This window comes from Rutilus rutilus (genome assembly GCF_951802725.1).
Source record: "Rutilus rutilus genome assembly, chromosome: 3".
Taxonomy (NCBI): Eukaryota; Metazoa; Chordata; class Actinopteri; order Cypriniformes; family Leuciscidae; genus Rutilus; species Rutilus rutilus.
Genome location: NC_140211.1, coordinates 23860039 through 24109269, shown reverse-complemented (window position 1 = coordinate 24109269; position 249231 = coordinate 23860039). Strand labels below are relative to the sequence as shown.

The following is a 249231-nucleotide window of genomic DNA, read 5'->3' as shown; positions in this document are numbered from 1 at the left end:
GTTGGTTTACGGATATTTACAATGGACCTACTTTGCCCAAATTATTAGCTGAAGTTTCGCTACTGTGACCGCACAAATTTTGTCCGGTACACAGCAGATTAAGAAACATCAAACATTGTACACACTAACACAACAAAAATGATTTACTCTTTTTGTGACTCATACACCTATATTTAAATCTCTAGAATGCACGAACAGTCTTCAACACAGTGGTTGCACAGTAATGAAATCAGACACTTTTGAAAGAAGAAAACAAACACATTCTCAACATAGTTTTGGTGCATGAGATCTGGCTGATTACAACCTGACCGCCATAAAATACTTAACTAACATCAAACTAAACGTGTATAACAAGCATTTTTGGTCTGTTGTGTTAGACTTCAGATGTTAACTAACAGTGTGAAGTTCAGCTTGAAACATTCTGAAGGACATATGAGGGCTTATGACAGACACACACCCAGTGGACAGAACCCTTATTTACAGCCATATTCTACAATCACACGTTATGTGCCTGAGCTTTCAAAAGAGCATAAAAAAAACCCAACAATTAACATTCACATTAACTCTATTTTACAGTGACAACCAACCTGTTTCCAAACATCCGCCAATCGCTTTCAGTTCAAAATGTGTATTTATATGCCAATTGCCAAAACAACAAATCTTAACTCACCACATCATCAGCCCAAATGTATGAAATGTAACACACAGTTCCTTCTCCTTCTCGACTGACAATCTACTTTTGATCTAATCCAATGTTCTTGTGGAAATGCTAGATTCTGTTATTCATCTGATTCAATTGAAAATAAGAAAACAACATTTTCCACAGAACCCATTTAACCGCACACACACATAACTGCTATACAATCTACTGAGAATCTGTTGCTAAGTAAATATTCAGACAGACAGACAGACAGACAGATAGATAGATAGATAGATAGACAAACAGATAGGTCCTGTTGAGAGTCATTTCTACTTGACATTTGTGAGCAGAGAGATCCCATCAAGGGCTCTGCATTAGCGTAAGTTTTGGTTTAACGCGACTCTCTTTGACCAGGGCACTTTCAAATGTTATAGTATGTCTCTTTTGAATCAAAAGTGCTCCATCTCATTCTCCACCTCTTCTTTGAAAGGGTTGGGGGATGAGCAGACAGTTGTGCAATCTACAAAATGCTCCTATCCAGCAAGTACACACATGCTGGAAAATTGAGTGATTATGTCGTGTCAAAAATGGCCAGAGGCTGTCCCTTTTTAAAATCACGGAACATATTTTATAATAGCTCTACTTTGTTTTGAGAATCATTTTCTTTTCACACATTTGTACAAGGCTGACATATCGAGTAATTGTGAATGTTTTGGCACAGACACCCATGAATGTTTCATCAATGGAAAAGACAGGGTGGCAAAACCTCATCTGATGTAATTTGCTTTGGTATATTAGCCATTAATAAAAAGTATGTACGTGATATGACACACTATTCAGGAAATTACCCAGAAGGGGCCCATTCACAGAACTCGTGGAGCTCTAATCAGCCAGTGCTCCAGCCTGACATGGAAAATTCCTGTTCTCAGTTTGGAGGTCCCACTGACAGATCAGCCAGATATCGGATGATCTGCTGCACAGTGACAATGCAAAGTGTCTTTTAAGAATGTGAGCAGGTTTTCCACCCGGGGGAACAATTTTCACCCAGCCAATAAGGAGAGAGCAGTATGAACACTGCCTTCTAATCTACCCCGGACAGCCCCACAATTAAGCCCTGAAAGAATAGCGTCGTTCTTGGACTTCTCCACAAGGGATGGCAGCTACTGTGATCTCCACACATCACTGCAGCTTTTATCACTTTAATGTGCACCAGGAACACAGCATCTACCGATGGAAGTGCTCTGAAAGTTTTGGGATTCATTGCTTGATTTAGCGACAATTTTTTTTGTTATTCCTAGTACTGAGTCTGTGATGCAATACATTTATCAACCACAAACCGCCATTCTGGAAAAAAATTTAAATGATGTATAAATGGTGTTGATATATAATCTGCATAAAACGTTGCATCAAAATAACTCTGGGAATGTCATTTACACATTTCTGTACTTTCTTTCTGCACTTTACACACATATGAAAGTGCATATGTTCACACCCTTTAATTAGTGAGTGATTTATACAGGTACCTGCCAACTGCAATTAACCTGCCAGGCAGGTTAATTACATCAGTTAAACCATGAAGTACAAGGTAATAGGAAAATTGGTACACCCTCCAGTCCTTACAATTTTTTTTTTGAAATGTGAAAAACAAGAGGCGGGATTTATTGCACTAACCAATCACATTCTATTCAATCATAACCAATCCAATCATAATGCTATGGACGCATTGCTTCCTCTCACATGACTTACCCCCATTCATTCTCAACTACTTTGTAGTATGTACTTCTGATGTTATTTCAAGCGAGAAATTACTATTGTAATAATTAGCCTAAATATTTCCTTAGTTATCTCCAAAGCTTGCTCTATTTTGCTGTAGATCATTAAACCGCTACGCTGCCTCAGAAGTCTGTCCGAAATCAGTTTTGTGAGGTACCTTCGTGCGCAAACGCTGCCTACGAAGTCATTGCCGGATAAGTCAGTGAGGCAACAAGTCAGCTACCTAAGTTTTCGGACACAGCCTTGGTCTGTTAAAACTCTGTCAATGGGCCTAGGGGAGGCAAGAGAGACGCTGCAACTTTACCTGCTGGTGTCGCTGTTGGACAGTGTTTCTTTAGAAACATTTGTGATTTATACACTTTTTAATGTCAAATATGGTAATATTTGCATTGTTTTGTTTTGTAATATGATTATTTTCTCATCCAATTTTTTGTGGAGGCACTACCTCCCTTGCCTCCTCGGAAGACACACCCCTGAAATTGCACTGCAAGTCATATTTGTGCTGTCTATGACTGTATTATAAAAGAACATGTTCACTAAGGCAAAAACAGTTGATATAGCCTAGCTATTGTTGCATATCTTATAACAAGACAAACCTGGTGTGCAGCAAGCAACTGTCATTACACAGGGGTGGAGGACAATGTACTGCCAGCAAATGGAAATTATTTTGTACAAATGTACAAGTTAATCCACCTCTAACAGGCCTCTGTGGTCTAAGAAAAAAGGCTCCTGATTGAGCCGGTGTCTTTTGTTCTAAATGTCCTCCATTTACATTCTTCTAAATCACATATTAGGCATATTTCAAGCAGTTTCAAATAATGACCTTAATGGGGCTCTTTTGTCTGGTTCTCCTGGCACAGATAGCCTACATCCCTAGTCCCAACATTTTCTGTGGGCCTTTTCCACACCTTTACAAGAGTTAAAGGGTTAGTTCAACCAAAAATGAAAATTCTGTCAGTAATTACTCACCCTCATGTTGTTCCAACCCCGTAAGACCTTCGTTCATCTTCGGAACACAAATTAAGATATTTTTTGATTAAATCTGAGAGCTGGCTCACTCCTCCATAGGCTTCTAAGACACTATAACTTGCTGGCCCAGAAAATGCATTAAAGACATCGTTAATATAGTCCAAGTGACTCCAGTGGCTCAATCTTAAGTTTATAAAGCGACGAGAATACTTTTTGTGCGCAAAAACAAACAAAAATAACTACTTTATTCCACTATTCATTTCCTTCTCTCTGGGCCTCGAGTTTTTTCACGTAGTGTAACTGCGTAGCGCTTCTGTGTTGCACGTCACCACGCATCACACACATGACCAGCGTCGGCCAATAGTGAGCCTACGTGTGACATACAACACAGAAGCGCTGCGCTAAAACACTACGTGAACTAACTCGAGGCCCAGAGAGAAGGAAATGAATAGTGGAATAAAGTCGTTATTTTTGTGTACAAAAAGTATTCTCGTCGCTTTATAAACTTAAGATTGAGCCACTGTAGTCACTTGGACTATATTAACGATGTCTTTAATGCATTTTCTGGGCCAGCAAGTTATAGTGTCTTAGAAGCCTATGGAGGAGTGAGCCAGCTCTCAGATTTAATCAAAAATATCTTAATTTGTGTTCCGAAGATGAACGAAGGTCTTACGGGGTTGGAACAACATGAGGGTGAGTAATTACTGACAGAATTTTCATTTTTGGGTGAACTAACCCTTTAAGTCCCAAGGAGGTTGTGGCATCAAACACATTTCCAGTTAGTTACCAGAGCTAATGCAACCTGATTTTCAGATTTCACAATTTTTACTGGTAAACAACTTCCCTTTCAGACCAGCGACCAGTTGTAAAACATACGTTCACCATTTAAATTTAATGAGTTTAGCTTACAGACTTTGCAGGTTGGATATGCCTGCTTATTCACTTGCACTATCATGAACTATCGTAAAACATTTTTTGTGTGGATTTGACAGCGTGACAAAGCGATAATTGATATGTTACCTGAGGCGATCTGCGGTAAAATTGAAGTTTACAAGTTGACAGAAATCCAAAACAAGTGCACCTTCTGTATTCCTAAATATCTACATTGCTAGTTAATGCCTAAGACATTGTAGGTTGTTGTTTAATACGTTACGTTACATGTTTATCTTTAATCGGAAAGTTCGGACTATACATTTCGATGATCCTCCTCATCCTCCTCGAAACTAGTCTGAAGCCGTTGCAATATTAATGCGCGATGTAGCTGTGAAACACTAAACAGCGACCTATATTACTTGGCGGAAGAATTTATATGCGGATCATTAACAGTAAATGCAGAGTTTTTTACAAGTCCGATAGGACTGTAAAAAATAAAATGTTGTTTTAAAATGTAATAAATAGGCTACAAACAAAATGTAACAAAAAATGTAAGCTAAATTGAGAAATTTGCCATTTCCCCCTCCCCCAATAATGTGTTATTAGTTGCCTACATACATCCTCATTGTTAGTAAAGAGCATATTGAGATGAAATATGACACATTATATGTGAATAAAATAATGAAAGATCATGGTGAATATTTTGTGAACAAAATATATTTATTGTGTGTTATTTCCAAAATAAACCCGAAGGTTTGCCAAATTTAACAAAAATGATACTGTTGGACGCTAAATTACATTTGTATTAAATTTCAAGTTGAATTTTGAAAGTCCTGCCAAAAGTGCCTATAAAAACGGTTCTTTATGAACATGGCCTGTGAAATCTCAAGATTACTAAAGAGCAACAACAACAACAAACCCTGATATTTAGTCAGGTGGGAAAATCACTTGGTGGAATCAGTTTAAAGTCTCCACATTCAAATCCAACTTTTGTTCTCTCGCCAATGACTTCATTGCTGGTTGGGATCTGTTTCAGGGCTTGAGGAAGGGAAAATGGCACATTAGCACATAAATGCGCTGTAGTCTTTGGAGGGCAGTCTAGGGAAGCCCTGCCTAAACCACAGGGACTCCTGGGTTGAAGGGGGAATATAACTTCATTATTCACCAAAGGTTTCCTTCACCGAGCCCCCTGAGGATCTACCTATGGATGAAATACAATACCAGCTGAGACCGGCTAAATATGACAGAATAAAACATATAAAGAATTTGCTTTCATCTAACATTAAAAAGTTAAATTAACATGCAATGATGAGACAAACACTGCCATTCAAAAGCTCTGTCCTCTCTTTTGTTAACCTTATTTCTGCAGTTGTTCAAATTCACTATTTGGCACATAAACACCACATAAAGTTACCTATAAAAAAAACACATGGGAGAAAAGATCTGAAAATTCCATTTTAATTTAATAGGTGGATCATTTAATTCCAATTCGAATTCAGTGGGGCCAAATGATTGGGGCAACATTTTTTTTCTAACACGACAAGTTCAAGTAAGACAATGCTGACCCACTCCATACTGTTCACAGGCACAATAGAGATCAACAAGGCCTCTTTCTCAACATCTTCCTTAACACCGTCCCTCTCAAGGCACAACAATCCTCAGGACATATACAGAATTGCACAGCAATACAAAACAATGGGCCGGCAGCTTCAAGAACACCACAGGTACGGTGGCCTAAATGGCTTTTAATTTTAAGTGCAAAACCCAAATTCTGTATACGATACCCTTTTATGGTATAGTAAGAACTTTAAAGGATGAAGACATCTGAAGACTTGGAGTAGACATGAGATGTACAGTAAGCTATATGTTTGTCATTGTCAGACAAATTAAAAGCAATTTTAGAAATTGCATTAGAAAGTGCATTAGATTACATTGATGAGTCTGTGGCCTACAGTATTATTACGAATAAGATTTACACTGTGACAGTTCCAGCCCCCTACTACTGATAAAGCACATCAAATTCTAATGATCCATAATTAATTATTCATGATTATAAATATAGTGTCATAAAATTAAGTAAAGATGGACAAAAAAAATTTATATTAAACATTAACATTAAACACTTTGGTTATTAAAACAGCTGTAGCTTTGTAGATTAAAATACAGATTCACAAAACCCTGTTATTTGGAAAGCAAAAGAATAAAAGGCATGAAGTTAAAACATAAATAGAAAATAAATTAACAGACTTTGCTTTTTTGCCAAACACAACAGAGAACAGGTAATGTGCAGTATAGAAGCTTATGTATCCTGTACACATCATAAATGCTCCTGACAATCATCATGGATTATTTGTCATCCAATGTAGTGTTTGTGGATTTGTTATGCATATTTCAAGCCCATTGAGAGATAATGGCTGTGATTGAAGATGTGCGGCCCTAACCTCATGCGCTTTCTGTGATGTACTGTAAGAAAAAGTGTTACTTTGTCATCCCAGTCTGAAAAGGGAAGACCTCAGTACTACATTATTCATTCTTGGTTTAAGATGGATTGAGTCATTCAAAGATTAAAACTGTGAGAGTAACAACGTGTGAGTGAGGGAGGAAAGGTGAATAAAAACACTGTTTAACAGACATACCCAGTGGCTCCTTGGAATGTAGATTAGCCTAATATATGTTCAGTAGTTGTACATTTTGACAATCACATATACAGGGGTACATAATACTGGGCAGATCACTTCAAACTAAACAAAAAGAAAACATGGAAAGTGGACCGGTTTTCCTGTGTGAAAGGAACTGCTCTGTACACAAAAAGAGCTGGATCCTCAGCAAACTACCAACCTTTTCTAAACCCATGTAGCCTATTAGCGCTAAAAAAGAAAACCAAATTAATAGTCTCTTAGAAAGGAATTTACTGACTTAAAAATAAACTCTGGCCCGAGGAAGTAAATGCCAGCAGTAAGATGATTAAAGGAAGCGATTCTACAGTTGGGTTGGCTTCCTGCTTTGTGGCTCCCCACCAGAAGACGGCACTGTCACCAGACTCCTAAGATATACACAAGGATTCCTTCTCTTTCCGGCGGATTGCGCAGCAGGTGGCGGAGGAGGTGGTGGCGGTGGCCTCAAAGACGACATTAGCGGCTGCATTTCTTGCTGTTGCTGAGAGAGGGTGCCTTCCTCCTCTTCCTCCTTCCCTGCAGGGAACTTGAATGGCCCTGAACTTGGGGAACCTGTATTACTTCCTGATCCTGCACCAGCACCACTTTTTCCCTTTGCAGGGGTCCGCAGGGGTCCTCCCAGCCTCGAGAGGGCGCTAATACGTGGATGCAGAGGCTCTGGAGGAGAAGCCAGGCTCTCCAGAGAGGAGATGCTCTGGTTCCAAGCCTGCTGCAGGTCTATTGGGATAATTTTAGTGGCCTCCACAGACACACAGGGAGGGAGAGAACCCACACCATTTTTCCATGGCAGGGTTTTCTCTCCACATGTCAGTGAGGGAGGGGCGGCAACCGGGCTCTGACAAACATCCAGGGCAGCTGGTACTGAGAGGACAAAAAGAAACACAAGAAGATATAGAAATGTTGGAGATGGGTAGCAATCAGTTCTCACTTTTTCTTACCACAATCGTGTTCATTTCTCACCTGATTTTGGTCTCTCCTTTGGTGTTTCTGGAGCTTTGCGAGCCACAAAAGTAATGCCCACATCATCATCTTTATCTGGTTCAGAAGGATCATGTATATCCTCCTCATGTGCCATTGGAACCACAACTGGGTCTACAGACATATGTGCAAAAACATGTTACACAATGCACTGGGAACTTTAAGTATCAGAAAATAGTTTCATTAAAAGATAATCATCACCAAGCAGATCCAATGACCAACCTTTGTCCTGCCAGCTGACATTTCGTCTGGGTTTTTCATTGGCGTCTTGCTCTTTTGCATCTGACCCTTTCCGCTATAATACGATATTATCAATATTTCAAAATTTTGGGAAAACAAAGTGAATGTATCAGAGGAACAAGTTAAATACATACACAAACAGTATCTCTGTAAGATTTTGTTTTTAATGATGTCTCTTTTGCTCACCAAGGCTGCATTTATTTGAAAAAAAACTGTAATATTGTGAAATATTATTTCAATATCAAATCAAATATATTCCAATTCTATTTTAACATATTTTAATATTATAAAATGTAATGTATTCTTGTGATGGCAAAGCTGAACTTTCAGCATCATTACTCCAGTTTTCAGTGTCACATGATCCTTCAGAAATCTTTCTAATATGCTGATTTGCTGCTCAAGAAACATTATTATCTGCTCAAGAATCTGCTCTCACACACACACAGTGTCACAGCCATCACTCATGAGTCATGATATCAGTAACTACAAACATTAACCGTGTCTCTACATTGACCTTACATACATGGATACTTGTCAGTCATAGACTACCATGGCCTTTTACCAATTAACTCAATTAAAGTGTTGTTTTCTGCAGTTTTGAGCCCTTGCCTTTTTCTGACTGCGGTCTTTCTTGTGACGCTTGTAGCGAGTGGATTTAAAGGACTCCAGACGGTTGCGCATATTCCTCTGGAACACCTCCCTGTCCTGTCTCTCTTTTTCACCCACTGTCATGAAGTGGCGACTGTAGTGGGACTGGTACTGCAGGTACAGAGAAAGGGATGTCAACTGAAGCAAACACATCATACAAAGTATCACCCATTTTACTGATGCAATATCATGCTTCAGAGCACTTTATAGTGAGAGGGTGTGAGTGTGGCACGTTCTGTACCCGTCTCCTGGGTTTGTAGAGGTTTCCAGCAAGCACATGATGTGTCTCTAGCTCTTCCTCTATCTTGGCTCCTGGCACTGTGTCAATCACCTGGAGGTCTAGACACACCCCACTGCCGTTCTCTCTCCTGAGAGATCACATACAGAGACACAGGGAGTTACAAGAACCAACATGCATGGAAACATATGTACACTTACGCCACAGATGTACACAAAAACATGTCTGCACACACATTCAAAAAATGTCCTATGAAAATAAAAAATGCTAAACATAGTTTATATTTTAAAGTATTTTATATTGCTTTGTCTAAACATTCTTAAAAAAAAAAATATATCCTTGGTATTCTGTATTAAGTTTATATAACATAAGTGTATATACGTTTCAAATTGTTTTGAGCACAAATCTCTATTAATTTATTTAGCACTTAAAACAAGATAAAAATAAAAAAAAAACTAATTTGCCAAAGGGGTCATGATACCATTCAAAATGTTGGGGTCAGTATTTTTTTAAGAAATGAATACTTCTGTTCAGCGAGGATGCATTAAATTGATCAAAAGTGACTAAATACATTTATAATGTTACAAAAGATTTCTATTTCAAATAAATGTTGTTCTTTTGAACTTTCTATTCATCATAATTCAGCTTTACCTTCACATGAATAAAATACAACAATAGTTATTTTAAATTGTACACACAAAATGACTTTTTTTACTGTATTTCTGATTAAATAAATGCAGCCTTGGTGAGCACAAAAACATTTAAAAAAAATCTTAGACACTACCTTTGAATGGTAGTCTATATTTGGTGGTTTATATTTATCTTTTTTAATGACATTTTTAAGGAGTTTTTACTGGGCAACAAGATAAAATTGCTGATTAAGATTTTTTTTTTTTTTTTTTTTACGTGATGTTCACAATCACAAAATACTCACAGGTAGTTGGTAACATTTGTGACCTCTGGGAAAGAGGTTCTGCTGGCCATGGAAGGCAGAGAGAGTCTAGCAGAAGTCAACACATTCCCACCCTGAGAGAGAGAGAGAGAGAGAGAGAGAGAGAGAGAGAGACAGAGAAATAGCATCAAATATTAAACTTGATTCTGATTGGCTAATACATAAAGTATCAAGCTATTGATTGATGTTCCTTAAATGCCCAGCTATGTAAGTAGCTACAGTTTAGTATCACCTATCATCTCCAAACCCTTCCATTACTGTAAATTAATGCTCAGGTGGTATTACAGACACAATGCAAAGTGCACATTTATATTCAATAATTCAGCAGTCCCAGTGTGAATGTAACCCAGCTCTCCGCTCTTCATTCTCCATATAGATGGTTTCTCTTACTACAAATATCTCTGGCATATGGCTAATGACTAATCTTTCTTGATATACATAAGAAATTAAGCATAATGGTTTAAACAGTCTGTTTTGCCCTATTTCACAGGGCATTGACAATATATACAAAGTACAAAACCATGAGAAAGACATGCAGAAATGTGAGTAATATAGAGAAAAAACTATTTTTTAATCATTATAGCTGATAAATGAGTTTTTTCCCTTCTCAAATGAAATGAATAATCCTGTGCCTCTTTCACTGGGTGGTCTGAAAGAGAACAGAGGTTTCTCTATCTCTCAATCTTGTGCTAATATTAGCTTGATAACTACTCTCAGGAAGCCGAGCTCTATGAAACTCAAGGGTACAGGAAATGAACTTGCTGGAAGACAAAAGTCATGCATGACTAAAATTCCAGGTGTTATAAACATTTTCAGATCAAGCACATTGTTTCTTTGGAGACGTGAAGAGGACAGAAATTATTTGAAAGACGAATCTAACATGAGAAAAAAATAATTATTACTATTAACAAACAAACTAACTAAAAAAAGAACCAAGTGGGCGGTGTCTAACAATTATGATGTGCATGTCTATACATTCGTATTAAAATATCTACTGGAGGCCCTTCTTTCTCTTTCCTCTTTAACTCTCTCTGTATGATGCCAACTCCAGCCAGTATTTTTGTAGATATGTTTGATGTTGCAGCTGACAGGTATCAGATGCCTACAAAGGACCAGTACTGGCAGAGACACCGTGGCGTCAGGGTAACTAACAAAGGGAGGAATTATACTCTGCTCTTCTCAAACGACTCTCTTGAGCCTCAGAAAAGATCTCAATGCTTCCTCTGCTCAATGCTATAATCCAGGGGCTTTCACTCTTTAAAGGCCCAGGGACCCCCAACCAGACTCTCAGTCAACCCACAGTATTAAAAAAAAAAAAAAAACTGTAGTATAACTTTTATTAAGAAAATTAACTAACATTACTACAATGATTTATGTTCATTCAAAAGTTTAGAAATGAAAATTCATTGAAAACCTTGGCTAAAATCCATAGGTGTGAGTGAGTCTGAATAATGAAACACTTTAGAAAGTAGAAGCAGCTGAAAATAAAAGTAGTTTTAATAGGGGGGTTAAAGCAGAATGATTGTTGTATTGCACAGCAGTGCTGATTTTACCTATATTACTAATTTTTTTTTTTTTTTTTTTTTGAGTGTGGGCACCATCTAGTGGTCAATAATTTTAATACAACAATAATACTGATGGAACCCCTTACAAAAATGGTAGATGGCATCACACCAGTATGGTATACACCATGGTGCACCAAGTATGATGGTACATTACATTCCAAAAAAATACCATGGTACTACCATGGCACAATGTCTAAAAAATGTGTATTAACATTGTTAATGACAGGAAAAGCAAATCCTAGGAAAATCCAAACTTTCCACCAACCTTCCTTATAAAAATAATCCTAAACTGTGTACCTGATACACGGCAGCATTAGCCTTTTACCTGATCAATGACACTGATGGCATCTCTGATGTTGATTTTCTGATAGGCCTCCCACAGTTCACTCTTATGGTACACAGACTTTCTCAACAGCAACTTACTCAAATAGTTCTTGTCAAATTGCTCCCACCTAAAAAACAATGAGACTTAATAACACACTATTGCATTCGTTTAGCTCTTGTATATTGACGAGTACATCGCTCATCATGAGAATAGACAGCTAAGTGCCACTCACTTGTCCCTCCAGTGATGGTAGCCATTCAGACCAGCAATGTCCTCCACAGCTGTCAGAATGTGGTCAAAGGCCTGAAAACAGAAAGACAGACAAGTTCAGTGCTTCTGTAAATTATTTATGGCTATTTTATTTGAATTATTTATCCGCATTTATTTTATTAGCATCCATGGCTATTTTTAAGTGCACTTGAGATCAAATCCTACATCTTTTGCAGACATAAAAAAAAAAAAATCCATGGGTGTTTTTCAAAATATTTCTTTGTAAATAAACTAGACATCAGCAATTGGTGAGCAGTTCAGTCTGAAGTATGCAACACTATTCTATCTTAAATTGTGTGGTGTTAAAATCAGTTTGGTCTACACAACTTTGGGAAACTGCTGCTTTCCAAGAGAATATCTCTTCTATCCTCCTTTATTTTCTCAGAATCTCTCCTATATTATTTCAAATCTATTCTGTCAGCTCAGCTACATTACAGCCTATCTTTAGCCCAGGTTTTCGAGAGCTCAGCAGGTAGCCCTGAGTCCCCAAGTGTGCATAGAGCAGCAGGGTATGTAAGGCCTTCAGAAAGAGGATGAGGTAAATGACAAGGCGCTGTGTGACCTCTGCCTATGTGTGCACATCTATTTGTGGAAAGGTAAAAAAAAAAAGGAGCTCTGATGATTAATTCATTGGAGGGAAGAGTCTAACGTCAGTCTGTCAGTGGCAATACTGCTGTTTCAGTCATCAGATCACAAGCACAGCACAGATAGCAAGGTCAACATCATCACTCACACATTTCACCACAGGCAGTCAGGCAGGGATAGAGGGAGACAGGTGATAAGAAACAGACACAGAAGAGAAGTGAGAGTGTTGGAAGCGATATTGACTCACACGCTCATGGATCTCTTCGTTGATGGTAGGTTTTCTGTTTGTGCTGCGTGGCACTTTCAACCATTTCACTAAAGGCTTGATGGTTAAACCCTGGGAGGGAAGATTTGGGAAATGTCAACAAAACAGAGAGAGGGCACCATCCAAATCTTTCAACTAAATATCACAGCTCACTTTTCTAGTAGCAGCACTAAAATTGGTCTTTTAAATAAACTTTTACCTAATTAAGCAATATCACACTAGAAAATCAAAATGCTGTTTTACAAATATCAGCACAGCTGTAATTGTTTACACCAGCATTTAGACCAACAGCGTGATCGTGAGTGTGATACTGAGAATTAATATTGTATATTTGTGATATTGAGTTTTAATATTGAGTGTGATATTTGCAACAAAACAAGTTAATCCTGAGAAACTTACATTTAAGACACAATATTGCCAGATATTTTGTGTATTTTTGCTCCACCAGTGAAAGAAGTTTTAAATGAAGCACAAGCATAATCAAATTGTTACGCATCGCAGCGACACATTAGGGGTGTTTCGTACCTGAATAAATCACTGTTTTTGAGCAAATCGTTTTAGTGAATGATTCAAAGACTCACTCAAGTTCAAGTTCAAGTTCATTCAAGTGTTGTTTTCCGAAATAACAAGTGTGTAAAACATACTGAGAAACATACTGTAGGTAAAATACAAAAAATATGTCAAAATATTTACTCAATTAAAAATCGTAAGTAACCTAGCTTAAAAAAAATCAAAATCAAAATACTAGTGAAAGTTTAAAAAAAAAAAGCATCCACATTTAATTGTACTTAAGTACTACTCTTACCTTTTTTTTTACCATATTGTTCTATGGTAGAAAAAGTAATAGTAGTATGCGGTTCCAAATTCAGCAACTGTTTTCAAACAAATCGGTCGAGGGAATGATTCAAATGACTCACTCATAAAGACAGTGGCTAAATTCTGAATCGCATAAATGTATATGGTAGAAACAGTATGAGTAGTATGCATACAATTCAGAATTCAGCCAGTCGCTTCTTTCCTTCCATAATGAATCAGTGTTTTTAAACGAATCAGCTAAATGAATGGTTCAGTGACTCACTCGTAAAGACAGTCACTTGTTGCCACCTACTGGCGTATCAATGTAAGCTGTAGAAAGATTCTCTGAAAAATCCCCACCACTAACACAGACTGACAGTGTCAAAAAGTATATTATTTATATAGTTTTTTATGTCTATGTATTTAATGTTTTAAATGTTTTAAAAGCTATACTCAATTTAAAAAACTCAATACAGTTTATCCACAGCTACCTGTTACAGAAAAAACAACAATGCATACTTGTCTAACAAGCGTGCATATTTGTAGGATCTGTGGAAAGATAAGTTCCTAACCAAAGCTTGGCAGTATATACTGATGATTTCAGCAGTCAGATATTCTGTGACATGTTGGATACACTAATATGACATTGACAACACACGCATAGACACTCTATAGAGATTCTGTGGCCATGAATAATAGATGAAATTGGAATAGGGTAAAAAGGCTGGCACTGGCCAGATGGGCACATAGACACACACACACACACACACACACACACACACACACACACACACACACACACACACACACACACACACACACACACACACACACACTTACACATAGGCAGTACCATCAAAATCACTCTATTCATCATAATTAGTATCTCTGTTTCAGAATAGCTTTGGAAATAACAGCAATTTAACACAGCGGAGGGGAAATGTCATCCCTGCAAGGCTATTAGCTGTACGCTACCAACACACATACAAGTAATGATAATAATCACAGCCTGAGGAAAGATGAAACAGAAAGAAAGGAAAGAACACTTCTATCAAAACAAAATTATTCTATAAACATGAAGGGGAGGGAAAACACAAATAGGAAGGAATACAGAAATTTCTAAAAGAGTTACCTGAAACATGACCGTGAAGAAAACCACAACTATGGTTGTTGCCACAAAGTAGTCTTTAGCCTTCACATGTTTTTTGTCTAAAAGAACCACCAGAGCAAAGGCCACAGCTCCTCTGAGACCGCCATATGACATCACCACTTGATCAATCTTGTCAAGCGGAACCAGTCTAAACCAGTTCAGGAACCAAGTCTGCCCTACTACACCTGCAAATAACATGTTGAGCAAATACATATGCTAAGTGTTAGAGCCGAGGCTATTAAACACAGTAAATGTTTGCAAGTCTGCATCTAAACCCATTATAAATGACAAAAGTAATCAAATGAATATCAGATCAAAATACATGGTACATTTTCAGCTCACACGGTTAAGGAAACTATTTGATGTATGTAACCAAAGTGAAAGTTAATTGTGAAGCTGTGAGTGAAGAAATTTTAGTGAGAGTTCTCTTTTCATTTTTAACTTCGGTAACCAAAAAGTACCAAAAAATACAATGTAACTACCATGTTTTCTGAATAGAATAGAACAGAACTCTCTCTTACCTATGGCCCTGAAGACTAAGATAAATATGAGTGTGCTGACAACAAGGCCAGTGTCCCAGGCCCATTTGGACTTGTCCACAGCTGAGATACCCAAAAAGATGAAGATAATCGTCTCTGCAATGCTGGCCAGGGTTTTCATGGTGTACTTCACGGTGGTCCGGGACTTCTGGGATATATTGGCTTCCACATATTTCTTGCAGCCAATGCCACAGAAAGTCATCCTGCCATGAATCAACAATAACATATATAATGATGATAGAATAATAGCTAATACCCTAGCTTAATTTTTTTTTTTTTTAAATACTAGAGAAAGTTAAACAAAAAGCATCCACATTTAATTGTACTTAAGTACTACTCTTACCTTTTTTTACCATATTGTTCTATGGTAGAAAAAGTAATAGTAGTATGCGGTTCCAAATTCAGCAACTGTTTTCAAACAAATCGGTCGAGGGAATGATTCAAATGACTCACTCATAAAGAATCAACAATAACCTATATAATGATGATAGAATAATAGAATGCAATAGGTGTATTTTATACATAAAAAATTCTAAATCATAAATATTTAGAGTTTAATAGATAGGTTGTTATTGTTTCTGACCTTTGTACCTTTGGATTGATGTCTATATTTAGACAGAGATATGAGATATCCCTATATTTACATTCCATATACATAAGTTAGCTTTAGACAGGAATTACGCTTTGCTCATTGTGTTATATATGAGTCACTTTGCAGTACTCATTGAACAGACCAGAAAAAATGAAAAGAGCAGAATTATATTGATGAGATTGTATTCATATAATCCAGTCTCTAGTGACCTTTTCTCCTTATCTTTAAATCCTATTGTGGCTTATTTCATTTCTAACTCCATACCACCTTGTGCAGTAAGTGTGATGAAGAGCCATGAGGGGGCGCTCCAAGTACTGCATTTAGTATATGCTTACATATCAGCAGAAAACATGCATTTTTACTTTAATTCATATGCGAGTTCATTCCTTTATATCTAGTAGTACTGATTCCTGTCCTTAAAGCGTCTTGTATCCAATCATGACTCTGCATCTTGAAATCTGTTCTATTGCTTTGCTAAGCAATACTAAAACGGGTTAATAATCTAATTCCTCTGCTCATAATCTCATTATGTGATTTATGACCGCCACAAAAACTACTGAGATTTACAGCTCTGCACACGTTTTGAAAACAATCTGAAAAATTCTTCAAATTGGCCACGGAAATATTCATGAACAACATGTTTTCAGCGTCATGTGCACAGATGCACAGCTCACACAAACACACTCACCAGTTCTCATTCACTGAATCATTTATCCCTGACCCTGATGTGTCCATTCTTCTTTCTCTATTATACTCAAATGTTTCTCTCCATTTTTCACTGTAGTGCTCTTAAGGCATGAATCATTTCCCCTCTCAGCATTAATCCTGTCATTTAACTTCTCATCGTTTTAAATGTCAGCCACCACAGTGTTTGTCACAGAGCTGCACAGACACACACGTCTTTTTTTATCATGATGAGGACATTGATTTCTGATTTTATATATTAAGGTAATGATATTTCTATTTCTTTTACTGACACAAATCTTTCTGCATTTCACAATTCCGCTCATATTTTTGAATTCATTTCGAGTTTGTGTACAAATATGCAGAGACTCAGTTTCAAATAAGTTCAAATTATTAAGATGAGTATGCTGGCAGTGGCAAAACTCACGAAAGAATGGCGGAGAGAGAGAAGAGTTCTGCCGTCAGGTAGGCCAGGTAAACCAACAGGAAGATGAACAGCGGCTCTATGATGCGCACCTTCTTTGTAAAACGAGTGACAAAGGCCAGAATAACAGCAAAGATGAGACCAACCAAAGTCCCTCCAATGCTGACAATGAGGAAGGAGACTGGAATGATTGCAGGAATGAAAAAAGTATATGTTTCATGTAAATATTAACTCATTTAAATATTATACTCAACAATATGGTGTTAAAGAAACAACTGACACATTTTGTACTTACCAATTCCTTTAAAATAGTCTGCGGTGTAAACGTTCCCCGGTCCCACTTCCACAAAGGATATGTACACTTTATATAAGACCTGTTGAGACAATTATTAATGCATCTCTCCAATACTAAAAATCTGAAAGATAAAAATACAATAAATAAAATTTTGTGGTCGGCAAGATTTTTTACAAGTTTTTGAAAGAATGATCACCACGGCTTCATTCATATTCATATTTCATTGTGAAATATTGCAATTAAAAATAACTGTTTTGTATTTTAATACTTTTTAAAATTCAATTCATTCCTGTGATGGCAAAGCTGAATTTTTAGCAGCCATTTCTCCAATCTTCAGTGTCACATGATCTAATTTGGTGCTCAAAAAACATTTCTTATTTCTTTTTATTATCACTGATGAAAACAGTTGTGCTGGTTAATGATTTTGTGGAAACTGTGATACATTTTTCTTCAGGATTCTTTGATGAATAGAAAGTTCAAAGTACTTTTGATCAGTTTAATGCATCCTAAGAAGTATTAATGTATTCAAAGTGAGCTAAAATTACATTTAAAGCTATGGCGAAAGAGCTTGGACAGACTGAAAGTGCATCTCCAATTGTTCCCCATCATATCAATAGTAGATTTCCTATTGTGTACATCAGATGAATTAATATGCAGCTCAGCAGCAAAACTGAAGATGTGCAATTTTGTGAAGAGCATTGTCCATCTGAAGGCTCTCGTGATTGGCTTGAATAATGAACCTGTCTTACGATATGGCCATTAGACCAGTGGCACAAAAGACTGAGCCTTACATTTCACTCCTCTATGAACATAACTAAATGAACAATGTTATCCAGTAGCTTTGAGAATAAATGCAAAAAGAAGAGGCTTCCCCCTGTTCACACATTTATCGGTATATATTCAGAGAGTGATCACAGTCTTACTCTGAATAACCCGACCTCAAGTGCTAGCTGACCTTCCAGTAAACACACACACACACACACACACAATCACACTATAATCTGCAGCCACTTCTACACTGAAGCCTGGTGGGAACCTGCTCAAGAGTTCAGAATCCCTAGAATGTGACTGTGGTAACTTTACACCTAATCTGATGCATAAAAAAGGAGATTTAAGCAAAAAATCTTGTAATAACCTGGCTCAAAAAGCTTGTAACATAAAGAGAACAAAAGACAATGATTGAGCTTAATAAAAGGTTATTTACTGAAACATGCCTAGGGCAAATCGAATTAAAAATAAAATGTACACATGCCGAATGTAAACATACTTTTTAGACCAGGGGACGGGGCCCACTAGGGAGACTCAGCAAACTTCCAGAGGGCACCAATGTCAATTTATTTTTAAGTAGGTATATTAACAATCGTAATTAAAATGCAAAAAAAGCTTTTGTAATGTTTGTTTATTTATATTACAACAGATGTACACACACATCCGCTTAGATAGGAGGATCTTTGAATATTGTCTTAGAAAAATTGGGGCTTAGAGTCAAAAAGGTTGAGAACCACTGTACAGTTCACCCAAAAATAAAAATACAGACATAATCTGCTTAGCCTCATGTCGTTCCAACCCTATATGACTTTCTTTCCTCTGTGAGACACAAAAGAAGACATATTGAAGAGTGTTTTTTAACCAAACAGTTTTGGCTACCAACGACTTCCAGTGAACAAAAACACTGTCCCTCAGAAGAAAGTGGCCTATCCCTTTAAAAGGCCTATCCCTGTGGGTTTTTTTTTTTTTTTTTTTGTAATGCATTACAATAACTTATATGCTAAAGCCTCAAAATCAAAAGTGAATTTGAGCATAAACCTGAGGAATAATCTGATGAATGACATTATGGCAGAGATGGCTATGTCCATGCTTTCACAGATGTATGTTGAATGATGTTGTAGGGTGGGAGAATGTGTAGAAGTAGGTGGGGAATGTGTTAGTGATGGTTGGTCATTGGGCGTAATCTTCTACACATGGGTCAACAAGTGACACATCCACAAATAAATCGGCCTGACCTGCTATACCAGTGAACATACAGTCAAGTCAACACAATCCAAACTTTGCTCAAGCACGAAATTGATATTTCTGAGGATTAGATCTAATCCCAACAACATTATGTAGTATAAACAAGTAACACTAAATCAGCCTGTCTCTAACCAGAAGCTACTGTTTGACCCTAGAGTATAGTAGTTATATAAAAATACGAGGGGAAAAAGGGAAATGGATTGGATAATTCATTGGCAATGCCTTAGCCTAAGTCATTTACTATTGATTTGCTTCTCCAGAGCAGGTACTGTAAATGACTTTTGGGTATGTCTTATAACATAATCATGTCAGCACTACAGCAGAGAGTTCTGGTGTAAGGTTACAATAACAACAGATATGCGATTGAACATATTAGACAGTAAAGGCTTTTGCATTTTTACAAAAGATTATTATTTCAAGATGATTATTTTCTATTTCATTTTTAAATTTCTATTCATGTAAATGTATCATGATTTCCACAAACACGTTAAACAGCACAACTGCTTTCAACATGTCTAATAATAATAAATGTTTCTTGAGTAGTAAATCAGCAAATTAGACTGATTTCTGAAGGATCATATTTCATATAAAAAATATTACAACAGAAAACATTACATTGATTTAAAATGTAATAATATTTCACAAAATGACTATTTTTACTGTGTTTTTAATCAAATAATTTTTTTTACTTATCGACCTGAAACTTTTGAAGGGTAGTGCATTTCCTCACTCACAGAACTGACCATTACACTCTGCTAGTAGCGTGTTAGCCATGTAGACAAGCTTAAAGGGTTAGTTCACCCAAAAATGAAAATTCTGTCAGTAATTACTCACCCTCATGTTGTTCCAACCCCGTAAGACTTTTGTTCATATTCGGAACACAAATTAAGATATTGCATTAAGAGATTGCATCTGCCGGCCCAGAAAAGTTAGTAAAGACATCGTTAAAATAGTCCAAGCGACTACAGTGGCTCAGTTCTCGCGTGCTCTCGTGAACTCACGTCAGAGGCCCACACAGAAGAAAAGGAATAGTTGAATAAAGTCGTCATTTTTGTTTGTTTTTTGCGCACAAAAAGTATTCTCGTCGCTTGATAAACTTATGGTTGAGCCACTGTAGTCACTTGGACTATTTTAACGATGTCTTTACTAACTTTTCTGGGCCGGCAGATGCAATTACCTAGCAGCCTATGAAGGAGTGAGACAGCTCTCAGATTTCATTAAAAATATCTTGAATATCTGAATATGAACGAAAGTCTTACGGGGTTGGAACAACATGAGGGTGAGTAATTACTGACAGAATTTTCATTTTTGGGTGAACTATCCCTTTAAATAGTAAAAACAATGATTTTTGATGATTAACAAAGTCCGGACTCACCACAGTGACAGCATCATTGACCAGTGACTCGCCAAAGACAATGATGAAGAGTGTCTCATTCACATGGACTTCTTCAAAAACAGCGATCACTGCTACCGGATCCACAGCCGAGATCAGAGCTCCAAACAACAAGAACTCCATCAAACCTGCATCTACTTTTTCATCTGCACACAGACACGCAAACAAGCTGCAGTCAATAATTACAACCAAATTGATCATATCACATGCAGCCCTAGTGGTGTGGTACAGACAGTGGTTAAAGATCTGGAACGGTAATTCAAATCTTGCAATGGTCGATTCATAAGCTGCCTTGTGCACTTGGGCCAGGCTCTTTAACCAGGATGCTCCAGTGGGATTTTCCCTGTGATAGGTGTACTGCATGTTGCCTTGGATGAAAGTGCCCTACCCTTTCTTGGGTCTAAAACAAAATTTACACCACATCTAAGTCCTACGCAATACTAAAAAATGTTAGGCAGTGGTGACTCCCCCTAAATAAAAATTCTCATAAAATAAATTTGTGATTAGACAAGTCATGTTAGTAGCAGTGTCAAATCGATTAATCGCATCTATAAAATGTGTGTATATACGCATATAAATATATCAACACATTTTTTTTATGTAAGATGCAATTAATTATAATATACATAAATTATAATAGATATAAATATTAATAAATTATATAAACACTATGCATAAACAATATACAAATTAATAATTGAGTCAATGCAATATTTATACAGCATAACCTGTATTTATTAGGCTTACAGAATGAACTAAATAACTTGGCAAAAAAGTTTTTAGTGATAAAAATACATGTAATTGTTTATTGAATATTCCTGTCTTTTATAATATTGCAGTTATCAATATATTATATGAAAGCATTAAGGAATGAAAATGAAAATCACAGTAACACAAGGGCCTCAAATGGCTTATTGCTTTACTAAAAGCAGTGGTTCTCAACCAGGGGTCAGGACCCACTAGGGGGCATCAGTGAACTTCCGAGGATGGTTTAAGAATCTTAATTAAGAAGCTAAAAGCATTTTAAAAATGCATAAACTCACATAATATTTCATATTTTAATTTGTCTCCTCAACAGTGCTTGTTTTATTGAAGGATTATCAAGTTTATTGTTTTAATAGACTGACACACTCCTAATTTATATTAATAAAAAGTTTGAAAACAAGCAGCTTTGTCATCAGTACATCAGACGTACCAGAGGAAATATTCCACCTACATGGCTGAAGAAGCACTGTATGATCTATGATCATTTAAGAATTCATTTTTGGTTTCATTTGTTTGAACTGACACCCCATAATAACTCACCTATGGCCCCTGCCATCTTGACTCCGTATAGACAGAATCCAGTGCAGAAGGCATTCCACAATGTGCCTACTACAGCGTACATCAAAATGGCACCCAGGTTGTCGAAGAAGAGCCGTGCTGGCATGAAATACCCAGCATCCCCCACTATAGTTGGCAGAAGAAAGAGGAAAAATAGCCCTGGGTCCAGTTGGTACGGCTGCTTTTTGCTGGCGATAAGAACCACTCCACCCAGAACCAGACCCAGCAGAATCAGCATACAGCTCTCTGGGACCGCTGTGGTAAAACGCTGAGAGAAGTGGAATACTGAAGATTGCAGAGCAGAGAAAAGAGACAACAGAGAAAAAAAGGTTAACATGGATTGAGCATGAGATGAGAGATATTATCTAGCCATGCACTATCATAAAAAAGTGTGAATGCAAACATAGCAAATGTTCTTCATTGTAATTTCACTATAGCTTTATGAAATGTAACTTTTTATTGAGTTAATTGCAGTAAGATGCACGTGCCAGAGACAACCAAATGCATAAAATAAAATAAACTAAACAATGCATATAAGGAGCATATGTAGCTTCATGGCCCACGGCAGCCAACCAACCTCATTTAAAGAGTTACAGGTGCAGGTGCTGTAATTCCATACCATGGTTTCAGATAAAATGTTACACAACACCATTCTAACGTTCAATGACTCCCAGTGACAAATACTGAGTCACAGTAAAACATAATCTTATACTGCAGCTTTAAGAAAGGACTATTAAATACACAAATGCACAAATGGCCAATAGCTGAACAAGGTGACTGCATACTAAATTCACCAATACAATGCAGGACTTTACAGTGGTTTAATGGAGCATCTGCTAGAATTCATCACAATATTTCCACTGGGAAATGCAGTATGACCAGTGTCCATTCACAAGTCAGACATATCAAATGACTGTACAAAGCATTAGAAGACGAGGAACAATCATGCTCAGGTTCCTGCACTGGATCAGGACACTGAAGCATGAGGTGCAGAAACCACATTAGTGTTTATATGGGAAAAGGGGGATTTGATAGATCATAAGATGTTTCAATGGGGATATATTAGTGAAAATGATGTTGATTAATAAGGCTAATTAAAATAGCTAATCAAGGCACAGACTGGCCTCCATTTATAAAAGCATTCCTCATGAAATGTGTGCAAGCACAACACATTATGGCCTAATGAGAGATTCTAATGGCATGATCTGGTTTCCATGATCAGAGTAATTTTGTGGAGGAGGGAAAATCAAGAAGCATAACAATCACCGCTCACCATGAGTCATTCACACAAGGACAGAAAAACACTGACATACACCCAAAAAGCGTACTCGACATCTGCACAAACACATGCATGTGTACACACACACAAACACTAAATAACAAAAAAGAAGAAAAAAAAATCTGAGGCATATGCCTAGATACATACACATAAAAATACACACAGGCAAATATGTTTTAATGAGTGCTAGAGATTAATTCCATTCATTTATGCATACTGATACCTGTGTGCCACTCCAACCTCACAATAGAGAAGACCTTCATATGTGTGATTCATTTCTATCACAAGATCTCCTGCTTTTAAATCATTACTTGCCCTAAGCTTTCCAACAACAGTCCACATATAATTACAGCCATAATGAAAGATTATTAAATCCAATTAATCCAACACCCTTCATTTTCAGGGACAGACAGAGACAGAACTTGGAGCAGTTAATTAAGAACATAGAGTGGATTGCCATCCCATTATGATAATCTTTTTTAAATCAGGTTGATCATTAAAGGTATAGCGGAGGATTTTCCCGAATTTTAGAAAAGAACCGCCCTCTCCACTTTTTGAAAAAATGCACTCTACCTGCTCCCGAGAGGGAACGCCTATTAAACGTGTGCACGAGAGAGCATGCACGAGCTAATCATAGCTTACATTAACTTTTACTAGCAGTGATTTTAAATGGATTTCTCCAAACTTTACCTGTCAAGTAGAAACTTCGCGACTGAGGCATCAGTGGGAAGCCCAACCTGTGTTTTGAGCGCACGCCATCGTGTGAATCGTGTGCACGAGCACGTACGACGGCCTTACGTAAACAGATCACCAGAATGATTGACACTTAGGAGGACCAATAGTCTTGATGATCCACCCGGAAAAAGAAAATCCTCCGCTATACCTTTAAGTTAAACTGTGTGTAGTATAGAATGGGATGTTGCTTTGTATCACTCCCATGACTCAAACTCAGTGAGTTTAGATGTTTGAGAAGAGTGTATTCTGAATGCAATCCTCTGGTAAATGAGAGTGTTTATGTGACAGGGCAGGTCATAATCATCGCTATATAAGTATATTAATTTATTTATTTTGTCAGTAACTGAACTAATGGGCAGTGTCATTTTTTTTCATATTAACACAACTGTCAGTTAGTACTCCTATCTCTATCTACACTATATTGACAAAAGTTTTGGGACATCTGCCTTTACCTGCACATGAAGTTTAATGACATCCCATTCCTGATCCGGAGGGTTTAATATGGAGTTGGCCCACCCTTTGCAGCTATAACAGCTTCAATTCTTTTGGGAAGTCTTTCCACAAGGTTTAGGAGTGTGTTTATGGGAATTTTTTACCATTCTTCTAGAAACACATTTGTGAGGTCAGGCACTGATGTTGGATGAGAAGGCCTGGCTCGCAGTCTCCGCTCTGATTCATCCCAAAGGTGTTCTACTGGGTTGAGGTCAGGACTCAGTCGAGTTCCTCCACAGTCCACACCAAACTCGCTCATCCGTATCTTTATGAACCTTGCTTTGAGCACTGGTGCGCAGTCATGTTGGAACAGGAAGGGGCCATCCCCAAACTGTTCCCACAAAATTGGCAGCATGAAATTGTCCAAAATTTCTTGGTATGCTGAAGTATTAAGAGTTCCTTTCACTGGAACTAAGGGACTAAGCTCAACCCCTGAAAAACAACCCCACACCATAATCCCCCCTCCACCAAACTTTACACTTGGCACAATGCAGTCAGGCAAGTACCGTTCTCCCGGCACCCGATAAACCCAGACTCGTCCATCGGATTGACACAGAGAAGTGCGATTCGTCACTCCAGAGAACACATCTCCACTGCTCTAGAGTCCAGTGGCGGCGTGCTTTACATCACTACATCCGACGCTTTGCATTGCACTTGGTGATGCAGCTGCTCGGCCATGGAAACCCATTCCATGAAGCTCTCCACGCTTGAATTCACTGAGCTCCTGAGAGCGACCCATTCTTTCACATATGTTTGTAGAAGCAGTCTGCATGCCTAGGTGCTTGATTTTATACAACTGTGGCCATGGAACACCTGAATTCAATGATTTGGAGGAGTGTCCCAATACTTTTGGCAATATAGTGTATCTATCTGTCTATCTATCTATCTATCTATCTATCTATCTATTGTACGGATGCAATGCTATGGCAGTACTATAATGATGCTATAGGTTAAGGATAATATTTACTTTATACACTTGACCTGTAACACAACAAAATGTTGTATTGCCTTCACCTGTTCCGGCTGCGTGTACTCAGCACTTCAAGTCAGCTGAAAACTGTGCGCAGGTGCTTCAGATAATGCTACTTTCTCCGGATGCAAGACAAATATTCAAAATGAAATTTTATGGCGTTACCGTGGCAATTGAATCATGGAGAAACAGATGATTGAGCTGAATGATCTGATGTAACTGCATGTCTTGGCCAAAAATACAAGCTGGAGGGACGCCTGAGGGACACCCACACATGCAAATATAGGAGGTAGTGCATTTTGTGTTTGTACTGTATGTATTTTTGTGAACTACACCACAAAACATACAACCAGTTTCTCTGTTAAACATTTTGCTCTCAAACCCTAATTTTTCAATAATCAATCTGAGTTGATTATTGCACAACATCATGCCATGTTTTTCATTTCCAACTGATAATGCACTCGTGTCCTCCTGAAGATATCTTTATAATGTACAGTCGTGCTCAAAAGGTTACATACCCCTTTGCAGAATCTGAACATTTTTAATTATTTTAACCATATAAGAGGAATCACACAAAATGCATGTTATTTTAGTACTGTCCTGAATAAGATATTTTACAAAATGTTTTTACATATAGTCCACAAGACAAAAAATAGCTGAATTTATAAAAATGACCCAATTCAAAAGTTTTCCAGCATGTGATTTTGAGATCCATCTTTTCACACTGAGGACAATTGAGGGACTCAAACACAACTATTAAAAAAGGTTTGAACATTCACTGATACTCCAGAAGGAAACATTATGCATTAAGAGCCTGGGGTGAAAACTTTTGAACATATATATTTTTTTTTCATTTAGTACTGCCCTTCGGAAGCAACAGAAGATACTTACATGTTTCCCTGAAGACAAATTAAGAACAATTTACCTTGATCTTCAAACTCAAAAAGAACGGGGTAATTTTTAAAAATAAATTCAGTTATTGTTTTTTTTGTCTTGTGGACTTTATGTACACATCTTTTATGTAAAATATCTTTTTCAGGACAGTACTAACTAAAAAATAACATGTATTTTGTATGACCCCTCTTATTTTGTTAAAATAATTAACATTTTACAGATTCTGCAAGGGGTATGTAAACTTTGGAGCACGATTGTACGTATGGCACTATCACTGTGAGCTTTTGCTTTGCTACAGTGAAGAAGAACAAAATATAGACCTCTCACGTGAAGAAATCATTCTCATGATTCGGATCTTTCAGTGAATCAAAATAGCCTACGTTAAAAATCGTTCACGAATAGGACAAATCGAGCGTTTCTCGAGTGAACTCTTAAACTCACGAACCGATAATCTTTTAATTCGTAACGAGCAGAGAATAGATGCTGTAGCAGAAACCTATTTGGAGTGAACCGAGAATTTGACTGATGCATTTGACAAAAAGTTACTTAACAGACACAGAAACGTTAATAATAAATTAAAGTAGCCCAGACAGCAACATAGTGTTGGCCCAGATCCGGGCCACATGTGGCCGTATCTGGGCGACACTGTTGCTGTTTGGGAGCCTACTGGAAACTGTTACAACTTGATGTTATTTGAGTTTTATTCATGCACGTTTTATTAAATCAAAATTAAAAATCGTTTAAGCCAATAAATATAAATTAATTTTAGCATTGTAAATGCTGACTTCGCAGGCATTCGGTTTATAAAAAAAACAAAGCCTGCAACAAGCTGAAATTTGGAAAACATTAAGCATATTTAAACAGCATTATTATCAGCATATAAACAGCATTATTAATCAAACCACATGATAGCAGGTGACGTAGCTACAAGAATAACCGAATAGCTTTCTGAACCTGTTCTTTGTAATAAACTATTCGAAAGAACCGATTCGCGGACATGAATCGAACTTCCCACCACCACAGCCAAAGCGTGAGAAAGAATGATGATGGAAAGATGATGAGTCATCATAGCCAATCATAGCTCGCCGCTACTCCGCGGAGACTCCGGATCGGCGGGAACACGGTGAGCTCACAGTCCATAGATATATCTCGCGGAGTCGCGGGGCGTTATAAGTTACAGCACGGATTGCAAAAAGTCACGGAAATTACAGGTACAAAAAGATAACCGTACGTTAACGTACACTGCTGTCTTTTTAAACGCTGTTCGCTTATCTGCAGTAAAGCTAAAAGCCCATTTTATTATTGTGTGAAAATGTCCCAGAGGAAATGTATGGGCTTTATTGCCATGGCAACCACCCGCGTCTGTCACTTAATGACAGTGGATGTGGAAGGGAAGCGCAGGTGGCTCGCGCTTTTTACGCACCGTTTTTACAACCATCTGACCAACGCACACAGCACCGAAGGCCCACTTTAATAAAACGCACTACACATTCACGTCCTCAACATAATCCTTCCAACACTTTACGCGTAACAGTCCGGGAGCCAGAGTGAGCTCGGAAGCTTATTTTAAACACTACTATATATTACATCCAAAACAAAGCTCGTTGAGTAAGCGAAAACGTATCTTGCATTACAGAACTTACGTATTTTCGCCACACTGGCCACCAAAAGCCAGCTGGCTATAATGTAAGGTGTCTGCACGTAGCTCCATTCCCACTGCACTATCTTGTACCCTCCTCCGTGGTGGTGAGACGACTCTTCGTCCTCCGTGCTCGGCGCCGACGGCTCCTCCGCAGACCGGGCGAGCGCAATCCCGGGATGCCCGTACTCTTCCCGGGCTGAAGTATAGCGGGAGGCGACGGGGGATGTGACGGCAGGTGCGGCGCTTACCCCCGGCTCTGGCGAGAGCGACGCTCCTGTCACGTAAAGGTCAGTCGCTGCATCACTAGCCACCTTTATGAACAGAAGCAAACTCAAGCACCGCATCTTTTCGGCGTGTTCAACGGCGTGTCATCTTCATTTCTTTTATACACTCCAGTTGCGATGGTAAGCCCTCCACGGGACGCCCCGTTACCGGTTTACAACATCAACACACACTCCACTCGCCGGTAACTCGCGAAGGTGCAGCTGGCGTATAGGGAGGGACACGTGATTCGTTCGTGCACGAGGAGGTTCTTATTAAAGAGCCGTAACTCATCATCCTCATCAAACCAGACAGTGTGCACCCAAAACTCGTGTTATCAGCCTATTTTTATGTGCCATGCAATGAAAAAGGACATAAATGAGAAATATATAGCTAGTTATATATCAGAATAATCAACAAGTCGATGCAGTTATTTAAGCTGTATATTCAAATTAATAGATCACTAAAAGAAGCCGTCAAATAAATTGACAGATGCGCCCACAGGAGGTCAAAACATCTGTCCTAGATGGTTTGACTGTGGCACTAAGCAAATAAAGAATAAAAACAAAAGGTCTAATAAAACATTTATTTTTAATTTTAAACAGAGAACTGTAGGCCAACATGTCTTTGTAAAACAATTCTGAATCAGAATACAATATCTAACTTTAGAAGTACTGTACTTAACATTTCTTTGCAAACAAACTTTATTTGTGCAGGTGTCGAGAGTAGTGACGGGGACACGCTAATAGTGATACATTCAGAGTGAAGAACACATGCACTCATGCAGACAGGTAATAAGGTCATACATAAAACAACAGAGTGACTCATAGTGACTCTAAATTCTTACAGCATAAACCCCTGTGCAAAAACAGCAATACCAAGAAAATCCTTAAAATATGTGCTTGTAACAGTAATAAAGGGCAAGATAAAATGTTTTGCTTTTTAACGCAACATTTCTCTTTAACAAAAGAGAGTGGTCCATGCACATATTTTATAACACCATAACAATGGAATAACTAAAAGGGTGAGACTAACACGTCGAAAACTTAAAGTGTGAAATAATGGTTGAAAACATAATCTCCCACCTTTCTCTCGACTAGGAGCACGTTAATAAATATCAGGACAGAAATGTGATACAGCAGAGAATACACGACTGTGTTGTAGAATCCACAAACCTATCAAGAAAGCGCTGTGATAAATAAAAGATAAACAAACATGTGACCTAGTTTATGTCCTCTCTAATCAAGATCTCCTTGGTAGTCAGGATATTCAGTTGAACACTATCCAGGTGCACATGGTTCAGCTTTCCAGACACAAATTAAACCTTGTCCAAGACTAAGGAGTTTTTTAATGGCGAATCATTACTAACAGTGCAGTTTAATCCAGGATCCGGCTTCATTAATGGGCCCAGGAAACCAGTGTGTTTGAGTTACCCTATTGCACTGATCTCAGTTACTGGCTTCCACAATCCTAACCTTGAGCTGAGCCATCACAACAGATATGACAAAAGTATAAGAATTGTCTTTAAAAATGCAGTTTTAACTTAAAATCTTTCAAACCCTTAAATACATGTCTTTGACTGTTAAATTGTTCTCCAATCTATGCAAAAGTCTCTATACAAAATAATATATGTCCATCTGCTAAAAATATTTCGCACTTTACATTTACATTTATTCTTCATCAGTAAACGTAGGCTGGTGTTTAATACTATGCAAATAAAGTTTGTACCAATCAAATCATATTGTGTCTAATGGATATCATGCACACATTTCAGGTATTTGTACAGTAACGCAGCTGTTTGTTTCAACTGGAAGCACATGATTCATCCACTGAATTGTTCAGATTGGCAGACAGAATTAGATGCAGGCATCCCACAAACTGTCTTCAGTGAAGATCCCTTTGTTATCGCAGTTCTTCCCATCACGAATACAGCTCTCCTCATGGCCTTGCAAGAGTTTTCCACAGCCAGAAACCTACAGCTTCAGACCTTCCCGTTAGGACTGCCGAGGCCAAGGGCCTGCACCACATCCACACTTAGCCCACTCTTTAGAGTCCTCCGCACTGCAACACACAATGCACATTACGTTATACTGTAAAATAAAACACGCAACTCAATGTCAGACAATCCATATAATGCCACTTGCACACGTATAAAGACTGGAAACAATGATCTGGAACTGTGAAGGTGTGAACACGTTAGCGAATTTGCCAAAAATGGTCCACTGTCTATTGTCAATAATGTAGCAATGTATGAAGCACCGCTCACACAGAAGTGACTTTCAAACCAAGCAGCTTTCTTTTGGTCAACATAGCAAATTCACTTGAAACCGTTGTGAAGTTAGGCGTGCAAAAATCTTTCGCCCTTGCCTTTATGTAAAATGACCACATGGATTTTTACTCAAATTACTGGATTTTACATGTGAAAATCCGCTGAACAGCTATAAATGTGACTGCACATTAAGACATACTGTAAAGCACTTCAGAGTAATATAAATAAACCTAAAAGGCTTTTCAGGTTTGGAGGTTTGTGTGCTTTCGCTCTCCTTTTTTAAAAGCACAGTTGCAAGAATGTGCCCTACAAAAGGCTCTTTGTGGTGTACAAATTCTGAGATGTCTAGCAGTTCAATCCGGTACAAGCAGAAGTAAAGAGGTGGCACGATATGGATCTGACTGGGAGATTTAGGGGCTTTTGAAAGCCAAGCAATGGTAGAAGCCAGATTACATTGTGTTTTGGATACAGATAGTGTTGAATGCAAACAGTGACTAAATCCTTAATCTCATCCCCCAGGTTTAGGGCTAAAACAACTTTCAGAACTGGTTATGAAGTTCAGTGGTCAAAAAAACAAATAAAAAACGCGTTGACAGTTAAAATGTACTCACATGACTTTCTGTTAAGCCGCGAACGTTTCCGTGTTTTTGGACTAGACGCCCTCTCTGTGGGATTCTGGGTGACAGACTTAAACAGACGATCCATGATCTCATCTGTGGCATCATCCTGTGAGCTGGCGCTGTCCTCTTTGGCTACAGACATGGGTGCGCTAACCCTGCCTAAACCTGTGTAGAAATAGTACAACAGATCAATCAAATCTTTGCTTAATTACAATAGAAACAGGTCCAAGATCCTTCAAGGGAAGCGTTAAAATGAGTGAGGCAGTGGTACTACATCTTGGCAAGCTGATGAAAATCAATCATTTGTAAAAAGTTAATAGATTCAGGCAAATACAGTGTTGGGTGTGAAGTTGGAATCCTCATGTCTGTCTTGACAGTTAGCCCTCTACAATCACTTCAAAAATACATAATTATTTAGGCTACTATTTAGTCCATAATAAATCTGTTAGTTGAGCTAACCCACTCCATGCAGCCTGTGCAGTAGCTCTACCTTCATCATCATCATCATCCTGTGCTGATTGGCTCTCTACTGGTGAAGTAGGAGAGCAGTCAGAGTCACAAGGCCCCTCTGTGAGATCAAATGAGCCAACCTTAATGCTTTCATTAATTACAAAAGCTTTATCATACATTGAAAGCTGCACAAGTGCTTTATCTTTGCACACATCCATGCTCCAAACTCTATACCTTCATCACTCCACTGAAGGGTTGGTGAAATTGGAGGAGTGTCACCACCAGTGGTAAGAAGCTCTATAAAGGACCCCCCAAAAAATTAATTAATGAATTAATAAATAAATAAGAATTATAACAACAAATTAATTAATTAAATCAAATTGTCCTTTAGTCTGGGCTGGACTTCACAAATCATTGCCGTGGTAATACTTTTTTTTTTTTAAATGAGTTTTTATTTCAATAAAAAAAAAAAAAAATGTTAAGACACCGAGCATCATCGGTGTTGGGCAACTAAACTTATTGTGATTGAAACTCAGTGAGTCCTCAGTTCTGCTTCTGAAGATCAGCTAATGAACGTTTCTAAAGCAGGTGTGTTAGAGGAGGGATGTAACTAAATTCCACAGGAAGGTTGGGCAACAGCAGGACTGTCACTGGTCTAAACAGCTAACTCTAGCTTATTCCCTGGATATGCAGCGTTGTGTTCTCTTACTTCGTACACCACGGCTCCTGCGCAGCATGCTGTTGTCGTTGTTGGTGATTAGCAGGTTTTTCATGTTCTCATGCTCCTCTTGGGCTGGCTCTGATTCTATTGTTGAAGAAACCGGGGATAGGCTGTCCTCCAGAGACGGCTGTGGAACTGCTCCAGAAAACTTCTCTGTCTGTGAAAAGATTCAGAGAGTATAATTAGTTACTGGTAATGGTTTGTCTCAATCTACTTGACGGCTGAGGGTGATACAGTGGGGTTGTGGACGGGGCCATGAAATAGCCATGATCTGGGTTCAATAACAGTTAAGCTCTATTGATAACATTTGTGGCATAATGTCGATAAGGGCCGTCGTAAGAGGGAGGACAACTGAGAAAAGTGTCCATGGCCCTGTGTCGAGATGGGCTGGCTAAATGCTTTATAGTGTTTGGAGGTGAACCACCATCTGGGTCTTGGGAATTCTAGCAATGAAAGAAAAAAAATAATAATAATTTCCACCCACAGAAAGGATGGAATGTTTGGATCATATATTTTCATTTAATACTGCCATTTAAAAGCTATATAAAAGGTATTTATTTTGTCTTCTGGGAAACATGTAAGTACAATTTACCCTGATCATTGTATTTTTTTTTTTTAAACACACCGTTTGCACCTTTTGTAATAGTTATGTACAGTCCCTCAACTGTCCTCATTATGAAAAGATGGATCTTGAAATCATAATCACTACTGGAAAGGGTTCAACTATGCAGAAGATGCTGGAAAACCAAAGAATGTGCAGGACGGGGAATATTTTTCTGAAGAACAATGGGGAATCTCAGGGGGAATCATGAACAACTATCCCGTAAAAACACGACACGCAGAATAAGGAATATGTAAACATCCGATATATAAAATGGCTAAGTCAGGGCAGTACTAAATAAAATAAAAAAACAATATGCAATTTTTATGATCCTAGCTAAAATTTTACAGATTCTGCAAGGTATGTTTAAACATATGACTGCACAGTTTAAACTATACATGATCTGTAGGCAAAGTATGCTTTAAATGCATGATACTTCTCAAGAGCTTTCATTCCACACCTCTGTGATCATCTTGCCCCGGGTTTTGGTGCGCTCCCGGTGGACAGCACGTTTGCGTTTCTGGGTGAGGACTCTCTCTCGAGTGGTGCGGTACTCCAGGGCAAACTCACTGATGATCTTACAGAACTGAGTTACTTTAGTGTCCCGCACTGAGTATGAGGGCTGGCCCAAGTATAGCAGAAAGGAATGAAACCTGCAAAGTGGAGAAAGTAGAACTTAATATATTGTATGCTCAAATGAGGCACAGTCATCATTCAAGCTTGTCAACTTACAGGGCGGCATTCAAATGAATTTGGAATCTTTTTATTTAATTAATGGATTACAGTGGGTTTTTGTGTGTGTGTGTGTGTGTGTGTGTGTGTTACCTGTTAATAATGCGTCTGTGCACTACTTTTAGGATGATGATCCTTTCAGTACAGTCTTTCAGGAATTCTGTCATTTTGTTTTTCAAGTTAGGTTTCGTTTCATGTTTGGCCACTACTTTTAGGTTGTCCCAGGAGGCTTTGCATTTTCTCTCCAACTGAATCAGGTTTTCAGACAACTGCTCAAACTCTACCTGTGGGAAAGGAAAGGAGGGAGTGATAAATGATGACAATGAATCTTAAAGGGTTATTTGGATAGTCACCATCAATGGGAGAAAAAGAATAGAAAAGAAACTCATGTGCACTGAAATAAAACCTTTACAAGAAAAAAAAACTACTATAAAAGCTTAAAAGGGGGATAGCATTGAACATTTCTGTACAAATTAATAATATAATGTATAATAATTTAATGAAGATGGAAAACAAACACGACAAAGAAATCACATAAAAAATGCATATAAAGAATTGTCTGAGGCACATACTTTAGCAGAGCGTGTAATAGCAGGGATCTCTGAGTAAAGGTCTGTCGTATCTGGGTAATTTTCCACCACAAAATTGCAAGTATGATGAAGCAGAGACTGCCTGTGTACTGTGTCCTTTACCTCAGTTACCTTCTCCAAATAACTGAGCTCAAAGCCCTTAGCCTGCAAGAGAGATGAGAAGTGCTAATTAAAGTCATGTGATGTTCAGTGAACGACTACATTGGCTTTGTTGGCAATTTGTGAGGAAAAGCATATTAAGATGGCTACTCATTAAATTGAGTGGCACAAATGAAAGTACATCATGTTCTGAACAGTTATTAACTACTAACTGTCCAGATTTGTTTTGAACATGGCACCGTAAGATAAAGAAGTGGTAGTGCTGTAAAGACCCCATTAAAACCGATGACATATTTTATGAATGATTCACGAAAGAAAAGTGTTCCCAAATATTAAATTATGTGAGATGTTCAGAAAGCCTTTTATTCTTAGTGTAGCATAAAAAATAAGTATTTTCTTCTATACTGGGATGTATATCCAAGTGAAACAGCTCACTGAATAAAAAAAAAAAAAAAAATGCAAGGCTGGACTTGATTTTGTCCATCGGGAATTGATTGGATCGTTGTGGTTTGCTGTGATCTCATGTGAGTGACAGGTTGTCCCGCTCTCACAGTAAGCATCATCAAAAAACAAATGTTGCTGCAAATGGGAGGGGGAAGTTATTTTTTATTAAAGATTATGAGGGTACATGAATTAAAAAATATATAAAAATAATGATGTGATCATTTAAAATATATACTGCAATATTCCATTAAAAAATAAGATTTGTCCATTTTGATTTCATGGTACATTTAAAAGGAGTCTGAATTGATGAAAGAAGTTTCAAATTTGAGGGTAACCTATTCCGTAAAGTTGAAAATATATTTTGACTTTGTTCTACGCATAGTAGTATAGCCTAAATACAATATACACATATGTTTGTAGAGTTCAAGAGGTCGTCATATACTACAGCATAGAAAATGTGTCATGCAGGGTCTTAATCGTATCTGATCTCCCACAGGCAACAGCAAAGGATTAAGGCATCATCACAGGGCTGCTCTGACTAATCACATGTGACCATCAAGCTTCAGACCAGTGCACCTGCCCTTAGTACAGGTGCTTTAAATGTAACACTGCTCCTAGGACTGCGGAGGAGATGGAACACTTACATTGGAGCTATTGAGGAAGTTGCCAATGGCCAGTAGTGTTGCGAGGATATGCTTGAAGGTTTTGTTCTTGGAAAGTTGTTCCATACCCAGTTTGAGGTCAAAAAGAGGCTCTGCAATCTCCTGCAACATTCATATGTGAGGGATAGAAAAAGAGACAGACTGAGAAAGAATGTTTGGAAATGAATGTCTCATTGGTAACGCACTACATTCATTACCAATCAGGTCAACATAACTGAATTTAAAAAGCCTAAATTACAAAATTCCATTAATGTTTCTTTCAACGACCAGTCAGAATGCAATACTGAAACAGGACTGTGAATAAGTCTGAAATTGGATAAAGAAAGTCAAAACAATAAATAGAATCTCAACATGGTCATACCAGCAATATGACAAAAGACACGTGTTCTATAGATAGTTACATTTATTAATCATAAAAATAGATCTTAACTGTAGATCTTTAAGTTTACCAAGCAACGCAGCATCAAATGTGTTTATCAGCATTTTACAACTGCTTCAAATGCAGCTTGTCCAATCAGACTTTAAAGTACGAACTATACACACTCACCTAAAGGGAACACCATACTAATACTGTGTTTGACCCCCTTTCGCCTTCAGAACTGCCTTAATTCTGGCATTGATTCAACAAGGTGCTGAAAGCATTCTTTAGAAATGTTGGCCCATATTGATAGGATAGCATCTTGCAGTTGATGGAGATTTGTGGGATGCACATCCAGGGCACGAAGCTCCCGTTCCACCACATCCCAAAGATGCTCTATTGGGTTGAGATCTGGTGACTGTGGGGGCCATTTTAGTACAGTGAACTCATTGTCATGTTCAAGAAACCAATTTGAAATGATTCGAGCTTTGTGACATGGTGCATTATCCTGCTGGAAGTAGCCATCAGAGGATGGGTACATGGTGGTCATAAAGGGATGGACATGGTCAGAAACAATGCTCAGGTAGGCCGTGGCATTTAAACGATGCCCAATTGGCACTAAGGGGCCTAAAGTGTGCCAAGAAAACATCCCCCACACCATCACCACCAGCCTGCACAGTGGTAACAAGGCATGATGGATCCATGTTCTCATTCTGTTTACGCCAAATTCTGACTCTACCATCTGAATGTCTCAACAGAAACCGAGACTCATCAGACCAGGCAACATTTTTCCAGTCTTCAACTGTCCAATTTTGGTGAGCTCGTACAAATTGTAGCCTCTTTTTCCTATTTGTAGTGGAGATGAGTGGTACCCGGTGGGGTCTTCTGCTGTTGTAGCCCATCCGCCTCAAGGTTGTGCGTGTTGTGGCTTCACAAATGCTTTGCTGCATACCTCGGTTGTAACGAGTGGTTATTTCAGTCAAAGTTGCTCTTCTATCAGCTTGAATCAGTCGGCCCATTCTCCTCTGACCTCTAGCATCAACAAGGCATTTTCGCCCACAGGACTGCCGCATACTGGATGTTTTTCCCTTTTCACACCATTCTTTGTAAACCCTAGAAATGGTTGTGCGTGAAAATCCCAGTAACTGAGCAGATTGTGAAATACTCAGACCGACCCGTCTGGCACCAACAACCATGCCACGCTCAAAATTGCTTAAATCACCTTTCTTTCCCATTCTGACATTCAGTTTGGAGTTCAGGAGATTGTCTTGACCAGGACCACACCCCTAAATGCATTGAAGCAACTGCCATGTGATTGGTTGATTAGATAATTGCATTAATGAGAAATTGAACAGGTGTTCCTAATAATCCTTTAGGTGAGTGTATATGCATTCATTTGATTAAAAAAGTGATAGTTTAATAATGTTACAAAAGATTTCCATGTCAAATAAATGCTGCTCTTTTGAACTTTATATTCAACAAAGAATCCTGCAGATTTACACAATTATTAAGCTGTTTTCAACACTGATAATAATAATAATAATAATAATAATAATGTTTCTGGAGCAAATCAGCATATTAGAATGATTTCTGAAGGATCATGTGACACTGAAGACTGGAGTAATGTTGCTGAAAATTCAGCTTTGCATCACAATGAATTACATTTTAAAATATGAAAATAGAAAATGGTTTTCACATATTTCACAGCATTACTGTTTGTACTTATTTTTGTTCAAATAAATATAGTCTTGGTGAGTATGAGACTTAAAAAAAAAAAAAAAAATGTTTTACCACATGATCACATATGCATGGTGTGATATAACCTAGATTAATACTAGTCTAGGATACAGTAGTTACTGCTTAGCTGAATAATAATTTTATTATGATCAAGCTATTGGAGCAAACCGGATTTCCATTCTTAATAAAAATTGAGTATAACATTAGGAAAAAGTTCTGACCTTCTCCAGGGTCTCATAGTTCAGTTTAAAGGCCCAAAGCTGTAATCTGGCTGAAAGGCCACTGATGGAGGACAGAGTGAGCAGGAACTGCTCTGCTGTACCCAGCGGTACGTCAGGGTTGGCCAGCTGTGCCTCCTGAATCTTCTGTTTCTCTTCATCTGTCGGAGTCATGGTCAGGATTTTCTACAGGCAGAGGGGAAGAATAAAAATGGACAAAAATATTTATTCTCAATATAGAAAAAAATGAATGCTAAATGCGTGAGCTACTACTGCCCCCTGTTGGATACTAGTGCTACATTACCTCAATTCCCTCTTTACTGATGGCGAACTCATCAAAGGTGAGGATGGCACTCTTGATGACATGTACAGCAGGCAAAACAGTCATGCCGATGTTGATGGCATTGCTTCTCTTAGGATCAAGCACTGAAATTGCTGCTTTCTTGGCCTCAGCACATTTCTGTATGAAAAGGAGAAATAAATGCAATTTACAGAAACAAACCTAAATAATTTATAGCATGCACTCACACTTACTGTAAAAAAAGACTAAAGCTGTAGCTTTAACATGAACTCATCTATACATTCAATGGCAACCATTGATCTCTGGGTAATACAACAGCTTTAATAATTAATTTAAAAGAGTTAAAATAGTTTTTAATACATTAAGAAATTGCTATTTTTGTGTAAAACCGAAATGTTTGCCATAAACAGGTTTGCCAGTTTGGGTTGTTTGGCATAATTTTTGTTTTTCATGTTACATATGCTCTATTTGTATTTCTTGACCTGTATGTGTAAGATCCATAAGACTGTATACAGTACCTTTGCTGTATAAGATTACAATCTGTATACAAATTTATAAAAATAAAAAATAAAAAAAGGGGGAAATAAATGAATAAAATAAATGAATAAAACAATGATCACTAAAAAATAAACAGGTTCGCCAATCGCACCTTTGCTACTGGAAGTTCCTTGCCCTTGGACTCAAACAGGTGCTCCAGCTTAGCTGTATCAACTGCAACCTTATCAAGCGAAGCCCACACTGTGCCCCGCCCAAACTTGCACTTCCTGGGGCTGTCGGGCTGCTTAAGCTCCTTCCAAAACAGCTTGACCGTTTTCCGTTTCTTTAGAAAAGCCGGATCAATCCCCTGAGACGGGGATGGAGGAAGGAGTCCTGGAGGAGGAGGGGGCACACTCAAACCTCCAGGAGGAGGAGGAGGAGGAGGGGGTGGGGGTGGAGCCAGAGAAGCACATCCAGGAGGAGGAGGTGGAGGAGGTGGTGGTGGTGGGGGGGCAGAACCCTGTCCTGGCACTGGAGGAGGGGGTGACAGTACTCCATTAGGCAAAGCGGTGTCAAAAGTGTCTATATCCAGCACATCGATATCCTCCTCCTCCATCAGATCAGAGAAGTCAAGATCTTTAATCCGCAGAGGTCTGGAACTGGGCTGCAGCTTCTCCCAGGCATCCTGATTACCCCTGGACAATGGTGTCATCATCGTCTTCTCCAAACTCTGTGAATGAGTCTCTGCTTCGATACTGTACTGTGGACGCAGCTTCTTGAGCATTTGTTCCTCTGCCAGCCTGGCGCGGGCGGCCTGAGCAGTACCTCCGAGGCTCTCCAGCTCTGCCTGTCTGGACGTGTCCTCTGTGGGCTGAGAAGAGCACGACTGCAGTCTGGAGAGTCGTCCGGCCATACTGGTGATCCCATGATCTTCTAGTGCACTTTCTAGACTTGGACTTTTTAGATCTCCAGAGGAGATGTTGTTTTTGGAGTAGAGCATGTCCAACATGAACTTCCTGTCATTAGAGAGGGTGCTGTGCTGTTCCGCTGTACTGCCCTGACGCTGCAAACCACCCTCTAGAGGAACATGAACAAATCATTCAGTGCTGAAGGGAAAATATTAGCAATGCACAATATATCAGTACCATATAGCTTACTGGCCAATATATAAAAAAAAGAAATGTATGATTATTATATATCAGTATCGGTTGAGATGCTCAGATTGATCGGGCGCAGATCGTTATCGGCCGATAATAGCTTTATATAGTTGGATCTGTGGCCTCTATAAAGGCCGATAGAAAATTGTCTCGCAAGTTTTGCCAAATAAATGCATCGTTTTGGGGGGGGAGATTGGGAATGTTTCCTGATAATATATATCTAAAAAAATTTCACATTAGAATTTAGGATTTATAATCAAGCAGTAATCTTCATTCCAGATCCATATACAGGATGAAGTATAATAGCAGCATGCTAAAGAGACATCCTACCTTCAAAATGCCCAGTGCAAGCACAGATCATGTTGTTCCCACACGCTACCATCCTCTGCTTCAGTAACCCAGTGCATACTAACAGCAGTTACTCTTTTTAGCTCTAACAGCACTGTAACCATCAGAGCTAACTGCCTAAATCCTCAGTAAGCAATACGGAAACGGGTCATGGGAGATTCCCATCTCGAAATCTAAATAGTTTATATCTGCCCTCTGCTTCAGCTAATTTACTCTCTCTGGACGAAAGGCCCGTTAGTGGCGGTCTCATTTGGATCACGGCCACTAGAGGAAGAGATGAAATCGCTCTCAAATATTTCCACTTTGGAGATTTTTGTTTGAAATGAAGCTCTTGACTTCTCAAAGAAGCCCTCACACAGAAGTAATAGTGTGAGAATTTTATTGAGCAGGAAGCTAGTTAAAGAAATCAACAGGTCAATAAATGTCAAGTGGAGGAAAAATGTTAAATTAATTGTACACAATGTGTCTCAAAAAGCTATGTCTGCTGTAGTTCGTTGCTTGAAAATACAACTGAGCTCATGTTTAAGAGTGACTCCTGGGATGTTGTTGATTAACTGCATGTTCATGAATCTGAATAAATGAATAAATCTCTTGCCTGCTTCATTGTGGGCTGTCGTTGTGTCCTCTTGCTGCTCCAGGGTGTGCCTGGTCAAGTTTACCCCCTGAGACTCCTGACCACTAATAGATCCTGCAAGACACACACACATACACATTAAAAAAATAAAATAAAAAAACAATCTCACAAAGAAACCAAACCTGTATGACTTACTTTCTTCTGAGGAACACAAAAGAACAGATTTAGAGAAATGTGTCAGTGGTGTTGTCCAACAAATGGAAGCCAATGACCACCAAAACATTCTTCAGAACATATTTTGTGTTCCACGGAAGAAAGGAAGTCATACATGTTTGAAACAACATGAGGGTGAGTACATGATGATGATTTTCATTTTTGGGTGAACCATCCCTTTAAATCTCACAAGATATTTGCCTGCATACAACAATTTATTAAAATATATATATATATATTTTTTTTTTACTGTTGATGAAAGACAGCAGTGATGTGGCCTAGTGGTTACATACGTGTTGTCCAACTATAATTTCTGCTTCCATAACAAAAAAAAAAAAAAAAATCACCTCACACTAAATTAGAAACTGTCAACCCTGCAAGACCTATGATTCCAGAGGAAGAACAAAAAAAAAATAACACATCTCAACCATACAGCATCAATCAAGTTGAGCAACTTCCTATCTATGCTTGACACAAACCAGATGACAAAAGCAGTAATTAAAAGTGTGCAGTTTCAATAAGCAGTCAAACCATCACAGTTGGAATGCTGCTAAAAGGGTATGCATCTCAGCAGGACACATTACATAATCATGGCAAACTTGCTCTAGACCAATCAGAGCACATTCCAGACTTGGCAATTAACAGTATGTGCAAAAACCTCGAGGAGATGACATACAAAGTGTAGACAAGCACTAATAAATGACCACAAATAGTCTCACACACTCTTATGCATTCTGCTTTAGTAAAGCTTCATTGATCAGGGGGAAAGCAGAGAGATTAAGACGTTGAATTATGACTGGAACCATGACGATTTAAAGAAAGACAAGCCGAGGAAGAGAAGGAGCGTAACAACAGGACAAATAGAGAAGTGGAGGGATAGAACGCAGCAGGTTCAAAAGAAAGAAACCAGGATACATATTTGAAAAGGAGAACATTATAATATGACAGTGTAAGGAATCAGCACCTGCGGTGTCTGAGCTGGAGACCGGCTGCTCGGCTTCAGTAGACGTCTCTGCTTCTGTAGACTCCACGCTCTCCCTTAGAGAAGGTTTCTCATGTGCGCCAAATGACTTCTTTTTCTTCTCCCACTGGGACGCAGCCAGAGAACGCAAGAACGTGTCTCTATAAAGCCATCGGAGAAGAAGCACTCATTTACTGAGCTGTAAATGGAGGGTTGGGTGCAATAAATGTTCTGATTCTGAGAATAAGTTGTATAGTAGACCTGCTCTGAAATGAGTGGTTGCAGAATACAGTGAAATGGTAAACTAGTTCAAATTATAAAGGCATACACTAAATTTAAGCCTTATGGACCCTTTTGGTTTGTCCACACTTTTCTTCCTTTTAGTACAATAAACAACAAAAAAGAGATTATTTCAAAGGTTAATACACACTTTCCTGATAATGTGCAGTTATATTTCAGAGAGACAATAGATCAGACATATTAAATTACACAAAAACAAAAGACACTGAAAGGCAGTGTTGCATCATAAATACATACATTTTACAAATCTATTGCATCCCACCACAGAAATACTGCCCAGTGTCTGACAAAGACCACCACCACCACTAAAGCCGCTTGTCCCTTACAACCCCAAAACCACAACAACAAGCCACCACTATATTTCCCTGTAGATAATGTAGAAAACACTGCATGATTCGTTCTTGTTTCAATTACCACAAAGCTGATCAGGTTTGATTAACTTAGAGTCGAGCATTAACTCTCCCCACAGTGATCCATCAGAAGAGTTGTGGTAAAAGCTCAGTTACACCGAGGCTTGTGTAAAAGAATGAAACGCTTCACATGAATGACATACTCATCATGAAATCTTTTTGTTTGTCTTAAAACTTGCTGACAAAGGCAGCAAATTATACAAGAATATAATTTATAAACCCAATTCCACCTCATTGAAACTTGTTCATTTAAGTTTGTCACCATAATAGAATCATTAATATTACACTATATGTAGCTAAATTAAAGGTTAACATTCACATACAGCACACAAACCCACACAGCCTCAGTTTCTAAGCATAGCAGCTGAATTAGTCCCCAAACACCTGGCCACATGCTGATATAGAGAGCCTGTAAACGCGGTATACTTACTCTAAATTCCTCAGAACCGGCAAGTCTCTATTCACACTCTCTGGACTGAAGAGAAACACTTCAGTTTACACACAATGTCCATATCAATTCCTGTTAGCTTCACTGCACAAGTCTCATTCAATATTTAGAAAATGCCTTAAGAAGAAACTGTGCACATTCCACCACATCTGGTTTAGAAATGGAAGTGTTTTTCCTTTAAGAAATATATGTTTTTGACCCTTTACAAACTTTTAACTACTTTTTAATCATTTGAGCTTTTAAAGCTTTGAAAAGAAAAAAGATTTTTTTGGCAATTTCAATAGCAAATTTTTCCATGAATATGGAGATATGATTGCAGCCCACAAAAACAAGAGATAGTCATCTTTGAGTAACAACTTTAGATGAAAGAAGAACTTTACTTTTCCCATGATAAGACAGAGAATAAAGAATGACGATGAGGGGGGGAGAGAATCAGACAGGAAAGAATTATTGTCCATTCACGACAATAAAAAGGTTTTTTTTTTTTTTTCTGCACCAATGTTCTGTCTGAAATCTAAAAAATAATAAACATCTGAAGAGAATAATAAACTTAAAAATAATTGTATTCAAACTTCTTTCTTTTTTTTTTTGTGGATTAGTCTTATCACGTTAGCGGATTTAACAAATCGATCCAATTTATTCTCAAATTTCCAGCCAGTAGTTGTTTCCTCCAACCCTCCCTCCTTATGACTTTGTCTCCCCAAAATGACTAAGCATCACAATGATTTAAAGTGCTAGCACCTCCAAAAGCCACATTCTTTGGCCACACTGCAGCTACTCACCAAAAACTGTCTGCCTGGTGCTGTCTGTAAAAGGAGAGAGAGAAGCAAAGCACAGGAATGTTGGGCGCCACAGAAGTAGAGAGAGAGAGATTAGGAGATGTGCCAAATATTATGAGGGAAAAGAGAAGAGGAGTGAGAGATGCAGGAGGAGAGAGAGAGAGGGGGGGGGGGGTATACACGCAAAGAGAGACAGAGAGAAAACAATCAGGTAATTGGCAAAAACAGAAAGAAAAGTAGAACAAAAACAGGCAAAGAATATACTGAAGAAAGCAAATCTGTTCTGAAAAAGTACAAATACAAGCAAAGAATATTTGAGTAAAAGAAGAAAGATCAAAGCAAGAAATGCACCTGATCTTATTCAAACAAGAAGACTAATCCTCAGTTTCGACGTTTTTACAAGTTAACAGCATTTAACTAAAAGGCTGAAGACTAAAACACCAATTTCAATATTATTTGAGACATCAAAAAGTGAAAACTTACCTATAACTGCAGTTATTGCAGCAGGTTCCTCATATGAAATGTTTATCACAGCTCACATTGTTCACTATCCTTCAACTCATTCAAGACCTTCAAGTTGTTCCCAAAATATTCCCACGCCCTGCCTCCTCTAGTACCTAACAGCTCCTTCACATCTCTTTCCTCTGCCTTTCCCCCTCATTCTTCCTATAAGAGCATCAGTTGTTTACTTACTTGAAGGCTCTCTTTCCCTCTGTCCGGCTGGGTTGCTCTGCGGCTGACTGGTTAGGGAGCTCCTGAGGAGAGTCCGTTTCTGTGAAAGACGGTCTGCGGAGAGACAGTCAGTCAGAGCAAGCTCAAGGCTATAGCACTGTACGGGCAGTTTCATGTGAATCAGGTCCACACATACACAAACACAAAAGAATGTGCATGCCAGAAAACGTCTCTCTCTCCACTCACTCCTAAATACACATTTGAAGGGACATTGTTTTATTCTATAAAACAGATAACACTCATATTTTGCATTTATCTGATAAAAAATACAGTAAAAACAGTAACATTGTGAAATATCATCATCATCATTTCAGATGACTTCTATTTTAATATATTTTAATAAAAAAATAATTCTGAATGCTCAGCATCATTACTCCAGTCTTCAGTGTCACATGATCCGTCAGAAATCATTCTAATATGCTGATATGACGCTCAAAAACATTGCTTAATATTATCGAAAACTGCATAATAATTTTCGGTAAAGCGTGCTAATTTGTTTTACAGGATTCTCTGATGAATAGAAAGTTCAGAAGAGCAGCATTTTTTTAACAATGTAAAAGTCTTTATGATCCCTTTTGATCAATTTAATGCATACTTGCTGAAGAAATATTAATTTCCTTCCAAAAAACAACAACTTTTGAATGCTAGTGTATGGTAACAGTACATTTATAAATTAACATTAACCTAGTAAAAAATATATTTTTTTTAATAGATGACATCAATGAATAAACTAAGTAACAACAACCTTGCTGTACTGTAAAAAAATAAAAATTATTTATTATTATTATTAGTATTATTAAAGTTGACAAAGGCTTTTAATTCATATAATTATATATTATATCAGTATCACTTCATAAACTGATAAATGACGATCAGCACTGGGCAGCTGTAACACCAGTATGCTAATCTAACATGTGATGTTTCTTCAGATGGATCACATTGAACCCTGTTGCTTCATTAGAGTAAGCACTTTTATTTATCATTTCGCAGACGAGCTGACAACATTGCTGCAGTGAGCAGAAAACTGTGAGAGGCTTCTTCTGCGGTTCTGCTCAAGAGAGCAGCTTTCAGGACTTCTTTAGTGTGCTACAATAATCCACTTCTGCCACTGCCAAAACCCTCCCCGTCTCCATTTGTTCAGAGTACTATTATGTAATATTCATACTCCGTTTCTGTATTATTTTTATATGTAGCGACTTGATCACCTTTTATGTTTGTGATGTACCTTGTCTAATGTCAAATATTAATGCTAGTGAGACAAAAACTGTCAAAAAAAAAAAAAAAAAAAAAGTGTAAAATGTAATTGTTAGTTGAGAAAAGTTTGAAATGAGATGATTTTGTTGAAGTTACCTTGGCCCGCTGACCGAACACCTGGATCTATAATCAAAAATCCAGATTATTTCATGTATAACATGAACTCTAAACTGGCATCAGATCCGTAGCCAGGACAAGTTCAACAAACACCAAATAATTAGTCAAAGGCTCAAAAGCAGAAGAGATGTAAAATGTGATACAGACCTGTTGGAGATGCTTGAGGTTTCCTCAGTTATTGACCTCTCCTTTTTTAACCTCCGTCTAGAAATCCCCATGTGAGCTATGTACTGACTCATAAAAGAGCGCCCCCTAGTGAATGACCAAGGATTTGTGGGAGGGAAGAAAAAGAAATAGAGAAAAAGAGGTGGAACAGTGATGGTGGTTACATGGACAAACAGAGGGTTAATATGTTGACAGGACCAAAACATCAGCAAGAATCAGAAAAACAGTCCCAGTCACCACCCAGAGTCACAGAGAAATAACGCAGCACTGAATTAGAAGAGGAGGAAAACGGCATATGAATAGAAATGGTTCAAATTAAGGATACCAAAAGTGCTCGGTCACCAGTGTTAAACAAACATTTCAAACACTTACTCTAAAGGATTATTTATGACACATGGATGTTTCAGAAATAATGCAAACTTTACGTATTGTATATAATCATTTATACATTATGCAGTTTAGTTATCTATGCATATACAAATATGCATACGTCATTAAAATGATCTAAGAAATTAAAATTTAATTTTGTTATTGGATTTAATAACTGTGCTTGTGACTGGCCATGTTCCTTAGTGACAACACATCAAACTGGCAAAACATTTTGAGGAAAACAAGCTCAGATCAAGAGAGCCGATAGGCAGTCAACAATTGTGCCCAGTTCAGGACCTTAAAGACCAAACACATCCTGTCCAACCTTACAAAACATTCCTGTAGCCCTACGCAGAGAAGAAAGCTTCCCAAATAAAACATTCACTTTCCACATATATGTGCAAGGAAGGACTGTTGACTCAATGTGCTATTTCAAGTGTTGCATTTGGCCAAAGTGAAACGTCTTATTGTGACATGGGTAAACTGGAAGAAAAGAAAAAAAGCAGCCAACCAAAACTTCTCACATACCCCATCTATAAAACCCTGCATGGAACACCTGACAATATGAAAATGTTCAATTAAATGTACAAGTTCTTAAGCAAAAGTAATGCCGTTCACTCATGTATGATGCAGGTCTGTGTTACCAATCAAATGGACATACTTTTTTATTTTTTGCTCCAATAAGTCTGGATAAGCAAAATTTCTATGCACAAATAATTGTGTTTATATAAATGGCTTATAAAGAATGAGAATGGTGGATTGTTTGAGTGGCTGTACTTAATTTGTGCTGCATCTTGGGTGCACATGGTAATTAAATAAGACTGACCAATCACTGACCAACCACTGACCAATCTATGTTTAAAATATTTTTAGACTCTGATAATGCCTGTGCAGTAAAACTGCAAACAGTAGATGAAGTAAGGTAGGTATTACTCATGAAGTGTTCCATCATGTGTGACACCCATTACATAAAAAAAAACTGTGCAAGTATTACCATTAGAGTGTGATTAATAGCTTTATGTCTGCATAAAGAAGAGAGCAGAAGAGTGCAGGAATGTGTGTTTATCTCTCTATCACACAGCCATCCACACAGGACAAATCACAAACACGCATACAGCCAAAGAATAAACAAATATGGAAGGAATGTTTGGTTTGGTCAGTAAAATTCCCTACTGTCGGTCAAATAACAAGGTATGTGAGTGTTTATTTCCTGTGGGTCGGGTTTTACTAAAAATAAAATAGAAAATATAAAAATAGCCAATTCAAAATATTAATAAATACTATGATATACTAAGTATATAATACTAAAATAACACTGCTGTGGGTATGTGTGGAAATCATTTTTTGTCAATTATACAAAATAGTAAAGCTGTTACTGATTGATTTACTAGTCGATACACAAGCTACTTTTTTCCTGCAGTATGAACATGAATTTAATCAATTTGATGAACCCATGCAAAAAAAAGAAAGAAAAGAAAGAAAAGAAAAAAAGACATGCTTTTGTTTGTTTTTGAATTATTGGCATTATAGGGTGAGAACATGGAAGACACACCTTTGCCTTCTTTGGACAATCCTTCTCAGACTGGATTCACATCTGAGACAATAGCGTAACTAAAAATCTAACCTTATTATCATCCTTCATTAAACCTTTTCTTTCCTAAAGTGCCAGAGATTAAATAAAGTCTGCTTAGCTTATACTACCCCAAAGTGGACAAACATTATAATGCATTGGGGGGCATATTTACTGTTGTTTTTCTCTTTTGGTTACTGAAAGGTGTTGTATAACAAAACATATTATGATTTGTTTATGAATGTGTAATGATGCATAAACAGACATCACACTGTTAATACTCACAAGTTATTTTCCTGCTCAGAGGCGGCAACAGTCTCGGCTCCGTTAGTCACCCGAGCGAGGGGTGGAGTTGGGGAGCCAGATGTTGTAGAAGAGGGGCTGGTCAACACAGGACTGCCAGGAACAGGAGAATTAGAGGAATCTGACTGCTGAGGGGAGGCTGTGCGCATCACCTCTGAAACACAGATAACGCAAGTGAAGTGTTAATGCTCTAATCTGTTAATATAGGATCCAAAACAGTGATGTACAGACACTGGATGTGTGAAACAAGCCAAACACCTTCAGTGGACAGCAGAAGGTACAAGAACGGGGATGGAGAGAGACTGAATTGAAGATACCTAGTGTAGGGCTATTAGAAGAAACGGATACGGTTGGGGAAGCGGGTCGAAAGGAATTATCTGGAAGACTGTGAGAAGATGACCGCCGGCTCCTCCTGCCCTCCTGCTCGCTGGGGGTCAGTTTCCTTCTGTCTCTACGGATGTTAGATGCTGCATCATCCATCTCGTCATCTTCATTCCTGAGGGCATTCTACAAAATATACAAAACACAGAAAACATTCAGTAATCTCCATCAAAAGTTTGGGTGGGATTTTTTTACGTTTTTGAAAGAAGTCTCTTATGCTCACCAAGTCAGCATTGATGATCAAAAATGATCAAAATACAGTAATAACAGAAATATTGTGCAATAGAATTACAATTTAAAATAACTGTTTTTTATTTTAATAACTTTTAAAATGTTATTTATTCCTGTGATGCCAAAGCTGAATTTACAGCATCATTATGATTTCAGTCTTCAGTGTCACATGATCCTTCAGAAATCATTCTAATATGATGATTTGCAGCTCAAGAAACATTTCTTATTAATATCACTGTTGAAAACAGTTGTGCTGGTAACCATAATAGTTTGTTTTTTGTGGAATTTTTGATGAATAGAAAGTTCAAAAGAACAACATTCATTTGAAATGGAATTATTTTGTAACATTATACTTACTGTCACTTTTGATCATTTTAATGTCTCCTTGCTGAATAAAAAATATTTTCTCTTAAAAAAAAAAAAAAGAACAGTAGTGTATATGTCTGAGAAAGGTTGACAGACTCCATATGAAGCGTATGAGGTGCATTGAGAGTTTACTTCATAAATGGTGAACTGCTGTTTAAGGTCACCCTCTGTGCCACTGCTAGTCATGTGTTTCTGGATGATGCCTTCCATTCCTAGCTGCTCCAAACAGTCGGTCACATCATAAAATGAGTCCTGATCTGGAAGCGCTACCAGAGTCTGAGAGGACAGATTAATACATTCACATCAAGAGCATTGAGGTGCAGCATTGGTAACTGCTGATGTAGATTGATATATATGAGTATATCCATGTTGTAGTACTTTGTTGATGAGGGTCATGGTGTAGATGAGCAGCTCTGTGTCGGATCCATTCTTCGCAGACAGGATATCTGTTAGGTACGTCCAAGGCTTCACACCTGAAAGAGACAAATTATGCCCTAAGCCCTCTCAAAAATGAACACATACCCACTGTAGTTTATATCAAAATAGTAGCAATGGCTCAGCAATAAGGATGACCCAGGGACAATGTGAGAGCATTTCAGCAAGCTGACAGAATCAAACAGGCCAGTATTGTGGTCTTCCTATCTTACTTTTTGTCTCACAAACAAAAACATCTGTATTTTTCTGATACATTGAAAAAATTGTGTGGACCAAAATATGTTGAATTATCTAACTGGTAACACAGATGAGGACTTTGCAAAAAAAATGCCTTGAGATAGTCTTGAAAGTTTAAGTTGAAATTGGCTACAAATAACACATCTGAAAATGGTTTTGTACTATGTGACTTTGGTTTCCCACGAAAGTATGTATATGAAATCATAGTTGTTATGAAGTGAATTATTAATTAGTTGTTATTATTGTTAATTATTAAAGGTTTTTTTTTCTAAAGAAACTTAATGTCTAATGACTTTTTTCAGTCACCTACTGAAATACAAAGCCAGTGAAAATGTTAGCCGGGCAGGGTAAAATCTGCTACTGCAAGTTTGGCCAGCAGCAAAAGAAAAAGAAAGAAAAAAAAGTCTATGATAACACACACGAAAAAGGATTTAATGGCCCATGATGGATTCAGAGAATCAGTATTATGACAGAAGATTTAAATGTTTAACCTCTCTTTTCATCCACAATGTTGACAGCTTGAATGAGGAGTGGACTGTTGGACTCAGTGTATTCCACAAACACTATCAGCAACTTCAGAGCAGTCTTCACAACCAGCCGAGACTAAAGAGACAGAGAGGCTATAAACAGGCAGCACTTACAGTCCTCATACAGAAGATGGCAGTATCAAACATCAATCTGTTTAATGCAACCAAGTACTGCACACAATAGTGAGTAAGGATGAAATAAATCTGCATCTCCAACATTAATCGAGTTATTTATCTCTAGTGTTTGTTATAATAAAAAAAAGTCTGTTTCAGGCTTTATTTCTGATAGTTACAAGATTACAAGATGAGTCGTTCTCATCTCATTTTTCACTTCCTCTTTGATATCACGTGGAAGGACATAACCTCAAACTGATGCTCAAGATGACTGAATCTATTACGGTACACAAAAGTGTACAAATTTCATGTCAACAGATTCACACTAACTTTACTTTAAGAAACTAACTTTAATGATGGAAACTCTAAACATGCCTAAACATGAAATGGTTGCACAACAGCACCAGCCAGTTTATTGTGCACCATTTCAATATCAAGTAAGCTGTAATAATCATTTATGTGGTGGATTTGGCAAACTATTCTCCCACAATAGTAATATTTAACTTTAATAATAAGAGGTTAAGGTTGAAAGTAAAGACTGAATAACTTCATTTTGGTCCAGATTCACACCTACATCTCTGCACTAACTTGTATGTTTTTGGCCAACCTTATATTTGTTTGCTATTATTACATTGCCTTAGGATGAATTGACTGTTGTGCATTCCTTTTTTGTTTACACATTTGGAAGACTCTTTAATACAAAGCAACTAGGAAACAAACCCATGAGCTTGTTGTACTGCTGCACTGTTTGAGCTATAGAAATGTATTTGTAATTTGTGTTGGATCATGCTCAATAAGGTATCCAGTGGTCAGGAATCAAATGATTATCATATACTATCAACATCTGCACATTAATCTACTGATTATAAATTGACTGACATGTTGTGGTATTAAAGAGTCAAGCTGCATTTATATGCATAACAAAGCCCTAATGTAACTAATACGGTACTGTGGTCAGTATCTATTTACAGATGCTGTGGTGTGCATGTTTGTGTTGCCATCACTCACCAGGCTGCCACTCAACGTGTACAGCCACTGTACCGTCTCGTTGTGGTTTACAACACCGTTCATTCCATCCACAAACAGCATGATCTGACTGAGAGCTGGGAACAGGACAGCAGATTTTAGCATACAGCACCAGCATACCCTTAAGGATCTAGTGATTTGTCCTAAAGCTTTCCTGTTTGCTGGTCTAATTCCAGCCAGTATAAACTTCCTGTAACAGATGGCCTATTTAGCCAAAAAGTCCTTTGTGCTATTTGAAGTCTTCACGCAAGATGCGTGGTGTACAAGCATAATAAATACAATACATCATATTCTACAATAGGCTGCTTCTTTTCGAAACTCTGGACCGTAATACATACACACATCTAGTGGCAGAACCATCAATAACCCTGCTAACATTTTTAATCAGACATGCATGAAGTATTTTGTAGCAATGGTAATATGAGAACAAACCTCTGAGGATGTAGTTCTGGTAGTTATGATCTGCCTCAGCACCCACTTTAATGAAACATGTCAGACCCTCGGAGAGCACAAACTCTGGAACCAAGTCCTTATCATCCTGTGCAATATAAAACAGAATTAAATCTGCTTCTGTGTACAACTATGATATACACTACCATTCAAAAAGTGTGGGGTCAGTAAGATTTTTGCATTGAGTAAGCAAGGATTCATTAATGTGATAATGTTTACATAATAATATTTCACCATGTTAATGTTTTACTGTATTTTCGATCAAATAAAATGTAACCTTGGTGATGAAAAGAGATGTATTTATGTTTTCATAAACATGCTTTGACAATGGTATGTTTGACTGTTTACAACCATGATCATGTGTTTAAAGGTTATAAACTGCATAACTAATAATAAAGAGGACAGAATGCTCTCAAATTACATAAAATCATTAGATGCCCTTTATAAGTACTTTGTGGTATTGTTAAAGGGGTCATCACATGAGAAATCAAATTTGCCTTGATCTTTTGACTTATAAAAATGTATTTGTACCCTTAAGAAATTTCATTTCTTAAAACATTGCCCTAATTATAAACAAAGACTTTATTTAACAAAGCTCCAAAAATGGCTCGTTTGGATATGGGGGGACTTGTGACGTCACACGGGCAAATGTGTTTAAATGAGACTGCCTCCAAAGTAAACATATCATTTAGTATATTACATAAAAAATACACTAAATGTGTTTAAAGCTTCTGTAACCTATTAAACGTTAAGGTTACTGCGTCGTCCTGTTATGGGATACTTCCTCAGGATTATATTTTCAGCTCAGTTTTCTCACACCTTCAGCTAAATGCGGAAGTGATCACGCATAAAGTCCACTTTAATACATATATGTGGATGAGATCAAGTTACTCAGTTCACTCTTTTAGTCTGTCCAAGCCTAATCCAACTCATTCACATATCACTTTTTCTCTCGTTGTGTGTATGTTTCATGATCTCACCTGGAAGAGTTGCTTTAAAGAAAACAAGGACCGCCGGAGCTCAGGGCCATGGGAGTTATACAACTTCTCTGAGAGAGAGAGAGAGAGAGAGAGAGAGAGAGAGAGAGAGAGAGAGAGAGAGAGAGAGAGAGAGAGAGAGAGAGAGAGAGAGAGAGAGAGAGAGAGAGAGAGAGAGAGAGAGAGAGAGAGAGAGAGAGAGAGAGAGAGAGAGAGAGAGAGAGAGAGAGAGAGAGAGAGAGAGAGAGAGAGAGAGAGAGATTTTTGATTTTTACAATCAATTTATTAAAATATGTTAACATTTATACAAATTTACACACAAAAAATAAATAAATAAAAAAATAATAAAAAAAAAAAAAAAAAAAAAAAAAAAAAAAAAAAAAAATAATAATAATAATAATAATAATAATAAAAAAATAATAATAATTACTTTAAACCTCTTACAAAAACAATTTCTTCATCATCAACTGAACACAGAGCATTATTGCAACACCACTGCATTTCAAAAGCTTTTTCCGTGTTCATCAATTTATGAAAATTAAAATCAATAAGAATTCTTGATTTTACCATATTACGAAAAACTAATACAACATCTTGTCCTGGCTTATCCTCTATCTTATTTCTCCTAGTGATATAAACAGCATATTTTGCTTGTCCAACAATAAAATTAATGACATGACATTTGTACTTTTGTTTTGAACTGTAAAAGAAACCCAAAATATAGTTTTGCTTTGAAAAACAAATATTAAAAGAATCCAAAAAAACACTTAATAAATCAAAAAGTGGGTTAAGTCGATTACATTCCATAAAACAATGAAAAATGGTTTCTCGTTCTAAACAAAAAGGACATTTATCACTTACAGTGGGGTTTAAAATAGACACAAAGGCATTTACAGCAATAGCTCCATGTAAAATCCTCCATTGCAAATCACCAAGTTTTTTTTTTAATGGTGGTTTGTAAAGTGCTCGCCAAACAGGTTTAGTTTCAGAGTTGATTCCTAATTTCTCTCTCCATACTGTATCTGTTTTAATACTTAAATTATGCTGATTAATAGCTTTCACAATCCATTTATATAACACTTTCCCTTCAACTGTACAAAAATCAATATACTCATTAATTCCACTTTTTAACAAGGGGCTATTAAGACAAGACTCCTCCATTACAGGGCAAATTTCAAGATCTGGAAAAAGATCGTTACTATCAGGGATTAAAGTCCCTGCACCAAACTCTTCTAAAAGCAACTTCTCTTCAACAGTTAAAATTTTAGTTAGTTTGTCAAGAAACTTCTTTGCATAACGTATTGATCTGACTCCTAGAAGGATAGCAACTTTTTCAGCTCTCAATAAATTATATCCTGATTCATTAATAATGTTTTTTAACTTAAAAAGCTTTTTATTACATAGTATATCAGTTAGACCAGGAACATCTTCTCCTGAAGCATCAAATCTAGCTCCAAATACAACTGGTTCTTCCAGCAACCAATAAAGAGAAGTTGCTGGTTCCATCCACCGCTGCTTAAAGAGACCCCACACTTTAAACAAGTTTTGATAAAAAAGGGGGATTCCAGTAAAATTCAGTCTTTTATGATCCATTAAACATAAAGTTAAATCCACTTCCATATTGTCCACTCTTCTCAAGATGCTTAAAGCCAATGGTCTCCACACAAGAGAATAAGGTCCCATTAAAAGTTTCTGTACATATTGGAGACGGAAGGTGGCTCTTCTGCTTGCGAGATTAACCAGACCTTGACCTCCTTCCTCTTTGGGCAAAAACAGAATGCTTTGAGGAGTCCAATGATACTTGTCCCAGAAAAAGTTCACCAGTTCTCTTTGAATATTTACAAGAAGTCCATTTGGAGGGTCCACACAAGCAAGTTTATGCCATAATGAAGATGCCACAAGATTATTAATTATAAGAATACGTCCTCTATAAGATATCTGAGGGAGCAACCATTTCCATTTTTTCAGTCGACCTTTTATTTTCTCAAATAGACCTTCCCAATTTTTCCTAATGAAATTTTCATTCCCTAGATAGACACCAAGGTATTTTAAACCTCCTCTTTTCCAAATCAATCCTCCAGGTAAATCAGGAAGATCTCCACTCCAATTTCCCACTAGTAGAGCTTCACTTTTTCTCCAATTGACTTTGGCAGAGGAAGCACATTTAAAATCATTAACTATTTTTTCTAACTTAATAATATCCTCTTTTCCATTTACAAAAACAATAACATCATCAGCATAGGCGGAAAGATGTAAAGAATTATTACAACCAGGGAAATTCAGACCTGTTAAATGATCTCGTAACTTTCGAAGTAAAGGTTCGATGGCAAGGGAATACAACATACCAGACATAGCACATCCCTGCCTAACTCCCCTCTCAACTTTAAATGGAGCACACAAACCACCATTAATCTTAAGGACACTCTCAATGTTAGAGTACACAGCCTTAATCATAGATATAAAAGAATGGCTAAAACCAAAAGCCTCCAAAGTGTTCCATAAAAACAAATGTTCAACTCTGTCAAAGGCTTTCTCCTGATCAAGAGAAATTAGACCAGAGTTAATTCCCAGGAGTTTAGAAGCATCCAAAACATCTCTAATTAAAGCAACATTATCAAAAATAGACCTGTTGGGAATACAATAAGACTGGTCTAAATGTATCAATTTACTTAGAACTTTACTAAGTCTTGTAGCCAAACTTTTAGATAAAATTTTGTATTCTGAACATAAGAGCGAAACAGGGCGCCAGTTTCCGATACACTGAAGATCACCTTTTTTAGGTAACAGTGTGATGACTGCTCTTCTGCAGCTTAGAGGCAATAGCCCTCTTTCCAGACTGTCATTAAGAACTGTCAGCAGATCTTCTCCTATGACGGGCCATAGAGCCTTGTAAAACTCAACAGGTAACCCGTCAATCCCTGGAGATTTACCATTTTCCATGCTCATCATGGCAGCATAAAGCTCTTGTACTGACAAAGTCTGTCGTAGTTCATTGTTGGACTCTTCGTCCACCTTTGGCAGTCCTTCAAGGAAACTCTCAGCATCTGCACCCCATTCCCTCAGTTCAGATTTATAAAGGTCTGAGAAAAACTCTACAGCACAGCTACGTATGTCAGCAGGCTCCGTTAGCTCTTGTCCTGTAGCTGAGCGTAAAGTATGCATCATTTTACTTTGACCTTTTTTCATTTCCAAATTAAAAAAGAATTTTGAGGGAATGTCCATTTGTGTCACAGTTTGAAACCGTGAACGGACTAAAGCTCCCTGTGCCTTAACTCCCAACAGGTCTACCAGAATTGCTTTTTTTTCCTTTAAATTATCAATATGTTTTTTATTTTTCTTAGATGCTAATAAATCCTGCAAAACAATAATTTCTGTTTCCAAAGTCTTCATTGATTGGGCTATGTCTCGAGTAACATTCACAGTGTACTTTTGACAAAAATCCTTAATAAGAACTTTTCCGCAGTCCCACCATTGCAGTAAAGAAGCATACAAATGTTTTTGCTGCATGAAAGTTTCCCAAAAAAAATTAAAACTGTCCATAAAATTTTTATCATTTAACAATGAAGTATTAAATACCCAGTATGCACTCTTATACTTCACACACTTCATTGAAACACAGCACAGAACTAAACTGTGATCAGAAAACCCCACTGGAATAATTTTACAAAATTTAAAAAGATTACTTTGATGCTGAACACTATAAATTCTATCAAGTCGTGCCAAGGAGATAGTATGTTCAGTACTATGAGCCCAAGTGTACTGTCTAACATCTTGATTCATGTTTCTCCATATGTCACATAAATCATGAGTTTCAATTAATTGTATAAGTGTTTTCTGAGAAGCAGCATGTGGCTCTATATGATTCCTATCTAGCTTATCATTAGCAGTACAATTAAAATCTCCACCTAAAAATAACATATCTTCTGGATTTAAATCTTTCAAGACAGCATCCACCTTATCAAAGAAAATAACTCTTTCTAATCCCTTTGTAGGAGCATATAAATTCAAAAGCACCATAGTGACTTTCTCAAATTTCACTTTAACCTTTAAAAAACGACCACTTATTACTTCCTCAACTTCACAAGACAGAGGTAAAAAATGTTTTGAAAACAAAACAGCAACACCTCCACTAATAGAGGATTTATGACTCAGGACAATCTGTCCGTCCCATTCTCTTCTCCAATCGGTCTCATTTGTAAAATCACTGTGTGTCTCTTGTAAAAACAGAATATCTGTTTGTTTTTGCCTAACAAACTCAAATAACATCATTCTTTTAAGACCATCTCTGGCACCATTTAAGTTTAAAGATCCGATTTTAAAATTTGTCATTTTTGTTTTAGAGACCAGAACAAAAAAAATGAGAAGAGCAGCCAAAAAAACAATTTTTGGCAGACTTTTAGAAGTTGACAGCCTCATCATCTTTAGAATTTTTTTTTTTTTTAAGTTTGTTCACAAGTTTCCTGAGACGGTAAATCTCCACATCCTGAAATGCTCCCTCCTTCATTAAATACCTTACATCATTGATGAATTGTTTACAATCAGGGAAAAAGTTTTCAACTTGCACTCCTTTCAATCCCTTTGTTTCTTGCAGAAATTTACTAATGTCATCAGCTTTATACAAACAAACCAAGTTTTCACTTTGAGACAGATTTGAACCCTGAGACACATTTGAATCAGAGGAATCCCTATCACTGTCTGACCCCACATTCTCATTACCAACCTCATCTTTCTTTACTTGTTTAAAAGCTTTTCCACAGCTTTTTTTCTTTCTTTTAACTGGGATCTTAAAAACAGAAACAGAAGCTTCCTTTTCAAAATCAACATCGTCTTCCACATCAATTTCGTCAACCTCTGTTACACAACTGTTTTCAAAATGTTCAGCCTGCTCATCGGACATCGAGGGAACATCACTTTTACTAGGCTCGTTAACAGTCACAAGTGTATCAGGGTTATTCTCGACAGCCACAACTGTGATCGGCTCGGGCTCAATCTCACCGGCTTCGACTACAACCATACCAGCAGTGTCGGTGTCACTCGCGATCTCAACCGGAGGAGCAACAGAAAGCCCCAATCCCGTGCTTGTGCTCGCACCTGCACTGTCCTTTTTGTTAGGACAATCACGAACTAGATGTCCGATCCTACCACAACTAAAACATTTGATTGTAGTGTCAGATGTTGCAAACACTGTGTAATCGAACCCATCAATTTTGAACTTATAAACCAGATCGATCTCATCAACTCCATTTTTCAGAACCATGAAAACTTGTCTTCTGAATGAGACTAGATGCTTCACTAAAGGTGACTTGCAACCAAGAGGAATTTTCTTTATAGGGGAAACCAGTTTTCCATATCGAGATAACTCTTGCGCCAGTATTTCATCTTTAATAAACGGAGGTACGTTGGACAATATGATCTTTTTTGACGGGGTACTCAAAGGTAAAACAGTCACGAGTGCACCATTCAACACAACGCCACTTTGAACAACGTCATTTGCCTTTTCAACTGTCTTAAAAAAAATAACAATTGCACTGTTCATTCGCGATGCCGAGACAATTTGATCATGTCCCACAAGCTCTCCCACCGCTAAACAACACTGCTCTACATTAATTCTAGACTCAACCTTCACTCCATGGCGGCGGGTTAAGTCTTTAAAACTCATTGTGTTTTGACTCGTCATGCCTCCCAGCACAACGCTGGTTGCAGACGTAAACACCTTCAAATTTTAATTTGCACGAACAAGTTCAACACATAAAAACAAACATACAAAAAAAAAAGATAGAAGATAGAAAAGTTTTTAGCACACGGCCACAACACGCACTCACCCTCACCACGCTCCGTTCACTCCCAGCATGCACTCCGAGAGAGAGAGAGAGAGAGAGAGAGAGAGAGAGAGAGAGAGAGAGAGAGAGAATATAAGTCAATCAAGGCAACAACCTGTACCTAAGAGGCAAAGATTGTTATTGCAGTGACACATTCATTTTGCCTACCTACTGACATAAAGATTAAAGTCTACAGGATGACTGAGGCATTAGTGTCAACAGCTGGCACTTACCTCACTCCTCTAGTCTGTCATTATATCTAGTCATTATTAAGCATCAGATCTTAGGAATTCTCTCACTAGCTTATCATTTTGAGGAATTTAGGAGGAAATGAGAGGTGGTGTCCCTGACTGCCAGTCATTCCAGTCATATAAATGCCCTTCACAACAATATCACTGGATTGACAGGTTAGTCATGACACAAAAATAGACATTCAACTAAAACAATTAAACACTCTGAACGTTTGCCTTCTTGATAAGCATTTAAAATGGTTGTCCACTCCCTGACACACCAACTCATTATTTATTATTACTATTTTACACATTTTTAAGCAAAAGTATAGTAATCAAAATGGTGAAATATCACAAATAGAAGGGAATGTAAAGTAAATCAAAAACAATTTTTTAATTCATTTTCTTTAAAAGCTGTCATCTTTTGCCTTCTACATTTTTCCAGCCAGCTTCATAAGCAAATCGTTATGTGGGTTAACTTGTCCATCAAAAAGGTGGAATTAATTTTTTTGAGTTTTTATATCCAGCTGGTTATCATGTGAGAACTGAAAGAAATTGGCACAGCAGACATGATCTTCCTCAATAGCAAACGCAAGCTGATGCACAAACAACGCATGCTACAAACAGCCTTTCATAAATTGACCTGCTGATTCACCAATTAATCATTTGGAAAATTTGCAGACACGCTTTATAAACAGTCATTCCTCAATGCCTGGGAATAGCATCATTTGTAAACAAGTGTTTGTGATGTTTTCTAAAGCAGCACAACTTTTGAAACTCACAGTTCAAAAAGGGTCCAAGACTCAGCAAGCAAACAGTGTCTTGCGGCTATATTTTGTGTAAAGCAGCTTTAAATTCATATTAAACGTATAAAACTCTCAACTTGGCAGATGTCTGGTATAGCCATGAAAAGTGGTTTCAAGAGAACATTGATACCATCTTGAATCACAGACTGGTCATGAACAGTGAATATTTGTACATTTTGTGCCCAAGTTAATATCCCACGAGAATAAAATATTACTGGCCACTTGAACCTTTGATGTAATGTCATGAAGCACGTCAGATGAAGAGCTTCTGGCTTTTAGCAAAAGCATGGGTTTCGAATAATGTTTTGAGGATCTGTTTTGACAACGAAAAGACCAAAAGTCTGTCACTATGATGTGTTCTGTTGTAGTTACTATCCCTCCTGTGTGTGTGTCTCTGTGTGTGTGTCTCTCTGTGTGTGTGTGTGTGTGTGTGTGTGTGTGTGTGTGTGTGTGTGTGTGTGTGTGTGTGTGTGTGTGTGGCATCTGAGCTCAGTGGTAAAGTCCATGACAGCATGGAGAATGATGCAGTCCATCGCTGACAACTGTTTGCTACTGATAACGTCACACACACACACACACACACAGTTCAGTGTCAAAAGAACACACACATTACTGATGGTCCCCAAACACACATCTGCTCACACAACACCAATTGTTCACTTATATATGGCATTTATGAACAACACAATGTGATGCTGCTGCTTGGATGGATGTCACAACAAGCAGCCAGGAAGTCATATGCCACACACACAAAAAAGAGAAGAAAGCATGGTTTTACGGAGAAATTGTGGCACACATATTCTCTCAACATCTCACTAAGAAAAATATATACTTTGCACATTCTTCACATGCAAGCATATATCCTTTCAATAAACTATTTTCAACCTCTTATTATACAGGGTAATAGATCTGCCAAAAATTTCACTGTCAGCAAATGTGGTACCATAAACTTCCCAGTCTAAAACTGTACATCAATGAGGCTGAATATCACAGTAGATTCCCACAGTTGTGTTCATGAGAAAGATGAAGAATGACACAAGAAAAGAAGTGAGGGTAGATGGGCAAAATATTAAGAAATATATAAAACAAGGATATTCTGAAAATAAAATGACACAAACATACCACCAAAGGATCTGTGTGTTCCTCTGATGCTCTTACATGCAGGGTAAACCAACAGAGACTAAAGCAAACAGCTACTGTTAAACCTATTAGATCACATCATGAAACATCACTGAGGGGAAGTCCAAAACACATGGAGAGTTCAGATGCAAAAGCCTCTAAGAGCCATCTGAAAATTTCTCTCAAATTTTTATCAAGCTCGTATATTTAAGTTCAGCAATCGGACGGATCATTCTACAGTGCGTGCAGAATTATTAGGCACATTGATTTTCTGATCATAATTTTTTTCCAGGCACATTTTACCAATTCCAAACCACATTAATCGTAATAACTACAATTCATTTTGTATTTAATCATTTATAAGTAATATATAATTGTTCATGAAGGCTGGAAATGAAAAACATCTTATTTTCAGGTGTGCATAATAATTATTAGGCACGTTTTCTTTTACAGATAAAATAAGCCAAAAAAGAGATTTAACTCAAACTGAAAAGTCAAAAATTATTAAATCCCCATGAGAAGAATGCAATACTAATGCAATACTAGAAATTGCAGTTAAGGCATGACCATTGGAAAGTGAAATACTCATTAGGTCAGCAGGGTCAGACAAAAACAGGTGGAGAAGAAAAGACACATGTTAACTGCAAAAGAATGAAGAATTAAGGTGAAGAATTAAGTGTGAAACCATCAGGAACCCTTTAGTCTCCAGCGCCACCATTTTCCAGAACTCCAACCTACCTAGAGTCTCCAGAAGTGCAAGGTGTCAGGATCTCAGAGACTTAGGTTAGGTAAAGAATCCTAAAAATGAACCCCCTCTTAATAAGAATCACAAGCTGAAGTGTAGTAAAATACATGAAGACTGTTTTTTTTATAGGCTTTATACACTATTTGACGAATTCATCTTCCAGAATCTGACAGTAAGTTTTGGGAGTTAATTTTTAGTCCATCTCTGCAAAATGGACTTCAGGGTAGGAGATGGACTAAAAAATAAACTCCCAAAACTTATTAAAACGTATTCTGGAAGATGAATTCTTCAAACAGTGGTAGAAGAGGATCTGGTGCTGGTCCTTCAAGAGTCACTCTCAGTCTGTCTGTCTACAAAGCCTATAAAAAAATAAATAAAAAAAATAAACAGTCTTCATGTATTTTACTACACTTCAGCTTGTGATTCTTATATGATCAGATAAATATGATCAGAACATCAACGTGCCTAATAATTCTGCACGCACTGTAGGTTCGTCTGAGGATAAGCGAGTGACAAAACCAAATATGACAGAGAACACAGAATCCCTGAGAGAAACTGTGACATGGCACATTCTTCATGTCACACTAAATGAGATTATTCTCTCAAGGCCTCTCCCTCTTTTTCTGCATTAACAGGACTGCCCCAACTCAAGATATTTGCAATGTCTCTAACGTTAAACTTTAAGACAAAAATGTAGTGATTTAGTATAACTGATCTTCACACAGCAGAATCAGTTCAAGAACACCATTTAGACAGGACCTTTGGGATAAAGATATTACAGTGATAACCCATACAGCCCAACATATCAAGACAATAAAGGTGATGATACACAGGGCAACTTTTTGAGCAATGTTGCTGGGCAATCTAGCCGAGCGATTGTTGCTTGGGCACTTTCCCATTGAAAATGGGCAATAAAGTTCTATCTGGATAATTTAGATCGGTTGTGGGCCCTGTGTCTCATCTGGTTGCCCGTTGACGGCAACATTGCCCAGCATCATTGCCCAAAAAGTTGCCCTGTGTATCATCTGTGTAACTGTTAAAGGCCATCCTGTCAGTTTACCCTGAGTCAAAGATATGAGATCAGCATTATGGGAAGAATTCCTCCAGACATGTTGTATTAGTCAGGCAGTCCTGCAGCACTGTGACAAAGGGTGCTCCAGGAGTCAAGCCCATTGTATGAGGGTTTTTTAGCACAGGAAGCCATTATGGGCCGGAAACGGAAACGTGGAAAGAGTGACAAGGGAAGACAACAGACATCACAACAGCCTGAAAACACAGAGCACTACTAATTTAGGCCAGTGGGATCAGACATTTACAAAGACAATGACATAAACTGATCATCATTCACAGTGGCAATGTCCCAAATGGCACCCTAAACACTCGCGGCCTTTTTACAAGTCCGCACTTTCATGACATAACGCCACTTTGACTGTCGGCAGACTCTGCACCCTGGGAAACCCTACGGTCTCATGGACTTAACGGACACGCGCCCGCAGCAGCCATTGTAAGTCCACAAGACTGAAAACGCATAAGTGTGCCATTTGGGACAGGGCCAGTGTCTACACTGAAAGCACTAATGCTGCACGTCACCTCAATATTAGATCCTCAATAATGATCCAATCAGCTGGAAATCAAGGCTAGATAAAAGCAAAAGAGGTTTTTCATTTTTTCCTACAATATTTTACAATGAAAATTCCTTGTACAAATTGCCTTAGTATTTTAGAAGAGCAAGAAACCATTTTCAGCACGTTTTTCCTAACAAATAAAGTTCAACAAAATAGAACATTTGCAAATAAAATGTGTACCGTTCAAAAGTTAGAGGTCAGTATGATTTAAGAAATTAATACTTGAGCAAGGACACATTGATTGATCAAATGTAAACAGTAAAGACATTTATAAATGTAACAAAACATTTACATTTCAAATAAATTCTGTTCTTTTGAACTTTATATTCATAAAAAATTAACAACTGTTTTCAACACTAAGATTTTTTTTTTTGCACCAATTCAACTTATTAGAATGATTTCTGAAGGATCATGTGACACTGAAGACTGGTTTTGCCATCACAGGAATATATTCTTTTTTTTTTTTTAAAGAAATTAGTTATTTGTAAATATGACTGTTTTTACTGTATTTTGATCAACATAAATGCAGCCTTGGTGAGCATAAGAGACTTATTTTTCCAAAAATAAAAACCACCATATTACATAAACACTACTAAACAAGCATGCACGTTTTGGTTCCCTCGATTGGGCAATCAGAGGAAAACAATCAGATAGAGAGTGCTTCATGTAAATACATCATATGAACCATTGTCTTCCACAAAAGCGCCTTCTTCAGCATTCTAGTTTTGCTATACTAATTATCTTTTCAAATCAGGCTAAGCACTTGTTAAACACGAAGATCAACCTCAATAATATGAATGTAGCATAACAAAATGTTCCCAACAGGTTACTGAAGGCTTGACATTTGAATGAAGACCAACCACTGCAGCATTTCTTGCCAAACACACCATTGCTATTCTCAGTGGCAGTCTTGCAAGACTATGGAAATAATCTTCTACCTCAGTTAACCCCCATTCATATGTTTTCTCAGGGCCTGCTCCTCTGACAGTTGATATGCTGTGAGCGGTGGTTCCTTATACTGCTCTATTCCAGAATAGAAAGTGATGTAGGCATCCAAACAGGATGTTTTTAAAGCAGCAGACACAAAGATGCTACATATTCAGTCTTAGTTGCCGTGAAGATTATGTTTTATAACATCAGTGGGAGTGTAAACTAAACCTGAACATCTGAAAAGGCTTCCATCCCAGGGCAGGTCAAAGGTTAACACTGCAGGTCAAAACAATGGCAGTACAGAAACTCTCTGTTTGACCGGTTTACACATGCCATCCTGACTGCAGTTAACCAAATAAACTTCTGCTGCATGCCCATATGGACAAAAGAAATGCACATTGACAAAAATTACAGGGGTGAAGGTTTCCAATGAAGACCAGTTAAGAGTCTCTTTTAGCAGTGCCACAACAAAAGGTCGTAGGTTAGACATTTAGGGGATGTGTACATGATGCTGTTTTCAACTAAAAAAAGTCGTTAATTTACTCGACTACAGCGTTTTGGTGGCCTGAAAACGCTAACTTTTGGACATACGGACATCACAATACGGACATCACAAGTGATTATAAGAATTACACAAAATCAACACGATATAACATTCTGTCTTCATGAAAAATTAAAGGTTCCTTACAAAAGATTCAAGAATGATGTGTTTTTGAAGACTTTGTGTTCAAAGAATTTGACATTTTCTTAAAAGGAATTAAGAAGGGACTTTATATCAAAGGAGAACTTTCTAAAGTTGGGATTACAGTGTTCTGGCTTTGTGAAGATGAAATTTACCCAGAAGACAAAAGTCTGCAATAAAAGAATGCGTATGTGCGCGTAGTCTTACAGTACTTTCCAAAGTGACAGCGCCAACTACTTGTCTGACATGCATAACGCAGCGTTTTTAGTCGTTTTCACAGATCCGTGTGAACGGGGATCGTTTTGATAACGTTGTCATCTGTACAAAGAAAAAACGTTTCAGTTTTTAGCACATCCTTGTGTAAACGTACCCTTAATAGCTTTTGGTTACCTGATCGCAGTCCATTTAAAAAACAGAACCTGTACAGCCTTATAAGGGCAAACTAGAAAAACACTTTCTCTTTTCTGATCTGCATCAGTAGAAAACATGCATATACAGAGCACATTGCCAAAAAGAGTAATCTAAATTATTCCCAGAATCTACGACCATGTTCAAGACATCATCACCAGTAAATGAGACCACAAAAGCAAATTATGCTTAGTTTAATAAGAGACATCTGCTACAGTACAACCTAAATTCATCAAACTTTAAAATTTAGTGCTTAATAGTTACTGATCCCTGACTATTACAATGATTCCTAAACTGGGAAAGTTTACTATTATTAAAATGTGACTGGCATGCTAAATTATAGACTTTTACCCAGCTGATTCAACCGTCACATTATCAACATCATGTGTTAAGCTTAGAGCTCTGTAAATAAGTATTTTGTGCATTGCCCTCTTTGTCCACCAGCCAAAGAACTGTGCTGTTGTTGGGTATCTGTGTCCACTTAAGTTCACATGAACAGATCTTTATCACTCACTGCCTTCTGTGACTTCAAACCCCACTTATTGCAGTAGGGATCTTGGCCTCTGTTATAAGAGCAACAACGTGCATGCCCTAAATCTAGTGGATGAAACGCTAATGACTTAAAACTGACGCCAGGTGTGATCAGACATAAAAACACACAAGAAAGGTCATGAGTGTAACCACTAACTAGTATATATATAGAGAGAGAGAGAAAGAGGGATAGTCTGGGGACTAAATATTTCGTTGTGTCCATAATGTTCTCATCTCTTTAAAATAACACAGCACATGTTCTACTAATAAAAAGCCCTATTTACAGAACTTATTTGGGCAAAGGGCTGCTGTGAATGTTGAGCCAAGAGCACCACAGCATGAAATAATTCTGTCACTGCTGCCAATACATTAAGTTGGTGATAAGGATTGACCCCATTAATGAACTTGTGCCAACAGCCAAGTGTGCCTGGCACCTTGCACAAAGCGAGAGGGTGGAAAGAAAAGGCACAAATATCCTTATAGTGACTGATGATAAGCTTAAATACTGTTAAATGTTTTTCAGTTTGACATGATTTGCTTAATGGTTCCATGTTTGCAGGCTTTACTTAGCATGCAAACATAATAGTTTACATTTACATTCATTTATGCATTTGGCAGACATTTTATCCAAAGCGACTTGCTTCAGCTTTGGGCAGTTTCCCTGGCAATCCATTTATCTTGGTGTTTTGCTACCTACATCTACAATTCATTTTTCACAAACAAAGATAAATATTAATTGAAATATCCACAAAACTGTGAATTATACATACTTGCTGAGTATCCATACTGTCTAAATGGAAATGCATGATATGCACATAAACTCTCTACACCTGCATAAACATGTGCTAGCCTGAGGTGGATGTTCTGAAGTTTCAATTCAAGTCAAAATCTGCATATAACTGCATATATTTGTCTCCTCACATCAAAGACGTGATGGAGGAAAATTGTAGCTCCATGACAATTTAGGAGATCTCCCTCAAGTGCATATTAACAGTTGTAAATTCACATCAGTTCACGTTATCTTAAAGGGTTAGTTCACCCAAAAATTAAAATTATGTCATTAATGACTCACCCTCATGTCGTTCCAAGCCCGTAAGACCTCCGTTCATCTTCGGAACACTTTTAGACTAAATCTAAAATATCTTAAACTGTGTTCCGAAGATGAACGGAGGTCTTACGGGCTTGGAACGACATGAGGGTGAGTCATTAATGACATAATTTTAATTTTTGGGTGAACTAACCCTTTAAGTCAATCATTCAAACCAACCAACCAACCAACCAATAAACAAATCAAACAAAGAAACAAATAAATATTGTAAAATATTCAATATTCATAGATCAGGGATTCCAAAAACTTGGGTTTGTGACTTGATAAAAAGCTAGTAATTACATCATAAAAATTTACAATTTAAATGAATAAATCATTTTTAAATAAAAACAAAATTAAAAAGATTAAATATTTTACTTGCATGTCATATGACCATGAACCAACAATAGAAAACTAAACATGTGAATGTGATATTAAATTAAACATTAACAAAATCTCATGGGGTAAATATTTTAGGTCAAAGAGCACTGACAAAAAGTTTGGTACCATTGGACAAATACATGTAAACTCTGACATACACAGAAGCAGGATTTCCTGGGCTAATGACTCATAGTACATCCACCGGACTCCTGCCAAATCCTGATCCAGATTTGACACCAGCACTGGCTCGCAAAAAAATATCATGACACCAGTATTATGGAAGAATTTCACTAGGTATGAAGCTTGTGATCTAAATGAGTCACCAAGGGTATGAGGAGTCCCCAGAGAGATGCCAACACAGTAATGTGAAATGCTTCAGGGGTGAGTGTGAAGCTTTAGATAGAGTCTATCAATAGGATGAGGAACACAAGGCAAGAAAATATATCACAGAGAGAGATCAAGCTTTAATGGTCATAAACAGAGGGGGGGGGGGGAGAGATGGGGAGCTAAAATTGGATTTGCAGTATCATGGAAAAATGTTCCAGAGTTTTGCAGACTTAGGTAACCCACAGTACATGTATTGGCACATTAGCTTCTGATTAGCCTGAAAGAAAGAAAAAAATGAATCTGGAACATGGAGTACTTGCAGGCATACAGCATTGTATCTCTACACAGAAACATTTTATAAACAGACTCCAAAAGGATGCCTGCGGGTCCGGCTAAACCACATTCATATCCCGGTGGACCAAACAATTGCCAGCCATGCTTAGAAAACCAGTTCAGAGCAATGGAGGAGGTGGGGGTGTAAGAGTCTGGGGTGAATAACATTTCAATTTAACCCCCCCCAAAAAAGATTATTTTTCTCATCTAATTGTAACTACATACATTAGTCTTGAAAAAAGTAAATATATCCATTTATGAACCGATACAGTGAAGTCAGTTCAATGGAAAGGACATTTGGAATAGATGTCAATGAAACTTATAAGAGCTCCAGATTATAACCTTTTCTTTCAGAGCACACAATATGAGAGCCAACAAGTCTGAACAAGAAGAGCTTACATGCAGAAATCAGAGACAGGCTTACAGTTTGCCTTTGATATCAGGGTTCCCACACCTTTTGACAAAAATCATTTATTCGTCCTCATTCTTTAAAATATATTTTAAAGAATGTTTCAACCATTTTTAATCCATTTAATATCCATTGCGTCCAGCACAAAAATGGACCCCACTGACTTTTTTGGGTTCACTACTCCTTTTAAGTGCACTAAAAAGATGATTCGATAAAGATTTAACTAATTTCCATGACCTTTCCAGGCCTGGGATGTGCCTGATAATTCTAGGTTTCCCATGACTGTGGGAAGCCTGCAGTATGGAGACACAGGGATTTGAAGCAGATCAGCCAACAACAGTTTAGTTAGATCTATAAGTCACTGTGCTTCTTCCATCTACAGCTTAAATATTTAACTCTCTCCAGATTTTATAGGTATTTAAGTGGGTTAAGACTGAGTGTGCAGGGTGGCATCAAATTAAAAGTGTTTTGGCACAATGTAGTACATGTCAAGGTTTGAAACAGAACTTGAAGTGATTAAATAAAATGTTTACTTGAATATGAACATGACCTGTGGGTCATGTTCACGTGTCTGTGCAAGGGAGAGGGACCTGTAGAGGTGTTAGAGAATGAATGCTAATGACGGACGTATGGTTGGCTTTGCTAAAATTTGAACGGTATGTGCTGCTGACCAGCCTCACATAAACAGAGTAAGAAATAGAAGCCTGAGGCCTTAGGGATGACCTATCTGCAGCATGGCATTTCCTGTTGCCCAATTTAAATGACACTGTTCCTCCTACAGATGATTACTTGGGAAACACTTAAAAAACACCACAGCCCTTTTCTGAGCTTACGGCTATACAGGAGCTTTATCAAAAGAGATTATTCTGAACGATTTGAATTAAATTAAAAGTAAAGCACATGAAACATGATTGTTGTTTTTATTTGGATGGACATCACAATCTATTATTTGGCAATGTATTGTTGCTTCAATATTACACATACAGTTTATCAAGCACTAAACAAACTGCATGTATTACATATATCTGCATATTTTGTCTGAAACCAGAAATCCAAAAAAGGCTATTTAAAGCAGTACCAACTTTTTTTTTTTTTTTTTTACCCCCATTATCCACAGCAATATAATAAGGCCCTATGACTTTTCCATTTTCTTTTTCCATGATTGATAAGGATTAAGAATACATTTATAATATGTTTTTTTTTTTAAATACTATTTACTCACAACTTCTACTTGATAAAATATTTTAAAGATGGCATAATTGAAAAAAATATATAATCAATATAAAATGCCCATTGAGGTATAAGACTTAATTTACATGACTTTCCGATATCACACTTAAATATCCAGGTATTTCAATACAGTGAGAATCCCCCCCCCAAAAAAAACCCCAAAAAAGTTGTAATGATGAATTAACATGAGAAATATATCGACTTTTTAGTTGTTTTGGCTCAATTTTAATGCTCATTTAGTCCCATTTTAAATCATTGTATTAATCTTTAGGCCACCTTAAAAGGTTGTCCCGTTTTTTGTCTTTTTCTTTTTTCTTTTTTTTTTACAAGTTGAGAACCACTGACCCCAAAGCTAATGCAAAAAAAAAAAAAAAAAAAAAAAAAAATGTGTTATACAATTTGTACAAAAGTGCACAAACTGTGATCATTACAGTACTCTCCAGCTCAAACCTGAATCCCTTCCGTCTTTAAAAATTACAAAACTTGATGTGTGGCATACAATAATATGATATTTTAATTTATCCAGCTGCAGAAAGTTTAAATATGGCAAGAACCTGAAAGCTGAGGGTTCTGAGAAAAGCTTTGAACTTTTACTAGCAGACAGCCAAAAAAAAAAAAAAAAAAAAAACCTTGATTGAGTACAGGATATGATGAATTATATTCTTTTGTGAGAACCTGTGCAAACTGCTATTTCTTTCTTTCCACTTACAACATTTGAATTCCTCTTTAGAGGGAAGTATTTCATGATTCAAACATGACTATTATATGCAGGATGCAGGATGCAGCATCAGCTTATTTCTAAACCAACAGGAAAACAGAGGGAGATAAAGGCTGTCTTTGCCCCCCACCCCCACAATCTTTGTGTCTGTTTAATAAAGGAGCAGAAGCACTTATTTGAGCCACAATGAGCACATTAGATATTGATGAGCCTCTGTGGAGTTATAAATCTGAATGAATATTTAACACACTCCTTCAGATACCCGGGAAGTAACTCAACAGATTATTTTGTTTCCATAAATTTTGTCTGCACCAGAGAGCAACAGAGGACACATCTGATACTGAATGGAAAGGAACACAGTGTTCTGACACAGAAAAAGAGAGAACTTGCTGGAGATCAGGAGGAGTATGAAAAACATACGGTGATAAAAAATCCAAATTCACACTTAAAAGTGAATTATGTAAAAGTGGAAAAGCAAGCCGTGATTCAGCGAATCATCATTCAAAAACATCACTGGAGGAGGAGCAGCACATGCAACCTAAAGACCCATTCATATGCATAGTTTTGTTAAAGTTCAAGCATTAAGTCAAGTCAAGTCAAGTCATCTTCATTTATATAGCGCTTTTAACAATGTAGATTGTTTCAAAGCAGCTTTACAGAGATAAGCGTATCATTTAAGGTAACAGAGATTGTTTTGGCTTTATAGCGGTTCTTTAATAAAGTTATTTTCCAGCTAATGTTAGTTTTGATTGATTCGCTTCCGTCGCAACGATCATTTGTTATTAAATTATGCGCCGCTAAGACGACACCATTCTCTCTACACAGACTTTAAACGCGAACCTGTGATAAACTCTGATGGCGTTCACATGCGCATTAAGAATCGGTTCTATAGTTATGTGCGTTTGAATATACGTGCGCAGGTTTGTAATTCCCTACAAACCAAGCCTAAACAAAGTACTGGTCTTTCCTTATAAATTTTGATACAGAATTTTATTTTGTCATTTCGGGGTAGGTACGTGAAATGTATTTTCCCGACAACGCTTTCTCTGGAGTGGTAAAGGGATCCTCCATAGGGAGAGACTAGATGGCACTTCAGCACTGCTTTGATACGGCCTGGATACGGCAGGCTGCGGGAAAACCTCGAGATAAACAAAGACACTAAAATTAGCGTAGATGCCATTCTTCTTATGATGTAACGAGTACATCAGGATTTATGGGAAGTGTTCCCGGTTCTGGCTGACCTGATCTATGCAGCCTAATATTGAATTATAGAAGTCTATAATGTATTATGTGAATGCTAGGTCAAAGAGATGTGTCTTTAATCTAGCTTTGAACTGACAAAGTGTGTCTGCTTCCCGGACAATGGTAGGAAGACTGTTCCAAAGTTTTGGTGCTAAATAGGAAAAGGATCTACCCCCAGCGGTCGATTTAGATATTCTAGGTATTATCAACTGGACGGAATTTTGAGATCGCAATAGACGTGAAGGACTATAATGCGTTAAGAGCTCGCTCAAGTACTGCGGAGCTAAACCATTTAGTGATTTGTAAGTAATCAGCAATATTTTAAAATTTATGCAATGTTTAATAGGGAGCCAATGCAGTGTTGACAGAACCGGGCTAATATGGTCATACTTCCTGGTTCTGGTAAGAACTCGAGCTGCTGCGTTTTGAACTAGCTGTAGTTTGTTTATTAAGCGTGCAGGGCAACCACCCAGTAGAGCATTACAATAATCTAGCCTTGAGGTCATGAACGCATTAGCTAATTGTTCCGCATTTGTCAATGAGAGCATATGGCGTAATTTAGATATATTTTTAAGATGGAAAAATGCGGTTTTACAGATACTAGACACGTGACTTTCAAATGAAAGATTGGTATCAAAGAGCACACCCAGGTTCCTAACCAACGACGAAGACTTAACAGAGCAGCCATCAAGTGTTAGACAGTATTCTAGGTTATTACATGAGGACGTTTTTTCTCCAATAATTAGAATCTCTGTTTTTTCAGAATTTAGAAGTAGGAAATTACTAGTCATCCAATTTTTTATATCAGCTATGCATTCCGTTCATTTTGTGAATTGGTAAGTTTCGTTATATATATATATATATATATATATATATTTCGAAATATACAGCTGAGTATCGTCAGCATAACAGTGGAAGCTAATGCTAATGTAAATAATGATATTTACATTACTTTGAAGACAAAGTAACATTTCTCTAGACATTACTAGAAAAGTGACAAGCCATTTCCAGTTCCAACAGAAAAAATTTAAAACAGCCATGACTAATAATAATAATAATAATAATAATAGCTTCATTAAAATGCTGGATCTCAGTAAAATCAGCCACTATTTTTACTCTTACCTGATTGGCTGTGCCAGCTGGCACTGAAAGCATCAATAGAGCAAATCAAGAGCCAAAGTCATGTGACCATGCAGTCACAGCGAGCACTGGAACGAAGCCTGGCCATTTGTTTGTAACAAATGAGTGAAAGTGCGAGCACAGTTTGACTCAATTAATCAAACTGAAAGTATGCCAGACACTACAACTGCTCTGTGGTGGTTGGACTGAGTGGAATGAAGTTCTCATTGATTTAAAACCGATCCAAATATTATTATAACTTTCCCAGTTTAAAAGGTTGTTTAAAAAAAAAAAAAAAACTGAACATTTCAAAGAATTTCTGAATTTTTATATTTAAGCAGTCAATATAACATGGAACGGAAAAACAGATCTGGAAAGAAAAACACTTCATGCAGAGACACTATCAAAACAATCAGGCAATGTGACTAAATTCCTAAACATTCCACATGACATTCCTGACAACACAATTAAGCTGCAAGGACTCAGCATTACCTCAATTATTACAACACAGTTGTATATTAGAAATAGAAATCTATCATGTAGAACTGCTAAATATATATATTGTGCATGAGCACAAAAACAATTCCACAGATTAAAGGATAACACACAGCACACCATCAGAGCCAGTTGAGAGTGTTGTGTAGCATACAGTGACCCAAAAACCCCAGGGCTTGACCGGTCTGTCCTGTCTTGAGGTATGTTACTCTCTTTGAGTCACACACACACACACACACACACACACACGCAGGGGTGTGACTATATGCCATGGCTACTGGCCTAAAGCCTCAAATGCTTTTTTAAAAGCCTCAAAAAAACAAAAACAAACAAAAAACAATCACTTACATAAATAAGAAAAAAAAAAATTTAACAAATGAAAGTTGACACCGTCATATGAAACTTGCAGTGCAGATAGCTATGTTGATTATAACTGGAGTGTTCTGGTTTGGTCACACTGATTGGCTGTCATTCATTAGGCAATTTCTAAGCATCTCTGGAGAGGGAACACTTACAATGGTATTTATTTAACTACATCCTGGACATCAGAATTTAGATTTCAACTTATCAGTTCACACCTGGGGCTGTACTGAAACTGAAACGGTCTATTTCAGGTTGTATTACTGTCTATTTCCTCATTGAAATTACCATGGTTACTAAACAGATAGGATAGAATTCTGAGGGTGTTTTTTGTAACACAGTCTCTGATGTTAACAGAATTTAGTCAAGCTCCTGTTAGTCTTTAATGAGAGCAGATATGCTATGTTTTGTCCCTAAGCTCTTTACTAAACCAAAAACGACATGAAAGTGCGAAGAATATCAGGACTGCCTTTGCTGTTATCATAAACCATTGTACCCCATGAACAAATTAACACATAAAATAAAATTGATGTCCATTGTATTTACTATTTAATGGTCAGAGTAGATGCACAAGTGCTGTTTAACATATGCTATGGTAATGTTAGCTGGAATACAAGTACACGACTTTTAAAATCTGAACACTAGGCATCATACACTTGCCAACTTTGTCATACACTTAATGAGAATCACACACTACCAGACTCAAGACATTCCGAACACACAGACAAAAAAAAAACCCCAAAAAAACAACTAATGCAGAGACATGCAGCATGTTTCTAGGAGATGCATGACAAATGAAAACAATGCATTCTAGTCTGAAGCAAAAATTTCACAACATTTCGTCTCCCAGACTGGCTCTGATATTTGGCATCTAGTGTTTAGTGTTGCTTTCGTCAACGAAAATTATGACGAAATATTGTCGTCAACGAACCGTTATCGCCTGACGAAAACGAGACGAGACGTAAATGCTGGTCATGTGACGATGACTAAAATACATGTATAATGCAATATCGTTGACGAATAAAAACGAGACTAAATGTGATTTACAAAATAAAAACTATGCTAAAATGTTTCTTCATTTTCGTTGACCAAAACGAGACGAGACGAAATGTTATAACGTCACGACGAATGAGAGAGTTGTGCGTGAACCCATAGCTTTGTGGGGTTTAAATTCTGGTTTGCGATCTGGTCACCCGATTATCAGCGAATTTAACAATATTACTCCATTAGTTATTCCATTAAAATGTCTCATTGATATATTTGACACATTCATAATCATTACTTTTGCCGGTTCTTTGTCACAGCTGTTATGTGCGTTATTGGCAGCAGGCGCGTAGCCAGTAATGGGCCAGGGCGGCACTGGCCCACCCACATAACTCACTGGCCCGCCCAGGCAAGTTTGATCAAAATACATTTTTAGTTTATTTTTATTATTCAAATGTATTTAAGAAAATATATTAATATAAACCTGATTTATTGTTGACTGGTGTGTGTGTTTAATTCTGTTTCCGAATAAAATGCGTGAAAGCCTCCCTCCGGAACGTAATTGGTTGCTATGGTTGCTAGGGGTTCCGAGTCCGACAGGCAGACTCTCTAGGCGGCGGGCTCTGGCGGCCTTTAGTTCTTTGAAAAATAACTCTGTGACTCTTTGGACTATGATGAGATCATTTCTGTTTTTAATACTAAACCCAGGCACTTGCATCTTGTTTTGTAGAATGAAAACAACAAAGGTAGGCCAGTTGTTTAACTAATTTCCTTAATTTTTGACCGTGAAGTGATTTAAGGCGAGACACGGCAAAAACATCGGGGTTTTTTTTTCACTGGTCAATTTTAAGATTTTGGGCTATTTGTCTTCTTCAATGCCTTATTTCAGACTTGTGGTGAAAAAAAAATCCAAAATACACATTTAGGTCTTTATTTTACTACATTTTGTCTATTTGCGTCTGTATATTTCTCCTAAATTCAACAAAAGTTGGCGTTGTTAATCAATATGCTGCACCGCGATCGCTGTCTGCACCTGTCATAACACAAACACCGTTGAAAAGCTCTCTACTTTCTCCTGTACACAATGCTGTCGGATCCAAATATGGTAATTTGCTTTAATCAGCAACCAATCGTGAAAGTACAATGGGGCATTTAACTCTAAAAGCGAAATCTCATTGGCTGATGTCAATTTCTGGCAATGTGATTCGTTCAGATGCATCACGTGACGTGCTCTGACATTTTGATGTGTGTTTTTGACACTTTTTGACTGGGGTTCTGTTCAGTTGTTGGCCATAAATGCTGTGTTATAAGTTTTGATGTGTTTTAGGTGGTTTGTATTGTTGCTGATGATTTGATAAGATATTGTGTCTGTAAATAGTTGTTTCTGCTAAAAAGTATGATTTTTTACATTACAAATCTTTAAATGCTGTTTTCTCAAAATTAGTTGTTTGTCATTCTCCAGAATAACTGAGGAAGTTTTATGGTAATATCTATTATTTTAAAATGTTACCCTATTCACCTGTCTCGCCTTAAGTTACTGGTGTGTTGTGTACTGTATTGTATAGCTGAATGCCTTATAGGCTAGCCTACTGTACATTGTTTAGTTTAAATTAGTTGCAATTTTTTTGGCACAAAAGCTTAATTTCCACCAGGCTGCATTGTATATGGTTGATTTAACAGAAATTGGGGAGTGCGTTGTTATTCATTTCAAACCGTGCTTATTAATATATTATTATTATTTACTTATTAATTATTATTTAAGTAATTTTTTTTCTAGGAAAAACTATTGGCCCACTCACTTTTTCACTGGCCCGCCCAAAATAGAATTTCTGCCTACGCCACTGATTGGCAGTGTCTCTGGTTACATGAACGCGTCACCGCATCAGCACCAGAACATGGAGATTTTATTTTAGAGAATAATCGCACAACCTATTCGATATTCTAGAATTAAATAAACTAATCGAATATCCAAAAATCGTGACTCATCCCTGCATGGAATCTCTTATTGTTTCTTTTCCCAAATCTTCACTCACGTCTCACCCATTTTCTAAAGGGATTATAGCCTAAACGTGTCTTCATTGGTTTGCTTTTAATTAGGCCTATTATATTCGTATTCTTTACTGTGGTAATTAGAAAAACACTGTAGGACAGATAGCCTACATTTGTACTTGCATGTCAAATTCTTTTTAACACAGTTTGTGCTTGTTATATTAGACATAGGGCGCGTCAAGTTTAGTTGTAAAGCGCGTTTCACACGCGCGGGTGATTTTTAGTTTCACTTTCTCTGGCAGCGCAATCTCAAACATAGCCTAAATATTTCGCCCTTGTGGAGAATAAAATTCGCTCTTCAGACCAATTTACATCAAGCAGAAAACACGAAGATATCATAAAGAGATCGATGGTCTCTTTCCTGCTCGTGTCCCACATCCCTCTCAGAGCGCAGAGTGGTAGGCTATATCACGCGTCTTTGTGTGGAAATATAAAACGAGTTTTTATTTTTTTAAATAACCCCCCCAACCACCGCCGGTAGTTGGTCCATTACCGCGGTGGTAAAAAAAACTGCCACCGTCACAGCCCTATACTAAATATAATAAGATAACCTTGTTTGAAATTCTATATTGACTGTGTTAAATAGAATTACATTACTAAAAAGAAACTAAAATACAATTTTCATTGACTAAAACTAGACTATAATGTCATCAGTTTTCGTCGACTAAAACTAGACTAAAATGTCATCAGTTTTCGTTGACTAAAACTAGACTAAAATGTCATGAGTTTTCGTCGACTAAAACTTGACTAGACTAAAAAGAGTATGAACGTGACTAAAACTAATAAAAACTAAAACGAAAGCTTGACACAAAGACTAGACTAAAACTAAAATTAAAACAGGCCGCCAAAAACAACACTACTAGTGTTGACTCGTCCAAACTGAAAATTGGGACAAAAATCTGGGCAAAAGTCATGCAGTGTGCTCCAAATTTTCTGAAGAGACTTGATCACTTTATATGATGAACAGATATAATTTAGGCTTTTATTTGCATATTGATCAGTGAACAAACAGAAGCTCAATCAAACTTGCTTGACGCGTGAGAACAAACCTCTTACTGAAGCTCAAACGTGCTGCGTAACGCGAGAATGAACCTCATTGGTTCTCGAATGTGAACATGCTTGAGCTTCTGTTTACCACAACCGATATGTGTAGATGAATGTTTATATATGTGAATAAAAGCCTAAACCGCTAACTTCATATGGATTTTAGGATCTCTTTACGAACTTTTTGCAGCATCAAAGTGGTAGTTATGTAAACTGTCAATTAACGGATCGAAATCTCAGATTTCATTAAAATACCTTAATTTTTGTTTCGAAGATGAACTAAAGTTGGACAGATTTGGAACAACATAAGGGTGAATAAATGATGACAATTATAATTTTTGGGTGAACAAACCCTTTAAGTGTGGCACTCTTATGTTCATTACTTTAATAGATCCATGTTACAATGAGAAGAGAAGCTATAGCTCGCTGAAGGTGTCATTGAAGAATTTGAGGATATAGTTGGAATGATCCCAACTGAGGGGATAACCGAACAGGGATAATATCATTTCAGCATTTCTGGAGAACGTAGCCCATTTTTTCCTTCTGCAAGACAAACTAAACCAACAGCCAGAGTGGAAAGCAGGGATGACGTACTTGCCACCTCAGCAAAACACATACAAACGCTGAAATGAGCGCGCAAATAATCTGTCACGTTCATCAAGGCGTATTATTGTGCACATACTCTTACCTAGGATGGAATGAACCCGCACTGACAGCTGCGTACGGAGAATCAAGATGGGCTTTTTGCCTTTTCTGTAGAAAGAAGAAAAATTAAGCAAACTCAATCACTTTCATTCACATAAACAAACAGTTTATACTTCTCATCAGCATTCTAGGCAAGTTCTATTCACCTGAATTATTTCACTACTTGATTAATAATGCAGATGGAGCAAAGCACATTTAAAACATATTCTGAATTGGTCATTATTCCAGTTGCAGACACATACACTTTACTGAAGGTTGACTGGAGACAGAGTCAGAAAGAGAATATGGGTCAGAAGGGATTAAGGTATGGAAAGAGAGAGTAAACAGGCATGGAAACTATGCATCAAGGGTGTTCGTGGCTAAAAATGGACTGCTCCAAGTCTTACGTTTTCTGCACTAATGTTCTGTGTGGTTCATACGCCCAGTCACAAAGACATTTAAACATGAACACACACTCCAGTTTTGTCTTCTGTTTTCCAAGTGCTGCTGCTTCAAATGACGTGTTTCCTGTTGTCAGTTTCAGTGAACCTGAAGGAGCTCTGGCTACAATTTTGCCGGCTTACAAATACATACACACCGTGTATGCTTTAAACACATGCAACCACAAATGCAAACACTGTGCAATTTATGGCAATATTTTGCATCACAATACCGAATTAATATTGTTATGCAAAAAATAAATATATATATAATTACATTAGTGACATTGTGTTGATAATAATGCTACAATACATTTGGCCTTCTCTGAAAAGTGTACAGTAGGTACCATTATATCAATGCATACTCTAATTCTACATGACCAAAATATAGAAATAAAAAGTCCATGGCAGAAGAAAGAAAGGCAATGAGTAAAAGTAAAAAAAATACTGTATCATTATCCCGACAATTGTATCCCTTAGACTTAAGAGGTGTAGGTGAGTGACATATACACTGGCTACATCTCTTGAGTTTGAGTGCATGACAGAGCTGAACATGATTTTAACAGATTTAGCAGTGGTCTCAAGCTTAAAGCTACACTGTGTAAGATTTTCTCCCATCTAGCAGTGAAATTGTATATGACTACCAGCTGAATATTACTTTCTAGCGCCTCCCATTCCAAGGGCGTTTTAACTCCTACGGTGGCCGTATTATTCCCAGTCGCGAGTAATCTCCCCCTCGTATTCGTCACAGTGCCACTGAGTGTAAAAGCGCGAAAGGCCAAGCTTGAATTTCCAGGAATGTCCCTCTTTGGCTAATGCATTTTCAAGATGGAGGCGCAACATGGTTTCCGCCATTCAAGCGACTCGCTCGTATGTATTCTGAATGGCAGAATCTGCGCTTACGAGAATACTTGATTAGTTGGTGGAAGTAATTACACATTAATGAGCACATATCATTTTGAAAGAATAAAGTGTTTTTTACTAAGAATCAACTTTAAAAAAATGACACAGTGTAGCTTAACTCATGCTGAATCAGTTCTTGATAAAATACAATAATGTTCAAAAGTTTGAGTTCAGTAAGATAAATATTACAAAATATTTTTCCACTTAAAATGTTTCTATTAATATTTCCTATGATGTCAAAGCTGATTTTTTTTTGCCATCATTACTCCAGTTTTCAGTGTCACATGATCCTTCAGAAATCATTCTAATAGGATAATTTGCTGCTCAAGACACATTCATTATTATTATGAATATTGAAAACAGTTGTGCTGCTTAATACATTTGTGGAAACCATAAAACATTTGGTAACACTTAGTCTTACAGTGTCATTACATGTTACATGTAATTACTGTAATAAAAACAGTAAATTATGCATAATTACATGCAATAGTAAATACATGTTGTTGACACTAATATTACTAACTACTTAAAATGTATAACTACACTGTAACAAGGACACATTTAAATAAAGTGTAACCAAAGATTTATTTTTCAGGATTTTTTGAGGAATAGAAACATTTATTTATTTTTATTTATATATATATTTTTTTAACATTATAAATGTCTTTACGGTCACTTTTGATCAATTTAATGCATCTTTGCTGAATAAAAGTACTAAATAAAATAATGTCTTTAATGACTGAATAAAAATGTCTTTCCAAAAAAACTAACCCCAAGCTTTTACAAGAGTGTACATGCTTTTACATTTACTTCACATTACTCTTTAGAAATCCAACACTCTGGTTTTAAACTGGTTCTCCATAGCAAGATTGAACAAATCTGGAAAAAAATCTGCAATAAGTATTACAGTGGCAAAGTTATGCAATACTTCAGTTTGAGCTGACTCAGAGTTCTAGATCTGCGGTTTAGTGTTTTTGCTCTATTCAGTGTATTCTGAGACGGCCAGTCTAAGCTGTGGTCAGCACACTCACTGCAATGCTGGCTCTGCCTGTGTGAAATCACTCATGCCTTTGGTGTGTCACATGACTGTGTGTTACCAAGCAACGCTAGTAAATGATTTAGTGAAACTGATACCTGTCATAATTAGGTAAGGCCGAACATTCAAGGGGGGACTTTCTACATAAGAGCTTGGCACGGTTTAAACAGTATAAATGATCAAATAAGCATTAATATCAAATTAGTGCTTTTAGTCCAGCCATTGTTTGTGGTTTAGCCAATACACACATTTATTCAAGCTTGTCCAAACAAAGTCAAACATCTTTATAAATTAGCCTGTTATTTATATATTAAATGACTTCAAATCAGTCTTCTTAAACATCAACGTGTAAACCACGCTAGAGAGTTAAATACGGCCATTTTCGTCACAGTACCAGTAGTACCATCCCTCTTAAGTGTCATGGTACATCCCAAAAACTGTTACACGGTGTACACCTGTGTAGAGTTTATTTCATCAGCATTTTGAGCATGATTGAGCGTTTAACAATGTCAGAAAAGCGTATCCTTAATGAGACATCAAATACTTATTCAAAAGTTATGATCTTATGGACATCAAACAGACATTTATCTGCTATCAGATGAAAATTCATGGTAAAATTTGTCATTGTTACAAAACAAACAACACAAAATGGGGGAATTCCTCAGATATACTATCAAAGACTAAACACAAACACAGAGAGAATAGTTATCGGTGCATTTCCTGACTACAACAGAATCAGCAGCGAGGTTTCAATTCTGTTCCATCCGGTCAGAGGAACAAATGGATGGATGTGTAGAGACTGAGACCAACAAACATCATAGAAATGTTCTTGATTTTACTTTGTTCTGCCAGACGCCAGACATCCTTAACAATGGCAGGCTAAAACAATGTTTTACGTCTAATACTGAAATAAGGTTGGATTAAAAATATACAAAAACAAACTACAAACTGAACAAGCTGTCCTTTAGCTGAGGAAAGTTGAGCATTTCACCTACACTAGAGACAAAGACCGAGCCGGAGGTAGAAAGGGAGCAAGAGAAGAAAATGAATCAGTGTGTCTCTGTTACTCACAACTTACAGCAGTGCACACTGCTTATTTATATAAAAACAACCTCTAATTCACCTCAGAAGAATTAAAGATTAAGTGAATTGGATACAGTTGTATGAACTAAAAACTGAATTTCAATCAATCTCCTGAATCAGCTGAAGGAAAATGTAAATTAATCTTGGGAGCTAAACAATAGTCTAATTAGTATGAAACAAAATAAACTGAACGCCCCTTTCTCACGCACAGACTAAATTAGATCTGGACTAAAAGTACACTTTTGTGCTGTAAGTATTTTACGAGGTGGTGATTTTGTATAGCAAATATGTACAATGTGATTTTTGAAAGAAAGTAAGCATGAAGGTCCACCACTAAACCTAACCATCATTGGGGCGCAAACAGAATGTACAAAAACTGGCAAATGAGACTGTACAAATTAGCCACAAATTCGCCAAAACATAAAATAGTTACGAACAGCCATGAATGTGTTGGCTGAAACCCATTCTCTTTCTTAAGTCATGTATCCCAAAGGGTGTGAATTTTAGCAGCTGTACTTTCACAAACAGACAAGTTTCTAACTTATTCTATGGACCATGTTATTAAGAATTCAATTATAATCTCAAACATTAAAGCTTTAATATCAGATCTACAAAGCCAGCATACAAATGTTCTACAGGACATGACCATCAAGATACTTGAGAATGCAATGTCATGATTATAGTCTAATGACACCACCACGTAATAAAAAGACGACTAAATATAGCATTAGAGAGGGCTGTGCTGAAAACATCACTTGATGATAAACGTATCAATGATATAAAGTCCTCAGAGGTCAAAATTGGATTAACATTTACATTGTTGCACATCCCAAAAAAATAGGTAAATCAGTGGAGTGTTGCAAGCTTTTCTTATCCACTCTCTCTTCTGAACGCTCTATCATTATGTAGCCACGTTCCCAGCGTCTCTGACTAATGTTGTCCCTCTGGCCTCACTAAGAATATCTGTGTGTGAGTAAGTAACATTCACGTTATGAACAATTCTCCCAAATTTGGTTCTTGAATGTGACTAAAAACTCTGACTGACCCAAGAATGGAAATATTCCTTCACTTTTACGGAATTTTATGCTGTATTTCCTATTCATTAAAGGGGTGGTAAAATGCCCTTTTCACAAGATGTAAAATAAGTCTCTGATGTCCTCAGAGTGTGTATGTGAAGTTTTAGCTCAAAATACCCAACAGATATTTTTAAATAGCATGTTAAAAATGTCACTTTTTGAGGCCGAGCAAAAACGCACCGTTTTTGTGTCTGTTCCTTTAAATGCAAATGAGCTGCTGCTCCTGGCACAGGGGGCGGAGCTACAATGGCTTGTGTCTTGAAAATTACAAAAACGTTTAGTCTTTTATGTTCAAACTGGAGTCAGACAAAGATGGAGAGACTCAAGAAGAAGTGACAACATGTAGGCAACCATATTCTGTCATGATAATCTATAAATCGCGTTCCCAGGGGCGGGGTTTATGTAAATTTTAGGGTTAGTGATGTCACTAACCCAAGAGGAATGTGTAGGTTGTGTAGTCCCTACCAGCCGTTTGTTGTAGTCCTTAAAAAGCAATTTCTTTAAAAGAAAATATCTCCCTTTGCTTTGAACTTTGAGTGTCGTGACTACAGATGTTGTTTATGCTCAAACAGCAACATTACACACTAACTAAAGTTAAAAAAGTGAAATCACAATCAACCACCCTTTAAAACTAAGAAGGGTGAAAAGGAGGCAAACATGTTTAAGTCTTTGACGTAGAGTATAAGCCATGTCTAAAGTCTTTCAAGTCTAGGCTTAGATTTGTGACAAAAGACTAAGATTTGAGACAGAGTCAAGACTCATATACCTTTCCTTATTTTTTTAATAGGTTGCTAGTTAGTTTTATAAACTCTGTTCTTGAACAATACTTTGTTTCCAAGTATTTCCTTGATTATAATTAATTCTTCCCTGAACCAACGTATAGGAGTTTTTTTCATTATTATTTTTCAAATGAACAGTTTATTCATAAGTCAGCAAGGGAGGGAATTTAGAAAAAAAAAAGAGTCAACTTTTTTTCTTTCTGTAAATGCCACTATTGACCATTTATTTTTGTTTTCATGACAGAGTGAATGACAGGCTCCCTTTTATCTAAACAATTTTTTGAGAAAATGTTTTTGTAGACAAAAAGACTGCTTCATAAGTCTCTATTTTGAAGTTGAAGGCCAATCAGGCAAGTTAAGTCTCAGGTTATTTTTATTTTTTTATTACATTTTTTTGTTTTATATGCAAGTTTCCATCTCTGGGAAAAGTCAAAGTAAGAGAGAAACAAAGTAAGAAAGAAAAGTTAAGAGAGGAAGATGATTGGATGGCAAAATGTAAAGTCATTCTTACTCCACATCTTCATAGAGCTGCTCCAGATCATCTCTCTGTTCAGCAAGTGATGAATCCAGATCCAGATAGTTGCTATTATAAGCCAGTTGCAGTGCACACTCCTCTAACTGAGAAAGAGACAGATGAACATCACTGCCTAACATGGTTTCATGACACACAACACGAACAGATGGCTGCTTCATATTAGACTCATGCTTTTTGAATGTGCAACTGGAAGATGATGAGTATTTTGATCTGACAAGATGCAAACTACACCACAAGTACAAAATAAAAGTGAAAATCCAATCTCAAGCATGTAACCCTGGAAACACATACACATTATAAGCTTATGAAAATGCACTCATTCACAACAATCAGCCATCATTATCAGTCAGCTACTGCAAAAGAGAGGTTATTGTTCTCATATGGCAGTGTTTGATGCAAAGTCACATCTGAAGCTGTGCGGTAATAATGGGTTGATTGAGGAGCTGAGCTTATCTTCTGTTTACAGATCCCACCCTTTCCGCAAGCATCAACTCACTTTCTAGCTGCAGGCATTTCTGGAGCTCAAGCATTGGAGACTCTCTCGAAGAGTTGCTTGCTTACATTCACTAATATATAATCATCATGTGTTCTGGCCATTTCTATCTAATATCTAAGTGGCTGAATTGTTTACTTATGTTTTTTTTAATAAGTCTTCCCATTAATGCCATCATCATCTTCCTTCAGGCCGATTTGTGAATGAGCACAAATACAAGATGCGGGATTTACCAATCATAACCGATCATATCCAATCACAGCACGATGGAGGCATTGCCTCCTCTTACGTCACTTTCCCCCATTCATTCTCAATTACCCCCCACTAAACCCACCACACGCTTTAGGGGGGGTCTGTTAAAACTCAATGGACTCAGGGGAGGCAAGAGATACGTGGTGTCCCGCTGTAACTTTACCTGCGGGTGTCGCTGTTGGACAGTGTTGCTTCAGAAAAACGAGTGACTTTTACACTTTTTAATGTCACATTCTGTAATATTTGTGCTGCTTTATTTGTAATAGGCAACCGATTCTTCCCTCATCCAGTTTTTTTTAGGTGAGACTGCCTCCCTTGCCTCCTTGGAGGAAACTCCTGATACAAACACACTTGGAAACACAGATCTCTGTGAAGTGGTTTAATGTGCATTGGATCAGCATGGATCTATTTTGTACACTAATTTAACGGTACACATTGTCACTGTTCTACTTTCCTAGCAATGGTTAAAAAGTTGATCCAGTATCCATGAATAAAGGCAGGTGAATGAGGACTCACCTAGCCTAGAGAGTAGAGACGTCCTTAAATGAGGACATTGACAATTTAATGACCATTGAAACATTACTACAATATGGGCATATTCCACGCATGAATACAGAACACTTTGGTGTTCCACGACTTTTTCCTTCTTCTTTTTTCAAGTATCAGAGGCACAAATACCACGTTTTTTGTTGTGCTGATTATAATTATTAGATATATTTAATAAACTTAAGTGACAAATTTAACTAACTTCAATTAACAAAAACCCAGTATTTAACAGTCACATTTTGCGCGCAACCCTGATACCAGGAAAACATCTTAACTTATGGTAACAGGAAAAGAAGCAAACCTCCATGTAAATTAAAAGTAAAAATCATATTTAGTTTGACCTTAATGTTGACGAACAGCATTCTTTCCTCAAAGCACTCAGATGTGTGCACTCCGACCCTCCTCCCACTATTACACCATAAACTCTCACACAGTACCAGGAGGTTGATCTATGGACTATTCATTCGCACAATGAACCGATCCCTTTCCAAATGATTATGAATACAAACATTAGTCACATTACATTAGTTTGGCGTTACACAGAGCTTTAATGCCTAAAATAGTCAACTTACACGCTGACACTTATCAGGCATTCGGCGCAGGTAAGCAGCAGCACCCCTTTATTAGGCAAATGAGGTTCACTGACCTTCAAAGGCGCTTCGAGCAGTTTGTGAACACCGGCGATCTGTTCGTTCAACGGCAAATGCTCGTTCAAGTCATACTGCGGAGGTCTGCGGGGCTCGGGGAAATTTGTGCACACAAATGGGTCTGAATCCTCCAGATATTGCACTCGACACGTTATTGTAGCCATTGTTCATCCGTGGTCACAAAGTATAAAAGTTAAACTCGCTTTCCACCGCAGATTTCTGTTTGTTGTACCAAGTCATATAAAGGAGAAAAGCGACTGGACCCACCACGCGCCACTGTCAACACTGAAGTGAAACTCGGGCTGTAGTCAAATTAAAGAGCAGAGCAATGACGTCATCAGGAAACAGGCCGAATGAACTTCAATGCTGAGTTCGGAAACACATTCTAGTACTCTACTTTTATGTCATAGAAAGATATGGTAAAAGTATTACGAGTAGTATACTTGCTAAATAGTATGCAGTTCTTAATAAAAATACAAGGACTGATATGAGCTCAGCAGCTCACATGTATGATGTCACTCCACACAATTACAGAAGCAATAATAAAACATTTTAAAATGAGACTCCATAGCACGTTATAGGGTATGTTTCTTGACAACCTTACATGTTAATTTATGGCAAAAGTATTCAATGTGAGCAGGTACAGCGTACTGAACTGTAAAAAACGTGTTATGGCTCCATCTGCTGGTCAGATACAATTCTATTTGTGATGAGTCTCTTTGTATGTTGAGTTCAAATTTCATGCAAAGCAAATGACTCATCACCAGCCAAAGGATAATCTCTCAATTACTTCCTTTGAAACACACAGCACACTATAAGCACTATTAAACAAATATTATAAAGCACTATAAAACACTATTTCCCCGTATATCCATGTATGTAGGCCTATGTGTTAAATAATAATTCTCATGAATTTCAATGGATAGGTTTTACATGGCCAAGGTCAACCTGGGCTATGTTTCTCAGTCAACTATAGCCTGCAAGTCCCGAGGTTACAACACAATTCAGCGGCACTTGCGACCATAGTTAAGTAACGATGCTTTTGGGAAAATCACCCCTGGTTAGGGTTCATAGACCACCTGGTTAAGCTGGTGAAGACCTAGCTGATCTGATTCACCATGCTCAAAATTCAGCTTGATCTGGTTGGCTGTGTTATACAAATAAGGTTGTCAGGACGTTTGTTTGTTTTTGACCTATGACCAGGACAACTGTTGGTATTCTTTACATAGAATAATTTAATCTTTAATCTTTTTTTTTTTTTTTACACAAGCCAACCAGGGGCCAGTTGCATAAACATAGCCATTATGTTAAGACTGTGTCTTAAAGGGATAGTTCACCCAAAAATGAAAATTCCGTCATTATTATCTCACCCTCAAGTTGTTTCAAGTCCTTCTTTTTTCTGCTGAACACAAAAGAAGATATTTTGAAAAATGTCTGTAACCAAACAGTTGATGGACCCCATTGACTTCCATAGTAGGAAAAAAATAAATACTATGGAAGTCAATGGGGTCCATCAACTGTTTGATTACAGACATTTTTCAAAATATCTTCTTTTGTGTTCAGCAGAAAAAAGAAATTCTTACAGGTTTGAAACAACTTGAGGGCTGTTCAACCTCATTTTTGGGGGAACTATCCCTTTAAGAACTAGTATGATCAACTAGAAGTTAGTCAGGGGTAATCAGTCTTACTGTTCGGTGTCAAATTAGACCAATCTACGTTTTTATGTTACTGACTTAAAAAAGTTATTAACAGTTTTAAAGAATAAAATTGGATGACTAACTTGTAAGACTAGTCTTAACAGTTTATGCAACTGGCCACAGGCCTTTCAGATTGCCTGGAACAGTTTTAGATATAAGTAACTTAATCTACAGACAGAACAGAATATTTGCAATACTTTACAAAATGTTTATTGGTTTTTAAAACCACTTTTAAAAAAAAATCTCAACATCAGTCAGCACTTATAATACAAAAGAATGAGAATCTTGCAGAAATGTCTTAAATTGATCAAACTACCATAAAGAGTCTGTACATAAACAATAACAACATAGGGAATAGCAAAGGTAAGAAAGAAAGACACGGGGAACGGTAAGTTTTACCAGGTCAGTGAATAATACAGTCACAATTCTGGCCTGCCTCTTCATTAAAGTAGAAATAGTAGTGCTTGTTCAAAAACAAATGTTCACATACATACTTTAAGCAGAAGGAAATAGTACATGAAGACTTCAAATAAAATTTAAAAAAAAATTAAAAAATGAACACCAGACATTATCTGAGTTATTTCAAAACAAGTCAACGAGTGAACTTTCTTCTGTTGAACAGAAATACTTGTTACTATAAAGAGTCATGACATTTATGTACAGTGATTGTGAACAAATGCATATTTACGATTTTGATAATGTAATGAACGTTCGATTATTAAACGTTCAAATTATTTAATTAAACATTTTAATTGCTTTCACTTATTTACATGCAAGTACTTCTCACCAAGATCCTCATAGGACTCTTTTTTTTACTTGAATCTTTTTCCAAAAAGTAGTTCTTCAAACCAGTCTACTGAGGCTTCATGTACTGCACTGAAATTCTCAAAGCTCATTGAAGAAATTAGTGCAATAAAAGGAACCACTAGAACTTTGCGAATTTCCAGTTGTTACACTTCCAGTGTTAACTGCTAGATCCCTGTTTATCAAAAAAAAAAAAAAAAACAGAGAGAAAAAGATATGCAATCTTGTAATATAAAACCACAATACATACTTTAAAATCCATGCTATATTCCCACACAAAAGCACTCTTCTGCAAAAAAGAAAAGAAAAAAAGAAATGCAAAATGCAATAAAAAAAAAAAACTGGAAACCAATTAATAATAAATAGAAAACAATGCTTGAAAATTAAAACTCACACATCTATATCTATACAAGAGATGACTAGTTGTGTAAACTATTAATTGTAACAATTAAAAACAAAACAAAAAAACTGTCAAGGGACCATTGATGACTATTATCATGGTCATATTGTCAATATGAATGTTAGTCAAACTGGTAATACATTGTCATTTTTTTCCCTTTTATAAATGGAGCTTATTTACAGCACGTCACAAACAGAAGTTCAATAGTCCACTTTTTCATCCCATAAGAATCGTCCTGCTACAAATACCAGAAGTACGAAGTCTGACATGATCAGTAAATAAAATTCAAGTGATACAGTGGTCTTATGCAAATGCCACTATGTATTCACAAAACAAATTCCCTTTTCAACCCCACAATCTTGGCCCCATTTCAACCTGGGTGATATTTCCACAAATTCATTTTAAAACATGCACCTTAAAAGCTGGGGTAATAATTAAATTTGAAAGTGGTGATACTAAAAAGGTAGAATTACTTCAACATTTTTCTCAGTAACTCCAAAACTTGTCTTTGGTATGGAAGTAAGGCTAAGATGGACTTTAATAACTACCACACTCAGAAACAAAGTGTATGCTCTGATATTCTGAAAGCATGGTACAGTAATGGCCATTTGAATGAAATGTCTTCATTCCAGCTTTGAAATTAGCACTGAGTTTGTTTATTAGTAATGTGATCTGGGTTTTTACAGCTGGTACGATCTTTTGATTAAGGGGTAAAGGCTCTTTAATAGTGCATGTTATAAATAAGTTCCTGAATGAATCGCTCAAGTAGAAAACAGTCATTGAAAATGCCAAAACGAGGCATGTGCATGAGAGCATATATACGTCAATGAATATCATTTATGCAAACTGCTAAATGACAAGCATCAATTGGGGGGAAATTCATATGAAGTCAAAATGTGGCTAATCAACTTTTTCTTAGCCTCATTAATGCATAGTTGACAATAAAACAAACATTGGAGACAACTTTGACAACTGTCCTATAATCTTTTTTCCACAACTATAATCCACTTTGGCATTTTTGTTTCACCAGTTACTATTAATCCTTCCCCATTTTCCCATTTCCAATTCTTCCATTTAAAATGTGACCTTTTCTCAGCCATATTCAAATTGCAAATGCAATATAAAGGTGCCAGCTAGTGCAATAACCAGTGCCATTATTATGTAATGATTGTGTATATATAAAAAAAAAAAAATTCCCACCCTGTTCTGTGGGATAAAATCTGAATGATCTCTTTAAATCTAGAGACTTGGGGAAACCTGAGATGCAGCTCAGGACAGCATATTGCAAAAAAAAAAAGACAAAGAAAAAGAGTCTCTCATAGATTTCAATTTAGTTAAATATTAGCATATACCTGTATAACATTAAATAGCAAAAGTGCACTCATTTATTCACTTTGAACATAATCACCATCCATCTAACGTAAAAAAAAAAACTTTTGTGCTGCATACATCCCAATTGACAGTGGCAATAAGAATGAATCTGCAAATATCACTTATCTTATTGCACACAAATAGAATTTGTAATATGAGTCAGCAAGTTATTACTTTTTGAACAGCTGCTGCTGGTATAAGTTGAAATATTTCAATATTAAGCATAACCTGAAAGCTTAACAAAGCTGATGCGATCTTCCCTTATTCTTTGTTTACTGAAGACAATCCAGATGTTACAGTAATATGTTCAAAGTTGTCACTTATTATGGTTTACTGCAAATGGAAGCACCGATTTTCTTAACAGAGTGAAAAAAAAGCTAATTAGATGAGGTAAAGTACCCCATACAGCTGGTGTTAACCTCAAAATACAAATATCTTTCTTTAAGATAAAGGGTTAAAAGGAAATTCTTATTTTCCAATTTTCAATACAATGCCCTTTGACTGCAAAATGTTCAAAGGATTATAAAAAAGTTGCGTAAATTAATGCATGAAACAGCGTTGAGGCATAAAAAAAGCTTTCTGATGACTCCTTATGTAAAGCTCTGACGTGGGTTTTCTTTACAAAACTGGTGGGAAAGAGGAGGCAAAATGTGACAGCACTCCCCGGTTAGACTGTGTTGCACTAACCATTGAGACAAAAACCCAACAATTTTGAAAGCGCAATAATTTCTGTTCAGCCTGGCACTTCAATATGGACCTGTATCACGATGTCCAGGGGCTTACTATAGTAGGTGGTGCACAACAATGAGGTGAATACATACATCAATGAGATTTCAAAAATGCATACATAGAAACCTATACAAATATAAAAACAACACAAAAGCACAAATTAACCCAACATTTCCACTGTTGCCTGGTCTTTACTCTCCAACCAGTCAAAGCCAGCAGAATTCACAGTCTCGCTGCAAATCTGTTGAAAAAGTGGGTCATTCTTCAGTTCCTCCAGTGTTGAGTCTTCATATTGTCCTGGCTGTTGACAAGGGTCAAAAAGAAGGTTGGTGTCCAATGTATTTAAGTCATTTATGCCACCGGTGAGCTCAGAGGTTAGTCGCATATCGCTGGTAAACTCTGAACCCCCAGCACTGAGCTTTGATCCTTGACCCACAAGCTGTGAGCTAGCATTCAAGCTTTCCTCATTTAAAAGATCTTTAACAGTTCGGTCTAAATCCAATGGTTGCTGGTGCTGATGTTGTTGGAGGTTTTGCTGTAGAGGCAACAGCATGGCCTGACTCTGCTGTTCCTGCCCAAGGAGCTGCCGTCTGCCTAAGTGCTGTTGCTGTTGTGACGGCTGGTGCTCCCCTGAGGCTGATTGTGCTTGGCTTTCGTCTACAGAGAAACTCGTCGGCTCCTCCCTGGCATTTTTCATGAGGTAACCAGGCTTTTGGGACTCAAAGGCTGATGAACAAGGTGAGATCAGAGCTTGGTGGCTGGCACTACCAGGGAAGCTGGGCACTGTGGTGGTCTCCAGAATCTGGGTGAGATTCATGCGGGCAGTGTAGTTGGACGGCATGTTGTTGATTCCGAGGCCACGTACAGAGTCATCTCCATCGACATCCATTTTGCTGATGAGGACATTGGTGATATTTTTGGTATTAATCTGCTGGCCTGCTTGCATGGGTAGAACCTCAGACTGCATCATCACGGTCACTGGAACGGACTGACTCCTCTGTGCCATGCTGCTGACACTTACATCAGGGTCAAAGTTAGAAAAGATGTTTAGCACTTCAGGTGTTACAGGTGAGTTGAAAGGAGAGACCACAGAGTGGGGAACATTGGGAGCTTGAGTTCCACTCAAGTTGCGCTGCCTGACTGCCGGGCTAACGCTGCGGCAACGAAATGTTCCAGACCCTGAGGTGGTGCTGGCTTTGTTGTCAAGGGGTGCTGGGACAGCAAAACCCTCTTTCTTGTTTAGGCTAGCCATGCTTGCCACTTGCTGCTGGACAGGTGAAATGGGTGTCAAGCGGCTGATATGAGTGTCATGATGTCTGCTTTGCGGTTGACAGGTCTGGCCCGGGATGGCAAAGGCGTGAGGCTTTCGAAAGTGGTCATCTACCAGGTCTTGGTAGCTGGGCAGAATGCTAATGCAATTGTTAGAGTTCCCACCACTGTTATTGTACCCACTGTTCATCCACTCCAGTTTAGTCTTATCTGGATGCGTTGCCATTGGTCTTTGCATGGGCTTGACAGGGCTCGAGGAGACCGTACTTCCGTCGTGGTATCCAGTGATGCTGGAGTTAATTGGAGTAAATGCAAAAGGGTTCCTGCACTCCACTGGGCTGGGTGGGACACTACTGCTGCAGTTGGAGTGTGGCGTGCCAATAGGAGTTTGTCGACTACTTCCAAGAGCACTGTCGACTGGAGTGGTGGGGACTAGGCGCAAACAGGGGCTTTCGTGCATCAATCCCTGGCCGTTTCCCATTATCTCCGAAGTGGGAGTAGGTGTCGGAGTGGGTGTTTGGATTGGGGTCCTGCTGCTATGAGCAGAGCTGTAGTACAGGCTGTTAGTCTGGAAGGTAGACATTATGGTAGTCTGCATGGTTTGATGCTGGCCTTGCAGTGAAATATCCACACAGTTGCTGAAACTTTGTATGCTATTGTTAATTTTCATCTGCTCTTCCATTTGTACAAGTTCCTCGACGATGCTATCCTGGGTCATGTCATCATCATTAAAGGGGTAGTAGCCAACGTTGGCCTGAGTTCCATAGTCAATCATCTGAGCCTGTTGGTTGGCAGGAGAGGGTTGAGCAATTGCAGGAAGATGCTCCATCACTGGGGTGGACATTTGCTTTGGCTCAGACACCATTTGCGGACCATAGACTTCTTGATGTGATTGAGTGCCATCTTGTGGCTCACTATCCCAAAACACACTCTTCAGTTCATATACTGAGGAGTCGTCGGATTGATCTATAAGCAAATTCTGTGAGTTTTTTGTTACTTGTTGTAGCAGTGCTTGACCTGGAGCACTAACAGTACGAGTGACCTCAGCTCTACCTTCAATTCCTGTTGAAGATCCTTCCCATCTCCCTTGGGAGATACTTCGCGGCCTGCTAACAGTCTGAAACATGGTGTTCCCTACTGATGTATCCTGACTTGATGTAGAGGGGACAGGAACTCTATAATCCACAACTGATGAAGCTCCTTCCCATCTTCCTTGGGAGGTGCTTTGTGGCCTGCGAATTGTCTGGAAACCAGTATTCCTGACCGGAGCTGCAGTAGCTTTGCCTATGGCTGTGGGTGCACTTTCTGGCCTGATTGGAGTACATGATCTTGGAAATTGCTTTGTCATTATTTCAGACTTCTGTTCATCGGATCCACTGGCTGATAGTACAGAGATGTGGGCTTTTTTAACAGGTGTTGGGCTCAAATCAGTGCATAAGCCAGGTCTCTTGTGAGGGCTCTTGGATGCCAACACAACATCTTTGGGTGACATCACAACTGCATTACTGCTGATTGACTGAGTGCTGCTTGTGTTCTGGTACAAAGTGCTTTCATTAGTGTTAAATGTATTATTACTGCCAGCAGCCAGAGTATTGGCACTAAGGAGTGTCCTCCCATTGCATTTGGTCCCTATGTACAATCCCAGAGAGCCCTTGTCAAGAGGAGTAGGTACACTAGTCGCTCTGGGTTTAAGAATTCCTGACCGTTGTACACCACCAACGGAGTCTGAAGTGGTTGCCAGCCTACTAGTGCCACCCTGCTCTTGACCACCTCCAATTATGGCTTCGATATTTGTTTTAGTGTTGATGACAGGCATTGTGGTTGAACGTCCGGATCTTGCCAAAACAGACGACATTGCAGCTATAGACCCACTGCGAACACGCGTAACTGGCTGTGGATCATCACTGAGGCTGGCAACTCCAGCAGATGAAGGTCTGACTTTGTTGCTGGTAGGGGTATCTGCTGGTGTGTTGGTACCATTGCCATTAGAGCCCAGAGATATGGTTGTCATTTTGACAACATTGACCGAACTGACGTGCGGAGTTGACATTACTGTCTTGATGGGGCTGTTGGTGATGAGTAGGGTTGGCGAACGCAGGGTGATGCCACTTGAGGCAGATGGTTTGGGCAGGATTTGGGCATACCGTTGTCGGGCTGACCGGTCGCTTACCGGACTAGCTGGGATGTTATGAGGTGTCTTGGGGCACTGCTTAACAGGCTGCACTGACTGGGTAACCACTTGAAAGTTTACAGGAAGAACTTTGCTGTCTGCAGCTGCCATGGGGAGAGGGCTAGGAGACGTTAACTGCTTACTCCTCTGAACCTGCATGAAATACAAAAAGGAAAAAAAAGAGAAACATTAGTTTAATAAATATTAGATAAATAATTTTATATTAATATTAGTGGTGCACGATATATCGGCCGCCGATATAATATCGGCCGATATGGTCATTTTTTTACACATCGGTATCGTTCCGATGTCAAAATATGGCCGATGTGAACAGGCCGATATTTAACGTGTGAAGCTGAAGAGGTTGATGTGAGAGAAATACACATTTCATACAGATGACATAAGCAGAGAACAGTCTGTTTTCTTTCATTTTGAATTGTTCTGTTTAAAAATAGAAGTTTCAAGCTTTCTATATATGTCTCAGGTCAGGTCTGTGAGGCAGGTAGGTTTCGGTTCATTTATGAGACGCGCTCCAGGTTCACGCCGTAGCCTCTGTCCTGATTAAATATTTTCTAGTATATTTACTTTTTATTTATTAAATCCAATTCAATTCGTTGATGAAACATTGATCAAAATTAAGATACAATTAGGTTTCGGTTCATTTATGAGACGCGCTCCAGGTTCACGCGCCGTCGCCTCTGTCCTGATTAAATATTTTCTAGTATATATACTTTTTATTTATTAAATCCAATGCAATTCGTTGATGAAACATTGATCAAAATTAAGATACAATTAATACAAAACGAAATTAAATTTAAAGACAGGCTTTGTGCTTTCTGCTTGAGGTCTCTGTGAAAGTTTTAAAGCAGTTTTTAAGTGCCGAGAGCGCTCACGTCCGTAACATTGTTAATGCAGTCCAGTGCGACTTATGTTTTTTTCCTCCTCATGACACATTTTTGACTGATCGTTTTTTGACTCGTAGATATTTGAATATATTGCTTGATATATGATACCCATTCGAATTTGATTTTTCTCAAAAGTGACAGCGCGTGTGATTTGTGGATTCTGATAAGCGCGAGTGGAGAAACAGGCGTTTATTTATTCATTCTCAGTGTTGAGAAACGTAGCCTTCATGTGTTATTGTGTTAATAATAACTAAAGTAGCCTACCTAATTATGTTACATATTTAGTTTGTATGAAAACTATCGCGTTCGTTACTTATGGATTAAAAAAGTAGGCAACCGGTGCTGCGCGAGCTCTCTCTCACAAACACGGACGCGCGCACATAGAGAGAGAAGATAATTGTAAAATGAAAACGGGCTAAGTTTAAATTTTGTTCTTGCTTGTTTGTTTTTTTCTGTCAAAATGTCAGAAAGCATTTTGTATTATCCATCCGTGTTTTTAAAATTCGTTAAATGACGGACGTTTTACTGTTAACACAGCCCATATGTCGGATTCGTCTTATAGCCTACTTGTTATTATTTTTAGAATAAGTGATTCGTTATGCTATTATTGGACTCCTGTCTATTCATTGTCAACTGTTTTCTATAAATATGTTTGTATTGGCTAACATTTATTCAGCTGCGTGTCCTGTTTAAAATGTGCAATGTTCAAACGCAAAGACAGTCACAAGAAGCCCTTTTCCCTGTGGTATTTTTTAGAATAATATTTGGATATTGGAATAATAAATGAAGTAGCCTATCTTAATTGTACACATGTTCCTGTTTTTTTTTTTTTTTTTTTTTACTGTTTTCTAAGGGTTTCTTAATTTTATACAAGTTGACCAGCACACATTATATGCAATGCAATGTGTGTATGTGTGACATATTTTGCACACAGGTAAAGGTGCCCAATATCAGTCATTTCTAAAGTAAAAAAAATGTGTTTTGGAAAATAGCTCTTCATTTGATAATCATTAAAATTTGTTTTCTATACAGAGATATCGACATCGGTAAATATCGGTATCGGCCATAACAGCAATATTAATATCGGTTATCGGTATCGGCCACAATTTTCACATCGGTGCATCCCTAATTAATATTAAATTATTTATAAAACTACTATAAAATAAAATCAAATGTGACATTTTTTGATATTTTTGAGATTTGTGTAAAAATCGTAGTTTACCGTGATGGGGCTGGAAACAGCTGCAACCACAATCCCAATAGGTTGAGGCGAAAGAAGAGCAGGACTTCCACAAGGTATGCCTGTCCCTGCTCCGGGAGTTATGCCCCCATCTACCCTCCTGGCCTGAGCTTCACCAGGGAGTGGAGAATGTAGTTTCTGTTCCTGCTGCTTCTTCTGTATCTTCCTTTGTAGTTGCTGTTTGGCATCTACTGAGGGTGAGACCAGGGTTTTAACCTGAGGCTGGAATGAGTGTGCATCGGCTGTGGGAGCGAATGCAGACGACTGAATGGACATCTTTGCTCCTGTGGGAAAAAAGAGAATCAGTTGTAGAATTATGACGACATTAAAAAATAAATTAAATACATTTTTCCAAGAAACATAATGCACTTATTTTTAGGTTTGTCTTGTGTTTGCTAGCCACAAGGTGGAGACATTTCCAAGTGTAGGTACATGGAATGAAGTCGCTGGGCTGTTACAAGTTTACTGTACCTGAGGGGGAACCGGTCATCACAGTAAGAGCAGCCACAGACTTAGTTCCAATGTAGTGGCTGTTCAAAAGAAACCGAGCCAGGTCGTCAACGCTGTCAAACTGCCGACTCAGCACTTTCTGTGCCCACTCGCACACCAACCCACATGCGGCAATGCGCACCTCATCTTCTGCACTTGACAGTTGACCAGTAGCTTCAAACACTTCACACTGACAATGAAAAATCAGCACAAATTTTTTTAGGCTTTCACACATGCAATTTTTTGTTATTTGAGAGATGTTTAATATTATTATAATGGTAAGAGTGATAAAATTGCAGCGAATCAGAGATAAGACAAGAAAAGATGAGTAAAGAAAAAAAAAAAAGAAAAAAAAAAAAGAGTAGTAACTCACCCCATCACCTGATTTGTGAAGATCTAGGTTGGGAAGAGATGGCATGTGTACACAAGCCTTCTTCCTAAGTCCACTATAGCAATATGTTCACAGAAGTCAAGGAAATACATCTGTCCATTATATAAAGAAAAGGTGCTTGGATTTCCACATATCAAAAAAAGGTATTAAATCACTTTGGTGTGAAGCAAATAACATACTGAAGATAAATGATTTGTCAATTGATAAATGTTTGTCAACACTGGAATTAAAACTAAATTCATTTTGTTTGATCTATGTCAATATATATATATATATATATAAAAAAAAAAAAAAAAATCACTAGTGAGGCTAACAGCCCATGCGGGGCAAAGATGTTGGTCACAAATAAAGACTAATCGTAGAGCTTTCACACCAAACAAAATATGCATCTACACTCTTCTGTATGAAAAGTTTGGGTAAGAAAAGAGACAGTATGTAGGTCTACAGTGGGTTTTCGATCTCATGAACTCTAATTGTACCTTTAAAGAACATGTCACACAGCTTAGAATGAAAGCTGATATATTTTCCAGTTTTTGTTCCTAGATGTACACACTTCACAGTAGATGTTATTACATCAAACATGACCTTCAAAAACCTTAAAGTATGGCAACTACATTATTGTTTGGGAAAATCAATCACCAAAAAGCTTAGATTCAATTCTCGTGCATAAGAAAATACAAGATGTCCTTTACTGGAATGAAAGCGTTGCTTTCTTGGGCTTTAGAGTTGGTGAGGATTGGATTTCCGTTGCAGTAGCAACCGTCAACAACAAGCATGGTTTATTTCAGTGACGCACCACTCTGAAATTAAAAATAATATTCAGGCTCACGAATGCACTTTCAATCCTGCCTTACTTAACACCAAAATAACAATGACCACAGTTACACAACATAATAATTTCTGAGATCTGACATAACAGCTAAAGACATGTTGTTGTTGTTATGTCGCTTACTATTATGGTATCTTTTAACAAAACACTAAAATAAAAAGATTAATTTAGATTCATATCACCTATTAAAAACCTCAAAATAAAAGTCAAATTTGACTTTTTCTATTAATTTTTCTTTTTCCATTTCAAAATTAAGTTATAAAGTAGTAATACTATAGCCTGTACTTCCTAACAGAGCACAAAAGAGAAATGATCTCCACTGTAAAACAAGGCTGTAAAGAAATTAATGGACACTTTGGCTGAATGTCTTTTGAAGATCAGCATTTGGCAGCCGATAGTAAACAGGTTTCCTATACAACAAAACTGTTCAAGGACTCGAAGTTTATTTTGATTCGATTTTTGATCTATATTTAGCAGCTACATGAATTACAGCAACAGATGCTTTAGTACACAGAGTTCAGGGACAGGAACGTGTATGTGTGTCTGCTTTGGGGGACTGGGAAAAGGGAGGATGGGATTGTTACAAAAAGTTCCATTGAAGGATATTTGGATTTGCCTCGCATGCCAAGCCGCCTCGCTTTCATGGTGGGAAAGACGTTCTTCATGATCTTTCCAAAGTCTGCAGCACTGAGAGCGTGATAGCCCAGGCTATCACAGTAACTCCTGAGAAGCACACATGTAAAAGAAATCAATTACACTTTGCACAGAGACCACTCACAGAAAACAAAACAAAAGCATATCAAGCTCTGTGCAAAAAATACTTGCTGAAATACATTCTCCATAAACTTAAACCTCAACCAACTAGGAACCAACTGAGCTGAAATGTTTATGTATAAAGCAAGATGGCCCAGGATTCCTGGCTTACTTGTACTCATCATAGACTTCTTGTTTAGGCAGTGATGTTTCAGGGTGCTCCTCAAGATGGTTCCGAATCCAGCTAAATGCGTGCATCTGCTGGGAACGACTTGATGACATGGCACTCTGCTCACTGAGAGAAAAGAATTAAACACCACACGATTAGAACAAATTTGCTATACTATTTTGCTGGTGTTTTTCTCCTACCATTAGCAAAACATAATATGGAAAAAGATGATAAAAGCATTAGTGAAAAGTTCCATTGCCCTCATTTTGCATTCGATTCGGATGTAGTTTAGTAGAACCCATAAGATCACTCACTTTTTCTCAATGCCACTGCTTGGTCCAGAAGGCAACTTGAGATAGAGGTAGAGTTTTTCAATGTCTGTAAGCTTCTCCACATCTTGCTGCAAAGCAACAGAAACACAGACGATGTGTGCTCAATATGAAGCCGTGTTTCAAGAGTTTGAAATGTCAAGTACAGAAGACTTAGCATCAAGTACAGAAGAAGCCTAAGAAAATTAGATAATCATGAAATAAAAGTATAGTGACATGACAGCATTTTACTTCCTGGTCACACTGAAAACAAGCTTTTGAATATAGGGAAAAGGTATCTTTAGAATCACACAGAAAATTGTCTGGTTGGACTCAAAATTAAATTAAACAAAAGTACAAGTTTGATCAGCTGGACCAAATAATGGACCAAAAACCTTTCTTTTACAGAATATACACAACTCAGAAATACAATTTTTTTTATGGTTTCAAAGAAGTCTCCTATGCTCACCAAAGTAAAACCAGTAATATTGTGAAACATTACAATTTAAAATAACTTTTCTATTTTAACATATTTTAAAACGTATCCTATGATGGCAAAGCTGAATTTTCAGCATCATTAGGCTTCTTCCAGTCTTTAGTGTCACATGATCCTTCAGACCTCTATTTATAATTCTAATAATGCTGATTTGATGATCAAGAAACATTTCTTATTATTATCAATGTTGTAGACAGTTGCTGTTGAATGTGTGTAAACCTTTTTACACGATTCTTTGATGAATAGAATAGATAGTTTGAATTTATTTTATTTGAAATAAAATGTTTTGTAACATTCCCAAATTCATTTACTGTCACTTTTGATCGGGTTTATGCATTATTCCCGAATAAAATGATATTTAAAGAATAAATAATGATAAAAAAGAAAATCTTACTGACACCAAACTTTTGAGCAGTAGTATATACGGGGGGTCATAATAACTGGACAGCCTGGGATCAAGTGATTCTTTACTGTCTAGCGCAGAGGAGAAGTGCTGAATGAAGGGGGAACCACAGATGTCTGAAAGGCATCAGGGACCCATCCTATCCAATCAAAATGATCCGCTGACTATTTAACAATAAAGTAGTAAATAAATGCAAATTTACTCTCTTTTTACAACATAATCATACAGACAGATGTGTGCATTAAAAAAGATCTTATTCTGATCTTCAGGTCTCTGTATTTCTCTTACAGCTGAGCTGCTCCTAAATGTTAGTGTAGCACGCAGGCACTGAACAGCTCTTCAAAGAGAATGTGTAAGATGTTAGGGTGGGGCCGAGCTGATTTAAATTCTGCCCGAGTAGAGAGCAGCAGACACAAGTCTCTCCCTCCAGGCGCTGCTACCCATTTTCACTTGCCGGCTCTTTCTCACTCGCAAACATACGCTTAAACCCACAAACAATCTATAAACATTGGATAGAGATATTATAGTGGTTTTTGAAATTTAGTGCCTTTACTCAACAAGATGGGCTGAGACCTGCAGAGCTGTGAGCAGCGAGTTAAATTAAACAGACTTCAATAGGATTGTAAGGCATAACCTCAAACAGGAAGTCATCCAAGGTAAAAATAATCCCGAAGAATACCTAATCCCTCAGCGATCAGAGCAGTCAGTTAAGCCTGTATAAACAAGCCTTTGTTTTCATGGTGTCTGCCTGTGGGAGAAATGGAAGTGGGGATCTTCAAAAGTCCCACAACACCACACCACTACATCAACTATGTGTCCAAATTACCAAAGGCCATGTGAAAATAAACAATACCAACAACGCACAGCTTATGAAACTTGGGAAATGCACCTGTCACTTAAACATCTCTTCATCAGTGATGGCATCATCACACTGCTGATTCTCTCGCCCTCCCCTTTCCATTGAATTCTAAGAATAGTTGTGTCTCTCTCTGTCTTTTCCATTCGTCTCTTCGTTGCTAAGGGTTGATGGCTAGTAAATAGCTAAAGTTATCAACCACTGAGCGCCGTTAGCGTTAACATTGGAGAGGGGTAAGAAAAGTAAGTAAAAATGGCACGAGAATGCAGACATCTCGGAGCCAAGTGGACAACCCTATTTAAGAGAGGACTTGGCATGACTTTTTAAGGGTGGACAAACATAACATAAGCATGTGGAAAACAAAAACAGCACACATACGCTACCGGTTAAAGGTTTGGCGTCTGAAGATTGTTCTAAAGTTTTTGAAAGTCTCTTATGCTCACCAAATCGGGATTTATTTGATCAAAAATACATTTGATAAAATACATACAAAACTAATACTGTTAAATATTATTGCTATTTAAAATAACGGTTTTCTATTTGGTGATGGTAAAGCCAAATTTTCAGCGTCATTACTCCAGCCTTCAGTGTCACATGATCCTTCAGAAATCATTCTTATATGATGATTTGCTATAAATGTGGTATAAATGTGAAACCGGTTTCATATTTTTGTGGAAACCATGATACATTTTTTTTTTTTTTATTCTTTGATGGATAGAAAGTTAAAAGAACAGCATTTATTTGAAATAGAAATATTTTATTATAAATGGTTTTACTGCCACTGTTAATAAATTTAGTGCATCCTTGCTGAATCAAAGTATTCATTTCTTGTTTTTATAAATCATAATGAAACTTTTGATCAGTATTTTACTCAAACTTTAAGTAAGCCAAACTGAAAGACAGTGTACTTATGCTGATTTTTACAATAGCTTTGTCGAAAGTGTTTTCAATCTTATCATTCATTCATCAGCCTCTCAACACTGAGATGGAACAGAAATTGGCAAACAGGTCATGACAATATTAGGGAGATCCTGTAACTCATCATCACTATAGCTCATTCATGCAGGTCTAATGTCCCCTGGGGAGTGTGAAGGCCCCTTACTCAGCAATACTGAGCCTGCTAGACATGCATGAATAACTCATGCATTTTTCAGAAGGACTGAACCCACGTCACCCGGTTCTTTCTGACAAGCCTACAGAAGTTTATCACAAGCAAATTCTTCCAGGCCGGATGCCAGAACAATTCAATACTGGGACAAAGTGATGATTCAGTAACAGTGAGTGAACATAATGAATTGAATTATTGTACAATATCCAGCATGTTTTACATTAAACGCTTAAAGGGATAGTTCACCCAAAATATATTCTGCATCATTAACTCACCATTGTCATTCCAAACCTGTATGACTTTGTATCTAATGTGGAATACAAAAGAAGATATTTAGAAGAACATCTCAGGGTTTTTTTTTTTTGTCAATTATATTAAAGAACAAAGTTGTTTTGGACCCCACTGACTTACACTGTAAGAACAAAAGCGGTTCCAAATATCTTCCTCTATGTTCCATGCACCAGTTAGGAACATTAACAATTTAAACAAATCAAACCTGTAAACCTGTTTGTTATAAAGAAACCTTAAACACAAAGTGTGATGATCCTTCAATAACAGAGTTGAAGTTTTTTTGCTCTGAATTTCTAATTTACAAATATTGTCCGAAAAACTTAAATATTATGAACAATTTTAAATATTATTATTTTGATTGACACTGTTAGTAACATGTAAATATGAGATAATAAGTTAAACAGCAGGGCTTTGTGGCATACTACTATGGAACGAAAGTTTCACGAGAGGAGGCTGATGCAAGACTCAGCGAGGGCTGGCAACATCCTACAGAGGTCAACAGTGGCAGACTAGAGGAGGAGGGGGCGGATAAGGACAGAGGAGGCGAGCAGCGAACACAGGAAATGCTGTCTAATATCTGGAGAGGATTTCATGTTACTTTTACCTTGAGGGGCCACACAGACCGCTGTCAATTTGTCTTTCCCTCATACGTCACACACACAACTCAAAACATTTAATGGTTGCAACTTGCAGCCCTACTTCAACTGATGTGAACCGTCTTCAATTTCTCAGCCATGCAGAAACATCCCCATATTACAAACATTAGCACAAATTACACTGTCGCACTCAATGAGTTTGTGCTGAACTAATTGACAGCTCAGAGATTATTAAAGGAGGCACACTTTACTCATTGTCTTTGTACTTTCATTTACAATTTTGAAGAAAAGTTTGTTTTCATGAGGCTTTGTGACTTTTCCAACAATTATATACTACAAAAATAGATTTATTAAATGTTATAATAGTGATTTGACAATGTATAAAAAATAAATTCAAAAGCAAAATGTCTGAAAAAACTATAATAGGGAGTGGAAATGGCTGAGCTAATAAGAGCTCCTCTGCAGCCATCTACTGGTTTTAGTGGTTATTTAATGTCTTATTATAATTTTAAAGTATAAAGTTTTTCAGCAAGTTTTGTTTTCCTACATCATGAAACTTAGTTTTACAAATGGGGACAATCTTTGAAGGATGAACAACAAATGTTTTTGGCCATCACATTAAAAATAACATTTAAATTGGAAAATATTCAGACTTTTGAGCTTTGAAGAGCTGGAAAAAGTTGTGTGAAATACTTGAAAAGGACTCATTCTTATAACAGTAGTCTATAACAGTCTAATTCACAGGGTTATGATCAAAGCTATTTGTGATTCATATCAGCATTGTCCCATTTCAATTTCAGTGTATCACTCACCTAGAGCTGCAAGATTCCAGATTAATTAAGAATCATGATTTTTTTTTGTTTCAAACAGATCACGATTCTCCCACAATTCTGAGCAGACAACTAAACAAAATACCATGTAATTTACTAGAGGTTCTGACAAAATGTTAATTGCTGCCGTATATTTCAGTTGCTTAATTAATCTGAATGAATTATATTAAAAAATATTTAGAAATATTTGGTTTAAAAAATATCGATTTGAATGAATGATTCAATGACTCTAAATACTTGTTTCACTACTGGATGAATCAGCGTTTTTTTGAACAAATCTCTTGAGCGAATGATTCAATAGCTATGACGTTTCCATCCAAAGTTGCGAATTTAACTTATGCGCAAAATTGGAACATCGCTTAAAACATTTGCGAATAAAGCACCGTTTCCATCCAGTGAGCAGAAGAGAACAAAATCGTCACTTCCTGATAAACTGGCGCTGTTAAATTATATCACTAAGAAAAAAAGGAAGTTGCTGCAGTATGAGAAGCCATTGTGTAAAATAATTTTGTATACAACAAATTATTATTAGAGCGTGCAGACGAAACGCAATGAATTTATGTTGCTTACAGAGGCGGATGCCTGCTGTTTGGGAACGCAGTCATGTAAGACAGTTCTGGGAGGTAATTATACTGAACCAGTCTGACGACAGACTTTGCTTAGGCATTACAGAATGACCAAAACAGCATTTCAGATGCTGTGCAACGAGATCTGTCCGCTGGTTAGTCCAGTTATGCCCTCTCATCGCAAAGTCAGATGTCTTTTTTGGTGTGCATCGAGGAATTTATTCAGTAAATGTGTTTTCATCTGGCAAAAAAAAAGTTTATCTGGCATTCAACCTCACTGCAAATAGGCTTTCCAACTAATGCAAATCAATATTTACATAATCTAACATTATTAAATGAATGTATCTTCAATGTGTCCCACATTGTGTTTCTACTTTGGATAAGCTTACCCCATAATAGATGGTGTTAATATCATCAACTTTGTCATTGTTTTCACCACAATAGAGTAAGTGCTAAAAGACTGAACTGAAATCTACTGATGACAGTGCTGGACCGGCCAAACCCTTCCTGAACGGTAAACACCACCATGAGGAAGTCAAAGCAAAGTCAGTCAGTATTAAAGGTGACATATTATGCCCCTTTTCACAAGATGTAATATAAATCTATGGTGTTCCCAGAATGTGTCTGTGAAATTTCAGCTTATTTATTATAGCTTGTCAAAGTTGCCCCTTTTTGGGTGTGAGCAAAAACACGCTGTTTTTGTGTGTGTCCCTTTAAAAGCAAATGAGCTGCTGCTCCCCGCCTCCGTTCAGAAGACGGCCTATCCTTTACATCAGCTTCGGATACAATAACACAACGCGAAATTTCAGAAATAAGTAGTGGAGTGCACCGGTGCAGCCTTACAGAGAGACTCAGGAAGAGGTTGCAACTTTTAGACTGCACCTGGACGTTTCTGAATGGTTAGTGGATACATTTATGTAGTTGCTGTGGAGTTACATTGATTCATTTCATCGACTTGCATGTACTGTCATGTTTAACTTTTACACAAGTTGACACAGTTCACTGAGGTCTTTATAAGACAGCTGTGGCATTTTTTTGGTCAAATAGTGTTCCGTGCTCATCTGTGCACCCAACGACAGAACCGTTTACATGCTTTGCTCGAACTTTTGCCATTGCGTTAGAACTGGTTACTCTGCTGTCGCTTGCGAAAACCAAATTGCGTCGCCATGGGTGGAAACGTGCAGATTAAGGGGCGGTAATATTATAATAAGATCCCCTTCCTACGTCAGAAGGGGAGCGAAATCTGATCGGCTTATTTTTTGACATGCTTGCAGAGAAAGGCTTACCAAAACAAAGTTACTGGGTTGTCACTTTTCATGTTTTCTGGGTTGGTTATAACATGTTTGGGGACCCGATTATAACACTCAAAAACGGAAAAAGTCAGATTTTCATAATAAGCCCCCTTTAATGACCTCTCTCTAGGCATTCCCAAGATGGCACAAACGCACTGTATAACCATACACTTTATTAGGATTGTCTCTCATTCCATTTCAATATGCTGCCACAAGTAATTTAGGAGTTAAAAAAATAAATTTTTAACTTTAACTTAAACTTTTTAAGAGAAGGCACAGTCACTGATCTTTAGTAAACCATTTGGATATCTTCTTCACCATACATGAGAGGATATATTTAGAATTTGTTACAAGCATTTTAGTATTGTTATATTTGATAGCAAAAGCAGTACATGACTCCATCATCCTCCATCTATCACTCAATGGCCAGTCCTGTTGTAACTTACAAAAATAATAGCACCATAACAAATCCAAGTCCCAAAGAGAATCAACTTTTCTGTTTTCTCCAGAGGAGGGAGGGACTGCCTTAACTTTCAGTTTGTGTTTATCACACCTTATGTAATATTTGCAGCAGTCTACTTTATTAACAAACAATAAAAAAATACTTCTTACTTATTCGATTCACCATGTCAATATCTTAAAATTAACCAAATAATTCAATTTGTTATGGTTTAACATTTTTGCAAGCTTTATATAATTTTTTACCATGATGTTAGATAAAGCTCTTGTTACAATGTTACAAATGTCAAGTACAGTATTCTTATTTAACTCCTATTCATTTATGTAAAATGTATTTCCAGTGAAACAAAATTTTTCAGTGATATCAAATACTCACCAAAATGCAATCCACCTTTGATTGTACAGTTTTGCTGCAAAAAAAGACAAGAGAAATAATCAGCATGACACAAGGGTAACTTGAGAAACATTCATAAAGCTGGCTTTATTAATAAATCAGTGGCATTCAAAACATCTTTCCATCCTCTAACCCGTCTGCCCCGTCCGGCTCAGACCAATATATCCTCAGGAACACGTGCTTATGCACAAAAAAAAAAAAAAAAAAAAAAGTATCTTGCTTTAATGTTCCATCAACCTGGAGGGCTATAAATATTCCTGCCAATCTGAATGTTTTAACCATCAGGAACCGGAATGAACCAGTATGGAATCTATTTACAGGTATGGAACAGTAGAGAGGATCAAATTTGCATTCAGAGAAAATGTAAAGATACTTTCCTTGTGATGGCTATAGAATAAATTGAACATTCAAAGGATACTATATTCTGGCTACAGTCACAGGTCAATCTGCATTAAAGGTGAGAATTAAAAAAATGACCCCTTGCAAAATGCACACACACATTTCTCAACTAACCAGAAACATGTTCTCTTCCATTTCCTTCAACTTCACAAGAAATCTCACGTCAGGCCACACAGTGGCTGTACAACAAGACGGTGCAAGGACAAGACAGAACAGGGCACTTTGAATTCAGAATCAGAATTGTAAAATATAAACTCAAAATTACTAAGTCTACTCTGGAACGACGCGTCGAAGTAATCGATTATGTAAATTAGTCGATTTGCATGGAATGTGTTGATTCGTCACGCTGGCACAGGCCTACCACAGCAGCACAACTTCTATGCAGGAGCATCTGAAAAGAAAACATCCCGGGGCTCTCCTACCTCAAACCAACGAGACGGCAGCGCAAGTGTTTGGACTATTATAGTAAATTTTGCACAGCATTACAATAGGGTTGTCTGTCCCATATTTTGTGTTTAATACGGCTGCGTTCACACAGCATTCAGTTTTGTATGAGCTGCCATTGGTGGGAGACGTGCGGCTCAAACGTAGCCCACCGGTTGCGAAGCATTTAACACTGTTGTTTGTAATTTAAAATATCTAATGGATTAACTCGTGCCTCGATTGGACTCAAATTATTTAATTACGCGCTGTCAATCATGGTAAAACTTGACAGTTTTATGGACACAACCATGTTTGACACTGTTGCTATGGTTACTGTTTTAGTTAGTTAGAATGCGGTTGTTACTTCAGCTGTGTGATCATACAGTAGGGGTGGGCGATACTGCAAAATTCGGTAAATACAGGGCCAGTATCGCCGATATCGATACCGATACTTTTTTATTTTAAAAGCATGCACTTGAACTTACATGCACTTTCCTGTGCTAGAGCAGTGTGTCATGCTTTATGAGGTGAATGCATCATTAATATGCTAAATATGAATACGTTTTCATGACCACTAAATATTTTGTGATTTGTGCTCAACTCGCCTGTAATTAGTCAGTGACTTTTACCAAACTACCCTAATTATAGTAAATGTACTATTGTACACTAGCCTACTGTTCAAAAGTTTGGGGTCTGTAAGATTTTTTATTCTCTTCTGCATTTCTTTGATCAAAAATACAGTAAAAACTGTAATATTATTACAATTTAACATAGGCTATCTGTTTTCTATGTTATAGTAAACTGTAATTTATGATCAAAGCTGAATTTTCAGCATCATTACTCCAGTCTTCATGATGAGAATTAATTTTAATATGCTGATTTGCTGCTCAAGAAACATTTCTTATTATTATCATCAATGTTAAAAACAGTTTCATCTTTTTGTGGAAACCATGATACATTTTATGCAGAATTATTTGAAGAACAAAGTTGAAAGAACAGCATTTTTATGAAATATATTTATTTTTAACAGTGTAAAACCCTTGACTGTCACTTTTGATAAATTTAATGCATCGATCCTTGTTGAATAAAAATATTAATTTTAGTTTGTTCATTGCAAAATAACTCCCGATTGTTTCTCTGTCATCTAAGCAAGGCTTTGTTTCCCAAACGCACTGTGGGCCTGTGAGCTCAGTTTAGTCTTGTATCCAGATGACTAGGAGAAATAGTTCTATCCTACACAATTCTTCGCTAACATTCGCTTATTTTTCCACTTAGAAGCTTATTTTACACACTGAATTGCATGATAAATTAATAAATTACTGGTAAAAAAACAAACAAAAAAACATTTGGATCGATATTTTTATGTGAGGATCAATCCTTTTCGATACCACGTCAAAAGTATCATGAACATATTCAAGCAGCTACTTTAATCTCCTGAATGAACAAAACATCTCAAGATTCAGACTTGTAAGCAATTGCTGCTAAATAATCGTTAGATTATTCGATTAATCAAAAAAAATATTGATAGATTAATCAATTGAAAAAATATTTGTTATTTTCAGCCCTAGAAATCACCTTTTTTATACTTTTATTCCATGGCTTCCATAGACTACTACTGCAGAACTGTTACTTTCTGCCACCAGATCGGCTCCGGCTTTTGCTGGCGGGAACGAGACAAAACGTGCAAGTTAACGGGCGGGAGCCGAATAAAATCGAACATATTTTTGCCGGAACGGTAAATAATCTTGCGGGAGTGGGATTTAAAAATCCATCCCACGCAGACCCAAATTTACGGCCCAAATTTCTCTGGCACTGGCCCTGAGCCATCAGGCCATCCTTACTGTCAAGCTCTGATTTGCTAATCACCAAAGCTACACCACACACAAAGGCTTTAAATTACAGGACATCCAATCAGGCAGCGTGTTTCAACATTCTGACTTTTTAATCCCATATAAAACCTTTCAGGCTTATGCCACAGGCCAAGGCCAAATAGCATGTGTGTTCTTAGAGAGTCAGTCATATGACTGTCCCTATGAGCGAGGGAGAGGTCAGGGAACTAATGAACTGTTACTAGGCGAGTTGTCGTTTGTTCTCATGTGGCTTCAGGCCAGGTAAAACTCATTAAACTGTTTCTAGGTAGTCTTGAAGCAGGTAAAGGTTCGCACCACCTGTTGTCAAGGCAGCCAGTATAAACAGTAGTTCCCGTTAATGTCATTTCCTGTGGCAACATGTTATTATCAGACTGTTTCAAGCAGACATCTGATTGAGACTTACTTAATGAGCTAAACATGCAATCATCAACAGCAAAGTTTAACACTATTAGCCCGGTGTTCACATGATACACAGATAATGGGCCCTAATTTAGAGAGCAGTGCGTCTTAAATGCTTTATGTGAAACGTGGCCCATTCATAAGAAGTTGGTAGTGTAAATGAACTGCAAAACATTAGAAGACAAAATAAATATACTATTTGTGTCCTGCTTTATGCTTTTTATATTTAGGGTCCTAGTTTACACAATGCGGGAAAAGGGGGACGGAATTGCTATTCCAGTCATTATAACGGAATTTACTGTATAAATTGGATTATCACAGAATTTTGCAAATTCTGGATTAATAAATCTAGTTTAGGTACAACTAATTTCGTGAATGGACTAGGTTCTGTGACTATTAAACCGCAAAAGACTGAGAGCCAAAACATTAAGGCCACCTGCCTAATATTCTGTTGGTCATCCGGCGTGGACTCTATACAAGACCCCCGAAGGTGTCCTGTGGATTGGATTGTTTGTCAAGCACATCCCACAGATGATCAGCTGGATTGAGATCTGGGGAATTTGGAGGCCAGAGCAACACCTTGAACTCTTCATTATGTTTCTCTAACCATTTCTGAACAATGTGTGCAGTGCGGCAGGGTGCATTATCCTGCTGAAAGAGGTCACTGCCATCTGGGATTACCATTGCAATGAAGGGGAATCGTTGTCCCACGTTGCATCCTGGTGTCATCACTTCCCCAGGTAAATGGCGTACATCCACATAACATCAAGGAAAACGGGATTCATTGGACCAGACAACCTTCTTCCACTGATCCAATGTCCAGTTCTGATGCTTCAGAAGAACTGATGCTTTGAAAACGCAACGGTGGACAGGGGTTATCATGGGCCACATAAGCAGCAGGGTGTAATGTTGTTACATATTCCTCTCAGAACTATCATTAACATTTTCTGTGACTTGTGCCACAATAGACCTTCTATCGGTTCGGACCAGACAGGATAACCTTCGCTGCCCAAAGCCGTCACCGATTTGTTAGGTATTCACCACTGCTGACCAGGAGCATCCCACAAGCCTTGCCATTTCAGAGATACTCTGACCCAGTCGCTTGAGCAGAACAGTTTTGTCTACTACTCAAGCATGCATCTCACTATATGAGGACACTCAACATGAGAGGTCACTACACTACATTTCATTTGGTAAAAATTATTGCCAAATATGAACAGAAACTCAAAGATCTTCACAACAAACCATCAAAATATAAGTATGGTTTAACTTGAAGAAATTGACAGAAATATATTAATACTGTAAAGCAAAATGTACATCTCAAAGTAATAATAATAGTAATAAATAACGATAATAATAATAATAATAATAGAAATAGTAATAATAATTTATTAAAACTTCTGTTGTGCACGATTTATTTGATGAAAATGCAATGTTTTGTTGTAAACCTCAGTGGGAGCGGTGTGGAGAACCCCCAAAGAGGCTTAACACCAGGACTGTGAAGCACAAGGGTGGATAAGTCATGGTTTGGGCTGCAATATCATGGCATTCCCTACTGTGCTTGATGGGCGTCAGTGCCAAGGACTACCAAACCATTCTGGAGGACCATGTGCAGTGTGCACCTAATAGTTAAAAAAATTGTACCCTGAAGGGTGTGCCGTGTAGAAGCATGATAACGCACCAAACACACAGCAAGACTTGTGACAGAATGGTTTGATGAACATGAAAGTGAAGTTGAACATTTCCCACAAGCCAGCACAGTCACCAGATCTATATATTTTTTAGCCACTTTGGGGTATTTTGGAGGAGCAAGTCAGAAAATATTTTCCCCCACCAGCATCACATAGAGACCCGGCCAGTGTTCAGGAAGAGGAATGGCTCAAAATCCCTCTGGACACAATGACTTGTATATGTAATTTCCAAAATAAACGTATGCTGTATTGGCCGCAAAAGGAGGCCCTACACCACTTCCCAAGTAAACGGCATAAAAGTACACCGCTGTCCACATGATATAAAGGAAAATGGGATTTGTTGGACCAGACAATAAATTATTAAGATAAATTATTGTGGTCTAAAACCAGGTGTTTTGGTTTCATTGTCCAACTCTTGTATGAATGTATGTATGTATGTATGTATGTGTGAATATATATATATATATATATATATATATATATATAATTAATTATATCATTACAATAGACATTCAAGGTTTGTTTTTTCCTGTAAACAGTGGCCTGATTTAAGCCACAGACTTTTATCCTGTCGGTCACCGCCCCTCCCCCTAAGATCCCCTCCTCCAGCTGGCCGCATGTGCTCTGATCATAACAGGAACGTAAACAACCGCCTGAGAGAGAGAGACAGATAGACAGAGCGAGGGAGGGAGAGAGAGAGCCGGGTGGTGGGGGGAGGGGAGAGGTGAAGGGTCACTGTGTCACTGGTTAGAATGGATAGCATGAACATCTCTATCTTTTACTCTCAAAAAGGTTGTCCTGGGAAGAGGGCAGAGGTCTGTGAGCTTCACGGCTAATTCCACATGAACAGAGTGCTGACTGAGAGCAGCCAGACATCACAACAGAGAATAACACTACTGCTAGTCAGCATGACCTACATGTGTGATATTTGTGAGTCAGTAGCCCCTTTCACACAGCGCGTTGATCCCGGGAAATTGCCGTAAAATTGCTAGAGTGCCTTCTGTGTGAAGACAAACACCTCCCGGGATTGATGCCGGGATCGATGCCGGGATGGGGACCTAGTAACCCGGAACGCACCCTGTGTGAACAAAAGCCATGACCAATGCCGTAAGGGGTATGTTGTAGTGATGACGCACGTGCCATCGCACGGGCCTTTCATATGGGGAACGAGCCACTTGGCAAACCCAGTGATGCTACTGGGGAGTATGAACTCGTCTTCGTGTAGAAATGACGAAAAGGAGTTTTCAGCAGAACTGACTTCTGACAGGAGTTATCACGTCCTGACGTCACGTGTGTGAACTCGCTCACAGATTCCGGAAAATCACTGGCAGTGTGAATGAACCAAAATCAAATGATCCCGGGACACATTATCCGTGTATTTTCCGGAATCTCTGTGTGAAAGGGGCTAGTGTGTGTGCAAGAGAGATTAGGGATGAGAAAGCTCTCTCTCACCGACAGACAGAAAACACCACTGAACCTGATGAACTCAGCTACTACTGTGCTGCATCTCATAACCTCTTGTGTGCACTAAAGGCCTGGCTGATATACTTCACACCAGTTCGTTCTTACATTTACATTTACATTTAGTCATTTAGCAGACGCTTTTATCCAAAGCGACTTACAAATTAGACACAAATTAGTTCTTTGATTTCAATTGATGTAATTTGAACAAAATCAAGCCAAAACGAAGTTCGTTTAGAGTTTGTTGATTTAGAGTGAGTGTCCAGAACTTTCTGGAAAAGTTCTCACTGGTTGGTAAACACCTTTGAACTATTGGTCTGTGGTGGTTGTGTAATGGACCAAGGTTTGGCTCTGGGGCTCCGCCTTCTTTTGACAAGGAAATCTTCTCTGGTTAATTTCTTCATTCAGTCCGTTGAAGTCAGACACGATAAAAAAACATTGAAGTTGCACTTTTATTTGAGAGCAACACTGCCACTTTTTTCATGTTTAATACTGTAAAGCTGCTTGATTTAAAGCAATCTATTGCATAAAGTGCTATACGATAAATGTGACATGACTTGACTAGAGTGCCAAATTGCAGGGCTTGTGAAAACATATGCTATGATCAGATGCTTTCTTAACTGCTATATTCTCATCACTGTCATTTTTGTTGTGTGTTTATTTTGTTTTTGAGAGGAAAACCTAAAAAATTACTGATCTAAACGTGCTCTCAGCAGCCTGGGCAGAGTAGGGATGTTTACTAACAGCATACTGCCGCGAAGGTATTTCTAAATATTTATTTTTTACCCCAAAGCAAAGAACCTAAGTATATCAGGGCCTTAACATACACACACACACTGTATTCAACTGCTATTACATACAGCAAAGCTACAATTAATTTTTTTTTTTCACAGCATGACTTCATTTTAAACACATACAGATATCGTAAGCACAAATGAGCATCATAGCATGCTAAAGCTATTAGCACAAAAAAAAAAGTATGGCCGGCTTCAGTCCAGCTGCTCATCTAAGAGGAACTGTCAGCTTCCCAGACTGCTGTGAGCAGCGGGGCGATCTAAGGTCTGGTACACATGTCTGGTAAACCACTGATATCTTAGGGTGTGTTCACAATTGCAGTTTGGTTCTCTTCATTCCTTTGGTTCAGACCAAAAAAGAAAATGAATAATTTTGTCCTGGTTCGCTTAGCATTCACACTGTCATTTTTAACACCAAAGATGTAAGATATTCAACAGAAAAAACTAGGTATTGCTTGAGCATTCTGTACTTTTTAGTCGCATCTTGTGACGTCATGCCCTGTTTTTGGTAGGGATGCACTGATCCGATACCGGCTCGGCTCCGATACTGCCATTTTTGCCGGATCGGGTATCGGTCAGACGAGGCCGATCCAAATCCGATATTGTGCGTATACTAATGTGTTATTGTCAAGCCCCACAAAAGGCACACAAACATTATAAAGCACCATAAGTTTTCGTGCACAATATTATAAGTGTTCTGAAGCCATTATATAGTATAATGTGACTGTGAGATAGAAATTAATATTTAAAGATCACGTAAACTTTTTTTTTTCACAAAATGTTCCGATTTTATACAATTATTGTGCACTCGTGATTTTTCTAGACTAAATTTTACTGCTGAATTATCCACTAATCTAGTTTTTAATAGCATTGATGTCAGATTTATGATCATATATTTTTTGTTATTGTTTTTCTTTATAATGAAGTTGTCTGTATTAAGTAGATTGTGTTTAACACACAAAAGAGTGATTATCAGTTCAACACAGAGTTATAGAAATTCTACTTGATTTAAAAAATAATAATAAAAAAATGCACTGGTATCGGATCGGTATCGGTCGATACTCTGAATTTTTGGTATCGGATCGGATCGATTCTGAAAAAATGGTATCGGTGCATCCCTAGTTTTTGGATTGTTTAGATGTATTTAGTCCGTGTTGATTTGGTGCCCAAGAAACATTTAGTATTATTACTGAAAACAGTTATCTTTATTATGAAAACCGCAATAGAATATAATGTTCAAAAGAACAGCATTTATTTGAACTTGACATATTTTGTGACACTAGAAATGTCTTTACTGTCACTTTTGATCGATTAAGAGCATCCAAGATGAAAAAAAACTATGAATTGCTTTTAAAAAAACAGTAGTGTATTTGTGTATGACACTACTGTTTGTGTACACGTGTTTTGGGAGACAAGAAATATTATCAAAGTGCATGCAATATTCATCTGTGTGCAAATATAAAAGTACATGCAAACCAAAATCTCACACCTTCTAAGTAAATCGCAGAAAGACAGAGAGGAAATGCTATGATACACAACTAGACTTCTCAGACAGGAAAACTGTAACTTTCATTGGGACTGAGAGTATTTTGCAGACCTAATAGAATGTTTATGCAGCAAAACCACAGACATAGATCCTTCCATTGTTTGAGCAAACCAAAACAGAATAATCTAACAGCACCAAAGCAGCAGTTGCGAGCCATTCTGAGAGACTGCAGCTTGGCAAAAACAGCTGGGCTTTTTGCCAGCGGTGCTATAGCTCATTTTCATTTCTCTTTGAAGGTGATTACCACCATTGTGTTTGGATCTCTTCCCCTCCTCCCAATTCCATCTTATTTCCCTTCATATGTAGATGAAGAAAGATTCACACACACTGATGTGGATGTACATACACATGAACACAGCCATGTAAAAACAAGGGACCAAATTCACCCCTTTCAAACTCAGCTTTGTGTGTAACTTAAAGCCAGCGGTTAATCTAAAATTACCTGCCAGATTTGGTGTAAACCAAGTGACAACATCTGTAAAATAAGCTTGAAGAGCTAAATCACAGAATTACACACAAAGTAAAGCTCATTCTTAAACAACCCCCTCTGCTGGTCTGATGGCAAAAATAAATTGTTTTTTTTTTCCTTACCAGGTGAGATTCTAGAGATTTGTCTGCTAATTATTTTCAGTTTACAGGCAGTAGGCCTATTTATGTATCAATAATCTCCATCATCAATGTATAAATTACAAGATATTCCCATTAGTGACAAACTAGTTGCAATAGGCAAATCACAATCTCTTTTCCACAAGGCTCGCCAGCACCAATGCCAAATACCCTGTTCTTTTCCACAGAGACAGTGCCATGTGCCAACCAGCATGCCAAATGCAGCTCAGGGGTATCAGCTATCACATCGACACGACAGGCCTAACCTTTAGAGCTCTGCTCAGAGTGAAGGGCAAGGAGCACAGACTGAGACGGTCCACTCATCATATGGATGTCTGCGTAAACAGTCAATCCATTTAATAGTACTTAGAGCTATAATGAACAGCAGAATTCGAGTGTGAACGACAAACAGCTTCAAGTTAAAATTAAGTTAAATTTACACAAAAAAAAATACATCTGTGGATCATCTGTGCAATGCTCGGTCCTGGAAACTAAACTAATATTGAGAAGTATTTTGTGTGTGTATTCCGTTGTTATTATTTGGTTAAGATTAAACGAATTGGTAAAATAACTGTCAGTTATGTCCAAAATAACTGCATTAATCTATTCCGAATCCACTGATAACAACAGCTGAGCCCACCAAGTGCAACTATATCCAAACAAAACTGCATTCAAAGAGAAAAGTACTAAACACTGATTGGATTAATAGCGATTTGTCCTCCTAAACTAGTCTCAGATTCCAAGGAAAAGACAATAAAGGTCATAATATCAACATGGTTTCACTCCACTATTAGTTGTATGAACTGATTAAAGGATAATACAGTAAACAACGGAGCAACAAGGAATAGGCCTATGCTACATTGAGGGTTCCCACCCCTTTTTACAAATTAATTTTCTTTTTTTTATTATAGTTGCTTATGAGTACTGTATAAAAACTTGAAAGATAAAGAATTATATACATAGTAGCAAACACAACATTACAGAGGTAAAAAATAAATAAATAAAAAAGTATATTTGCTATAGAAATGTCCATGACTCTCTAATCTCACGCCAAAATACTCAGAAACACAAATAATATATATATTATTGCACGTAAAGGTAAACAAATCTACGTCCCACACTGGACGTACAGTAGCCGCTGCAGCAGATGCATCTCGTTGAGAGCATGTCTCAACATGCAAAAAACAAGGGTGGTGGTGAGGGGGATGGAGACTGCAAAATAATCGTGTCAGCGGTTTTTTATTTTCGCTGCCACTAGCAATGTGCACCAACAATGATCAATTCTAGGTAAAACTACTGACCTAAGAAAGGACTGGGTTGAGTGACTATGCACACATAAGCTATATATTTTCCTCACAATTATATACTGAGTAATACAAATGCATGTAGAACGCATGCGCTGCTACGCTATAAACACCTTAAGCCGTGGCCGCATGTTTCACGATGTCTTCATCTTTAATAACAGTAACTAAGCGCGTACCCGATGAATTAATACACATTTTGGATCACCGCGACACAACTATAACGTGAAGAGCACAATAGGTCTATATCGGATGCAGTGGTGACTGCAAGGAAAGCGTGTCTACGCACACTGGCCGTTTAAATGCGCGCGGCTGTACCCGGCTGCTGCTGCTGCACGCGAGTTGTTTACCATCACTAGCGCGCCCACTAAATCCGCTAAGAGCGCGTGGTCGCGGGAAATCTTTCGCCCATTCCAAGACACAGACATTTCTATTTCTTCACACTTTCACGAGAAGACAAAAAAGCTCTTTGCCGATAAATAACTTATACACTGTCCACAACAGCCAAGGCGAGTAACCAACCTCAGATTTTAACATCGATCTGCTCAGTCCAAAACAAACAACTTTGATAAGTTATCTTATCGTTATCATCACAATAAGGAAAGCAACGGCGAGATTAGTTAAATACACACACATAGTTCCTGTAGCCATGACTCACTGTCAAGTGGAAACGAGGGAGCATCTAGAATAGAGCTAATTAGGATGGAGAGCCTTCGATCCCATTAACCCCCACGTATCCAGCAGCACTCACTTACTGGCCATTATATCAGACAGACTTACCAGATTGAGTTCTTTATTTTTAGCTGCAACGCATTCGCCTCAGGCCCTTGCAATCCTTGAACCGCGGAAGGTAAAGGTCCGACCCCAGGACCAGACTGCTGCTGGTCATCGGCCATCACGATGCGACTCTGTTGAGATGATGGGGATCTAACAAGTAGGCCTTAACCTGAACCTGGAGAACGCAACTTTCCTCCGTAAATAGTACATCACGATCACTGCCTGTTGATTTCACTGACAAATCGGACTCGGCTCTAATACATCACGTTGGTAATTCATGGTTTGTGGTTGCAGCTGAGGTCACTATCCCTGCGCGTGCATCAGGAGCAAGGAAGCACTTCGAGCTGCAGCAGGTTCAAAGTCAGACACTACCTACCTAGTAGCTCACTGGCGACCACTGGGGAAGCTGCTGCTGCTGGGACCGCGCATGCGCACTGCGCCACCAGCGGAAACCCACACGAGGGTGCTGCAGCGAGTTCATCTAGTTCAGTAGTGTCTAATCATGTTCGGAAGCATAACTGGCTGTCAGTAAGGATTGATAATATCCCTCTCATTGTTTTACAAGATTCCCGTCATAATCTATTGTTTGTCTTTTTATCAGTCACATAAAGAATTCACCCTGGCCTGGAGGTTGTGTTGAAATTTCCTGTCATGTATTGCCATAAATAAATACAATATCAAATTATTTGAAATACACATTCAACTTATTTTATCTTGCCACGTAAATTACGTAGGCATTGAACGATGACCTTTTTTTTTTTTTTTTTTAAGAAATAGGGGTTGAAAGAAGCATGTATACATAAAAAATGAAATGAAAGGGATAGTTCACCCAAAAATTCGGTCAGCATTTACTCACCCTAATGTTGTTCCAAACCTGTATTAAATGATTTTTTTCTGTTGAACACAAAAGAAGATAGTTTGAAGATTGTCGGTAATTAAACAGCTGATTAACGTTTAATGTATTTGTCCTACAATGGAAGTAAATGGAGCTCATCAACTGTTAAATTACTAACATTCTTCACTCCATCTTCTTTTGTGTTCAACAGAAAAAAGAAACTCAAACAGGTTTGGAACAACATGAGGGTGAGTAAGTGATCACAGAATTATTATTATTTATTTTTTGGGGGTGAACTATCCCTTTAAATGCCTCGGATGAAAAGCTAAGGAAGACACTGTTGCTTAGCAATGGCGTCTCGCCACTAACAAAAATGGCAGACCGCACACACAGACCCCACACACTACCTCCTGTAAGTCTAACGAAATACAACTCTTTAATTCTCTTTTCGAGTTATGCCGTATTAATTACAGTTTTGCCTAAAATACGCTGTTGTGTATTAAATAATACGTTTTACATTTTAAATTAAGAAAAGCCGTAAGAAGTAAGAAAAAAAGTGGTATTTTGAGGGCGGACCCGGCGGAGAAAGATTAATAATCGCAAATCTCAATAATGTTGATACTTTCTGTCTACTCAGTTAAAAAAGCCTCAAACGTCTTACTCAGAAAGGCCTTCCAGACCCAGACCTCAGAGCAGGTCTTCATCTGCTCCTTCAAAGAAACCACCACAAATGGACCTCTTAGCCAAAGAGGAGGAATACAAGTAGGCAATTTATGGGTTTATTACTTAAATGCACATTAGTTTACATAATACGCTGTTTTGTATGTAGTTTATACCCATTGACTGCATAACCCGTGCCATAAAGAATTTAGATGAGAACATAGTATTGTTAATATCTAACTGCTTGCAACTCATACTCTCCAGGCGTCTCAATGCAGAGCTAGAGGCAAAAACAGCAGAACTTGTTCGAGAAGCAGAGAAAGTTATGGTAAGAGTAGATAAAAGTGTGAATGTGAAAAATAGCAAATGATTTTGAAAGATCTGAGAGAATATGGTCTGTACTTTTAATGTGTAGGCTATAGCTTATTATAGTAGCCTATGTCATATGTATGATGTTGCAACAAACCCAGACATTGACACTGTATGTTTGTGATTGTGGTTTACAGAGGGATCAGAATGAAGTACTCTCTAAACCAATCACCTCCCACCTCTCCATTGATACTGACTGTCATTTTGAGGTTTCTGGGTAATGGCTCTCACAATATGACATGATCATAATAAGCAACATCATTAGCTGTTTGCGAGCATAACATTTTGTTTGCTTATTAGGACTATAACAAAAGAAGCAACGTCTAAGCAGCCGACTACGGTACAACACAAATATCAAATGAATCAGTGCAAATGTGGATTACATACAAGACCCCATTACTGACAAGAACCCATTTCTGTTGTGTTATGTAGATCATGAAAAACAAGAACTTCTCTGTAAAATCTTCAAAGCCAAACAAGCCAGGTTCAGGAAATAGAAAAAATCCTCTGTAAGTGTTTTCTCAAAGTTTTTATTATTATAAAATAATTGTATATCATGAAATGCTATGAATCCAAATGATTTTGGGTCTTTGTGGTAGTGTCAACAGAAAAGCACCACACACTGTAGTTGATGATGTTGCTATTCCTGAAGACTTTGGGGATTTCTCACTCGCTAAGACGATCAGCATAATCGAGAACAGGGTTAGTGATGATCTCACTGAGGAACACTTGCAGGATGACATCATGCCCAGTGTTGGAGATGAGATGGGCGCAGGTTGGTCAAAAAGACCAAATATGTTCAAATATTGAATTTGTTGTGCTGTTATACTATTTGCATTTTGACTTATACATTCATTTCATTTTTACAGAAGCTCAGATCAGATTTTTGAAGGCTAAACTTCGAGTAATGCAGGAAGAATTAATCAGGCTCTCATATGAATGCAACAAGAAGGTAAGCAGTTTTGAGATGTGTTCAAGGTTGGTTAATCTATTCAGTCAGGTCAACTTACTCTTTCTCAAAATCCCTTTTGCGAAGGATGATGAAAACAGCACTTTATGCAGCAAACTGAAGGACGTGGAGGAGGAAAGGGCAAGATTGCAGAGGACTACAAATGTCCAACAGACTCAGGTTGAGAAGCAAAGAGCTTTAGCTGAAGAATCCAGTCGGAAGTGTGAAGGTCTGCAACAGCAAGTGGCAGCACTGCAAAAGGTACTTGAATTGTTGGCAAAATATTATTCACAATTCTACTGAAACTTATTGAAGTTACTTTCTGACAGAACAAGTGTTTCTGACAAAAATTCAAAAATGTTTAACCTCACTTCAACTCAATTCCTAAAGGAAAGTATAACATATCTGTCATAATTCCTGTAAATCAAAGATGTGCCAGGATCCAGAGCCGTGGAATCCTTGGCACGGACCCTTTAACCTGATTAGTCCTCTGTGTGTAAAGTGAGACTGTGCCACAGCTGCTCAGAGTGCAGAGCACACTGCACTTGGGCTTCTGGGACAGATATCTTTGGAACTCACCCTTTCCCTTATGATAGGGTCATGGAAACTTAATGATGATAGAGAATAACTGTATAACCAGATAGAAATTCCTATCAGAATGGGCCATATTGCTTAAAAAAAACATCCATTCACTGTCATCTTACTTTAGACTTATCGCAGGTGGATGATGTTTGGGGTTAAAAGCTTTCCTTAGCCCTTACAAAGATCCAAAGCCCAAAAATGAAAATTCCGTCATTTACTCATCTTCACGTCATTCCAAATCCGTAAGACTTTCGTTCATATTCGAAACCCAAATGAAGATATTTTTAATGAAATCTGAGAGCTTTCTGTCCCTGCGTTGACAGCTACACAACTACCACTTTGATTCTTCAAAAAGTTCATAAAGAGATTGTAAAACTAATCCATACGTAACCCTTTAATATGCATATCATTGGGACATCTGCATCTGCAAACACAATCTGCACAGTATGCTTTCTTCGGTTATATGTAAATGCCTGTGTCTGTACAATCTAGGAGTTGGAAAGCATGAAGAGAACCCATAAGCAGGCAGCCAATGCACACAGTGCAACAGAGGTGCGGTTGAATAGAGCTCTAGAGGAGGTTGAGAAGACTAAAACTCAGCTCAACAAACTCAAACAGAGCAGTAAGGTAATGTGAACTCAGGTAAACCAGCATGAAATAAGTATTTCAAATTTAGATGGCATTTTTGTTCATTTCACTTCTTCTCCTACCGAAGGATTCAACCAGTCAGGAGCACCAGAAGATTGAAACCTTACAAGCTGAGAACAGAAAGCTGGAGAGACAAAATGCTGAGCTGATCATGGGGTTTAAAAAGCAACTTAAGCTAATAGATATTTTAAAAAGACAGAAGGTAAGAAATCAGTGTCTTTTCAATTACTTGAAACTGTCATTTCCAAAATACAGTCATATCATATCACACTAGAAAACATAAAAAGCATTTTATATTTATGCTGTATTTTTTGAAAGATGCATTTTGAAGCGGCCAAGCTGTTGTCCTTCACTGAAGAGGAGTTCATGAAAGCTTTGGATTGGGGAAAGGATGGAGTCTCATAGGTTTCTATTTTGTACTTTGCAAATAGATTTAAAAATAGATGACTGCAAACAGTTTGAATTTCAAGAGCTCATTCACTGTTTAACAATCTTCAATAAATAATAATATGCTGAATATCATGACAGTCAGTGTTTATCAACCCTGCCACAATAATTGAATTACATCATTGCCATCTAGTGGTAAATACTGAAATCACAACATATATCCAAATTTGACTTTTCATTTGAACTTTTAATCATTTGTTGTTGTTGTTATTATTATATACAATGTATACACAGAACAAAAATATTGTATTCCTGCTAGTGAATAACTGCTTTATTCAGGGTATCAGCCAAACACACTCTTCTTCATTAGTAGTCCACTGAAGGAAGTGTGACCATTCTGGTGAACTCCTCATAATGAACGAGTCCATCACGTCCAACATTAGCCTCTTTGAAAAGCTCATCCACTGAAAAACAATGCACAGTTAACAGTTAAACAACACATTCATTCTCTCTAATAGTGCTAACATACTGGGATCTGACTGGGCCAAATGTTTTTCTAAAATCCTCAAACAAGATACATCTCTAAAAATGGGGTTTCATATTGCAATATAATTTAATGGGGTTAATATTTAAATCAGTCCAGACCCTGACATTTATTAAAAAAAAAAATGATTAGCTCTGATCTTTGAATAAATCAACATAAAACCAGAAGGATCTGAGATGATTTATACCTTCTTTTTCAGTGAGCTTTTCTCCCAAGCCAGTGAGTTTAGCCCTTAACTCAGATGCCAGAATGTAGCCCTTCTTGTGTTTGTCTGTCATGCGCATAGCCTCCAGAATTTCATTCTTAGGATCCTCCTGTTGCATCTGTCTGTGCATCATGGTTAGAAATGTAGAAAAGTCCAGCTCCCCTGTCTTATCTGTGGTGGGGATACAGCAGAAAAGATTTATGAACTACTAACATTAAACAAAGCAAAGAATTCATTCAAACACAATTAAATAATGGATGTTTTACTTTAGCTTTAGTTTGATTCCAGTGCCTCAACATGCTCTTACACTGGCTATAAAATCAAATATGGCATAACTAAATATCTGATGTTAATTAAAGTTGTGTGTGTGTGACATTAGCCACAGGTAACACAAGGAAGCTGAGAGTAGACAAGGAAGACATTCACAATTCAATGGAATGTTAATCATCATGAGGTCTAACAAAATGTTACCTATTTTGTGGACTTGCAGATGTCTATCCACTTCATTAAATGTGGGACTTGTACCCAAACAGCGCATGACAGTAATAAGGTCTTTGGCTTCAATCTTCCCCTTTCGCTTCTTGTCATAAAGCGAGAAACATTCTTTGAACTCTACATGAGAACATGCAAAGCCACAGTGAAAAACAATTCCACTAAAAAAATTATCATTGCTCATAAATGTAATGTACTTGTCGGTTTTAAAAAATAACTATTTTGATTATTTTACTATATTCATGAATTTACATTGCACACTTTCTTTCTGTGTAACACAGCTTACCATCAATCTGAGTTTGTGTTAAGAATTTTGCCTGTAAAAGGTTTAAAAAAGATGTTGAAAAATCAACAGTAATTGAATGAAAATAACATTAAAGAGAACAACAGCATCAAACTCACCATGTTTCGTCTGTTCAGGGAAAGAGTCACTCCCTCTGGATTACCTGTAGGAACTAAAGTCCACTGCAGTTTTGACGTAACTGATAGCCTCGTTGTCATAGGAACATTGATATAGGATCCAACTATCATGTTATACTGTCTGTTACAGTAGGTGCAGCTCATGATCTCACTCACTGACTCATAAAAAGGTATATTTAGGGAGAACAACCTTTATTTTTTATAAAACAAGGACAAAGTAAAAAAAATTTACAGTAAGCCACAATGATGAAATGTCTTTATCATTGAATATGCCAAAATGACAAACATAACATTGTATAGTTTGCCTTGAGCAGACACAAGGAAAAACACTGGAACTTAAAGGGGTCATGAACTGCTTTTTTTTTTTTTTATAATGTTCTCTGAGGTCCACTTATAATGTCATCAAGATTTTTACATCAAAAGACATCCTAATTTAGAAGTAATAGGCATTTTTTTCTCCTGTTTGTGACCCTCTCTTTCGATCACTCAGTTTTGATAGGCGTGCCGCATTCAAGACTTGGTAGCAAAGGCCCACTGCTATGATTGGGTAACAGTTTTACATATTAAAATAATTTTCAACGTCCCCGCCATTACACATGTGGAATTGTTTTGAAAACTTCTGATGTTGAAATATATTTCGTTACATAGTTGAAACATTTGCCAACAATGTTGAACATTTATGCGTATTACATATGCTTTATAAGACTTGGTTGTATCAAGTTAAAGTTTAAGTAAGGTAGGTAGGTAAGGTAAGATACTTTATTGTCCCAGAGGGAAATTTGTCTTGGCCTCAAAAGTACAGCCACTGCATCACATAAAACATATAAAAAAATAAAAACACAATAGCACACATTAGAGAGAGAGAGAGAAAAAGTGTTACTTGGTGTTATTTTATAACTTAGTTGCAGAAGGAATGAACAAATTTTTAAACCGGTTAAATCTACACCTTGGCATTCTTAATCTCCTTCCCGATGGCAACATTTCAAACTCACAGTTCAGGGTGTTTGAAATGTACTTGGAGTTACCACAGTTATAGTTGACAAATTATAACCTTTTGTGTGTATCGTGTAAACAGAATTATGATTCATGAATGAATGTACCATCGTTTGTTGCACTGTTGTGCTATAGGCTATTCATCATTCATCCTTTTCAATAAAGTGAAAAATGTATACTAATATGAAACGTGTTATGTCTTTCTGATGATAAAACAGACGATGTCGCTCACTGAAGCTTTTATTCAGGATTACAGTGAATGGTTTAGATCAAAACAACAACAAAATCAGCGTTCTCTAGGAATCTCCCACGTTAATCCTCAGAGGCATCGCTATCGTTTTGTTGCTGGAGTAACCCAGTGTTTGCTCTCTCTCATATTTACGTTGATTTTCTTCTGCAGAGGCGGTCTTTCATCGCATTATACCTAATACTGTGCCAAAAGTCATTTTGGCAACTTGGTTTCAAATAAAAACTGTTTTTGAACTAAAGAGGAAGTTTTGAGTTCTGAAACTTACAGGATATTTTTATAGTACAACGACCTCTTGTATGTCAAAATATTGATTTCTCAATTCATGACCCCTTTAAATACATCCCTAACTGGTATTCAAGAGCAACTATTTTCAGTTTCACTCAAAGTGTCGTTAAACCCGTCTTTTTATTGAAGAAATATCAGTGAAATGTAGTTCGGATTTGCTGTTAGTATTTAACTGCCTTTGATGTGTAAGGTATAAAAGGACCAAGGCTCGGGGACATAGATGATACCGGGATACTTTTTGCGCAAAACTTTGTCATTCCACAGATATGCGACCCAAACCAGAACTAATCCCAGAGTAATGATGAAGTTATAGAAGAGGAAACGGCCATTGCTGTCAAGCATGAAGCCCATCCGCCTCTGGCGCATAACAGTGGCAACCATGGCAAAAAAGGTGAAGACATAGAGAACAAAGATCTGGCCCTCAGTAATCAGATACCTGAAGAAACAGACCACATTATGTTTGAACAACATTAACATGCTGATGTATAGTTAAATCATTTGGAAATGATCTTTCACTTGGAAATGTGTTACATTACAGAAATAAAGTGGCTTGAGAGTGTTGCTTCAACTTGATTCTACAAATTGACTTGAATCATTTACTTACCAATAGTACACTGCGCTAGGGCCAAGTAGCAGCCAACCTGAGTAAGGCATCTTCTCATCTTTAACTTGTGTAAAGCAGCCAGTGAAATACAAGAAGAGGATGAGGAAGAACGGGACATACCTATGATGATAACGGTGGAGGAGGGGATGTTTTAAACTCTATATGTAAACTTGCAGATTACAAATTACAGATTAAATGTGAGAATGGAAAATATACTTACCACATGCAATGCCCTAAGTGCTCATCATAGTAATACAAAAGCTCAAAGGAATCAATCTGAAAACCACATAAAGCATTAATTACCATTACCATCAAAAACAAACCCAACTTATTCCGAAAAAGTTTCTTCAGAGCACATCATTTGTTTGATCTGTAAATCGAACTACTGTACCAGTGAGGTGGGCTTCAGATCCTTGATAATGGGGTTTTCTCTGACAGAAAGATGAAGCTGGTATCCACTGAGGATGAGGCGATGGTTGATGGAGTCTCCCACTAGGTGTATGCTGGCTCCCATGACAAAGGTGATGATGCTGAGATAAACAGCTGAGCGAGGAAGGGTTGTGGGACTCCGCTCAATCAGCTAAAAAAGGTTACAGACAGACCAAACCAACACTTTACTTTTACTGATGCTTCTCAAACAAAAGCATGTTCAAAACATAAGGGTTAGAAATGGGGAACACCCTATAAAAACACATCCTTTTGCTTTTACTTTAAGTCGTAGAAGAAATTGTGTACCTTCAGTAATAAGAATGGTGTAATGACATTATATGCCATGTGAAAATAATCTCCAACACTTGGCTTATTTAGAGGAAACCATTCTAGAGGCATTACGATCTAGAAGAAGAACATACAAAATTGTTATTGATATTGAAGAAGAGAAAAGGACATCTTAATGCACAGATCACACCTTGTTTTAACTTGTACCATAGCAATTGGCCTCCCAAAGTCTAGTATCCAGTTCTGCACAGTGAAACAGAGCCAGAGATCTGTGTGAAACTGGGACTGTGCTGCTGCAGAAACAGTTTTCTCAGTCCTAGCCCTGGGTTTTAAACAAAGTACAGCATTTTCATTATAAATGCTAATCGAATATGCTTGTTGAATATACGGTCTGTGCATTAGGAAAAAGTTCATTTTAATCGCATGCCATGCTTTTGAGCTGCCAGACAAAATACAATTTTGAAAATTAGACGGTTAAACAATTAAATGGCAATTAAATGGTGATATTAGATATCATTTAGCTTTAAAATCTGACCTCAAATATGCCGGAGCCAAAGCTGCAGACTGTGGTCTTCTCCGCATGGTTAATCGATTTGTTTTGTTACGTTATAGTAATGTCAAGGTTACTTTGTATTCTTTGCAACTCTACTATGGTTTTGTAGCCAGGTGTTGATGATTCATTCAACAATCACATTCCAGGTCATACATCGAAACTGTAAAAGTCTGAATCCATCATTACTTTCGTAATCTATCGTAAAATACGCCTTATTTCAACAACTTATATCTAACACAGTTTCAGTTCACGGATACAGTCAAATATATACTTATTTCTTAAGATGTTGATATTTGTGTGTGTTTGAATCACGTGAGGTTTAAGTTCTTCTTCAGTTAGCAGTACGGCTTCAAAACAACATATAGCACACTTACTGCCATCTGCCGGACTTTATTAATATTGTCTATCCAGCCTACAAGATCCTCCAGCTTTTTATATCTTAATATGGCGGAAGTAGTATAATATTGCGAATTCGGCCCCCAGCATTGACAATAATCATTTAATTAAAGTAACGAGTATTGAAAGAAAGTAACTAAGGCTACAAGTTCAAGGCTGTCTTCTCAGTACATTCATGTTTACAATGTTTTTGACTGGTTATTTGTTATTCTTTTTAATGATCAATTTTCAACAATTATCTATTTAAAAAACGGATAAATAGAAATGTTTATAACACCACTTCCTCAACTATTGGAGAGATGCCGTTGTCACTAAGGCACTTTTATTTTGAAGGCACAATACAAAAACAGTCCTGTGATTGTATGTAGCCATCTTAGAGCTCTCTCTCTCTCTCTCCACGGCCTACCTAGGCGTTTCTCTCTTCACATCGCCAGTGTAAAGTTCACCGTGTAGGATTAAAGATCTCGTCATCAGCAGCAAAGCGAGGTATTACTAGAAAATGAGCGTTATTCTCATATGACCACGCCATCTCTTGAGGGAGTTGCATGAGTGTTGAGGTATAAATGTGGTATAAATGTTAGCTCCTGTAGCTGTCATGATGGGAGACATGTCTGTCAGTGCTTCATGTAACGCTTGTAAACATCCCGGATCAAACGACAGTTGTCTAACTCACTTACCTTAAGGTTGTCAGTTTTAATCTGTCAGTGTTTAGATGGTAGGTTAGTTGCTGGGATTGTTGAATTTATTACACCGTGGTTGTTTTAAGGTGCAAAGGCTAACAGGGTGTTTTGGCTAGCTGATGAGTGCTGCTACCACTAACACTGCTGTTCAATATAGTTTTATAATCCGTGATCTGCCTTGTTGATCATGTCCTGAGTTAATTAACGTTAGAGGCTAATCCTCAGAGTTACAGTGTTTGGGGTGAAGTAAGTTACAGACTAAAGCAGTTAAAGTACTCCGAACTGAATCCTTCACAGAAATGTGTGTGAAAGAGCAGCTATGAAGTTATCTTGAGCTGTTTATACAATTCCAATTTGACAGGTCGAGTGAGCTGATAATTATTAGTATGACAGCCATGTGACTTTTTTTTTTTTTTTTTTTTTTTTTTTAATGTATTTGTTCTCACTCGCGAATCGCTGCAGCGATGAGAGGTTATGAAATTCAGAAGAAGGTCTGTGTTTCCACGATCGCTCTCATCGGGTTTCTCTCTTTAGTTGAGGAGTAGGGAGCGAGAAATGGAAAACACGGAGTGGGGTCTCGGAATGGGATTGCAGAAGCTTTGAGGCGAGGAGTGGCTTCAGCTCCAGACAGGCTTTTGGTTTTTGTTAGTTAGTTATTCCAATTAGCTCGATGATTGATTCTTTTAGAACAATTTTCCTTGTTGCAACATAACTGTTATAAAATCAATAATCACGTTTGCAGTTGTGTTGGTAATCTTGAAATCGGCATAAAATGAAAATTCATCCCATCTATTTTCTAAGTGCATGTTTTTTTTTTTTTTTTTTTTTTTTTTTTTTTTAAGTGCATGTTATAGATCTTATTGTGAACGATTCATCCATGTCGATGACGACGTCTCTTTTCTTTTCTTTTTTCACCTCGTAATTTTTAATTATTAAAAATGTCGTAACTAGACCTTCTGGTGGAAATGACAGACTTCTCTCTGGTGATGTATGCCGGATTTCTCCAATCATTAGTATATATATTTCTCTAATCATTAGTCCGCTTAAACACCACCGCCCCTGCAAGCTTGTTCAGTTTTTTCCCACTTTCGAGAGCAACATTCACATCTCAAAATCTAATAAACAATTAATGCATAGAAGCAAGTCCCCACCTTACATTTTTTTTCTTTTCGAAAATCCATTACACTCAAATGTACATCACAATACAGAGGAAAATATCTGTTATTTCTGTTGTGTTATTAAAATCAGTGTATGATTACATGCAACCTAATGTACCCTACCTTCAACATGTCACTCACTGTAAATAAGCACACTTAGCAGCTACGAGTGCTGTATATTTAGTCAATTCAGTGACATTTTAGCAGTCGTTCTTTTTTATTTAAGCCATTTTTCAAATATGTTGAGACATTAAAAGTTGGTGTACAGTCAATGCCATCTGTATGCTTGTGAAAGAGCCGTTTTTAGCTGTCGTAGTATGATACACAGTTCATGCTTAATCTACCTCGCTCCCACCATTGAGTACTTTGCATGAGAAGGTGGGTGAAGTGGTAGGCTACATAGTTTTGTGGGCATTTTCTATGAAAGACCACTTTTTAATTTGGCAATAGGCGTTGTCTGTTTCAGGGTGGAAACCAGCCTACGCATCTTCTCCGTTTTAGTATCGCTTTTTTCAGCAATTTGGAATTTAAGAAGTAGTTCTGTGTTGAGAGTCTAACCCAACAGTACTTTTAGACTAAATCGAATGCTACCATTTCGCATTATGAATCTGCATCCTATGAATAGCAGGGGTTTCTTCCTCTTAATTCTCATGAAACATTTAGAGGAAGCTTGAACAGAATTGGAAAACACCACTTCCTGAAATAAGCTGAATACAAACTTCAACATATTTTCGGCCTTGAAACTTTTAAATTAAATATTTCTACTGAAATGAAGTGGTCTGAATGATGGCCTCTTATTCTTATTTCAGTGTTTCATTGTCACTGTTATCCAGCTATCATATCTGCCAGCAGATGATCTGACTCTTGATCTGGCAGATGTAGAGCACACTGGTTTACAGGACAAAGGTTACAGCACACTGATAAGCACAGAACATTGGACGTTGAAAGAAGCCTTCCATTGGTTTACATCGGGTCATGACTCGTGTTCAATGTGATTTTAATGTTTAATTCAAATTAGAGCTACACAATTCATTGAGCCCTTGAACAAAGGGGATTTAAGACAATGACAGGATTCTTTCTCCATTTTACAACGGATCCATTGTCTTTTCTTACAGCTGATATAATGTGTGCTGATTATCATGCAATTTATGAACAAAATGTGTTTCTTTAGAAGTACATCTTACTTTCCAGCTTGTATATTAGAAAGGGTTGTGCAGAAAGTGTATTATTGTTCATCATTTTGGGCTGCTAAGAGTTTCTAACCTGTTATGGTTTTACAGTTGCAGTTGCCATTTTATTTGTTTTAAATTCTAAGTTTTGTACGACTGGTGACATAACCTGGACTTTGGTCTGTTCCTGGTTTAAGTGTAACAGTGGAATGACACGACACCAGGGTCGGTATCCCGGTTGACATTATTCTGACTGTTAAAGCACAAACATTTTATGACGTCTAGTGGCGGGACTCCTATTACTGCTTATTTTTAATTCAATAAACCCATAACTCATATGTTCTGAGATGTTCTTTGTGCATCTGTTCAGTGACTCCATATCTTTCTGCATTAAATTCCAAGATGTGCTTTGGGAGACACTTACAAAAGGTGGAAGTTTGAGCTCAGGCCTCTGTGGGGATTTCACAGCCATGTGAATGACCGCTAGTAACCTCTCATGTGCCCTCTTGCTCTCTTTTTCTCCCTCCTTTTTCCTTCTCTCACTATCTTTTACTCACTCATTCACCTTCTCTTCTGTCATTCTATCCATTGGCTTGTTTTCGCTCATGCTTTCTTGTTTTTATATAATCCTTTCGAACAGCTCCGCTTTGGAGCTATACAACCTCCAAAACAGAAGTCACTCTAGTTTTTCCTCTTTGTTTTTCTGTCAAGTCAGAAAGCTGTGACACTGAAGTGAAGAGTCTATTATAGGAGAGAAGTTTCCTCTGATGGCATCCTTACTATTGGAGAGAAAAAATGTGATGTGCTGTTAGTGACGCAGAGAACAACATGGATGGACAATAACAAATCATCATTCTAGGGGTAAGTGGGGCTCTCACTCACATTAACATGCTTATACACACTCTACATATATCAATACATTTGGAGTGTTTTTATTGGATGCTGAAAAGATTTGACCTTTTTTTTGTTCACTTCACCTTAATGTTCAAATCTACTTCTTGTATTCATAGTTAGATGTGTTCCAGATGTTTGCATGTGTAAACCTTTTTGTGTAACAGCCTTATTCTTGAATTATTTAACTAATCTTATTGGTATATCAGCGTAAAAATTCACCAGAATAAAATTCTTGGTGATTTTCATGTTATGGCCAGTATTATAAATCTATTAAAATTTAAGCTCAATTAAAACATACTAAAAACTCAAATAAATAGTTTGTATGCTACAACTGAATTTAGGAATACTGTTTGATTTAGAAAAAAAGTGATCATAATGATAGAGTATGGGTGTAATGAGACCCTCATGTCATGATTCGATACAAATCGCAATACGATACTTTCTTGATACCTTAAAGGTATAGCGGAGGATTTTCCCGAATTTTAGAAAAGAACCGCCCTCTCCACTTTTTGAAAAAATGCACTCTACCTGCTCCCGAGAGGGAACGCCTATTAAACGTGTGCACGAGAGAGCATGCACGAGCTAATCATAGCTTACATTAACTTTTACTAGCAGTGATTTTAAATGGATTTCTCCAAACTTTTCCTGTCAAGTAGAAACTTCGCGACTGAGGCATCAGTGGGAAGCCCAACCTGTGTTTTGAGCGCACGCCATCGTGTGAATCGTGTGCACGAGCACGAACGGCGGCCTTACGTAAACACATCACCAGAATGATTGACACTTAGGAGGACCAATAGTCTTGATGATCCACCCGGAAAAAGAAAATCCTCCGCTATACCTTTAAGCCAAAATAAAGAAGAGAGGTTTTTATTATTAATATTATTTTATTATTATCAGAACCCACAAATATCCCCACATTGCATTTATTATACATTATATTCAACATTATATATAGTAGTTTAATGTAGTAATGTCACTGAAACTTCCTAAACTTTCATTTTTCTCATGCAGCACTCGTGCTTCCTGCTTTCGATGCAGGAATTCGTTGGATCTCCTACACAGACAAGCTGCACGCACACACACACACAGACTCTTTCGGCACTCGCTATGTCCCGCCTCTCCCTCTATTAATGCACTATATAAGAATAAACCATCTAAAATGCATTGAATAATCGTACTATTAAAACTAAATGTGATATAGTGACCTATATGCGCTCCGGCGCATCCACTTTAGATGATAAATGCAATAAATCACAGTTCTAATCACAAGAAAGCATGTCAAAATGATACCCTAGACTCTAGTCAGACAGTTATAACTAATGGACTTTAATGAATAGTTGGGTATTTTATGAAAAGTTGTTTGTGTTTGGTCCGCAACGCTGTTTACTGCATATCTTTTTCAATATAATTTTAGGAGGGCCTGGAATACATTTGGCCTGTCAGTTTACAACATTGTCATTTAAAGAAGTTCCCCTTAGAATGCCTCGTTTTTTTCCCCTCCTTTTTTTCTAGTAGTATTTTATTTTTGTGAGTCATGGTTTTTTTCTTTTGTAGCTGATAAGGTCATTTTGTAGAATTGAATCAGCATTTTTTTTTTCTGCATTCTTAAGGCATGGTCACATTTACTCTTGCACAACAAAGTTTCACTGGCAAAGTAGGCACGGGTCGTGTGTGGTTGTGAACTGCCCATACAGAGGTCACTGCCAGAACAAGTAACTTGCTATTTGGTTAGTGCTGTGGTTTTTGCATCACCACACTTTAACTGATGCGAAATTCGCTTTGTGAAATGTATCCACCATTGGAAGTCCATCAGGAAAATTCCTTTAGGTAAATTGTATGTCATGTCAGGGTTAATGTGATCGAGCCTTTACCCAGAGCATTCGTCCCCAAATCAGATGTCCATCTCATTTCCTAAAACTCTCAAAACAACACCCATGTTTTTTTTTGCACTTTCAATTCCCATTCTCAAGTAGGCTGTTCAAACAGCGTGCTTAGTTGGCAAAAACATGCACTCAATTCAATGAATATTTCTCAATTTTTCTTCTTTTTTGCTTTGCACAGTTTAGCTTAAGAAAAAATTCCCATGATGTGAAAGGGTGACTGTGTAGTTTTTGTGAGCTTTCCATACAGAAGTGTGACTACTTAAGGAACTGTACTGAGAGTCATTAGTATAGATCAGCATTGCATGCGTTTATTGTCAGTGAGAGTGGCAGACCTCTACTGCCCATACTATGTGACTGGCTTGTGTGTGTGTGTGTGTGTCATTGTTGCTTTGATTCTCCTTTTGATTTGAACACACTCTGCTGCTTCCTGTCATACTCTGTAGGTGGTTTTGATTTAGTATCGAACTGTATATTCAAAGTTAGTGTTAGTTTGAGGCAGTTCCTGTGACTGAATATTAAAAACAGAATCGCTGACACAAACAGGCAGTTTTTCAAGACTTCAACTTTGCCTTTCATTGTGCTCTGCAGGTGCAGTGCTGGTTCGTTATGACAAGTGGCTGTGTGGAAGATGTCCACCCTTTCTACGACTGATATCACTGATGTTGGTCATGGTAAGACTCTTTGTTTTTCTTTCACTAGAATGTGAAAATGTTCACAAAGGGTAGATACAAATCAGAAGCTGCCAGAACATAGTTGAAAACTTTAGTCACACCTATAAATGTATGAATGTCATTGCGTTTGATAATAAAATATCAAACCAAGTGGCGTTTATTTCTAAGAAAAATAACAAGTTTATTTTAAGCAAAACATTTTACCAAAGGTTTTGTGAACTTAAAAAGTGACTCCATATATCCACTAAAATCACCTTGACACCAGTCATTTAAAAGTAATTGTGTTATGAGTAATGCATGTTTTCTTATTGTGTTAATAACAAAATATCAAACCAAGTGATGCTAGACATTGTGTTAGTGCCATCATTTACTCACTTATCTTATTCCAAAACTCTATGACTTTATTCTGTAGAAACTAAAAGAGGATATTTTAGTAAATATCTGGGAAAATTAATAGTAATTAATTAATAATTAATAATAAATAATTTTTTCTTTGTCAGTAGTACAGCGGAAGTCAGTGGTAACCAAAACTGTTTGCCCAAACTGGGAGTTTACAGTTGAATTGAAGTGTTTTTTTTTTGCATGATTAATATGCTAATAGAGGTGTGGGTAACTAATATAAAACTTTTTTTTTTATTCAATTTTTTTACTCATGGGCATTCTTAGCTTTTTCATTATTTGCTAAACTTAAATTTCAACAAAAAATACAACATTAGAAAAAGAAAAAGTGGGGGAATGCAGAGGGAAAAATACAATTTATTTGATCATTTTTCTATAATGCGAAATGTTTTTTTTTTTTATTGGTGGAACTTTTTTAGGTGATGATAATAGTAAACGTAAATCTGAAACAAATACTTTTTGGATTTAAATTTAAGGTATCTTGCCTTGTGAATGTGGTATTTACCCATCATGCAAATGAAGTTTAAGACATCATCTAGCTCCTCATTGCCATAAACATCACAGTGAACAATAACCTTAATGACAGAAATATTACATATATGTAAAAACACAAGAAATAAGAATGCTAAAATTTGCAGCCAAAAACGTTTTACCCAGTGGTAAAACGCTTAAGATAAATTTACCTAAATCTTTAATGCACGGCTAATAATGATGAATGATTTTTAAACTGGCTTCTTTCATTTTATTATTTAAAAATGTTGGCCACTGTCCATACTTTCTGAAAATTAACATATGGGTAGAGTGCTAACCATCTGCCATAAGCTTTAATGTGATGGGATTTCCCATAAATTGATGCATTCTTGACCTAGGTGTGTTAATGTTTGTAATACATAAAAATAGGTTATATCAGTGTGTTATATTAAAGGGATAGTTCACACGAAAAAGAAATTTCTCAAGTTGTTCCAAACCTGTATGAGTTTCTTTCTTCTGTTGAACACAAAAGTAGATATTTTGAGGAATATGGATAACCAAACAGTTGTAGGGCACCATTGACTGAAAAAATATATATACTATGGAAGTCAATGGCTACCGTCAACTGTCTGGTTACCAACATTTTTCCAAAATGTCTTCCTTTGTGTTCAGCAGAAATGTCTTTGTTATGCGGGTTTGTAACAAATTAAGCGTGAGTAAATGATGACAGAATACAATTTTTGGGTGAACTAACCCCTTAATGCATGTTGTTGGTTGTGTGGTGTGTTATAGTCACAGTGATTTGTCATCCATTAGAACTAGAGAAGCATAAAACAATACATTTTCATATCTAGTTGGATTCTTGCTTCAATGACTAGTCTTAAGAACTCCCTGTAAAATAAAATCAGTGTGAAAAACACAGCATGTTACATGACCAAAAGTCATCCGTATGCATGTGTATGCAGCGCCATATTAAAAAATATCTAAAGAAAGAAAATCAAGTTGTTCTTACTAATTGGACACCTGGTTGATCATCAGACCCAGCCCTAAAAGAAAGGAATGTGTTGTCGGTATGTATACAGGGGACTCACTGTGCTGTGCCAGTGAAGAGGGCCCTTCAGCACTGACAGCAGAAGTGAAACAGGAGACTCTCAGTCAAACGGCCCCATACAGCACCTCGCACAATGAGCTCATGGAGCCCAGCGACATCAAGATGTACCCCTCAGACGACACCCCTGCACCAGGTGAGCTTGAACAACTGGAGGATACATCTGGACTCATGTCATAGATCATATACTTCACATTGGTTATAGTGCTTACAATGATTCAGATAATGCAGAGTTGAACTTTACCTGTTACATAATGTGGGACATGCATGTCAGTATGTGTATACAGTATGTGTGGATGAACTGGCTTAATTGAAGTAAATAATAATGCATTAGTTAGTTAATTTATTTGTGTATGTTGCTTTGGATTTGCAAAGCTCATAGGTTAGTGTCTCTGTCCTGTGTGTGTTTGTGCAGGGGGTCAGCCAGCGAAGAGAAAGAAGGGCCCTGCTCCCAAGATGATGGGGAATGAGGTGTGTAGCGTATGTGGAGACAAAGCATCTGGCTTTCATTATAATGTGCTGAGCTGTGAGGGCTGTAAAGGTTTCTTCAGACGCAGCGTGATCAAAGGAGCTCAGTACAACTGCAAGAACTCCGGCCGTTGCGAGATGGACATGTACATGCGCCGCAAGTGTCAGCAGTGCCGTCTGCGCAAGTGCAGGGAGGCGGGCATGCTTGAGCAATGTGAGTGACGCTCTTTAACCATCAACATCTACACAGCCATTCAAACCATTTTCAAATGTTTTTGAAAAGAAAAAGAAGTCTCATGCTCATCAAGGCTTCATTTATTTGATCAAACATACTGTAAAAACAGTAATATTGTGAAATATTATTACAGTTTAAAATAACTATTTCTATGTGTATATATATATATATTATTTTTATTTTTATTTTTTTATTCCTGTGATGGCAAAGCTGAATTTTCAGCATCATTACTCCAGTCTTCAGTGTCACATGATCCTTCAGAAATCATTATAATAGGCTATGCTGATTTGATGCTCAAGAAACATTTCTTATTAGTATCAATGTTAAAAACAGTTGTGCTGCTTAATATTTTTGTGGAAGCTGATTTTCAGGATTCTTTGATGAATAGAAAGTTCAAAGAACAGCATTTGTTTTAAATAGAAATGTTTTGTAACTTTATAAATGTCTTTACTGTCACTTTTGATCAATTTAATGCATCCTTACTGAATAAAAATATTAATTTATATTTATTAAACGATTACATTTTTGAATGGCAGTAGCCTATATCTTTCTTTTTCACCCATGTCTGGCTTTTTTCATTAAGCATGGATGTCTCAGGTAGTCCATGCAGCTGTCGTCAAATCTCTTATCTATTATGATATGTCCATATGACATTGTGATCGTGTGCTGCTTGTTTGCTTATCATTCTGTTAGCAGCTTTATCTCTATGTCTCTTATAGGTGTGCTGTCAGAAGAGCAGATCCGACTGAAGAAGATGAAAAAACAGGAAGAAGAGACGGCACGAACCTCTACAGTGGCAACACCCAGCCCTGCCCCTGAGATGCCACCTCTGGCTCCTGAACAGCAGGAGATGATCGAAAAGCTGGTGTCCATGCAGAAGCAGTGCAACAAACGCTCTTTTCTTGATCGGCCCAAAGTCACTGTAAGTGCATTTATGTGCGCTGTAAGAGTTTTTTCAAGCAGACTAAAACAGTAATTCATCATTTTAAAATGTAATTGTATTACTGAAATCGGACCATCTGTTTTTTGTGAAATCGGACTAACAGACCTAGATAATACGACTGTAGCTTTGCTTTGTCACATGTTTATCAAACTACAATTCATAGTTTTCACATGATGTCACACCCTTATAGAAACGCCCACCTGGAGGGCAAAACAAGTCTAAAGCCCCTTTCACACAGAGATTCCGGAAAATACACGGATAAAGTGACCCGGGATTTGACCCGGGTTCGTTTGATTTTGGTTCATTCACACTGCCAGTGATTTTCCGGAATCAGAGAGCGAGTTCACACACAACCCGTGTATGTCCCGGAAAGACACGTGACATCGATGTGACTTGTAATGTCTCAGCAGTGTCTTCAGTTTGCTTATGAGCTGCGATTTCTCTCTCGGGAAACCACGCTTGTGCATTTATTTCTCTGATTCGATCATAAACTTGCGCATTACGTACCGTTTCACAGCTGGCGAACGATCCCGGCTTCAGCGTCATCACTACGACACGGCATTATTACGGCTTTTGTTCACACAGCGCGCGTTCCGGGACTGAACACGGCAATGTTACTAGGTCCCCAACCCGGCATCGATGCCGGCATCAATCCCGGGTCGTGTTTGCGTTCACACAGAAGGCGTTCCGGCAATTTGCCGGCAATTTCCCGGGTTCAATGCGCTGTGTGAAAGGGGCTAAAGCCAGTTATTTTGACCAGGTTTGTACTAAGTACTAATGTACAAAGACAGTGATATTAAAACATCAAATTCAGTATACAACTTACTGATGATGCATTCTATATACAGGTGAACACAAGTGGCCAGAATATGAACGCAACATGCTAAATTGCATGTTTAGGGCCAGATTTACTAACAGCTTGCAGCAGCACAAACCCTCTTTTGGCATTAAAAAACTACTGTCAGGATTTAAAGGGATAGTTCACTTTGAAAATAAATTTTGGTATGTTTTAGCTTACCTCAAGGGCATCCAAGATGTAGGTGTCTTTTTTTCCGCAGTAGTTTCAATTTTGATATTTTTAGGTCAAACCGTTCTTGTCTGTCAGTCATTTCATGCAGGTATATGGTCACTGTCTCAAAGAGCATGCACAAAGTCCAAATTAAAACAATTCCCCATCGTCCAAATTAAACAATTCCCCATCGTAAGTACACATTGATGGCCTAAGACACGAAACGAGCGGTTTGTGTGAGAAAACGACCAGTATTTATATAGTTTTTACCTCTTGAACACAGCACACGTCCAAATGGTCTGACGGCGCGGGCGAGTATAGATATATACATAGATGTCGCCTTGGCTGCGGTTTCGTTCCAATGAACTGCAGTAGCGAAGGCGACATCTAGTGTATACATCTATACCCGCCCGCGAAACCGTACGAAACCGTAGCCAAGGCGACATCTATGTATATATCTATACCCGCCCGCGCCCTCAGATCATTTGGACGCGGCTGTGTTCAAGAGGTAAAAACTATATAAATACTGGTCGTTTTCTCACACAAACCGCTCGTTAGAATTAGCGCTGAAAAGGTGTGGACAGGGTTATTTTGCGGCTGAGCTTATGCATTTGTGGGAGTTTCCCTTTCAGAGGCAACATTTATGGGAGGGGAGAGTATTTAAAGGCCCACTGAAGTGACTTGGAACGTGCACCTTTGTATGATGCGTTGACGTAATTTCCACTGAAACAGGAAGCTAAGGCGGGACATATTGTATGGCTCCTCCCTCTTTTCAAATAGCCAATAGCGTTTAGTTTACCTTACAGACTGCAAGTCGTACTTGACAGCACCATGGAAGTGAATCCGAGAGCTGATAAGTTGGATTCAATAGTAGAGGTGTGAATAAATTTTAGCCATTTCATTCTTAACCAACGTACATTTGGAAAATAGAATAAAACTAGAGCGTTTGAGCAACCGAACACACATCTCCAACCCATATTGCTCTGTGACGTGTCAACGTTCGCTTTGGCCAGGTTGTATAGGGGGCAGAAGTCGCGGTACGCTTTAGATTCTAGAGAGCATTTGATTGGACAGAAGATGTGATGAGAAGCTAAAGTCTGCGGTGATGTCATAAAAATCTGTGATCCATTTTAGCGGAAGTGAGAGACTACGTTTTGAATGCTTATACTTTAAAAACACTGTTCTTTCAAAATTATACATTCTCATTAATGTGTAATCACTTCAACCAACTAATTAAGTATTCTCGTAAGTGTATAATCTGCCATTTAGAATACATACGAGCAAGTCGCTTGAATGGCGGAAGCCATGTTGCGCATCCATCTTGAAAATATATTAGACAAAGAAGGACATACCTGGAAATTCAAGCTTCGCCTTTCGCGTTTTTACACTCAGTGGCACCGAGACGAATGCGAGAGGGAGATTACTCGCGACTGCCGGCAGATTTGAAATAATACGGCCACCGTAGGAGTTAAAACGCCCTCGGAATGGGAGGGGCTAGAAAGTAATATTCAGTTGGTAGTCATATACAATTTCACCGCTAGATGGGAGAAAATCCTACACAGTGTAGCTTTAATTTGCGTGTGATCTAGAACTTTCCTAGCCTGACGTCGTCATACTCAGATTCTAGTCAGAATGTGAGTCTGATACTGCTCCATTGGGCTGTGATTATGGGGCGTGTTTCAACTGAACCAGGAAGGAAAATGCCTCTGCACTTAATTGGATAGACCTACAACCAATCAGAGCAACGGAGTAAGTGACGTATGTTCTTCATTCATCTTTTCCGATCGACAAATGCCTTGATCGCGGTTCTCTGTTCCTCTTTTAAAATGAATGCGCTGTCGATATCTTCTATAACAGACACGATGGCGGAATCTTCACATGATGTTTTATAAACAAAGTTCGGGAGGAGCACGTTCAAATAATCAATCCAATCAACTTGTCATCAAACAATTACCATGTCTACCCTATCAGCATGAGAGGAAGCATATATTTATTCACTCTGTCAACTCACCTAACATTCCTTGACAGTTTTCAGCATCCCTCCACTCACTCTCGGCTTGTTCTTCCACAGCCAGGAATACGGGGGGAGTACTTTGGGTTTGGGCCGAATACCGAGCCCGGAGCCTCTCCTCAGACAGTACGCCAAATATGCATTTATTCTATCTGACTTATTTGTAAGTGTGAAATCTCAATTCTCCAGCGGCAGTCATCTTTGGTGTAAAGGAACTCAACCCAAGCGCTTGTTGGTGACGTGGATGATTACGTTGCTGTTGATCATCTGTCCATCATCGTATAAAGCCCGCCCTGACAATTTGATTGGTCCGAACAGCTTTTGTTCGGGCATAATAGCTCCACAACGGATCAAGTCCAGACCGAACTTCCCGACCTAAAAATGTTGTGGGCGGGGCTAAGTTCGGCTGGCATCCAGGCTAGAACTTTCCACTCCCATCGGCGCTATTTTGGAATTGCGCTCGCATGCTAATTTGCCCTGTTTAGTAAATCTGAATCTAACCACTATAAAGAAAATGCTTAATGTTGCTTAATGCATTAAGACAGTGATATGCGAGGACCAAATTCACCATACCCCCTATTAATTAAATATTATCTATAGGCAAGCAGATGAAGCCAGAAAAAAAGTGAAAAATAACTACTTTTTTTAAAGGCTTAACGTGCAGTTTAGGGTGTTGCATTAATTTTCACATCTGCTTGCGTGTATATAGTATGCATCATCAATAATGTGTATATTGATTTTGATCTTTTAATATCAATGTCTTGATACATTAGAGTACTGCCTGTACTTCAGTTCTATCAGTGTTTTGCCTTCCAGGTCTCCGTACCAGTCATGTGACTGAAAACTATGAATTGGCGTCTCCATTGTGCCCTTGCTTCGAAAGACGTGTGTTTAATCCTTCAAATATCCAGTTACGCATTGTGCCATCTTTCTGAATCTCTGATACATTGATCCTAAATGTTTACATCAAGATTTGTTGTTTTTCAGCCATGGCCACAGAATCAGGACCCATTAAACCGAGAGGTTCGACAACAGCGGTTTGCTCATTTCACTGAGCTGGCCATCATGTCTGTGCAGGAGATTGTAGACTTTGCTAAACAGCTGCCTGGCTTCCTGGAGCTCACCCGTGAGGACCAGATCGCCTTGCTGAAGACCTCAACTATTGAGGTCAGCCTGACTGACCCTTAACACACATTGTTTTCTGTCATGTTCTGTTACTGTTTTTGTGTGCACAGATGGAACACTCTTGTTTGGCAGACTTGTTTCTGCTGTTGTTTTGTAACGGGAAGTGCTTTAGAAAAAAATGCCACCCGGTGTCAAATTTTGTTTCTCGTGAAAAACCAAGCGTAGCCGATACTGCTTGTTTTACATACCTGCTAAACTTTCTTTTCTCCTGTAGATCATGCTGCTAGAGACTTCCAGACGTTATAACCCAGCAATAGACAGCATCACCTTCCTCAAAGACTTCAGCTACAATAAGGAGGATTTCGCCAAAGCAGGTACTGTTTGAAATGTTGTTGCATGGGTGCTCGATTTAAACTTGCCTGATGGATAAAACAAAGAAGAATATTATTTGTTAACATTAGGCAACTACAACTAATGATGAAAACTACTCCTAAAGCATTTAATACTTTTAGTTTAATGTTAATTTCACCTAAATTCAATAATAATTTAGTAATAGATGAAAGTGTAGTGAAAATTAAGTTAAGTTTTAAAATTGTTAGTGTTTATATGTTGTCAAACCATGTGCAAATTCATTAGTCAACACCATTGCTGAGTATTTTCTCCTTAAAACTGCAGTGAACCAAAGGCAGTCTCAAAAACGCGGTTTGAAATCGCCCGTTTCCTACCGTCACATATATGTAACCAATCCTGTCAAAGTGTGGGGCGGAGCTTTTCTGCAGTGAGCACAAGAAAGACAGGAAAAATCGGGTACATTTAGCAATATAGCGAGTGAATTGTAATGTATATTACGATGTTATGATGAACTATATGCCTTTCTCCACTGACGTTCTATGATGTTCAAAGCGTTTGTAAGGATACTGATTGTTAGAAGCCAGCTGTTTGTCTCTGAGATGGCGAACAGGAACATGGTTTGTATAACATTGGCAACACATTATTAGCTGTTTGATAACGTAGTCAAGCCAATGGCTAATCATATCAATTGCCATTATGTGTCAGACGTTGTAGAGAGCAATACATAAAACTCATTACCATTATGATGCATCGATTTCTAGACAACCTTATATAATTCGTTAGCCTAGAAATCTAGACGCACCCTAGCGGCAGCAATATTATTTTGCAGCCAGGGTGGGTCTAGCAACTCTCAATAGACCTTTTTGCTGCAAAAACCTAAATTGGGTCAGGCCAATCACGTCGTGTATAGAGTAGGCAGGAGCGGGCTTAACATATGACGACAGAGTTGCGACGGCTCCCTGACACTTGAAAACAAAGAATGGCTGCTGCGGACGGAGAACAACGGTCTTTCGAATCTGCTTTGGCTGCGACTCTGGAGGAGTTGGAGTTAAGTTTTTCTTTGAGAAAAGAACAAAGAACGGCACTTAAGTCATTCTTAAAAAAAGGAAGATGTGTTCGTAGTTTTGTCGGCCAGATTTAAAAGTTGAATCTATCAACTAAGCTCCGCTGTTGGGAAAACGCTCTGGTTGGTTGAAGCGCTGTCCTATTGTGTGCAGAGGGAATTTGAAAGACAGCCGTTTATCCCGCCCATCAGATTGACCGTGTCTATGGTCTATGGTGAGTTGCCAGACTAAACATCTTGATGTACGTCTGGCTTGCCAGGCTAATAATTCGTGCTTCCTTTTCTTCTTCTGAATCAGTTTCTGGTTCAAACATATATGTAAGGGATAATATACATCCAGCCGGTTGTTCTATCAAATTATTACATGGCTTGGTTGAATTCTAATGTAGAATGCGGTCTGTTATTTCATGATAACAGACCGCTGCTGCTAAGTATAACACACCGTTGCCATGAAAAACAGAGCGTTGCTATGGACGCAGGATTCTAACCGTAGAGACGGAACGGTCTATTTTCTTTAGCGGAAGCAATCGTTTTTAAATCAATAAACTCCTTTTTAAATCAATATTTTGTTTCAAATTATTGATTTATTTGGTAGGTAGCCATGTAATAAGCTGGAAAATGTAGAGCGAGGCTGTTGTTATAGCGAATACAACTGATTCAAGATCAGCCTGTCTGGGTTGTATTCGATATAACAACCGCCTCGCTCTACATTACGGTGTACCTCACATAACCCCCTACAGGGTGAACAGGTCTTGATCTTATTTTGAGAGATCAACCGCCTGGATGTACATTATCCCTTATTACACGGCTACTTGCCACATAAGTAAATAATTAAACACGAAATATTGATCGGAGTTGAAATATTTTATTAGGTGTTTAAACGCAAAGCTTCCACGGAGATAGCAGTTACTAGCGCGGCAAGTTCAGACTAGACGGACATTTAAGAGATACGGTTTATGGTCATACCACTTTTTACATAGCATTTCACCTCATAAATAATTATGGAGATAAGAGATATTGATTTCCGATTAAACTGTTTTAAAATCGTAACGTTACCTGTTTGTATTTTATAATCCAACAGTGGGCAAAACAATCGTCAGAAAATGGCAGCAGCTGCGTTTGTATGAAACAAGAGAGAGTGAGTCCACGATACTGGTTAAATAGTTAAAATGATACAGTTAAATAACTGTACACAAAATATTGATTCGACTGAGTTTTAATACTTTATTAGCTCACCAAATGCAAAACTTCCACAAAGAAAAAACGTTCCTAGCGCTTCTGACTTCAGTGACCCGGATGAGCCTGCGTTAACTGTTTTGAGCGGTTGTTATCTGGGAATAACATACCGCTGGATGGGGCTATTGACCAATCAGAATCAAGTATTCCACAGTAGCCGTGTGATAAGGCTGAATTAAACCACATTGTGTAGTGTTTCCAGCCTGCTCCATTGTTGTTGACTCATAAAAGGAGGATCAGACGTCATTCACTAGAGAACTCTTCTACCGGATTGCTACGTGCTGTGAGACTGAAGCATGGATCCACTGTTTAGATACTTTATTGCTCCGTTTAATTTGTTTGTTTTAATCTTCCTGGGAATCTGAACTTGTAAGACTACACTGCTCAATAAAGGATCATTTTAACGATTCTTAGTTTGAGACATCACTGTTCTAACCGGACAAAGCTGCAAGCTGTTTAACCCACCCGAACCTAAACTTCACAAGTTTTTTTTTCTAGTGTGGTTTAATTTTAGACCTATTTTTGTTGTTCATGCCCTGAAATGATCTCTGTCCTCTCTGACTCACCTGTAGGGCTGCAGGTTGAGTTCATCAACCCCATCTTTGAGTTTTCAAAAGGCATGAACGACCTCAACCTGGATGAGGCAGAGTACGCTTTGCTCATCGCGATCAACATTTTCTCAGCAGGTCAGTTTGACACACAAAACCAACATTATATTGTTTGTCTTCTGGTGAGTCTTATCAGGCAATTTCTCACAAAACGAATGAAATGCAGCATTTTGCATTTGCGTCAATCACACTGTGTTTGTGTGTGTGTGGGGGGGGTCAGACCGACCGAACGTGCAGGATCATGAGTTAGTGGAAAGACTACAGCAGCCATATGTGGACGCCCTGCACTCCTACATCAGAATAAAACGACCCAACGTGAGTATGATTTACCTCTTTTAAAATACCTGTTATTTTAAAATGTAATTTGTTCCTGTAATGCAAAGCTGAATTTTTTGCAGTCATTACTCCAGGCTTCAGTGTCACATGATCCTTCAGAAATCATTGTAAAATGCTGATTTGCTGCTCAAGAAATATTTTTTTTATTATTATCAATGATACAAACCAACGAAGTGCTGCGTATTATTTTTGTGGAAACCCGTAATACGTTTTTTCAAGATTATTTAACGAATAAAATGTTCAAAAGAACAGCATGTATTTGAAATAGAAATCTTTTGTAACATTGTAAATGTTTTTACTGTCACTTTTGATCAATTTAATGCAACCTCCCTGAATAAAATTAATGATTTCTTTAAAACAGAAAATTTTTACTGACCCCAACAGAGCAGTAATGTATGGAGATTAGTTTGTCAGAGGACCACTGTCTGTTGTGTCCTTTTGTCCAGTAGGTGGCACTGGTGATTCCACACTTGCATCAATAACAATTGTCTATAACCAATGTTATTTTAGTATTATTTAAATACTATTATAGTATTTGTTAATATTTTTAATTAGCTTTTATTTTATGGTTTCAGTTTTTAATTTATTTTGCATTGTTCTTGTAATTTTTATTCCTTTTTAAATATTTCTATTCAGCTTTGATTTTATTTTTATTTCAGTTTTAGTCATTTTAATGCTTCAACTTCAACTTGTTTTATTTAGTTTTTCATCTAATATTAGTTGTATTTTATTTTAGCTTCATTTGAATTAACGGAAATATTTTTTATATTTTTGCCAATAAAAACACTGTATAACGGATGAGGTTTTGCTATTACTATGTATTCCTAATCATCCACTACTCTTTCATTTCAACCAAAGGATCATCTGATGTTTCCCCGAATGCTGATGAAGCTGGTCAGCCTCCGCACACTGAGCAGCGTCCACTCAGAGCAAGTCTTTGCTCTGCGCCTCCAAGACAAGAAGCTCCCGCCTCTACTTTCTGAAATTTGGGACGTGCATGAGTGAGCCAGACCTCCGCCTTCAGGACAGAATGAGCCATTGTCAGGGAAACCTGGGTGGGCAAGAGTCGTCTACAGACCGAACACATGGTCCTCAAGGGCTGAAATGTCTCCCGGAGTAACAAGGAGCCTGATTTTATCATTCTCTTCCTTGACTTCTATATTTTGGACCCAGTGGTCAGTGAGCTGCTTCCTTTGAATGTGCTTTTGATAGACTGTATGGCCAGAAGTAGCTCAGGGACTGATCAAAACAGGTAGTGGTTTTTTGTCCGTCTTTTGAGCTTGGGGTTCCGGATGAGTTTGGATTCAGAGACTTGCTTGCTAGAGTGAGCGACCACAAACAATGTGGTCATGTTTTTTTTCTTTTTTTTTTCATGTTGTACTAAATGTTTCCAGTACCAAAAGCTTTGAGCAGGTTTTTGGCAATGGTTTCTACTCTCTAATTCACAGAAGAGGTTGTCTCTAAGGTTGTTCATTACAGAAATGTTTATTTACAGTGTTTTGTGGTTCCACTCTGGCTGATTGTTTGGCTATTTTGAATTTTCATAGATCACGCACAGAATTGAGGAAGTCTTCTGTTAGTAGTAGTACAGGCTAATTCGCTCATTTTTATTATGATGTTTGACATGCTTTTAGTCTTGTGATTCATGTTAAGATGCAATCTTTTGTTAACACCCAAAGGTTTTTATAACAAAAATCAATCAGTGCTTTACCAGTGCCGGCCACATTGATTCAGACCCCATGTTACACTGATCCAGCATATCACAACGTTCACAAGGAATTCTGTTTTCTGCTGGTTGGAATATTCAGAAAAAAAAGAAGAAGCCAAATGGCCTGATTTTATGAGGTCGAATGTACTGCCCAATGTTTCGGAGTGGTTGAAAGTGATTATCAGTGTAGAATATGGTGGACAGGGATCGTTAAGAGTCACTGGATCCGAATCAGTGTGCTGCTCAACTCACAGCGACTACTGAGATACATATACCTCTGATGTGGTTTTTTTTTTTTTTTTTTTTTTTACTCATCAGTTCTTCTTGGTGGAGGGCTGATATTGTTTGACAGTTAATTCTTAAAACATTAACATAAATGCACAAAATATATCTCAGTTTGTTGCCTAAGATGTCTTGATTACTGTGTTTTTGTTTTTGCCCCCAGAATTGAACTCAAGTAACAAATTAACAGTACAGTAATATATATCCTCCAAAATCAGTGGTTGAAATTGTCAAGTTATTTTCTATTTCATCACCTCACTGTTTTTTATTTTCTTTTTTATAATAACATTGTTATATTTAGCTCTATATACACCCATTCATCTATGAAGATAGTTATGTCAACTTTTATTTCCACATACTAAATTATTTCAATCTTTAATATTCATTTTTATGTGATTTGCAATTATCTAGCATAGTCTGTTTTAACACACTTTTGTTGTACCTCACTTATACATTAGGATAATATTCTGACGGTCTGAATGCACTTAGAATAAAACCTGTCCCGTCCTCATCAAGAGAGATTGGCAATGTATGTGAAACAACCATATCACAGCAGTAGCTCTGAAATAAGGGACTTGGCAAGTGAGAGCACTTTGTAATGTCTACTATGCTCCGTGACAATACAAAAACCCAGCGTGTGACCATGTACGATTCAGGTTTTACTGATCTTAAAAACCACTTTTATGATAGATGGGTTGTTGTGAATCAATTTAACATGGAAACTAACATGCAAAAAAATGAACAGAAAGCTCAATTTCTACGATTGACTAAAACAGTTGGTTTGCTGTGGCATTATTTGCCCTGACTGTGCATATTGAGATTTGTTTGCTGACTTAATTCATATTCCATGTGTATGTTTTTTTTTTCTTTTTTTTTTCTGTCAGCTAGATAAATTGCTAATGCACATAGTTTTCCTCAAGCTCTTTTTGCTTTCTTATTTTATTTCCAAGCTCATTTTATCATAACAATAGATTCTAATCTTTCACAATGGCTTGATAACACAAGTGAATTGATGCAGGCGTTTTACCTTCTATCCGTTCAGATTTCAGGAACATCACAGTTGGCTGAGCAGCCAAACTCACAGTTCACTGACTGAAACTTGGTATAAAATCTACTGAAAGACATGTATTGTTGATCCTCTATGATCTTCCTGTTTATCTGTCATTGCTTATCATCTGTTTGTGCACATAGGAATTGTGAAGGCTTAGATGAATTCTAGTCATTACTGTAATGAGCGTAATTAGCTTGTTCTCCAAACTGAAATGATAAAATGATCTAACAGAATGTTACTACATGAGGCAGAGTGTAATGCAAAGTTGATTTTAGTTCTAATTTATTTGTACCCTCTCAGCTCAGTGGACCTCTTCGAATTAACGTAGTCTTCAATAGAGAGTCATGGAAGAATGAAATAGAAATGCAACCTTACTTTTTAACGCCTTAAGTCCTTGGTATACTGCTTTATATGTATAAATTAAAAGTAGACTAAATTTATTGTTTTGTGAGAGTATATATTTATCTGATGAAAATGCTGAAAAAAAAATAGATGACTCAGCCTATTCTTTATACAGAAATACATTTACCTAAAACAGGGAACCTCCGTATTGTTTCTGTCTTATTATTATGCTGTTTTTTAATAGATCAGGGGTTGAACCTGTAAATAAATACTGAATCTGAGCTTACAACATTGGTGTCAGTGATCTGTCTATTAGCACTTGTGTTATGTAAGCATCTCTCTGCATCCTGATGTAAGTAATATCAGAGAATGGCTCTGGTAATATGAGCTTCCGACGGAAGCAGGATTGTGTTTGTGTACTCTATCAAACCCACCCACTCTGAGCGGTATGCAAATAACGAGACGCCTACGTCGTTAGACATCAGCGCCTCAGAAAATAGACTTATCACTGGAAGATATCCACTCTGTAGCACATAAGGAATGTTTTCATTTTTAACCTCGTTCCAACTTGTCATTGTTAATTAAACGAATAAACGCCACAAAACCCGCTAGTTCACGTGTAAGCATAAGCGTAAACGTGCATGTCCCCTCTAGATGCATGAATGGTACGGCCCAGCCTCCGGCTGTATGCGGAACCAATTTGGCGGAACTCACGCTCGGTTTGTAGTACAGTAGTGATGGGAGTGATTCTTTTCAGAGAATCGGTACTTTTGAACACATCCTTTTAATACACCGGTTCTTTTTATTTTTCTTATTTATTTACTGTTTTTCTCCGACAATGCAATCTATCAGTGCAGTGATTTTATTGCAACAAATAATATAACATTTACTAGCAAAAAGCGAAATATAAATGAAATTCTGAAATCATACACCATAGAAGAGTCTTACAAGCAAATTAATTATTAAAGTTCTTAAATCAATTCAAATATACATCAATGTCTTTCTTTAAGAAAGAACAGGCTCAGAAATCCACTTGAGTGGGTCTATGTCAACATGTGGTAGGCCTACACAACAAACCGAAAAAATAAAAATAAAGAATTACACCAAGGACACTTACCAATAATTTTTTGTATTTTTATAAACTGGGTTGTTGTGTACCGCGTGATGACGCAGAACCACTAAATTTTTAATTTAATTTATAATATATATATAAGGAATCTAGTGATCATTTACGTTTATTATTATTTATGACGGCTATATAGTCATAAATAATAATAATAATAATAAATATAAGTATAGCTTATTTTTCGCCCTATCAGTTCCCTCCAAATTCTCTTCCTATATTTTAAAACATCGATTCCCAAATCATTACTAATCGGACCTGTCCGAAAGAGGCAGTTCTCTGTTCTGTGAGTTGGTGACTCAAGAACCGCTCGACCGATTCAGACTGATCTTTTTTTTATTTTTATTTTTTTTACATAAATAACAAGACAACACATTAAAACAGATGCATGCATGTGAAATTTAGCTAGAAGGAAATATAAATTAATTATGTAATATTTGTAATGTATTCTTTTTTGAGTATTCAAACAATCCAAACAAAACCGATTCAGACTGATCTGTGAACAAATCGTTGAGAACCGAATAAAACTGATTCATTGAAAAGAACCGACTCAAACGAACGATTCCATCACGAATCGGACGTCGCTATCATCATATACAGTCAGTTTGCAAGCAGAGAGAGAGAGAGAGAGAGAGAGAGAGAGAGAGAGAGAGAGAGAGAGAGAGAGAGAGAGAGAGAGAGAGAGAGAGGAGGAGGAGGACGAGGACGAAGACCACGACGACGACGAGCGGCGCTTATCTACAGGCACAGTCATCAGCGCATCACTGACTGACCCGCTACCGCAAGACACGGATGTGCAATCGTCGCGTCGTGCCACTGTCACATCATGCGTTCGTCATCGTATGTTACGATGAATGTGTTTTGAGACGCTGTTTCGCCGCAGCAGGGCCAGAGATACTCCGCTGAAGCGAGTGGCAGTGGCGTTAACGTTAGCTCCTGGAGGTCAGTATCTCTTTCATTCCCATTCTCACTTATTGTAACTGATATATGATGGTTTGCTCTGGATCAGTGGTGCAGTGTTTAGATAGAAGGTGGCTTCGTTATAACGGGGTAGAAATGTACGCAGCTGCTTGTGTAAGCAGCTTTGACAGCTAGCTATTTGATCCTGTTAGCTAACGTTACTGCTAGCAGCTGATCGTTGTTTTTCACTGTATAAACGTGTGTTACGCAGTATCTCTGCTCATAATATATGACCAAAGACTCTCCTAAATGTTAGGAGAGCCTAAAAACAAGGCTGTCGATAGCTCTCATCATTAATCGATGCCCTCGTACTCAGTGCATTTGATGAGGCTGAATGTCATAAACAGTAGTTTAACATCACACCCGTTTCCAGATCTGCACCCATTCTTCTGATTTTTGCAAAATCCTGTACAGATCTCCGCCTTTTTGTCCTCCGGACCAGAGGTCATAAGGACACAGGTTTTCTGTCCAGAGGGGGTTAGGATGTAGTGCTGTAGTCATGTCATCATGTTGTCATGATGATGATGATGATGATGATGATGAAGTGACACAGGAAAAGCTTGGCTGTATCATGCAGTGTCACCTCTCTGACTTTGTAAACCTTTTTTGTTTTGGAATAGCTGCGACATCAGGTCGTGTATAAGATGACTTGGGTGGTGGTGTTACTCTCTTGGGTGAAATGTGAGACAGCTTTTTGCCTTTGTCAGTTCAGCCGGTTTCCCTGTCACTGTTTGCAAAGTATTCTTTTTATTCAGTGGAAGAATCCATTCCATTGAGCTTATAAAATCACAAATATATTATGAGCACTAATTTGGGTGTAGAAGTACAAATCAGTTTACTACATGATGCTGTCTTTGATATAGTTCATCACTGTGTGTCAAAAGGCGAAGTGTCTGTTAAAAGTCAAATACTATGTTAAAATCCCTGTACAGGATTAACTCTGGATGAAAGGCATAATTATATTCACAGCAATAGACTTTCATCTCTCGTATATTAATGGGTCAGATGAGGGTAAGTAGTATAAGTGCCAGTATACATTAATTCTGGAATTTGTCTCCCACTCTGTGTCTCTCCCTTTGAAAAGTTTCATTTTTATAATGACAGATGAAATCTGTGTGAATGAGTGATTTTCAGTCCATGCTGTAAGTGAATAGTTCATACTGTATTTTGAATGAGGAATATGGGATAAATGTCAGAAATGAACGGAGTGTGTTCAAATTGTTTAATGCACTGCTAGCCGTGGATTATCCCGCTTATACCATGGTCATTTGCCAGCATTGACATGTTAAAGCTATCATTTATGTTTGCAGTGCTAAATTAGACTGGAAGGGTTAAAATGTTAGTTTTGTCAGCTACCCCACAGAGACACAGAGGTTAAGTTGGTGGCGGTGCGGTAAGGTTAGGGCTGTGCAATTAATCGTATTTCGATTTTTGCTTCCAACGATTATGAAAACAAGATAATCAAGGAAAAACAATTATTGTGCCGCTGCCTCGTAATGTCCAGCTCACCTTCCTTTTCTTCACAGCGGTGCACTTTCGTTCCTCACTAAGCTAAACTTAACATCCAAATCAGCCGAATAACTGAGTGACGTCAAATGCAATCTACTGTTGATAAAGCGGGACGTGCTTTATATGAAAGGGGTGGTATAATGCCCCTTTTTACAATGTGTAAAATAAGTCTCTGTTGTCCCCAGAGTGTGTATGTGAAGTTTTAGCTCAAAAAACCCCACAGATCATTTTTTTACAGCATGTTAAAATTGTCCCTTTTTGAGGGTCAGTAAAACGCGTGTGTATCCCTTTAAATGCAAATTAGCTGCTGCTCAGAGGGCGGAGCTTCAAGAGCTTGTGCATGTTAGCAGCTCTGATTACCTCACGCAGTCAAGCACTAAAATGTCAGAAACTGTTCTGCCTTTTATGTTTAAACTGGAGTCAGACAATGATGGAGAGACTCAAGAAGAAGTGACAATGTAGAATGCAACAGAACGTTTCTGAATGGTTAGTTGATGAATTTATGTTGCAGATGTGGAGGTAACTATCTTCAATTAGCGTATTCTGTCATACTAATCTATAAATCGCTTGTGTGGGAACTGTTGTAAGATGCCTACAGAGTGACATGCTATTGCATTTGTGTTACGTGCTGTATTGCATGTGAAAAGACGGATGTGACAGCGTGAGCAGACTCAGACAAATGTGCTCTACTACAACAACTCTTCCTCTTCACAACATGGACTGCGTTCCTGGGGGCGGGGTTTATGTAAATTTTAGGGTTAGTGAATTCACTATCCCAAGCGGAATGTTGTGTAGTCCCTACCAGCCATTTGTTGTTGTCCTTAAAAACGATTTCTTTAAAACCAAATATCTTCCTTTGCTTTGAACTTTGCAGACGTTGTAACTTTGCAGACATTGTTTATGCTCAAACAGCAACATGACACACTAAATAAAGTTAGAAAAGTGAAATTTGATTGGATCCGTGCAGCTCTTAAAGTGACAGCAGCCAACATTAATGACTGCTGCAGTCATGAATGTTAATCAAACAAGAAAAGACTCTCTGCTCTTGAATGAATAACTTCTGTAGTTTTAATATCTATCCTCTATCCTCATAATATCTATAATATTCTATCCTCAAACATAAAAGATGGAGATCTTTATCAGGTCTCCCTAAGCAAGTTGTCGGATATGACTCAACATTATAGGGATATTTCACTAGTCTCATAAATATTCAGTAGCAATTGCCTGTGAGAAATTCAACTCCAAGACTTGGAGGTTGTTTTAGTTATAGATTTATGAGAAAACCAATGAGATTACCATATAATTTGTTTCTATGTTATTGATTGGCCAGTCAAAATGCTTATTTTATCTTGAGCACAGCAGTAGCTTAAGGGGTGTGCTGTGAGCATGTGTGCTGCCAACGGGTGGGATGGCTTTTGGCGATCAGCCTCTCTTCTTCCACATCAACAAGTCTGAGTAATGCATCGCTACTGGCTTTACACTGTATTTCTCCAAAACTGTTTTTTTGGGGGAAATTACAGTCAAATATTACATCTCATGGCAAATTGTGCAAACTCATTATTAGGCATGACCATGGATTTGTGTAGCGCCTTGTCAGAATAAATGCATAAACAGAAATTAAAGCTTTGTTAACAGTTGAGGGGGTTTCTTAAATTTTAGTGTAACACTAAAGCCGTCAAAAAGTAGACTAATTTCAGAAAGTAACTGAAAGTGATTTATGTAGCGAGCATTTCTTCTAGTAACAGCAATAAATTCTAAAGTGGTTTGAGGATTGTGACCATCGCATGTTGTTATACCATTATATATGTGCTACATTTAGTTTTTTTTTTAGTTTTTTCTCATATTTATAAGATTTTTTTATATTTATATTTCAATTTTAAACATTTTTGAATTTGAGGTTTTCATCTGATATTTATATTGTATTTAATTTCAGATTTATTTAATTTAACAAAAACAATTTTTAAATAGTTTGTTTTTATTCAGGTTTGTTTTCTGTCATACTGTAGCATGTTTAAATTGAATCAATTGTAACAATTTTGAACAATGTAGTAGGTCACTCTTTTATTCTGCTTCATATTTGCCTGTATTGCAAAAGCTTGTGTTTATAAGTAGGTTTATTGTGCATTCTCAGGGTGGTGTGTGGGGGTGCTAGTAAGTGGGAAATAGGCTTAAAAGTTAATCTCAGTGATGATGCTCATCTAGGTAGAATGAATATGGGCTGCAAAATACATGCCTCTTATGCGTCACAGATGGATGTGTGAAAAAACTTGTTTTATATTGTTTGTTGTGTTGCTGCATGACTGGATAAATTGAGAATCACGATTTTTTTTGTTTCAAACTGAGATCACGATTCTGAACAGACAGCAAAATAACGTGATTTACCAGAGGCTCTGACAAAATGTTTAATTGCTGCAGTCTATTTAAAATGTTGTTCATAGTTTGAATGTACTGGTGTGATTTTGTCAATAGTTCAAAAGACACATGCAAATTGTGGTCATTTAGGAATGAGATCGCGTGGGGTTTTGAATCAAGATTGGTATTTTTTTATTTATTTTTTACGTGCAGCTCTAGTGTGTGTGGAGTGTGGACTGGACCATATTCGCCTTTGTGCATCTTGTGTTGCCTTTGTAGCCAGTAAGTTGACTATTGACCACATCACATCAAATGTTTTGTCAGTGCTAATCCATTTTAAGTGGCTCCTTAAGGATTAAGATCATATTCTTTGCTACTTCGAAAAAAGGCCTTTTGCAAACCAGCTGTGAAAAGTGGAGGTACAAAACCTTAGTCTTAGGATTTCTTTTGAAAAAGCCTCAGGGTGATGTTAACCCTACTGAACCATGTGATATAATCTGCAGTCTTTATGTGAACTGTTGAGACGTGGAAGCATTTGATGCTAAGAGAAAGAACATGCTCATAGGTCAAAGTTAAATGTCATGTTTAGATTTAGACTTTCCAGAGTTTCATAGTATTCATTGTTTTAATGAATACACATTAAAGGCAAAATCACTTCCTTAAAAAAATAGTTCACATTATTTAAATTATGGTTCACTCTAATGTACAGCAGAATCTTAACATATTTGTCTTTGTTCTTTCTTTGCAGTCATACTAACAGACCAGTTGAGTTCTGATCATTTAAGACCATTTTTTCGACTTTCGGAAACACATGAAAAGCCCTAAACTTCAGTCAGATCCGTTACAGACGATGAAAGGCTTTACTGTGGAGAACTGAATGCAATAGCTGATTTATGATTTGCTAAGGCATTTGTTTGTTAATTTCTCTGAATGGAAAGAAGCAATTAGCCTTGCTCATTTTCGTTTTGCTCATGCTCGTTTTATTGGCCAAAGGCTGTTCATTGTCTTTGTGTGTGTATGGTGATTGGGACAGTGTATTGTCTGTTTAAAATAGCTGTCACAGCTGTGCTCGTGAAAAGAGACCATATTGGTTTCCACGGCGACCGTGTGGAATCTCATTACCCGAGGCTGATTGTAGAGCCATGAGGCAGCCACACTATGATTGACAGAGGACGAGATCATGTCACGTTTTTCCAATAGACTCATGCACATATATATGTTTCCTGGAGGTGATGAGGTCTGGGATTTGTTTTACACCTAATTAACCGGGTAGCTTAATAAAATAGAGGGCACACTGAGTGCGTCATTACTTTACAGCTGCCCGTTATTGGCTTTGAATTAAATATGTTCTATGAGATGCTTCAGGAAAGTTATAATAAAAGCTAAAGTGTCTCTGTTGTGTTGTGTGTAAAAAAAACAAAACAAAGGTCTGTATTATAATGTTGCTAATTCATTTAAAAAAAATCTTTATTCTTTTTTTAAAAAATTTTATGAGCTTGCTTGCAGATAGTTGAATGGCACATCACAGGGCTCGACATCTGAACGCTTGTCCGGGACAAGTGGATTTTTTAAAGGGGCTAGTAAAAGAGAATTTTACTTGCCCGACCAGACAAATAGCCTGATTAAGGCTTCAGTGATAAAAAAAAATACCTAGGGAAGCATCGAAACGCGAGAATGATTCAGGTTTTATTACATTCAGTGTAAACAGCGATTGATAATGCATATGTATTAACAAGGCCGCACTGTTGAGGCTTGCGCTGCCTGTCTCTTTGTGAGAGACTTTCAGAGAAATCAAAACAAATGAGTGTAACAGCACAAAGAAACTCACATACAGTAAAAACTCATTTATTTAATAAATTCAAATTCAATTTATTTATAACACATGATATAGTTAAGTAACACAACACGACCAAAGATCAGAGCAGAGCTATTGCACATTCTCAAAGCAACACTCAGTGCTGTCTTGTTACTGAATGATTTAGCGTTTTGAACGAATCGGTTTAATGGATGAGGCCTGAAAATGGCACCCTAAGCCCTCGCGGTCTTCCCACGAGTCCACACTTTTGTGACGTAACTCCGCTTTGACTATCGGGAAGAAGTCTGCTGCTACATTTACCCTGAGGTAAATATAGATAAATATGCAGATTTAAGTATATAAAAGCTGATAGAACACTGATGAAAATATCTTTTCAGAATAAATTGTTTACTCCACCAAAAAAAATTGTTTCCCTCTGGACAAGTCACTTTTTTTACTCAAACAAGTGAATGTTTTTATCAACTCATTATCGTACACAAATTCTGGGAGGCTAATTGTAACTAGTAGCTAAATGCTAAACCCTTATTTGTGGAATTAACTTATATTTTATAAAAACTAAAACACAGCCATATTATGTTACTTTGTTGAGGAAATAATGTAAATAACAGCATTGTCATGTAAAGCTATTGTTTTTTAATCCTATTTGTTAAAAGTACTGTATATGTCTACTCCATAAGTGAATTTTTTTTTTATTAATTTGATATATTTCATTTCACATTAAAGTAATATTGAAACTTAAACTGTGTAATATAAAAAATAAAAAACCTACTTCCTGAAACCTGAAAATGTTAGTTTAGTTGGTTGACATTTAAATATAGGCTAGTTGTTTATAGACTGATTGTTGATCATGTTCAAACCTTGTTGTATTATTTTAATTTAATACTGTGAAGCTGCTTTGATACAATCTGTATTGTGAAAAGCGCTATATACTTGACTTGACTTGACTTGACTTTCAAAAAGGTTTTTGGAGGAAAACATTCCAGGATTCAATGGCAACCAACTCTGTTGTTCAACGAAGGTTCAAATGTCCGTCTCAATGCAGCTTCAAAGTCTTTATATGATCCCAGTCGAGAAATAAGGGTCTTATCTAGCGAAACAATCGCTAGATTTTTTGCGATTTTAGCGGTCATTTTCAAAAAAAAATAAATATATATATACTTTTTAACCACAAATGCTCGTCGTGTACCATCTCTGAGATGTGCCACTCATTGCGTCATCATGTTGGAAAGGTCACGCGTCACGTCATCTAAGTTATTTGTCTGTGTACTCCGGTTCAAAAAGGTAGGGAAGGGCGAAAAATTTCATCTCATTTTCTCCTCCAACTTCAAAATTGTCCGACATCTTTGTTTTAATTTATTATTATTATTATATTTTTTTTTTGACCTTTCCAACATGACGTAATACGCATCTCAGAGATGGGACAAGACGGGCATTTGTGGTTTAAAAAAGAAATATATATATATATATATATATATATATTCAACCTTCTTTGAACATTGGTATAGTTGGTTGCCATTAAAGTCCATTCTGTGTAGAAAAATCCTGGAATGTTTTCCTCAAAAAAATTAATTTATTTTCGACTGAAGAAAGAAAGACATGGATATCTTGGATGACATCAGCGTGAGTATCAGCAAAAAAAAATTTGAAAGTGAACTAATCCTTTAAGCCAAGATCATGCATCTTCAGAAACGTCTCTTAACGAGAAAAAAACCCTGCAGTTGTGGCCCAATACAGTTTACAGTGAAGTGTATGTCATTGGCTTTTAAAATTCAGCCAGGATTGTAATTTGATTGTCTTGTAAGATTAGTAAGAAGATTTAAGTTACGATTTTCTGCAAAAATATTACGTAAATTTACGAGGAGTAAATAATCTTTACCTTTGGAAATGTAACTTAGTAAGAGTATAAGTATTCCATTTAAGTATTCCTCTGGTAAAGTACAAATGACCCTAAATAAATGAAGTATAATTACTCATATACTTTACACCCCTGCCCTACTTTAAATGTCTGTTTTTAGGCATCCCAAAGCTCCTAGAAGCCTCCGCTGCAAGTGCAAGTGATTCATATTGAGTCAGTTGTGAGAGCTGTGATTTAAGAAAAGAACAACACAGAGGTCCTGGTGTCAGATGAGCCGGGTGATGCTTAGAGGAAGAAATAGAGGTGTTATTGATCTGTTAGTCACAAACCATCTATCTTCTCTCCTCCCTTCCACCACCTCTTCCCATCTGAGCAGTTGAGAGTGACAGAGGAAGAAAGTGCCACTCCAGCAGAAAGAAAAGGCTACTAATCACAGTGTGAACCCATTGGCTCCTCTCACATTAATACATCCTATTGGACAATGCCAAACTTGCTAACTGGGCTAGTCATTCAAAAGCAGTTTGAGTCAAGTTTCTAGATAGATTTATTTCTATCTAAAATAAAAAATTTCCAGTCTTCCAGTGGACATGGCTAAATGTAATACGTTTTAAGTCTTGCAGAGTATTGCAAGAGTAGTATTTTCCTTCATGTTTTGAGAAAAAGATATTTAAATAATATTTGACATGACATGATGGTTTGACATGATTATGTATACTGCAATCAGAAACTATTAAGTAACAATCAAGTAAAAAGAAAAGACCGCTCATTTTCATTTTTTAAAAGTTATTATATGCTTAGAAATGTTATGCCTTCAATTGTTCACCCTTGAACAGGATACATAACCTGCATTAACTGTGACCAGCCACAACAGAGAATAGTTAGTTAGTTTGTTAGTTGAACAATTAACCCGTGCAAGTTAATACACAGGAAAAAATCAGAAAATTTGCTTCCACGCTGGAAAGGCGTTTCCTCTCTGATAACGTCAGTTTGATGACTTTGAATATCCTTAACCACCCCTCCAACCGTCAGTCTGCTATGAGCGAGGGATGGAGAGGAGGTGCGCTAAAATAAAACCCCGCCCACTATTTAATATTCTGTTTCACTTCGAGATAAATCACAACACTGAACTGAAGTCGGTTGCAACTTCTAGTTCACGAGGACTTTAATAAACACAAAATATATTTAGCTGTGGTGCACAAATCTTGACAAATGAACTTGAATGTCTACTATAGAGTGAGAACCAGCTCAGTGTTGACCCAGAGGAGATGCTGCTGAATGCAGAAGTCCTTGTTTCGTGAGCCATATGTAGTTATATAATATTGCATAATACCATCATTGCTATGAAGGGTTCTGCTTTTGGGGCAACATGAGTTTTATTTAAAGCTGCAGTCCGTAACTTTTTTGGGTTCAAAATTATCCAAAATAATTTTTTGAGCAAGTACATAACCAGCCAGTGTTCAAAACTATCTGCTTGCCTTAGCTCGATTCAAAACGGTAAGCTTGTAATAATGTTTTTAATTCCAGTGGTACTGGTGGATTTCCGCAGGAAATTTGAGCATGTCTTTGCGTCATTACGTCACATGTGTACACATAGAGAAGGTGTCCCGGTTAGTAGGCTATATTGCACGTGAGGATGTTGGAGGTGGAGATTTATAGCCTTTTCTCACAGCACTTGATATAATTAAACTTATCAATTTGATGGCGGATCCAGAAAGGTTCAAACGACAATCACCAGTGACAACTGGAGATTCACCCGTTGTAAAATGCAAAAGACTTCGGAGTGGCTACAGAAAAAAAGAGACTGCAACCGGCCCATGCGAAAACAAAGATAAATATCGAAGGCCATTAAATGTAGTCATGCAATGCTGATGTTGTTAACATTAACAATTTGAGAACAAAGTATAATTTTCACGGATTAGATTTAATCTGCGCGATTTACTGCAATGCTTTTTTCCCCTTAGTTGGTCAGAACAAAAATGGATGTTACTCACTTGTTCAGGTGACATTTTCCGGTGAAAATTCTTATGTTGGTCATACTTCCAAAAAGTAGAATCTGTGATTCCAAATGACAGTATCCACACCGGCGGGGTGATTGACAGATGCACATTCTCCTCAAAACATTGTATTCATCCGCGCTGTGCTGTGCCGAGGCACAACCCACGTAAAGTTGATAATTCTGCGAATAACTGCAATTGCAGATTTCGAACAGAGATGGCGACAAAGAGGAAAAACTACAGACTGCAGCTTTAACGAGCACCTATTATTCTTTTTTTATTTTACCTTTCCTTTAGTGTGTAATATAGCTGTTTGTGCATGTAAACGATCTGCAAAGCTACAAAGCATAAAATTCACGCTTTATAGTCCTGCTATCCTGCCGTGACTTAGCTACGTCACCATGTTTCACATTTACTGGTTCAGCCCACCCTGGAAGAACAGTTGACTAAGTGGTTTCGCTATGCTGAGGTGATGCTGGTTTTTTTTCTTTCTCACTTGTATGGACTTCCAATACCGACGCCATAGTTCCGATAGATATAAGACTGTTACGGCTGCTCATGAAGCCTCGGAAGCTGAAACATGGTTATGGTAATCGTTACATGTCAAAAATGTGTTCAAAGCAGTTGACCAGTCACAACAGACTGGGCCAGCTTACCAATCAGTAGAGACTGGGCATTTTGGAAAGCCGGGCTGACATGAACTAAAACAGAGTGTTTCAGGCAGAGGGTGAAAAGAGGTGCTGCATCAGTGTACAGTATGTGAAAAATAATGTGTTTTTTTAACTTTGAATCATGCAAATATATTCTAGCACACCCCAAAAATAAACTTATGAACTTGTAAATAAGCGTAATATAGGCTCTTTAATTCTGAGCTGTGATGTTAAGAAATTACTTCGAACCATTAGGTGTCTTTCTGTGTGTGAGCGTGATGGAGAACTCTCTGCAGAACAGAGTAGCCAGAACTTCAGATAAGCACTGGCCCACTTCTGGGTCAATACTGAAAAAACTGAGACTGCAGTAAGGCAGAAGAATCTGCTTCTGAAACGGCATCTGGCTCTCATTTCATAATTATTGTTCTGTTTACAACCTTTCACATGATGAGTGTCTTAATGTTTGCTTTAGTTAACAAAGTACATTGAACCAGAAGCATGTCCTGCTTGAGTAAATTGCATGTTGACATAGACAATACAGCTATTTTATTGACTTTTAACAGGTTGAAATGTTGAAATGATATCATTCAAACCGGATATTGAGCAAAGTGTGTTTCTCTTGGATGAAATTTGACTGAGCTTGCTTTCGTTTGTATTTACATTGAGGCAGGTGCTAATGCATGGGCATTAACACATGAGGAACACAAATGGCAAATCCATGCGGTGAGGACACAGCTGGGCTCCAATCCCTTTAGCTTATCATTGTGTGTGTGTTTACATTTGCTGCTGAGCCTTCTGTCAAGATGTGTTAGAGAAGACTGCAGGCTTGGCTTGTACAGTGTGCTTTGTTTTGACTGTATAGTTTGCTGTTAGAAATAGATGAATGGTACTGCCAGACACAAAACAGTTTTGGAATAAAAATTATATTTTAAGAGAATTATGCACCAAAAGTGAAGGCTGCAGTCATTGACTGAAACAGTGATGTTTAATAGCACTTATCTGACAAAACAGTGAATATTTTGTGCACACAACATGGATGCCGAGAGAGCTCAACGCGCTGCAACTGAAGAAAACACATGCAAATAGAGAAACACCGGCAAATTAAGAAAACATCTTCATCAGTTTTACAACACATGTGTGCCCCAAATATTCACAACACAACCAAATACAGAAAATTACTGCTCGTGAGCATCCTTATGCCCTACTCCCTTCGAAGGGCAGACGGCAGAGCCCTTGAAGTGGGGACTTTGGAGTGAGCAGGGCACTTTTGTGCCATAATGTAGCCGTTTGGAACGCACTGGTGAAGGGCGCAACGAAAGACAACGTCATTCCTTCATTATTTTCACCTGGGATGTTCCCATGACAACGCAGCACAGTGTCCATCAGCTGAATAGCTGTTCTTACGACAGAAATGTCTTTAACATAACTGTTGCAAATAAATATAAATTTTATATAAAAAAGTATGCGTTATATATATCTGTGTGTGAGTGCCTCAACTTTAAAACTTGCCGTCTCATCTTTGGAGCCTGCATTACCTAACATTTCTTATGAAACTTATTTAAACATAACATGACAAAAATTTGTATAATGTAACTGATGTATAGGTTAATATCTTACCCTCATGTTCTTTTTCTCCATCTTTTTTTGTTTTTAGTTTTCAACTCATTGTTAACTCTTCTTTTCTCATTTGTATTCTAATGACATTGAACATATTGTAGGCTATACAAAGTTATATGTCATAAACATGTCATCTCTGTATATTTTGCAGAAAAAAATTAAAGTAGACTTTGAGCTATAAGCACGTCCCAGCCGGGTTCGTCACTTATTGGGGTCTCCTGGAAACATTTCCGTTGTTGTCTGTGCTATTTGCAGCGCGTTTCTGTATTTGGTTGTGTTGTGAGTATTTGGGGCACACGTGTTAATTTGCGGGTGTTTTTCTATTTGCATGTGTTTTCTTCAGTTGCAGCGCGTTGAGCTCTCTCGGCCACCGTAATAAGCTTCAACAGATAAATATGTCAGCAGTGTGGACGCATTTCAATCATTGCCCAAAATGATGCTTGAGTAGCAATTTGTAAAATTATGTTCGGCTAAAATATCGTGAGGAAGCTTGTTTCCGAAGAATTTTACTATGACTTTCTGTTGGGGCATGTGTTTTTGTTTTCTTTTAAAGGTGTTAACTATTGTATTAGACACTCTCTCCTCCTTATACTCCAACCTTATACCATTATAAAAGGATACCATTATAACATCAAGCAAGAAAAATGAATAAAACTGAAAACTGCACTTGAAGCTGAAAATGCTGCTTAACACAAATGATCCACTATTAACTTCATTCTTTCCATAAATGGGCTGCCCTGTGACATGTAAAATGATTGATTGACAGCCAGAAATCAGCTCAGAGTTACATTTTTTGTGTGGTTTATAAAGCCTAGGGCGGGTACACAGAGACAGTCTGTGATATTTCAGTACACTTATTTCAGTGATACTGTCAGAAAATGGGGATATTTTCTGAATGCTGATTCATAAAAAAAAAAACACCTTGAAGCACCTTTAAGCTTTGCAGTAGTGCTAAAGGCTTTAGTGTCACTGCTGAGCAGTTGTTGTGTGATGGATTACTTCTATAATGTTCGCTCTTACTCTTCTCCAGACCCCATTCGTGCACACCACAGACCGCAATGATTGGCCACTGCCTTCCTCGATCGTCCAACTCCTAGTTCTGCTGCACCTGGTTGAACGACTGCCTGCCTGAGAGCTGATCGTTGCTACAGTTGCCATGACTTAGAAACATTCCTGATACAGAGATGGAGAAAAAGAAACCGTGTCCCCGCCTCCTGGACTACCTGGTGGTAGTTGGAGCCAGGTAAGATTGTTCAGTGGTGTGTGGGTGTGTTTGTGTGTGCTTCTATAGGCGCTCAAGTAAATTGCACAAGAATTGAATCACAGGTGAACTGATTGTGTGTTTTGTTAGTACATGGCCTGTGCAGGTGTGTTCCAGGTGACAGGTTAAGGTTAAGGTACACTTTATTGTCCCAGAGGGAAATTTATTCAGCCACTGCATCACATTAAACAAATAGTAAAATGACAAAAAAAACACAATACAAAAACACTATTGCTTAGTGCTATGCTATATAATAGCTTAATGTTAAAGGTAGGCTAGGCAATTTTCAGAGAGGCAACTAGATTTGAAAGCATAAGATCCCACCCTCCCTTCAGAGCGTCTCCAATGCCACGCCTCACCCAAAACACATGAACAGTAGGAAGCAAGCAAAAGCGTCACGAGAGATGATGCTAAAACTACCTCATGTCTCAAAGCACATATTACAATAATAATGAACATAAAACGCTTAAAGAGCACTGACCTGTACTACCTGACTGCTGCAGATTCATTTCGGCATTGATATTGTTGCCATTGAAAGCATAAATTCAAGTCAAGAACTGCTCCGAGCATAACGTCACGGGTTTCCATCTCCTACAGATTACAGTAGTTATGGCGTGAACGCAGCATAAGCTCGTTGTTTGAGAGATCATACAAAATGCATGTTATTTTTTATCTAGTACTGTCCTGAAAAAGATATTTTACATAAAAGATGTCTACATATAGTCCACAAGACAAAAAATAGCTGCATTTATAAAAAATGTTGCATACCCTTGATTCTTAATACTGTGTTGTTACCTGGATGATCCATGACTGTTTTTTGTGTGTGTGTGATGGTTGTTCTTGAGTCCCTTGTTTGTCCTGAGCAGTCAAACTGCCAAATGTTCTTCAGAAAAATCCTTCAGGTCCTGCAAATTCTTCAGTTTTCCAGCTTCTTTTGCATAATTGAACCCTTTCCAGCAGTGACTTTAATGATTCAGAAAAATTCTGCAGATTCTTCAAGGTGCATGTAAACTTTTGAGCACGACTGTAGCATGAAACGTGCTGATGACTTGTGATCTGGTTGAGCAGTGCTGGAGTACATACGTAAGATACATACGTTGACAGGCTGGTAGGACATGATTGTTATGGTCCTACGCCTTCCACAGACGACATTTAGACCACTTAACTTAGTGATTGCTATCAGGATGTGAAGAGACTTTCAACCAGTATAACAGCAAAATAATTCTGGAACAAATCACTTAAAATTAAAACCTTTAAATGTGGTTGTGTGTTATTGTGATCAGCTGTAGTTTTGACAGCTGGTCACAATATGATGGATCAGGAGTCTTGAGGTTTGTGGAGCAGCTCCTGTCCTTCTCAAACTTCCAGCCTTTATTCCAGCCTGTTGTAAAAGTATTTTTATTATGTATGCATATACTGTATAGATGTACCACTGCCGTTTAAATGTTTGGGGTCAAATATTTTAAAATGTCATTTATTCCTGTGATATCACAGCTGAATTTTCAGCATCATTACTTCAGTCTTCAGTGTCACATGATCCTTCAGAAATCATTCTGCGGATTTGATGTTTAAGAAACATTTCTTATTATTATCAATGTTGAAAACGTTTGTACTGCTTAATATGTTTGTGGAAACCATGATACATTTGTTTTTTTCAGGATTCTTTGATAATTAGTTCAAAAGAACACAGTTTTTAAATGGAAATCTTTTGTAATAATTTAAAAGTCTTTACTGTCACTTTTGATCAATTTAAAGGCACACTATGCAGTTTTTCGTTTTTCTCAAACAGCGACCCCTAGAGTCGCTGTGGAGTACTTGTATTTAACGTTACTGTCTTTAAATACCACTCATGCAGAGCTGTCTCTGCACTTTTACGACCGCACTTTCTTCGTTTTCTTCGTCACCTCTGCCATGATTCACGTCTGAAATGCGTGCTAGTGTCTTCCATAGAGGCTGCTTCATGTTGTTGATGTATGTGACATCATGCCGTAATGCAAGTCGTGATTCTCGCAAGATTTGTCGGGGCGGCACCCCTCAAATTTGCATTGCTGGTTTTGATTCGCCCTACTACAAGGTTTTTTTTTACCATTGAAATGATTTCCAAGCTGTTATATTAAGGTACAAATCTTGCATAGTGTGCCTTTAATGCATCCTTGCTAAATAAATTAATTTCTTTCCAAAACACAAAACAAAACAAATCTTACTGACCCCAAACATTTAGATGGCAGTGTATAGCAATTGTACAAAGTGCATAAAAGAACAAGCACTGGGGCTGAGAAAAGCCAGAGATCTGTCTTCCTGTCTCTCACTTCAGTTTTTTTTTACCTTTTCCTAATCAGGCAACCCAGCAGCGATAGTGTGGCACAAACACCTCAGCTGCTGAGGCGCTATCCGCTGGAGGACCACAATGACTTTCCTCTGCCCCCTGACGTCGTCTTCTTCTGCCAGCCTGAGGGCTGCCTGAGCATCCGTCAGCGCCGGGTCAGCCTCCGCGACGACACTTCTTTTGTCTTCGCTCTCACCGACAAAGACTCGGGCATCACCCGCTATGGAATCTGCCTCAACTTTTACCGCTCTTTCCAGAAGGGCCACCACCGCCCACGAGCTGAAGGAAAAGGTCAGAGGTTATAGCAGTTCTATGAGGCGTAACCATTTTATCATCCTAATTCAACTGATTAGTGTCCTGGTTTTGGAAACTAACCATTTGTAACCCATCTTGAACATCACATATGGCAGTAAGGGTGCAGTCACTACATAATTTGTCCTTAATATTTTACTTTGTACAGGAGAAAGGGCCCCTCATACAGACTCTGCAGTGGAGGCCACAGAGAAATCTGACCCCTCTTCATTGACACTTCCAGGGGAATCTACAGTGCCCCCTGCAGGAGATGGGGCTTTGCCGCCAGGCGAGCCGGGCAGCGCCGGAAAGTCTCCACGAGCCAAACGCAGTGGCCGACTGGCACCACAGAACCGGAACAGCACGTTAATGTCTCTGTGTATTATTAGCCACTACCCTTTCTTTTCTACGTTCAGAGAGTGTCTGTACATCCTCAAACGCATGGTGGATTGCTGTAGCCAGCGGCTCAACCAGAGACCCGGTGCTGCCAAGTCCACACAGCGGTGAGAACAGCCTTCTTTGTTCTTTTCTGTGGATTATGTAGTTATGTAACTTTACCCTGAGCTTCAGCAAGATAATACTTAAGCACAGAAACGACGCCTAATAACCGCACTGTTTTGCAATATCTTACTGTAAATGTGTGAGTGGCAAATACTGTGGTTCTGCCAGAAGATGCTATCTCTGCCTCACAACATAACAACTGCCAACATTCTGCCTCTCTGTCTACAAATCCTGTTACTATCTGCATGCATTCCATTTTGATTTACTCTTTTTGAGTTCACACAAAAAAATGTATTCTAGTGATGAAAGGAAATCGAAATCTAGGTTGAAATCTGAAACACTTCATCAGTTTTGTTACTGTTTTAATATTAGTATATTACATGATTACAATAACTTACCTCATTTGATTTTACAGTATCATATATGCTTAAAATATTCTAATGGAAAATAAAACATTTTCTCTCAAAACTCACTCATCTTTGGCACTTTTTCAAATCTGTCTAATCGTGATACATGAGAGAACCCATTAACTAACAAAGAACTTGTCTCATATCTCATAATTGAGCAACATGAATATGAGTAGACAATGAAAGAATTAAGTTTTTTGGGGTGTATTACCTTTTAAATACGTTATGCTGGGAATGCCATAAGGGCTCTACGTTGTTAGATCCTAGTGTTGTGACTGATTAGAATGATGAGTAACAAGGTGCGAATGATTTTATAAAAGGAAATCACAAGCGGAAGGATGTATGACAGCCCTTATGACTCAGAGAGAGGGACGAGTGAGAGGAAACGAGTATGAAGATGAGTGTTGGTGTGACAGGGGCTGGGATCGTGTGAGGGAGAGAGGGGCTGCTTTTTTTCCTCCTGAAGGGTTGTGCAATGTGCAAGCAGCCTTGCAGTGTTATTCTCCACACAGGAGTGGTTTTAACAAGATCTCATTCACATATCACAGTGGTAACGGTAACTAAATCCTATTGGTAAACAATCTGCACGATAGCACTCTGCTGCAGATCAATAAGCATTGAGTGGAAGGATTTTTATCTCTGTGATTTCCTCAGCAAAGTCTATTCTTGCGTAACCTAGCAACCACATCCACCATGAGCCACAGTCCCGCTCGCAGGCCTCAATTTGTTTGCAGTTGAATTGTCCTGCCAAACCCCTTTTATTAGCTTGCAAGTGTGGAGAATAATTTAACCAGTACAGCAGCCTGTGTTGAGTGTTCAGCTGTAGTGAAGTAGTTCCATTTTTATCTTTTTCTTGCTTATTCAGTTGAATTTTGATCATCTGCACTTCAAATTGAAATATTTATTAAGCATTCAGGGTTTAATGATTTTTTTGCAAATAAAGGTATGAATGGAAAAACATCTGAGATGAGATGAAGACTCCAGTCATATGAGAAGTTGTTTTATTACACAGTGGGTAGTATCAAATCTTGAATATGTCAAGATCACGTGACTCACTTTTTCAGAAACCCTCAGTTATAGGACACTTTTGCTTGCGGAATGAATTATTCATGGCTGACTGGAAATGGAGTATTTCTACAATGGCATCTGTGACTTTAGCTTTTGCCTGATGCTACATTTACATTGCTAAGTGTTTGTCCATAGTTAGTGGTAGTTTGTGTTTGTCAGTCATCATACTATAAAGACTCATTCACACACAGGACAATAACTATAAAGTTTTAATAATCATTCTAATTATATCAGAATCGGGAAGTCCACACCACAGCTGTAACAATATTGACATCCAACATTATTGGACATTTTCATTATAGTTGTGGCCTAGTGTGAATGGGCCATAAAATGAATAGGTGCACCAATAACCATCTTCAGGGTGTTTTTTTTTTTTTTTTTTTTTTTTTGTGGTTTTCCTTTGATGGAGGCTTAAAAGTAATGACACTGAATCAGATTCCTCCTGTGTTTAAGGTTGTGACACACCAAGCTAACGGTCGGCCAATGTAGGGCCGTCGATGAGCGTCTGTCTGGGCTAGTTTTTGCAGCGTGTTCCACACATCGGCTGTAGTCAGGCCCCCGTCGATGACAGTTCGGCCGATTCAGCATAGCGAGAGAGTCAGTGCATGAGAATAAAAGTGAAAGCAAGCAAAGAAGTCATCTTACGTCATCTTACCTGAGCATTCCAATATGCGAATACTTTCATATCAACATTAGCTTCCTGGAATGAAGAAAGTGTTCAACATGATTTATGTTCAAAATACTAAGCGAGCGCTGCTTTGTTTACGGTTTGTATAGGCCTAGCTGCAGTCCTAGTTTAAGCTTCCGTTTTTAAATGACAAATATAGAGAGCTGCTGATAATACAGTTATTACTTACAGGCAGAACGTACGTGCTGGTTGGCAGGAGTCTTTGCGGTGTGCTCAAGTAGCCTACAGCTTTTTGTCCCAGACACAGCAGACGCGAGGCGACAACACAGGCTTTCGTCGCCGCTAGTTCTTTGCTGTCGGCTTTGTGTGTCACAGCCTTTAGACTCATCTCAGTCATGAAAACAGACGTAAAGCATGAATCTGTTTGTTTATAAAAATGAATCAAACTTAAAGCTGTTGGAAATATCAGCACATAATCGTGCTCTTGACAATCGTAAACAGCCGACAGTTTGGCTAATGGACTATATTACTTGGTGAAAGCTTAGTTTATTCTTGCGTTGTGCCTAAGTAGACCTACACCCTCATTTATTGTTTTAATCAGAGTGCCTACCTACTTGGCAGTCTCAAACATGGCCTTATATCACATTGCAGTGAAAATTTCAAATAGAAATGACTCAGACACCATCAAGAGTTTACTGTGTGTATATGTGCCACTATAGTGACTTTGCAGTGAGTGTGTTATCATGTTCTCTCAGTACTGCAGTGACCTTGGCTTTACCCACATTTGTAGCCTTTCAGTATGCACGACTCAACCTTGTAATGACAAAACACACCATGCGTCATACTGTTCTCAACTGGGCTACTCTGTGTGAGAATAGCCATATGCCAGTCCAATTGCCTAATCAACAAACCAGAAATCAGTTTTCACTTTATCAGCAGACTTAAACCACTAAAACAACTCAGTTTCACTGTTGTTGTTCTCTATTAATGAAACACAGGAAATCTGCGGTTATGGAAATCCAGGAAGTATAAGGGGAATTTTAAAATTGTAATGTCTAGGCCTGGAAAAGTCCAGATTTCATATACCAATAATCGGAACATCAACAACTGTTCAAAATTTGAGTCAGTAAGATTTATTTTTATTTTAATTTTTTTACTTTTATTTAGCAAGGACACATTAGATTGATCAAAAGAGCCAGTAAATACTAAATGCTTATCTTTTGAACTATTCATCAAAGAATCCTGAAAAAAATGCATCTCGGTTTCTACAAAAATATTAAGCAGCACAATGGCTTTCTGCATTAAAGAATAATACGAAATGTTACTTGAGCACCAAATCAGCACATTAGAATGATTTTTGAAGGATCATAAAAATTTAAATAAAAAAAAAATCACAATTTGCCATCACAGGAATAAATTACACAATATTCAATTCAATTCATATTTATTGTGTGCTTTTCACAGTGCACATCGTGTCAAAGCAGCTTTACAGAAAATAGCAGCTTTACAGAATATACGTTGTCCACATTACAATTTAGAGTGATCTGTTATCAGAGGTAACTGTCTAATATTACTGTTTTACTGTACATATTTTTAATCAAACAAATGCAGCCTTGTTAAGCATAAGAGACTTCTTTCAAAAACATTTAAAAAAAATCTTACTGGCCCCCAAACTTATGAAAGTATGTTTTTATTTATGGCCAGTTCTAAAATACTTAATTGGGTATAATGTTGCTCTTTTTTTTAGTGGAATCTGTATAAAATGGTTTTTTTTTTTTGCTTATCTAGTAATTGGAATGACAGTAAAAGTATGTAACTTCATTAGACAAAAGGTGCAGGTGCAAGAAGTATTTTGCATATTATAATATTACATTAGCGTCATATTTCAGTGCAGAACTGTGGTTGGCTAGAGAGTCAATATTTATTAGCATTCAGTCCCTAAACAGGCCTGTCTTAATACGCAACAGTTTAACTATATGCAGCTACACCACAGATTAATAAAGACGTCTCAGTGGTTTTGACACCGCAAATTGACAGTGGAGGGGGAAAAGATAACGACGGGTAGAGTGAGAGAACAGAACATGTTAAGAGCTAGAGAGTGTGTGGAGCTGGTGGAGACAGGCTGTGTGACAGATTGAGGCCACTGACTGTTCTCAGAGAGCAGCTGTGAGAAGTGGGAGTTCTCAGATGAACCAATTATGACTTACTGCAGTACCTCAACTCAGCCCACACAACCATAGTCTGGCCTGTCTGGATCTTTAAAAGAAGACACTGTGTTATGTAGGGATAAATGATGGACCAGAAAAGCCTTGGCAAACTAAAACCAGTATTATAGGCAAAAAGGTCTCCAATGATAATTGCAAGTTACTCTTAATGCAGTTGTTCTCAACCTTTTTGACTTGAAGGCTCCCCGGTTTCCAACGCAATATTCAAGATGTAAAATATGACTTGTTTACATCTTGCTTTTATGTTTGTTTTAGCATTTAGATTAGAGTTAGATTATTTTAATACTGTAATAATTATACATTTAAATACTTTTAAGTCATCATATCATGTGGCCCCCTTGGAAGTTTGATGAGGCCCTCTAGTTGGCCCCGGCTCTGCAAGAAAACATAAGGATACATGCTGACATTATTCAAACCCCTCTTTGCCTGGGGGCGTTTCTTAACTTTTGGAGGGCGCTGTACGCATTTTAATAAATCTGGATTGGACATGGTCAGCAATAATTCTTGGGTGCCATTGCAATGATGCTCAGTTGGTATTAAAGAAATAGTTCACCCACAAATAAAAAATTAAGTCATTCTTTTCAGACATGCAGAAACATGCATAGGGTTTGGAATTGTATTAGTTCTTTATTGAAAAATTTGACCTTGGTTGTTGGTTTGCTGGACACGAGACTATATTTGTGCTGCAGTTTACTTTGACTTACCCAGGAAAAGCCATAAGTGCACCATTTTGAATAATCAATCTTGACACAAAACAAAAAACCTATAAAAACCCAAGTAATTATCCATGTACTTTCTTCTCTGTGGTGAATGTATCTCTTGTGTTCCGTTTGCGCATTCACGTCATCAACTTTTTCATCTGAATGTCATCTGGAAACCGGAGTTCCAGTCTGTAGATACTCACTTCAGAGAAGAAAGCATACTTTTTGTTTTTGTTTTTCTGGGCATCATGGTTTGTGTAGTTAACATACACTTTGTATGTTATGGTGTTATCTAGTGCTTGTAGAGCTTTTGAACTTTGCGCCTGATCACTGTGGTATCATCATTTTACTTAAAGTGATTAGGCTAGTAGTTTAATCCTGAACCGTAGATGCCAGCTGCCACTGTTTTTGTGCTCTTTCTGTCCTCTCTAGAATAGACCACTGAATCAAGACGATGCCTTAATGTACTGGACAGTTTGAAAACCAATTAATGAACAGCAATTAAAAGTTAAAAAATTCAAGGAATGAAATAGAAACGTGCAGCAATATGAACAAAGATAACTGAAAAGGGAAGAGAGCTTGTCATACTTATTCTTGGTTGTACTTTTGAACCCGAGCCCTGATCCTTATAGAAAAATGTAAATATGTGTGTATTTCTTTCCCCCAGGGACACAATGTGGCGTGTGTTCACAGGCGCTCTGTCCGTTGAGGAAAAGGAGAAGGGCAGTCAGGTGCTACAGGACCTGAGGGAGATCGAGTCATGGGTATATCGGCTCCTGCATTCCCCAGTGCCTGTCGCCGGTCAGCGACGTGTTGACGTGGAAGTGCTTCCCCACGAGCTGCAGCCTGGACTGACCTTTGCCCTTCCAGACCCGTCCCGCTTCAGCATTGTAGACTTCCCTCTCCACCTGCCCCTGGAGCTGCTGGGAGTCGATGCTTGTCTGCTGGTCCTGGCCTGCATTCTGCTGGAACACAAGGTATGGATGGCCAGAGGAACACAACTTAACTCTATCAGATGGCACAGGCCCATAGATTACCATATTATTTGTGTACTATTTTCATGGTGCTATAAGATACATCAAAGAACATGGTACCTCCATGGTAAATGTCCAGAAATACCATGGTACTTAACGCATGCACCATATAGCAGTACCTTATCAGTTATTGGCCGATGTTAGTTAGTTTTATTTAATATTTCAGCATCAGTCAATGTTGGATATTTAATTGTTTATGCTCATTCCCCTATTTTTACATTTAGATTACCTTTGCACTAGTAATTTAATAACACTTAAATATAATACATTTATATTCATATTATTATGTAATATTATTATACTACTCAAAATGAATTTTCAGTTTATCTAGACATAATAATATTTTATTTTGTAAAATTTTATATAAAATTCTAATATTGACCATTTATATTATATCTTATCATAGCATGAAAATGATTATCAGCCAGATCCTAATATATTCCAGTGGTTCCCAAACTGGGGTATGTGTATCCCTAGCGGTATGTGAGGTACACGAACAAAATGCTGAGTTTTGCCATTCATTTAATTCTACCCCCACCTTAAAATAACATTAAAACCGAGCATGTATTTCTAACAGGCAAAATGCCGTAAAAGGTCAAATACATGACATCCAATCAAATTACCTCATCTTTTGCTGTCAAAACTGACTGCATCCACACAAGCAGTGCGCATATGATGAAGAGTATGCTGCCTTATTAAACCGCACTACATTACTGCCATTCTCGACAATGCACCTTTGTACAAGTGGGGTTTTAGCACTTACTAGCATAGGAAACAAATATAGACACAGGCTGTGCATAGAGATAAATTTAAGACTCAAACTCTCTTCAATGCAAGAACATACCTTGTGTGAGTTCTTGTTTTTAATGTTGATAGTATATTATATGAGCAGAATCCAGTTTTTTTTTTCCTGAATATCCACACGATTGCAAATGTGACATTGATTTTATACAGCAGTTCGACAAACAGAAGGGTAATATTAAGTACATTTTAAACAGTCAGTATTGTTTGCTCTATTTTGCATAAAAATAATTGTTCCAACGAAAGCCACAGCAGAACTGAAGCGAACAGCGGTGTTTCGTGAAAGAATCAGTTGCTTTGAACGAATCGTGAGAGTCAATGGTTCATTGACCCATTTATAAATACAGCCACTTGCTTCGTTACTGAATGAATGAATGACTCGATGATGACTCACTCATCAAGACAGTGACTTACGCCACCTACTGGTGGTTTAAGTTTAATGTTTAAATGTATCGCTTTGTTTTTACCATCATTACATATCTCTCTATTAAACATTTTTTTTATTTAAAACATTCTTTATTTGTAAAGGTAACAATGCACTGGAAAATTAATTTAAAGGTGCAGTAAGCGTATTTTTAAAAACGCTGTTGAAAGTGGATCGGACCGAGCACCTCAGCACACTTGGATGGGGGTACGCAGAAGGATGTTAAATGCCTCAGGGTGTACACGCAAGTTTGGGAACCACTGATCTATACAATACTGGCATATATTTAATTAATATAAATTCATTTGTAGCAGTTGAAATGTATTTTCATTCATTTTATTTTAATACAGAATTAGTATGATTACCGACTTTGATCACAGTATTGAACTGAATTTTCATAGTGCATTGCTATTTTAAACTCGTATAGGAGTAGTGTAATTCTGAATTTTCTTCTGAGCTTGTTGTATTTTTGGCACTTAATGTCTCACAAATATCCTTTAAGGTTTGTGTTTAATATGATAGTCGAGCATGCATAGTGAGAGGTACTGATGTACATTTTTAAAAATCTTTTATGCTGTATTTACCAAGATTATTGGACAGGCTGACACTTGAGAGCAACAACATTTATAAAATACAGCTTTTGAAATATACACTATTGCTGTGTCATTGATTAGGTTAATGGTTGTCTGTAGATCTGCTGTTTCATGCAGATCTAGTCTTCATTTTGTCTATGTGGGTCACACTGATAGTGACAAGGGGACTTCCTCTCACCCTCTGCTGTCTGTAGGTGGTACTGCAGTCCCGAGATTATAACGCCCTCTCAATGAGCGTCATGGCGTTTGTTGCAATGATTTACCCCCTTGAGTACATGTTTCCTGTCATTCCACTGTTACCCACCTGCATGGCCTCCGCTGAGCAGGTAACATGACATCTTTTTTGTGCAGTTGGTGTATAAACAATGAAGCTCTCTTTATATCTGTCAAACACATCTCTTTTTTTTCTAGCTCCTGCTAGCACCCACTCCATATGTCATTGGTGTGCCTGCCAGTTTCTTCCTGTACAAGACTGATTTTAAGATGCCTGATGACGTTTGGTTAGTGGACCTGGACTGCAACAAGGTATATTGACTATACACGATCTGGAACTAACCAGACGGGGGGTTGTGGATTCTAACATGTTGTAAATTGTGTATATAGCGGTCTTATGTGGGTTGTATATCTTTATCCCTGCAGGTCATTGCTCCAAGCAATGCTGAATTGCTCCCTCCCCTTCCTGAACCCGAGGCCTCTGAGCTGAAGAAACACTTAAAGCAGGTAAATGAACCAGATGTTCTCATCTCTCTAAGGAGCCCTACCATTAACTGTGAATCTGAAGTGAACACTAACTAGATTCTAGAAGCAATGCATAGTAATTATACTGTCATCTAGCAGCTGCTGTAAACATGACTAATTATAATAGTGCAATTAAACCAAAGAGAAGGCTGACAATGCACAGATATTTTTAAACTATCATTTGAAGCCAAATGCAGACATAATTAGACATTTTCTGATGTTCCTAAAGTTTGTTTACCAGTTCATCTTTTAGTTGATCACTTATGTATTTTAATGACTGTATATTCTCCCCCTTTTTTGTTCCAGCTCTTGGAGGTAATAAGTTTTGAGTTTCCCCATCTATAGACTCGATAATGGTTCTAGTTTTCTCGCTTAACCCTTTACAATCCCACATAGACCCTTATCTAGAGCTTCTGACCTGATTCTGGGCACCTCTGAGCTTAATCAAACCCCATTAACATTTCAATGTTTGTCATCGATCATTGCGATACACTGACAAACTCTGTCCTTCCTCATGTCTCTTTAATAGAGACGCATTTCATTTGACCACAATCTGTTGTCTTTGTGTTCGTTAGTCTGCAGCAGAATTTCTCAGCCAAATTGATTTACCATTTTGTTTCATCTTGCATCAAACATAATTATCATGCTGTCATTGTAATATCTCAAGCCAAAATAGTCAATACACTGAATCATCAGTTGCGTCTCCACAGATCGTGAGTCGTGACTCTTCATTCGCCCTTATGAATCACCATTAATCAGATCCTCATTTTCAGATCATAATGGTTTTAAAACCTTTTTTTTCCCCAGTGGTTTAGAGACGTACAGTAGTGCCCTGTCATGGAGAAAAAAAAAGAGACACACAGTGGTTCAAGAACTCCATGAGCCAATATGGAAATTTATATTTTTCTTGTCACTGTCATTCGGTTCTATTTCACACTCAATCGAGCTTCAGATTTTAGGGGACGGTTTTATGTAACATCCTTAACATCAACATGAAATCAAAATTCACTCTGTTCACATCACCAAAAAGAGTATCCTGTTTTGCTTTTTGTTCATTGAAAATCCTGTTTCACTCCTTCATCACATTAATGAAGTAACAGTAAAATAGGTTGAGAATACCATTTTATCTTGACTAGCACCTACCAAATATGATTTAAGTTTTGTACACATTCTCCATTGACAAGTTTGTTTGAGATCTGCTTCCCTTTCCACTTCATAACCCACTGGTTTTCTGTGTACACTCATACTGTCCAGTTAATGGTGTGTTTTGTCTTCAATTTTTCTCTATTTGTCTCTGTGTTTTATCTCCTTCCTTGAATTGTCTCCGCTCACCTTTGGTCACATGATTTCCTAAACTTTCTCAGTGACAGGTAGTCATGTGACATTGCCTCCATGTTTTCTTGTGTCCTTCAGTGTCTGGTAAGGTTGACTGTGATCACCCAAAAGCAGATCTTCGCCTCCGATTCCAAGGTTCTCAAATCTTTGCATTTTGAATGTGCACGGAAAAATAACTCCTGTGTCTCCCCCTGTCATCAACAGTCGTAGACCTATACGCATACACTCTCAGTAACCTTAACAAATATTGAAGTCATACAGATACTTCTTTATTCCACACCCTTTGAATAAACACACTCAGAAACTCACACACTTGTGACTGTGTTTGCCTCCATAGCCTCTAACTCTCTGCACTCTTCCTCCACTTCTCTCTGTGTGATGAAGGTCTGATACAGAAGCCCCCGTTTCTCATAGCACTTACTATGTTTGGCTTGAGCATGTTCCAATGCAACTTCTCACTTACATTATGCTCATTAACCCAAAGCAAAAAATCTTTGTGAGTAGCAGGAGCAGATGATGCGATTGGTTTGGTCATATGGCGTGGCAAACGCAGGGTCTGATGGAATGCCAGCTGAGAGGCATTGAGTGAGCAATGGCAGAATTCCCAGAGTGCTTTGTTAATGGCTCTATGTGATGACCGCACCCTTCCCTCTAACGTTTTTACTGTTTGATTAAATTTTTTATGCAGCACAGTCGTTTCAGGCAATTGCTTTCTCTCTCATCCCTCTGTAACATTTTCAGAACTTTAAAGGATAAGTTCACCCAAAAATGAAAGTTCTGTCATCAAAACACAAATAAATTAATTTTCAATAAAATCTGAGAGAATTCTCCCCCTGCATTAATTCCACCAAAACATTGATGCTTTAGTTTCATAAAGAGTTTGGAAAAGTAATCCATATGAATATTCAGAAGAGACACGATCGCTTTATGTAATGGTAAACTAAAGCTCAAATGTGCTTGTTTGACATGTGAGAACCAATGAGGTTTTTTCTTGTGTGTCATGCAAGCACATTTGAGCTTCTGTAAGAACCAGTGAGGTTTGTTTTTATGTTTTTAAGCACCATATTTGATGTGCTCTATGTATGTGCGTTTATCAGTGTATATATGTAAATAACAGCCTAAATTAAATAGATATTAAAAGATACTACTGGGTTTGGAAGTGTGTAAATAATGACAGAATTTTCATTTTTGGGTGAACTATCCCTTTAATCTAATTTTGTATAATCTTATTTAAATAAAAAAACACTGACTTTGGTTTTACCTTTGCCATTCAGGAGATAATAAATGTAGGCCTGCAATGTGAGGCATGATTGCCTGAGGCGATAGTGCTCTTACTTCAATCTTCCCTGTCAGGATTCATTGTTGAATTGATCTCTCCTGTATCCATATTCCTCCTCCACCTCTCTCTCTTGCTCTGTCATCAATTCCTCCATGCAGGCTCTGGCTAGCATGAGTCTGAACACACAGCCTATACTGAATCTGGAGAAGTTTCAGGATGGACAGGAGATGTCTTTGTTGCCCCCTGGTCGTGACAAAGCCTCCCCCTCCTCCACTGAGTTCAACCCGCTCATCTACGGCAATGATGTAGACTCAGTTGATGTTGCCACAAGGTATGAATTATTGCATAGCCTACTCTATCTGACGGGATGGGATTGACCGGCGTTTCTGTGTCAATACTGTGTAATTTTAGTGCCATTTGAGGTACCAAATGGATCTAGAAAATGAGTTTTTTCCTAACATATAAAGGTCCAAAAGCCATAACATGTATTTAGAATTTCAAATATTCGTATACAGTCAGTCTCATTCACTAACTGTTTGTATGCTTGAATTTAAATTATGATTTATCAATAGCTTTCGTGCTAAAATGTATCCTTAATTTATGTAAAATGTTCAAACAACTGAAAGCACACATGCGCAAAATCATATACCCTTGGTGGCCTTATAAACATGTTAAGATGGAATTCTTTGAGGACAGCACACTTGGCATTGCTTGAGGATCTTGCTGCGTGTCCTGTCAGGCCAGAGCGTGTTTGTGCGGAAACTCCTTAAACGGAAGTGATTTAGCTGCATTTTATGTAAATGACTAAACGTAGGCATGCTGTCCCTCATTTAGAGTACTCCAAATTCATTAACATTACAATGATGCTTTGAACAAATGTATGTGCACTTGCATGCGTTGTGAATCAGATTTTTTTGGAGAGAACTTCTCCTGTGTGTATTATACAGATAATCAATGCAGTTATTAGTGAATAAAACCCATTGTTTTTGTTGCATAAAATACATTTAAAACAAGCCAAAGAAAATTTCTCATAAAATATTTGTTCTGTTCTGCCCCATAATGTACATGATTTTGATCTTGCCATTAGGGTGGCGATGGTGAGATTCTTCAACTCTCCAAATGTTCTACAAGGGTTCCAGATGCACACACGCACTCTGCGCCTTTTCCCCCGTCCTGTGGTGGCGTTCCAGGCCACGTCTTTCCTAGCCTCTCGCCCGCGGCGGAGTGGATTCACCGAAAAGCTCTCCCACACCCAAGCGGTGGAGTACTATGGAGAGTGGGCTCTCAACCCCACCAACCTGGCTTTCCAAAGGATTCATAACAGTAAGAGACATAGATATACCTGATCCTTCATCCTTAAGCTGCCTTTTCTTTGACCTCCAGATTTGACTGTCACACTTTGCCCCCTTGTGGCAAATGTTAAACAGTGTAAATGTTAAATAATGTAAATAATTATAACTGACTTTATTCATATCTGCCCATTCTAGATGTAACGGGTCTTTATCGTAAATTTAGAAATGATTGATTCTCATCTTTGCAAAAAATCAAATCCCATCTTCAGTTGTAACTTCTCCTAAGCAGTGTAAAGGCAGCTTTAAACTTAACTGCATGTACAGTTTCACTGTAAAGACTGTCCATTATGTGTTTCCCACTATGTGTGTAGTCAGTATTACTGTGTGTATTTCAGATGTGTACGACCCTTCTCTAATAGGCGATAAGCCTAAGTGGTACGCCCATCAGTTACAGCCAGTATTCTACCGTGTGTACGATGGAAACTCTCGTCTGGCAGAGGCATTGAGTGGACCCCTGCAGGATGAGACCAATGATTCAGACCCAACAGATGACAGGTTGAAAACACCAAATACCCACTTATACTTGTCTATTAGTTTTTGTGAACGTGCAGCTTTATACACCATTCAAAAGTTTGGGGTTAGAATGTTTGAATTTGTAGAAATGAATACTTTTATTCAGCAAGGGTGTATTTAAATTGATCAAAAATAACAGTACAGACTATAGTAATGAAGTGTTACAAAAAGTTTTTCTTAAGTTCCTTTTATTCATCAAAAAAGCGTAAACAGTTTTGGCAAAAAAAATTAAGCAGCACAACTTTTTTCAACATTGATAATAATAATAATAATAAGAGTTACTTGAGCAGCAAATCAGCGTATTGGAATGATTTTTGAGAGATGTGACACTGAAGACTGAAAATTCATCTTTGCCATCACAGGAATTACATTTTAAAATGGAAAATTGTTATTTTAATTTATAATAATTATACACAATATTAGAGTTTTTACTATATTTTTGATCAAATAAATGCAGCTTTGCTGATCATAAGAGACCTCTATCAAAACATTAAAAAATCGTACCAAACCCAAACTTTACGGTAATGTATATTTACATAAATAGATTTTTGTGTTCAAAATGTTTTTGACTTTTTAAAATTTGATTTATTTGTTATTGTTTACTATTTATTTCAGTGGTAGTGACAGTGAAGCATATGATGACTCCAGCTCTTCCTACTCATCTCTTGGAGATTTTGTGAACGAGATGATCAAAGGGGACATACAGGGGGACACACCAAGTTAGCTTCTCCATTATTAGTCTCTTTCCTAACCATAGACTCTTTATCTTACCTTATTTATCACTTTATAGAGCTAAATCTTGATTAAACTCAGAACTGTTGAGAAGTTCAGCCTCATAATTGTTCCATTTGCTCTTTAGATGTTGACCCCCTGACCCATGCTGCACTGGGAGATGCAAATGAGGTAGAGATCCATGACGTCCAGGAGTTTAAGGGGGAGAGCGGTGACCCAGAGCCGGAGGGTCCCCTAGAGGCAGCGGACAGCCAGCCGCTGCGGTCCAGCTCCAGCACCACGGCCAGTTCCAGCCCCAGTACAGTCATACAGGGAGTCAACCATGTCAGTGCTTAAACTACATGTGTTATCTGAATCTAGCGCAAAGCCTCATATGGTGTGATACCTAAAGTGTGTGTGTTTCTTTGTGCAGGAGCAGAAGGAACCTGTTGATGTAGAGGTGACAACAAGTGTGCCCATCCAGAACTCTGTCCCAGGATTGGGTGCTCCACCTTTTACAAGACCCACCCTTGATCCGGTCCCTGTTGACCCAGGCAGTAAGAAGCGCGAGTATGATAATCCCTATTTTGAACCCCAGTACGGCTTCCCTACAGAAGAAGATGCAGAAGCAGATGAGCAGGAGGAGAGTTACACACCACGATTCAATCAGAATCTTAATGGCAACAAGTATGTATTTGTTAATAGTCCTACACAAACACACAGAATTGATATCTCAGTTGCACAGACCAGCACTCAAAATCCTAAACTGTGTGTGTGTTTAGGCCATCACGTCCATTGAGACCCAGCAGTCTGAAGCTTCCGGGTGAATCTGACGGGGAGGGAGACTCCAGAAATAGCTCTCCGAACTCCACCATCTCCAACAATAGTAATGATGGCTTCGGGGGACTCATGTCCTTCGCCAGTGAGTGGCCAGCTTAGCATCACCTCTATTCATTCCTTAGTAGCTCATGCTCCCGTTGCAAAATTGGACATAAAAATACTTAAAACGCAAATGAACATAAATGTTTTTTGAAGATATTTGCTTGAATTTCTGACTTGACTTTTGTCTTGAAAGAAGACCTTAAACAAACGTTAAAATTATTGAGATATATGTGAAGGTTACATGGCATCCTACTGTTCAAAAGTGTGGTATCTGTACGATTTCTTTCATATAAAAGAAATGTATACTTTCATTCAGTATTTTATGACGTGATTACTGATGTGACACTGAAAACTGGAGTAATGGTTGCTGAAAATTCAGCTTTGTCATCATAGGACTAAATTACATTTAAAAATATTCAAATAGAAAACAGGTATTTTACGTTGTATTAATATACTGTATACAAATAAATGCAGATTTTATTAGTTTATGAGCCTTCTTTCATAAACATGAAAACATCTTACCGATCCCAAACCTTTGGACAGTAATGAAAATTTATATTTATAATAAAGAAGAGTATCTTCAGTAGCATATTGGCTTTTACTGAAGACTAACTAGGACACTGGACTAAATTTCTGCTATTTTTACAATTCGATTACACACAAACGTGTGATTCCCTGTTGTACATTTCTCCTGAATCGCGTATGTGCAGGTAACCTGTATAAAAACCACGGCACCAGTTTCAGTCTCTCCAGTCTGGCTCTGCCTAATAAAGCTCGAGAGAAGAACACACCGTTCCCCAGCCTCAAAGGTACACACATCCCCTCGGATCTCTCCATGTGACCTTCTCGTTCATCCACCCATATGCTCGCCCTGTCTCATTCCTCCAGTCTAGTCCAGTTATCTTCTTCCTCTTCTTCTCTCCAAACCCTTTTGGTCTTTTCTAAGGCAGTGTAACTAATGCTTGAATCACTCCAATTAGTCTGAACTTGTATATTAACTCCACTGCAGTTATTTATGAGTCAAATAAGAATAGACAATAATAATTCATTTTTAAAAATCTGTACTTTAAAGAGTTTTTTGTGAACGAGAAAAGTCTGTTTAGTACAGGCATTAGGTATAGAAAGACTCCAGCCTCAGCTGTTAAAAAGTAAGGAATACTTATTTACTTATGTTGACTAGTTTTCATTTTTCCACTTTTGTTCTCTTCTTCCTTTATAATTTGTTTTATGTATTTAATTTAAAGAATATTTTAATTTAGATTTAACAGAGGACACAGATGAAGGTTTGTGGGAATGTTACCTGATTTCTTTTCCCCAACCCAAGTGTTATCCAGTGTTGCTGCCTTGAAAGTGACGAGTACCATGCCTCCTCTTTCCTCCGAAAAGAAACTGAATAAGTGGAAAATGGTGGAGTAGACTAGGGCTGGAACTAACGATTATTTTTCAATCGATCAATCTATTGATTTACCTAATGGTACTATTTATGACAAAAGATAAGGTTTAGGCCTAATTAGGAAAGGTGTTTACTATGGCTGCGTTCACGGTCACTTTTTGGGAATTTACTGCAGCAATTGCTTACAAGTGTGAATCCTGAAATGTTTTGTTCAGTCAGGAGATTAAAGTAGCTGCTTGAAAATGTTAATTTAGCTGTATGATCAAACAGCTGAAGTCACAACCGCATTCTACACCGGACGCGATGCGCCGCGACAAAAGATAGTAGATTATAATCAGTGATGTTGTCGACGCGACACGACCACTGATCTATATAATGACATAAATTAAACAGTAAACTGATCGTTCTATTTATGACGTACTCATAGACTACTTCAAGCACTTGTGATACTTCTTCTCATAGGAAGGACAAATGGATTTGCAATGGCTGCTTTGTCGCGTCCAGAGTACCATAGCGGTAAACATAGCACCAGTATCAAGCATGGCGGTGTCCATAAAACCGTCAAGTTTTACAACGATTGACAGCACGTTAATAAATTAAACGAGTCCAACTCGCCTCGCGAGTTCATCCATTACATATTTTAAATAAACAAAAACAGCGTTAAATGCTTTGCAACCGGTTGCAGACAGTAGGCTATGTTTGAGCAGCACGTCTCACACTATTTGTATATAACGTTAACTGAATGCTGTGTAAACGCAGCCGTATAAAGCACAAAATATGGGACTGGCATCCCTATTCTAGAGCTGTGTAAAATTTACTATAATAGTCAAAACACTTAAGCTGCCGCCTCGTTGTTTTAGGTAGGAGAGCCCCGGGATGTTTTCTTTTCAGATCCTCCTGCATAGAAGTTGTGCTGCTGTGGTTTGCCATTTCAATTTTACAGAATTTATTTGGTCTCTGTTTAAAAAATTCCCTCACTTTCGATATTTTTGTAATAACGGCTGATTTTCAGCATGTCCAGAGTAGCAGCTGCTATCATTGAGGAACATAAACAGCGCAAGCAAATCGACTAATTTACGTAATCAACGTAATTGATTACGTTGACGCGTTGTTCCAGCCCTAGCTAGCGTAGACATAAAGTCACTTTCTAAGCTAGCAACCAAGATTCTTTTTTTAATGATCTTGTTATTGTTGACTTTATTTTCTGTTTGTTTATTATTTTGGATGATGTTTGTGTTGCTCAGACGATGGTGATGACAGTCCTGAAAGTCCTGGTATGTTTCATATCTGTAGTTTGCCCTAATGAGAAAACAAATTGCTGTTTAGTAATATAGACCCTATGAGTCCTGAGAGAACGAGAAACTCTGCCCACTTTTCTCACTCTGAACCTGACTGACAGACTTGCATTGGTTTCTAACTCCTGTCCTTGATGCTTCCTTTTACACCCTTGAATCTGAACTAAACACCAAACAGCATTTTGTCACGAACTGATAATGTCTGCTATTTCAGGGTTGGAAAATAAAATCTCATGGGACAGCAGTTTGGAACCTCTAAGATGGGGGATATATATGTGCTCACATATATCCGCTATTCCTTTCCTCCTTTCCTACTCTGTGATTGTTAGTAATGAACATTTTAATGGTGGCACACTTCTTAGTAGACAACAGCCAGCTCATGGTTGCATTTCAAAACATTTTTCTTTCTATACAGAAAAGATTTTTCTGTAGCATCGGAATGATACGATTTTTGACTGCTCCTTGTGTTGTGTGCGGTGTGTTTTTGAAGTGATCTTTCCTTTATATGTGTGTCACCACAATTGGAAACAGAGTTGAGGTCTGTTCCATTTCAATTCCACCTGAGCTCCCTGGGTGAATTGAAGATAACAAAACCACAATGGGAGAAGTGCAGTCACTCAGTACATTTCAAGCTCTGGTCAGGTACAGAACTGAAATGTAGTTTCCACTAAACTTGGATGGTGAATTTCCACCAAAGTCTCGGTTAAGGAGACTTTGAAGTCTGGTGGTTGTGGTGTTTTAAAATAAATCGATGGTATGTCAAGGATTGTAGCTTGTATGCACAGAAAGTGTGCAGCTTTCAGCAGAGAATAGCAATGCTGCTTTTAGAGCCGGGTAGAGGAGAAAACCAATAGAGCCCTGCAGGAGACTAAACCACACTGCATTCCAGCTAGCATGTCGACTGGTAATGATTTTTTTCTTTTTCTTTTAATGTTGAGTGAACACACACATACCCCTTTTCACTGTCAAAACAGAGGAACAACAAATGGCCATCTCTAGTGTCAAAGGTAGTGTTGAACAAACAATCCCTCTAGCAGTTACATCGTGCCAATTTGAAGAATGTGCCCTTGGCCTTTTTTTCCTTCAACTTTTTGGGGGTTTATTGTGGAGGGGAGCGGTTTAAGTGGACTAAATGATTAGAGAGATGTTGTTTACACAGAAAGATCAGGTTATGATCAGGTCAAAAAAGGGAAAAAAAGAAACATAGGCATGCATTATTTATTCATTGTAATATGTAGAACATGCATTTACAAATTAGATTTACATTGCATGCTGACTTTCATTTTTATTTTTATTTATTAAATTAATCGTACATTACCTGTTTTTAAAAGCACTAAGCAGTTATTTATGGCTGAAACATATTATTAAATTCTAATATTAATATCTAATATTAATAATTCTGTTTATTATATCCAATAGTTTTATGAATGGAGTTTTGTAGAACTGCTTCATTCTTTCATTAATTACATGTAATCATAGTTAATCAAGACCTTCCAAATCACAAGATATTCTGACTAAATGTAAGTCTGGAATGCTCAACTAAAATACTTATCTTTTTCTGAATTCTGCCTTTCTCTTATTTCTCTCTCTCTCTCTCTCTCTCTCTCTTTCATATTCCATGCTCTCTGCTGGTTTTCTCTGTTGTTATATGTACATGTGTTCGACGCTTGTGGTTGTGGGTTGATGTTTGGACTGGTTCTGTCTGGGCCGGTTTTGTTCTCTGTCCCCTCTTTGACCCCCTGCACTAATTCTGGCTTCTGTGTCCAGTATTTGGGCTAAATTCTCTTATGGAGATTGTAACAGAGATCGGCCCGGGGAGCGGAGAAGGTGGGTTCCGCCCTTTGCTGCGTGAGCTGCATGCTTCTCCAAAGCCAGTCAGCTACATCTCCCAGCATCCTGTTCCACCATTGCTTCCTCATTCCTCACCTTCGACTGCCACCTTTTGTTGGATGTCAGTCACTGTGATTGTAACCGTTTGACTCTTTTGTTCACATGCATCATGTCTTCTGTTGATGGACTGGGCCTGTAGACTAGGACTGCGGTTATGTCATATAGAGAGACTGATGATGTCTGTGAGACTTAGGATCAGACTATGGGATCATATATACAGTATATGACCAGATAGTGAAGGAAAAGCCAAAAAATATTCACGATACTGCTGTGATACTGCTTAAAAAGTATCTCATGATGTTTGTTGAGGGTCCAGAATGTGCAGATCTGTATTCTATGCAGAATAAGCAGAAAATGGCTACTTTGACCGTATTTTATTTATTTGAAAATGAATGTGCTGATTTTATGAAAAAATGTGCAATTAACTGGTTTTTATCGCACGATAATAACCTATTGACTGTACATTATAGTTTGGGGTTTGTAAGTCTCTTATGCTCACCAAGGCTGTATTTATTTAATCAAAAATACAGCAAATACAGTATATTTAAATACAGTAAATATAGTAATATTGTGAAATATTACAATTTAGAGTAACTTATTGCAAGTTAGTAATAATTACTATAAGATTATAATTTAATATTACAGCTTATTACAAAAATGGTTAGTTTATCTCAAGGTGTCCTTGTTACAGTGTAATTATACATTTAAATACCGCGTAATATTAATTAACTACATGTGATTACTAGGGTTTGGTTTAGGGTTAGTTGCATGTAATTATGCATAATGTATAGTAATTACTATAGAAACTACATGTAAAATGTAACAAGGACACTAAAATAAAGTGTTACCCAAAAATTATTACAATTTAGAGTTACTGTTGTTGTTGTTTTTTATACATTTTTTTTATGTAATTAATTCCTGTGATGGCAAAGATGAATTTTCAGAAATCTTCATTTTAGATCTTTCAGAAATCATTCAGGAAACTCAAATATTTTTTATTGTCATTGTTGAAAACACTTTGAAAACGCCGATTAATATTTTTGTGGAAACTGTTCGACATTTTCAGGATATTTTGATGAGAAGAAAGAAAGAAAGACATTTATTTTATAACATTATAAATGTTAACCATACGGTTACATTTGATTAATTTAATGCATCCTTGCTGGCCTCAAACTTTTGAACCGTAGAATATATATAAAGGAAATATACTAGTTATATGATATATTATGAGGTGTAATGCAGCTTATCACAGTCGAGCCGCAGTGCACTGAGCCACGTGAATGATTAGCTGTCCACTGGATATTCAGCATAGATAGTTTATCTCATTTAATAACAATGGTATTCTCTGTTTTAAATGACTGATCATCCTAGCAGGCTTCAATACATAATTCATGCATTTGGTTTTACTCCTATAAATTGTTTCAAAATGCATCTTTGGCAAGTTTGTAATAGCATATAGTTATTCATACTTCATTGTGTGGCATGTAAGTCTTGTCTAAAAATATTTCCTGGCCCAATCTAACATGTAATCTGCCACGCAGTGTGAAATGTGTGTGAACATGGCTTTTAATGCCCTTATATGTAGCACAAGCCATCAATGCACTGGCTGTGCTTTATGCATGTGAATCTTCAGATCTATGCACAGAGGCTGGATAGACACACACACTGAATTGCTTTGTGTGTGTTAGTGTATGTGCTGTTGCCGTACACTCACAGCTATAGGAAGTGTGTGTTGTATGATCATCTGAACTGAGAGGGCTTATTTCATTATTTTTGTTGTTTTGTTTCTTGTTGCCATCCAGTCTGTTTCTCACTCACACATTCTTCCACTCATTTTTCTCACTCTGTTCTTTGCCTGTATGTGTGTGTTTGCACCAACCAGCGTCATTGCTCCTGTACTGTAGCTCCCCTTACTGCTCCAGTCCTTGAGTCGCCCGCTGTCAACGTTAGCGTCATTAGTCATGTAATACCCCCCATACTGCAGTGTCCAAAATACTGAGGTGCAAAGGAATATCTGCAAGTTAAAAGCTGTGTGTGTGTTGTCATTTACTTATTTTGATTCTATACTATTACCAGACACAAGATTAAAACATCTGTGTGGGGGCCTTAGACTGCATTGTGTTTCTTAATGCTGTAGTCATTGTGTTTCTGCTGTGGTGATTAGATGTGTGTTTTCAAGTGAAATGTGAATTTGTAACGAAAGATTTCAAATGAATTCACTCTTTTGTGTGTGTGTAGGGGGGTAGGTTGGTGAATGGGTGGGTATTGACACATGGAAGCAGGTTCCATGTGACAGGCATACATACATACATGTAAGGTCTATATCCAGTCTGACAAAGTGAATGTTCTGTTATAGGGGCACGAGCTCCCAGAGCGCTGGTAGATCAGAAATCCTCTGTTATTAAGCACAGCCCCACCGTCAAGAGAGAGTCTCCATCTCCTCAGGGCAGAGCCAACAACACCAGGTACTGTATATTTCTTCATTCATGCACTATAATCCAAAACATCTTGCAAATTAGACAAATACAAGCAGATGTGATTAATCCAAATGAAAAAAGTTGTAAGAGTAGTGCTACCCTACTTATGGTAGGGGGTAATTATGATAAATGTTTTTTCAGGATTCTTTGATGAATAGAAAGTTCGGTAACACTTTAGTTTAGGGTTCAGTTCAACACTATTAACTAGTTGCTTATTAGCATTCATATAACTAGGATATTGGCTGTATATTAGTACATAAAGCACATATTAATGCCTTATTCTGCATGGCCTTATTCTGCATGACCCAGTACATTAAAACTTAACAACTACCTTACTAAGTATTAATAAGCAGTAATTAGGAGTTTATTGAAGGGAAAGTCATAGTTAATAGTGAGAACTGGACCCTAATCTAAAGTGTGACCGTAAGTTCAAAAGAACCTCCTTTATTTGAAATAGAAATATTTTTTAACATCATAAACATCATTGACACTTTTGTTCAATTAAATGCATAACTGAATGAATAAATGAATGGTAGTGTATGTACACTCACGTGCCACTTTATGAGGTATACCTTCAGAACTTTCTTAAATCTTCGTGGCATAGATTCAGCCAGGGGCTATCATATTGACATGATAACATCACGCAGTTGCTGCAGATTTATCGGCTGCACATCTATGATGCGAATCTCCCAATCCACCCCATCCCAAAGCTGCTCTATTGGATTGAGATCTGGTGACTTTGTCACCAATCGTACTACCACTCACTGGATATTTTCTCTATTTTTGGACCAACCCTAGAAATGGTTGTGCGTGAAAATCCCAGGATAAGAGCAGTTTCTTTTGAGTGCCTATGAAGTGAATATGTGGCTCTTGCTCCCTTAAACCTGGTCTTTTATGCTGTGCAGTGAGAACCAGCAGTTTCTTAAGGAGGTGGTCCAGAGCGTGCTCGATGGGCAGGGTGTGGGCTGGCTCAACATGAAGAAAGTACGCCGCCTGCTAGAGAACGAACAGCTGCGTGTCTTTGTGCTGAGTAAACTCAACCGTGCTGTCCAATCAGAGGAAGACGCTCAGCAGGAAGTTATAAGAGATGTGGTGAGTTAGAAATGACGAGTCAATCAAGTTGATGCTGAGCTAAAGCAAAACTAAAAAATTTTTACTCATGTTTTGCTTATTATATATTTTTGTGTACCTATACGTATAGGAGATAAACAGGAAAGTGTACAAAGGCATGTTGGACCTATTGAAGTGCACAGTGTCCAGTTTGGAGCACTCTTACACTAATGCTGGCCTGGGAGGCATGGCCAGCGTCTTCAGTCTGCTAGAGATAGCGCGCACTCACTACCAAACCAAAGGTAACCTTCATTTGAATGTCCAAATTAAGAAAAAATCTTAATGTTTAGCATTAAACGTGGTTTCTGCCTGCAGTCAGACCAATAGATATATAACAACACAAAGAGTTTCCACTTTCTTGAAGGTTCTTGTTCCTCTTCTTCACAGCCATGTGCAGCTTGGTGTCAGTCACTCTACAAGCTATTTACATAATCTTGGGTTTCAGCCTTTTTTCCATATTTGTTTAGAGAAATCACCTGTAACCTACCTTTTAAATTTTACTTCTATCCCTTTGTCTCCATGTGTCTTTGCTATTTCCTTTTCTTTCTATTTCCCTGCTCTATTTCCTCTGGGCCCGCTTGTGGCTCACAGACCTAGACAAGCGGAAACGGAGCCCCACAGAGGGGATTAACAGCCCAGGCAGTAAGGAGAGCCCATCAGGCCGAATGGAGAGCGCCAGGGCGGCAGGCGTGCTCCTGGTACCCCGTATACAATTGCCACCACCTTCCTCTGGGAAATCGCCACGGCAGTTTGATACACGGAGTCTGAACGAAGAGAATTTTATTGCCTCTATTGGTGTGTAAACAGCAGTCCTCATTGCATGCCCCCCCCCCCCTTCTCGCTGCTTGTTATGTTCCCTGAGCTCTCTGGGGGCCACGTGTCCCTTAGGGCCGCTTCCTCTATTTCATTAACTGTCTACACTGACTTTGTGCCAAAACTTAAGAACTACAATGGCTCAAGTGTTCCCTCACCTGAAAATGTTAATTCTGTCATCAGTTACTCATCCTCATGCCATTCCAAACCTGTACGACTGACTTTCTTCTGCAGAACAAAAAAAGAAAGATATTTTTAAAGTCACTGGTGTCCAAAACATTGACCCAACTGACCTTTTAATGTACAGACTGTTCCACAGAAGAAATAAAGTCACACAGATTTGCAACGACTTGAGGGTAAGTAAATAATGACAGAATTTCATTTTTGAATTAACTCATACATTGTAGTATGAGACAACTTCTGCAGTTCTGTTGCTTTTGGAGCCAACAAATATTTTAAGGGGGCATTGGTTGGTGTAGACACATTACTGGAATATTGTGATGCATACGAACCTAATTTACGTAGACAAATTCCGGAATGTTCAGCGTGTGTTTTTTCAAATCCTGTTTGCCAGTCCTGACTCACCTTAAATCCATTAGATGCATGTTAGTGAAAGACTCTATGTAGCCGAGAGTGAAATAGTGGACGGTGAAGGTCTTGGACTGTACCACTACTCTCTATAAAAGGGTCCTGAGCTGTTGTTTCCCCTGTTAACAGTCCTATGATGATCCCTAAAGCTAACCGCAGACACCTGCTTCCATTTGAAACACCTGGAGTGGCTTGTGGATTTTTAGGCCCAGGCCACTGATTGGCGGTCATATCTGGGTCTGTGTACAGGGGATCGTCCACCACCCCCTCTCCAAACCCCAACCCTCATTACCTTGCCTTGTCTGTCCTTCGGTAATAATGCACCTGCAATTCTACGGAATGTCTTTGAGACTGCACGCCCTGCTTTTGCTACACCTCATTTCACTCACCAGCTGTGAGGCTGATTTGTCGTTCTCATCTCACGCCTTTTGCACCTCCCAGACCATCCACCCTCACCTTGGAGAGCCATTGCCCATTATGGATGACAAGAATGGGGAAAGAAAACCAAGACATGAGGCTGATTTTTTGTGAAATCCATCATTTTGGCTCTTCAGGAACAGGGTTGCATAGCTTGGGATGTTTTGTAATGGGACCCGTAATGGGACCCCACTAGATTTAAATGATTGGATGGTTTTACAAGACATCAGATCCTTCATTTAGATTGCATATTGCTATGCGGACATTGCAAAACATCCTTACATTTTGAAAATGAGACTTTGCACTTGATCAGTTTTATTTATTGTTTTTTTATTTATTATTATTTTTCTCTTAAAAACAGCTCATCCTCCATATCTGACAATTCAACCGGCTCTCTGATTCTCTCTCTGTCTTTCTCTCCTTGCTTGCAATGCATCTTGGGTAGAATTGTGGAGCAAGCACCAGGATAACAGAAAGCAAAAAGCTTTGGAAAAAGAACAGAGTAAGATCACTTCCCTAAGCACCCAATTAGACTTTCCTTTGCAGAACTGCAAAACAGGGAATCTGTCCTTCTACCTGCACCAGTCCTCTTCCCTTAAACCACTTTCTATTGTGGGTAGAAACAGAATCTGCCCCCAAATACTCAACTACTTCTCAAAAAGCCCATTTAGACATGTGGCCCAAACATTTTGTCAAGGAAGGTATAAATACGGTACATAGGTATATAGATGCAAAGTTAAAATGGCGATCCATCCAAAGTAAATTTGAGGTATAAAATAAGCCCTGTACATATTGAAATGGAATCAATATTTGGGCCAATATTTCTAAGTTTGCAAATCTGACTCTAGACTAGGGATGTGCATTTTGGTTCATTTGACTGCTTGAGTACTTGACAGATATTGAGTACTTGTGTCAGAAAGTCTTTTTTGCAATTATATCGCGCCTTAGTGTTTTTTTTTAACGTCTCACTCAGTGTTTTTATGATTTGAGTAATTGTTTTTTATTTTTACTCGTTTAAAATAGTTCTTGACCCCTGGGCTAGAATGCGTTCCTGTGAATACACAGTGTTCTAAGCACCGTTGCTCACGCGGACTGAAAGTCAAGACTCTGTGTATAGGTGCCTTCCAATCAAAGCAATCACACTGCAAAGTACCACCTGATATTCTGTTTTAACCAATCACAAAATAATTATTAATCAATGCTATCACTTCCCAGTACTCAGGTACTCATGCCCATTCCTACTCTTGACTGGTTTGCTCTGTGTTTTACTTGGCAACTTGTCATTTCTTTAAAGCATTCATATTTTTCAACCATGATTGAGTAGATTTATCTCACATGTACTTAGATTTTTTTGAGTTACCACATTTAGTTTATTTTTAATTCTTATCAGGTGGTATAAATAAATGATAATCAGGTTAATTTTGAGTAGATTTGTATTTGTATTAAAAAATTTTACAGTTACTTCTCACTGGTTGACACTGAACACAGGCATACATTGTCTTTGGTTTTCCACCTCATTTTACTTATACTTACTATATTTTGATGCAAGTATGAGATGTGAGATAAACTACAATCATGTCATATTTCAGTTACTTGTTTCAGTCGAGTATTTAAAGAGTTTCAAAGATCACATGCATTCTGTTTCACTTGGCTAATTTTACAGTGGAAGATTTGGAGTATAATTTTTTTGGTCTTGATGCCTCATACAGCGTAATCAGTTGTAACCAAGTTGGGGTTTGCAAGCACAATATAGGTTTCTTCATTTAAGAAGCAGTGAGTGCGCTAGTAGCATCTGAAGCTTCCTCCTGTTCGATTAGTTGACTGTGTTTGCCTGCATGTGTGACTGCTTTTGTCTAGCATTACTGTGTGTGAACTGATCTGGCCCACTGTCAGCTGATGTGCTTCTGTGAGTTTCCCCAATATGACCCCAAGCATTATTTGTGTCTGTCTGTCTGCTCAGCATAGTCTAATGAGTGGCTGAAATGGCATTATTCCCAACGATGAAACCGATAACTTTCATGTCGCTCTGTAGAACAGAGATGGCTTCAGCTCACTGTTAGTCATGTGATGTCCCAGAATGCAGAGCAGAGAGTTAATGGATGGAAAAGCTGATTGTATGTTTCCTACAGGGGCCGATGGAGCAAAACAGCGTCTAGAAGGTGGAGACACTGATGAAAAGAAATCACAGATCAGTGCTGACAGTGGCCTCAGTGTGACGTCTGGTTCACAGGTTGGTGTTAACCTAATATCACAATATAAATCGACTGTTTTATTTTATTTTGAAGTTGAATGCATGGAAATATACCTATGCATACTATTTCATGTATGTTCTTCATGCTTTTTCCTTCTCCAGAAGAGTGATACAGAGTCCCTGGCGAGCTCCGAGCCTCCTGCTCTGACGAGAAGCAACAGTCAGGACTCAGAGGCTAGCACAGTGGTAGGGCACGGCCAATACTGAGACGGCCAAAACTGAATCTGTATATCCAAATTATATGTAGTTCCCACTGACAGTTCTCTTACAGCTTTTACAGTCTTGTTATTTCTTTCTTTCTTTCTTGCGTTATAGACAAGTTTGTTACTTTCTCTTTGTGCTCATGGATAGTTCACTTAAAAATGAAAAATGTTTCATCATTTACTCACCCCATTTTGGTATCAAATAATTGCTGTTCTTTTGAACTTTCTTTTTCATCATAGAATCCTGAAAAACATTATCATTGTTTCCACAAAAATATTAAGCAGAATAACTATTTTCAACATTGATAATCAGCATATTAGAATGATTTCTGAAAGATTGTGTGACACTGAAGACTTGAGTAGCCTAATGATGCTGAAAATTAAGCTTTGCCATCACAGGATACATTTTAAAATATAGAAAAATAGAAAAATTATTTTAAATTGTAATAATTTTTCACAATTTTACTGTATTTTTTTCTTCATTTTTTTATCAAATAAATGCAGCCTTGGTGAGCGCAAGAGACTTCTTAAAAAAAAAAAATCATACCAACCCAAAACATTGGAACAGTAGTGTAAAAAAAAAAGAAATTTTAATTTATTTTGTTTCACAGAAAAAAAAATCATACAGATTATATATATACAGTGAGGAAAATAAGTATTTGAACACCCTGCTATTTTGCAAGTTCTCCCACTTAGAAATCATGGAGGGGTCTGAAATTGTCATCGTAGGTGCATGTCCACTGTGAGAGACATAATCTAAAAAAAAAAATCCAGAAATCACAATGTATGATTTTTTAACTATTTATTTGTATGATACAGCTGCAAATAAGTATTTGAACACCTGAGAAAATCAATGTTAATATTTGGTACAGTAGCCTTTGTTTGCAATTACAGAGGTCAAACCTTGATATGCTTCTTACAGAGCCACTCTTTGGTTATCTTGGCTGTATGCTTCGGGTCATTGTCATGTTGGAAGACCCAGCCTCGACCCATGCTCTAAATGAGGGAAGGAGGTTGTTCCCCAAAATCTCGCAATACATGGCCCCGGTCATCCTCTCCTTAATACAGTGCAGTCGCCCTGTCCCATGTGCAGAAAAACACCCCCAAAGCATGATGCTACCACCCCCATGCTTCACAGTAGGGATGGTGTTCTTGGGATGGTACTCATCATTCTTCTTCCTCCAAACACGTTTAGTGGAATTTTAACCAAAAAGTTCTATTTTGGTCTCATCTGACCACATGACTTTCTCCCATGACTCCTCTGGATCATCCAAATGGTCATTGGCAAACTTTAGACGGGCCTTGACATGTGCTGGTTTAAGCAGGGGAACTTCCGTGCCATGCATGATTTCAAACCATGACGTCTTAGTGTATTACCAACAGTAACCTTGGAAACGGTGGTCCCAGCTCTGTTCAGGTCATTGACCAGCTCCTCCTGTGTAGTTCTGGGCTGATTTCTCACCTTTCTTAGGATCATTGAGACCCCACGAGGTGAGATCTTGCATGGAGCCCCAGTCCGAGGGAGATTGACAGTCATGTTTAGCTTCTTCCATTTTCTAATGATTACTCCAACAGTGGACCTTTTTTCACCAAGCTGCTTGGCATTTTCCCCGTAGCCCTTTCCAGCCTTGTGGAGGTGTACAATTTTGTCTCTAGTGTCTTTGGACAGCTCTTAGGTCTTGGCCATGTTAGTAGTTGGATTCTTACTGATTGTATGGGGTGGACAGGTGTCTTTATGCAGCTAACGACCTCAAACAGGTGCATCTAATTTAGGATAATAAATGGAGTGGAGGTGGACATTTTAAAGGCAGACTAACAGGTCTTTGAGGGTCAGAATTCTAGCTGATAGACAGGTGTTCAAATACTTATTTGCAGCTGTATCATACAAATAAATAGTTAAAAAATCATATATTGTGATTTCTGGATTTTTTTTAATTTTTTTTTATTTATATATACATATACATATAGTACTTTTTTTTTTATGAACTATCCCTTTAAGAAGTCATAAAATCTCTCTTGTTTGCTGTACTATTGCTGATCTCTGACTTTGGATCTGTAGGTGAGTAACAGCTCAGGTGAAACACTGGGTGCGGACAGCGACCTGAGCAGCACTGCTGGAGACGGCCAGACGGGAAGACATGCTCAACATCTCAACCTGTCCCGTGGCACACTGTCCGACAGCGAGATTGAGACCAACCCTGCGACCAGCTCTGTGTTTGTGAGCATCTCTTTCATATCCATATCCACAGGCTTAGTTGCAGTCATCCTCACTATGTCAAAACTGCATGAGTCTTGTGGAAGAACATTGTAGCCGGAACTACTTCTCTCTATTTATGGATATGACAAGTCACACAGGTACTGGGTTGCTCCGCTGCGGTTGTCGTCCTGCAGGTGTAAAATATAGGCATACCGTAGTCATGATAAGGCAAAAACACGGTTTGGAAAATGGATTCATGATGTACTCGCTTATTATATAATTTTTTTTACATTTTGCCATAAACAAGTTACATTGTGTTAGCCTAGAAATCTAGACGCACCCTAGCGGCAGGAAATTTTATTTTGCCGCCAGTGTCGTCTTGCAACTCTCTGTTAGCTTGCGAGCTGGAAAAACCAAACTCTAGTCAGGCCAATCACATCGTGTATAGAGTCGGTGGGGGGGCTTAACATAATGACGGCAGAGTTCTGACAGTTCCGCGTGAATTCCCTGCTACTTGAAAACTAAGAAGATTGCTGCTGCTGCTGGCGAACAGCGGTCTTTCGAATCGGCTTTTGCCGCGACTCTGGAAGACTTGAAGTTAAGCTTTTAGAACGGCACTGAAGTCATTCTTAAAAAAGGAAGATGTGTTCGGAGTTTTGCCGACCGGATACGGCAAAAGTTTAATCTATCAGCTAGCTCCGCTGGTGGGAAAACGCTCTGGTTGGTTGTAGCGCTATCCTGTTGCGTGCAGAGGGAATTTGAAAGACAACCGTTTATCCCGCCCCTCGGATTGAACCCTGCCAATGGTGTGTTCCCAGACCCAACATCTAGATGTGGGTCTGGCTTGTCAGGCTAACATTGTGTACCTTTAAAGACCAAACAAATTTCGACTGACCACGTGGCAACAAATAAAATAATGAATATCTGAAATACATATTTGAATATTTGTTTAAATATACTGCTGTCCAATGGCTGATCAAATAAATGTGTCTTTGCTGAATAAAAGCATGAATTTCTTACCCAAACATTTAAACGGTTGTTTCTCATATAGGGCAAGACCCATATGCTGAAGCCAGGAGTGAAGGGACCTGTTAGTGTCAATAAGGGAGCACCAGCACCGCCCCTTGAGGATGTTAGCATGAGGATCTACCTGTGTGAGGGGCTGCTGGGTAAGAGTTAATCTTCCTCCTTAATCCATTCAGCATTCATTTCCTTTCATTCATTTTGTTTGTTCTCGCACTTTTTTTCTTTTCTTCTTCCATGTCCTTACTCACTGCTTTAGTAATCAGCTCTGGTGTATTTTCCAATGTCCATGTTAATTCATAATTATGAGGTATTTCCAAAAGTTGTCTCTGTTTGCTTTCCATAATCTTAATGTTTAAAAATTGTAAAAACATGTCCGCTGCACAGAACAATCCTTTATTACTGTCTAGATTCTGTTTGCAACAGTTAATTCTGTAAACTATGCTTACATACTGACCACTACAGCTTCTCTGTTAATTTGTTCCAAATAAGTCCCTGTATTAACCAGCATGTGATGTATTATTGGTTTGAATATCCCTTACAGCACACAGCTTTGCTTCTAATACTCTAACACTTTCTTTGCCTCCTGTACTGCGGCCTCCTCTTTTTCCCTCTCTCTCCTCTTTTTCTTTTTTCTCCTCCATTTAATGCCACGAAGGGCGAGATAAAAGCTCAGTTTGGGACCAACTGGAGGATGCTGCCATGGAAACCTTTTCTCTGAGTATGGATAATATGTGACCTTTGACATTTTGGATGTGTGTATTTTGGGATTGTAGTATTAGACACTACGTACCTTCCCTCACATCCATACTATGACTGTGTGTTTAAGCCTTGTATGGAGCATGCAGGGTGTTTGTTTGTTTGGTTTATTATAAATATTTGAATGTATTGGTGTGTGCATGGTATTATTTGCAATTTTGCATGAATGTATGGTCCATTTATGGTGCTTGTACCTGAAATTTGATAAGAGAATTAAAATACACAAACCAGACAGATCAGATAAGCCAATTTTATTTTGTAATTGAATGTGTTTGTGTGAAATTGAGGGGTGATAAAAGCTGCTTGAGAGTATGTGAATGCTGAAACAATAAGCAGATGTATGGAGGCGTGTGTTAACTCTGTGTTAAAATTAATTTGATAAGGTTGAATAGCAAGCTCTATTTATTACAGCATGCTGTGAAGTTGCTTTGGCTTTGCTTGAACTATCTGTGTGTTCATTTTTGTAGGGTTTTTAGTGTAATATCCAAATCATTTTAGTTTCATAACTTTATGGTTTTGAACATCTGACGTTTACCTTAATAAATGTTCATGCTGTCATGTTGAATTGAGTTGAAATATTGTTTTATTCAAGTTAAGAGTTAAAATGTGTGTGTATGTGTAGGTAAGGAGCGCTCTACTCTGTGGGATCAGGTGCAGTTCTGGGAGGATGCCTACTTGGATGCCGTAATGTTGGAACGGGAAGGAATGGGGATGGATCAGGGACCACAAGAAATGATTGACAGGTTAGTGTGTTCTGTAAGTGTTCACACAGATTCGAAAGCAATAAAAACAACATGAATTTCAGCATTCAGAATTGTCTGATTTGAAAAGTATACATACAGTTTCTCAATGAAAGCACAATGCATACTGGTTGTTCACATGCTTTCAAGCTAATTACACCCATCTGACACTGCTTGAATGTTTTTCATTTGTTCCACTCTATAAAATGACAACATATTGCAATGGTTTGAATTAGCTTTTTAAGCTATAAAGCTGTGCTGTGGTCTATCAGATATCTGTCTCTGGGAGATCATGACCGCAAGAGACTGGAGGACGATGAGGACAGACTACTGTCCACTCTCCTGCACAACATGATCGCCTACATGCTTATGATGAAGGTATGCACAAACACTCACTCTCATTCCTTCGATTATACTTGAAAGGATATTAGTGAACAGTTTGGGGTAAGAAATCAATGCTTTTATTCAACCGAATGACTACATTTGAATAAAAATGGTATTGTAGTTTTGATGCCGTTTTAACATTGTATGTATAGATTTATAGATCTTTTGTTGTTGTAAAGAAATAAAAACTTCACCAAGGATGCATTCATTTGATCAAAAGTCCCTGTAAATTTGTTTTTTTTAAATCTTTCTTTTCATCAAAGAATCCTGAACAAATAGTACATGATTTCTACTAAAATATCAAGCAGCATAATTGTTTTCAACATTAATAAAAAATAAGTTTCAAATCAGCAATGATGTCTGTATAATCGTGTGACATTGAAGACTGGAGTGATGGCTGCTGAAAATTCTGCTTTGCCATCATAGGAATAAAATACATTTTGAATTGTAATAGTATTTCACTATATTACTGTTTTTACTGTATTTTTGATCAAATAAATGCAGCCTTGGTGGGCATAAGAGACTTGTTTCAAAAACATGAAATAGCTTGCTGACCCCAAACTTTTGTTCGGTCATGTACTCGAACTATTACTGCTCCATTTATCTAGGTCAGTAAAAATGACATCAGGAAGAAGGTACGGCGTCTTATGGGGAAATCTCACATCGGCCTCACACACAGTCAGGAGGTCAATGAGGTCCTGGACCGCCTTACAAATTTGGTAAGAGCCGGTCAGATGAAAAGTTGCAGCTGTTGCATGTAAGCCAGTAGCCGAACATATTATGATCAGGTTATGAGTGATTGACAGACTGTGTGTTTTGCTGCAGAGTGGCCGAGAGCTTTCCCTCAGGCCAAGTGGAAGCCGGCACATTAAGAAGCAGACATTTGTTGTGCATGCTGGGACTGATACAACTGGTGACATATTTTTCATGGAGGTAGGAGTTTTGTGTGTCTGCATGCCTCCTTTTTTTATTCTATTTAACTTGTCTGCATGAAAATATATTGTAAATGAGCATTCAGTCCTTCTTTCCTCTTCCTCGTGTGTGTTTAGGTGTGTGACGACTGCATCGTCTTGCGCAGTAACATTGGCACAGTCTATGAGCGCTGGTGGTATGAGAAGCTCATTAATATGACCTACTGTCCCAAGACCAAAGTTTTGTGTCTGTGGAGGAGGAACGGCCAAGAGACACAGCTTAACAAGTTCTACACCAAGAAGGTGAGACGAACATCAATGCAAAGGCATACTGTAGTACCCACATCCCCTCTCACTCTCAATTCACAGATTATGCATTGTTTCAGTATTGCTTCTAGTGTAATTAAGTCTCAATTACTGCACTTCACCTCTCTTTCTGTGTTTTTTGTGTTAAGTGTCGGGAACTGTACTACTGTGTTAAAGACAGCATGGAGCGTGCTGCTGCACGACAACAAAGCATCAAACCAGGTACATTGTGTTTTTTGTACACTACACTTCAATAGGTTTGGGGTTGGTAAGATATTAAAAAAATAAAAATTATTGAAAGTCTTTTCGGTTTCATAAAAATAAAAAGTACAGTAAAAACAGTATATTGTGAAATACTACGATTTGTTACATTATAACTGTTTTCTGTGATGGCAAAGCTGAATATTCAGGAGCCGTTACTCCAGTCTTCAGTGTCACATGATCCTTAAGAAATCTAATATGATAATATGATGTAATTTGTGCTGCTTAATATTTTTTGTGGAAACCGTAATACATTGTTTTCATGATTCTTTGATGAATGTAAAGTTCAAAAGAAAAGCATTTATTTAAACTATAAATCTTTTGTAACATTATACATGCCTTTACTGTTATTTTTGATCAATTTAATGTCTTTGCTGAATAAAAAGTATTAATTTTATTTAAACAAATCTTACTGACCCCAATTTTTTTTTGCACTGGTAGTGTATGTGTTTGTAGGGTAAATTTAGGTAAAATGGGCCACTTTTTGACAATCATCTCAATAAAAGTGGCCTAATTTACCTGAATTCACCCTTTTGGTTTTTAAAAATATAAAATCTTCTTCTTGTTCGAATTTTTTTCCCCTGAAATTAGTCTCTCTTTTTTTGTGTGTGTGTCTGTGTGTAGGTCCAGAGCTGGGAGGCGAGTTTCCGGTTCAGGACATGAAGACAGGGGAGGGTGGTCTCCTTCAGGTCACGCTGGAAGGCATCAACCTCAAATTTATGCACAGCCAGGTAAGAGGTGTCGCCTTTATCGTAATCATGACAAAGTGCTTGCCAAATTCAGCACCAACCCTTCCTCTCATTCTCAATCCATTCATTCCCCTGTTTCTCTTTTCTGCCACTTCTTGTCTAAACTCATCTCATCACCTCTCCATAGCTCTTCTCCTTCCTCTCACTCTTTCTTTCTATTTGTGCCTTCCTTCCTCTGAGAAGTTTTTTGGAACAACTCACAAAGTAACAAAAAAATGGGCTGAATAATTAAATACACAGTCGAATCTAAACTCTAAAATAAATGAAAAGCTGGAAGCTTTTTAAAAATGTCTGGAAGCTTTGTTCCTGAAGAATCTCTTTAGAGGAATAGCTGTTGTTGTTGTCGTTGTTGTTTTTTGGCTTTATTTGCTGGATGTTTGTTTTTGGGTTGCTTAATCACAAGCAGAGATTTACTTTTTCAAATGTCAGAACATTCCACCCGCTGTGTGTGTGAGTATGACGTGTTAATGGTCACAGCGCCCGGCTCTGGTCCTTACGGTTTGTGAGTTTTGGTGTGATGTCGGTTTGTTGTGGTGTGCCAGAGGTAAGACTTAGAACCTTGTGCAAAACATATTCAAAGTGGTCATGTACAAAATACATTGCTGGGGAGTTTAAAAAATACATTCCTTATTTAAAACCACTTTAGGGAGGTTTATTTGTATACTTGACCAAATATAAAAATAAAAAAAAAGCTTTAAATTGGTTCTAATGGGAGACAATCATGTAATAGTTCTTAATAAACCTGATTTTATAGATGCCACTTGTGATTAAGACCATATGGCCTCCTTCTGTGACCTAATACCACTGTTCTGGGACCATTTAACCTGGTTAATTTGACACTTGATACGCTGCTTTTCATAAAGCACATGTAAAGACATTTCAAAGAGGAGGGAAACTGACATGCACTGAACGCATTTCTAAAAAACAAAAGTTTTATTTTTGATTAGAAAAAACGCATATCCCAATAGTGAGCTCCCTTAAGGCGTAAAGCAGTAGTTACATAACGCTGATACTCTGGAAAAGACTGGAATGATTAGCAAACTATGTAAACCTTAAACCTTTTGTTCTATCTAACATACTAACTTTTTTTTTTAACTGTTTTCCTAGGTCATAGTCTTCAGTTGCTGTAATTACCTAAAGGTATAGTTCTCCAAAAAAAAGAAAATTCTGGCATCATTTTCTCACCCTCATGTCATTCCAAACCTTTATGACTTGCTTTCTTCTGTGCTACATGAAAGAAGATATTTTGCTGAATGTTTGTAACCTAAGTTTCGGTTCCCATTGACCATACGATGGAGGTCGATGAAAACCCAAACAGTTTTTTGTATGTTCTTCAGAAAAAGGAATGCATACAGATTTGGAATGATATGAGGGTGAGTAAATGATGACAGAATTTGAATTGTTGGCTGAACTATCCCTTTAATATATCGTTATGATACATTGGTGCCTCTAGTGGTCACTAGTTGATTACAGAGTGCTAACAAGAGTCCAGCATTGTTGAAAACTTGAAGAATCCTCTATGTAGTGTAGTTGTGTGTTGTAATGGTTTTGGCACTATTCTGTTTTGGCTGTAGGCATGTGTGAGGGAGCGGGTCTTCGTTGCTGGTGGAGGAGGCATGGAGGGTAATGGGGTGGGAACACATCAGGGCTTCAAAACTAACGTAAACATAATGGCAGATATTAACAGTTAATGCAATATGACTGTTCTTTCTGGATGGAATCAGTGGTTGTAGTTTAATCCTGTAAGAGTGGGCTCATAGCACCAGAGGGTGTTTTCTGCTCTTTTTGTCCAATAATAATCCAAACCGTTTCTCTCCCATGCTCTCTCCCCCTGCAAGGAGCGGAAGGTACACAACCTCTGCAGTCTGCTTTTTAGCGTAACATTGTCATTTACTTTTTCATTCTTTTCCTTGTTCTGTAGCTTTTCTGGCAGACGTCACTCTTGTGTGCTTTATTTTTTTTTAATGTCTTTTGTATTATTTTCTCTCTCTTTTTGGTTCCTTTTTGGTCTGTCATGTCCTTTTTTTTTCTTTTTTTTTTTTGATGATGGAATTTTCCATGAATGTCTTTGCATGGGCCCTTTCAGCACGTAGGGGATCAGTGCCATGATTTCGTTCCCACTTTTGGTGCGAATGTTCACAGCTGCAGGTTCATATTAGCTCTTTAATCTTTAGTGCTTCAAAAATACATTTGTTATACAAGTCTCCAGTGCCTAAAGAACACGTTATACTAAATATTGTAGACAAGGATTGTAAATACGAAGTGATTCTCTTTAAAGCGAGACTTTGAATAGTTAGGCTGTTGACTTGATTAATTTAATACAATTTCAAAATTACAAAAAAAAAATATTTGAACTCTCTAGCATATAAAGAGACCCATAAATGCTGCTCAGGCGTTGAAACTTTCACAGCTCTCTCCATTTGCGTCACTGGCCCATGTAATCCTGTCAACATGGAAATTTCTCTTTCTGTGCAGTCATATTTTAGTTTTGATAGTTTTTTAACAGCTTGCTTATCATGTTCTTTCTCCGTTTCTCCCTATTTTACAGTTACTAACTGTCCAGATTGTCATCTCTTCAAAAAATACTTTTTGTTTTGTTTTCTCACAAGTGTGTGATTGAGTTGGTAACAGTGTGTCCTGTTGTTTTTTTGTTTGTTTTTTGTTTGTTTTTAGGTTTTCATAGAGCTGAGTCACATTAAAAAGTGCAATACAGTGAAAGGAGTCTTTGTCCTGGAGGAGTTTGGTAATTACCCCCATTTTGATTCTAGGCCTGTACGCGACACAGCAGTAACTCAGTCACATGCAGAGCAGAGAAGTTATCACGTTCAGGACTGTTAGATGTGGCGGTCAGAACGACATGTATGAGCTTCAGGAGCAGAGGTTATAGAAGTAGGACCATAGTTTTAGCTGTTGCTTCATTAATGCACCTTCTGGGGATGAAATGTTACATAAAATGTGATACCGAAAAGGGGCAAGATCCTATCAGCCCGCATAATCCTGTCCCCCTTGGACCCAAAACCAACTTTTTTTTTTGTGGGCACTCTATTCAGGCCATTAATTATCAATCATAAAAATATGTTCATTACTGTTTTTTAACTACATGTAGCGATGCACAACATACCAGTACCACATCTGTTATTAGCCAATATTAGTTTTTTTATTATCATTATTTGTTGTGGTTCATTTCCTCTTTTTCATACTCTAAAAACTAAAATCAATCATTTTAGGGATTACTACATTATCACGTTTATTTGAACAAATACTATATCATTTTAATAACATCTAGTATTACTATCTGTCAAAATCCCTATGTATTATTCACATATAACACTGTTACCAGAGCTAAAAACATTTGCCTTTCTTTAGCCTAGCGCTAACCTGTTAACTAATGCTCGATTTATTAGCTAAAGACAACACACTGATTTGATCAGGCCTGGAGGAAGGGGTAAAGGATTCTGCAAATATCTTGAACGACAGCAGCAGCTTTGAGAAATAAGCCACCGTTCAAGTCGTTCTGTGAATAATTCATTGAGCAGCTTAGATTTAGATTGCAGTTGTTTCCTCAGATGCATCTTTTGGAAGGAGTCACAGTTTAAATCAAGAACACGGCTTTAATGTTTGTCACAGAGTTTAGATAATAACTAAACCGTGCAAAGATCATTCAACCGGTTCTTTTGGAGATCTATTCTATGTGAAGGGAGTTGCAGTGTATGAAATCTCTTCTGTAGTCGTAGGGTCGGCTCTAGACTGGGTTAGTGCTGTGTCTTTGTGCTTCCTTTTTGTAATCCGCCCCTCATCTTTGCTGCTATGAAAACCTTCATTCTCCAGCAGGTAAAGTGCTGTCACCTTTATCTTTTCTTCTTCTCTTCCCTCACCTGTCCTCCTCATTTAACTCTCCATCTGTCATCATCTCTCATACACCCTCTTTCACCACTAATGGCTGTCGACTCCTCATCTGCACTGCACTGCCTTCATGTCAGATGTCGCTTCTCCTAAACTCGAGTTCATACACTCATGCCTGTAGTAAAAGTCATGCCAGTGATGGAAAAACCCAGCAGACCTCGGATTTCCTTCCAACTTCAACTTGCAATGAAATTCCCTCTCTTACTTTCTCTCTCTCTCTCTCGGATTTCTCCAGCTATCCTCCACCTCTCCTACTCTTTCTTTCTCCTCCTCTTGTGCTTTGATTCAGTTCCCCATTGCATAAGAGTTTCTCAGCTGATGATAAACCCTGTCATATGAACTATATGAGTGCTGCTCTTCTGCTGCAAGATTCAGAGCTAATCTTGCTCCGTCTGAAATATGGCAGGGCCAGATATAGATTATTAATAATCATTTGTCATGGGCCGTATTTATGCCTCCCCTCTTCTCTCTCTCTCTCTCTCTCTCTCTCTCTTTCTCTATAACTCTTTCTTTCTCTCTGTTTCCGCCCCTTGCCCTTGAATAATTCAAATTTGTTATTCCACTGCTGTTGAACTTTTTATTTTGTGTCTTGCACGGGATTTGCAGTTCCTGAAACTAAAGAAGTGGTGATCCATAAATACAAGACTCCTATGGTAAGATTTCAGTATTCATACAATACTATACACAGTAGGGCTGGGTATCGATACAGATTTTCCAGATTCAATCCGATTCACAAGCTCTTAATTCAATTCCGAATCATTTTGCGTATATTTTGGCCTATTTTGGTTGCATAGCAAACTAAAAACTATTGATACAAGGACCTTCTACCTTGGTACTGATTCAAACGGATACTGTTTTTTTTTTTATATTTTTGAATGATTCGTTAATAGGGCAAGCTCATAAGAGTCATTTTTCATGAGTAGTCAAGTCACCTTCATTTGTATAGCACATTATACAGTACAGATTGTTTCAAAGCATCTTCACTGTGATAAACAGGATAATAACAAACAAGGATATATCAAATACAGTATGAGACAAATTCAAATTCTGCTGTAAAGCAGCTCTACAGAAGACAACCGTGTCATCATTATCCAGCTCAAGTTGATTCATCAATTATGAAACGAGTTTAATTCAGCTATAAGCAGTTCTACAGAAGACAATGATCTTGTTATTCGGCTCTCAATTCAATAATGTTGCAAAATTCGTGAATTATGAAACAAAGTCGAATCAGCTATATAGCAGCTCTGGTGTCATCATCCAGCTCAATCCAGTTCAAGTTAGTCAGTGCAGTCAAATTGATAATATTACTGATTATTAAGTGTCTTTTAAACCCCAACTATGCAAGCCAAAAGCGACAGTGACAAGGAACCCAAACTCCATCAGGTGACTGGTTTCCCTCAAGGCTTTTTTCTCCATATCTCAGTCGCAGGAATACACTGGTCGACCGGGATGTATTCGATTGACTAAAAAGAACAGGGAAATCCGTGTTTTTGCCCAGCCCTACAATACAGTATAGAGTGCTATACTTTTTTCCCCTTTTTGACGTAAATAACTCTGTGTTAACTCTTCTGTCTCAAACAGGCAAATCAGATCTGTTACTCGGTGCTCTGCCTCTTCTCCTACATGGCGGCGGTCAAAGGGAAAGAGTCAGAGGGCAAGCCCAAGATGCTGTCCCCTCGTCCACTACCGAGCTAGCACATTTCTCTCCTACGTTTACTTCAGCCCGCTCCTGAACTCCTGCAATACTCCTGTTCAATACAAGCTGACACTCTTGCCAAGCTCCTTTTAAGGACCTCTGCTCCTGTACCAATTCACATCTAGATGTATTCACATATTCAACACATTTGTCCTAAAAGAAACGACCCATTCATTTAATAGATATGATCACGTACCCGATATAGTATTCCAGTCCGACACTAAAATGCTGGTGTTTCATTCTCATAGTATGTACCAACCAGAACAAGAATAGACTGTGAATACTATTGGTTGGCGCCCTCCCATTCATACACTTTTATTTATTGCGATCGGAAGCATTTGGTTGAATGCACGTCCCATGCGCAGCTCCTGCGAGTTGGCACTGGCATGCCGAGATCAGGCTCTTCAACCTCCTCTGATATCAGTCAACAGGCTGTGTATTTAATATTTATGTGCGAAGTTGTACTGTAAATTCCAGTCTGTTCTGTCTGTTGTGGGTGAAATGTTCAAGTCTTTGCAATCTTGCGCTGCCACGTATGAGGGGTTTGCCTTAACCCTCCGTCCCTTTCCTAAATGTTCGTTTCTCCCTCCTTTACCTGCTGTAAGTGTATCTCTTTAGCTCTTGCCACGTGAGGCTCAAACTACTGTGCTATTTCTGCTGTAAAGTTCCCTGTCTGTGAACTGCTGTGTTAAAATGCATGTCACTTGAAAATAATGAATATTTAAAAAAGGAAGAAATCTGTACATCCCTGAAGCAATGCTGAAAAAGCAATGGAAATGTTTATGAAAAACTGTAGTTTGTTTTCTAGATGTGCAATACTATGACTAGTGCGTACCAAGAACAAGTCCAGTCACGTCCTTCTAGGGTTCATCCACTGTCCTTTAGTGTTCATAATGAGGTGACAGGCATCGCTTCTATGTTTTCTGTTTGTTTGTTGCCGTTTTTTGACACAGCAATGAAAATGGCATTATTGATCTAGAAGACAGCTACGTTTGGAGATTGTTTGAAAAATCTTGTCCAAAATGTCTTGTTTGAAGTGTCCTCTTTCTGCTTGTGTGTGTTTGTGTTAGAAACACAGATGACAAAGAGAGTGTGTGTGTGTTCTTAGAGATGCAAATTTTCTCTGATCATCTCTTCTTGACTACTAGATTGGGCAGTACAGCTGTCACATTCACATATTTTAATATTATTTTATGTTTTGCTCACATTTTTAATCATTTACATGTATGAATGTGCATTGTGCACACAAAAAAAAGCTGTTCTTTTTGCGACTCCATTCAGTTCGTTCTTGTATGCAGACTGTAAATGGCATTGAAAAGCCCACTCACTAATGATTTAGAGATGTAAATAGCACAAAACTGATTTCCCAGAGTTTCCCAGGTGGACAGTGTATCAGGTCTGTTGTTTGAAAGTGTGAGTGAGAGATACAGTTGCACATTATTTGGGCTTTCATTTCAGTCTGTATTGTTTAGAACCAGAGGGACAGGAAAGAATAGAGACATGGATGTAAATATTTCAGCGTTTAAAAATATTTATAGAACCTGTACAGCTTTCGCAATATGAAAATAAAAGATGTCCAACCCAAATCTGTGACTGAAAGTAATTTTACTATGTGAATTATAGTTATCATACAAGCTATCAACAGCATCACATACTAATTTATTTTTTTATATTAATGGCTATTTGCCTCCTAGAATTGATTTTCAGGAGCATTTAAATTTCTATTCATGTCAAATACTTGACTAACTAGAAAATCAACATCACAACACAAATGTAATGTTATAAAATAAATACTGATAGAATCATAATTGAATCACTGTTTTACACTTTGGAGTTCAGTTTCAATTTATTTATTTATTTTTCATTGTAAGACTTGAGAAATTAGAAAATGCCGGGCAGTCTAGTTGAGGAACGACCACTCCCTCAGAAGACAGGACATTTCTAGAAATAAACATTTGAACTCTCTCTTGTGAAACTAGCACCGCCATTCGAGACGCAAGTCTCACCTAAGCGATCCTAATCTACATCTTTTTCCCTTGACCCCCCCATTCCCCTGTTCCCTCTCACTCTCATGCTGAGATCACCTGAAATTCATCCAAAAATCTATATGGTTTAATGTGAACAATCATAATACAGTATTATACATGTTTGGTATCATTTGAAATGTCTCAGTGCGACTGGTACAAAGGTCTCATTCCCAAAGAAGTAAACCAAAAGGTAATAAGGTATTTAAGAGTTTCGAGATATCTCGCACTCAGAGGAGGATGCGTCTTCCAGGCAAATGGTATCCTGCTCCCAAAGGTGTAAACTCAATGTGAATTCCCATTGCTAGCAAGTGTTTCCATGCGAAAGAAGTTTCTGTCTATATAATGAAATGCAACAAGAGGCTCAGGGCAATTCTGTAACTGAGATCAGCCTGTGATGCGGAGTGTGGCCGAGGCTCAGCATCATGTACTTTCTAATGTGTCAGGTTCGCATCTTTTCTCTTTATTCCAGAGCATTTGATGTTTTGTATTTATTATCTTTGAACTGATTATGTAATTGGCATGATACATTTACCTGACATAATAAATTGTAAACATTTGATTTTATTCTAACTGACTCTGACATTATTTTCAGTATAGAGTTAAAAAGATTTCGCAAACATTCGCTCACATTTAGTGATGCACAGATATCAATAAAACCTTTTCATTTATGGAGTCAGATGAAATAACGAGGTAATGCATATGAAAAAAATGTATTTCATTTAATCAAATTACTTTGCCACGAGGAAAGACGTAACGCGCAGAAACCTTCCCCGCTGACCGGATGCCTCCATTGAGTCATCAAAAACCTCTTCATTAGCAACATTCAAAAACTGACCTCTGGTATAATCACAAGATTTATAGCCATAGTATTCGAGTGTTTGTATAAGTACATGAAAGACAGAAATATGTCTGGGTATATTATAAATGCGTTTTATTGTCACTTTGGAAAAGAAAAAAAATAAATCTGTCAGAGTTTCCAAAACATTACAAGTAACACTTCAGCTCCAACATTTTTATAAACTAATAGCTGCATGAGCTATATTTGCATTGTTGCTGCATTTATACAAATTGGCCAGTTTTCTTTAAAAACGTCATATTTGAGGCTTTTCAAGTATCAAATAGCTTCATTTCTACTGCACATGGCAATCAGTATACACAAGTACTGATCATAATTTAATGAACTATCCAATCTCCATATATCAAAACAGAGATACTTTGTTTTAGACATCAGCTTATAAATATTTTTGTGCCAAATGAAAAAAAAAAATGTCTCTGCAAAGGTCAATGGCCCATCATTGTCCAATCTACTATTTACAATACAATACAAGAAAATAAAAATGAAATGGTTCGTTAATCTACAATAAAATTAAGTGCAAAACAGGAAGAATATAAACAATATTGGTAAAAATCGATGTATATTAAAATGACTGCATTTAAACAGTACCATAAATCATGATGGTATCATAGAACAATATTTATGTGGAGAAAAGGGAAAAGTACTGACCGTTAGAGCAATAAGGCAAAATGTAAGACATCAGAGGTTGGATAAAACTTTCTTTTTTTTAGCTCTGTTGACACAAAGTGTGCCATCTCGAACTTAGAGTTGTCACTTTTTATAGCATGGACCATATGAATGACAAAAACATTGGTGGATTAGACCAATAAACCAATAAACACACTATCGGTTTAATCTAGTGCGATACTTCAGGCAGTTGTCCACACAGAAGCGAAATTTTTAGTTCTTAACAAAATTTCAAGTCAAGCCAAAAAAATAAATAATTACTGCGCTTTCCAAGTACTGTAAGTGCAAGAAAGGGCTGGAGACTCAAAGAGCCCCTCAGTAAAAGGCCACAATAATAGAATAACTACAGAAGCCCAAATATCTACTTGGCAAAACTTAAATGCCCAACAGAAAATATGCCTGGGATCCAAACCTTTTTAAGGCTTTCTTGAGTTGTTTTTGATTACCGTTACTGATGAAGCAACACTTATGACTGTAGTGTGGAGGATGAACAGATGTCTAGCTGTCTCCACGGACGCTCTTCCGGAGGATCCTGAGACGGGACATGACCTCATCCCAGTCCAGATATGCTCCTTCTAGATGTCTTGAGTTCTGACCTCGCGACAGGTAGCTCTTTCGGCCATGCAGCAGACGCCAGTTATCAAAGGTCACCAAGTCACCTGCGCAGAGATCAAATGAACAACCAGCATCAGTCCCTTAATGGATAAAGTCCCTTAATCTGAATAGATGTGCAAAAAAAGTTTCAATTCTAATGTTGTCATATATGGTTTAGTAACAAGTATAGCGGCAATGGGGAAGCTTTAAGGATTCGAATTTGGAATAATTCTAGTAAATGTTTTTGAAAACCTTGGATTTTAAATGGAAAAGTTTGCCAAGCACAGACTGAGTCTAGTCCCAAATACAAAAGCCTTATAATGTAGAGAAAACCTTAATCTTTGTCTACTGTCAACTAGAGTACAAATGTGAGTTAAAACAATCTAAACGGACGTACTGACCTGGTTCCATTCTGTATGTGAACACATTCTCAGGCCTGCTGAGCAGCTCCACAAAGGCCTTTAGAGACGAGTAGAAAAGCTGAACCTGATGCAGAGGCAGATCCAGCACAGAGTCTCGTGTGGCGTTGTTATAGTTGATCCTCACAAGCCGACCATCAGAGTCCACACTGCACGTTACAGACATTTTTGTATTAAAAACTATCAGGATTTATGAGAACTTTACAGTGTCTTGTTGTCGTTTATAAAAGCAACCTGTACAACTCTGTGTTACACTGTAGAAAGCAACTCATACAGGTGTGGATCAACATTAGGATGATTTTTGTAATGGACTATCCCTTTAAACGTTCATTTGTAAATATTTCGCACTTGCGAGTCTCAGTTGCACAACTGGCCATGAGATGGTGCCGTTTAGTACATTATTGACGTTATAGTCAATGATGATGATGATTACAAGTGACAAAGCTAATCCATTGCATTAGCTATGCATGATTATGTGAGTGGATGAGGGATGAGTGAGTGTGTATGGGTCACAGTCTGTCTTACTCTATAATGTGGTTTTTGGACTGCACGCTGAAGTCGCAGTAGTCAGATCCGCTGTCTGTGAAATCGACCCTGACAGAGGAGAGGATGTTAAACGCTTCAGGATCTTCTCTCCGGAGCTGCTCCGCCATGTGAAACCCATCAACCACTTCACTCTCTCCACCCTGTTCAGCCTGACAGACGCAATGCAGGAACTGGACCTACACATACACACACATATAAATATATAAATATATATATATATATATATAAATAAATAAACACACACACTCATGTAGGGTGAAGCCAGCCAAAGTGGGACATCAGCTAAATTGGGACAAATAAGCTCTTTGGTGTAGTTCTTTAAAAAAAAGTGTGATAATGGTGGGTGGTCTTGAAATGTCATAACAGTACTTCATTTAAAAATCTACATTTGATTGGTCAAATATAAGCCATAAAGCATGCAGGTGTGGTTCCTACTCAAGTGCTGGAATGTCTGAGAAAGCACATGTTTCTAATGCAAACAGTATTTAAATATACTATATACATTTTTATTACATTTTTTCATATGATAATTACATTTTATGCAATGATGTGCAAGTTTCTTCGTTCTATTTTATAATTTTTTTTAAATCAAGTTTTGTTACTATCCCAATTACCTTAAAGGTATAGCGGAGGATTTTCCCGAATTTTAGAAAAGAACCGCCCTCTCCACTTTTTGAAAAAATGCACATGCGCAACACTCTACCTGCTCCAGAGAGGGAACGCCTATTAAACGTGTTCACGAGAGAGCATGCACGAGCTAATCATAGCTTACATTAACTTTTACTAGCAGTGATTTTAAATGGATTTCTCCAAATAGCATGCCAAACTTTACCTGTCGAGTAGAAACTTCACGACTGAGGCATCAGTGGGAAGCCCAACCTGTGTTTTGAGCGCACGCCATCGTGTGAATCGTGTGCACGAGCACGTACGACGGCCTTACGTAAACATATCACCAGAATGATTGACACTTAGGAGGACCAATAGTCTTGATGATCCACCCGGAAAAAGAAAATCCTCCGCTATACCTTTAATGTGTTAGATCAGTGGTTCCCAAACCTGTCCTGGAGTACCCCCAACACTGCACGTTTTCTTTGTCTCCCTAATCAAACACACCTGATTCAACTCATCAGCTCATTAACCCATGTGATAATGAGCTGTTAATGAGCTGATGAGTTGAATCAGGTGTGTTTGATTAGGGAGACAAAGAAAACATGCAGTGTTGGGGGTACTCCAGGACAGGTTTGGGAACCACTGTGTTAGATAAAATGGGCATTCAGCTAAAGTGGGACATCCTATAAAATAAAAGATAATAAATTGCTTAATGTGAAAAGTGTACAGAAAGTACAGAAAATGTAACAAAGCTATAGGCAGAAAGGAAAAAAATGGGGAAAAACCATGTCAGCTAAACAGGAGAGGTATCAGTGGAGTGAAGAAAGAATGAAAGGGACGAACAATGAGTACATGGTAAGATTGGAGGCAGGCCAGGAAACTATTTCTTTTTGTTTGGCCAGGGCATGGTGTGTTCCAAAATACACCCTTGAGAAAAGAGTGAAAGGTGTTGTGAGTGGATGTAGTCATGCCACTGGCAGAAAAACAATTGTGTCATAGTCGTCTGAGAAGGAACTATAGCAAATATGATAAAGCTTCTTTTGCAAAGATGTGCAAAAAAAAAAAGCTTTTAAATATGCAAAAGCTATTGGAATTAAATGGTTTTCTGAACAAAACAACAAAGCAGGTTATTACTGGTTCCAAGACATCTTAAAAAAGGAGCCCAGAGTTGTGCATGAAACATCATCATCATCAACAACACAATCCGCTAGTGAGTATGTTTTAATGAAGTTACTCTTTTACATTTTGTGTGTGTGTGTGTGCGTGCGTGCGTGTTTTTATTTATTTTTATTTATTTTTTTGTTTATTTCCACAATTTCACACATTGCATTTGTTGCTACATCAAAAGCAGTTGTTGGGGGTAGCATATTACAATAGTGACAAGTTACAAAATATATTACTTTTTCAGCAGCCAAGGACTGCAACACATTACCCACAATTGTGTTCTATTGTGAAAAATGGACTCCCAAGAAGCAATAGCTTATAAGTAGGGGTCCATCCCACCACCAACACCACCCCAACACCTGGCAAGGATTATGTGAGCGGTCCAACTTTAGATGCCATTTAGAACGCGTGCGTGCGTGCGTGCGTGTGTACACACTCACCCCAGGTGGATGGTGCAGAGCAGGGTAATCTGTGTGCAGGCTCAGCTCTCCAGAAGTGTACGCAACATTGTTAGCCTTGGGCTTGTCCTGCACTTGCCACGTGTGTCTGTGAAAGCACAGGGGGGGACCGTGGATCAGAACAGGTGACCATGGCTTTGTAAAGTTTTACTGCATCTCTCCATGTATTTATTGTAGGAAACCACAGCTGTAAAATGCTTTCTTGATTTAGTACCATCTTGAGAGTAAATTTAAAGACTAAGGAATCACTGCAATGAACAAAGCAGACACTTTTGTTATGGCAACACTGTGAGAACGTAGTGATTTTTTTGGTGGTGAATTCTTGATGAACCTGCTCACTGCAAAAAAAAAAAAAAAAGGTAAAATAATTGTATTGAATCAGTATCTGTTTTTTAATAAAAACATACATTTACTTACAGAAGCAAAACTGTGTAAGATAATAAAACTTGTTTTCATAAAATAAATCTAATATTTATATATATTAGATTTATCCTTGATCACCCCATCAAGGTCGGTCAGAAATCTCGGAGTAACGCTTGATGACCAGCTGTCCTTCACAGATCACATTTCAAAGACAGCTCGATCATGCAGGTTTGCACTGCACAACATCAGGAAGATCAGGCCTTTCCTAACTGAGCATGCAACACAACTTCTGGTCCAGGCCCTGGTCATTTCTAGGCTTGACTACTGTAATGCTCTTTTGGCCGGACTTCCAGCATGTGCAACAAAACCTCTACAGATGATCCAAAATGCTGCAGCTCGTCTTGTCTTCAACGAGCCCAAGAGGGCCCACGTCACTCCTCTGTTCATCTCTCTGCACTGGCTACCTCTCGCTGCTCGCATCAAGTTCAAGGCATTGACGCTTGCCTACAGATCTATCACAGGCTCAGCTCCCTACTACTTTCACTCACTCCTACGAGTCTACATCCCTACCAGACGCCTACGATCGATCAACGAGCGACGTCTCGTGGTTCCATCACAGAGAGCCACAAAATCACTTTCCAGAACATTCTCATTCACAGCTCCATGCTGGTGGAACGCTCTCCCCGGCCTCATCCGGAATGCAGAATCACTGGCAACATTCAAAAAACAGCTGAAAACCCATCTCTTCCGTGAGCACTTAACCTCATAAAAAAAAAAAATAAATAAATAAAAAAAAAAAAAAAAAAATTCCTTTGAAACATCACTTATCAGACTTATGCTACTCTGAATAATGCCTGAACTTTGTATTCTGAGCACCTCTTGCGTTGTTGTTGTTTTTGCCTCTTCATGATGACTCGCTTTATTTAGTCCTAATTTGTAAGTCGCTTTGGATAAAAGCGTCTGCTAAATGACTAAATGTAAATGTAAATGTAAATATTATATCATCATTATTTTTCCTATTTTCCCCAATGACAAGTTGTTTTTTTCTTGTTTTAAGCCTAAATTGTTAGATTTATGCTTTAAAAAAGTTCAATGAGGTATGAAAAAGTAACTTTTTATATTCTATACCCGGATGATGCACTTATTTAATTAAAAAAATGAAGTGTGGAATGTTGGACACTTCACTGACTCAACTGTTTCAGCTTTAATTATGTAGCAGAAAGGGAGGGGTTATCAGACTGTGAAGCTGGATGACAAAACAACCTTAGAAGTGCAGTATACTGTAAGTGCATAGTATATCGTTTTTGGCTACATTTGGCTAACTCTGTCACATTTTACATATTGTCATGTATTATTAATGTGTGTTGTACCTGATTAAATAAACAAATAAAAATAAATAAATAAATAATGCGCCATATGAGACATAACACAAGTCTTACACAATTTTGCTTCTCCTCTTTTTACTGGAAAACAGTACTTTACTGCAGTTTGTTAAAGTAGCTGTAGAACTTAAATAATAAAAAAGCAAATTTAGATTATGAAATGATGTTACAGAAGTTATTGTATCTAGTTTGCTTATCCAGAGCTAGCTGAACTAACATAATGATTCAGTTCCTAATGAGACAGTACTATTTGAAATTTGACTGTTTGACTCTGTGCCCAAAAAAGGCAGGCATGTTAGCACAAACCTATAGAGAAATATAGGACCTACGTAAAAGACAATTTCCTCCTGTTATCGAACTGAAAACAACAGAAAGGAACAGGAATCATGGAAGAGGGGTACAGTATGTGTGGCTTTTTTAAACTGAAATGAGGCAGATTAGTGGTCTCAATAAGATAGTTAAGCCTGTATTAGACCAGAATCCTCCATGAGAGACACACCACGGTCTCCTCTTTCAACCAGAAGATCCCTAGCCAATGAAGTCTTGATTTGGCAGATGCAATGCTTTTTGTTCCAGTCTGGGTCAGGTGAAGCTAATTTTTGGCCAGTTTGACTGAGCTCCTGGGACTAGCATGGTGTTAAATCACTTAGCCTGTCACTTAACAGGTGTCAGCTGAGAGGGAGCTCACATGCAGGACTTTGTGCTTACAGCCAGAAGCTCACGTTGTGCCTGTTTCTGTTCTCTCTTCTCTCCAGATCCTCTATCTGTCTGTCCCAGGCAGTGATTTCCATACACTCATCCTTCCCTGAAAATGTTTTTTTCTCTGTATGTTCTAATGAAAGGCTTTGTTGTCTGGCAAGAAACATAAATCAGAATTGTATTGGTTTAAAATGGTTTGATTTTGGGCTCACTAATAATCTTCCAGTAAATCTAGAACAAATGGAACAAGTTTAACTGACTGTAAAGCAAGGCTCTTTCACATCATCTCTCATTTAGATGCTCTCAGAGGCGGTTTTCTGAAAACGGAATATTGTTCTGATCGTTGGCCAAAAGCTTTCAAATGATGGTAGACAGATGACTCATTCCGTGATATCCATGGTAATCTTTTACGGAACAGCCTTATGGACCGGCTCTATGGTTGCATTACCATTTGACACACTACTTCATTCCCAGGTCAAAAGCCAAGATGTGTGTGGCAGAAACAGACATATTTTACCTTTATCTCTAGTCTAGTTTAAGTCATATCAACCATTTATTTAATGGTGTCTAACTGAAAAATAGTTTTTAGCCTTGCCTTTAAAATAGCTTTTAGTCTTTCTTAAAATGCTGTAAAAGTTTTGGTGTTCAAGAAAGCTAGCTTATACTGTATACGTGTATGTATAGCCTAGAGTCAGTACGATTTTTTTTTTTTTTTATAAATTAATATTTTTATTCAACAAGGATGCATTAAATGAATCAAAAGTGACAGTAAAGACATTTCATATTAGAAAAGATACTTTTTCAAATAAATTATGTTCTTTTGAACTTTCTGTTCATCAAGAATTATGAATGGAATGCATCATGGTTCAGCACAAACGTTTTCAACATTGATAATAAATATTTCTTGAGCACCAAATCAGCATACTAGAATGATGTGACAGCTTTGCAATCACAGGATTAAATTACATTTTAATATATATTATATTAAAATAGAAAATTATTATTTTACATTGTAATTATATTTTAATAATTATTTCATTTCCAAAAAACGACCAACCCCCAAAACACCAGGGCTGCATCCAAAATCGCATACTTCCTTATTATATAGTAGGCGAAAAACAGTATGTGACAAAAGTAGTATGTCCGAATTCACAATACTTATACAGTAAAAGAGTAGGCAAAAAGTACCAGGATGACCTGCTACTTTTGCCGAGATTCTGAAGTGTGCATTTGATGGACACTTTACTATCCCATGAGGCTACGGGAGAGGATTTGTGAATGACAGAATGGCGAACCCGGCGAATGTAACACGTCCAGATTACATTCATACTACACACAATCAAACTATATAGAACATACTTTTTTTTAGCTGTCGTGAAATCATTACTTATTCAAAATAAGTACCTACTCAAGAGAGTATGGGATTTGGGACGCAGCCCAGGCCCTTTAAATGGCCTTGTATTTCTTGGCCGTTGGAAAGAATCCTCAGACCTAATGAGACGGGGGCCCGTACCACTACAGACCCCCTACCATGTTTTCAACAGACATTGCGGGTTGAGGGACTTTTTCATTTCCTTCAATTATAAACCTGTCCAGATGTAAAGCATTAAGGTGAAAGATCAGACCACATTACTCATCACACCATATTCCGTTTTTCATGACTGATGGGTTTGTGCCCTTTGCAGCAGGTTATTTGTCTTTGTAGATCTTGGAGTGGGAATGACAGTTCTGGCATAATTGGCAGTTTTGCGCAGTTTTTGGTGTAAACAGAGTCACAGATGTTCAAAAACAATTTCTGAAATGGTATTTTTGAGAAACTAACTCTACTGCCTGCGACCACTGTTTGGAATGCGCATAATTATTTTTCATATAGTTTCCAGTGACAGATTACATACATTTGCACTATACAAATAGGCAGTCAAAGAACCACCAAGAAGATTTTCAAACTGTTCTTGATCATGAGGTGAGTAGTACTAATGTCAGCAGTATAAGAATGACTCCTAACACTATAATATTTCTCTAAAAAGTCTGCACTATTAAAATGACTGTATTTGCAACTTCTGTTTGTGTCTTTGCTCAATAATCCAATTGTTAAATCAATCTAAATATAGACATTGCACTGCTTTCCTTAGAGAACAGTCAAAGCTACAGACCATACCCGTAAAAGGTGAGGCGTAGATAGCCGATTCTCTGGCTCAGCCTGGCCACCTGGCCCTTCTCCGCTGGAGCCCCCCTCAGGTAGACGATGCCAATGCGCCGCAGAGCCTCCAGCCAGGCCAGAGCAGCCTTGTCATCGTGTAGAACCTCCTGGAAGTCGGCTGTGGGGATCTGCAGACCAGAATCCCAATACTCACGCTCTGAAACACAGATACAACATCACAAAGCAATTACACAACTAAGCGTCTAGAATGACCCTTTAATTTACTTTCATTTAATTCAACGTTCTTTCATGGAAACCAGCCTCTTAGACTGAACTAGCTGAATGTTTTCCACTCCTGGAAAACCGAGGTCCTGAACTACAATCATTACACCATAACAAGGATTCCCAAACGTTTTTTGTCAGCCAAGCCCATTAACTAAAATGTTTAAAACGGGTAAGATAAATTTCAATCATGTAAAAACACAATTGCATGATCAATGGCGGTTAATAGTCACATGACATGCAGGTAAATTAATATAAACATAAAATTATTTTTTATTTTCGTATTTTTATGATTTGATTAATTATTTGCTTTTCATCAACTCACAAACCTCCTACAGTTCCACCACGAACCTCCATTTGGGAAATTCTGCATTGGAAGGTCCAGTGGCAAATTACAAAGCAGTCAACAATGACTAAAGTCTACATTAGTATGTGGGAATGATGTCAGCATTACTCAAAAAGTAGCTAAAATCTTTTCCAAGCTAAACATGTTTCTCTCTATCTTTCCGATCTCTGTTACTCGTTCTCCTAGCACCCTGATTTACAATGCAAATAAACACATGATAAAAAACATACTTACTGTATAACCATCACTAATGCCTTTCTTCACATAATGAAGGATTGTGAGTGTGTGTGTGTGTGTGTCAGGGTTGAGGCCAGAACACATTGGTCAGAACACTGTGTGAGGGCCTGCATGTTTGACTGTGAAGGAATACCGCTGGAAAACTCTGGTTCTTATGTCTACTTCCACAGACGACCTCTAGAGAAGTGTGCATGTGTGAGCATTGCAAGCACATTATGCCTGTAATTCACTGCTTGGACCTTTATGCAGTGGAAGCATTTTTCAGCCCAGCACCTCCTTCTCAGATTCTCTCAATTTAGAAAACTGTTCCACTGGATACATTGTCACAGTAGAGACTTTAGAGACAATATAGTTTAGGACCAACAACTAAAAGAAAAGTACTTCCCACCAATTAAGTAATTCTTCCCAATTAAAGAAGTCACATTCAAAAGTTTGGGGTCAGTACGAGTTTAAAAAAAAAGAAGAAAAAAATACTTTTGTTCAGCAAAAATGCATTAAATTGATCAGTGACATTAAAGACATTTACAATGTTACATGAGATTTCAAGTTCAAATCAATACTGTTAATTTGAACTTTCTATTCATCAACTTATCATACATATAGTAAAATTGATCAATTGAAAAATGTTTCCACAAAAACATTAAGCACCAAAACTGTTTTCAACATTGATAATAAAAGGAATGTTTCTTGAGCACCAAAGCAGCATATTAGAATGATTTCTGAAGGATCGTGTGACACTGAAGACTGGAGTAATAGTTGCCATTACTGGAATAAATTAAAATATATTAACATTTTACAATATTACAGTTTGACTGTATTTTTGATCAGATAAATGCTGCCCTTCTCAATCTGGCAGCTATTGTTCTACCTTGCTGTTACAAATTTCCTTTTTCATAGAGGCATCAGCCATTTGTTTACTATTGAATTCACATTCTAGTCTGAAAAATGTCCTCAACTGGTTTTTTTTGAGTTCAGCTTAAGAAGCTTGGCCACCCAGCTGACTAACTAAAATACTATGCTGTTAATACTAACCCATAGTTATAATAAAATGTGTCATTTTAAAATGACAAAATGCAGAGAGAGGATACCTTATTGCTAAAAACGTCATGGTATACACTGACAGAAGTATGCAATCATATGAATATGCAATCAAGCTAATGCAAACAAAACCAAAATTATCTGACACACAAGACTGAGAAAATACCCACAATCTCCCTCTAATATTAAGGCCCTGGAATGAGTTTGATAGAGAGAGAGAGAGAGAGTGTGCGCGAGAGAGCGTGCGCGAGAGAGCTGGGCACTGGGCCCAGGGTGAAGTGGTTCAGTCGGTCCAGGTCAGTAATGTTCAGCTCTTATAAGCGTGTAATGCTCAATAATCTCTGTCTCACTGACATACTATGGTTTCCTGGCAGGGCTGATGTCGACTTCAGAGCCAGCCGAGATTAATATCATGTTATCATTCTGTCCAGCTGGTGCCTCTGAGACACTTTAATAAAAATTGACATTATTTTTCAATGACCCTTTCAGTCTCTAAAACAGACGGAAACACATTTATGCACACAAAGGCAAGCAGGAAAAGAAAGGTGTCAGCTTATGTGTGTCTGAACAGTTTCCATCAGCATTGCCTCTGTGAGTTTTCCAGCTATGGTAATGTGAAGCTGTGGCTGCTGCTGGCAGACCGTTATGTCCAGTCAAACTCTGTCAACAGAGTCCCCACTGAGAGCTCAGCACAGAGCAGAGTTCACTAAGAACAGGACAGACAGAAGCTCTCAACCAGAGTACAAACCACTTACAGCAATCATTTTCGGGGTTTGGAAAATGGATTTAAATGATTTGAATAGCTCAAATTACATATGCGCAGCATCCTATGCGCTTCAGTTCCTATGCGCTTCTCAAATAAATTAAGTAAGACACCCCATTTGAGTCAAGCGATTAGTTTTCCATAAACCATTTGGAAAAATAAGGTTTTAAACTACTTCAACTGTTATTTAAGTCATCTTTGGTCTGTGTCAGTGTGGTCTTTTTATGTGTGGGAAGGGTGAACTGTCTTTCATCTAATGCAGCAATTTGACTGTTTGGCTATTTTGAATTTAGATGAGAACAATGTGGTCTTGGTGCTCTGAAGGATCATGATGTCATGGGATACATGATGTCATCTGAACCAGGACATGTTGTAACTGCAGTAAAGCACACTTGTGCCCTCTTGTAATTGGGACACTAAACATCAACACTAGAAAACTCAGTAATTCAGTTCACTGGGGCATAAAAATCCTACTGTGAGCTGTATACTTTCAAGAAAAAAATGTAAATATGTATAAAAGCTAGAAACAATAATCAAAAGGCTTTATCATAATGACATAATTAATGAGCCTAATTACCTATTCTCTCCAACCTCTTATATACTGTATATACAACCTTGTTAAGCATAAGAGACTTCTTTCAAAAACCATCAAAAAAATCTGACCCCAAACACACAATCAATGTGTGTATAAAAATATATGGTAACACTTTACTTGAAGGGGTGTGCATAAGACTGACATGACATGTCATGAATATGAAGGAGGTTTTATGCATGTTTATGACAACTGTCATTCGCTCAATTATGACATTTTTTATGCAAATATGACATTGTTTGAGATGTCTTTGTTATGACAACTTGACATAAACCAATACATCATAACATGTCATAAATGTGTCATAAACATGACATAGCAGATTAATTATCAAACTTAAGAAACTACTTAGCTTTATGGGTTAACGTTAAATTAAACTGTCATGTGGTTGGTTTTGACATTGGCTGTCATGAGGCCATTATAACTGTGTCATGAATATATTTCTGATCACTTTTTTTCCCAGTATTCCAGTATTAGTTATAAAATTATTTGACAGTATTATACTTAATGACATTTTAATGACAAATTAAATTTGTATCACTGTAGTTGAGGTCAAGAAAAATATTCATGACACTGTTATAAAATTATTTGACAAAGTATTAACACTTAATGACACTTTAATGACACATTCAACTTGTACCACTGGAACAAAAAAAAAGTGGTCAGTAATATAATGTAATGTTAACCCATAAAGCTAAGTAGTTTCTTAAGTTTGATGATTAATCTGCTATGTCATGTTTATGACATATTTATGACAGGTTATGTTGTCTTGGTAATGTCAAGTTGTCATGACAAAGACACTGACAGGTTATGATGTATTAGTTTATGTCAAGTTGTCATAACAAAGACATCTCAAACAATGTCATCTTTGCATTAAAAATGACATTATTGAGCAAATGACACTTAATGACAGTTGTCATTAACAACTTGCATAAAACATGCATAAAACCATGTGTCATGTCATGATTATGAAGGTGTCGTATCAGCCTTATGCACACCCCTTCAAGTAAAGTGTTACCAAATATATACATTATTATCATTTAAAATAGCTGTTTTCCATTTGAAGATTTTAAAATGTAATTTTCCTGTGATGGCAAAGCTCAATTTTCAGCATCATCAGTCTTCAGTGTCACATGATACTTCAGAAATCATTCTAATGTGCTGATTTCATGCTCAAGAAACTCCATGGAGGACACATTAGTTGTCTACAACTGGTGCTAACCAGTCAGGAAATGGCTAATGCCAGATTACTGCCCAAGACAGACATATTATTGCAAGGTGTGTGCTTTACAGACCTCGTTCAGGCAGATTGAAGCAAGTTTATATGGGAGGTCTTAAAACAAGTGGCAGAACCGTCATATTATGTGCCAGTTAAGGAGCTTTGTTAAACACATGCAAACCTTGTGTGTTTTACACCTCAGCTGGAAGCAGACACTTGCGATGTGTAGTCTATGCTTTAAACCGTGGAAATTTATTGGTTGTCTTTCACTGTTTTAGGGGGCACGAGGGGATGCCTTTTGTGCCTTTAAACTAAACAGCAGCATCATTTCCTAAACTTTAGAGAGAAAATCACAAGGTTGAAAACAACAGTAAGATCTGTAAAGCTAAAGAACATGTGTGGTGAGCAGTATCTGTTTCAAAGCCCCAATGACATGCATTCATTTAGAAAATCTAATCTTAAAATCTCAAGACACACAAATATGTGCAGGATGCTTGTTCTGGCAAACACATTGCTCAGGCTGCTTCAACCACGGCATCCCTCAAGAGCGGTGTATAAGCACAACAGCTCACTCTTCTCAAATGGCCTTAAATCTCTATTCCATGTGGCAGGAAGTGGAAAAAGTCTTTCCACTCAGGGGTGATTCTGGGGAGACATGCCTGCACACTACAAAAGTAACTGCGGTCCAAACCACACGTGCAACAGATTAATTCAAATAATGCACAAATATTAGCCTACATGAGTGCATTTCAACTTTATAGTAATTCATTAATATAAATGAATTAATTCAATGCTAGTATTGTTAATCAGAAAAGTATACAGTTATTATTTTATAAGTTTATTATTTTATATAAATAAACTTCAATATGGTATATGAAAAAAATGTAATGGCCATACATTATAAACCATAGAAAGATTAGAGATGTATATACTGTAGGTGAATAGAGATGGCTAATACAAAGATTAAGGCAACAAAGACAAATAGATAATGATGAACTCACCATTAAGGAAGAGCTCCTCTTGCAGAGCCTGTCTTGCCTCAGAGGAAAAACACCGTTTCTTCAGCCAGTCAGGATCAAACTCACTACTGTGCTGATCAGGCCAAGTTATGGACACCTATAATGAGTTTCATGAAAACAGGTTTAAGGATTATAAGGAACTATCCCTTTAAGCTTTGCTCACCAAGACCAACCTTATTGTCCATCAGCTGCACTTGGTCCATTCCGGTGTGCACGTCCAGATCTGACATCAGCAGCCTGCGTGCTTGCGCTGACTGCAGCGTGCAGAGAGGACACTGGCAGTTATCCCTCAGCCAGGTGAACGGATACAAACTACAACTCCCATCATCCCAATCGATCTGCAGTAGTCTCTCCTGGTCCAGTGCCCGGGCCTGCCTCACTCCGAGACTCCCCCCAGTGAAGGGCAGAGGAGCCGCTGCCAGTGTCTGATTCCCAGTATGAGGCGTCTTGATCAGTTGAGGACGACTGCGTGTCCCTTTAAGAGCCTGGAAAGCACCTCTGGACACCCAGCGAGTAAGAGAGGACAACATCCTGATCCGTGAGTTGCTGCTGCTAGTCTGAGGACACAGAAAGTATGAGGTTATTATGTTCATATAACATCCACACCCCTTCACATCCTCTTGTACCCAATAATGATTTACCACAGCAGAATGTACTGTTGTAAACAATAAATATGACTGATACACAGGTGTGTCAAAGGTGTGTCTTAAGAATCATATTTTGAAAGCAGTCTCTGAAGTTCATCAAGGCTACATTTATTTGATCAAATATACAGTATTTTTGTGACATATTACTTCAACTTTTTTCAGTTTTTTTTTCATTAATAGAAAGTAAAACAACAGCAATTATGTAAAAATGTATTTTGTTGTAACATTATAAAGGTATTTACTGTCACTTTTGATCATTTTAAAGCAACACCATGGAGTTTTTCAACCTTCATAATATATTTCCAAGACCCTTGTGATGGTACATCGACTTACAATAGGTTGAATGACACGTCTGCCATAGCCTGACGGGTTCTGCATCGCTTTTACTGGCACTACGGAACTTCTGGGTTCAGGTAGTAACCCGAGCACAAAAAGAACTACAAAATTCGACTGCTTTACGGCATACCTCACTTGCCCCACCACCCCCCATTTCCTCAATTTCGGACGTGAGAGCCCAACTAGCATTTGTTTGCTGGCTGGTATAGTGTGTGTATGTTGTTGTCATGGCCGAAGCAGCAACGAAACCGAAGAAGGCAAAGGTTTTGTCGGAGGAGACTAGGAAGAGAAAAAGGAAGAGTGACAAAATCAAAGGCCGGATGAGGATCAATATTGGTCCAGCGTTCGCTCGCTGGTGTGAGCTAAAGGAGGGGTGCCCAACCGATGCTGACTTGGCCGTCATGCTGTTGTTGGACTAGTAAGTATTTTGCTTGCATACTATCTTTAGTTTTTCGAATTTGTTGTCTGCCTGGCTATGTTACGGAACCAATAGGCCACTATAATGACGCTGGCTTGTAAACGTGAGCTACGAGATCTTTTGGCGTTTGAAAAAAATAAAACCCATGAAATTATATTCAGATAACATGCTGAAATATATGCCACTGTTCCTGGGATGAAGACATTTCACACGCAACACAGGCAGTCTGCCCAAGACGTGAGAACTCCTTCTGCAGAGTTCGGGGGTATGGACATGTCAACAAATGCATGTGTATCCCCTGGTGTAACCATGACAGATTTTACGACAGTAGTAGAAGACAATACTGTTTCCCAACTGTAGGGGGACCCCGAGAGCAAAATTTACATGGTGTTGCTTTAATGCATCCTTGTAAAATAAAAGTATTAATTTCTTTAAGGTAAACATTTTACTGGCCAAAAACATATGAACAGTACTTAAATAGAAAAATAAATGTAAACAGAAGGCAGGCGACTGGCAGTTTATTGTGCTGTTGGTCCGTCCAAAAGCTGAGCCAGCTCTTGATGAATGATTACTGCAATTACATCATCCAGATCTGATTTATCTGAATGACTGTCAGAGCGCTTATCTTTGACAACACTAAATACAATATAAATACAGTCTTACATCAAATAAACCAAGATTAAAGCAAGCTAAGGTGACTTGATGACTTTAGCACTGCCACACTAATCAAACTATGACTAACTGAACTCTGCACTTCACCTTTACTTGCACTAGTAAGAATTTGACTCTTTCATGTGGATCACTTCAAAGAAACACTCAAGGCTTATACCTTTGTGCTTCATTTCATAACCCAAACAATATTAAAAACAATAAATTGTTTTATGTAAATTTAGAATGCCAAATTATGAATGTTGTTAATCCATTAATCCCAAATTATTTTATTCTGTTGACAGCTGTGGTTTTTTGTGAGATTTATACACCTAACATTACATTATTCTAATAATGTATAAGACATTATTACATTACATTATAATTCAAATGTATAATTTTAATACAAAGTAAGTATTTTTGGCATTACAGATACCATGTTATCTTTATAACGCTTACCATTTTCCTCACACATTAGCCTACGAATTGGTTTTCATGAAAATACATAGACCTACCTTGTCTATCAGGCAGCAATGCAATAATCACATTTGTGGGTCCATGATAAAATAAATATAATAAACAATATGTTCAGTGTATCGTAAACAGACCTTTGAACTTTATTGGTTATGTAATGTGCAAGCACCTTAGCTCATGTGACCTACATGTCTCAGGGAACACGGAAGTAGGTGAAAGATCACCACTCCATTCCCCCTGCAAACAAACACATTGCCTCCAGCGTTACGACAGCACGTATACACACACACACACACATTATAGTTGCCATGGAACAGAAATCAAACCAACTTCAAAATGTATTGTCTTTATTTAGACTTGATAGCTAAATATGTATCTGCCTTTGTTATTTCCGGGTATTTTAGCACTCTTTCTAGCGCTCTTTAGTAAATAAACAGTGAAGCAACTGACAGTAGGTCTACCCTACAGGTCATGAAATATTACACGGGCCATTTGAAGCGATAAACCTGATAAACACAACAACGATATCGCTCTTTCTTTCATTAGTCAAACATAATACACGCGAACTTCCGTTTATTACATAGAATTCAGCTACCATATTTCATTTTCGTTATTTAAACTTGATGAGAAATGAGAGAAAAATACAAGCAGTATCACTTACCGTGAAGACGTGGGTAATGTAGCCGCGGTTATTTCAGCCTTATATAGTGCTGAGAAGCGTGAGAACTCAATGTGCTGGAAGTAGGTGAAGGTTCACATGCACTATAGCGCTGCTGCTGCTGCTGCTGCACACACACACTCACTGGATCATCATAATGTGTGTGTGCGCTGCACTGGATCTGACTCTTGGCCAAAATTACATGCGGCTTTGGTCGACAACTGTTCTTTTCAATGCTTGTTTTTGTAACTGCATTTTATTGGAGCTGGCATGTGGATTTGGCTATTATTCATATTTAAAGGAATAGTAGGCCTACCCACACATTTGTAAACATAAATATATTAAACTGCATTAGGCTAGGCTACAGTAGCCTAAAGTAAGGTTACTTGAATTGAAGACCAGCACTGATTTCGTTTTTTATTACACAATAATGTTGAATCAACTTTTTTATGTAAAAAAAAATTTAACAAATAAAAATCATATCAGAACTTTTGCACCTTTTACAACCTCTGCAATGCCTCTGAAAACCAAACTGATATTCAGAGAAAAAACTAACTGCATAACGTTTTTATATCCACTACACTGTGCGGCTCTGCCTGAATACTGGATTTTAGCCCAGGTCTCTTTTTTGAAGATTATTGGATTAGCACATCTTTATAGCTTTAATGATTGATTGCCAGTTAAGGTTAGTACACAACATACCAATTAACAATTTAGAAGGTCTACAGATAGGTCTCTGTACCGATACACAAAGGAAATATTTGAAATATATTTTCAAAATATATTTTTGAAATATATGCAAATATTTGAAATTGGCCCAATAAATATATTTTAGTTAAATAGGCTATATGTAAATATATTTTCATATATGTTTACATATATGTTCATATATGGTTTAACTTTTGTAAATTGTTTCATTTGGAATATATTTTGAAATTTAAAAAGTAAACATTTTCACAAACAAACAACATATTTTCAATTTTTTTTTTAGATAGACAACTTCACCCGTGGATGTGGGCATGGGAGAGCAGTGATCTACCACTTCCCCCACCCACATTTTTCCTACTGGTCAGGGATCAAACTGGCAACCCTTCGGTTACAAGCCCAAAGGCCTAACCAGTAGGCATGGCTGCCCCTTTATTGACTTTATTGGCCTAAAATGACAGTTTTATGTAGGAAATAACACACAGAATGCAGTTTTTTCCCCTGTTTTTTTTTTACAGAATTAAATACAGTTATTTAATAATGTGTGTATGAAGTGTTAGACACTGAGTTCTATTTATTGTTTAAGTGCACTTCAGTATTGGAGTGTCACTGTTATACTTGCATCATAAATATTGTGCATATTTTCAATATTTAAATGACTTCAGGAAAGATGTCAATAAAACAACAATAAATCTAATAATTGCACTTAGTGTTAGGTACGTGGCCTAATAGTCCTAGGAAAGCAGCTATATGTCTTTTTACATTGCAGTCATTTAAATGTAAGTACAGTAGCCTATTTATTATAGCTGTGTGTCATAATACAGTAGTGAAATATGGTAGCCTACTGTTGTGTATAGGGGAAAAGGTAGAGGAATTACTATGATCAAAATACATTTTCGACCCTTCTTTAGCAAGCTAAACATTTTATGACCATATATTTTGTCATATATTTTACATTACATGTTATAAATGTAAATATATTTCACACTTAAAATCATATATTTTTGTTATATTTCAGAATACAGTGAGGAAAAGAAGTATTTGAACACCCTGCTATTTTTCAAGTTCTCCCACTTAGAAATCATGGAGGGGTCTGAAATTGTCATCGTAGGTGCATGTCCACTGTGAGAGACATAATCTAAAAAATAAAAAATCCAGAAATCACAATGTATGATTTTTTAACTATTTATTTGTATGATACAGCTGCAGATAAGTATTTGAACACCTGAGAAAATCAATGTTAATATTTGGTACAGTAGCCTTTGTTTGCAATTACAGAGGTCAATCGTTTCCTGTAGTTTTTCACCAGGTTTGCACACACTGCAGGAGGGATTTTGGCCCACTCCTCCACACAGATATTCTCTAGATCAGTCAGGTTTCTGGGCTGTCGCTGAGAAACACAGAGTTTGAGCTCCCTCCAAAGATTCTCTATTGGGTTTAGGTCTGGAGACTGGCTAGGCCACGCCAGAACCTTGATGTGCTTCTTACAGAGCCACTCCTTGGTTATCCTGGCTGTGTGCTTCGGGTCATTGTCATGTTGGAAGACCCATCTTCAATGCTCTAACTGAGGGAAGGAGGTTGTTCCCCAAAATCTCGCAATACATGGCCCCGGTCATCCTCTAATACAGTGCAATCGCCCTGTCCCATGTGCAGAAAAACACCCCCAAAGCATGATGCTACCACCCCCATGCTTCACAGTAGGGATGGTGTTCTTGGGATGGTACTCATCATTCTTCTTCCTCCAAACACGTTTAGTGGAATTTTAACCAAAAAGTTCTATTTTAGTCTCATCTGACCACATGACTTTCTCCCATGACTCCTCTGGATCATCCAAATGGTCATTGGCAAACTTAAGACGGGCCTTGACATGTGCTGGTTTAAGCAGGGGAACCTTCCGTGCCATGCATGATTTCAAACCATGACGTCTTAGTGTATTACCAACAGTAACCTTGGAAACGGTGGTCCCAGCTCTTTTCAGGTCATTGACCAGCTCCTCCCGTGTAGTTCTGGGCTGATTTCTCACCTTTCTTAGGATCACTGAGACCCCACGAGGTGAGATCTTGCATGGAGCCCCAGTCCGAGGGAGATTGACAGTCATGTTTAGCTTCTTCCATTTTCTAATGATTGCTCCAACAGTGGACCTTTTTTCACCAAGCTGCTTGGCAATTTCCCCGTAGCCCTTTCCAGCCTTGTGGAGGTGTACAATTTTGTCTCTAGTGTCTTTGGACAGCTCTTAGGTCTTGGCCATGTTAGTAGTTGGATTCTTACTGATTGTATGGGGTGGACAGGTGTCTTTATGCAGCTAACGACCTCAAACAGGTGCATCTAATTTAGGATAATAAATGGAGTGGAGGTGGACATTTTAAAGGCAGACTAACAGGTCTTTGAGGGTCAGAATTCTAGCTGATAGACAGGTGTTCAAATACTTATTTGCAGCTGTATCATACAAATAAATAGTTAAAAAATCATACATTGTGATTTCTGGATTTTTTTTTTTTTTAGATTATGTCTCTCACAGTGGACATGCACCTACGATGACAATTTCAGACCCCTCCATGATTTCCAAGTGGGAGAACTTGCAAAATAGCAGGGTGTTCAAATACTTATTTTCCTCACTGTATATTTCAAAATGATAAATATAAGTGAACAACAATGCAAATATATTTCAATGTATTTGGAATATATGCCACATATATTTTTGACACTTTAAAATATATTTCAATATATATATATTTTCTGTATGGGTAGTAGGCTATTTCCGAATTCATTTTCTTTCATTCACTCACAAATGTACACACACACACCCACACAAACAGATCACCCACTACAGCAACAGTTTCCAATCTGTGGCTGTCTTGTAATGCATGTTTATGAGGAGGACTCCCAGTGTATCTGGAAGGTTGTTGTCCTGCAACAGCTGTTTTAACATATGGCAAAGTGAGACTGCTAATTCCTTAACAGTTCTGCATTAAACGGTGCATTCAAATTCATTTAGCCTATCACAAAGTAGTTTATGGCAACAAAAATTATTGTATTTATGAATATTGTCTAATTCATCTCAATATAATATTGTTAATTGACAAATTGCAACTTCATAGTTTTAAGGACTCTGAATAGTGTTGACATAAATGTTGGAATAATTTTGGAAAGCTTCAAAGATTTAAATTAAACTCAAAAGCACAATAAATATATCATTAATATGGTACACACAAATATAGATTTGCAAAACAAACCAAAATTCATAATTCACTGACAATCTCCCTCTCCAGTAAGCCTTTAACTGGATCATTGAGTCAGTCTTGAAAACCAGATCAGTCCAATTTGAGAATGAATCATTTTTGTGAATCAGAAAGAAAGATCCGTTGATAAATAATATGAAAGAAGTCACAGATTTGGAACAACATAAAGGTGAATAACTGAATTTTCTATTGTCTGTGAACAATTTTTTCAAATCTTATTTGACCTGTTATGTTTTTTAAAATGATGTATTTCCTAGCACACACACACAAACTACCTTGAAGATTTTTATTACAAAAAGGAATATACACAACATATATATCTCAGGAATGGAACTACACATGGTAGAACACTTTATGTCCAATATTCCTGCCAGCAGTCATCTTGGTTTGTCTGGAATATGTCATCCCAGATGGTTCTTTTCCCATTACTTCTCAGAGGATTACAAGAATACTTGATGCAACACGCACAGTTTCATAAAATGAATACTGTTAAGCTTTTTTCATAAATATAAACACTCACAGTTTAATATTATAAAAGCTTGTTATAAAATATATAGATTTCTTAGGGCACACAAAACATAACATGTAGGCCTACAAGGAAGAGCAAATGTGTTCCTCCTAATATGTCATTGAAAGCAGTAATAATAAAATGTATGTTTTTAATATGTTCATGCCATATGTCTTTTGGAGGATTGTCAGACTGAATGTTTAAAAAAACGATTCCATGTACATGCTCTTATAAGAATGTAAATATGATTATGACAGCTAACATTTGTACAATGAAAACTATATTCCTTCTGTTTAGCCAACATGAATTTTCTCTGAAACATTCAAGTAATGCCAATGCAAATGAGCAAATGTTTCCACAAACACAGCCATATTATCAGAGAAAATAGTGAGAATGAATCTAACTCAGTGTTTTGTATGTCTCCTCTTAGAGGTAAAACCTCCATATTGGTTAGACTGAGATTCCAGTCATATTACAATAAGCTGCAAATGTCATTAAAGACTCAATGGCAGTAATATTACCAAGTTTTAAGCATTTAATGCCTGTCCATCATGTTTGATTGCTGCTATTAAGTGAATACTGGCTTTCATTTACTGCACAAAATAGCTGCATCATTTTTGTAGCTACAGAAAAAAAAAAAACATTTATTCCTTAAAAATGAGTAGTAGCCTATATTTTTGTTACTAGTACTTATTTTTAGTAATAAATTGTACATCTATTAATTATTTTCTGCTACTCACTATCGCGATAGTGACTATTCTGAATATTTTCCTATTTTTCCTCCAGTGAATTCTCCAGGGATCTGTGGTTCTGTGGACATCAACTTTTCACTTCTGACTAGTATGTGTTCCATTTTTTTGCTACCTATAATTTTAATAGTAGGCTAACTATTCCTTTTGTTCTTGTAACTACTGAAATATAGCCTATATTCTAGTTTCATAATGCTTATAATTAAATACAAACTGTGACCTATTTATTAGACCAGTGTCTGTAACTTGTGAGATTGTAAATATTACTTGTTAACAACTGAGATAGTGTAAATAGGTAGGCTATTTGCCGTGAATAAATACAGCACAATAAAGCAGGACTATTTCGATAGTTACAGTATGAGACTTTTTAATAACCTATATACCTATAATGAATGGTTTCTATGCAAACTAAAAAGATAACAGTTGGTGGGATTAGTAATTTAGCCAACTAAAAATAAGTACAAGTAACATACAGTAGCCTACTAGTTAATTTTAAGAAATGAATGTTAAAACTCCTTGCCATAGAGACAGATTGAGATTTGCCTGCTTACTGAAGGCAGACAAACAGTCCTCTACACCTTCATATAGTCGTTCTTCAGGCGGCTTAACCGGGTCCCGTGACTCCGGATGATGAGTGACAACAGCTCGTGCTTGTCCTTCAGTCCCAGCGAGATGTCCAGTGTCTCCTTCAACACGTCGCGCGTGTGCACGATCATGTTCAGGAAGTCGTCGCTGATCTTGTGCTCCTCTTTCAGCTCGTTTTCCTGACTCTGTTTGAATTTCACCTCCAGCTCCAGCAGAGACTTCTCGGAGTTGGAAAACGCCTCGGTGATCTGGGTCGTCTCCCGTCTCAGATATTTCCCATAGCTGTCTTCTCCATCCAGGTCGAAGGAGATGCTCTTCCCGATGCCCTCGAGCACACGCGCCGCGTCCTCGATGTGACGCTTGATGATGGTGAAATCGTCCCGGATCACTGAGTCCTGGTCCCCGTCCAGGGTGCATTTGCGATTGTCGGTCATTTTGAACAGCATCTGGCATTTCTCGGGATCGTCGTTATCTTCATAAAAACCGTCCGGCACGAAATAATGATGAAAAGTGCCGTTGGACATCTCCGGGTGGAGGGGTCCCGAAAAGAAAGCTCCTCCGAGACGCAATGAGACCAGGCAGGCTATCAGTATAAACAGAGGGGAAGCCATCATACCCACCTCTGCCTTATCACAGTCAATAGTAGCCTACCTTCAGCTCAGCTCTTCAAACTTCACACAAGCCCCCCTGCTCCAGCCCCACGCATGTCCAGAGCGTGAAATGCCGAGTAATCCCGACACGAAAACAGCTCAATCACACAGAAACGTCCGCACTTTGGGAATGCAACTTTCCAGTGCCCTTGGTCTTTGGCGAAATCACATAAACCCTAGCCGTGTCCTTCCTTGTGTCTGTTTCAACATCTGGACCGTTCAGACTCTGTGCTGGTTTAGGTAATAATACCCCCGGTCAGACTCTCAAATTACAAGCCCGTCACTCCTGCACTTAAAAGGCAGCACACATTACAGGGGCTGTCATTAAAAGGACTCGAGGAGTTTGCATTAGTTTTAAAAGCCCCTGAAAGCTACAAAACACGTTAGAATTAGACTGGACCAGGCTAAACTCATATAAATTTAATAAAAACACAAGACAATTTATTACATGTATTAAACATATCAAGTAGATGAAGACAAAACATTGTGGTATTAAAACAACAATGAAAACTTCTTTTTGTTTTTTTAATAAATTATGGATAATTTTATTATAACATTATGTATGTAGGGTACTCTCTTTTTATCAAAAAACAACTGGCTATAATCATTGCACAGTAATGGAATAGTTTATCCAGTTTTGTGTGTTCAAAACAAGAGAAAAATCAAGTGCAACATTTAAACACTGCCACAAAGATGCTGAAAATAGAATAAATGGAAATCTGATCCTTTGCACTGTAAAAACAAAATCAATCAAGCCAATAAAATATTAAAAACTTAAGTTTATTTGCAGAATCCCGATAAATCTAGAATAAATACCATTATTATTGTGACAAATGAAATGGATGGAAACAGATTTTTTTGTGTATATGTATTTATTTGTATAAATATATACATTTTCAGTGTGCTTTTATTGGTCACTTGTATAGAAATGCTTATATTTTTCTCTCTTTTGCAATGGCACACTTGTGTCAGTTTAATGTTCAAAATACATGCTATGCCAGAGTGCAAAAAACAAAATGGGGCCGTCCTCACTTTAGACAAAAGCAGACACTGCAGATGGCCACCCTGCACTCTTCTCTCTTCAATTTGTCTTGGAGGTGTGTCTGACAGGCCTCTGCAAAGAGGGTGCTTTCTTTGTACTGGAGGTCTTACTTCTCAGAGACAGGTCTCAGCTCTATATGCCGATTACCTAAAGAGGATGTCTGAGTGATGGCGAAAGGTGACAGAGCGTGAAACAGAGCAGGAGCTGTTCTGCTTCGGCATCAGGATGTGCTACTCGTTCTTTTTCCTGTGAAGGCCCCTGTAGAGAGAGTCAGTGGGTGAACAGCAGTGAGCTCACACTTACATACTCTGTCCACTTTCATAAAGCCCAAGGCATTAATGAACCACACATTCCATGAAAAACAAACGGCAAACATTTTGTGGAAAAATGGTGATGTCATATCTGATGTATGAAGATGGATTCTCAAAGCCTCGGAAAGCCTTGTTTGCTTGGCCTTGTTGGATTTACAGCCTCCTTTCATCATTTTTACAGACATTGTTCATTTCACCATATGGCTCTTAAGCAAACACATATACCCACAAAATACAGACACACGAGCACTCCACCTCACACAACACAAAGCTTTCAAGATGCTCACATGTGTTATTGACAACATTAAATCCATGGCAAATAGTCAGTCTGGTATTTGTCTGTAAACATGAGGTAATAAGGGAATACCGCACTGATGTATCTTCATTAGGGCACGGATGTGTGCCCTACCATCTCATTGATGCCAAGAAGCAAAGTTCCTGTAGAATATTAGCTCTCCCTCAAACCCCAGTGTAAAAAAAAAGAAATTCACCACAGATGCAGACCAGAACAGAACATGAGCTGGGGTGGAGAAAAGTAGGACGAAAATCAGAGTATGTGTAAGTGAGAGAAAGAAAAAGAGTCTTGTTTCCCACTACACTGGAAGTTGTTCCACTCTTTATAGAGTGCTCTAATTTTATGGTCTTCAGTACTTCTTCTCAGACTCCCTATACCCCTTTGAACCTGGTTCCCCCAATGTTCCTCCTACAGATATCCACTACAAGGGGGCCGTCTCTCTCTCTCTCTCTCTCTCTCTCTCTCTCTCTCTCTCTCTCTCTCTCTCTCTCCACACTCAGCCCGTCTCTTAAACCCCAGAGGATGGAACAATGCCAGCTCCTGGAGAACTTCCCCCACTGTTGCCCTGCTAATGATCTTAATAACAGGGGTCTATAAGTATTGTTAGCTTTCTGGATTTTTCATAGTTTTCAAATGTTCAGGTTAAGCTCACATTAAATGATCATAGGCTACTGCCCAAACTGTGTCTTAGAATTATGCTATGAGTTGCACACCTCCACCAGACTTTTCACTGAGAGGATGCATCATAAATACTTCTGAAGTCATCATGTCGCCCTTGGGCGGGCCTCTTAAGTAAATGCACACGGTTCCTTTGTGGTTAGACTGAATTCATGCCATCAGCTTGGCAAGGATAAAATGGGCACCGACTTAAATGCAATGAACCTTGCATGAACTAGAACTCTGGGCCAGTTCTAATCTTTTTAGGGAAGAATTATGGGAGACCAGTTGTTTCATCATTAATTCATGCTATTTTCCGCTGGGCAATAAGACTCAATTACTGAAAGCTTTTGAGCAAGACGCTCATAAAAGATACAGATGCTGGAGGAACACGGCCAGTGGGGCCATGAAACAGAATACACCGGCATCATGTTCTACAGAACCTATTTGAAGACCTCAGAGAGGACAGGCACACACACACACAAAAAGTAGTGCATGCATACTTCATACAAAAAAGTAACTTAAAGCAAAAATTCATATTCTGTCATTTACTCACCCTCATGACATTCCAAACTTGACTTTCATCCTCAAATGGTGAAATTCTAAAGACATTCTGCTATAATTATAATGAATGAGGACCGAATATTTTAAGGTTAAAAAAATACACAAAAGTACCATAAATATGTCATAAAAGTAGCTAATTTAAGTGCTCTGAAATCATACAATATCTATGTGTGTAGAACAGACTGCAACTTAATTTCCTTTCAGTCAGCTGTGAATTGCTGTGACTGGTTGAATGAGTCATTGAGTTGAACTCATGAATGAATCTCCCAGACCTGTTTCGTGAACTGTATCACGTGATTAATTGAAAAGATCTAACAAAAAAATATATATGTATTTGTTCATTTTTACAGCTTGAATTTGGGTCTGTTTCTCAAACAATACAGTCTTGTTGCTTTAGAAGACTTGGAACATATGGACAACTTTTATAATACTATTTTGAAGCTTACATGTAGTCACTTGGGGGGGGGGCACAACCCATTAATGAGGGCCAGATGACAATATGGGATGCCATAAAATGTTAAAAGCAATCACTGTCCCAATCTTAAGCCCTAAATTGAATGCAACAATCAACAGGTGCACTCAAACACATGGAATACAACTGATAGGTTAGACAAGCATGAAGAAGACTTACAAATCCCTTACAAATCCCTTTTGGTTACAAGCTCCCTGATCTCCCTCCCGTCAGATGGCTAATGAAGACTTTGGTCCCTTTGAGTTTTTCCTTTATCACACACACATGTTCCAGGAAATCAGTCCAATGGTGACCTAACAACAGCCTCTCTGATAGCTGCTCTACTGCCCAGTTCTGTAAACCTCTGGGTTTACAAGTCCATTAAGTTTAAAAAGCTTCATGACGCAATTCTAGGAGCCGTGTTGATCCCTGGAAGAAAGCATAATTACATAGCTCTGCATTCAAATGAATCAGTGCAAATACACTCAGAGACTAAAAACAAACCAGATCCATTTGTAAATAAAAAATGATGTAACTAGACAACAACCCAGGGACAACTACAAGAAAGTTTTAAACGTGAGTTAAAGAATAAATGCATAAAATGAGCTGAAAAAGACAGAAAGCAGGCCCGTGTCTGTATAACTACTGAATCATACTCAGCAGAAATGATATATTTAATAATATATTTAATATATAAACCTGCCATTATAGATACAGATCTGCCTCACCATACATAAAGGTCCACAGCAATCAGACTGAAGAAGCAGAGGGAGGGATGGAACTTGGGGTAAATCTCCACAGGGAGAATTGAAGGAATTGGAGTTGTTTGTTGAAGAAGTGCTGAAGAGATTTTTCCAGCTGTTTTGTGGTCAACTGCTCCCCTAAAAACCCCTTTATTCATTTATACATTTTCCATATGGAAATATTCTGAGATGAATGTACATACACGCATATTACAGTCCTGCATTTAACCTCGTTCCTCAAGAAAGACAGAATCTGAACTCTAATTGGCCCAATATTTACCCAGGTATGGTAATCTAGGTTAGGTGTTAAATGTGCTCAGTGTATGAAAAAGTATGTGAAAGGTCAGATCAGAATTTAAATCAGTCCTATAATCAGTGCCAGTTGTACTATAGGCACCTCTTTATGCGTAGGGATGCCTCATCTTCCACTCGTCAGTATTTCCTGGCATAACTTCAGAATGACACTCTTCTTCTGTTGTCTACTCAGGGTATCCACATAGCACAAAACAACAGTGGGGGGCATTTTTCCTTCCATTATTATCTTCCAGAGTCTGAGTGCATCAGTCTCCATTTAAGCTATGCCAAAATGATTATGCTATGATTATTACTCACTGATCACAAATGGAAACAAACCTCTGCAGTGAGCAAGAAGGACCAAACAAGAAATGCATAAACAACAAAATAAAGAAATAAACAAATGCCCCCTTTTCCCTGTTGTGTAATTTGGTAAATTCCCAAAGTGCTAGTACATATTAGTGAGATCAGAGGATGTTTATGTTTAGAAAGAACCATCGACTCTAATGAGCTACACATGTGGAAAGGCTCTATGCTGGTCCTTTTTCCCCCCATTCATTAATCCATGATGATTTATTGGGTTGCTTGTAAGAAGTCATTGAAACTTCCAAAACACATGTATATGGCTCCCTTTGTTTGCTCCTTTCTGCTTGAAATGTCATGCAGAGCATTTGAGACACAAGTAGGCCTGCTTTAAACCCTGAACTTTGAACAGTATTGTATGGTTGTGGTATTGCAGCATGATTTGTTCATCTGAAGGTATCTGGACATAGTTTTGGCTGCTCTACCATTGGAGAAAGCATAATGGCTAACTTGGATCACATCTGCCTTGATAACACATCACATAATGGCGTTGATGTAATTGTATTACTTTCAGAGTTGTACAACAGTCAATCGCTGTTGGCGGATACCATAGAAATTTATGAGAAGTAAAATTGCCGCAAAAGTCACACCTGCCGCAAAATTGTCAGTGACTTCTCTTATAAAAGAGCATTTTTTTCAGGGTAAACTCTAAAAAGAGATCAATCCAAAACAAATCATGTTGAAGATTAGCCGATAGGTTGTCGCTTCATTAAAAGATAAGCTGTTTTGTATTATTATTGGGCTGCAAATATCTCGAAAGTACTTTATTGGCTTCAGATCCCCAAAGATGTCTGGTGTATCTCAGAGGCAAACTCCTGTACCTCATCATCCCTTCCTGCTTTAGCTTTATCTAAATTGCCCCTTTGTATTTACTCAATGCCCAGTCGTCGCAAATACTCTCAAGATTTGGTTTCAATTTAGACAATTTTTTGGTTTTAAGGACTTTCTCATAGCCAGCCCTATATGCAAAAATCACCTATTCCTTCCAGCTCAATTGGACTCAGTCTTCAGTCAGTGGCAACAGACAGGTCTTGTTAAATTTAGTGATCTTTTCATTGAGGATTTTTTCGTCTCTTTTTCCAACCTTTCCTCAAAATATAATCTGCCAAAATCACACATGTTTAGATATTTTCAGGTTCGTCATTTAATTCAAAATCTTTGTCCCACATATCCATCCATTCCTCCCAGTACAGAATTGGATGCAATTTTAAACATTCCCTTACATTTGAAAGGTATAATTTCTAATATATATAATATTCAATAAATATGTCAATAAAAAATATTAATCTAGATAAAATCCGTGCAGAGTGGACAAAAGATTTGGCAGTGGATATTTCAGAGGAAACCTGGAATAATGCATTATCTAGAGTGAATGGAACAACCTCCTGTACTCGCTTGGGTTTAATCCAGTTCAAGGTTCTCCACAGACTTCATTACAGCAAGGTTAGGCTGTCTAAGATATACGCAAATGTGGCTGATACATGTGAACGTTGTCGCTCTGCTAAAGCAGACCTTGCTCATATGTTTTGGTCTTGTCCCAGACTGCTGGATTACTGGACGGCTATATTTAAAATTTTGTCTGAGGCATATGTTAAGGATATCAGGCCTAGTTTTGAGATGGCTGTCTTTGGAGTACCTGAACAAGATGTGGTCATGTCCAAAAAGTGTCAGGACGCATGCGCTTTTGCATGTCTTTTGGCTCGTAGAAGAATATTACTTGATTGGAAGTCAAGTAAACCACCCTTAGTTTCACTCTGGCTTAGTGATGTGATGCTGTTTTTGAAACTGGAGAAAATGAAATATTCTCTTCGAGGATCCACCAAACGTTTTTATTCAGTATGGACCCCAATGATTTCTTATTTTGAAAAGGATGCAACTCTCCCCCCAAACTAAAACCAATTATTATTAAAAGGCTTGTGCACATTGGATCGGATGACGTAATCCGACGCAGTTGGCTAACAATGTTGTCAATTATTTTCTCACTGTTTGTAATATAAGAACTTAGAATTTTTTTTGTATTATTATTTATTTCATTTTTTATTTTTATTTATTTATTTATTTATTTTATATATATTGTTTATATGTTGTATTATTATATTATTTTATTTATTTATCTCTGTTCAATGGGTGGGTTGTGGGAAAGGGGAAAAATTGTAAAAAAAACAAGGAGTATTGTTAAAGTCTTTATGTATGTGATACATCACTTTGTTCTTCCTTCAATAAAATAAAATAAAAATAAGCTGTTTTCACACAAAAGAAGTTTATTCAGCATAGTGAAGCCTCTCCTCCATTGACATCCATTAAAAAAAAAAAAAAAAAAGATAAAACCGCCCTCCTGTCTCCTTCCTTGCTCACCACAGCATTACGCTTTTTTGCTAACCTTGGCTTAAAGCGTCTTTGTTCGAAATCTGTAATCAAAACCTTGAACCTCCCCAGCAAGCAATAGCCGTCATTTCACCGTCTAGTTTAAGTATAGACCCGACATAGTCCGGCTATGAGTAACCCACTTCTAGCCAAAATAACCTTGAATTTGGTTACATGTTGTTTTTGCCAAAATAACTTGCAAGATGTTATTACATCATGTAAGCAAAGTCAACAGTGATTACACGATGTTTGGTTTGATGTCTTTGACATGTTGTATGTGTGATAGTTTGTATATCAAACTAATCATAATTCTAACATCTAACCTTAATTCTCCTTTAGGCCTATCACTACCACTTGAACAAAATGTACTCTGAAGATTGTGTCGAAACCAGTGGAAAATTCTGAGATGCTGGCAAGACAATATCAAAAATATAACAGTCTAGAATAGTCTCATGACACATTGAGTAATCAACTGAACTTCTAACCTTTTCCATTTTTTACTGATTTGAGATCTAAGTTGCTTCTACCTAGTAACAGAAGGGTTTGCATATGAAGAACCAATCAAACTGTAGGGAAATTATGTAATGTTTCATGTCATTTTTGCCATGCTCCTATTCCATAAAAACTGTTGTATTCTTTTTGCTGGTGGGATTCTCTCTGAAAATTGTCTGAGATCCTCCGGCCGTGATTAAAGCATATTCAAAGGCATTGTCTGGAGTCTGTCTATTTATTTGGATGAGATGTCGTCCAACTCGAAGTCATTTGTCGACTGTAGACGCAGTGCTAGAGTATAAAGGTTATTAAGGGTTGACTGTAGACGCTTGGGTGTCGATTGGAGACGCCCCAGATATAGATATTAAAGGGATAGTTCACCCAAAAATGAAAATTCTATCATCGTTTACTCACCCTCAAGTTGTTCCAAACCTGTATGAGTTTCTTTGTTCTGCTGAACACAAAGGAAGATATTTGGAAGAATGTTTGTAACCAAACAGATCTCGGTCCGCATTGACTACCATAGTATATATTTTTTCCTACTATGGAAGTCAATGGGGACCGAGATCTGTTTGATTAAAACATTCTTCAAAATATCTTCTTTTGTGTTCAGCAGAAGAAAGAAAGTCATACAGGTTTGGAACAACTTGAGAGTGAGTAAATGATGACAGAATTTTCATTTTTGGGTGAACTATCCCTTTAAGTGTCGACTGTAGACGCTTGGGTGTCGATTGGGGATGCCCCAGGTAATTAGGAGTCAGGTGCACAAGAAAAAATCTAGATGTCAGGGCTGTGTTCGGACGGCTATTAGACGTCTTTAAACGCAAAATTGCTTGCTGGCTCCGCTCCCCCTCAAAATGATATCTGTTCTCTTCATGATGAGGGTGGGTTTTTTATGTCAGTGTAAGAGTTCTTCCCCACTCAGGTGATGCATTACTAGTATTGCACCTTATGTTAAATAAACCTAAGTATTAAATGGGTTATGCTGGCTTAAATTTAGTTTTAAAGCTTCCCTGTAAATACTTTGGTGTTTGTGTAGGATTAAACTAAGTGGTTGTGCAGGTTTTTAAGTTATTAATCATTGAGGAGCACAGCAGGAGTAGCAGCCAAAGACTGCAGTCATCTGTACACTGACTCTGCAGGCAGGCACTGGAGGTTTTAGTATGTATACTGCTCTGTCAATGAGTGGAAAAAATGAGTGCTCAAGGACAGTCTGGTAAAAGACTGAGAGACAGAGAGAGAGATTCTCCCTGTTCCCTGCTGGCCAGTCTATAGCGTGCCATCTCAAAAAAATTTGAAAATAACAAGCAATAAGGGTAAATCTGACAGATAGAAGAGAGAGAAAAATGAGAGAGACAGAGCAACAGCTACCAACACAAATATGGATAAGACTATAAATGATGATCTGTCTGGCAGGAAGGACATTTTCCATGTTTTTTTGCACACAAGAGGACCCTCTGTGCTCAATTCATCACCCTGGACACATAAAAAAAATGGAGCAATTCATAACAAAAGCCTTTTCAACCTATTCGATTATTATACATTTAATAGCATTTGTGCTTCTTTTACTATAATGTGTTCTTTTAAAGTGTTTTTAAACAACAAACAAATAAATAAAACAAACAAATAAATGCAAATTTCAGTAAAATTGTGATGTTCAACAACTGGTACCGATGTATATTTCACATTTCACCAATATGATCATGTTTCTGTGTTTCTGTGTCTGTATAAAAGAGAGAGAAAACAATTGTAGTTTTTTTTTTTTTTTGCTTTTTAGATGTATCAAATCCATCATTTAATAACTTTAATACAATTCATAAATTTCTCTATGAGCTTCAAACACACATACACACACACACACACACACACACACACACACACACACAGAGAGAGAAAGAGAGAGAAATGTGAGAGAAAGGATAAGGAAGTGGGAAAAAAAAACTTTGAAATAAAAACACATAAATAAGATAAATTAAACAGAAAAACACTAAATTTACCAAAAAAATATTTAATAAAAAAAAAAACCTCTAGGGTTTGATTTAATTAAATGTTGATCAGTATTCATTGGTTTTGCCGGGAAAAATAATATGTTATATTGAAAAGATTCCTAAAAGATAAACATTGTGTGAATATTATGTAGCAGGAGCTTTGAAGTATGGTCTGTGGTGAAATGCGTGGGCTAATTCTGAAAAGTGTTGTAACAGATAGTATAAATCACTCCAACATCATGACACATTACACATTTTTTCACTTAGAAGTTTTCTCTAACTGACAATATGAGTTTACCATTAATGTGTCACATAAAAACGTGCTACTTCACGCAGCATATATCAGAGTTTATGCTTTAAGCAGAATTTTGGTGAAAGGCCATTTAATGTATCACATTTTTAAGAGGCTTATAGGTATTGAGTCACTCTTGATCCAGTCAAGGATCTCCTGCTGACTAGAGCAGTGATGTCAGTATTACAAAGTGTTTAAAAGAGGCAAGTCCATTTTAACTGGCATGGGCACAGAGAGCCGTTAGTCTTTCCAATGGCTGTTAAACACCATCATACATAAAAGTAGGATAAAGGCTATAAGGAGAGTCAGAGAACACATACATAAACACGCTTCAATTTTCATTATAACTGAGTGTTGCAGCACACTCCTAAGGTGTGCAAAATATTCAAACAGTGGAAATGTTTAGACGAGAGCATCTAGGTCCTTATTTAACGCAGGGAGGAGGATCACACATGCTTTCCATATGCAGTAAGTGTTGGGAGCACTGAAGCAGTTGGAAGAGACCCACGCTAGGCCAACAGTGGACCTACACTGGTCTTTCTCTGGTGCAGTAATGGTTGGAGCGTGCTCAACAGGAATAGCTGCGGTGGTGTTAAACCTCCGTGCATCTGCCAGGAACGCTGCCGCTGAAGCAGTTCTGTCTCACTACGTCTGAGGTCTATAAATGCCCTCATTGTGCCCAAGACACTGACGGAGTCAGGCAAATCACGCCACACCATGTCCTACCACACTGTGACAGAAAATAGCCATATTCCCAGAATAGGAAGCTGATGAAAAAAGGCAAATGTTTGCACAATGTTAGTCTAGGGCTAGTCAATGAAGTTGCAGGGAAAATTAGGTCTGGTGTCAAGTGGAATGAACAGTTTGAGATGTCAATGTAAGATTGTTGCAGAAAAAAATGTATCATAAGATTGAGAAAAATAAGTAATTTTAAGTTAAATAGATAGATGTGGACGATTGCGCTGAACTCAACCAAGCTCAACCAAGTTCTTTCTAATTAAACTCCACATTCCTCCCAAAAGGCTTGAGAGGGAAAGTGCCAAGGTCATTCTGGCTTTTAAAAATATCTGTCACATTTAATAAAATACTTTGTAAGTAAAGTACATTTGTAGCCCTGTGTTTTTGCCACTGTTTTTGACTTTTATTTTACTTCAAGGTGCCTTGCACATGCTGATATATAGTACCAAAAATGACATTGCAAATGTACAATGAATTATATTGGATATTTAAAAAAATATCTATCACTGTTGTACTCTTTGGTCAATAACATAATATTTAGTATGCTCTTTATTGAGAACAGTTTTAAAAGTGTGACAGAAACTCTGAAAACAGATGGCTGTGAGTCTTGTGCCTATTGCTATAAACTAAAAATAAAATTCTCTCAGGGATCAGACTTGTCTCTATTTTATAGTTTCTAGGAACAATCCATGATTGTTGGAGCAGAAGAAGTGTTTTTTGTTAGTACGTTGCTACAAAAGCCAACAATTGTTTTGCACTTCCAAACCATTTGTTCAAACAGTGCAAAAGTGTTGACTGTGAAGGGGTGGATTCTGGAATCCACTGCTGCTTCAATCTAATGAGTGATTATAATCAAGGTATTAATCAATATTTTTCCTTCTAAATATCACATGAGTGAATGACTTCTCTGGGCTTATGAGATTTTACTTAGTTATAGAAGTTACCAGTGTGATTATCGAAAATGTTCTTTTCACGTATTCCCTAAAGTCTGTATTAAATATCTGAGAGGTGACTGAAGGGTCTGGCTCAAATGCCAGGGATACAGTAACAGTGCTTGCTCATTTAGCCCGGCTTCCAGAAATGAAATATGGACTCGTTTTGTGTTTGAGAAAGGTCTTCAACGTGTTAATATATATATTATGTGTGTTCTTCTAGCTCACCATGACGACTATAGGTCACAAGGGTCATTGGAACCAACAGTTTAAGTGACCATTTATTCGTTAAAGTCTTTACTGTTACATGTAGATTAAAAGCGTCCTCTCCTTGAGAGAAAGAACGTATTATCTTGATGTTTTGAGAAGACTCTCCTGTTTATAGTTAGAGCCCGGCCAAATCCAATCTTGAAGAAGCTGTGTGTCGGTGTGTGTGTTAGTATTCTTGGTGGTTAAGGAACAACTGGCATTATTGGAGATTAACTTCATGGTCCGAGTGTCAGCTGCATAATTGATGGAGATATGCCTTAGTCTATCTGTCCATGTGTGGAAAAATTACTATGTTTATCTATTTCTTAGCCAATGAGAATCATTTAACCTGAAGCAAGGACGTAGCTTAGACCTTGGTGTACTGTGATCTTTGTAACCGTAAGTGGGGCGGCCTACAAACTCCTTGTGAGTCTTGAAGCTGACTTCTGCTGATGAAACAGAAAACTATCTTCAGTAAAACTTTTCTTCAATTGACAGCACTCTTGAATCCGGGGCTTCATTCCTCATATCTGGTTCTGGGTCTTTGACTGTAAATCCCCTTACAGCTGAAAGGAGCTGACAGATCTACAGATAATAAGTTCCAGATATGAATCTGCTGTAGTGGAGGAAAATCAGTAGTATATACTATAGTCTAAGAATCACATCTTACTAATTACATTTGCATAATCATCATATACATTCTGCACTAAAAGTATGTGATTCAGGACCGTGAGACAGAATGATGGATGAGGGGTTGAATGAAACAAAGATGGAAAAGACACAGAGATTTTCTGGCCCAGCATATAAAACCCATTGTGAATTAGAAAATCTGCAAGTACTTCAATTCTCCAGATGCATCTTTTCATGTTTGTTTGTGTGGCTGTGAGCACTGATATATCACCATCATTTTAAACAATTTAAATAATCAATCATTTTAAATAATTGTCAATGATTAGTGTAATATCAAGTTTTATGTCACTGTATGGTTTGTGTAATTATTTGGGTGGTGTATTCTGTAATTGACAGAATCCAGCTGGGGGAAAAGAAAGGTGTCCAAGTGACCTATTTTTTTGAGATGTGTTTTTATGGATAAAGGGTTAGATCTCCAGTCAAAAAATCTCCACAAAGGAATGTTTTATCTCACATTCCCTACATCTAAGCTGCAGTGGTTCTCCAAGTTTACTCTTTCAAGTCCTCAACAGAACAGTTTCTGGCCTCCTCAGGGCATCAATCAGTGAATCATCAGTGAAGCAGGATGCTGAGCTCATGTCTGAGGAAAGTCTCTCTCTTATTATCTCTCTCTGTCTTTCCTCCAAATCTGGAAGCATTTTAGATCTGGATTCTCTCTCTCCCTCTCTTTTCTTCGTTCATTTGTGCTCTCGCTGTCTCTCTGTGTGCTGGCCGAGTCACATGTGCCCAGTGCCCAGGAGGTGAACGATTTTCATTGTCAGCAGGAAAAGAGTAGCTCTAAGCGCTGATCTTATTCTGAGTCACACACCAGATGCCCTTAAGTGTTTGCACAGTTTGTTTTGTTCTAGCAAAGACGGTTTTGAAACCATCTCCATGTGTTCACCATATCTAAGGTTAATATCGCTGCCAGAACTGCAAATCAAAATTTGTTGTTGAATTATTTGTACCAGGTGGTTGTGTTATGTAGGTCAGTGCTTTATCTATTCAATTTAACTGTTAAAAAAAGAGCCTTCAGTAGTTTATTAGCCCAAATACACAAGCATTAATATCAGAAGAAATGATCTGATTTCTAAACATCTGTGATATTCTTTGATGCACAAACTGTCTACAGGGAGATAAAAACCTCTTACTTTGAACCACTATGTGGATATTAATCATTATAATTCTTTATCTAAGATGGTCTTTGACTGGGAAGTTAAGCTCCACTCCCACATTTTTCCAGGGTTTATGTAATAGTGTGATAAACGGAAAAGCAGCTGCTGAAAATGTTGAAAAAAGTGGGGAGAAAAAAGAAACCTGTAGAGAAAAGGAAATATTTGTGGTCATTGAGTTTGGGTTCGCCAAGCTTTATGGTTGGCCGAGAAGATTCCAGCTGTAACACACCTTTATATATCAATGTATGTCTGTTCTCCTTTACAGTTTTTTTCGATTGCTAAACGACAGTGAGCACAACTGGAGCTACATGTGCAAAACTCTAACTACAGTCTGCACTACCAACAGTCACCTGAGCTAAACAGTTCACATCACCTGCAAAACTCACTCCAAGCAACACAACTCTTAACACATGGCTCAAAACAGGCTCAGTGCAGCCAAACACTATGCACAACCCTCACTGAGATAACACACACTGTCACTCAGAACACACTGAGAGTAAAAACACTAGCATCAAACACCAATACAGAAAATACAAACTTTTCATCTTTACAGTTTGAACAATTTCAGTGACTTCATACAAAGTAATATTTTCTTCAAAGAAAAGAGTGACATTTTTTCACATGATTTATTTAATTTTTTAGAACATAACAATTCTTTAAGGTAAATGAAAATTAGCAGTTTGCTTCAATAGTCTGTAGTAATTTACGGAATTACAGTAATGAGAAAAAAAAAGGTAGAAACTAA

The 249231-nt window shown here is 37.8% G+C and overlaps 10 protein-coding genes across 38 annotated transcripts; 3 read left to right on the top strand and 7 right to left on the bottom strand.

The window, feature by feature from the left end:
- Positions 1-7110: 7110 nt before the first annotated feature.
- On the bottom strand, positions 7111-28713 carry slc9a5 (solute carrier family 9 member A5). The gene is made up of 16 exons (XM_084404429.1): positions 28218-28713; positions 22187-22489; positions 20864-21027; positions 17476-17554; positions 17184-17361; positions 15463-15683; positions 14924-15126; positions 12979-13068; positions 12109-12179; positions 11877-12003; positions 9969-10060; positions 9038-9164; positions 8758-8907; positions 8131-8203; positions 7891-8022; positions 7111-7791 (listed from the first exon to the last, which is right to left on the bottom strand). Exons 1-16 carry the CDS (start codon positions 28558-28560, stop codon positions 7235-7237), a joined length of 2910 nt encoding a protein of 969 aa, XP_084260555.1. The 5' UTR covers positions 28561-28713; the 3' UTR covers positions 7111-7234.
- A 336-nt stretch (positions 28714-29049) lies between these two features.
- On the bottom strand, positions 29050-86672 carry fhod1 (formin homology 2 domain containing 1). Of its 9 annotated transcripts, XM_084403486.1 has the most exons (28): positions 86347-86672; positions 84386-84492; positions 78562-78626; positions 53204-53271; positions 52206-52311; positions 51756-51850; positions 50598-50709; positions 49813-49907; positions 49567-49710; positions 48774-48963; positions 48439-48610; positions 46197-46301; positions 46029-46055; positions 44640-44732; positions 43950-43973; positions 43150-43194; positions 42013-42170; positions 40857-40949; positions 38929-39833; positions 38283-38438; positions 37982-38164; positions 35648-35767; positions 34443-34604; positions 33964-34154; positions 33599-33791; positions 32526-32694; positions 31358-31531; positions 29050-30538 (listed from the first exon to the last, which is right to left on the bottom strand). In XM_084403486.1, exons 1-28 carry the CDS (start codon positions 86509-86511, stop codon positions 30459-30461), a joined length of 4197 nt encoding a protein of 1398 aa, XP_084259612.1. In that variant the 5' UTR covers positions 86512-86672; the 3' UTR covers positions 29050-30458. The 9 variants fall into 9 exon arrangements, with proteins under 9 accessions (XP_084259612.1, XP_084259613.1, XP_084259614.1 ...); XM_084403487.1 differs by lacking the exon at positions 43950-43973; XM_084403488.1 differs by lacking the exon at positions 46029-46055.
- A 1566-nt stretch (positions 86673-88238) lies between these two features.
- Positions 88239-118838, bottom strand: rfx7a (regulatory factor X7a). The gene is made up of 9 exons (XM_084405561.1): positions 118434-118838; positions 107145-107178; positions 99878-99963; positions 99567-99689; positions 99248-99364; positions 97795-97879; positions 97404-97611; positions 96915-97216; positions 88239-94940 (listed from the first exon to the last, which is right to left on the bottom strand). The coding sequence occupies exons 1-9, from the start codon at positions 118547-118549 to the stop codon at positions 91509-91511; spliced, it is 4503 nt and encodes a 1500-aa protein (XP_084261687.1). The 5' UTR covers positions 118550-118838; the 3' UTR covers positions 88239-91508.
- Positions 118839-119603: 765 nt separating this feature from the next.
- On the top strand, positions 119604-122990 carry tex9 (testis expressed 9). Its single transcript, XM_084405765.1, has 12 exons — positions 119604-119677; positions 119903-120027; positions 120190-120253; positions 120432-120511; positions 120595-120634; positions 120727-120803; positions 120894-121069; positions 121164-121246; positions 121331-121504; positions 122318-122452; positions 122541-122675; positions 122792-122990. The coding sequence occupies exons 1-12, from the start codon at positions 119639-119641 to the stop codon at positions 122876-122878; spliced, it is 1215 nt and encodes a 404-aa protein (XP_084261891.1). The 5' UTR covers positions 119604-119638; the 3' UTR covers positions 122879-122990.
- Positions 122991-123089: 99 nt separating this feature from the next.
- On the bottom strand, positions 123090-124711 carry calml4a (calmodulin-like 4a). The gene is made up of 5 exons (XM_084405770.1): positions 124504-124711; positions 124388-124418; positions 124081-124221; positions 123592-123780; positions 123090-123324 (listed from the first exon to the last, which is right to left on the bottom strand). The coding sequence occupies exons 1-5, from the start codon at positions 124663-124665 to the stop codon at positions 123227-123229; spliced, it is 621 nt and encodes a 206-aa protein (XP_084261896.1). The 5' UTR covers positions 124666-124711; the 3' UTR covers positions 123090-123226.
- A 249-nt stretch (positions 124712-124960) lies between these two features.
- cln6a (CLN6 transmembrane ER protein a) lies at positions 124961-128330 on the bottom strand. Of its 2 annotated transcripts, XM_084405768.1 has the most exons (7): positions 127906-128330; positions 127578-127692; positions 127389-127487; positions 127045-127233; positions 126874-126929; positions 126654-126773; positions 124961-126485 (listed from the first exon to the last, which is right to left on the bottom strand). In XM_084405768.1, exons 1-7 carry the CDS (start codon positions 127950-127952, stop codon positions 126218-126220), a joined length of 894 nt encoding a protein of 297 aa, XP_084261894.1. In that variant the 5' UTR covers positions 127953-128330; the 3' UTR covers positions 124961-126217. The 2 variants fall into 2 exon arrangements, with proteins under 2 accessions (XP_084261894.1, XP_084261895.1); XM_084405769.1 differs by lacking the exon at positions 127578-127692 and having other exon boundaries at positions 127906-128289.
- Positions 128331-128667: 337 nt separating this feature from the next.
- On the top strand, positions 128668-149808 carry nr1h3 (nuclear receptor subfamily 1, group H, member 3). Of its 3 annotated transcripts, none has more exons than XM_084405763.1 (11): positions 128668-128805; positions 132041-132186; positions 134691-134773; positions 136726-136887; positions 137167-137433; positions 138174-138376; positions 142405-142584; positions 142817-142916; positions 145765-145878; positions 146021-146115; positions 146995-149808. In XM_084405763.1, the coding sequence occupies exons 3-11, from the start codon at positions 134731-134733 to the stop codon at positions 147139-147141; spliced, it is 1311 nt and encodes a 436-aa protein (XP_084261889.1). In that variant the 5' UTR covers positions 128668-128805; positions 132041-132186; positions 134691-134730; the 3' UTR covers positions 147142-149808. The 3 variants fall into 3 exon arrangements, with proteins under 3 accessions (XP_084261889.1, XP_084261888.1, XP_084261890.1); XM_084405762.1 differs by having other exon boundaries at positions 132037-132186; XM_084405764.1 differs by lacking the exons at positions 128668-128805; positions 132041-132186 and adding an exon at positions 134390-134541.
- A 1394-nt stretch (positions 149809-151202) lies between these two features.
- On the top strand, positions 151203-209417 carry madd (MAP-kinase activating death domain). Of its 16 annotated transcripts, none has more exons than XM_084405996.1 (37): positions 151203-151584; positions 164426-164638; positions 166996-167273; positions 167443-167776; positions 173471-173780; positions 175850-175981; positions 176067-176180; positions 176295-176375; positions 177807-177863; positions 179166-179338; positions 180095-180330; positions 180695-180854; positions 181488-181591; positions 181732-181928; positions 182017-182270; positions 182366-182505; positions 183176-183274; positions 189400-189508; positions 190426-190612; positions 190722-190872; positions 191222-191425; positions 192894-192950; positions 194578-194678; positions 194802-194882; positions 196962-197120; positions 198151-198268; positions 198781-198843; positions 199504-199624; positions 199894-199999; positions 200614-200724; positions 200831-200938; positions 201055-201219; positions 201372-201444; positions 202108-202214; positions 204906-204975; positions 206742-206788; positions 207717-209417. In XM_084405996.1, exons 2-37 carry the CDS (start codon positions 164580-164582, stop codon positions 207828-207830), a joined length of 4980 nt encoding a protein of 1659 aa, XP_084262122.1. In that variant the 5' UTR covers positions 151203-151584; positions 164426-164579; the 3' UTR covers positions 207831-209417. The 16 variants fall into 16 exon arrangements, with proteins under 16 accessions (XP_084262122.1, XP_084262114.1, XP_084262123.1 ...); XM_084405988.1 differs by having other exon boundaries at positions 194802-194885; XM_084405997.1 differs by lacking the exon at positions 177807-177863 and having other exon boundaries at positions 194802-194885.
- Positions 209418-210772: 1355 nt separating this feature from the next.
- Positions 210773-228600, bottom strand: bbox1 (butyrobetaine (gamma), 2-oxoglutarate dioxygenase (gamma-butyrobetaine hydroxylase) 1). Of its 3 annotated transcripts, none has more exons than XM_084406006.1 (9): positions 228435-228592; positions 227943-228010; positions 225424-225807; positions 225233-225347; positions 219773-219971; positions 215153-215258; positions 212919-213115; positions 212376-212542; positions 210773-212039 (listed from the first exon to the last, which is right to left on the bottom strand). In XM_084406006.1, exons 3-9 carry the CDS (start codon positions 225778-225780, stop codon positions 211879-211881), a joined length of 1302 nt encoding a protein of 433 aa, XP_084262132.1. In that variant the 5' UTR covers positions 225781-225807; positions 227943-228010; positions 228435-228592; the 3' UTR covers positions 210773-211878. The 3 variants fall into 3 exon arrangements, with proteins under 3 accessions (XP_084262132.1, XP_084262134.1, XP_084262133.1); XM_084406008.1 differs by having other exon boundaries at positions 227962-228010; XM_084406007.1 differs by lacking the exon at positions 227943-228010 and having other exon boundaries at positions 228435-228600.
- Positions 228601-232604: 4004 nt separating this feature from the next.
- On the bottom strand, positions 232605-235163 carry fibinb (fin bud initiation factor b). Its single transcript, XM_084405345.1, has one exon. The coding sequence runs from the start codon at positions 234829-234831 to the stop codon at positions 234205-234207; it is 627 nt and encodes a 208-aa protein (XP_084261471.1). The 5' UTR covers positions 234832-235163; the 3' UTR covers positions 232605-234204.
- Between the last annotated feature and the right edge of the window lie 14068 nt (positions 235164-249231).

Bases quoted from the DNA above. Each gene is read 5' to 3' on its own strand.
- slc9a5 (XM_084404429.1), bottom strand. From the start codon at position 28,560: ATGCGGTGCTTGAGTTTGCTTCTGTTCATAAAGGTGGCTAGTGATGCA. The intron at 17,555-20,863 runs GTGAGTCCGGAC...TTGTCTCAACAG, and splicing joins TCAATGATGCTGTCACTGTG to GTCTTATATAAAGTGTACAT. The intron at 7,792-7,890 runs GTGAGAAATGAA...TTGTCCTCTCAG, and splicing joins AAAGGAGAGACCAAAATCAG to TACCAGCTGCCCTGGATGTT.
- fhod1 (XM_084403486.1), bottom strand. From the start codon at position 86,511: ATGGCTACAATAACGTGTCGAGTGCAATATCTGGAGGATTCAGACCCA. The intron at 46,056-46,196 runs GTCTGTATCACA...TTTTGATTATAG, and splicing joins ACCTCAAGCATCTCCAACAG to ATCCAGGTGTTCGGTCAGCG. The intron at 40,950-42,012 runs GTGCTGATTCCT...TGTGTCTTGCAG, and splicing joins CTCCAGCTCAGACACCGCAG to GATCTATTAGTGGTCAGGAG.
- rfx7a (XM_084405561.1), bottom strand. From the start codon at position 118,549: ATGGCCGATGACCAGCAGCAGTCTGGTCCTGGGGTCGGACCTTTACCT. The intron at 107,179-118,433 runs GTAAGTCTGTCT...CTTTTTTTGCAG, and splicing joins AAAATAAAGAACTCAATCTG to CAAAACTGTACAATCAAAGG. The intron at 97,217-97,403 runs GTACAGTAAACT...TTTTTCCCACAG, and splicing joins GATGACCGGTTCCCCCTCAG to GAGCAAAGATGTCCATTCAG.
- tex9 (XM_084405765.1), top strand. From the start codon at position 119,639: ATGGCAGACCGCACACACAGACCCCACACACTACCTCCT. The intron at 120,254-120,431 runs GTAAGAGTAGAT...TGTGGTTTACAG, and splicing joins GAGAAGCAGAGAAAGTTATG to AGGGATCAGAATGAAGTACT. The intron at 121,247-121,330 runs GTAAGCAGTTTT...CCTTTTGCGAAG, and splicing joins CATATGAATGCAACAAGAAG to GATGATGAAAACAGCACTTT.
- calml4a (XM_084405770.1), bottom strand. From the start codon at position 124,665: ATGAGCTGCACCTACTGTAACAGACAGTATAACATGATAGTTGGATCC. The intron at 124,222-124,387 runs GTAAGCTGTGTT...GTTCTCATGTAG, and splicing joins AACACAAACTCAGATTGATG to AGTTCAAAGAATGTTTCTCG. The intron at 123,781-124,080 runs GTAACATTTTGT...TCCCCACCACAG, and splicing joins TCTGCAAGTCCACAAAATAG to ATAAGACAGGGGAGCTGGAC.
- cln6a (XM_084405768.1), bottom strand. From the start codon at position 127,952: ATGCGGAGAAGACCACAGTCTGCAGCTTTGGCTCCGGCATATTTGAG. The intron at 127,693-127,905 runs GTCAGATTTTAA...TTTAAAACCCAG, and splicing joins TTGGCTCCGGCATATTTGAG to GGCTAGGACTGAGAAAACTG. The intron at 127,234-127,388 runs GTACACAATTTC...AACCTTTTTTAG, and splicing joins CACCATTCTTATTACTGAAG to CTGATTGAGCGGAGTCCCAC.
- nr1h3 (XM_084405763.1), top strand. From the start codon at position 134,731: ATGTCCACCCTTTCTACGACTGATATCACTGATGTTGGTCATG. The intron at 136,888-137,166 runs GTGAGCTTGAAC...GTGTTTGTGCAG, and splicing joins AGACGACACCCCTGCACCAG to GGGGTCAGCCAGCGAAGAGA. The intron at 137,434-138,173 runs GTGAGTGACGCT...TGTCTCTTATAG, and splicing joins GGCGGGCATGCTTGAGCAAT to GTGTGCTGTCAGAAGAGCAG.
- madd (XM_084405988.1), top strand. From the start codon at position 164,580: ATGGAGAAAAAGAAACCGTGTCCCCGCCTCCTGGACTACCTGGTGGTA. The intron at 173,781-175,849 runs GTATGGATGGCC...TGCTGTCTGTAG, and splicing joins GCATTCTGCTGGAACACAAG to GTGGTACTGCAGTCCCGAGA. The intron at 191,426-192,893 runs GTGTGTAAACAG...CATCTTGGGTAG, and splicing joins GAATTTTATTGCCTCTATTG to AATTGTGGAGCAAGCACCAG.
- bbox1 (XM_084406007.1), bottom strand. From the start codon at position 225,780: ATGTTGTCCTCTCTTACTCGCTGGGTGTCCAGAGGTGCTTTCCAGGCT. The intron at 225,348-225,423 runs GTTGGTCTTGGT...AACTCATTATAG, and splicing joins TGCAGCTGATGGACAATAAG to GTGTCCATAACTTGGCCTGA. The intron at 219,972-225,232 runs GTGAGTTCATCA...TCTGTGTTTCAG, and splicing joins AGAGGAGCTCTTCCTTAATG to AGCGTGAGTATTGGGATTCT.
- fibinb (XM_084405345.1), bottom strand. From the start codon at position 234,831: ATGATGGCTTCCCCTCTGTTTATACTGATAGCCTGCCTGGTCTCATTG.